The 206,060-nt window shown below is 42.4% G+C and overlaps 2 protein-coding genes, 1 long non-coding RNA gene and 8 pseudogenes across 58 annotated transcripts, besides 7 other annotated features; 5 read left to right on the forward strand and 6 right to left on the reverse strand.

The window, feature by feature from the left end:
* Positions 19,709–20,464, reverse strand: RPS26P55 (ribosomal protein S26 pseudogene 55; annotated as a pseudogene).
* Positions 28,043–163,510, reverse strand: ZNF807P (zinc finger protein 807, pseudogene; annotated as a pseudogene). Of its 2 annotated transcripts, NR_146880.2 has the most exons (4): positions 161,981–163,510; positions 31,617–31,737; positions 31,265–31,360; positions 28,043–30,290 (listed from the first exon to the last, which is right to left on the reverse strand). The product of NR_146880.2 is annotated as a zinc finger protein 807, pseudogene, transcript variant 1 (transcript). The 2 variants fall into 2 exon arrangements; NR_170975.1 differs by lacking the exon at positions 31,617–31,737.
* Positions 41,845–45,335, forward strand: LOC105372374 (uncharacterized). Its single transcript, XR_935923.3, has 4 exons — positions 41,845–42,197; positions 42,286–42,354; positions 42,777–42,823; positions 44,628–45,335. It is a non-coding gene; the product is annotated as an uncharacterized LOC105372374 (long non-coding RNA).
* Positions 63,080–163,510, reverse strand: SCGB1B2P (secretoglobin family 1B member 2, pseudogene; annotated as a pseudogene). Of its 14 annotated transcripts, none has more exons than NR_170966.1 (6): positions 161,981–163,510; positions 118,949–118,991; positions 118,359–118,402; positions 63,894–64,083; positions 63,617–63,807; positions 63,080–63,345 (listed from the first exon to the last, which is right to left on the reverse strand). The product of NR_170966.1 is annotated as a secretoglobin family 1B member 2, pseudogene, transcript variant 11 (transcript). The 14 variants fall into 14 exon arrangements; NR_170965.1 differs by having other exon boundaries at positions 63,080–63,291; positions 118,944–118,991; NR_170968.1 differs by lacking the exons at positions 118,359–118,402; positions 118,949–118,991 and adding an exon at positions 72,993–74,878 and having other exon boundaries at positions 63,080–63,291.
* SCGB2B2 (secretoglobin family 2B member 2) lies at positions 71,880–163,510 on the reverse strand. Of its 7 annotated transcripts, none has more exons than NR_170949.1 (5): positions 154,191–154,264; positions 118,944–118,991; positions 118,359–118,402; positions 80,526–80,710; positions 76,995–79,950 (listed from the first exon to the last, which is right to left on the reverse strand). NR_170949.1 is itself a non-coding variant. In NM_001025591.4 (4 exons), the coding sequence occupies exons 2-4, from the start codon at positions 80,912–80,914 to the stop codon at positions 79,906–79,908; spliced, it is 291 nt and encodes a 96-aa protein (NP_001020762.1). In that variant the 5' UTR covers positions 80,915–82,945; positions 161,981–163,510; the 3' UTR covers positions 76,995–79,905. The 7 variants fall into 7 exon arrangements, 1 of the variants encoding a protein (NP_001020762.1); NR_170950.1 differs by lacking the exon at positions 154,191–154,264 and adding an exon at positions 153,703–153,776 and having other exon boundaries at positions 118,949–118,991; NR_170951.1 differs by lacking the exon at positions 154,191–154,264 and adding an exon at positions 153,703–153,776.
* On the reverse strand, positions 121,364–122,483 carry LOC100130632 (zinc finger protein 530-like; annotated as a pseudogene).
* Positions 132,224–132,403, forward strand: SCGB2B3P (secretoglobin family 2B member 3, pseudogene; annotated as a pseudogene). The gene has a single exon (NR_045208.1). The product of NR_045208.1 is annotated as a secretoglobin family 2B member 3, pseudogene (transcript).
* Positions 150,220–150,720: an enhancer, noted in NCBI's record as "H3K4me1 hESC enhancer chr19:35154774-35155274 (GRCh37/hg19 assembly coordinates)". NCBI's record gives its function as "activates a minimal SCP1, AML or CMV promoter by ChIP-STARR-seq in naive H9 embryonic stem cells {active_cell/tissue: H9 hESC(naive)}" and the evidence as "EXISTENCE:reporter gene assay evidence [ECO:0000049][PMID:30033119]".
* Positions 153,230–153,449, forward strand: SCGB1B3P (secretoglobin family 1B member 3, pseudogene; annotated as a pseudogene).
* On the forward strand, positions 162,330–172,747 carry ZNF302 (zinc finger protein 302). 33 transcript variants are annotated; one of them, XM_047439093.1, is made up of 6 exons: positions 162,330–163,901; positions 165,088–165,164; positions 166,179–166,310; positions 169,128–169,248; positions 169,506–169,589; positions 170,603–172,747. In XM_047439093.1, the coding sequence occupies exons 2-6, from the start codon at positions 165,156–165,158 to the stop codon at positions 171,586–171,588; spliced, it is 1,332 nt and encodes a 443-aa protein (XP_047295049.1). In that variant the 5' UTR covers positions 162,330–163,901; positions 165,088–165,155; the 3' UTR covers positions 171,589–172,747. The 33 variants fall into 33 exon arrangements, 32 of the variants coding, with proteins under 32 accessions (XP_047295049.1, XP_047295050.1, XP_047295052.1 ...); XM_017026978.2 differs by lacking the exon at positions 162,330–163,901 and adding an exon at positions 164,029–164,454 and having other exon boundaries at positions 169,503–169,589; XM_024451607.2 differs by lacking the exon at positions 162,330–163,901 and adding an exon at positions 164,029–164,454 and having other exon boundaries at positions 170,343–172,747.
* Positions 163,001–163,898: an enhancer, noted in NCBI's record as "NANOG-H3K27ac-H3K4me1 hESC enhancer chr19:35167555-35168452 (GRCh37/hg19 assembly coordinates)". NCBI's record gives its function as "activates a minimal SCP1, AML or CMV promoter by ChIP-STARR-seq in primed H9 embryonic stem cells {active_cell/tissue: H9 hESC(primed)}" and the evidence as "EXISTENCE:reporter gene assay evidence [ECO:0000049][PMID:30033119]".
* Positions 163,558–163,657: an enhancer, noted in NCBI's record as "active region_14448". NCBI's record gives its function as "activates an Ori minimal core promoter by ATAC-STARR-seq in GM12878 lymphoblastoid cells {active_cell/tissue: GM12878}" and the evidence as "EXISTENCE:reporter gene assay evidence [ECO:0000049][PMID:35858748]".
* Positions 163,708–163,767: an enhancer, noted in NCBI's record as "active region_14449". NCBI's record gives its function as "activates an Ori minimal core promoter by ATAC-STARR-seq in GM12878 lymphoblastoid cells {active_cell/tissue: GM12878}" and the evidence as "EXISTENCE:reporter gene assay evidence [ECO:0000049][PMID:35858748]".
* Positions 163,899–164,795: an enhancer, noted in NCBI's record as "NANOG-H3K27ac-H3K4me1 hESC enhancer chr19:35168453-35169349 (GRCh37/hg19 assembly coordinates)". NCBI's record gives its function as "activates a minimal SCP1, AML or CMV promoter by ChIP-STARR-seq in primed H9 embryonic stem cells {active_cell/tissue: H9 hESC(primed)}" and the evidence as "EXISTENCE:reporter gene assay evidence [ECO:0000049][PMID:30033119]".
* Positions 164,218–164,277: a silencer, noted in NCBI's record as "silent region_10506". NCBI's record gives its function as "represses an Ori minimal core promoter by ATAC-STARR-seq in GM12878 lymphoblastoid cells {active_cell/tissue: GM12878}" and the evidence as "EXISTENCE:reporter gene assay evidence [ECO:0000049][PMID:35858748]".
* Positions 165,653–166,154: an enhancer, noted in NCBI's record as "H3K27ac-H3K4me1 hESC enhancer chr19:35170207-35170708 (GRCh37/hg19 assembly coordinates)". NCBI's record gives its function as "activates a minimal SCP1, AML or CMV promoter by ChIP-STARR-seq in naive H9 embryonic stem cells {active_cell/tissue: H9 hESC(naive)}" and the evidence as "EXISTENCE:reporter gene assay evidence [ECO:0000049][PMID:30033119]".
* SCGB2B1P (secretoglobin family 2B member 1, pseudogene) lies at positions 193,901–194,106 on the reverse strand (annotated as a pseudogene).
* Positions 197,265–197,468, forward strand: SCGB1B1P (secretoglobin family 1B member 1, pseudogene; annotated as a pseudogene).

Below are 206,060 nucleotides of genomic sequence, written 5' to 3' on the forward strand. Positions count from 1 at the left end.
AGCCTCACCTGGGAATCTGGCTGCAGGTGAGTCCCAGCAGTGGACCAGCATGGGACCAGCAGTTCCATGAAGCTTTAGACCATCTCTAGGCTTAGGAAGGGGCTCCCTTGTCATCACTTGGTCCGGGCTGCACGTCTTGTGACCAAGGGCTCTGGACGGCAGATGCAGCCAGCCAGAGCGTGGGGCTGAGGGGCCTGGGCACAGGAGGGATGTGAGGGCTTCCCTGCACCCCCATGGCCACCATTTCAGAGGGAGGACAGCAATTGTTTGGGTTTGTCCTGTGAGTGGTGGCAGAGAGCAGGGCCCTGGGCAGGTCCAGGGCCAGACAGGAATCCTGTGCTGCAGCCTCGGGGCCACAAGGGCACAGCATGGGGCCGGTGTGGGGGTGTTCCCTGTGCCAAACACATTGGCAGGAGGTGCCCTGGGGTCAGTGGGTATGTCAGAGCTGTCAGGCCTCTGAGCCCAAGCTAAGCCATCATATCCCCTGTGACCTGCATGTATACATCCAGATGGCCTGAAGTAACTGAAGAATCACAAAAGAAGTGAAAATGGCTTGTTCCTGCCTTAACTGATGGCATTACCTTGTGAAATTTCTTCTCCTGGCTCATCCTGGCTCAAAAGCTCCCCCACTGAGCACCTTGTGACCCCCACCCCTGCCAGCCAGAGGACAACCTCCTTTGACTGTAATTTTCCACTACCTACCCAAGTCCTATAAAACAGCCCCACCCCTATCTCCCTTCGCTGACTCTGTTTTCGGACTCAGCCCGCCTGCACCCAGGTGAAATAAACAGCCTTGTTGCTCACACAAAGCCTGTTTGGTGGTCTCTTCACACGTACGCGCGTGAAATTTGGTGCCGTGACTTGGATGGGGGGACCTCCCTTGGGAGATCAATCCCCTGTCCTCCTGCTCTTTGCTCCATGAGAAAAAGATCCACGTACAATCTCTGGTCCTCAGACCAACCAGCCCAAGGAACATCTCACCAATTTTAAATTGGGTAGGTGGCCTCTCTTTACTCTCTTCTCCAACTTCTCTCACTATCCCTCCACCTCTTTCTCCTTTCAGTCTTGGCGCCACACTTCAATCTCTCCCTTCTCTTAATTTCAGTTCCTTTTCTGATAGAGACAGAGAAGACGCGTATTATCCGTGAGCCCAAAACTCTGGTGCCAGTCAAGGACTCGGGAAAACAGCCTTCCCTTGGTGTTTAATCACTGTGAGGACACCTGCTTGATTATTCACCCACGTTTCAGAGGTGTCTGATCACTGCGGGGACGCCTGCCTTGATCCTTCACCCTTAGTGGCAAGCACCACTTTTTGGGGGGCAAGCAACCCCCCACCCCTTCTCTCCGTGTCTCTACCCTCTCTTTTCTCTCCACTTTCTTGTGGGGAAACACTCCCCACTCCTTCTTCACTTTCCTCTGGGTGGCAAGCATCCCCCACCCCTTCTCTCCCTGTCTCTACCCTCTCTTTTCTCTCCACTTTCCAGGGGGACAAGCACCCCCCTCCCCTTCTCTCCGTGTCTCTACCCTCTCTTTTCTCTGGACTTGCCTCCTTCCCTATAGGCAAACTTCCACCCTCCATTCCTCCTTCTTCTTCCTTAGCCTGTGTTCTCAAGAACTTAAAACCTCTTCAACTCACACCTGACCTAAAGCCTAAATGCCTTATTTTCTTCTGCAATGCCACTTAACCTCAATACAAACTTGACAATGGTTCCAAATAGCCAGAAAATGGCACTTTCGAGTTCTCCATCCTACAAGATCTAGATAATTCTTGTCATAATATGGGCAAATGGTCTGAGGTGCTTGATGTCCAGGCATTCTTTTACACACTGGTCCCTCCCTAGTCTCTGTTCCCAATGCAACTCATCCCAAATCTTCCTTCTTCCCCCCCCCCCCCCCGCCTGTCCCCTCAGTCCCAACCGCAAGTGTTGCTGCGTCTTTCCAATCGTTCTTCTTTACAGACCCATCTGACATCTCCCCTCCTCCCCAGGCTGCTCCTCGCCAGGCCAAGCCAGGTCCCAATTCTTCCTCAGCCTCTGCTCCCCCACCCTATAATCCTTTCATCACCTCCCTTCTTCACACCTGGTCCGGCTTACAGTTTCATTCCACGACTAGCCCTTCCCCACCTGCCCAACAATTTCGTCTTAAAGAGGTAGCTGGAGCTAAAGGCATAGTCAAGGTTAACGCTCCTTTTTCTTTATCCGACCTCTCCCAAATCAGTTAGCGTTTAGGCTCTTTTTCCTCAAATATAAAAACCCAGCCCAGTTCATGGCTTGTCTGGCAGCAACCCTGAGACACTTTACAGCCCTAGATCCTAAAAGGTCAAAAAGCTGTCTTATTCTCAATATACATTTTATTACCTAATCTGCTCCCAACATTAAATAAAACTCCAAAAATTAAACTCCAGCCCTCAAACCCCACAACAGGACTTAATTAACCCCACCTTCAAGATGTACAGTAATAGACTAGAGGCAGCCAAGTAGCAACATATTTCTGAGTTGCAATTCCTTGCCTCCACTGTGAGAGAAACCCCAGGCACATCTCCAGCACACAAGAACTCCAAACACCTGAACCACAGTGGCCAGGCGTTCCTTCAGGACTGCCTGCCCCAGGAGCTTGCTTCAAGTGCTGGAAATCTGGCCACTAGGCCAAGGAATGCCTGCAGCCTGGGATTCCTCCTAAGCCATGTCCCATCTGTGTGGGACCCCACTGGAAATCGGACTGTCCAACCCGGCAGCCACTCTCAGAGCCCCTGGAACTCTGGCCCAAGGCTCTCTGACGGACTCCTTCCCAGATCTTCTCGGCTTAGTGGCTGAAGACTGATGCAGCCTGATCACCTTGGAAGCCCCCTGGACGCCGAGCTTCTGGTGACTCTCACAGTGGAGGGTAAGTCCGTCCCCTTCTTAATCAATACAGAGGCTACCCCCTCCACATTACCTTCTTTTCAAGGGCCTGTTTCCTTTGCCTCCATAACTGTTGTGGGTATTGACAGCCAGGATTCTAGACCCCTTAAATCTCCCCCACTCTGGTGCCAACTTGGACAATACTCTTTTATGCACTTCTTTTTAGTTATCCCCACCTGCCTAGTTCCCTTATTAGGTCTAGGCATTTTAACTAAATCATCTGCTTCCCTGACTATTCCTAGGCTACAGCCACACCTCATTGCTGCCCTTTTCCCCAGTTCAAAGCCTCCTTCACATCTTCCCCTTGTATCTCCGCACCTTAATCCACAAGTATAGGACACCTCTACTGCCTCCTTGGTGACTGATCATGCACCCCTTACCATCCCATTAAAACCTAATCACCCTTACCCCACTCAATGCCAATATCCCATCCCACAGCATGCTTTGAAAGGATTAAACCTGTTATCACTCACCTGCTACAGCATAGCCTTTTAAAGCTTATAAACTCTCCTTACAATTCCCCCATTTTACCTGTCCAAAAACTGGAAAAGCCTTACAGGTTAGTTCAGGATCTGCACCTTATTAACCAAATTGTCTTGCCTATCCACCCCATGGTGCCAAAGCCATATACTCTTCTATTCTCAATACCTCCCTCCCCAACCCCTCCATAACCCATTATTCTGTTCCGGATCTCAAACACGCTTTCTTTACTATTCCTTTGCACACTTCATCCCAGCCTCTCTTTGCTTTCACTTGGACTGACCCTGACAACCATCAGCCTCAGCAAATTACCTGGGCTGTACTACTGCAAGCCTTCACAGACAGCCCCCATTACTTCAGTCAAGCCCAAATTTCATCCTCATCTGTAACCTATCTCAGCATAATTCTCATAAAAACACACATGCTCTCCCTGCTGATCATGTCTGGCTAATCTCCCAAACCCCAATCCCTTCTACAAAACAACAACTCCTTTCCTTCCTAGGCATGGTTAGGTACTTCCGCCTTTGGATACCTAGTTTTGCCATCCTCACAAAAGCAAACCTAGCTGACCCCACAGATCCTAACACCTCTCAGCAAGCCAGACTCATTGCCTTAACTCAGGCCCTCACTCTTGCAAAGAGACTTTGCATCAGTATTTATACTGACTGTCAATATGCCTTCCATATCCTGCACCACCATGCTCCTGCTGCAGTTAACTAGCCCAACCTATTCCTTTAATTCAGCCCATCCCTTTGTTTCCCATAAAGGATACTTTTAGTTAATTTAATATCTATAGAAACAATGCTAATGACTCATTTGCTGTTAATCAATACGTGGGTAAATCTCTGTTTGGGGCTCTCAGCTCTGAAGGCTGTGAGACCCCTGATTTCCCACGTCACACCTCTGTATTTCTGTGCGTGTGTCTTTAACTCCTCTAGCACCACTGGGTTAGGGTCTCCCCGACTGAGCTGGTCTCGGCATTGTTCCTAGAGTGTCTTTGCTGGTTTTGGTCCTCTGCATTCCCATATAAGTTTAGAAACAACTTTTTGATTTCAACTTGGAGAGAATTGAAGTTTTGATAGTATTGAGTATTCCTCTCCATAACGCTGGTACATGGTGCCATTTATTTTGGTCTTCCCTATTTTCTCTCTATAACTTTTTACATATATATTTCTATGGTGCTCTTATACATGTAGTAATTGATTTATTCCAAGGCATCTTTTATTTTTAATGCCATTGTAAATGTTACATTCTTTAAAGTGTAAGTTTATAAATGTTTGTGCTGCCATATAGAAGGTTTTAATTATTTTATATTGTTTTGTATTTAACATTCAAAAACTCTTTAGTCTCTGTAGATTCTCTAAGACTATTTATATAAATATATCTAATGCATATTTGTTTCTTCCTCTTCAATCTTCATATATTTTACTGGTCTTGCTTTATTGCATTTGTAGAATCTCTAGCACAATGTTGGATAGCAATGGTGAAGGAAGGCATTTTTATTCTAAACTCAAGAGGAACTTTTTTTGTTTTTGCTCTTGATAGCATTGTGTTTTATATAAATTTTTAAATTTCACATAATTTTAGGCTTATAAGAAAGCTGTGCAACATTTTATAAGTATTTCTGGATACCCTTCATCCAGATTCAAAAGGATAGCTTTTGATATTTCACCATTAAATAGAAAGTTTAATATAAGATTTTTTTGTTAGATGCTCTTTATTAGATTAAAGATATATTATTCTAGGCCAGGCATGGTGACTCACGCCTGTAATCCCAGCACTTGGGGAGGCCAAGGCGGGCGGATCACGAGGTCAGGAGATCGAGACCATCCTGGCTAACACGGTGAAACCCCGTCTCTACTAAAAATACAAAAAATTAGCCGGGCATGGTGGCAGGTGCCTGAAGTCCCAGCTACTCGGGAGGCTGAGGCAGGAGAATGGTGTGAACTCAAGAGGTGGAGCTTGCAGTGAGCCGAGATTGCGCCACTGCTCTCCAGCCTGGGTGACAGAGCAAGACTGAGTCTCAAAAAAAAAAAAAAAAGAAAAAAAGATATATTATTCTATTTCTATTTTTAAGAGAATTAAATTTTTTTTTTTTTTTTTTTTTTGAGACAGGGTCTGGCTTTGTCACCTGGGCTGGAGTGCAGTGGTGCAGTCTTGGCTCACTGCAGCCTCAACCTCCAGCACTTAAGTGATCCTCCCACCTTAGCCTCCTGAGTAGCCGGGACTACAGGTGGGCACCACCACACCTAGCTAATTTTAGTAATTTTTGTAGAGGCAGGGTTTCTCCATGTTGCCCAATGTAGTCTCAAACTTCTGGCTCAAGCTATCTGCCCACCCAGCCTCCCAAAGTGCTGGGACTGTAGGTGTGAGCCACTGACCCCTGTGTAAAATAATTTTTTAAATCCAGAAAAGATGAATTTTATAACACATCTCACTTGCATTTAGTGAAATGTCCATGCAATTTTTTTCCCTTAGTTCTGTGAATGTGTTAAATTACATCAAATAATTTTGTAATTTGAAACCTACCTTGCGTTTCTGGTGTAAATTCTCCTTAATCAGCTTATAGTATTCTTTATATGTAATTTCATTCACTTTGCCAATATCTTGCATGGAACATTTTGTCTGTGTCTTCGAGTGGTTGGATTTTGGTGTCAGGATACTAGCTCATTATGAATTGGGGGATGTAGAGGTGATTTCTATTTATTCCAACAGAGCTAGTCTTCTTCTTTTCATAGCCTGCTTTGTACCCTACGACCTGGCATTTTCTGGATGACATCATTGGGCTATGTTGACCTTTGGTTTTCTGTGGGTTGACACATTGGAGATAGGGCAGGACATGGGAGGGAAGACAAGAGTGAGATGGGGGGATTCACTCCCAGCTGCCCTTCTTTGGGGCTACAAGTTGGCCATGGCTGTGTTCCTCTCCTGTGGCCAAAGGTCCTGTGAGCTCACCCTCCCACAAGTACAAGTCTCACTGGATCATAGCAACAGCTCCTTTCCTTGCCTCCCATTAGATATTTCGCTCTTGCTTGCCTTGGGCATTTTGTTATTGGTTTCCCTTAACTTTCCTCACAGCAGAGCCATAAGCCTGTGAACCCAAAAGTATCTGAGACAGGTCTCAATCAATTTAGAAAGTTTATTTTGCCAAGGCTAGGGATGTGTCTATGACACAGCTTCAGGAGGTCCTGAGGACACGTGCACAAGGTGGTCAGAGTACAGCTTGCTTTTATACATTTTAGGGAGATATAATACATCAATCAATGCATGTAAGATTTACATTGCTTTGATCTGGAAGAGCAGAATGACTTGAAGTGGGGTTGGGGGGGCTTCCAGTTCTTAGGTGGGTTTAAAATTTTTCTGATTGGCAGTGGGTTCAAAGAGTGATTGTCAATAGAAAAGAATGTCTGGGTTGTGATAAGGGATGGTGGAGACCAAGGTTTTATCATGCAGATGAAGTGTCCAGGTAGCAGGCTTCAGAAATAATAGATTGTAAATGTTTCTTATCAGACTTAAGGTCTGTGTTGATGTTAAATCCTGGTTGGTTTTTCCTGAATTCCAAAAGGGAGATGGGTATAATGAGGCAGGTTTGACCCCTCCTTCCATTATGACCTGAACTAGTTTTTTAGGTTAGCTTTGGAATGCCCTTGGCCAAGAGGAGGGGTCCGTTCAGATGGTTAGGGGCCTTAGAATTTTATTTTTTGTTTATAGCCATTCATTAAACTCTTGTCACGTATCCTGTGTGAGTGTGCCGTTTCCTTCCTGCAGGGACACTGACTGATATAGGGAATGCACCCTGATAGTTTATGCTTTGGAAGAATTTGTATAAGATTGGAGTGGTGTAAGTGCCTGACAGGTTCTTCCTGCCTGCTGCACAAGCAAATCAATTCATGGAGACCATGGCATTGCAGTGAAGAAAGAGTTTAATTGATGCGAGGCTGGTCAAACCACACCAGTGACAGAGTTATCATCAAGGCAATCTCATCGAAGGCTCAGAGGCCAGGTGTTTTTCAAATATGCTTGGTGGGCAGGGAGCTCGGGTATGAGGAGTGCTGAGTGGTTGGGTTGGAGATGAAATCATAGGAAGTGAAGCTGTCTTTTTGCATGGAGTTACTTCTGGAGGCCACAGGAACAACTGGTGGGTCCAGGAGAAGCCATTGGTGTTAGACATTAAAAAAAAAAAACACCTAAAAAGGCATCTCAAAAGGCCAATCACAGGTTCTACCATAGTGATGGTATCTGCAGGAGTAATTGGGGAAGTTGCATATCTGTGAATTCCAGAATAATTGCTGGCAATTATTTAATATATTACATTTAATTTTTTTATTTTAACAGCTTTGTTAAAGTATAATTGACATATAACAAGTATGTATATCTAAAGTATATAATTTGTAACTTTTGTTTATGTCTGTATCTTGGCCAAATTAAGGCTCCTCTATCCTCCTAGCCTGATGGTCTCTCATTAGCTTTACAAAGACAGTTGAGTTTTGGGGAAGGGCTATTATGATTTAAAGTATGAACTAAATGTTTCTTTTCAATGTTCCTCTTTTCACTAATCTATTAAGTCAATTCTAATTATATTTTAAAATCTTGTATATGTTCATTAAATTAAATTTTTTTGTCATAATACTTTCATTGAATTATAAGTGACATATAACAAGCGTGTATATCTAAAGTATATAATTTGTAACTTTTGACAGTGGTAAAAACCAGAACAACCACCATAATGATCAAAATAATGAACACATCCCTCACCTCCAAATGTTTTGTTGTGCCTGTGTGTAACACCCTCTCTTGTATCTCCTTAACCCCTTCCTCCTCTCTCTTTCTCCTTTTTTTTTTTTTTTTTTTTTTTTTGGAGACAGAGTCTTGCTCTGTCACCTAGGCTGGAGTGCCATAGCACAGTCTTGGCTCACTGCAACTTCTGCCTCCCGGGTTATGAAATTCTCCTGCCTCAGCCTCCCGAGTAGCTGGGATTATAGGCGTGTGCCACCATGCGAGACTAATTTTTGTATTTTTAGTAGAGATGGGGTTTCACCATGTTGGCCAGGCCGGTCTCAAACTCCTGACCACAGATGATCCACCTGCCTTGGCCTCCCAAAGTGCTGGGATTACAGGCATGAGCCACCGTGCCCAGCCAACCCCTTCCTCCTCTCTAGGCAACTGCTGATCAGGTTTATGTCAGTATAGATTAGTTTGCTTTATGTAAATTCAATCATACAGTATGAAATGTTATTGTTTCCTCAAAGAGAAGTCTTTTAGGTTAATCTGTGTCATGTGTATGAATACTTTATATCTTTTTTGAGTGTTAAATTTTAAAAAATTACATATGGCAAAACTCAGTATTTATGATGTACATTTCCATGAGTTTTGACAGCTATGTCTTATGTACGTTTTGTATTGGTGTCTAGAATCTCAAACACTACCATCACAATAGAGATGCTATTTTCTTACTTTCAAACATTTCTTGTGTTGTGCTTTTGTAGTGAAATATTCTCTTCGCCCTTAATCTAATTCTGAGTGGCCACTGGTTTGTTCTTTATTCCAATAACTTTGCCTTTTCTAGAACTGCTTATCAATGCAATAATACAATAAGTAGCTTTTTGTGTCTGGCTTCTTTCAATAATTTTATCATTTACACATTCTAACTAGGATCTTACATTTTTAAAGGTATCATGTATCCTTATGAATATTCATTTTTTCAGATGTTTTAATTACTGGAAATAAGATTACTCATCTTATTTCTTAAAAATCTGGATCTTATGCGCCAATATATTTAATATACATTTTTGTTTAGTTACTAGATGAGATTTGTTTTTCCCCTCCAGCTTTATTGGTATAATTGACAAATAGGAATTGTGTATATATAAAATGCACAAGTAGATACTTTGATATACATTCACATTGTGAAATAATCATCATACTCAAGCTAATGAACATATGCATCATAGATTTAATATCATATTTAGTATCTTAAAATTAAAGAAGTATTGAAGGAAGCCAGACTCGGAAGGCTACATATTGCATGATTTCATTTATAGGCAGTTCCAGAAAAGGCAAAGCTTTTAAAAGATTTTTGAAGTTTCATTTACTCATGGTCAACTGGGGTCTGAAAACAGATGAGGCAGTACAACAAGATATATAAGATATATGAGAGAGAGAGAGAGAAAGAAAGAGAGATAAACCACATTCACACAACTTTTATTACAGCATATTGGTATAAATTTTTATTTTATTATTAGCCTTTGTTGCTAATCTCTTCTTGTGTTTAATTTAGAAATTAAACTTTATCATATGTATGGATGTATCAAAAAAACAGCACGTTGTGTATAAGGTTTGGTACTATGAATGGTTTAAGGTACTCATTGGGGGTCTTGGAATGTATCCCTTGCAGATAATGGGGGGCTACTCTACACTATAGAGTATTATGAATCATGGTCATCATACTGTCCATTAAATCTCCAGAGTTCATTCATCTTGCATAGCTGAAACTTTGTACCCTTGACCAGTAACTTCTCAATCCTCTCTCCTGCTTCTTCTGGGCTCCCTGGAAACCACCATTCTGCTCTCTGATTCTACGAGTTTGAGTATTTTACATACCACATAGAAGTCAGATCATATAGGATTTTTGTCATGAGTCATGAGTATGTGGGTCTGGTGCACAGGTGGTAAAAAGAATTTACTAAGACAGTTGTAGGTAAAGAAAGGCAGATTTATTAGAAAATGTATAAAACTATGTTGCAAGAAAGCAATGGGCAAGTCAGCAAGAGAGGTGCTGACTGCCAGGAGATAAAGGCTTGCTGGGGATTTTATAGGATGGTGCTTGTACTGTGTGCTGGAGAGGGCTATGTGCAGTACTCTATTGCCAAGGTTGCAGTGATCTAACGTGCATTTTCCTATCAATCAGCCGAGGGTCTCATGATAATTCAGGTGCAGGAGGATTTTGAATTATTTGTGCAGGAGGGCTATATGTTCCGGACCGTAAGGAAGGGCAGACTGATAATTTATCTGCTTTCTCTTTTTGCTTTCCCCTGCTCCCACCAGCCTCACTCATTTTCTCTAATTAGTGCCCCATTGATTTGTCTTTCCGTGTCTCCCTTATTTTTCTTAGCATAGTGTCCTCCAGATTCATCCATTTTATTGTAAATGGTAGGGTTTCCTTCTTTTTTTAAAAACTGAACAGTAGTCCATTATATCTTTTGTAGAACGGAAAAATGTATATATCACATTTTCTTCATCCATTCATCCATTAACAGAAAGTTTGATTGTTTCCATATCTTGGTGATTGTGAATAATGCTACAATGAACAGGGGAGTGCAGATGCCTGTTTGAGATACTGATTTTATTTCCATTGATTGTATATTCAAATGTGGGATTGCTGGGTCATATGGTAATTCCAACTCTATGCTGCTTTTCATAGAGGCTGCACAATTTTACGTTTCCAACAACAGTGCACAAGGTTCTCAATTTCTTCACATCATCATGAACGCTTGTTATTTTTTGTCTTTTTGATAGTAGCTATGATAATGGGTGTGAGATGATAGATAGCTCATGGTTTTGGTTTGCATTTTTTCTGATGATCAGTGATGTTGAACACCTTTTCAAGCATCTATTGGCCATTCGTATGTCCTTTTAGGAAAAATATCTATGCATGTCCTTTGTCCATTTTCAATTGGATTGTTTATTTATTTTTTTGCTATTGAGTGTATGAATTAATTACATATTTTGGATATTAACTTCTTATTAAATACATGGTTCTCAAATACTTTCTCTGGTCTGTAGGTTGATGTCTCCAGCTTTGTCTTCTTGGTCAGGATTGGTTTGTCTATTTTGGCTTTTTTTGTGATTCCATAAACACTTTAGAATTGTTTTTTCCTATTTCTGTAGAAAATGCCATTGGGATTTTCCTAGGGATTGGCTTGAATCTGTAGATTCTTTGGTAGTGTGGATACTTTAACATTATTAATTATTCAAATCTGTGAACATAAGAGTTCTTTCCATTTCTCTGTGTCTTCTTTAATTTTCTTCATCAATGTTTTATGGTTTTCAGTGTACAAGTCTTTTACTTCTTTGGCTTAGTTTATCCTAATAATTTTATTCTTTTTGTTGTTATTGCAAATGTAATTGTTGCCATATTTTCCTTATTGGATAGTTCTTTGTTAGTATACAGACATACCTCCGATTTTTGTAGGTTTATTTTGTATTTTGCAACATTACTGAATTTATTAGTTTATAATTATTATTTATTAGTTTATTATTTTAGTTATTATTTATTAGTTTATTTTAGTTATTTATTATTAGTTATTATTTATTAGTTATTATTTGTTAGTTTATTATTAGTAATTATTACTAATAATATATAACTATTATATAATATATAATATAACTATTATAATATTATAACTATATATAATATATAGCTATTATATATATAACTATAATATATAACTATTATAAATAAATAATAACGAATAGTAATTAGTTATTATTAGTTTATTATTAGCAATTATAATTATTAGTTTATTAGTTTATAATTTTATGTGTGCATATTAAGTCTTTAGGGTTTTCTACGTATAACATCATGTAATCGTCTTTTTTTTTTTTTTTTTTTTTGAGACAGGATCTTGCTCTGTCGCTCAGGGTAGAGTGCAGTGGCGTGATCTTGGTCAGCTTCCCAAGTAGCTGGAATTACAGGTGTGCACAATCTCACCTGGATAATTTTTGTATTTTTAGTGGAGACAGGTCTAACCATGTTGGCCAGGCTGGTCTCAAACTCCTGACCTCCAGTGATTCACCTGCCTTGGCCTCCAAAGTGCTGGCATTACAGGCTTGAGCCACCACGCCTGGTCAACATCATGTGATCTTGTAAGAGATACTGTTTTACTTCACTTTTTTCTGATTTAGATGCCTTTTCTTTTCTTGCCGCATTACTCTTGGTAGGACTTACAGTTCCATGTTAAATACAAGTGGTAAGAGTGGGCATTCTTATCTTGTTCCTGATCTTAGAAGAAAGAATTTTAGTTTCTCTTGATTGATTATGATGGTAGCAGTGGGCTTTTTATATATGACCATATTTGTGTTGAGGTAAGTTCCTTCAATACCTATTTTGGTGGTGGTTTTAATATGAATGGACGTTGGGTAATGTCAGGTATTTTTCTGCATCTTTTAAAATGATCCTGTGGTTTTTATTCTTCATTCTGTTAATATGGTGTGCCATGTTGATGGATTTGCATATTTTGAAACATCTTTCATTTCAGGGATAAATTCTACTTGGTCATATTGTGTAATTCTGTTCATGTGTTTGAACTTGGTTTTCTACTATGTTATTGAAGATTTAAAAAATCTATGTTCATTGTGAATATTAGATTGTAGCTTTTTTTCTTTTCTTCTTTTGCTTTTATCATTTTAGATGGACACAATAATAATTGTATATATTTATGGGGTACAGTATGATATTTCAATACATGTATACAATGTGTAATGATCAAAGCAGCCTGATTAGCATATACACCTCAAACATTGATCATTACTTTGCATTGGGAACATGCAGTATCTGCTCTTCTAGGTATTTGAAAATATACAGTAAGCCAGGTGCAGTGGCTCATGCCTGTAATCCCAGCACTTTGGGAGGCTGAGGTGGGAGGATCACGAGGTCAGGAGATCGAGACCATCCTGGCTAACACGGTGAAACCCTGTCTCTACTAAAAATACAAAAAATTAGCAGGGTGTGGTGGCGGGCAACTGTAATCCCAGCTACTCAGGAAGCTGAGGCAGGAGAATGGCATGAACCTGGGAGGCAGAGCTTGCAGTGAGCTGAGATTGTGCCACTGCACTCCAGCCTGGGCGACAGAGCGAGACTTCATCTCAAAAAAAATATATATATATATACAGTAAATTGTGTAATACAGTCACCCTACAATCCTATAGAACACTAGAACTTATTCCTCCTATCTAGCTGCACTTTTGTATCCATCCATCAATCTTTGGCTATATTCCCACCTCCCCCAACTCTTTCTTGCCTCAAGTAACCCTTAGTCTACACTCTCCTTCTATGAGAGCAACTTTTTAACCTTCCACATGTGAGTGAGAACATACAGTATTTATCTTTCTGTGTCTTGGCTTCTTTTGCTTAACACAATGACTCCAAGCTCATTTATGTTGCTGCAAATGACAGCATTTTATTCTTTTTCATAGCTAGATCATATTCCATTGTGTATTTATACCATATGTTCTTCATTTGTTCACATGTTCATGGACACTTAGGTTGATTCCATGTTTTGTCCATTGTGAACAGTGTTGCAATAAACATGAGAGTGCAGATACCTCTTTGATATACTGACTTCCTTTTGTCTGGATGTGTACCCAGTAATGGGATTGCTTGACCATATATGGTAAATCTATTTTTAGTTTTTTGAGGAACCCCCCATAGTGTTTTTCCTCATGGCTGTAATAATTTACGTTCCCACAAACAGCATACAAGAGTTCTCTTTTCTTTGCTTTCTCACTAGCATTTGGTATCTTTTGTCTTTGTCATAGTAGCCATTTTAACTGGGATGAGATGATATCTGAATGTGATTTTGATGTGCATATCCTGTATGATAAGTGATGTTGAGCATTTTAAAAATATTAGTTGGCCATATGTATGTCATCTTTTGAGAGATGTTTATTCAGCTAATTTGTCCATTTCTTTTTCTTTTTTTTTTTTGAGATAGAGTTTCACTCTTGTTGCCCAGGCTGGAGTGCAATGGTGCAATCTTGGCTCACTGCAACCTCTGCCTCCCAGGTTCAAGTGATTCTCCTGCCTCAGCCTCCCGAGTAGCTGGGATTACAGGCACGGGCCACCACGCCCAGCTAATTTTATATTTTTAGTAGAGGCATGGTTTCACCATGTTGGCCAGGCTGGTCTTGAACTCCTGACCTCAGGTGATCCATCCACCTGAGCCTCCCAAAGTGCTGGGATTACAGGCATGAGCCACTGCACCTGGCCAAGTTGTCCATTTTTACATCAGATTATTTGTATTTTTTTTGACATTGAATTGTTCAAGTTTCTCATATATTGTGGATATTAATCCCTTGTTGAATGAATAGTTTGCAGTTTTCTTCCCATTCTGCAAGTTGTCTCTTGTCTCTGTTGATTGTTTTCTTTGCTGTGCAGGAGCTTTTTAGTTTAATGTAATCCAATTAGCCTATTTTTGCTTTTGTTTCCTGTGCTTTCAAGTTCTTCACCACAAAATCTTTGCCCAGATCAATGTCTTGAAGCATTTCCCCTGCTTTCTTCGAGTAGTTCCATAGTTTCAGCTCTTAATTTAAGTCTGTAAGCTATTTTGAGTTGATTTTATTAATATGGTGAGATATAGGGGTCTAGTTTCATTTTTCGGCATACAGATATTTAATGTTCCAGGCATCATTCATTCAAGTTTTTTTTTCTCTTGCCTAATTGCTCTAGCTAGGACTTCCAGTACTATGTCAAATAAAAGTGGTGACAGGCCAGGCACGGTGGCTCATGCCTGTAATCCCAGCACTTTGGGAGGCCAAGGCAGGCAGATCACGATGTTAGGTGATTGAGATCATCCTGGCTAACATGGTGAAACCCCGTCTCTACTAAAAATACAAAAAATTAGCTGGGTGTGGTGGCACATGCCTGTAATCCCAGCTACTCTGGAGGCTGAGGCAGGAGAATCGCTTGAACCCGGGAGGCGGAGGTTGCAGTGCGCCGAGATCGTGCCACTGCACTCCAGCCTGGGTGACAGAGCGAGACTCCATCTCAAAAATAAATAAATAAATAAATAAAAGTGGTGATAATGGACGTTCTTGCCTTGTTTCAAATCAATACATGTAACACATCACATCAACAGAATGAGTACAAGAACCATATGATTATCTCAGTAGGTGCAGAAAAAGCGTGATAAAATTCAACAGCCCTTTATAGTAAAAACTCTTAAGAAGCTGGGTATAGAAGGAATGTAGCCCAGTACAATAAATCAGTGTATGGCAAACCCACAGCCAACATCATAGTGAATAGGGAAAAGTACAAAGCTCTTCCAGGAAATGTAAAGAACCAATAAATGTTCTTGCTGCCTTTGTTGAAAATCAGTTGGTTGTAAATGCTTGGACGTACTTCTGAGTTGTCTATTTAGTTTCACTGGTCTGTGTGTCTGTTTTTATGCCAGTACTATGCTGTTTTGTTTACTCTAACTTTGTAGCCTATTTTTAAGTCAAGTCATGCTATGCCTCCAGCTTTGTTCTTTTTGCTCAGGATTGCTTTGGATGCTCAGAGTCGTTTGTGGTTTCATATAAATTTCAGGATTATTTTTTATATTTCTGTGACAATATCATTGATATTTTGATAGGGATTGCATTGAATCTGCAGATCATTTTTGGCAACATGGTCATTTTCACAATAGTGATCCTTCCAATTATGAGCATGGAATATCTTTTCATGTTTTAGTGTCCTCTTCAATTGGTTTCCTCAGTATTTTATAGTTTTTTTGGTGGAGGTCTTCCACCTCCTTTGTTATAGTTATTCTGAAGCTTTTTTTTTGGTAGCTGTTTTATACGAGATTGCTCTTTAATTTCTTTCTTTTCTAATTTGTTGTTGATGTTCAGGAATGGTACTGGTTTTAGTATGATGATTTTGTATCCTGCACCTTTAATAAATTCATCGGTCAGTTTAAGAGTAGTTTGGTGGTGCTTTTGGGGTTTTCTGTACATAAGATGATGTCCTCTGCAAGCAGAGACAATTTGACATCTTACTTTCCAGTCTGGATGCCCGTTATTTCTTTCTCTTGCCTAATTGCTCTGGCTAGGACTTCCAGCACTACATTGAATAAAAGTGGTAGAAATGGACATTCTTGGCTTGTTCCAGATCTTGGAGGAAGAGCTTTGTACTTTTCGTTATTCACTATGATGTTAGCTGTGTGTTTGCCATACATTGATTTCTTGTGTTGGGCTGCATTCCTTCTATACCCAGTTTGTTAAGAGCTTTTACTATGAAGGGCTGCTGAATTTTATCATGCTTTTTCTGCACCAATCAAGATGATCATATGGTTCTTGTACTCACTCTGTTGATGTGGTGCGTCCCACTTATTGATTTGTGTATCTGGAACCATCCTTGCATCCTGGGTTAAATCCCACTTGGTCATGGGAATGATCACTTTCATGTGCTGCTGAATTTGGTTGGCTAGTATTTTGTGGAGGATGTTGACATCTACATGTATCAGGGATATCGGCCTATAGTTTTCTCTCTCTCTCTCTCTCTTTTTTTTTTGCTGTGTGCTCCTCTGGTTTTGGTATCAGGATAATGCTGGTCTTGCAAAATGAATTTGGAAGTATTCCCTACTCTTCAATTTTCTGGAAGAGTTTGAGAAGAATTACTATTATTTTCTCCTAAATGTTAGGTGGAATTCTGCAGTAAAGCCATTGGCATCTAGGCTTTTCTTTGATAGGACACATTTTATTACAGATTCAATTTGTTTGAGATAGGAGGGCTAGATGGGACTGACTGACTAGTTCTCCTCACAGATCACACATGATTTGGTAAAGTAGTTTCCCTTGAGGGCAGGCTTTTGTTATATAGCACAGGATACTTTGGGCTTACTTCAAAATGCTTGTTTCCTTGGGTGTGTTTCAGAATGATTATTTTCACCCCTCCTCCTGTCTGAAGCATGAGATAATTTTTCTCCAGTCTTCATCATGAGAATCTTGTGTGTCTCCTGGAGGAAAAATCTCATGAAAGTATGGGTGCTGACCCCATTATGAGACTGGGTTCCCAGGTTTTAAGTCTCAAGCTTGTCCACCCTTAGCCTCCGGCAATTTAATTACTGTTCACCTGTCCCTATCAGTTGCTGGTTCCCAAGGCTTCCACTCCTCAAAATCTGATCCTCTATATTTGCTGTCTCTCCAGTTTGGGGGGCATTGCTTTGCCCTATGAACTCAATTCTCTGAAGAATTTAAGAAGGGCTATTGATTTTCAGTTTGTTCAACCTTTTGTTGTTGTGAGGATGGGAGTAACAAGCTCTTTACATGCTGGAATGGAAACCAGAAGTCTAGATCTATATTTTCTATTTCTCGTTATCAAGTTCTCTTTCCCCTATACTTTTGTCAATATCTCCTTTTCATGTGGAAATTTTCAGAAGCTTTCACAAGCCAAGCTGGAGCTTCTATCCCAGGGCTACATAATAGAGTTCAGTTTGTTTATTTATTTATTTTTTTTGTAGAGACAGGATCTCCCTTTTTTGCCCAGGCTGGTCTTGAACTCCAGTCCTAAGGTAATCTGCCCTGGCCTCCCAAAGTGCTGAGATTATAGGCATGAGCCACCATATGTGACCTTTTTTTTGTTTTTAATGCTATCTTGATCTAGTTTTGAAGCCCTGGCAAGAGGCTGGTGAGTTCCCTTTAATGGGCTCTCACATTCTGGGTCACTATGCACAAGCTCTAATCACCCCAGGGCCAGGTACCAGACAGCTAGGGATGACCCCTATTCCCTGAAACCTGTGAAATTGTTCAAACTCATCAATCCACAGGGAGCCTGAAACCTAACTAGCTCCACTAACCCTGCTTGCCATACATAAGCAGCCCTCTACAGTTATTCCTTACTGTTACCCTGTCCCTGGGTGCAACCCCCTGCATACCCTTGCCTGACAGCCTTCTCCCCTTTGGAGCTGTAAGTAACCAAGCGTTCTGCTTTTCATGTGTCTGAGTGTCAGCATGTTATATCCCACCATAAAAAGAACCTTTACATCTTGTAAAACAGGCTGTCCTTTGACTTCAGGATTTTACCCTTCCAAGCCCCTCGAGTTCTGTTTCTAACCAGGTACTTCCTGGGCATCTACCTCCAGCTTAGAGGTGTGGGTTAAGGCTCCCCTAAGGGTTTGTACCTAAAAGTATGAATCAGTTTCCACCATGGTGAATCTGGGCAATTTTATAATAGCTCCAGGCATGGTTCCTACAGAGACTGGAAGACTATACAGTAGTGGCTGGATGCCTGCAACAGTGTACCCTGTAGGGGAGACCCACCCTTCAGTATGCCATAGCTATGACCAATACTGGTTTCCTTATTTATGACCCAACCTGTCCCTAGGGCATGAAGAGGATGCCCCTTTGTTTCCAAGTTGCCTTTTACTCTTGGTATGAAATCCAAACTCCTAGTGTGTCTGGAACGATTCCTTAGGTTCCAACCCTTCCCCTGCCATGATGAATGCTTCTCCAACTATACCCCAAACTACCTCCACCCAACAGATCTCCCTAAAGCCTAGTCCATTGAGCTGCCAGGCCTTTGTTCAGATATCTTCTCTGCCAGGAGCAACCTCCAAGGAATTTGCATTTCTTCCAGGTTTCCAGGTACTGCTGATGTTGCTGGTATGGAGACCACACATTTTAATGTAATAAGTGATTTATTCACTTACTATAAAAATTTACATATTCTCTGAACATTTCCTGTGTTTATGTCTTGGACTTTATTTCATTGCTTCAATTCTCCCAAGCTTTACAACCAGGAAATGGGTTGGTATATTTCATATTAAACTGATTTAAATAACTACAAAATTAGCAAACCAAGGTCAGTGACAGATAATTGCAGATTTTCAGTCACATAAATAATGACTAATTGTCAATGAGTAATTTTGTATAGTACTATTATTTTTACTAAAATAAATTTTTAAGGGAGAAGTAAAGCTGCAAATAATTAAGCAATTTGTTTATACATTGGGATCCACCACCTTCCAGAAAGTCACATTCTTCTCAGTGTAAGTGGTGAGCACTTACACACTTTGTCCTGTCTACCTTTTTCTTGACATGTTCCAATCTTGCCATGTAATTTCCATTGACTTTCTATACTAGTGGGTTCTAATAGAAATAGGTTGTCTCAGCTTCGAGGGAGATTAAGCTTAGCAGGTATGGTTTGAGGCACTCTGAAAATTACCCTGAGAAATACATTAACTTACATGGTTGGGGCCCTCCCTCTTGCCAAACTGCTATTAGAATAAAAGATGAGGCATCTAATTTCCCAATAAAAAGAAAGGCAGTGTATAGGGTTTTTTCATTTCATTTTTTATTGTAATAAAATATGCATAACATAAATGTTACCACTTTATTTTCAAGTGTACAATTCAGGAGCATTACGTACGTTCACAAGCTTGTGGATCCACTAGCATTATCTATTTCCAGAACTTTTCATCATCCCCAACCAAACCTCTGTATCCAATAAACAAAAATTCTCCCTTCCTCTCTGCCTCTAGCCCCTGGTAACCTGTAATTTTTGTCTCTATGAATTTGCCTATTCTAGGATAGACCATATTAGGCCACAAAACAAGTCTTAATAATTTTATTTTTTAAGTACAATTTCCATTTTATTTTTCCCCAGAGAATAGTCTGTCTTCAGTCTTTAAGGACTAAGCTCCTTACATGGGCTTTGGTGGGGGTCATGGGGAAGCACCCGCAGGTCTAAATCGGGGAGGGGGTGTTGGGTCCTTGCGGGCTTCATGAGATCGATTCCTGACTACTTTGCTGTGAATTGCACAACTCACACAGTAATGTAGTTTCACATACAGCTTGGGAAGCACATAGGCATTGAAGGTGCTTGCTTCAGAAATGTCCCTGACTGCCGCGGCCTCCACTATGTTTCAAATGATGAGTTTTTTTCTTTTTTTTTTTGAGACGGAGTTTCGCTCTTGTCACCCAGGCTAGAGTGCAGTGGCACAATCTTGGTTCACTGCAACCTCCGTCTCCCGGGTTCAAGCGATTCTCCTGCCTCAGCCTCCCAAGTAACTGAGATTACAGACTCCTGCCACCACGCCAGGCGAATTTTTTGTATTTTTAGTAAAGATGGGGTTTTACCATGTTGGGCAGGCTGGTCTCGAACCCCTGACCTCGTGATCTGCCCACCTTGGCCTCCCAAAGTGCTGGGATTACAGGCATGAGCCACTGCACCTGGCCCCAGTGACGAGTTTCTTAACGGCTTTGTACTTGGGCATGCATCGGGCACAGTTCATGCAGCAAATAGGCTGCATGTGGCCGCGGCCCTTTTTGGCATGATTGTTGTTCTTTCTTTTCTTTGTCATCTTTGAGGCACAATGACCAGAGAGAGGTAGTCTTAATAACTTTAAAGATTGAAATCATACAGTGTATCTTCTGATCACAATGTAATGAAACACTAGAAACAAATAGCAGACAGAAAACAGTAAAATTCACAAATATATGGCAACTAAATGGCACACTCAAATCACAGATAGGTCAATGAAGAAATCACAAGGTAAATTAGGAAATATCTTGAGGGATATTACACTACCTCATATACTTATCCTTTTTTGTGGTAAGAACACTTAAAATTTACTCTCAGAAATGTTCAAGAATATAATGCATTAACTGTAGTCATCATGTTGTGCAATAGCTCTCTTTTATTTCTCCCATCTAACTGAGGTTGTGTATCCTTTGACCAACTTGGGACCCCTTAGTCCCTATTAACCATCATTTTACTCTCTACTTTCATGAGTTTGACTTTTTTAGATTCCACATATAAGTGAGATTATATGGTATTTGTCTTTCTGTGGTTTATAATTTTTTTATGCATTTGTCTTTTTAAGTTGTGTCAAAAATAAAAACGAGTTACAAAGCAAAATTAAATTATATATATTTACATACATATGTATATATATGTAAATATATAAATGAATATATATAAATATATTCATTTATATATTTATATATTTACATATATATATATATATATATATATATATATATATATATATATATGTATATATATTTACAGGCGTGAACCACTGCACCCGGCCAATAATATTGGTTTTTATATCTGTCCATATACTTACCAGAGAACTTTATTTCTTCACATAGGTTTGAATTACTGTCTAGTGTCTTTTCATTTCAATCTGAATGACCCTTAGTATTTCTCATAGGGTAAGTCTACTGGTAATGAACATTCATGGCTTTTGCTTATCTGATAATGTCTTCATTTTTCCCCACTTTTGCAGGACCATTGTGCTAGACATAGTATTTTTAATTAACAGGTTTTTCCTTATATCACTTTAAATATATCATACCATTTCCTTCTGGAGTGCAGGGTTTCTGCTGAGAAATGACTTGATGATCTTATTGAGGATCCTTTACAGGTGATGTGTTACTTTTCTTTTACTGCTTTCAAGATTCTGTCATTTGGCATTTCACTATTATGTATCTCAGTGGGTTTATCTTACTTGGAGTTCACTAACGTATCGAATCTACACATTCATGTGTTTCCTCAAATTTGAGAAGTTTTCAGTCAACATTTCTTAAAGTAATTCTACTACCTTCTCTCTCTATTTTCCTGGGAATCCCATAATACATATATTGGTCCAGTGATGGTTTCCCATAAGTTCCTTAGGTTTTATTCACTATTCTTCATTCTTTTTACTTTCTATTGCTGAGATCTGATCATTTAAAATGTCTTATCTTCAAGTTGGCTGCTGAAGTCTGCTGTTGAACTCCTAATTTTTTCATCTTGACTAATAGATTAATATATTTTTCAGCTTCACAATATCTGTTTGGTTCCTTTCTATAGTATCTATATCTTTTTGTTGATATTCTCATTTTGTTTTAAATCATTTCCCTGATATCATTTAGTTCTTTGTGTTTCCTTTATGTATCTGAGCCCATTTAATACCGTTAATACAGTTACTTTAATATCTGAGCATATTTAACACAGTTGTCTTTGTCCAGTAAACCCAATGCCTGTCTTCAGAGATGATTTGTGCCACTTTGTATTCATCTTTTGAATGGACAATGTTTTTTCTATTTCTTTGATTGCCTTGTGATTGTTTAAGTGAAAATTGGGCATTTGAAAACAACAGCCACATCTCTCAGTCTTTGTATACTGGGTCTGTTTCAGGAAAGTCCTTTAATAATTAGCTAGGAATGTTCTGTGCCTTGGGATCAGTATGAGGAAAAAGCTTAAGGTTCTTGGGTATTTTCTGAGCATATCTCTTGGTTGGGTCTGTGTGTGTTTTTTTCAATCCCTCTGTATACACAGCTGCTTTTAAATGTCTTATTTTTCCAAAGAGTCTCCCCCTGGGTTGTCTTGGAGACTTAGATGGTGTATACATATCTCCACCTGTATTCTTTTACTCTATGTGTCTACAGGTCTTAGTGTCCTTGCAGCTTTCCCAAGTAGTATTTGATGCTTCTTGCTGTCTGAGATCTGAATTAGGTGAGGTAGAGACCAGTCCTGACTCTGCAAGTCTACCCCCACCACTTCCCATTATTGATGCTACAGATTAGATCTTTATACATTGTGTTCCCAATAACAGGCTAACTATTTTTATGCATTTGTCTTTTCAATCCTGTAGAAGATAAAAAAAAAGTGGAGTTACAAACCAAAACTATAATAGTATTACATTTTATAATTCCTCATGTATTTACCTTTACTAGTGAACTTTACTTTTCCATATGGCTTTGAGTGACAGTCTGGCTTCTTTTAATTTCAACCTGATAGACTTCCTTCAGCATTTTTTTTTCAGGACATGTCTAGTGATAATCAACTGCCTCAGCTTTTGTTTATCTGGGAATATGTGAATTTCTCCCTAATTTTTCAAGAGCATTTTGCTGAATATAAACTCTCTATTGACAGCTTTTTTTCTTCAGCACTTTATGTTTATTGATCAGCTTCCTTCTGGCTTCTAGGGTTTCTGATGAGACCCTGGTTGATAGTCTTGAGGATCCCTTGTATGACAGGAGTTGCTTCTCTTTTGCTATTTTCAAGATTATCTGTCTTTGGCTTTTGACATTTGATTATGTGTCTCAGTATGGGTCTCTTTTCAATTCTCCTACCTAAGAGTTCATTCTGCTTGCTGGATTGCAAATTCATGTCTTTCATCAAATTTGGAGATTTTTCAGCCATTATGTCTTAAAATAGTTTCTCTGCCCCTTTCTCTCTTTTCCCCTTCAAGGATTCCCAAATTGATGTTGTGCTACAGTTCCACTAAGCTCTGTTCACTCTTCTTTTTCATGTTGATAATTTATATTTGTCCTATTTTTAAGTTTGCTGAATCTCTCCTCTAATTGCTTATCTTTTGAATCCCTCTATTGTATTCATATTTTTTGTTTCTGTTACTGTAATTTTTTATCCAGATTTTTTGATTCTTTTAAAAAATCATTTCATCTCATTATTTCTATCCTCAGTTTGCTCATACATCTTTTTCCTTTGTTCATATATTTCTTTAGCTTTTAAAGCATCTTTAAGACAGTTGTCTTTTTATAGTGAGTCTGACATCTGGGCTGCCTCAAGTATGTTTTCTGTCAATTCATTTTGTTCCTTTAATTGGGCCATACTTTTCTGTTTTTTGGCATGCCTTCAGGTTTTTGTTGTTGTTGAATACTGGACATTTGAATCTTACAATATGATATCTCTGGAAATCATATTTCCCCCCTTCCCCTGGATTTGCTGCACTTTTGCCTTTGTTTGTATTATTATGAGATAACTGTGCACCAGAGATCAGCCTAAAATAAAAGCTGAAGAAGGTTTTTTCAGTGCTTGTATCTTTCCATGAGCATGTGAGGCGGCTTTCTGAATTCTTCTGTATATGTAGTTGTTTTTGAATTAAAAAAAATAGGTGCAAGTCTTTAAAATCTCCTGAAAGTCACTTCATCCAGTGGGGGTTGAAACAATGATGACTAGCCTACAAGCCCACAAGCCCACAAGATCAGAAGCACCAATCCACAGTCAGAACACAGAACCATATGGCCTTGTCATTGTCTTGTATCTTGCATCAATTACTTCTGCATATACAGCTTTTTTCCTCTAACACAATTGCAATTTGTTTAAAGACTGACTCCCCCTCAACAGCAAAGAATTAAGCGTCCAGGAAGTGCTCAGTGATATGTGCCTTGATTCTTTCTAGATGTTTACCAACAACTGAGCTCTAATCACATTTGACTGGCCCAAGGCTAACAAGGAAACTTTGACTTTCCAGGCATCGGTGATCTTCAATGACAGGCTGTAACCTCTACTCAGGAAGAGTGAGGGCAGTGGCACCCAGTCCATGGGACTCTGTACTCAGAGATGATGCTGAAGACCTGTAGTCCTCTGGTCTCCATGGGTAAAGCCTCCCCTTTCCTCTATGTGAAGCCTGACAGCCTCCTTCAGTTGGCCTTTTTTCCAGCTCTGTAGGGCACCGTCCTTCCTTCTCACAGACCTGCTGAATTCTCATCTCATCTCCTATCTGGTCTCTTTGTTTCCCCTCAGGTTATTTTGGGCGAGAAACATTCCCTCAAAATGGCTCAGATACTAAAGGATTTGTTGTAAGGAAATGGGTGCATTTTGTAAGAGCTCCCTCAAAAATGTGAAACAGTAAATACATAAGAGCGACAAGTGATTAGATGTGACATCTGAGACCAGAATGATGAAGCAACCATGAGAAGACAATGATGATGAAATCAATAGCTAATACTTATTGAATGCTATTAAGAGGCCAGGCATTGTTGTAAACACTTTGCATCAATTAACTCATCTAATTTTCATAATAATGCTGTGAGATAGCTTTATTACCATTTTATAGATGGAGAAACTGAGGCATGACATAGTGAAGTAGTTTGTCCAAGGTCACACAAAGCCAGTATACATGCAACTTGGATTTAAACCCAGGTAACATGACTCCAAAGCTTAATGCTCTTCACACACACACCTTGGAGCTATTAAAGGGTATGCATTGTTTATCTATTAGGTCCACAGTGGATGCTTAAGAAATGGTTAATAGGTATGACTGAGGAAATAATATGATGTCAGTGACATCGTAACATCATTATGACATCAGCCCAACCTTCTATCATAACAAAGTCATGGTCTCTTATTGCTCTTAAAAGCTTCATATCTTAATTTAAAAATATGGCCTTCTGGCTGGGTGTGGTGGCTCATGCCTGTAATCCCAGCACTTTGGGAGGCCGAGGCGGGCAGATCACTTGAGGTCAGGAGATCAAGATTAGCCTGGCCAACATGGTGAAACCCTGTCTCTACTAAAAATACAAAAAATTAGCTGGGTGTGGTGGCACATGCCTGTAATCCCAGTTACTCAGGAGGCTGAGGTAGGAGAATTGCTTGAACCCGAGAGGTGGAGGTTGCAGTGAGCTGAGATTGCACCATTTCACTCCAGCTTGGGCAACAAGAGTGAAACTCCATCTCAAAAAAAAAAAAAAAAAAAAAAAGATGGCCTTCTTTTTCCTAATTCTGTTATTGTGAAGGCACTTTAATTCCAGAAATGTAAAGCATTATTATGTGTATGCTCATGCTTTTTAAATGACAAAGCACAGGTCTTTGGATGAATCCTGTCATAACAAAGTGACATGGTGGCATAAAACTATGTGTAGTGGAAACAAAAAAAATCTGGGCATTATAGGACTACTTCATCTTTGTGGTACCAGTTCCTTGGGAGAGCTGAAGAAGGACAGAGAATGAGAGAAAAGAAAGCTACTGTCATTATCCCATAAGTATATATGTGGTAGCCAGACTATCCATAATTACAGCAGTTTGATACCACGTCATGCTTCCTTAGTTATATTTACTTTGGAGTCAGAGTGGTGTCCTGCTGCCAGGCTGGAAAGCAGTGGTGTGATGATGCCTCACTGTGACCTTAAACTCCTGTACTCAAGCAATCCCTCCCCACTCAGCCTCCTGAATAGCTAGGACTGCAGGCATATGCCTACACCTGGGTAATTAAAAAATATATATTTTTAGAGATCGAGTCTTGCTATGTTGCCCAGGCTGGTCTTGAACTCCTGGCTTCAAACAATCCTCCTGCCCCAGCCTCCCAAATTTCTGGGATTACAGATATGTTCCATTGCACCTGGCCCTTCCTTACTTATAAGTCTAAGATCCCTCAATGTTTCATAGAATTTCAATATAAATTTCAGGATTAAAATTAAATCAAATGAAAGATAAAATCCCTGCAGAATAGTAAAAATTTACCACCCCATTCCAAACCTACTGTCTCTATTCCAAAGTGCTATTGGAATATGCCTCTATGCTTTTAGCTTTCAGTTAAGGTAGTACATGTATCAGAGGAGATATGTTTTGTTGAAAGTCAGAAACCTTATCACTCATTCCACACCAGAATTATTGTATGTATAACATAATGTTCCTTTTAAAAATAACATATCTTATGATTCTCACCTGCCATAGTGAACAAAATCTGAAGCATAATCCATATCACAGCCCTTCACTTACATCAGTGTCCATACACTCCAAATCAAATTGATCTGCATTACCTTTCTAATCACAAGATAGGATTCTAATCACAGGGCCAGTGAGACCGTTCCATTTCCTTTTTTTTTCTTTTTTTTTTTTTGAGACGGAGTCTCACTCTGTCGCCCAGGCTGGAGCGCGGTGGTGCGATCTCGGCTCACTGCAAGCTCCACCTCCAGTGTTCATGCCATTCTCCTGCCTTAGCCTCCTGAGTAGCTGGGATTACAGGCATGTGCCACCATCCTCAGCTAATTTTGTATTTTTAGTAGAGGCGGGGTTTCTCCATGTTGGCCAGGCTGGTCTCGAACTCCTGACCTCAGGTGATCCACCCGCCTGGGCCTCCCAAAGTGCTGGGATTACAGGCATGAGCCACCACGCCTGGCCCCATTTCTTATCTAGAACTTAGAATATTTGAAGCCATCCTCCCTACTTACAAACCATAACTATCTGTCAAGTTTCAGTGCAGAGAACAAAAACTCTCTTAACTATTTCAAGACATATATTGCAGTAAATCAGTGATTTCAAAATTGGTAGGTGGGCTGTAAAAGTAATGGGAACACTTCTGGACTAGTGATTTCAAGGTAAACTCCTATAACTATGACCCAGAGATGGAGAAATGACAGTTGCTGAAACCAATGATGCTGCCAGCGGCACTACCTCAAAGCCACAGAATCTGAAACTAGACATGGGAACATGGAATCCAGCTGCAGCAAGTATGACAGAACTTGACTATCCACTTTACCTAGAATAACACCCTGTGCACCACATACACACACACACAGGCACACACAGGGATGCACATGGCTACATGAGTAGTACTCATTACATAATTAGTGTTCATCATTTAAGATTCATTTCAAAAATCACATCCAGCTAAGCCTGCTCTGATCTCTTGTAGTATGTTGTTTCTTAGTTATTTTCTCATAGCACTTGTAAAGGATTATTTCAAATTTATTTGCTATCCATTTCTCTTGTCAGATAATGTCTCTGTGAGAAAAAGACCACATTTGTTAATTATTACAATGGTTATCAAAATGTGCTTTCTGGACAAAACAGTGTTACTGTCACCTAAGAATGTGTGAAAAATGCAAATTCAAATCAACTCATACAGAACCTAGAACTGAGGCTAGCTTGAGGCTAAAGCAATCTGTGCTTTAACAAGCCCCCTAGTGATTCTGACACACCACTAAAGCTCAGAACTACTGGATTCCTGTATCCCATTGCTGTGTAATACACACGAGTGATGCTCAGTAAATTTTCTTGAAATGTAGTAAGCCCACTGGAAATGGACTCCGAATAATCCTCACCAAAATACCGCTATTCTTAGTAAAAAGAGCAGGTGTTTTTCTTTAGGTTTGCTTGTCTCCCACTAAAGGCTATACTGAGGCTAATCTTAGTGAAATTTTTTTGCCAGAAATAGTCACAGAGAAAGAGTACGTGAGATACAAAATGATTTTATTAGATACCAAAACCTTTATTCACACCATTTTATTTCTTTTGCAGCTTTAATTTTTAACATTATAACATTTACTGGCTCCTCTGGGTGACTAAATATCTTCACATGCCCACTAGCTAAAAAGAATTTCTAAGTAGAACTCAACTGAAACTGCAAGCTACTGCTCTAAGAAATGCATAATGACATTTATTTGCTCTCCTGTAGAACCCTGTTTACAAATAGCATCACTGCAAAGATTTACACGTAATTCCTAAAACTTTCAGGTTGTTCTTCCATTAATCTTCTGATGTGTAGCAAGATAAACACTCTTAGTGAACACTTGGCTACATCTCTTAAATGAGAGTTCTCTCCAGTTTGAGTTCTTTGTAAAATAAGGGATGCACTTGGAACTGAAGTCTTCCCTCAATTTCTAAATTTTCTACATTCATACAGCTTCTCTCCTGTAGGAGTTTGTAAAAGATTCCTATTGTCTATAGTCTTTCCCACATTTGCTATATGTACAGGGTTTTATCCTAGTGTGAGTATACTTATGTCAATTAAGGGGTTAATACTGACAAAGGCTTTCCCACATTTATGGTCTTCATATGATTTCTCTACAGTATAAACTCTGAAAAATAAAAACATCTGAATCATTGCTGAAAGTCTTCCCATATTCACTACATTCATAAAACTTTTCCCCAGTATAATTTTTTCTGATGTTAAATGAGGATCTATGAATGAACTTTACCATGATAAACACTGCTTCATATACATTCTCTTCTGTAAGATTTCTCACATGTATAGTGATTCATATAGTCTAAAGGCTTTTCCACACTTACCACACTATTGGGTTTCTCTCCATTATGTACTCTTTGATGGGCAGTAAGATTTGAGCCTTTGCTAAAAGCTTTCCCACACTCACTACATTTATATGGCTTTTCTCCAGTATGAATTCTCTGATGTACGGTAAGGTTTGAACTACAGCTGAAGGTCTTCCCACATTTAATACATTCGTAAGGTTTCTCTCCAGTATGAATTCTGTGATGTTGAAGCAGGGATGACCTATGACTAAAGGCTTTCCCACATATATGGCATTCATTAGATAGAAATCACATTTCAATCTAATGTGATTTCTCAAATGCATATTCAGTGATTCAAGCTGGTTGAAGGATTTCCTGCATTTCTGACATTCAAAGGGTTTTTCTTCAGTATGAATACTCTGATGCTGAACAAGAAATGAGAGGCTACTAAAGACTTTCAGACATTTGTTGCATTCATATTGTTTCTCCATAGTGTGAATTCTTTGATGTGGAGTAAGGTGTGAGCTACAGCAGAAAGCTTTCTCACATTCTCTACATTCATAAGGCTTCTCTCCAGTATGGATTTTCTGATGGTGAATGAGAGACGACGTATGAATGAAGGCCTTTCCACATATACGACACTCATAGAGTTTTTCTTGCGTATGAATTCTTAGATGTTCAATAAGATGGGACACACGCCTAAAAGACTTTCCACAGTTCATACATTCATATGGTTTCTCTCCAGTGTGAGTGCTCTGATGGTTAGTAAGTGATGAGCCATGGCTAAAGGCCTTCCCACATTCAATACATTTGTAAGGTTTCTCTCCACTATGGCTTATCTGATGTCGTGTAAGGGATGAGCCGTGGCTAAAAGTCTTCCCACATTCACGACATTCACAGGGCTTCTCTCCTGTATGAATTCTCCAGTGGCGATTGAGGATTGACTGTTTGCCAAAGGCTTTCCCACATTCCCTAGATGTATAGACTTTCTCTATTATAAGTGTGGTGAGGAGAGGTGCTCTGGTTAACGGCTGCTCCACTTTTATTAGAATTCAAGAGTTTCTTTCCACCATTGAGTCTCTCATTTTTTACAACTGACTTTTTTGGTAAATTCTTCTTTAATATATTGTATTTGTGTGAATTCCCTTTAGCAGAATTTTTTTATGGTTCAGAAAGAGTAGACTTTGAATGAAAGGTGATTCTAAATGTGTCATATTTGTAACTGTCCCCAGTGGGGCTTTCTCTAGAGGTGAGAGTTGCTGGTCTGAAATGTTCTACATGAATTCCAGGCTTCCCTTCCAACTTTTCTATGTGTTCCAAATTCTTGGTAGAATTTGAAAATTCATAACTTTGTTTTAAAACTTTTTCTATTGTTACTGTTTGGAGTGAATCTTCCTTATAAATATCCTTCTTTGTTGATAATTCCTTGTTTTCCCATCTTGATTCCCAACCTGAAATATATAAAGAAAGCAAAGTACTGTTTTTTTCTTTTTTTTTACTCCTTGAAAAGAAACTTCTATGGTGGAATTAGGAGAAATGGATAAGAATTGAAGCCCCCAGAAAACACAGAGTTCTGACAATTCAAATATTTCAGTGATTTCTGAACAATGCTCAAATGGAGCAGAGAATACAGAGTTCACAGAAGAAGCAGGAGTGATAACAGAAATGGGTAAAATATACATAATAGATAAAACAGTATATGAATAAAAGGAAACTATCAGAAATAAAATGTGGAAGGCATTCTGGATTCCAAGCCATCTCTTTGTGCCTATATTCATGTATGAAAGATTGCATTTTGTCTCATAGCCTTTTTCTCCAACCTTCCATTAATCTCAATTTGCTGCCAGATTAACATGCTTAAAATACAGAATTGATACTACTGCATTAAACAGTTGCAGGAAAAACAAAATAATCTAAGTGCTGTTTAGAGCTGACAAAGATTTAGGCCTTCTGAGGTTATGAAGAAACTGTGAATCATATCAGTTATTGGACATTAGAAAATATTATTCCTAGGAACATATTTTATATGTTCCTTACTTCCTCTAATATGTTCATATTTCATCTACAAAGCTCAGCTTTAGAAAAGTGATTTTCCATCTAATTGTCAGCTTTTCTTAGCCTAAAAGTATCAGTTTGTTTTTTCTTATGTAGATTTAAGAAAGAATAATTTGCCTTACTTTGTCATGAATAGAGTAACAATTTGAATTATTATAATGACAAAAACCTCTAACCTTGATTAGATGACATGAGTGATACAGATAATAATGTGGGATAGAGGAACAATTATTTTGAAAATCTAAGCTAAATATCCCTCAATTTTTCATTAATATTTGAGATATTTGAAGATAGTGTTCCTAAAATGCCTCCACACTCACTATAAACATCTTTAACCAAATCTTCCTTTGTCTCATTCACCATGACTCACCTGGAATCATACCTTTTGACAGTTTTTTCTCCACCATCCAGGGCTCTTTCCCATGCTCCAACAATGTGATCACATATGGCTTAGTTATGGAAAGACCTGCTTACAGGAAGAATATAGAATTGTTTAAGCTGTGGTCTTCTATTATGAGAGGCCATCAAAAGAGGGACCACAGGAATGGATGAAGGGTGTTCATTGAAATGGAAAGATAAGCTTTAGGCAGGGCACAACAGAGCTGCACATTTCCTCGGGAGCATGGTACAGAATTCAGCCGTTTACTTAGGAGAATCTCCAGCAATTCAGGGTGGCAAAAGAAAGGTGTCCCCTGTTGGAGTGGAAGGGGTGATATCCTTACCTACAGAGACAAGGTTCTCATAATTCTGGACCATCACATCCTTGTATAAGTCCCTCTGAGCAGAATCTAGGCATGCCCACTCTTCATGAGAGAAGTCTATAGCCACATCACTAAATGTCACCTGAAATAGCAAATATATTTAGGCTCAGCCATAGCCCAGGCCTCTTCTGTCACTGAAGAAGAGGTAAAATTAGCCTGGTTGTGGAAGAAATGGAACAAGATTCAGGAGTCGTGACAAAGATTGGGAATGTGATCTCAGTTAAGTAATAATAGGACAGTTACGTAGATGGAATTATTACATAATAAAGGGGAGAGTTATGTGTTTAGAATTATTATACAATAAGGATGAGAGACAAATATGAGAGCTTTGCTTCAGTAGAGTTAACTTTTTGTTAAAAGTTATAGAATTGTATGAATTTTTAAAAATCAGCATTTAACATTTGACAGCACAGAGTCAAGTATTTGGTTATATATTTTATACCTTAAGTACTAGGTAAGTAATTAAAAAATGAGGCTAAAGCGATTCTCTCTTGAATGGGATACCAGGATGATCCACTAACCCTCATAAAAAATGGGTTTGGAAAAAAGACATCTTTATATTAAAGACTGATAGACATACACTGTTATGGTTTGATTGTGTCTCCCATAAAGCATGTATTGAACTTAATAACCGTTCTAACAGTATTGAGAGGTGAGATCTTTAGGAGACGATTAGGCCTTGAGGGCTCTGCCGTCATGAATGGATTAATGTCATCATCGTGGGAGTGTGTTCCTTATTTAAAAAATGAGTCTGAGGCCCCTTTTTCCTCTCTCCTCTTTTTGCCCATCCACCCATCCACCATAAAAGCACACAGCAACACGGCCCTTGTCAGACCCCTCCCCCTTGATCTTGGACTTCTCAGGCTCCAAAACCATGAGAAGTCAATTTCTTTTTTTTCTTTCTTTTTTCTTTTTTTTTTTGAGATGGAGTCTCACTCTGTTGCCCAGGCTAGAGTGCAATGGCACGATCTCGGCTCACTGCAACCTCTGTCTCCTGGGTTCAAGTGATTCTCCTGTCTCAGCCTCCCAAGCAGCTGGGATTACAGGTGCCCGCCACCATGCCTGGCTAATTTTTGTATTTTTAGTAGAGACGGGGTTTCACCATGTTGGCCATGCTGGTCTTGATCTCCTGATCTCAAGTGATCCACCCACCTCAGCCTCCCAAAGTGCTGGGATTACAGGTGTGAGCCACCGTGCCTGGCCAAGAAGTCGATTTCTATTGTTTGTAAATTACTCAGTCTGTGGTATTCTGTTACAGCAGCACAAATGGACTAAAACATACACATAACTGATTCATAAAAAAGAAAAATATATTTATGGCATATACTTAAACTTTGTACTGATAGACATTTAATAACTAAAATATGAGACCCCTGGGCGAAAAGACTGAAGGCTGGTTTCATGTCATAGATCAGGGGTCCCTAACCCCCAGACCATGGACTGGTACTGGTCTGTGGCCTGTTAGGAACTGGGCCACACAGCAGGAGGTGTGTAGTCGGCAAGTGAGCATTACCACCTGAGCTCCACCTCCTGTCAGATCAGCCGTGGCACTGCATTCTCATAGGAGCGCAATCCCTACTGTGAACTGTGCATGCAAGGGATCGAGGCTGCACACCCCTTATGAGAATCTAACTAATGTCTGATGATCTGAGGTGGAACAGTTTCATCCCCAAACAAACACCTCCCACTTCTGGGGAAAAATTGTCTTCCATGAAACTGATCCCTGGTGCCAAAAATGTTGGGCACCCCTGCCACAGACAGTCCTTAACTAGGACCTGAAACTAAGCGGGGAACAAAAGGGTACATTTCAAAGAAAATATTCTAAGGAAATGCTCACAGATGTGCTTGGAAATTCCTCTCAATAGTACTCATTTCAAAGTATTATTTAAGATAGTAAAACTTTAGAAGCTTAAATATTCAATAATAGCTTATTGACTAGTCAAATTATATGTGCAAAAATACATCCATTTAATATAGCATTATTACTGTCTTTGATTTGTGAAAGACTGCTCTACTGTGGTAATTTTTTAGCTCTGAGAGTTAATTCAGCACTGTATTACATTATTTGGATATTTTGCGTGCATGTTCACCAGTGACACTGGTCTCTGGTTTTAAAGGCAGAATTTACTTTTGTCAGGTGTTGGGAAAATAATTAAAATTCAAATCTCCTGCCAATGGTAGAAAATCCTTTCCACAGATGTAGAAAAGAAAGAAAAGAGTTTTATTACTGAATAAGCATTAAATAAGACCTTGATGCATGTCACAGGCAATCCACTAATGAGATTAAAAGGACAGGAAGAAATCTCACTCATCCTTTTATATCACCAAGCAGATACAATCCAATACATACATTTTCCAAATAAACAATAACTTATCCAAGTAAGACCTGACAGTTCAATTTGCTACGCATAATTTGTCCTAAATTCACCCATTAATTGGAGTTGACACTGTTAGTTAATTGCCTTTATCCTAAATAAAAATAACGTTTCTCATATCTTTATGACAGACAAGTCATTACAACTTAGAGCCAGGAATGCTTCTTTCTTCCCCTGCAGTTGCCCGGGCAGCTTGAAATGTTCACTCATCTCTGTCCCCAAAAGAACATAGGATATTTGTCCTAGCACTTATTTAAATTTCCCATGCTTTCTTACTTTTCTACAGTGCTGCAGTCCTCAATACAGTAGCCACTAGCCAATTTGGCTACCTACATTTAAATTAATTAAAATGTAAAAATAAAATAAAATTTAAAATTCAGTTCCTCAGTTGCTTAAGCCACAGTTCAAGTACTCAATAGTCATATGGGGCTGGTGGCTACCGTACTGACCAGTACACATGCACAGCACTTCCACCACTGCAGAAAGTTCTCTTAGACAATACTGCACTAGATCATGAAGTCCTGTGTGTCAGTGTACACCACAATCCATGTACAACTTTTCCTACCAGGTACTTCATAAGTGTTTAGAAGATGAACCAATGAATGTTTTTGGCATTAGTTCACTTTAGCCTTTACTTTGTTTTTTTTTTTTAAGAGATAGTATCTTGCTCTGTTGCTAAGCTGGAGTGCAGTGACATAATCATAGCCCACTGCAGCCTCACACCCCTGGGCTCAAGCAATCTTCCCACCTCATCAGCCTCCCGAGTAGCTGGGACAACAGACATGTACCACCATGCCAGTTTTTCAATTCTAATTATCTATTTTTTCCAAGAAAACAGACTTCACCCAACATGTACATCTGCTACTCATATCCCCTCCTATGCAAGCTTCACCTTCCATGCCATGATTCTGCCCCACCAGTTCTTCATTACTCATCTTATTCACTCCACAGTTACTTACTAAGCATCTATTTGGTGCCAGGTACCACTCTGGGTACTGAAGCTATAATAGACAACAAAGAAGAAAAAAGATTCCTCCCACCAGGAAAAGACAATGAGCACGTGCATATAGTGAACATACAGTACATCAGCTAGTGAGTGACACACGCCGTGGAAAACAAGAAAGCAGTGACGGAGGAGTGGAAGTGCTAGGTGTTCAGGGAAGCTTTTCTGAGAAAGTAACCACCAGAACCCAAAATGTACTAAAAGATTGGACTTATGTGTCCTTAATGAATGTGTCAAATGAGTCTCCTGGAAGGAGCATGTTATTAATATCATGTCATACCTGTGCTCTTAGAGAAAGAAAGATGGATGCAGTTCAGATTTTGTCTGCAGATATTGTACATGATGCCAAAGCTAACAAGGTACCCTCTGGGTGGCCTGGGAAAGGTATGTTGCATGCCTTCAGAGGTGGAGATAAATTGCAGTAGAGAGGCTGTTGAAATTGGCACCAAACAGATCATGTTAGCCAAATCTACAAGAGCAAAATATATACCAGTTTTTGACTGAATAGAATCAGCAATGTTAATAATATTGGATATTGGCTATGGAGGCCTCAATGGATGGGACCACAGCATTAAGGTGTAGTAATCCATCAGGAATTTTATGCTGTTTAGAGAAGAATAAAAACTTAAAAGATAGGAAATAAACTAAATGAAAAAATAAACTAAAATATATAGCTGGGCAAAATGTATTATATTAATTAATGCCCAAAGTTTGAGTGTTGGAAGAGGGAGAGTTGAATTAATGCAGAGACCATGAACAAGGAAAAGTGAACATGTACTTTTATTGTTAAATTGTGTGATGAATAATGCAATTGACCATTATAAATAGAAATTCAACTACATGAAGCATCAATATCTTATAGCCCATCCTGAGGCTATCGAGATGCTCTACCTTAAGGACCTCATTAGCATAAACTCAGGGGTCATCAGTGGGGCTCACTATTAATAACAAAAGACACTCCTATCACTCAGGACATTCCAGGGGTTTCAGCACTCTGAGAGGAACTGATGACAAAGACCAAATATATGTCCTACCAGAATCTTGCTTGATCTTCTCTCAACTTCCTTGATCTGTGCTTTTTGATGTCTGTCAGTAAGTTTGGAAAACTTTCAGTCATTATCACTTCAAATCGGTTTTCTGCTCCTTTCTCTCCTCCTCTAGGATTCATTCTCATTATGCCCATGTTACATCTTTTATAACTGTCCATAGTTCTTGGATATTCTGTTTCAGTTCCCTCCCTCTCTCTCTCCTTCTCTCTCTTTTTGCTTTCCAGTTTGAGAAGTTTCCATCAACATGTTTCACACTCACAGATTCTTTCCTTGATCTTCTGTATTCTGTTGATAAGCCCATCGAAGACATTCTTCATTTCTGTTACAGTGTTTTTTATTTCTAGCATTTCCTTTTAATTTTTTTTTTTGTGTTTGCCTCTCTCTGCTTATATTACACATGTGTTCGTCCATGTTGGCCACTTTCTCCATTAGAATCCTTAGCATATTAATCATAGTTTAAAATCCTGGTGTGATAATTCCAACCTCTCTGCCCCAGTGTCTAGTTGTGATAGCTGCTTTGTCTCTTCATAATGTGTTTCTTCCTGCTGCATTAGTCTTCTTGGGTTATTCTTCTTAACAGAATGCCACAGACTGAATGACATAAACAAGAGACATTTATTCGCTCACAATCCTGGAGGATGGAATGCCTAGATCAAGGTGTCAGCAGAGTTGGGTTTTGGTGAGGACTCTCTTGCAGGCGTGCAGACAGCTGCCTTCTTGCTGTGTCCTGACATGGTCTTCAGTCTGTGAGCACACACCCTGGGTGTCTCTTCCTTTTCCTATAAGGACTGTAGTCTTATTTGTTTAGGGATCCATCCTTACACCTCATTTAACCTTAATGACCTCTTTAAGGTCTCTGTCTCCAATACAATCACACTGGGGGTTAGGGCTTTAACATGAATTTGCTGGGGAGGGATGGGCACAACTCAGTCTAGAGCATTTACCTTTTATCATGTTGTGCTATTTTTGTTGATAGCCAGACATGATGTATCGGGTAAGATGAACTAAGGTTAATAGGACTTTACTGCGAGGTTTTATGTTTATCTGGCTAGAATTTTGGCTGTTTATTATTTGCTGTAGCAGTAGATTTCAGGGGATTAAATTTCCTCTAATATCCTTGTTGGTGTCTCTGCTGTTGTCTGTGGGTTTCCCTAGAAATTCCTGTCTGTCTCTTGCAGCTCTATCAGTTACCATCTACTGTTTTTTGTTTATTATGATTTTTATTTATTTTATTATTTTTTGAAACAAAGTATCCCTCCGTCACCCAGGCTGGAGTACAGTGGTGCAATCTCGGCTCATTGCAACCTCTGCCTCCCAGGATCAAGTGATTCTTTTGCCTCAGTTTTCCAAGTAGCTGGAATTACAGATGCATGCCACCACGCCCAGCTAATTTTTGTATTTTTAGTAGAGACCTGGTTTCGGCATGTTGGCCAGGCTGGTCTCGAACTCCTGACCTCAAGTGATCCACCCACCTCAGCCTCCCAAAGTGCTGGGATTACAGGTATGGGCCATTGCACCTGGCCCATCTGCTGTTATTATACCGCAGACCTGTTGATGTGGTGATAAGGTATTGTGGAGAGGCAGCATTTTTGAATCTCATGATTACATCTCATGATTACATCTCAGTTTTATTAGTGAGACTGAGTCCCTGGGCTGACCTTCAGAAAAATTTCTTAGCTTTCTTTTCTTCCTTTATTTGAGATAGGAAGACTAGATGGAACAGACTGACTAGTTCTTCTCACAGGTCACACACGATTTGGTAAAGTAGTTTCCTGGGGGCAGGCTTTTGTTATGTAGCACAGAATACTCTGGGCTTATTTCAAAATGCTTATGTTTCCTTGGGTGTGTCTTAGAATGATTATTTCCCCTTCCTCCTGCTTGAAGCATGAGATAATTGTTCTCCAGTCTTCATCAGGAGAATCTGGTGGGTCTCCTGGAGGCAAATCTCATGAAAATACAGGTGCTGCTCCCATGATAAGACTGGGCTCCCAGGATTTTTTAAGACTAAGGCTTGTCCACCATTAGCCTCCAGCAATTTGTTAATCACTGTTCACCTGTCAGTTGCTGGCTCCAGAGGCTTCTGTCCTCAAAATCTGATCCCCTATATTTGCTGTGTCTCCAGTTTGGGGGGGCATTGCTTTGCCCTATGGCCTCGATACTCTGATGGATCTAAGAAGAGTTACTGATTTTCAGTTTGTTCAACTTTTTGTTGTTTTGAGGACGGGAGTAACAAGCTCTTTAGATGTTGGAGTGGAAACCACAAATATATATATATGTACTATTTCTCATTATCAAGTTTTATTTCCCCCATTCTTTTGTCAAAACAAATGTTGGATAGTTATAAAAGCTTTACAGCATATTTGTCCACTAATTTCATCATTTTCATCATTTTTGTGCTTCTCAATTCACTCTTCTGGTTAATGATTTTTATGTCACTACTTCTTTGTGTGCATGGTTATTCTTTATTGGATGCCAGATACTGAATTTTACATTATTGAATGTTGTATTTGTTTGTATTGCTTTAAACAATGTTGGACCTTGGTATGCCATTCAATAAAATTACTTAGCAGCATGATTTCCTCTTGCCTGCTTGGCACTAGGTCTTTCTGTTTTAAACTTTTTTAGTATAAGACCAGAGCAGCCTTGAGTCTGTCAGCCCCGTTCTTTAGGTGATACCTTTCTATCTGGTGTTTTCTGTACTAATAGGTGTTCCACACTGGCAGGTGAACATACAATTCCCAGCCCTGGATGAGCTCAAATAATTGTTTGGGATATTGCTTTGTAGGGGTTCCTTTCTAAACCTCAGGTAGTGTCTGGTCATGCTTGTGCAGATCGGGACTTAGCCAAAGATTTACATGGATACTTCTGCAAATCTTTGCCTCTCTCCTCTCTCCTATTATCCCACCTAAATTATACCCATGGTGGTCACCATATATACTTATTTTTCTTCTACACTGTAAGCAGGAATAATTGTAGGGCTCACGTGTTGTAACCTAGTGAGTTACAGAGAAACACCACACTCTGAGACGAATTCAGGTGTCCTTTATTAGCCAGCGACTGAGAGATGGCTAGTGCTCAAAATTCTCTAGGCCCCAAAGAAGGGGCTAGATTTTCTTTTTTACTTTGGTTTAGAAAGGAGAGGGGGGGAGTCTAGTTAAAACAATCTTACAGAAGTAAAGCAGGCAAAAAGTTATAAGGATAAATGGTTACAGGAAAGCAAACAGTTCCAGGTGCAGGGGCTTTAAATCTATCACAGGGTGACAGATGCGGGGCTTTGGGTGTTATCAACCAGATGAATTCCTAGGAACTGCGGATATAGCTTTCCACAGTATCTTATCAGTTAATTGCATCCTTGGATGTGTTGGGAATCTGCTTGCACAAGTCAAGTCAAGTCCTTGAGGAAGGGAGTGGGTAAGGGGCTGTAAGTGAAGGAGCCAAGATGGAGTCTGTCTGGCTCTCTCAGCTAAGGGAGAGTCAATTCAGGTTAAAACAAGGTTGGGTATCACATTCCCCACTTGTGTTTTTGGGGAATCAAACCATTGATTCCTCGGTTATAACCAGGGGGTTATATTGGGTTTTAAGGTACATAAGCTTGACAGAAGCTATATGTTGTTTTACAAAATTAAGAAACCAATTTAACATACAAGGCTCAAAGACTAAGCCTAACAATAGGGGAGAAAGGGTCCAGCTAACCCAGTGATTAGAGTAGTTAGCAATGGATTCCAGTTAAACATGCTTTGGTACCAGGGGGTGTTATTTTCTCGTTCTTGCTGGTGCCTGTCTAGGTTTTCTCAAACTTTTTGGAGAGTATCTTTTATGACTCCAGACTGATTGGCACAGAAGCAACAACTCTCTCCTAGAGTGGCACATAACCCTCCTTGGGAGAGAAATAGCAGATCTAAGCCTCGGCGGTTTTGAAGAACTACTTCAGCTAGAGATTTTACTTGGGTATGTAGTATATTTATGGCTGATTGGAGATTGCTTAAATCAGCATCTACTTGTTGAGACAGGGACATTAGTCCAGTTTCTCCCTGAACCAGGGCAGCCATGCTGATGGCTGCTGATCCAGCTATGCTAAGGCCAGCCAGGAGGGGTACAAGGAGTGGGGTGGCTCGGCAAAACCTGGGATGTAATTCAGGGGGAGCAATAAGAAGTTATCCTTCTGGCCCACTATACACGTAGACCTGGGGGAGTACATGAACCAACACACACAGGAGAGGTCCTGGTTTAGTTCCATTGATGTGGCAAGTGAGACCTGAAGTGCAGGCTAACCAGGTATTGTTAGGTGCCTGGTAGGAGACTGAGGTGCTTAAGGAGGTAAGCATAGACTGATTACAGGTAGCCTGAAAGGGAGAAGCAGATAAGTTATATCCGGTGCTAATTAGACAAGAAGTGTTTCCAGACGTATCTCCTAATGGGAGGGCATGGGGGCATGTACAACAAGAAAGAGAGCCAATTTTAAGTGCGGCTTCTACTCCTAATCCAATATAATATGGGGGTTTGTCCTTTAGGCACAACCAACAATCTTGGGCTAGTTTAGGCTGGGTGAGATTGAGGAGGTGATGTACCCCACCTAGAATGGACATCAGGCTGGGTTGGAGGTGCTGTCATTGCAGGTGAGGTTTGGGGACCAGGAATGGCAGTGGGACAGTTAAATCAACCTTGTCTGGATGTTTTGGGAACATAAGGTCATCTAAATCAGTTAAAGGCCTGATTGGCTTAGGAGGGCTCCATGAGACGAGGATTTTTTTTGGATGGTGAACATAGTTCCAACATCAAATCCCGGGATATAAAGCCTTAATCCCTATGACATGACATAATACCATTGAGCTAAATTAGGATTATGGATGTTTATAGTGAGAGGATTGCAATTTCTCCTAGTACACAGCTTAGGACGGGAAGCACGAGCTATGGAAAGGGTTGAAGATCGAGTTGATGCCCCAGAGTAGGTGGCCAAAGTTACACATGTCCAGTCAGGGCAGAAAAACTGGTAAGAATCTTGACAACTAGAGTTAGGGTGATTTCCAGGACAGAGGTAAAAGTCAACATTCTGAAGTCCTTTTTCTGCACCTTTGGAGTTTCCACATCCAGTCTGGCTTCTGGAGTGTCCAAATTCCACAGCAAAGTCGACGATACCTGCTCCTATGACTGGCAGATTGCATTGTTCTTCATGGGTATGGGCAGGCTCTGGGAACAAAGTACATAAATCAACTGTAAAAGAGACTTCCTTGAGATTCCTGCCTTCCAAGTAGTGTTTGCAAACACACATCCTGCTGTGAAAGAAGTGAGGAGGAAAGAGTAGGATGGGGCAGAAGGCATAATAGGTGGAAACAAACAATAGAGGTAAATAAAAAGAATTAATCTGATGGCTTCACTTGACTTAGGGGCAGTTTTAAGGGGCCTGGCCCAGGCTTGGGGACCCATGTTTCTTGTTGGGCTCTGTTGTCCTTTTTGATGTGAGATTGATGAATCCAAGCTGGAATGCCATCTACTTTCAGAGCCGTTGGTGTGGTGAGGATGACAGTATGAGGTCCTTTTCAGGCAGGAATGAGTCCTTTCTGGAACTTTTTAATGTACATGAGGTCACCCGGCTGGAAAGAGTGGTAGGGCCCCGTCTAGTCAGGAACTGGATTGGGGTGAGCTCCCCGGACAAGCGGCTGGATGATGTCTTGTACCTGTTGGAGAGACTTCCTGATTTTTACTGGCCTGAAGATCCGAAGCCTGTTTTTCCTCCTCTGGGGAATATTTTGGGTGATCTGGCAAGTCAGGTTGCAGAAAGGACACTGCAGGCAGCAGGGTCAGAGGTGCAACAGGGAGACGAGCTGCCTCCTAGGCTGTAGAGTCTGCTTTTTGGTTACCATGGGCAATGGCCATGTCTTCTTTTTGATGTCCTTTGCAGTGAATTACAGCCACCTGCTGGCAGTGCTTGGGCCTACAGTATATCCATCTCTGTAGTGATGGCAGCACCAGCCTTTTGAACTCCCTGCTCAAGGAAGCTGCTACCATCTCTAAACACGGTGGCTTCTGCCTCCTTTAAAGATACCTCTTGGAGATCAGGTCGGCCAGATTCCGTAGTCTCCAACGGTTCTTGGCAGTCATGGACAGGTATAGTAAGGTCTGTCTCTTGGTGGTGGGAGTGGGGATTCACAGGATGGCTTCACACTGGTGAGTGCCCTTTTTCCTTTCTTTATCTTGTACCTTAGGTAGGACACTCTAAGAAGACAAAGCTGGGCCTTTTTGGCCGAGATCCAATACCTGAGCACCTGAAGGAGGTAAAGTAGGTCCCTAGTATGTTGCAGGCAGCTGTCAGTAGTTTCAGTAGCCAATAAGTCATCTACATACTGAAGAATAGTACAATTGGGGTGACTGGCTCAGAATGGTATAAGATCCTGTTGGAGGGCTTCCCCAAAAAGGATGGGGGAATTTTTAAAGCCTTGAGGTAACTGAGTCCAAGTTAATTGGGTGGTATCTCCTGAGCCAGGATCTGTCCATTCAAAAGCAAAGATAGGTTGGCTTTTGGGGGCCAGAGGAATAGCAAAGAAGGCATCCTTTAAGTCAAGGACAGTGTATACTGTATGTTCTGGTGGGAGCAGGCTGAGTAAAGTATAAGCATTGTGGACAGTTGGATGGATGGTAACTGTCCACTTGTTAACCTCCCTCAAGTCCTGCACAGGCTGGTAATCATTTGTTCCAGGTTTCTGGACCGGCAAAAATGGAGTATTCCAGGTGGATTGACATGGTGTGAGTATGCCAGCTTGTAGCAGTCACTGAATATGGAGATTTATCCCCTCTCTAGCCTGCTGACTCATAGGATACTGTTTTATCTGGACTGGCAGGGCAGTGGCCAGAAGTTCTACAACTACTGGCAGATGATGCTTTGCTTATCCCAGGGGGTTTGACTCAGCCCAGACTCGAGGAAACAGTCTGTAGGTCTAATAGGAGGAGAGAATTTGTTTTATTCTCCAATGGTTGTGATGGTGAAACCAAAAGATATTCCTCTGACAGAGGGGTAGTTAGCAGGAGTTGGGCAGTAGGGGGCGTTGTGTCCCCTAACGTGAAGTGAGCCTGCTGGGCTGAGAGATAGAAGCCTGTAACTTATGGAGCAGGTCTCATCTGAGAAGGGGAAGGGGGCACTCTGGGACTACAAGAAATGAGTGAGTTACTCTTTTCTTTCCTAAACTCACTTATCATGAGTGGGTGACAGGATATTCCTGAATAGCTCCTGTTGCCCCTTGTACAGCTACTCTTTTATTAGAGACACTGCCTAAGGGTGTCTGCAGTACTGAGTGTTCCACCTCAGTATCTATTAGGAAGTATACATGCTGGCCCCCCACTGTAGCGGTCACCATGGGCTCCTGGGGGCCAAGTGAAAGGGAGCCCCAGTCCCATCAGTCATCAGACTCCTCCGCTGTGGGGAGGGTGAGGACCTTTTTCTTTTCTGGTTTTTGCTCTGGCTTTAATGGGCATTCCTTCTTCCAGTGTCCTATCTGCTTGCAATAAGCACATTGGTTTTTCTCCAGGGGAGCCCGCTCACCTTTCTTGCCCTTTTGGCTGGGACCCGGGGTTCCCTGGCTATTCCTCTGTGATGGGGGCCCTTACTTTTTGGCTTCCTGGATGGCCACCACTAAGATTTTTGCTTGTCTTTTGGATGCTTTATCAGCAGCTTTTTCAGCTGCCTCAGCTGCCTGTTTTCGTTTTTCAGACTCTCGATTGTCAAAAACTTTCTGGGCTACTTCTAAAAGCTGGCTATTGTTCATTCCAGCAAATCCCTCCGGCTTTTGTAATTTTCTTTTACTATCAGTAGCTGCCTGAGCCACAAACACCAAATTAATAGCACGGCTATTCTTGGGAGCTGCCGGGTCAAAAGGGGTGTAAGTTTGATAGGCCTCCTGGAGACTTTCTAAAAGTGTTCCAGGTTCATCAGGCCCCTGGACAACTTCAGTTGTCTCAGACAGATTTATGGGTTTTTGAGCGGCTCCCTTGAGGCCCACAAGGAGATACCGGTGAAAATCATCTAAAGCCCTCCTCCCACCCGAGGAGTTAGGATCCCAATTAGGCCGGGTAGAGGGAAAAACCTCCTTAACGAGGTTTTGGGCTTCCCCCTCTGGTCTATCAGCTGATGTAAGGAAATACTTTCTGGCTTCTCTTCGGATACAATTCCTCTCTTCAGAGATGAAGAGGGTTAAAAGGCGTTGCTGACAATCATCCCAGGTGGGCCGGTGAGTCTGGAGCATGGACTCCATCAGTGAGGTCAGAACCTGGGGTTTTTCAAAGAAGGGGGGATTATGAGCCTTCCAGTTGTACAGGTCAGAAGTAGAGAAAGGGACGTAAACTAAGAATGGAGCTGAGCGCTCATCACCCGGAGGGATTTGTGCCTCTCTCAGTGGGAGGAGGGGGGCTACCTCCTCCTGCCATGGCCACAATCAGGAGGCAATAGATGGGGACGCCACAGGAGATGTAGTTGAGGAGGCAAGGGGAGATTCTGGGGGAGCAGGAGGGTTATAAGGTGGCAGAACTGTGTGAGGAAAACTTTCCTCTTCTTCAGAGGGAGGCAATACAGGAGGAGCCAAGGGAGCTGAGGATCCGGACAAAAGTGTGTGGTCTCGCTTAAAATGACCTTGGAGGTAAGATTATGAATGGCACATGAGCGGAGCCAAGGGGGAGGGCTCCGGACCAATCTCAGCCATTGATCAATGTAGGGAAACGGATCGGGGTGACCGGGAGTTCCAGCAACGACCCGCCACACAGCCTGAAGAGCTGTGAGATTCAGTGACCCTTCTGGGGGCCACACGGTTCCAAACTGTGGTCATTCTACTTCACAGAGTATCTGGAGTTTGCCTTTTTTAAGGTGGACCCCATAATTCTCTGAGAAGCCTAGGGAGAAATTTTGTAACATACATTGGAGAGGGCTCCAATCTTTATGAGGCTGGGAAGAAGAGTTTCCCATTCTGGAGGCAATTTAAAAAGGTTTCAGCAGAAATATTAAACCCAGCACAGACAGAGAAATTCAAGACCTGGGGGGCTGCAGTATCAGAAGAACAGAAGTATTATAACCAGAAGAAGAAGGAAAACAACCATAGTCAACACTTCTTGCCACATAAGGACGGTCTGTTTAAGCTTTGAGATCTAGGGGGAGGACAAGAGGCAGGTCTGAGGCCAGTGGGACCTACGTGATCCCCTCCTTTTTGTCCTATAGCCTAAATATCTTTGGTGTCTCCATGACTTGAAGGCAAAAAGTTCAAACTTGGCCTTTTCTTTTAAGGGTTGAAAAAGGGAGGACAGAACCAAGTCTTGGAGACACTGGATTTGCTGCAACACAGGAAAATGAGATGTGCAGGGTAAAGGATGGGAATGAGGAGGAAAAGGGGCCACTTGGATTTTTCCAGGCTAGGAGGAGCCATGCCGGGCAGCTCTGGGTCACCAGGGCCACTCTGCGGTCCCCCGCCCTGCCTCCAGGCCCTGTCAGACGCTGCAAGCCCAGCTCAGAAGCCTGGCCTGGGACCAAGTTCACTGCAGCAGGCTGGGCCCTTGCATTCTGAGCTGGGTGCGGATGCGCTGGTGCTCTGGGAAGTCAGGGGCTTTGACAACTGAAGGCAAAGGAGCCGGGCACCTGAGGGGGTCCCGGGGGAGGGGGTGCCGGGGGAGGGGATCCGGCGTCGTCACCCTCCAGTCCTTGCCCACAGGTCAGGGAGCCCCTGCCATGGGGGAAGGAGGCTGTTTCTTTTGTAAACTGGTGGAGGCGTGCCTCGCCCCTGGGCCTGACAGCCCAAAGAGACACGCCTGAGACCTCTGGACAGAGTACAGCAGTATGGGCGTAGGTTTCTCTGCACAGTGCCTTATCCATGGGCACGGGAAAAGTTATGGGATGACAGAAAAGATGAGCAAGGAGGTCTGTGGGGTGGCTATTTTGAATCCACCACCGGTCTAATGTGGAGGTGGTCCAGTCAATTGGGCATGGGGTATGGCAATCTAAATGCCAGCAACCTTTAAGGTGCCAGAAATCCCACACTCTTTCCCATAACAACACCTGATTTGTTTCTGACAGAAAAGGCAGGACTGGGATGGCCAACCCAAATGATTGATGAGAAATTTGACCTCCTGTGATAGAAAATCAGTACTGAGGACCTTGAAGAAGTTCTTACCCAGTTGTCTAGGGCAGTATTGATGACCTGACATATGAAATTTTACCAAACAAGACAATAGACCCTGGGGCATACAAACAATTATGACAATTTTTTAATAGACAGACAAAGGAAGGGGGGCCCGTGATGGGATCAGTCAGATGCCCATCTGGCCACTCTCCCTGAGGGGACTTAGGCTCCTCTTAGCATTGGCAGGCTGGTATAAACCCCTGGCTTGGATCGAGCTATGCCTGATGCTGCCTTAAGCCTTAAGAGGTCACCACGGAACTGCAGGTGAGGGCCCATTCAAACTCCGTAGCTTTCACCGTGGAGCTACATACTGGAAATTCAAGTGCAAGCCCTTGAACTCCACATTCACGCACTCATTCACACAGAGTTTATAACAGTTTTCTTATTCCCTTTCCAAAACAGAGGTCTCCGGGAGACCTGAACGAGAGAAGGAGAAGAGATAGAGAAAGAGGGAGGGAGGGAGAGAGAGAGAGAGAAAGAGAGAGAGAGATAGAGACTAGTCTTAACAGAGAGGCCTAACAGAAAACCAGGACTCTGTCCTCCAGTGTCCTGGAACATGGGCAGAGTCAAGGGAGGGCCATCGTCAGGGCTGCTTCCCTCCCAGAGAGACACAGAGGTGCCTAACAGAAAACCAGGACTCTGTCCTCCAGCGTCCTGGAATGTGGGCAGAGTCAAAAAGGGAGGGCCTTGTCAGAGCCGTTTCCCTCCCAGAGAAACAGAGTCAGATCTGACTTACTTTCCCAGGACCAGAAACTGAGGACTCAGGAGTTGAATTTTTGTGGGCACACACCAGTGGTCGATCCATTCCCGTCTGGAAGATAGGGTCTTATGGGGCCCTGGAACGTCTTCTGGTGGTGCCTCCCCTATAAGTCTGCTGTCTGTCCAGGGGAGCCTGGAATGAGTCTGGCTCTCACCCGGTGACAAAAAAATCTTGCTGGGGCCTCCAAATGTTGTAACTGAGCTAGGTACAGAGAAATGCCACACTCTGAGACGAATTCAGGAGTCCTTTATTAGCTGGTGACCGAGAGACGGCTAGTGCTCAAAATTCTCTCAGCCCCGAAGAAGGGGCCAGATTTTCTTTTATACTTTGGTTTAGAAAGGGGAGGGAGGCAGTCTAGTGAAAACAACCTTACAGAAGTAAAGCAGGCAAAAAAGTTAAAAGAATAAATGGTTATAGGAAAGCAAACAGTTTCAGGTGCAGGGCTTTAAATCTTTCACAAGGTGATAGACGCGGGGCTTTGGGTGTTATCAACCAGATGAATTCCTAGGAACTGTGGATATAGCTTGCCACAGTATTTTATCAGCTAATTGCATCCTTGGACGTGCTGGGAGTCAGCTTGCATAAGTTAAGTCCTTGAGGAAGGGGTGGGTAAGGGGCTGTAAGTGTAGGAGCCAAGATGGGGTCTGTCTGGCTCTCTCAGCTAAGGGAGAGTCAATTCAGGTTAAAACAAGGTTAGCTATCACACACATACTTTGTATCTTCTTCCTTGAGATCCCAGTCCTTCATTGCCTCTTGTCCAATGCTTGAAAATTGTGTTACTGTTTTCATATATTGCATCTGGTTTTCTTCTTGTTGAAAGCAAGAAAAAATTCTGGTCATTTCATTAGATCATGGTCTGAGGCAGAAATCAGGCTCATTCTTAATTTATTAAATGGCTTATAATCAATTCTATTAATATTTACTTATATTCTCAAGTTCTCCAGGAAGGATACCCCAAAAATTCATATTCACACACGACATGCTTCATTTCTTGATTGAGCCAACAAGATCTGTTCAATCAATCTTGGCTTTGGAAGAGCTCAGAGCAAAAGTTCCAAGCAAGGTCTTTTATGTTTCTCTGGCTAAATGACCAGAACCAGTTGTCTAGACACTCATGCCAGGTAAAGGTGTCTTAGTCTGTTCAGGCTGTTGTAACAAAAACCATAAACTGAGTTGCTTATGAACAACAGAGTTTTATTCCTCGTAGTTCTGAAGGCTGGGAAGTCTAAGATCCAGATGCCAGAACATTCAGAGTCTGGTGAGGGCTGCTTTCTGGTTCCTAGAGGGTGTCTTCTAGCTGTGTCCTCATGTGGCTGAAGGGTCAAGACAGCTGTCTGGGGCCTCTTTTATAAGGGCACTCATCGCATTCATGGGACTTCCAACTTGGTGACTTAATCATCTCTCAAAGGCCCCACACCTTTCAAAACCATCATATTGATGATTAGATTTCAACACAGGAATTTTGGGGGGATACAAACATTTAGACCACAGCAAAAGCCATTGGTAGACACAATGGCCCTTGGGGCCATGAGGGATTTTAGATTAAAATTTTTTTTTTATTATACTTTTAAGTTCTGGGATACATGTGCAGAACGTGCAGGTTTGTTACATAGCTATACATGTGCCATGGGGGTTTGCTGCACTCATCAACCCACCATCTACACATTAGGTATTTCTCTTATGCTATCCCTCCCATAGCCCCCCACCCCCCAACAGGCCCCAGTGTGTGATGTTCCCCTTCCTGTGTCCATGTGTTCTCATTGTTCAACTTCAACTCCCACTTATGAGTGAGAACATGCGGTGTTTGGTTTTCTGTTCTTGTGTTAGTTTGCTGAGAATGATGGTTTCCAGCTTCATCCACGTCCCAACAAAGGATAGGAACTCATCCTTTTTTATGGCTGCATAGTATTCCATGCTGTATTATGTGCCACATTTTCTTTGTCCAGTCTATCATTGATGGGCATTTGGGTTGGTTCCAAGTCTTTGCTATTGTGAACAGTGCCACAATAAACATACGTGTGCATGTGTCTTTATAGTAGCATGATATATAATCCATTGGGTATATACCCAGTAATGGGATTGCTGGGTCAAATGGTATTTCTGGTTCTAGATCCTTGAGGAATTGCCACACTGTCTTCCACAATGGTTGAACTAATTTACACTCCCACCAACAGTGTAAAAGTGTTCCTATTTCTCCACATCCTCTCCAGCATCTATTGTTTCCTGACTTTTTAATGATCATCATTCTAATTGGCATGAAGCAGTATCTCATTGTGGTTTTGATTTGCATTTCTCTAATGACCAGTGATGATGAGCTTTTTTTCATATGTTTGTTGGCTGCATAAATATCTTCTTTTGAGAAGTGTCTGTTCATATCCTTCACCCACTTTGATGGGGTTTTTGTTTTTTTCTTGTAAATTTGTTTAAGTTCTTTGTAGATTCTGGATATTAGCCCTTTGTCAGATGGATAGATTGCAAAAATTTCCTACCATTCTGTAGGTTGCCTGTTCACTCTGATGATAGTTTATTTTGCTGTGCAGGAGCTCTTTAGTTTAATTAGAACCCATTTGTCTATTTTGGCTTTTGTTGCCATTGATATGGGTGTTTTAGTCATGAAGTCTTTGCACATGCCTATGTCTTGAATGGTATTGCCTAGGGTTTCTTCTAGGGTTTTCATGGTTTTAGGTCTTACATTTAAGTCTTGAATCCATCTTGAGTTAATTTTTGTATAAGGTATAAGGAAGGGGTCCAGTTTCAGTTTTCTGCATATGGCTAGTCAGTTTTCTCAACACCATTTATTAAATAGGGAATCCTTTCTCTGCTGCTTGTTTTTGTCAGGTTTGTCAAAGATCAGATGGTTGTAGATGTGTGGCATTATTTCTGAGGTCTCTATTCTGTTTCATTGGTCTACATATCTGTTTTGGTACCAGCACCATGCTGTTTTGGTTACTGTAGACTTGTAGTATAGTTTGAAGTCAGGTAGCATGATGCCTCCAGCTTTGTTCTTTTTGCTTAGGATTGTCTTGGCTATGCGGGGTCTGTTTTGGTTCCATATGAAATTTAAAGTAGTTTTTTCTAATTCTGTGATGAAATTCAATGGTAGCTTGATGGGGATAGCATTGAATCTATAAATAACTTTGGGCAGTATGGCCATTTTCATGATATTGATGCTTCCTATCCATGAGCATGGAATGTTTTTCCATTTGTTTGTATCCAGTCTTATTTCCTTGAGCAGTGGTTTGTAGTTCTCCTCGAAGGGGTCCTTCACATCCCTTGTAAGTTGTATTCCTAGGTATTTGAATCTCTTTGTAGCAATTGTGAATGGGAGTTCACTCGTGATTTGGCTGTCTATTATTGGTATATAAAATGCTTGTGATTTTTGCACATTGATTTTGTATCCTGAGACTTTGCTGAAGTTGCTTATCAGCTTAAGGAGATTTGGGGCTAAGATGATGGGTTTTCTAAACATACAATCACGTCATCTGCAAATAGAGACAATTTGACTTCCTCTTTCCCTAATTGAATACCATTTATTTCTTTCTCTTGCCTGATTGCCCTGGCCAGAACTTCCAATACTATGTTGAATAGGAGTGGTGAGAGAGGGCATTCTTGTCTGGTGCCAGTTTTCAAAGGAAATGCTTCCAGTTTTTGCCCATTCAGTATGATATTGGCTGTGGGTTTGTCATAAATAGCTCTTGTTATTTTGAGATACTTTCCATCAATACCTAGTTTATTGAGAGTTTTTAGCATGAAGAGGTGTTGAATTTTGTCAAAGGCCTTTTCTGCATCTATTGAGATAATCATGTGGTTTTTGTCATTGATTCTGTTTATGTGATGGATTCCATTTATTGATTTATGTATGTTGAATCAGCCTTGCATCCCAGGGATGAAGCTGACTTGATCATGGTGGATAAGCTTTTTGATGTGCTGCTGGATTCGGTTTGCCAGTATTTTATGGAGGATTTTCACTTTGATGTTCATCAGGGCTATCGGCCTGAAATTTTCTTTTTTTGTTTTCCGTCTGCCAGGTTTTGGTGTCAGGATGATGCTGGTCTCGTAAAATCAGTTAGAGAGGATTCCCTCTTTTTCTATTGTTTGGAATGGTTTCAGAAGGAATTGTACCAGCTCCTCTTTGTACCTCTGGTAGAATTGGGCTGTGAATCCACCTGGTCCTGGACTTTTTTCTGTTGGTAGGCTATTACTGCCTCAATTTCAGAACTTGTTATTGATCTATTCAGGGATTCAACTTCTTCCTGGTTCAGACTCGGGAGGGTGTATGTGTCCAGGAATTTATCCATTTCTTCTAGATTTTCTAGTTTATTTGCATAGAGGTGTTCGTAGTATTCTCTGATGGTAGTTTGTATTTCTGTGGGATCAGTGGTGATATCCCCTTTATTATTTTTTATTGTGTCTATTTGATTCTTTTCTCTTTTCTTCTTTATTATTCTGGCTAGTGGTCTATCTATTTTGTTGATCTTTTCAAAAAAACCAGCTGCTGGATTCATTGATTTTGTTTGAAGGGTTGTTCATGTCTCTATCTCCTTCAGTTCTGCTCTGATCTTAGTTATTTCTTGTCTTCTGCTAGCTTTTGAACTTGTCTGCTCTTGTTTCTCTAGTTCTTTTAATTGTGATGTTAGGGTGATGATTTTAGATCTTTCCTGCTTTCTCTTGTGGGCATTTAGTGCCATAAATTTCCCACTAAACACTGCTTTAAATGTGTCCCAGAGATTCTGGTACATTGTGTCTTTGTTCTCATTGGTTTCAAATAACTTATTTATTTCTGCCTTCATTTCATTATTTACCCAGTAGTCAGTCATTCAGGAGCAGGTTGTTCAGTTTCCATGTAGTGGTGCAGTTTTGAATGAGTTTCTTAATCCTAAGTTCTAATTTGATTGCACTGTGGTCTGAGAGACGGTTTGTTATGATTTCCATTCCTTTGCATTTGCTGAGGAGTGTTTTACTTCCAATTATGTGGTCAGTTTTAGAATAAGTGCAATGTGGTGCTAAGAAGAATGTATATTCTGTTGATTTGGGGTGGAGAGTTCTGTAGATGTCTATTAGGTCTGCTTGATCCAGAGCTGAGTTCAAGTCCTGTATATTCTTTTTAATTTTTTGTCTTGTTGATTTGTCTAATATTGACAGTGGGGTGTTAAAGTGTCCCACTATTATTGTGTGGGAGTCTAAGTCTCTGTAGGTCTCTAAAAACTTGCTTTATGAATCTGGGTGCTCCTGTATTGGGTGCATATATATTTAGGATAGTTTTCTCTTCTTGTTGAATTGATCCCTTTACCATTATGTAATGCCCTTCTTTGTCTCTTTTGATCTTTGTTGGCTTAAAGTCTATTTTGTCAGAGACTAGGATTGCAGCACCTGCGTTATTATTATTATTATTATTATTATTATTTTGCTTTCCATTTTCTTGGTAAGTATTCCTCCATCCCTTTATTTTGAGCCTATATGTGTCTTTACATGTGAGTTGAGTCTCCTGAGTACAGCACACCAATGGGTTTTGACTCTTTATCCAATTTGCCAGTCTGTGTCTTTTAATTGGGGCATTTAACCCATTTACATTTAAGGTTAATATTGTTATGTGGGAATTTGATCCTGTCATTATGATGCTAGCTGGTTATTTTGCACATTAGTTGATGCAGTTTCTTCATAGTAACAATGGTCTTTACAATTTGGCATGTTTTTGCAGTTGCTGGTACCAATTGTTCCTTTCCCCATTTAGTGCTTCCTTCAGGAGATCTTGTAAGGCAGGTCTGGTGGTGAAAAACCTCTCCGCATTTTCTTTTCTGTTAAGGATTTTATTTCTCCTTTGCTATGAAGCTTAGTTTGGCTGGCTATGAAATCCTGGGTTGAAAATTCTTTTCTTTAAGAATGTTGAATATTGGCCCCCACTCTCTTCTGGCTTGTAGGGTTTCTGCAGAGAGATCCACTGTTAGTCTGATGGGTTTCCCTTTGTGGGTAACCTGACTTTTCTCTCTGGCTGCCCCTAACATTTTTTTCCTTCATTTCAACCTTGGTGAATCTGATGATTATGTGTCTTGGGGTTGCTCTTCTCAAGGAGTATCTTTGTGGTGTTCTATGTATTTCCTTAATTTGAATGTTGGCCTGTCTTGCTAGGTTGGGGAAGTTCTCCTGGATAATATCCTGAAGAGTGTTTTCCAAGTTGGTTCCATTCTCCTCGTCACTTTCAGGTACACCAAACAAACGTAGGTTTGGTCTTTTTACGTAGTCCCATATTTCTTGGAGGCTTTGTTCATTCCTTTTCATTCTTTTTTCTCTAATCTTGTCTTCATGCTTTATTTCATTAAGTTGATCTTCAGTCTCTGATATCCTTTCTTCTGCTTGATCAATTTGGCTATTGATACTTGTGTATACTTCATGAAATACTTGTGCTGTGTTTTTCAGCTCCATCAGGTTATTTATGTTCTTCTCTAAACTGGTTATTCTAGTTAGCAATTCATCTAAGCTTTTTTTCAAGGTTCTTATCTTCCTTGCATTGGGTTAGAACATGCTCCTTTAGCTCAGAGGAGTTTGTTATTACCCACTTTCTGAAGCCTACCTCTGTCAATTCATCAAACTAATTCTCTGTCCAGTTTTGTTTCTTTGCTGGTGAGGAGTTGTGATCCTTTGGAGGAGAAGAGGTGTTCTGGTGTTTGGAATTTTCAGCCTTTTTGTGCTGGTTTCTCCCCATCTTCGTGGATTTATCTACCTTTGGCCTTTGATGTTGTTAACATTCAGATGGGGTTTTGGTGTGGACTTCCTTTTTGTTCATGTTGATACAATTCCTTTCTGTTTGTTAGTTTTCCTTCTAATGGGCACCTCTGCTGCAGGTCTGCTGGAGTTTGCTGGAGGTCCACTTCAGACCCTGTTTACCTGGGTATCACCAGCAGAGGCTGCAGAACAGCACAGATTGCTGCCTGTTCATTCCTCATGAAGCGTCATCCCAGATGGGTACCCACCAGATGCCAGCTGGAGCTCTCCTGTATGAGGTGTCTGTTGGCCCCTTCTGGGAGTTGTCTCCCAGTCAGAAGGCATGGGGGTCAGGGACCGACTTGAGGAGGCAGTCTCTCGCTTAGCAGAGTTCGAGTGCTGTGCTGGGAGATCTGCTACTCTCTTCAGATCTGGCAGGCAGGAATGTTTAAGTCTGCTGAAGCTGTGCCCAAAGCTGCCCCTTCGCCCAGATGCTCTGTCCCAGGGAGATGGGAGTTTTATCTATAAGCCCCTGACTGGGGCTGCTGCCTTTCTTTCAGAGATGCCCTGCCCAGAGAGGAGGCATCTAGAGAGGCAGTCTGGCTACAGCGGGTTTGCAGAGCTGTGGTGGGCTCTGCCCAGTTTGAACTTCCCAGTGGCTTTGTTTATGTTGTGAGGGGAAAACTGCCTACTCAAGCCTCAGTAATGGTGGACACCCCTTCCTGCACCAAGCTTTAGTGTCCCAGGTTGACTTCAGACTGCTGTGCTGGCAGCGAGAATTTCAAGCCAGTGAATCTTAGCTCACTGGGCTCCATGCAGATGGGATCCACTGAACTAGACCACTTGGCTCCCTGGCTTCAGTCCCCTTTCCAGGGGAGTGAACAGTTCTGTCTTGCTGGCATTCCAGGTGCCACTGGGGTATGAAAAGAAACTCCTGCAGCTAGCTCGGTGTCTGCCCAAATGGCTGCCCAGTTTTGTGCTTGAAACCCAGGGCCCTGGTGGTGTAGGCACCAGAGGGAATCTCCTGATCTGTGGGTTGTGATGACTGTGGGAAAAGCATAGTATCTGGGCTGGAATGCACCATTCCTCATAGCACAGTCCCTCATGGATTCTCTTGGCTAGGGGAGAGAGTTCCTCAATCCCTTGTGCTTCCCTGTTGAGGCAACACCCCATCCTGCTTCTGCTCACCCTCCATGGGCTGCAGCCACTGTCTAACCAGTCCCAATGAAATGAGCCAGGTACCTCAGTTGGAAATGCAGAAATCACCTGCCTTCTGTGTTGATCTCACTGGGAGCTGCAGACCGGAGCTCTTCCTATTCCATCATTTTGCCAGCCACCCTTCAGGATTTTAGATTTTAAAGAGCTCTTCATGAATCTCACTAGTTTATTTTACCAAACATTAAAGATGGATACCCAGGAATCTCCAGAGATAAGACTAGAGCGGTGCTGGGCCAGTATCATATTACACAACAGCACAGCATACAAAAAGAATTGTGGGGCCAGGTGCAGTGGCTCATGCCTGTAATCCCAGCACTTTGGGAGGCTGAGGCAGGCAGATCACCTGAGGTCAGGAGTTTGAGACCAGCCTGGCCAACATGGAGAAACCCTGTCTCTACTAAAAATACAAAAATTAGCCAGGGGTGGTGGCGTGTGCCTCTAATCCCAGCTACTTGGGAGGCTGAGACATCAGAATTGCTTGGACCCAGGAGGTGGAGGTTGCAGTGAGCCAAGATCCTACCATTGCATTCCAGCCTGGGCAAGACTCCATCCAAACCAAAAAAGAATTGTGGATGCTGCTAAATTTGTAGATTAAAATTCCTATCTCAGGAAAGAAATGTGTCAAATCAATGACAGATTCAACCTAAAAAACTTCAAAAAGGACAACTGAAACTCAAAATAAGAAGGAAATAATAAAGATCAGCAAGAAATTAATGATATGGAAAGCAAAATAACAATGGAGAAAAACCAGTGAAATCAATAACTGATTTTTTGAAAAGATCAATAAAAGAGATCCACCTTTGTGGATCTAGCATGAAATAATGTGAGAAAACACAAATTATCAATGTTAGGTACAGGTGAGGTGACATCACTAGATACTATAGATTTTATTTATTCATTTATTTTTACACCCCACCTGGAGTGCAGTGGCACGACCATGGCTCACTGCATCCTGGAACTCCTGGGCTAAATCAATCCACTGGCTTCAGCCTCCAGAGTAGTTGGGCCTACAGGAGTGGGCCACCACACCCAGTTTTTATAGATTCTAAAAGGGTAATAAGGAATAATATGAATAATCTTATTCCAATAAATTTCACAGTGGCCAGTTTGAAAACAAACAAATAAAATTGAACTTATTTTTGACAACATTGTTGCAGGAAGTCAGGGATCCTGAACAGAGGGACTGGCTGGAGCCACAGCAGAGGACCATAAATTGTGAAGATTTCATTTTAATATGGATATAAATCAGATCCCAAATAATACTTTTATAATTTCTTATGCCTGTCTTTACTGCAATCTTGGAACATAAATTGTGAAGATTTCATGGACATTTATCAGTTCCCAAATAATACTCTTATAATTTCTTATGCCTGTCTTTACTTTAATCTCTTAATCCTGTTATCTTTGTAAGCTGAGAATGTATGTCACCTCAGGACCACTATTGTACAAATTGATTGTAAAACATGTGTGTTTGAACAATATGAAATCAGTGCATCTTGAAAAAGAACAGAATAACAGTGATTTTAGGGAACAAGGGAGGACAACCATAAGGTATGAGTGCCTGCGGGGTCTGGCAAAAAGAGCCATATTTTTCTTCTTGCAGAGAGCCTACAAACAGACATGCAAGTAGGGAAGATATCACTGAATTCTTTTCCTAGCAAGGAATATTAATAATTAAGACCCTGGGAAAAGAATTGCATTCCTGGGGGGTGGTCTATAAATGGCCGCTCTGGGAGTGTCTGTCTTATGCGGTTCAGATAAGGACTGAAATACGCCCTGTCTCCTGCAGTATGCTCAGGCTCACTAGGGGGGGAAAAACCCCACCCTGGTGAATTTGAGGTTAGACGGGCTCTCTGCCCTCGAACCCTGTTTTCTGTTGTTTAAGATGTTTATTAAAACAATACGTGCACAGCTGAACATAGACCTTCATCAGTAATTCTAATTTTGCCCTTTGCCTTGTGATCTTTGCTTTGCCCTTTGCCTTGGATCTTTATTGACCTCAGAAGCATGTGATCTTTGTGACCTACTCCCTGTTCATACACCCCTTCCCCTTTCGAAGTCCTTAATAAAAACCTGCTGGTTTTGTGGCTCAGGTGGTCATCACGGTCCTACCATTATGTGATGTCACTCCTGGAGGCCCAGCTGTAAAATTCCTCTCTTTGTACTCTCTCTCTTTATTTCTCAGACCGGCCAACACTTAGGGAAAATAGAAAGAACCTATGTTGAAATATTGGGGGCAGGTTCCCCTGATACAATATAAATATTAATGGAGAAAATCTCATGGAATCTGTGAACAAAAATGTAGAATAAATGAAATTATAGTTTCCAGGGTAGACAATGATTTTTATAAAAATTATACTTCTATGTACAGTTTGAAACTGAAATTTAAAAGAGTACTTTTTTTTTGAGAAGGAATTTCACTCTTGTTGCCTAAGCTGGAGTGCAATGGCATGATCTCGGCTCACTGCAACCTCCACCTCCCAGTTCAAGTGATTCTCCTGCCTCAGCCTCCCGAGTAGCTGGGATTACAGGCTCACGCCACCATGCTTGGGTAATTTTTTGTATTTTTAGTAGAAATGGGGTTTATCCATGTTAGCCAGCCTGGTCTCGAACTCCTGACCTTGGTGATCCGCCCACCTCAGCTTCCCAAAGTGCTGGCTTTTTACGAGAGCATACGATATATACTTGAGACATATATATAAGATGTGCAACTGAAATACATATAAGATGTACACTATAAACTACAAAATATTGTGGAAGAAAATTAAAGATCTAAATAAAGGGAGAGATATACCACATTTATGGATTAGAGCACAAAGGCTTCCCTTTGTGGGTAAACTGACAATGTTTTAAACCCATTAATGTTTTAATTCTTTTCAAATTGGTGTGTGTGTGTATATATATATATATATATTTATTTATTCAATGCAGCCGGGCACGGTGGCTCATGCCTGTAATCCCAGCACTTTGGGAGGCAGAGGCGGGTGGGTCACAAGGTCAGGAGATTGAGACCATCCTGGCTAACATGGTGAAACCCCGTCTCTATTAAAAAATACAAAAAATTAGCCGGGTGTGGTGGTGGGCGTCGGTAGTTCCAGCTACTCTGGAGGCTGAGGCAGGAGAGTGGCATGAACCCAGGAGGTGGAGCTTGCAGTGAGCCGAGATCATGCCACTGCACTCCAGCCTGGGTGAAAGAGCGAGACTGTGTCTCAAAAAAAAAAAGAAAAGAAAAAATATATATATATATTCAATGCAATCTCAATCAAAATCCCATGATGCTTATATTAGAAAATAACAAGTGAATTCTAAAATTTATATGGTAATGCATAAAGTAAGGACTTAGAATAGCAAAAAAATTGAAAAAGATGCATAAAGTTAAAGAATTATATTGCCTGATTTGTAGACGTATTATTTAATTATGTTAAGTAGACTTTAAAATATTAGCAAAAATATAGATTAAGAAAGTCCAGGAATAGACCAACACATCTAAGATCAAATGATATTTTAGAAAGGTGCAAAGGCAATTCAGTGAAGATTGTGTTTTCAACAAGTGTTGTTGGAACAACTGGACATCCATATTAAAACAAAACCCAAGAAACAAAACCACAAGCTGTGACCCCAAACCTCACATGGTATATAATATTCAAGAACTAACTCAAAATGGATTATAAACCTGAAAGTATGAAACCTTCATTAAGTAACATGAGAGAATTTTTTAAATCTTGGCAAATACTTCTGAAATATGCACCAAAAACATGTTCAATCTAAGGAAAAATGACATGTTCAACTTTGTCATCAGTAAAAATTTCTGCTCTAGAACAGACTCTGTTAAGATGAAGGAGAAAATGAACCTTAGGCTAGAAGACTATACTGGCAAATCACATATCTACAGAAAGACTTGCATCCAATATTTACTAAAAACTCTCAAAACTCAATAATAAAACAAAAAAGTTTAAATGGGCAAAAGATTTGAACAGACAGTTAACCAAAGAAGATAGAGGGATGGCAGTAGTACAAATAAAAATTGTAAACATTAGTCATTAGGGAGATACAAAGTAAAATCACAGAGAAATACCACTACACACCAAGTGGGAATGGTGAAAATTGAAGACTCTCTATACCAAGTGTTGGTGAAGATATGGAGTACCTGAAATCCTCATAACACTGTGGAGGGCATGTAATGTAGTATAACCACTTTGAAACACAATTTGTCAGTTTGTAAAAAGGTAAACATCCACTTACCCTGTGACTTGGTGTGCTTATGCTTTTTATTTTCTGCGTTTTATGATGACATCTTTTAAAGTTTACTGGCTCTGGAGAGACTGCCCTCCCAGGATTAGTCTTTTCTTAGAGATGGCAAAGCGCTTGACCCAGAGCACCTCTCTCATATACAACCAACTGATCCTGAGTCTACAGCCCCAATTACCTCTTTATCCAACTCTCACACCCCCATGCCAATATCTCCCCTGCACTGAAGCACCCCACGACCAGGTACCAGGTAACCAGAGACCAACACTATAGGCCAAAGCCTGCCGGAGTTATTCAAATTAGCTAACCATAAGCTGTTTACTCTGCCCTGCCTGGCCTGTCCCATGAAAACTCCAATAAAGGCTGTTGCCTATGCCTTCCCCTTGCTCCTGCCTCCTGATCAACACTGGTGCTCTCCATGTGGCCCTGTGTGGCATGGTGTGCCCCTAGGAAATGTAAGTAATAATTGCTTTCCATTGCATTGGCCTCTCTTTGTGGTCACTCAGTCACCACCTTAAGTTAAAATCCCACAGGTAGAAATGAGACACATTTCTTCGTGTGTCCGTGTGTGTGTGTGTGTGTGTGTATGTGTGTGTGTAAGTGGGGGCAGGGCACGTCTGCAGAGAGACCCACGGCCCTGGGCCATGCCTTTGGGTGACAGTGTATCAGAAACTAAGCTCAGCATGCAGTGGGATGGGTTGGGTGTTGCTGTGACATCCTCTGTCCTCCCTGGAGCACCGTGGGATTGGGAGCAGGCTGAGCACTGTGGCGCCAGCCCGCAGGTCCATGTGTGCATGTGCACCCAGGAGGCCCTGAGGCATGACCGTGTGTCTTGGCAAACATGTGTCTGCACTTGGCTCGCCCTAGCACAGAATCTGCCACCGAGTGCCGGTTCAACAAACATTTGATAAGTGAGTTTGTTTGTCTGAATGGGTAGCAGATTAGGTGCAGCTTTCGAGAAAATTAGTAAATTGTAGTTTAGATTCAAGGAACATTACCTGGAATAAAACGCAGAACCTAAAGGATGTGAGGTATAGAAAGTGCGTTAGGATCACATGTTACACAGTGAAAAGGTCCTACATATGTGGGTGTTGAAGCCACTTGCCTGTGACTTCTGTCACCTGACTGGACCCTGATTGACCCTGGGTGACCAGGGGCAAAATCAGCAGAGGGGCGCAGCTGGGGGTGCTTGCTGGCCTGGCCACTCACCGAGCTGTGAGCAGCAGGGGAAGCTCCACCCAGGGCCCTAGTGAGTATGGGTGTGGGGGGAGGGGCACGTGGGTGGCCCTGATCAGTGTCAGGGTGAGCTCCCCCCATCCCACCTTCCTGTTACCTGTGGAGGGTGTCCAGTTTCTTGCCGTTTTGAAGCAAGAATTGGAAAAAAAAAAAAAAACCGCACAAACAGAGCAAGGAAAGAATGAAGCAACAAAAGCAGAGATTTACTGAAAATGAAAGTATACTCCACGTGATGAGAGAAAGAATGAAGCAACAAAAGCAAAGATTTATTGAAAACAAAAATACACACTACATGGTCGGGCACGGTGGCTCACGCCTGTAATCCCAGTACATTGGGAGGTTGAGGAGGGCAGATCACTTGAGATCAGGAGTTAGAGACCAGCCTGGCCAACATGGTGAAACCCCATGTCTACTAAAAGTACAAAAACTAGCCGGGCGTGGTGGCACACGCCTGTAATCCCAGCTACTTGGGAGACTGAGGCACGAGAATCGCTTGAACCCAGTCTGCACTCCAGCCTGGGCGACAGAGTGAGGACTCCGTCTCAAAAACAAAACAAAACAAAACAAAACAAAACAAAACAAAACAAAACAAAACAAAACAAAACACTCCACATGATGGAAGCAGGCTGCTGGGAGCAGGCCCGAGTATAGGGGCCCCCAGGTTACAGAATTTTCTGGGGTTTGAATACCCTCTAGAGGTTTCCCATTGGTTACTTGGTGTCCATCCTATGTAAATGATGCAGTGGCCCACAATCAGTCTGATCGGTTGCAGAAAGCAAACAGAGGCTGAGGTGAAATTACAAAAGTTACACCCTATGCAAGCATCTGATTGGTTGTGGCAAGCAATTGGTTGTTTTCTGCAACCAATCAGATACTTTCAATTTTCCATCTGCCACACAGAAAAAGGGGAAGTAGGCTTGCAAAGGGAGTAGTCTCTGGTCCTTTTCTTACTTAGGTTTGAAAAATTGTTTTCTGTTTGATTTAGTTCTAGGAAGTCAGAGTGAATCGGCCTTAGGTTCCGTGCCTCCAGACCCTGTTCTCCTGCCTCATTCCTACCAAGCTGCTCCCTGCAGGGGCCTGATGCCCTCAGGGAAGATTCTATGTATTCACTGTCTGGGGCTGCTCAAGCCACTGCTCTGCGCAGCCCTGCCTCCCACTGGCCTTCTCAATGGCTTTCCGCTCAGGGAACCCCTGCAGCCTGTAGTCTCCAGGCAGGCCTTGGGCCACCAGGCTGGAGAGAGCCGCGGCCACACTCAGCGGTGCAAGGTGACCCGGCTGTCTTCCTGGCAGGTCCTCGTGGGAGCGGCTGTCCCTTGTTCAGGGGCCCGGGACCGCGTCCCCGTCCCCCGACATGTCCCCCAAGCATGCCTTCAGGGCAGGGTGCAGACTGGAAGGCTGGACTGGCGGGGACACGCGTGTTCTGCATCTCCTAACGCTGTGCCCACTGTGGGTGGGACGGTGACTGGCTTGGGTGGGGTCCAAGGCGGGGGTGACGAATGACACCCTTGGAGAGGGGGCCTGCAAAGGGCACTGTCTGTGGCCACGTGGTTACTGTGGGATTTGGCCTTGGGGAATCTGATGGATGTTGACAGCCAGTTCCTGCCTCTTTTCCTCTTCTGGAGCCCCCTTGCTAGCACCGCGAAAAACCCCGCACAGCTCCAGCCGCGGGGCTCGCTCAGGAGCGGCCGCGAGGGGACACCCAGGTTGCGCTGCAGGAAAGCCCTTGTCTGAGCAGGGCACGGGGCTCCACGACAAAAGGACACGATTTGACTTAAATTATGTTTTTCCCTTGATGATATTTTCATTTTCTTTAAAAGGATGTAGTTTTCTTGGACCGTGGACCAAGCTTATTTCTTAAACAGATTCCAGCAAACTCACAAGTGTCCTTCAGCTCTAGGCCTGCTGTGTGTGTGTGTGTGTGTGTGTGTGTGTGTGTGTGTGTGTGTATGTGTGTGAATGTCTGGGGCCAAGGCCAGGGATGACTGGGCTGTGGTGAGAACCTGACCCTTCCCAGTCTTCCCTGATTTCTCTTGTTCCTGCAGCTACCTAGTTTGGGGATGGATGGGGAAGGAGGCCCCAGGATGAGTCCTCACGTCTCTGCATCCCACTGGGGGCTGCGTACAAATGGATGAGGACCCCCCCCTTGAAAGGCTCCTGGGTGGTGTAGGCCCTGGATGGGAGAGTTGGGGGGTAGAGCTGGATGTGGGATCTAGATCAGGGATGCTTGGGGCTTTTGATGCCCTGATATGGGATTGAGGAGGGGGCATGGTCAATGCTGAATGGGTGTGAACAGATGACTGGGGATGGGGAGCAAGGGAGATTCTGGTGGGGGAAGCACGGGAAGGTTGAGGTCAGAGCTGGGGAAGCTGAATTCCAGGTTGAGGAGAAGGAGGTGTGGTCGCAGATTGCAGGGAACCCAGAGGACTTGAGCAGGGAACCCTCTGGCCAGGTGGGTGTGGCAGTTGACATTGGAGTTGGGGTGGGGGTGGAGTCGGGGGTGGAGCTGCAGATGGCAGGGGCAGTGTTGAAGGTGGAGGGTGACGGTTGAGGCAGGGAAGGGGCAGTGGGGTGGGGATACCCCATCAGGTTGTCCCATGCCTCTCTGAGAGATGCCTGCCCTTCCACCCGCCCTTCTGGGGTCAGTCCCTCCCACTTCCCCCTTGGCTGAAGAACACACACAGAAGCTGGATGGATGCAGGTGAGTTTATTAGGCAGCATTGTCCCGCAGGGGACAGGCCTGGGTGGGGAGGTGGGGGGCAGCCGTTCCCAGGCTTGCCCCAATCAGCACAGCAGGAGAGAGAGTAGAGGCAGCAGCAGGGCGGGAGCTAGGGAGGGTGGGGCCCTGGGCCCAGATTCTCATGGTTGGGACAGGCAGCCTGGACAGGAACCCGAGGTGCCTATGGATGGTGTTACTTCAGTATCGTGTCGGCACACTGGTTGTTGATTTCTTCCTGTGGGGAGGGGTGGGAGGCCGAAGGGAGGGGTCTTCTGGGGAAGGAGGGATAGGATGGGGTTGATTGCGGAGGCTGAGCATCAGAGCGCGGAGGTCCAGCGCCCTGAGGTCTTGTCCCTGGGCAGCTGCCCGTGTGAGAGGTGGTTGCTTGGTGAGAGGTGGGGAGGTATTTGGGTGGAGAGAGAGGCTCTCAGGGAACAGAGTCCCTGCTCTCAAAGGAGGTCAAGGGCTGTGGGGTGGCGCTGGTGGCCGGGCCCTGCTGCACTCACCAGTTGCTGCACGACGGCCTCTGTCTCCTCGGGGGTCATTGTGTCGGTCACGCAGTCCTTGAGTTTAGAGGATGTGTTTCTTTCCGGCTCCGTGAGGTGGTATCTGTTGACAGTGTCCATGTAGGTGTCCTTGTCCTTGGTCAGAAACTGGTTAATGACCGTCATAAGCTGCGGGCAGAGTTTCCTGGGCTCTGCGGGGAGAGTAGGAGCGTGTGATCAGGGAGGGGTGGGTGCCCCGGGGCTGCAGCGCGGCCCGGGCTTCCCTGGCGGGGCCTACCTGCGAGCAGCGGCAGCAGCAGGAGACCCAGCAGCGCCAGGGCTCGGGCGGACGCCACGCGGTTCGGGGTCGGGGCCGGTAGGTATGCGGGTCACACTGGGGCAGTGCGGACGCAGGTCCCTCTGGCATCTCGGGAGACGCGGTCCTTAAACTCCGTGTCCTGGGGGCGGGCCCGGGTGGCGTGGCTTGGCTGGACAGGGAGGGTAGGGGCGGTAGTGGGGTTTGTGGCACTCCAGCGTAGCAGGTTGCATCTGCGGGTCCCCGCCCCTGCCCCGCCCCCAGCCCCTCCCATGGTGCTGGATCCAGGCAGCTGATGTGCAGGCGGGGACCCCTGGCTGGGCGCGGTCCTGGGCGCGTCCCTGCGCGGTTCAGGCTTCCATGCGCGCTGAGACTCCGCTGGCTCTGTGGCCTGCCCCGTCGTGTGTGCGTCACGAGGCTTGGGTGCACGCGTTTGAGAATGGGATATGTGTGTGTGAGTGGAATGCGCTGGTGGGAGCGTGTGGGGTGTGTGTGTGTGGCACCTGAGGTTGGGGTGTTGACTGTGTGGGGTGGGGGTCTGTGATTATATGAATATGAGGGTGTGATTGCGGCTGGGACAGGGCATGTGGCTGCCTCTGCCTCTGCATCTGAGAGAGACAAGAAGTGATGGGAGAGTCTTGTGTGGGGGCCCTGCGGGGCAGGGACAGGGGACCCTTCTTCACTTTATGCCATCTGGAGGTGAAAAGCCAGCTAAGTAGCAGGCTTCATCCTGGAGACAGAGGCTGGGAGACTGCAGCTGAAAGGTGTGGGTTCCGGGAGGGCTGCAGGGGGCTGAGCAGCAGCGTCAGGGAGCAGAGGGCCGCCCTCCCTCCATCTTCCTTCCTTCTCTGGACCCCAGAGCACTGTGTCCCCCTCCCACCCCTACAGCTGCAGGTGGAGCCAGCTGGAGGGGTCTTTAGAAGGAAGGGGGTCCTCTGAGGGCAGAGAGGGCCAGGAGGCTCCCTGAGGACCTGAGGCCCCTCTGGGCCTCCCAGGGCTGGGCCTGTGGTCTGATCTGCTTTGCCCTGGGAGAGACGTGCTCAGTGGTGGGGTTTGTGTAGCTGTCACTCAGTCACCTGCCTGTGCCCAGCCACACACCTGTGACTCCCATGGGCCCCACCCAATACACATGTGGGTCTTCAAGTGCCGTGAGGGGAAGTTCCTGCCTGTGTCACATGCATCCATCCCACCCACCACACTGCAGGTTACAGGACTGCCCCACAAGCGCCACCATGCCAGCCTGACGTTACCTGGCACACAGGTATCCTCACCTGCATGACATGATCAGATCATGCACTTTCTATGCCAGGGCCAGTGCCAGGGCAAGCTTGTATCTTCAGCTTTGGGGACACTGTGGGGCGGGTGGTGGCTGGAGGCCAGGGAAGTCACCAGGCTGGAGAGGGTTGATGTCAGACATCTCCCGTGCACCACTTTGAGCCACCTCAGCCTCACCTGGGACTCTGGCTGGCACTGGGACTAGCAGTTCCATGAAGGTTTAGAGCATCTCTAGGCTTAGGAAGGGCCTCCCTTGTCATCACTGTGGTCCGGGCTGCATGCCTTGTGACCAAGGGCTCTGGACAGCAGATGCAGCCAGCCAGAGTGTGGGGGTGAGGGGCCTGGGCACAGGAGGGATGGGAGGCCTTCCCTGCACCCCCATGGCCACCATTTCAGAGGGAGGACAGCAATTATTTGGGTTTGTCCTGTGAGCGGTGGCAGAGAGAAGGCCCCAGGGCAGGTCTAGGGCCAGACAGGCACCCTCTGCTGCAGCCTCGGGGCCACCAGGCACGTGATGGGGCCGGTGTGGGGATGTCCCCTGGCCAAACACATGGGTAGGGGGTGCTCTGGGGTCAGTGGGTGGGTCCGGGCGTTTGCAAGAGCCATGTTAAGATAGACAGTCCTGAAGGATGGAGGGAGGGGGCAGAGGGGTCAGAGAATGGATGGATGGGGGAGACGGCTCCTGCCGCTTCCTGGCCTCTAAGTGGGGGTGATGGGTGGTAGGTGAGTGCAGTGGGAGCTGCAAGGCTGAGCCAGGGAAGTGGAGGCAGCAGAGATGCAGACCTTGCCTGAGGCTGACTCGGGACTGGGGCTTCTTAGAGGCCAGGGCCCTAGAGCTCCTGGACAGGGAGTTTGCAGGAACAGTGATGCAGCATACAACACAGCACAACTCGACACAACACAATCTGCCACAGCAGAGCAGCGTGCGGTGCACTGGGCTGCAGCAGAGCATGGCCCAGGGTCCAGGGAGTCATGTAGGCTCCAGGGAATCATGGAGCAAACTGACCTGAGCCGCATCCCTCAGCCAAGGCACAGGCCCCCAGCCTTGAGCCACCCACTTCCTTGGGACAGCTGGATGCCCTAGTGTCCCTGGGGCTGAGGATGGGGCTGGGGCTGCTGTCCAAGGTGAGGTCTGACTCTAATCCCCTGTCTCTAATCCCCAGTCGTTTGGGGAACTTGGGCGTCTTCCAGGGGACCCAGTGGTGCTGATGGGATTTCTGGGCACCTCAGCCAGGTCCCCTGCCCACCTCGCCACACTGGTTCCCACTGCAATCTGGCTTTGGGGCCTGTGTGGCCTCTGCTTACTGAGCCCTGTGGTTCCCTGCCAGGCACCGTTGGCCCTCCGGCCAGGCTGGCACCTGGAGAATGGCCTGTCCCCAAATCCTGCACTCTTCCCAGCTCACCTGCTTTGCTTTTCTCCCGCACTGGGAGGTGGGAGCCAGGTTGACACTGGAGGAGGAGCTCCCTCAACTGTGGCTTCACCTTAGGGTTCTGGGCAGGGTTTTGGGCAGTGAGACTTTCTGGATAGGGGCTGGAGGTCAACAGCCTTCTGAGTGGGGAGTGGTCTCATAGCAGAGAGACCCACGGTGGAGGGGTGGGGTGGGCAGGGAGGACGACCCGGCTGTGGAGGAGCTGGGGCAGGCAGGTTACACGGATGCAGTTCACACTCCCTCCTTCTCCCCATCCTCTCCCACACCCCCCGCGTCCTCTCCTGTCTCTTCCTCCCTGCCCTGTTCTGTCCCTCTTTCCCCTCTGTGTCTCCATCTTCCTGTCCCTTTTTCCTTATTCATTTGTCCTCCTCTTCACTTTCCATTTCTCCCTTTCCCTCCTCCCCTCACCTCTCATCTTTCTATTATGACATATGACACAAATACAGACTAGGACACACCATATAAACGTATCTTAGGTGATGACTGTGACGCAAACCTCACAATACCCCTGCAGTTCAAGAAAGGTCATGGTGAGCCCCTCCCGGCACCAGCCTCACTGCCTAGAGTTGACCCCTGTCCTGAGTTTGTGGTTTCTTGTTGTTTTAGTGGACGGTTTTGCTACCTAAACATCTTCACATATAATAAGTGTTAATTTTACTCTTTTACAGTTTTTATAACCGTGGTCACCATGTGTGTGTTCTCCCATATCTTACTTTTTTGTTCAAGATTTTTGTTGGTATCAATCCACATTGCTCTCTTTATGGTTTAAAAGCATCGACCATTGTGTACTGATTCTATTATCGTGAACAGCACTACAGGGAGCTTTTATGTGTGGATGTCCTGGCACACATTTACATTCACATTTGTATGGGTTTGTGCCCATGTGTGGAATTTTAGATGATAAGGCATTCATATTCTTGACTGTCTTAGGTAACAGGAAACCTTGAAAGCAGTTATACAATGCACACGCTCAGCCACACTGTAGTATTTCCTGCCACTCTAGATCGCCATAGGCTGGTATCGTCAGTGTCGAGTGAACCATCTGGTAGGCAGGTGTCAGGGGCATCTCATTGGGTTCCCATTTGCATTTTCTGGTGTAAGGAGGTTGAGGCCTCTTTATGTGTTTATTGGTCATTTAGTGAAGTGTGAGTAGAGGGCTTTTTTCCCGTTTATATATTGCATGTTCATTTCTTTTTTCCATCTCTGGTCATTTGTAGGAGTTTTTTGTATATATATATATATTTTTTTTTTGGAGACAGGGTTTCTCTCTGCTGCCCAGGCTGGAGAGCACTGGCATGATCTCAGTTCACTGCAGCCTCAACCTCCTGAGCTCAAGTGATCTTTCTGCCTCAGCCTCCTGAGTATCTGGTACTACAGGCGCATGCCACCACACGTGGCTTATTTTTGCATTTTTAGTAGAAATGGGGTTTCGCCATGTTGTCCAGGCTGGTCTCGAACTCCTGAGCTCAGGTGATTCACCCGCCTCGACCTCCCAATGTGAGGAGTTCTTGCTATCTTCTTTTTTTGTTTTTGAGATGGAATTTCACTCTTGTTGCCCAGGCCGGAGTGGAATGGCGTGATCTCGGCTCACTGCAACTTCTGCCTCCTGGGTTCAAGCTATTCTCCTGCCTCAGCTTCCCGAGTCGCTGGGATTACAAGCACCCACCACCAGGCCCAGCTAAATTTTGTATTTTTAGTAGAGGTAGGGTTTCACCATGTTGGCCAGGGTGGTGTTGAACTCCTAACCTCAGGTGATCCACGCGCCTCAGCCTTCCAAAGTGCTGGGATTACAGGCGTGAGCCACCACTCCCGGCCAGTATTTTCTTGATAAGAGCCCTTGTTTGGTTATTTATTTAAAATGCCTTCTGCAACACTGGGGATTATTAGCTTTGTATTCCCTTGACGGTTTTTATTGAACAGAAGTATAAGGCTTACTGTAATGAAATTTATCAACGCTTCCTTTCTGCTTGATGTTGTGTGTGTGTGTTTTGCTTAATAAATAGTCTTATCTTTTTATTTTTATTTCTTAATGTGGTTTTATTGCTTTGGAAAAAAGATTCTCATCTCATGGTCATAAAGATATTCTTCTACATAAATACTTGTGAAGTCTTTATTCTTTTGCCTTGTCCATTGAGGTCTCTAAGGTACATGGAATTGACTTTTGTGTGAAATGTGGGTAACAGTCCTCTTACTTTTAAATTATATAGATTCCCTGCTGTCCCAGTACTGTTTAGGACAGGAGTGTGTAATGTTTTGGCTTCCCTGGGCCACACTGGAAGAAGGATTGTTTTGGGTCACACATAAAATACACTAACACTAACAATACCTAATGAACTAAAAAAACTTAAAATCGCAAAAATCTCATAATGTTTTAAGAAAGTTTACAAATTTGTGTTGGGCCGCATTGAAAGCCACCCTGGGCCGCAAGCATCCTGCGGGCTGCAGATTGGACAAATTTGGTTTTGGAGAAGATGGCCCTTATTCCATTATTCTCAATGTCCCTTTGTCAAAAAGCAAGTGCCCCATAGAGGGACATAGTTTGCTTCTGAGTTCTCTATTTCATGTCGCTGGTCTGTTTGTCTGTATGCCAATGTGGCACTATGTTGAGTACACACTAAAGCTTTAGTTCTTGACTCTGGCAGAGGGGGTCCTTCCGCTTTGGCCTTGTTCCTGGAGTGTCTTTGCTGTTTTTGACCCTCTGCGGTGCCAGACGTTTAGAAACAGCTATTTGAATTCAATGTGGGAGAGAACTGAAGTTTTGATGACATCGAGTATTCCTCTCCATAATGCTGGGATATGTTGCCGTTTATTTTGATTCTCCCTATTTTCTCTCAATAATTTTTTACATATATATTTCTATGGTGCTCTTATACATGTATTAATTGATTGATTCCAAGGCATCTGTTCTTTTTAATGCCATTGTAAATGTTACATTCTTTTAAAGTGTAGGTTTATAAATGTTTGTGTTGCTATATAGAAAATTTTAATTATTCTATATTATTTTGTATTTAGGATTCGAAGACTCTTTAGTATTTTCTCTGTAGATTCTTTAAGATTATTTATATAAATATATCAACGTGTATTTGTTTCTTCCTCTTCAATATTCATATATTTTACTTGTCTTGCTTTATTGCATTTGTAGAATCTCTAGTGCAATGTTGGATAGCAATGGTGAAAACAGGCTTTTTGTTTAGTATCTAAACTCAAGAGGAACTTTTTTGTTTGTTTTGCTCTTGACAGCATTGTATTTTATATAAATTGTTAAATTTCACGTAATTTTAGGCTTATAAGAAAGTTACACAACATTATATATAAATATTTCTGGATACCCTTCATCCAGATTCAAGAGGATAGCTTTTGATATTTTATCATTAAATAGGAAGTTTAACGTAAGATATTTTTGGTAGATGTTCTTTGCTAGATTAAAGATATATCATTCTATTTCTATTTTTTAAGGGGATTTTTAAATCTTTTTTGAGACAGGGTCTTGCTTTGTCACCTGGGTTGGAGTGCAGTGGTGTGGTCTTGGCTCACTGCAGCCTCAACTTCCTGGACTCCTCCCACCTCAGCCTCCCAAGTAGCTGGGACTACAGGTGGGTGCCACCACACCTGGCTAATTTTTGTAATTTTTTTAGAGACAGAGTTTTACCCTGTTGCCCAATGTGGTCTCAAACTACTGGCTCAAGTGATCTGCCCACCTTGGCCTCCTAACATGCTGCAATGACAGGTATGAGCCACTGCATCCTGCGTCAGATAATTTTTTAAATCGAGAAAAGATGAATGTTATAGCACATCTCACTTGCATTTAATGAACTGTGTGTACAGTTTTTTTCCCCTTAGTTCTGTGAAAGTGTTACATCAAATAATTTTCTAATTTGAAAGCTACCTTGCATTTCTGGTGTAAATCCTCCTTTATCAGCATACACTATTCTTAAATGTAATTTATTCCACTTTGCCAATACCTTGCATGGTACATTTTGTCTATGTCCTTGAGTGGTTAAATTTTGGTGTCAGGATGATACCAGCTCATTATGAATTGGGGATGTAGTGGTAATTTCTATTTATTCCAACAGATCTAGTCTTCTTCTTTCCCCAGTCTGCTTTGTACCCCAGAACATGGCCTTTTGTGGACTGCATCATTGGGCTACATTGCCCTTTGGTTTTTGTGGGTCAACACATTGGAGATATAGCAGGGCACTGAAGGAAAGAGGAGAGTGAGATGAGGGGACTCACTCCCAGTTGCCCTCCTTCAGGACTACAGGTTGGCCATGGCTGCGTTCCTATCCTGGTGGCCGAAGGTCCTGGGAGCTCGCTCTCTCCTACAGTTACAGGTCTCACTGGATTGTAGCAAAGCTTCTTTTCCTTGCCTCCCATTAGATATTTTGCTCTTGCTTGCCTTGGGCATTTTGTTATTGGTTTCCCTTTACTTTGCTCACAGCAGAGCCATAAGCCTGTGAACCCAGGGGTGTCTGAGACAGGTCTCAATCAATTTGAAAGTTTATTTTGCCAAGGCTAGGGATGTGTCTATGACACAGCTTCAGGAGGTCCTGAGGACATGTGCCCAAGGTGGTCAGGATACAGCTTGCTTCCATACATTTTAGGGAGACATAATACATCAATCAATGCATGTAAGATTTACATTGCTTCGATCTGGAAGAGCAGAACAACTTGAAGTGGGGATGGGGGGGCTTCCAGGTAGTAGGTAGATTTAAAAATTTTCTGATTGGCAGTTGGTTCAAAGAGTGAACCAATAGAAAAGAATGTCTGGGTTGTGATAAGGGATTGTGGAGACCAAGGTTTTTATCATGCAGATGAAGCCTCCAGGTAGCAGGCTTCAGAGAGAATAGATTGTAAATATTTCTTATCAGACTTAAGGTCTGTGTTGATGTTAAATCCTGGTCAGCTTTTCCTGAATTCCAAAAGAGAGATAGGTATAATGAGGCATATCTGACCCCTCCTTCCATTATGACCTGAACTAGTTTTTTAGGTTAACTTTGAATGCCCTTGGTCAAGAGAAGGGTTCCATTCAGATAGTTGCGGGCCTTAGAATTTTATTTTTTGTTTATAGTCATTCATTAAACTCTTGTCATGTATCCTGTGTGAGTGTGCCATTTCCTTCCTGCAGGGACATTGAGTGGTACAGGGAATGCACCCTCATTATTTATGCTTTGGAAGAATTTGTATAAGATTGGAGTGGTGTAAGCGCCCGACGGGTTCTTCCCGCCTGCTCCACAAACAAAATCAATTCACAGAGACCATAACATTGCAGTAAAGAAAGAGTTTAATTGATGGGAGGCTGGCCATGCCATGTAGGAGACAGAGTTATCATCAAAATGATCTCATTGAAGGCTCAGAAGCTATGGGATTTTCAAAGATGCTTGGTGGGCAGGGGACTTGGTTATATGGAGTGGTGAGGGCTTGGGTTGAAGACGAAAGAATAGGGAGTCAAAGCTGTCTTTTTGCATGGAGTCACTTCTGGATGGGGCCACAGGAGTGGCTAATGGATCCAGGTGGAGCCATCAGTGTTAGACACACAAAGAAAACCTGAAAAGACATCTCCAAAAGCCAATCTCAGGTTCTACCATAGTGATGGTATCTGCAGAAGTAACTGGGGAAGTTGCATATCTGTGAAATCCAGAATAATTGGTGGCAATTATTTCATATGTTTATTAAAGTTGTTATTTTGTTTTAATAGCTTTATTGAAGTATAGTTGACATATAACAATTACATATACCTAAAGTGTATAGTTTATAATTTTTGTTTATGTCTATACCTTGGCCAAATTAAGAGGGACCATCAGGCACTATCCTCCTAGCTTGATGGTCTCTCATTAGCTTTATAAACACAGTTGAGTTTTGGGGAAGGGCTATTATCATTTTAATTATAAAGTAAATGTCTCTTTTTAATGTTCTTCTCTTCATTAATCTATTAAGTTGATTCTAATTGTACTTTAAAATCTTGTATGTTTATTAAATTAAATTATTTTGTTTTAATATCTTTTAATAAAGTATAATTGACATATAACAAATATGTATATCTGAAGTACATAATTTGTGACTTTTGACAGTTGCAAAAATCAGAACCACCATAATGATCAAAATAATGAACACATCCCTCACTTCCAAATGCCTCCTTGTTCCTCTGTGTAACACCCTCTCCTGCATCTCCTTAATCCCTTCCTCCTCTCTAGGCAACCGCTGATCAGCTTTATGTCAGTATAGATTAATTTGCTTCATGTAAATTCAATCATACAGTATGGAATGTTATTATTTCTTCAGAGAGTGTTGTCCTTCTGGTTCATCTGTGTCATGTGTATGAATAGTTTATACCTTTTTTGAATGTTAAATTTAAAAAACTACATACGGTGATACTCACTATTTTTGATGTACGTTTATTTCCATGAGTTTTGACAGCTGTGCCTTCTGCAGGTTTTGTATTGATGTCTGGAATCTCAAGCACTACCACCACAATAGAGATGCCATTTTCTTACTTTCAAATATTCCTTGTGCTGTGCTTTTGTAGTGAAATATTCTCCTTGTCCTCAATTCTGAGCAGCCACTGGTTCATTCTTTATTCTGATACCATTGCGTTTTCTAGAACTGCTTATCATGAAGTCACGCAATATGTAGCTTTGTTGTTGTTGTTGTTGTTGTTCTTTGAGACGGAGTTTCACTCTTGTTGCCCAGCCTGGAGTGCAATGACGTGCTCTCGGCTCACCGCAATCTCTGCCTCCCAGGTTCAAGCGATTCTCCTGTCTCAGCCTCCCGAGTAGCTGGGATTACAGGCATGTGCTACCATGTCTGGCTAATTTTTTGTATTTTTAGTCGAGATGGGGTTCTCCATGTTGGTCAGGCTGGTCTGGAACTCGTGACCTCAGATGATCCACCTGCCTCGGCCTCCCAAAGTGTTGGGATTACAGGTGTGAGCCACCACACCCGGCAATATGTAGTTTTTTTGAGTCTCGCATCTTTTAATAATTTGATCATTTACAAATTCTAATTATGATCTTACATTTTTAAAGGTATCAAGTGTCATTACACTTTCTTGATTTCTTTCTTTTCTAGTTTATTGTTGATGTTCAGGAATGGTACTGATTTTAGTATGTTGATTTTATATCCTGCACCTTTAATGAATTTATTGATCAGTTCTGAGAGTTTTTTGGTGGTGCTTTTGGGGTTTTCTGTTCATAAGATCATGTCCTCTGCAAGCAGAGACAATTTGACATCCTCCTTTCCAGTCTGGATGCCCTTTGTTTCTTTTTCTTGCCTAATTGCTCTGGCTAGGACTTTCATTACTACATTGAATAAAAGTGGCAAAAATGGACATTCTTGCCTTGTTCCAGATCTTGGAGGAACAGCTTTGTACTTTTCCCTATTCACTATGATGTGAATAGGCTGTGGGCTTGCCATACATCGATTTATTGTGTTGGGCTACATTCCTTCTATACTCAGTTTGTTAAGAGTTTTTACCATGAAGGACTGTTGAATTTTATCGTGCTTTTTCTGCACCTATCGAGATGTTCATATGGTTCTTGTACTCATTCTGTTGATGTGATGTGTCTTATTTGTGGATCTGTGTGTCAGGAACCATCCTTGCATCCCTGGGTTGAATTCCACTTGGCATAGGAATGATCACTTTGATGTGCTGCTTCATTTGTTTGGCCAGTATTTTGGGGAGGATGTTTGCATCCACGTTTATCAGTGATATTGGCCTATAGTTTTCTTTGTTGTTGTGTCCTTCCCTGAGTTTGATATCCGGATAATGGTGGCCTTGTAAACTGAATTTGGAAGAATTCTATACTCTTCAATTTTCTGGAAGAGTTTGAGAAGAATTGCTATTAATTCCTCCTAAATATTTGGCGGAATTCTGCAGTGAAGCCATTGGAGTCTGGAATTTTCTTTGATAGGAGACATTTTATTACAGATTCAATTTGTCACTTGTAATTGGTCTGTTCAAAAGTTTGATTTCTTTTCAGTTCAATCTTGGAAGGTTGTATTTTTCCAGGAATTTATACATTTCTGCTAGGTTTTCAAATTGGTGGTTGTATTGTTGTTCATGACAGCCTCTAATGAGAGAAAATCTAATCATGAAAATTCACCCCTAGCTGAGGCCCACTTCCTTCCTCAGTGATGTGGCCGTCACCCAGGCCACAGGTCCGCATACCAGTGTGAGTCAGGCCGGGCCAGGTGGGCGGGAGGCTTGGCCGAGTGGCACCAGGAAATGCTTCTTATTGCTATTGACTCGGCTTGAAGATCCCTAACCTGCATAGGTTTTTGGAATTAAAACAGAAAGGTAAATGTCAGGCCTGGTGAGTTTCCAGACCTCTGGCATGCTCAGCCCCAGGGCTTGCCACCCCACAGGGGTCGGATGCTCCATCTCCCGCTCCAGTCCCTCTCTCACTAGACTTTCTGCTGATGTCCTGTGCACTCAACCAACATGACCCAGTGTCTAGTGAAGTCACGCAGAGCCCATGCAGGAGACACACAGGGCATTGGTGACTTGGTCACACTCCTCAGGGCACATATGGGGTGACCGATGGATGGAGGAGAAGGAAATGGGGGTGCTAAGAGTTCACTCTTGACTTGGAGAAGGAGACCTGGAGAAGGTCAAGTGTTGGAACCACCCTGGCAGAGGTCAGAGACAAAAAGAAACCTGAGAGATGGGGCCCAGCAAAGTGGAAAGCTGGGGTGTACAGAGGGAGGGTGGAGGATCAGGTCTCAAGGTCAGCAGGCTGGGTCCTGCCTATTGTGTGTTCTGGCACTGGGTATGGACTCTGTGCTGAGAGATATGGGTAGGTGTCTGGGGTGTGTGGTGACGTGATGAGACCTGGACTGTAAGAGGTCACCTCTGCATTCTGGGCAATGACTTAGGGGTTGGAGGGAGGCTATGGGAAGGTCAACACTTAGACGTACTGCCCACCTAAGACTGGAGTGACCTTGTGAGGTGGCTCTGAAGGGTGTGGGAGGCTGACTTCAGGCAGGAGAGGTAAATGGGACTGAGCTAAAGGGAGGTGTGGGGAGCACTGGTCAGGGCAGAGAGGATGGCTCAACGGCCTGTCTTCTACCAGGGAGTGGCTCAGAGCCAGGGCAGGAGGCCAGCTCTGAGTTGGTGGGAGCCTGGCAGAGGTTTTGCTCAGGAGTCCTGGGAGGCCCCTGGACCTGAGTGACAGGTCTGAGGGGTCTCACTTGCACTTAAGGCATTAAAATGTCCCTGTGCCTTTTGTATCCTATTAGTAGGTCAAGGAACCCAGCAGCAAGGTGGACTTAGGCCTCCAGGGGCTCTGGCTGTCATGGGTGAGGGGAGATGAACAGAGTTGGAGGCTGCAGGGAGGAGTGGAGGGGGAGCTGGCAGGATGGGCCAGGGTTCCCCACACAGGCTCAGTGGAGAAGGGCTTGTCATCATGGTGACCCTTTGTGCTGCAGCCTAGGGGGTGAGACCTACAGTCATGGACCAGATCCCAGGGCAGTGTGGATGATGGAGGAGGAGGGTGAGTTCAAGGCAGGTGTGGGGACAGAAGATGTGGGCCTCCAATGACCTGCACAGGGCCTGCATTTTATCCTGAGGAAGGAGGATCAGGAGCCCCCGAGGGCTTTTCCTGGAGCCGCAGGTGCTGCCATGGAGTGCAGGGAAGGTCACTCTGGCAGCTGTGGGGATGGCCTGGAGCCCAGGGAGTTGGTCCTAGAGGAAGGAGGCAGCTGCCATAATCCAGGTCAGAGTCAACAAGGACATAAAACCACCTGCTCATTGTTTACTCATTTCTTCATCACAAGTTCTCTGAGTATGTCCTTGGATCCAAGGCCTGGGAAACCAGGAATGTGGGTATGACCCCATTTCAACCTTGAGAATGGCTTTGAAGCCTATTGTCCCTAGACCACACCTGAGGATGTTACCTGGCCCACTTTTCTCACATTACACAGGAGAGGACTGAAGACAGAAGGGGTATGGTTTCCACCTCCAAGGTCCTGCACAGCCCAAGGACACAGGGCCTGGAGGAGGTCCCAGGTGTCCTCATGTCGTGACCTGACCTCTCTCAAATGGAACATGGATCTCAGCTATGATTCTATTTTCCATCCATCCATGCACTCATCATCCATCCATCCATCCATCCATCCGTTCATCCATCCATCCATTCATCCATTCATCCATCCATCCATCATCTATCCATAGATGCATCTATCCACCTATCCATCCAACAATCCATCTGTCCAGCTATCCATCTATCCTTCCATTCTTTTATCTGTTTCAGAGACAGCACTTCCTACATTTGGGCAGCAAGACTCTTGTTGAAGAGGATGTGGATGAGGCATTTCTGTGGGTGCCGGAGAAGCTCCATATAGTGCTAGGTTAATATTACTAAGTTATGGCTGAAATTCAATATTCTATGAAACATACAAGTAGGGAATATAATTCCTTATACCAACAATACAGAGATCATCACATATCATTAAGAATAACAGAGTCGTAAGCATTTTAGTTAAAGTAAACTCACAGGACATTGTCATTTTAAGAAATTACTCAATTTCAGGACAACTGACAGATCATGGGTAGACTCATCTTCAGTGACAATTATTTTCTAACATTTTCCTTATTCTTTCAAACACATGTGAAATGCTTTTGCATCTCAAAGTATTTATATCAATAACATGTTTGTCCAAATTTCTCAGGGCATTTCTAATTCTTTTCATTTACTTCTGGTTGAAACTCTCCATCTTTGATTGCTACAAGCTGAGTTTTAATTGAGACTGAATAAGTAGCATGATCTGCATTATTTTCTTTAGCTCCACAGATTTAAATTCCATTGAAATGCTGAAATTTACATGTTTTTGTCTCCAGGCCCAACTATTCCATGAGCTCCAAACTAGAGCGTCTCACACCCCCTGTGTCCCGTCCTCCTGGATAGCTAATGGATGTCTTGGATGTGGGAAACTTATCCAGGCCAGCATGGGACTCTGGATCTTTGCCCTAAACCTGCTCCTCCCCAGGCTTCACCTTCTCAGCAGTGGCATCACATCCAGCCAGCTGCTCCAGCCCAAATGTGATGAGATCATTTTGATTCCCCTTCTCTCCACATCCTCTCCCCATATTCAATTCAACAGCAGGTGCTGTCAGTGCTGCCCCAGCCTCTGTCTCCCTCGTGTCTCTCCAGGGCTGCACTGTGACAAGGCCACGGTGTCTACCTGGACGGCCACAGGGACTCCCAGTTGGTCTTCCTGCCTCTACTGCCGCCCCCGTTGCTCTATTCCAACAGGGAAAGTGTGACCTCGTAAGTCCTGCTCATCCCCTCCCAGGATTTTTCACTGCACATGGAAAGGATCCACCTTTCTGCAAGGTCCTGCGTGACCTGGCACTTGCCTCGTTTTCTGACGTGACCTCCTTCCCTGCTGCCCCTTGTTCCAGCTGCACTGGCCATTTCTCCAACACAACAAATCCTTTCTCATCATGCCGCATTCCCTGCCCCAGACCTTCACCTGGTGGCTGCCTCAGGTTCTTCAGGACTCAGGGGAGATGTTGTCTCCTCAGATGCCTTCTGGGACCACCTGACCAATGTGGCACCTCAAGCCAGTCCCGCCTGATCACATTTCCCTGTTGGGTGGTCCTTGTGGTTCTCATCACTATTACAATTTTCTTGAGCTTTGCAACCCCCTCTTCACCTTGGATGTGAACTTCAGGGAAGCAGGGCCGTCACCTGCCTTGTTTTCCACTGGGTGCCCGGCTCTGGGAAAGGGCCTGATGTGTGGCAGGGGACACTTCTTCCCTGGCTGAGTGGATGGGTGATGACTGGGATGGAAAGTGCATTAAATGAGGCCAATTCTGGGGACAGAGGGGAGATGATGTGTCCTGAGATGGGGGACTGAAACGTGTGACCTGGAGGAGATGACGGCTGAGGGATGACAAGGAGAATGGGTGGAAGGGAGAAAGGGCATTTTGGGCAGTGGGAGTGAGGGAGGAGAAGAATGTTGAAAGGAAATCTGGGAGTGCAAAGATAGGGTGGTCAGCAGTGGAGCCTTGTCCTGGCCAGCCGTGTGTGCCCTGCTGAAGGTGGGTCTGCACTTGTAGGGAAATGAGCTCTCAAAGATCCAGGGAGAAAGAAGATCCAGGCTGGTATTCCCATGGAAGGGGAGTGAGGCTGGAGGCAGGGAGACTCAGAGGGATGGAGGTCTCGCTGACCTGAGCAGGAGGGAGGGACAGGGTTTGGAGGGTGTCATCTGAGAGACACCTGGGTGGGAGGGAGAGGGAGGAGTCTAGGGCGGTGTGAGCTGATAGGGGTAGGCGACCACCGCCTGGGAGGTCCAAGGAGCCTGCGGAAAGGGCTTGAGGTTTGGGGAGGGACCTCCCCCAGAAGGAGTTGATGGAGCCTCATCAGTGTATTGAAGGCCACTGAGACCTCCATCGAGGATGAAATCAACTGAGGGGTGAGGTGGGAGAGAGGGGCCGTGTTTGAGGGTGGCACTCGTTCCCTGTGACCTCAATGTCAATGTCCCCTGTCATGGTGACATGGCCACACAGACCCATGGCCTCATGCAGATTGCCTGGTCCCACCAGCCCCAGGAGCAGAGCTGAGCTGCAGGTATTTATGGGGACGCTGAGGCTTGTGACTTAGCCAGGAGGGTGTGATTTCCCAGCCTCCAGCATCCCGAGTCCTGGGGAGCCCTGGAGGTTCTGCATTGAGGGGTTGTGGGGTAGAGGTAGGGGGAGAAAAAAGGACAGCTTGGGTAGGTAGGGATGGAGAAGTGTGTTAAGGTTGATTTCCTGGGTTCCGAAAACAGGCATATCGACTGGACACAGTGGCTCATGCCTCTAACCCTAGCACGTTGGAGGTTGAGGTAGGTGGATCATTTGCGGTCAGGAGTTTGAGACCAGCCTGGCCAACATGGCAAAACCCTGTCTCCACTAAAAATACAAAAATTAGCCAAGCGTGGTGGTGTGTGGCTGTATTCTGCTACTCAGGAGGCAGAGGCAGGAGAATCGCTTGAACCCAGAAGGTGGAGGCTGCAGTGAGCCAAGATCGCGCCAATGCACTCCAGCCACCCTCCTCCCCGCCAAAAAGAAAACAGGCATGTCTATGCTACACCTGTAGAGTTTTTCCTCAGTCGCATATTTTCACACTGGGACCCTGGTCACACTCTGCATATGCGGTCACAGCCAACCCCACACAGATGCCAGAACACAGAACTGAGCTGCAGGTGTTCATTGGGGTCTCTGTAGTGATGAACAGAGCCAGGCCAGGAACGCGGGGAGCCCCAAGGAAGGCAGGAGGGCCAATATCTGATCTGCAGGGGTCCTCAGATCAGAAGGCTGCTTCTATGCAATCGTTGCTCTGAAGGATCTTCTTCTGTTGGAAAAAGAAGAAAGAGAGGAGCCGGTGGCCTCTGTGAAAGGCTCCCCAGACTCATCGTTATTGCCCGGTCCCCGAGCTCAGAGGAGCTCCTTGAGTGTGTCTGCTTGTTGGGGATCCCAGGCTCTGGACAAAGATGGTGGATGTGGGTTGTGTCTCCTGCTTGAGTGTGACTCTGCATGTGTTGGTGTAACACGTGTATGCATGTGTGTGGGCAGGCATGGGGTGTGTGTGTTGCTGTTAACAGCGTCCTGTGTGAGTGTGTGTTGCTGTGTACTCATCATCAGTGCTTTGGTGCAGTGATTGTGGTTCCCTGCATGCCTAGGCCTCTCCCGGGCACCAGGGGCAGAGGTTCTCCCCTTGCAGAGTTGCAGCGTCTGGGTCGAGGACTTGGAGAGGTGAGGCAGGAGGGCCCTGTTGGGGCAGGTGGGGAACTTCATCTGATTTTGCGCATCCTGGGATGTGGCTTCCTGCTTAAAACGTGGAAAGCAGGATGGAAGGCAAGTGCAGGGAAGTGCAAGCCTGGGACGTGTGGCCATGTAGTGTGTGCAGGTCCCCCCGGGCACACTCACAATAACAACTGAATGAGCAAATCTTTCTGTCACGGAGACATTGGCAAAGCATTGCTGGACATTGAGGAAGGACTCCTCTGTCAGGGGACTGGGGTTGTAACGAGCAAGCTCCTCCTTCAGGAGGTCTTGGGACACATCAAACACAACATTCGCAAGCAGTTTATCGATATCCAGGCAGGCATCCCCTGTGGAGGATGAGGTGAGATAAGAAAACAGAGGAGGTCAGAATTCAGCGAAACCTCCCATGGCCAATGAGACCTTGGGATGGTGATGAGAGTGAAGGAGCAGGGCCACCGCTTCCTCCCAGCCCTGCTCGCCTCTTTCTTACCCAGCTGGACGCTGCAGATCAGAGCCAGCAGAAGAGCACAGGTGGCGGATGTCACCCTCATGACAGCGGAGTCTGGTCCCAGCAGGCACAGGCAGGGAATTTGGCGATGGGTGAGCTTTATGTATATCTGAACAAGGCACATGCCTCTTCGTGTGTGTGTGTGTGTGTGTGTGTGTGTGTGTGTGTGTGTGTGTGTGTGTGAATGTGGTCAGGGCAGGTCTGCAGAGAGACCCTCGGCCCTGGGCCATGCTGTTGGGGTGGCAGCGTATCGGGAACTGGACTCAGCATGCAGTGGGAGGGGTTGGGTGTTGTGACATTCTCTCTGTCCTCCCTGGAGCTCCCTGGGATTGGGAGCAGGCTGAACACTGGTGTAAGCCTGCAAGTCTGAGTGTGCATGCACATGTGACCCTGTGTCTTGGCAAACGTGTGTCTGCACTTGGCACGCCCTAGCACAGAATCTGCCACTGAGTGCTGGCTCAACAAACATTTGCTAAGTGAGTATGTCTGTCTGAATGGATAGCACATTAGGTGCAGCTTTTGAGAAATCAGTAAACTGTAATTTAGATTCAAAGAACATTATCTGGAGTAAAACACAGAACCTAAAGGACATGAGATGTAGCAAGTGTGTTAGGGACACATGTGACACAGTGAAGGGATCCTACATGTTGGGGACCAGCCTCAACACTACCCGTAGGGTACCCGAAGTCTGGTGGTGACAAAGGATTGAGAAAAGACAAGTTAAGAGTGAAAGGTGGGGAGCCAGGGGGCCAGTGCAAAATGTGGAGGCTGCAAAAGGTGCCGAGCTCTGGTCTCCACACTATTTATTGAGTACAGTCCCTTCGATCTAAGAAGCAGATGTTCAGGGAGAAACAGTGAAAGGGTGGCAGTGCATCACAGGCATAATCTATAGCAATAGCAGTTTAAATGAGTCTCCTTTGTGCTCAAACAGCATAACTTTAACTTGTTGGAGAGTAGCTAGTAGGAGCGGCCTTGACTGGGAGCCTGCACGTCTGTCCACATTCCAGTGTTTCAAAGAAGTGTCTTTCTCCCTGAGCACAGTGTTTACAGAGAAGACAGCGGGTCTTGCTCTGAGCATGGGAACATGATGGCAATTAGGAGGCTTTCCTCCTCAGAGGCCTTTTGTGGCTTTCCACAACTTATTCCCGTATTTTTATGGCCAGTTTATACAGGCACCCCACAAGCCCTTTTCCCAGCACCTACATATGAGGGAGCTGATGTCACTCACGTGATTTTTGTCTCCTGACAGGACCCTAAATTGTAAGTGTGACCCCAGGGGCAGAATCAGCAGGTGGGGACAGCTGGGGGTGGGGAAGGCAGCAGGGATGCTGACGCTTGTACACTCGGGTGCCAGTGCCGCTCCAATAGCGGTTTGTGCCCTACTGTGTCAAGGGAGGGTCTGGCTAGGAGCACCTGAGGGACACGCCCGGTGCAGAGGACACTCACTGGGCTGCTGAGAGCCATGTAGAACCGCAGAGCAGTTCCTAGATTAGGCTGTGCCACCCAGACTGAGTGGGCTCACCTCGGCCAGGCATGAGCCATCACTGTGCACGTACAGAACCTCATAGTAGCGCCCAGGACTTGGGCCTCTTAAAGGACCTACCCAGCATTGGGTAGGACTTAGAGTGGCCGTCACCAGTGGCAGGGCCCTGAACGCCCCCACATTCCAGTTGTAAAGTTGAGTGGATGAGTTGACAGTTGGACTGGCAGACGCTGAAGCAGGGGCTGTGGCTGAGCAGGGAGGATGGAGGCCACTGCCACTCCCTGGCCGGCCACCTGCTGTGTCGTCCCTGCCACCTGTGGTCCTGCAGCCTGGGCTGCAACCTGCGCAGTGCAGGCGTCCATGCGTGCTGAGACTCTCAGCCGGCTCTGTGGCCTGTCATGTTGTGTGTGCGGGACGAGGCTTGGGTGCACGTGTGTGAGAATGGGATTTTGTGTGTGTGTGAGTGGAATGCGCTGGCAGGATTCCACCCACTATGTGGGGTGGAGGGTCTGTGATTATATGAATATGAGGTTGTGATTGTGGCTGGGAGGGGCTGTGTGGCTGCCTCTGCCTCTGCATCTGGGTCTGTGTCTGAGAAAGAAAGGGAGAGATGGGGGAGGCCTGGTGTGGGGACCCAGCAGGGCAGGGACAGGGGATGTTTCCTCACTTTACACCATTTGGGGACCCTCCCCAGGGGGAAAAGCCAGGTACAGTGGAGAAGCACTGTCTGAGTGGGCTTCGTCCTGGGGACAGAGGCTGGGAGACTGCAGCTGAAAGGTGTGGGCTCCAAGAGGGCCGCAGTGGGGCTGAGCAGCAGAGTCAGGGAATAGAGGACCTGGGAGCAGAGGGCCGCCCTCCCTCCATCTTCCTTCCCTCTCTGGACCCCAGAGCACTGTGTCCCGTCTCAACCCCCACAGCTGCAAGTGGAGCCAGCTGGAGGGGTCTCTAGAGGGAGGGGGGTCCTCTGAGGGTAGAGAGGGCCAGGAGGCTTCCTGAGGACCTGAGGCCCCTCTGGGCCTCCCAGGGCTTGGAGCATGTCCCTCCCAGTGGCTGATCTGCATTGCCCTGGGAGGGACATGCTCAGTGATGGGGTTTGTGCAGCTGTCACTCAATCACCTGCCTGTGCCCAGCCACTCACCTGTGACTCCCATCAGCCCCACCACATGTGGGTCCTCAAGTGCCATGAGAGGAAGTTCCTGCCTGTGTCACATGCATCCATCCCACCCACCACACTGCAGGTTACAGGACTGCCCCACAAGAGCCACCATGCCCACCTGAGGTTACCTGGCACACAGGTATCCTCACCTGCATGACATGACCAGATCGTGCACTTTCTATGCCAGGGCCAGGGCAAGCTTGCACTTTTAGCCCTGGGGACATTGGGGGTGGTGGTGGCTGGAGGCCAGGGAAGTCACCAGGCTGGAGACATCATCTACCTCCCTAGAGGGTTTGATATCAGACATCTCCCGTGCACCACTTTCAGCCATCTCAGCCTCACCTGGGACTCTGGCTGGCACTGGGACCAGCAGTTCCATGAAGGTTTAGACCATCTCTAGGCTTAGGAAGTGCCTCCCTTGTCATCACTGTGGTCTGGGCTATGCGCCTTGTGACCAAGGGCTCTGGGCAGCAGATGCAGCCAGCCAGAGGGTGTGGGTGAGGGGCCTGGGCACAGGAGGGACGCGAGGCCTTCCCTGCACCCTCATGGCCACCGTTTCAGAGGGAAGACAACAATTATTTGGTTTTGCCCTGTGAGCAGCAGCAGAGAGCGGGGCCCAGGGCAGGTCCAGGGCCAGACAGGCATCCCATGCTGCAGCCTCGAGGCCTGCAGGGCACATGATGGGGCCGGTGTGGGGGCGTCTCTTGTGCCAAACAACTGGGCAGGAGGTGCCCTGGGGCTGGTGGGTGGGTCAGGGCGTTTTCAAGAGCCATGTTAGGATAGAGAGTCCTGGAGAATGGAGTGAGGGGGCAGAGGGGGCAGAGAATGGAGGGGTCGGGGAGACTGCTCCCACTGCTTTCTGGCTTCTAAGTGGGGGTGATGGGTGGTAGGTGAGTGGCAGAGGGGTCAGCGGGGGCTGCAAGACTGAGCCAGGGAAGTGGAGGCAGCAAGAATGCAGGCCTTGCCTGAGGCTGACTCGGGGCTAGGAATTCTCAGAGGTCAGGGCCCTAGAGCTCCCGGACAGGGAGTTTGCAGGAACAGTGACGCAGCACATGCCACGGCACAACTTGACACAACACAACATGGCACAGCAGAGCAGTGTGCGGCACACTGGGCTGCAGCAGAGCGTGGAATGGGGTCTGTAGGGTCTAGGGAATTATGGAGCAAACCGACCTGAGCCGTGTCCCTCAGCCAAGGCACAGGCACTGGCCTTGAGCCACCCACTTCCTTGTGACAGCCTCATGCCCTGGCGTCCTTGGGGCTGAGGATAGGGCTGGGGCTGCTGTCCAAGGTGAGGTCACTAGAGGGGACTCTAATCCCCAGTTGTTTGAGGAACTTGGGCATCCTGCAGAGGATTTTTGGACACCTCAGCCAGGCTTTTGGGGTGGTGGGGTCTGGACCCAGGGGGAAAACCATGGGGCATGGCTTTGCTGGGATAGGGAGGGTAGGGGCAAGAGTGCAGCTGGGTGTGGCCCTGTAGGCACAGCATGTGGCATCTGCCAGTCCCCATTTCCTGCCTTGCTTCCAGCCTGTGCTGTGATGCAGGAATCACTTCCTTGTGACAGGTCCGTGCCCTGGCCTCTCTGTGGCTGAGACAGGGCTGGGGCTGGTGTCTAAGATGAAGTGTGACTCTAATCCCCTGCTTCTGATCCCCAGTTGTTTGGGGAACTTGAGCATCTTCCAGGGACCCAGTGGTGTAGATGGGACTCCTGGGCTGTTTAGTCAGGCCTCTTGCCCACGTGGCCACATTGGCTCCCACTCAAATCTGGCCTTGGGGCCTGCTTGGCCTCTGCTTACCAAGTCCTGTGGTTCTCTGCCAGGCACCATTGGCCCTGCGGCCAGGCTGGCACCTGGAGAATGGCCTGCCCCCAAATCCTGCACTCCTCCCAGCTCACCTGCTTTGCTTTTCTCCTGCACTGGGAATTGGGAGCTAGGTTGATACTGGGAGAGGAGCTCCCTCAACTGTAGGTTCACCTTAGAGTTCTGGGACAGGTTTTTGAGAGATGAGGCTTTCTAGAAGGGCCTGGAGCTGGTGAGCCTGCTGAGCAGGGAGTAGTCCCACAGCAGAGGGATCTATGGTGGAGGAGTGGGATGGGTGGGGAGGACGACCCAGCTGTGGAGGAGTTGGGGCAGGCAGGTCACATGGGTGCAGCTCGCCCTTTCTCCTTCTCCCCATCTGTATTAGTCTCTTTTCATGCTGCCAATAAAGACATACTTGAGACTCTGCAGTTTACAAAAGAAAGAGGTTTATTGGACTTAAAGTTCCACGTGGCTGGGGAGGCCTCACAATCACGGTGGAAGGTGAAAGGCATATCTCACATGGCGGCAGCAAGAGACAGAATGAGAGCCAAGCAAGACAGGTTTCCCCTTATCAAACCATCAGATCTCGTGAGACTTATTCACTACCATGAGAACAGTGTGGGGAAAATCCCTCATGAATCAATGATCTCTCACTAGGTGCCTCCCACACATGTGGGAATTATAGGCATACAATTCAAGATGAGATTTGGGTGGGGACACGGAGCCAAACCATATCACCATCCTCTCTTCCCTCCCTGTCCTCTCCTGTCTTTTCCTCCCCGCCCTGTTCTCTCCCTCTTCCCCCTGTTCCTCAGTCTTCCTGCCTCTCTTCTTCCTTCTCCATTTCTCCCCTTCTTCACTTCCCATTTCTCCCTTTCCCTCCTCCCCTGACCTCTAATCATCTTTTTATTGTGACATAGAACACAAGTATGGAGACGTACACACCATGTAAAGTGTATCTTAAGTGATTACTGTAATGCAAACCTCACAATGCGCCCTCCAGTTCAAGAAAGATCATTGTGAGCCCCTCAAGGCACCAGCCTCACCTCCTAGAGTAGACCACTGTCCTGATTTTATGGTTTTTTTTTATTATACTTTGTTTTAGGGTACATGTACACAACGTGCAGGTTTGTTACATATGTGCCATGTTGGTGTGCTGCACCCATTAACTTGTTGTTTCAGTGGATGGTTTTTCTACCTAAACATCTTCATATACAGTAAACGTTAATTTTGCTCTTTTACAATTTATATGGCTGGGATCGTAATGTGTCTGTTCTCCCGTATCTTACTTTTTTGTTCCCCATTGTTGTTGATATTCATCCATGTTGTTATCTCCATTGTTTAAGTCTACCCTGGTACACTGATTCTATTATCATGAACAACACTGTAGGGAGCTTTCATATGTTGATGTCTTGTACACGTTTATATTCACATTTGTTGGGGTTTGTGCCCATGTGTGGAATTTTAGGTGATAAGGCATTCATATTCTTGACTATCCTAGGAAACAGGAAACCTTGAAAGCAGTTGTACAATGCACTTCCCCAGCCACACTGTAGTATTTCCTGCTGCTCTAGATTGCCACAATCTGGTATCGTCAGTGTTGTGTGAACCATCTGGTAGGTAGGTGTCAGGGGCATCTCACTGTGGTTTCCATTTGCATTTTCTGGTGTAATGAGGTTGAGGCCTCTTCATGTGTTTATTCGTCATTTAGTGAAATGTGAATGGAATCTTTCTTCCCATTTATATATTGCATGTTCTTTTCTATTTTTTCCACCTCTGACTGATTTGTAGGCGTTCTTTCTATATTCTTGGTAAGAGCCCTTGTTTGGTTAGTTGTTGAAAATGTCTTCCCCAACACCACTGTGGATTAGCTTTGTATGTTTTAATGATTTTAATAAAAAGAAGTTTAAAGTTTACTATAATTAAATTTATCAATGCTATATTTCTGCTCGGGGTGTGGTGTGTGTGTGTGTGTGTGTGTGCATTTTGTTTATGTAAACATTCTTATCTCATGGTCATAAAGATATTCTTTTACATAAAGAGTTGTAAAGTCTTTATTATTTTGCTTTGTCCATTGAGGTCTATAATCCACATGGAATGGACTTTGTGTAAGGTGTGGGTAAGAGTCCAATACCTTTTTAATTATTTAGATATCCTGTTGTCCCAGTACCATTTAGGAGAAGATAATCTTTATTCTACTGCTCTGTGTCCTCTTTGTCAAAAATCAAGTGCACCATAGAGGGCCGTAGTTTGCTTCTGAGTTCTCTATTTTGTCTCACTAGTCTGTTTGTCTGTCTCTATGCCAATGTGGCACTGTGTTGACTACACACTAAAGCTTTAGTTCTTGACTCTGGTAGAGGGAGTCCTTCCACTTTGGCCTTGTTCCTAGAGTGTCTTTGCTGGTTTTGGCCCTCTGCATTCCCATATAAGTTTAGAAACAGCTTGTTGAATTCAATTTGGAGAGAACTGAAATTTTGATAATATTGAGTATTCCTCTCCATAAAGCTGGTACATGTTGCCATTTATTTTGGTCTTCCCTATTTTCTCTCAATAATTTTTACCTATGTATCTCTGTACCACTCATATGAATGTATTAATTTATTTATTCCAGGGCACCTGCTATTTTAATGCCATTGTAGATGTTATCTTCTCTTAAAGTGTACATTTATACATGTAAGTGCTGTTGTATAGGAAATTTTAATTATTCTATATTGTTTTGTATTCAGCATTTAAAAAAACTTTTAATATTTTATCTGTAGATGCTCTAAGACTATATATAACTCTATCTAATGCCTATTTGTTTATTCCTCTTCAATCCTCAGATTTTTACTTGTCTTGCTTTATTGCATTGTAGAATCTCTAACACAGTGTTGGGTAACAATGGTGAAAGTAGGCTTTTTTGTTTAGTATCTGAACCCAAGGGGAAGGGTTTCTTGTTTGTTTGTGTTTTGTTCTTGACAGCTTTTTATTTTATAATAATTTTTAAATTTTGGCACAGTTTCAGGCTTATGAAAAGCTACAAAAATTTTAAAAAGTATTTCTGGATACCCTTCATCCAGATTCAAAAGGATAGCTTTTGATATTTCACCATTACATAGGAAGTTTACTGTAGGATACTTTTGGTAGACACTCTTTGTTAGATTAAGGATATATTATTTTATTTCTGTCTTCTAAGAGCATTTTTTTAAAAAAGGAAAGATGATGAATTTTAGAACACATCTTATTTACATTTAATAAAATGTGCATATAGTTTTTTCTTAGTTCTGTTAATGTGTCCAAGTATATCAGATGATTTTTCAATGTGAAACCTGGCTTGCATTTCTGGGATAAATCTGCCTTAATTGGTATCATTATTCTTTTTATATATAATCTCATTGACTTTGCTAATATATTGTGTGGAACATTTTGTCTATGTCCTTGAGTGGTTGGATTTTGGTGTCAGGATTATACCAGCCTCATTAAATGAATCAGGGGATGCAGTGGCGGTTTCCACTTATTCTAAGAGATCTAGTCTACCCTTTCCCCAACCTGCTCCATACCCCAGAACATGGCCTTTTCTGGATTGCATCATTCGGCTACGTTGCCCTTTGTTTTTTTGTGGGTTGATATATTGGAGATAAGGCGGGAAATGAAAAGGAAGAGGAGGGTGAGATGAAGTAATTCACTCCCAGCTGACTTCCCTTAGGGCTACAGGTTGACAGTAGCTGCACCCCTCTACTGATGGTCAAAGGTCCCGTGTGCTTGACCTTTCCTGCAGTTACTGGTCTCAGTTCATTGTAGTAATAGCTCCTTTTCCTTATCTCCCTTTAGATATTTCGCTTTTGCTAGCCTTGGGTGTTTTCTTATTGGCTTCTTTTAACTTTGCTCACCCCACAGCCAAGAGCCATTCATTAAACTCTCCTCAGGTGTCCCATGTGAGTTTGCCATTTCTTTCCTGCAGGGACACTGATGGATACAGAGAATGAACCATCATTTTTTATTGTTTGGAAGAATTTGTGTAAGGTTAGAGTGGTTTCCTCATTAAGTATTTGCCAGAACTTTCCAGAAAAGCTATCTGCATGGGATTTTCTTTGCAAAATCTTTAAAAATTTTAATTTAATTTTACAGATAATTAGAGGACTGCATGGCCACCAGCAACAGTTGCAGATTCTTCTGGGTAATAAAACTCACAGGCACAATAGATGTTCACCTGACTCTAAATTAACTTAGATTTATGAAAGGACAAAGAAAAAGCATGTTCAGCATTTTCAGTGTTATTGGTGGGGTGAGAGATGTCCAGCAGCAGCAGTCTAACATTTCACACCACCATTCAGGAGGATAGTTATTTGGGAATTGAAATTAATGTGCATGAGGCTCACCTTGGCATGTTCATGTATCACTGTCTGATCCAGAATATCTTACAACACTGGAGGACAGCTCCATGTCCATGTTAATTCAGGAAAGTCATTGCCTTGCTTTCCTGACAGTCTTTTACATGGTCCTAATCATGTCTTCATTCAATGTCCATACACCACTCACTGCCCTCCCAATTCAGGTGCAATCCCCCAAGCAAAGCTTTCACAATAAACAATGCCTGAAATGCAGCATTTCTCATTGATCTAAGTCCATTCTAAGGAGGCAGTGCTGGAGGAAAATGAGAGCAATGTCATTGTTCCAGGATTAATTATAGGGAGAGAGCCTAGGCCTGCTGTTCACAGTTTGCCCATAAGGACTATGCAGGATTTCTCTTTCTTCTCATGTCAGTATTTGAATATTTTTCTTGGAATTTAAACACTTCACCTAATTTAAAATACAGACAAAGTTTCCATAATATCTTATTTTTTAATGTTTTATTACTTTTTTTTTTTTTTTTTAACAGATAACGTCTCACTATATTGCCCAGGCTGGAGTGCAGGGGCTATTCACAGGTGAGATGATAGCTCACTGTAGCCTCAAACTCCTGGGCTCAAGCAATGCTCCCACCTCAATCTACTGAATATACTCTTATTTTATATGGCTGAAGGGTCTTAGGGAGATCTCCTTTTAAATAATTTATTCATTATTTGTGTCTTTCCCATTTTTCTTTTTAATGTCTCCCTTTAGGTAAGTTTGTCAGTTGTTAGCAGATTAATTTAATGTTCAAGAATATTTACTTTGTGCTGCTATATTGCCAGACAGTCTTTTACATGATCCTAATCATGTCATCATTCAGTGTCCATACATCACTCACTGCCCTCCCAGTTCAGGTGCAGTTCCCCATTTCCCCTCACTCCATTGATATCAGGCTCAGGATGTCCCTAGATTTGGACAATGGGATGTTAGCAGACAATAGGGAGTTAATTGCTTCAATAGGACCATGCAGTTAGTCTTTCCTTCCCACATCCCTGTGGTCACTATGAGATTACCTTTTCCTTAGTAAGTGATGGTTCTTTAGGGTGAGCCCCTGAATGAATAGATGTTGATCAGATTTGAGCCCAACCTACAGGAGTGGCCAAGTCCTACCAGGCCCACAGCTTGAGTGCTCACCATCTAGCCGAGCCCAGCTTATATCAGCTGAAACACCAGCCAAACTACAGCACATGAGTGATCATCAATGATTGTCATTTTAATCTATTGAATTTTCAGGTTGTTTGTGACACAGTAAAAGTGGGCCAATTGAATCCTTACTTTCTATAGATATGAAGAGTTTGTAATCTTTTATTGATTTTTATGAAAATTGCATTGAGATCAAATTATATCCTCTATTTTAAAATCCTTTGAAATTTGTTGAGATCTACTTTATACTCTAATACATGGTCAATTTTTTAAATGATCCCCATGCAGTTAAAAAGTGCATATTCCTCCATTATTACATGCCTTATTCTATTAAGTTGTTCCTAATTGTATTTTTATATCTTGTATATTTTTATTTTTATTATAACAGCTTTAATGAAGTATAAATGACATATAAGAAGCATGTATATCTAAAATGTACAACTTGTAACTTTTGACAGTTGTGAAAAACCAGAAAATTACCACCACAATCAAAATATGAACAGATTCATCTCTTATGAAAGTTTCCTTGTACCTCTTTAAGTGCCTGTCTCCTGCCTCTTTGTCCCCTTCCTTCTTTCTAGGCAACCACTGATGTGCTTTCTGTCAGTATAGATTAGTTTGCATTTTCTAGCACTTCATGTACATGGAATCATACAACATGCACTATTTTTGGTCTGAGTTCCTTCACAGATCTTATAATCTTTTGGCTTCATTGGTCTTGTGTGTATCAATACTTCATAGCTTTTTGAGTCTTAAATGTTAAAAAATTTACATGCAGCAAACTCAATCTTTTTGATGTGGATTTCCATGAGTTTTGAGAACTCTGTCTTATGTAGGTTTTGTATGGATGGCTGGAGTCATAGGCACTTCCACTACAGTAGAGATGTTGCTTCCTAACTTCAGATACTCCTTGTGCTGTGCTTTTGTAGTCAGATGGTCTCCTTGCCCTTAATCCTGAGTGGCCACCAGCTTGTTCTTCATTCCGGTGGCTTTGCCTTTTCCAGAACTGCTTATCAATGAAATCATGTAAGATGTAACTTTTTGAGTCTGGCTTCTTTCAATAATTTTCTCATTGACAAATTCTACCTACGATCTTAAAATTTTATTTATTCATTTATTTTTTGAGACGGAGTTTTGCTCTTGTTGCCCAGGCTGCCAGGCTGGAGTGCAATGGTGTGATCTTGGCTCACCGCAACCTCCACCTTCCAGGTTCAAGCAATTCTCCTGCCTCAGCCTCCTGAGTAGCTGGGAATACAGGCATGCACCACCATGTCTGGCTAATTTTTTTTTGTATTTTTTTAGTAGACACGGGGTTCCTCCATGTTGGTCAGGCTGGTCTCGAACTCCTGTCCTCAGGTGATCCACCCACCTCAGCCTCCGAAACTGCTGGGATTACAGGCGTGAGCCACTGCACCCGGCTAATCTTAAAATTTTAAAGGTATCAATGTATCTTTATTAATATTCATTTTTTCAGATGTTTTAATTACTGGAAATAAGATTACCCAATTTGTTTTTTTAGAAATCTGGTTCTTCTGTGTCAATATATTTAATGTATTTTTACGTAGTTACTAAAATTTTTTTTTTATTTTACGTAGTTTTTAAAATTTTTTAAAAAAATTTTATGTAGTTTTTTAAAATTTTACCAACTTTTTAAAAAATTTTACATAGTTACTAAAAATTTGTTTTTAATTATGCCAGCTTTATTGGCATAATTGACAAATAGGAATTGTGTATATTTAAAATGTACAGCTTTAACATATATATTTACAGTGTGAAGTGACCACCATACTCAAGGTACCTGACATATCCATCATAGATTTAAGATCATATTTAGAATTTATAAAAAGGTATTGAAGTCAGCCAGACTCAAAGGCTACATCTTGCATGATTTCATTTATTAGCAATTCTGGAAAAGGCAAAGCTATAGGGATGAAGAGCACACCAGTGCCTACTAATGATTAAGGGTGGGGAGATTATTTGAGTAAAAAGGGAGAGCAGAAGAAACTTTTTGAGGGGTAGGAAACAGGTTTTTCTTTTCTTTTTCTTTTTTTTTTTGCTGGTGAGGACACTTACTTAAGATATAAATTTTTATCAAATTTCAAGTACAACAGCTTCTCCCTTTTTCAGTTTTGCTTTCTGCAGTTTCAGTTACTCGTGGTCAACTAGGGTCCAAAAATTGGTGAGGCAGTACAATAAGAATTTTCAGAGACAGACAATGACCAGATTTATATAACTTTTATTACAGTATATTGGTATAATTGTCCTATTTTATAATTAGTACCTGTTAATCTCTCACTCAGTTAATTTATAAATTAAACTTTATGATAGGTATGGATGCATTGTAAAAAAAAAAAAGCATAGTATATTGTACACAAGGTTCAGTACTATGCATAGGTTCAGGCTTTCACGGGGGATTGTGGAATGTATCCCCTGCAGATAAAGGCGGACTCCTCTCTACAATAGAGTATTATTAATCGTGGCCACCACGCTGTCCATTAGATCTTCAGAGCTCACTTACCTTGCATAGCTGAAACTCTGTACCCTTTGACCAACAACTTCTCACTCATTCATCCCCCGGCTACACTTTGCCCCAGGCAACCACCATTCTACTCTCTAATTCTGTGAGTTCAGTCATTTTAGATTCTACATAGAAGTGAGGTCATGCAGGATTTGTGTTTCTGTGTCTAGCCTATTTCACTAGGCATAATGTCCTACAGGTTCATCCGTATTGTTGAAAGGAGCAGGATTTCTCTCTTTTTTAAAAGGCTGAATAGTATTCCATTGTATATTTTATAAAACATAGAAAGATAGATGGATGGATAGACAGACAGATAGATAGCTTTTGTGTGTGTGTATATATATCACATTTTCTTTATCCATTCATCCATTGACAGGCATTTAGGTTGTTTCCCTATCTTGGTGACCATGAATAATGCTTCAATGAACCTAGGGGTGCCTATCTATTGATGTTATTTCCTTTAGATATATACCCAGAAGTGGGATTTCTGGATCATACGGTAGCTCTATTTTTAAGTTTTTGAGAAACCTCCATTTTGTTTTTCATAAAGGCTGTACCATTTTATATTTTTACCAATAGTGCACAAGGGTTCCAATTTCTTCACATCTTTGCAAACACTTACGATTTCTTGTCTTTTGGATAGAAACCATGCTAATGTGTGTAAGGTGGTATGTTGTGGTTTTGATTGCCATTTCCCTGATGATTCGTGATGGTGAACATCTTTTCATGCATCTGTTGGTCATTTGTATATCTTTTTAGGAAAAATGCCTATGCAGGGCCTTTGCCCATTTTTAATTGGATTGTTTTTTGCAATGAGTTCTATGAATTAATTACATATTTTGGATATTAATCCCTTATCAAATATATGGTTTACAAATATTTTCTCTCATTTTTTAGGTTAATACCTCCAGCTTCATCTTCTCACTCAGAATTCTTTTGGCTTTTTGAGCTTTTTTGTGATTCCATAAATATTTTGGGATTTTTTTCCTTTTTCTATAAAAAATGCCATTGGGATTCATGGAATCTGATAGGGATTGGCTTGAATCTGTAGATCACTTTGGGTATTATGAATATTTCAATATTCATTCTTTAAATCCATGAAAGTATGAAGTCATTTTATTCAGTTGTGTCTTAATTTTCCTCATCGTGTTTTATAGTTTTCAGTGTGCAAGTATTACACCTCTTTGGCTAAGTTTATTTTCAAGCATTTTATTCTTTTTGTTGTTACTGGAAATGTAATTGCCTTCTTATTTTCTTTTTTGGATAGTTCATTATCAATGTATATAAATGTCTCCAACTTTTGTATGTATATTTTGTATCCTGCAACATTACTAGACTTATCAGTAATTTAACAATAAATTGTTAATTATGCTCACCCTACAGTGCTATAGAAAACTAGAACTTATTCCTCCTATCTAGTTGCACTTTGTACCATTAATCAACCTTTGGCTATAAACCCCTCTCCCAAACTTTTCCTTGCCTCTAGTGACCATTATTGTACACTCTCCTTCTATGAGATGAACTTTTTTAGCTTCGGCAGATGAGTGAGAACATGCAGCATTTATCTTCCTGTGCCTGGCTTACTTCACATAACACAATGGCTCCAAGTTAATCCATGTTGATGCAAATGACAGAATTTTATAATTTTTTATGGCTAGTGTCTCATTGCATATATATATATATATATATATATACCGTATTTTCTTCATCTTTTCACTTGTTGATGGACACTGAGGTTGAGTCAAATCTTGGCTGTGAATAGTGCTGCAATAAATGAGAGTGCTGCAATAAATGAGTGTGCAGATATGTCTTCGATATACTAATTTTCTTTCTTTTTTTCTTGGATGTATACCCAGTAATGATATTGCTCGATCATATGGTAATTCTATTTTTGTTTTTTTGAGAAACCTCCATATCATAATGCCTATCCTAATTTACATTCCTATCAACCAGCAAGAGTTCCCATTTCCTTGCTTCCTCACTAGCATTTGTTATCTTTTGTAATTTTGATAATACCCATCCCTACTGAGGTGAGATGATAGCTCACTGTGGTTTTGATTTGCATTTCCCTGATGACTGGCGATGTTGACCATTTGAAAAATACCTGTTGACCATTTGTATGTCATCTTTTGAGAGATTTTTATTCAGCTAATATGCCCATTTATACATCAGATTATTTGTGTGTTTTTTCCATGTTGAGCTGTTTGAGTTCCTTGTATATTCTGGATATGAATCCTTTGTCAGATGAATAGTTTGCTAATATTCTTTCCCATTCTGCAAGTCATCTCTTCTCTCTATTGATCATTTCCTTTGCTGTGCCGAAGCTTTTTAGTTTGTTATAGTCCTGTTTATTTTTTCTTTTTTTGTTTGTGCTTTTGAGGTTTTCTCTATAAAATCTTTGCCAAGACCAATGTCCTGAAAATTTTTCTTCATATTTTCTTCTAGTAGTTTCATAGTTTCTGCTCTAAGTCTTTAAGCTATTTTAAGTTGATTTAAGGAAAAATATGATTAGAGATGGATGTCTGGTTTCATATTTTTGGCATATTAATATCCAATTTTCCCAGCACCATTTATTGAAGAGACTGTCCAATCCTCAGTAAATGTTCTTGGCACCTTTGTTGAAATTATGTTGATGGTAAATATGTGGATTTATTTCTGTGTTGTCTATTTAGTTCCATTGGTCTATGTGTCTGTTTTTATGCCAGTACAATACTATTTTTTAAAAAACTATAGCTTTATAGTCTATTTTGACTTCAAAAAGTGTTATGCCTCCAACTTTTTTCATTTTTCTCAGGGTTGCTTTGGTTATTTGGAGTCTTTTGTGGTTTCATACCAATTTTAGGACTGCTTTTTCTACCTCTGTGAAGATGTCGTTGGTATTTTTATAGAGATTGCATTGACTCTGCAGATTGCTTTTGGTAATACGCTCATTTTTACAACATTAATTCTTCCAATCATGAACATGAGACATCTTTTCACTTTTGATGTCTTCTTCACTTTCTGTCATCAATGTTTTATAGCTTTTTTGGTAGAGATCTTTCACCTCTTTGGTTAAATTTATTCTTTTTTTTGGTGGCTATTTTACATGTGATTGACTTCTCGATTTCTTCCTTTACTAATTTGTTGCTGATGTGTAGGAATGCTACTGATTTTTGTATGTCGATTTTGTATCATGTGCCTTTACTGAATTCCTTTATCAGTTATAAGAGTTTTTTCTTGGTCCTTTTAGGGTTTTCTATATACAAGATCATGTCATCTGCAAGCAGAGACCATTTGGCATCCTCCTATCCAGGCTGTATGCTCTTTATTTCATTCTCTTGCCTAATTGCTCTGGCTAGGACTTCCAGTACTATTTTGAATAAAAGTGATGAAAGTGGCCATTCTTGTCTTGCTCCAGATTTTAGAGGATGACATTTCAACTTTTCTTTATTCAGTATGATTTTGGCGATGGGTTTGCCATATATTTATTTTATTATGTTGGGGTACATTCTTTCTATACCCGGTTTGTTAAGAGTTTCTATAATGAAGCATTGTTGACTTTTATCAAATGCATTTTCTGTGTCTATTTATATGATCTTACAGTTCTTGTTCTTCCTTCTGTTGATGTGATGTGTCACAAGTATTGATTTGTATATTTTCATTCACAATCCTTGTATTCCTGGGAGAAATCCCACTTGATCATGGTGAATTAGCATTTTGCTAAGCTGTTGAGGTTGGTTTGCTAGTATTTTGTTGAGGATGTTTGTATCTATGTTTATTATGGATATTGGCCTATAGTTTTTTTTTTTTTTCTGTATGCGTGTGTCCTTGTCTGGTTTTTCTATCAGGATATACTGGTTTTGCAGAGTGAGTTTGAAAGAATTCCATTCTTTTCAATTTCTTGGAAGACTCTGAGAAGAACTGGTATCAGTTCTACTTAAATATTTTGTAGAATTCTGGAAGGAAGTCAGTGGAGTCTGGGTTTTTTCTTTGATGGGAGATATTTTATTAGAGATTCAATCTCATTACTTGCAATTGCTCAATTCAGGAGTTCTGTTTCTTTTGGGTTCAATCTTGGTAAATTTTATGTGTCCAATAATTTACATATTTTCTGGTTGGTTTTCTAATTTGTTAGCTTATAGTTATTTGTAGCAGTCTCTAATGATATTTTGTGTTTGTGTGATATCAGTTGTGATGTCTACTATTTCATTTTTGGTTTTATTTACTTGTGCCTTTTTTCTTGTTTCATAGTTAGTCTGGTTAATGGTCTGTTGATTATTTTTATCTTTTAAACATAACCAGCTTTTCATTTTTTGATCTCCTGTTTTTTAGTCTCAATTTTATTTACTTCTGCTGTGATCCTTATTATAGTTTTCCTCCTACTAATTTTGGGTTTGATTTGTATTTGTTCTTCTAGTTCCTTGAAATTCATTGTTAAGTTTTACTTGAAATCTTTCTGTTTTTTTGATGTGAGTACTTACTATTAAACTTCCCAGTTACTGATTTTGCTGTGTCCTATAGATGTTGATATGTTGTGTTGGTTTCATCTGAACTCTTTCTACTTTTTAAATGTAGGTATTTATCATCAAAATTTCTTGTTTATATAGCTTCTGCTGCATCCCCCAGGCTTTTGTATGTTGCATTTCTATTTTAATTTGTTTCAATAAATTTTAAAATTTACTATTTTTTTTTTTTTTGGGATGAAGTCTCGCAGTGTTGCCCAGGCTGGAGTGCAGTGGCACGATCTTGGCTCACTGCAACCTCCGCCTCCTGGGTTCAAAGGATTCTCCTGCCTCAGCTTCCCTAGTAGCTGGGATTACAGGTGCCTGCTACCACACCTGGCTAATTTTTTTTTGTATTTTTAGTAGAGACTGGGTTTCACTATATTGGGCTAGGCTGGTCTTGAACTCCTGACCTCGTGATCCACCTGCCTTGGCCTCCCAAAGTGCTGGGATTACAGGCATGAGCCAATGTGCCTGGCCCAAAATTTACTTCTTAATTTCTTTATTAACTCATTGTTGAATTTTCATATATTTGTGTTTTAGAAAATTCTTTTTTTTTTTTTTTTTTTTTTTTTTTTTTTTTTTTAGGATAGTCTCACTCTGTTGCCAGGCTGGAGTGCAGTAGCATGATCTTAGCTCACTGCAATATCCGCCTCCTGGATTCAAGTGATTTCCCCTGCCTCAGCCTCCCAAGTAGCTGGGCCTACAGGCATGCACCACCACACCTGGCTAATTTTTTGTATTTCAGTAGAGACCGGGTTTCACTATGTTGGCCAGGATGGTCTTGATCTCCTGACATCGTGATCCGCCCACCTTGGCCTCTCAAAGTGCTGGGATTACAGGCATGAGCCACTGTGCCTGGCTGAAAATTTATCTTGTTATTGATTTGTAGTGTTATTTTATTGTACACAGAATAGATACTTGATATGATATTGGATGCATGCATTCAATATGTAATAATCACATTAGGGTAAATGGAATATCTATCACCTGAAGCATTTATCCTTTGTGTTACAAATAACCCAATCATATTCTTTTCATCATTTAAAAATGTAGAATTAAATTATTATTCACTACTGTCACTCTGTTGTGCTATCAAATACTAAACCTTATTCATTCTTTTTTAAATGGTCTTATGAAAGGAATTTATATTTTACAGTTGTTGGATGAAATAGTCTGTAAATGTCTGTTAGATTTGTTTGATCTAACGTGCAGCATAAATCCAACGTTTCTTTGTCAATTTTCTGTGTAGATGACCTGTTCACTGCTGAGAGTGGGGTGTTGAAGCTCCCCAACTGTAATTGTATTGGAGTCTATCTCTCTCCTTAAATCTAATAATATTGGTTTTATATTTCTTTGTGTTCCAGTGTTGGGTGCATATGTATTTAGAATTGTCATACCCTCTTGGTATATTGATTGATCTTTTACCATTTGATCCCGTATCACTTGAGCCCTTATTAATGATCCTTTGTCATGGAGTCATTTATCCTTTTATCATTATGAATGACCTTCTTTGTCTCTTATAGTTTTATGTTAAAATCTACATTATCAGATATAAGCATACTGACTCCTGATTGCTTTTGATTTTCATTTGTGTGGAATATTTTTTCCATCTCTTCATTTTCTTTTCTTTTTTTTTTTTTTGAGATGGAGTTTCACTTTGTTGCCCAGGGTGGAGTGCAGCGGTGCATTCTTGGCTCACTGCAACCTCCACCTCCTGGGTTCAAGTGATTCTCCTGCCTTAGCCTCCTGAGCAGCTGGGACAACAGGCACATGCCACCATGCCCAGCTAATTTTTGTATATTCAGTAGAGATGGGTTTCACCATGTTGGCCCAGCTGGTCTCAAAACTCCTGACCTCAAGTGATCTGTCCCCCTTGGCCTCCCAAAGTGCTGGGATTACAGGTGTGAGCCATTGGGCCTGGCCATCATCTCTTCATTTTCAATTGGTATATATCTTTATAGGTGAAGTGAGTTTCTTGTAAGCAGCATATTTTTGAGTCATTTAAAAAATATCAATTCAGACAGTTTCTATCTTTTAAGTGGGGAATTTAGTCTGTTTTCACTCAGAGTTATTGATAAGTGAGGACATATTCTTGTGATTTTGTTAACTGTTTTCTGAGTGTTGTGTATATCCTTTGTTGTTTTCTTCCTCTGTCATTGTTTGTCATTGCACTTTGGTGGATTTCTGTAGTGATAACCTTTGATTCCTTTCTTTTTCTCCTTTATGTATCTGCCCCACCCATAAGTTTTACACTTTTGTGTGTTTTCATGATAGTGATTATTATCTTTTTGCCTCCAGATGTAGTACTTCTTTGAGTATTTCTTTTTAAGCCTGTCTGATGGTGTTTAATGTCCTTAGAGTTTCTTTTGTGGAAAAAATGTTATTACTCTCTCATTTCTGAAGCATAGCTTTGCTCTGTATAGTATTCTTGCTGGACAAGTTTTTTCTGTCAGCACTTTGAATATATTATCCCATACTCTCCTGGCCTGTAAAGTTTCTGTGAAGAAAATTGCTATTGGTCTACTGGCAATTTCTTTATATGTGACTTGACGCTTTTGCTGTTTTTAGAATTCTCCCTCCTTCTTTGACTTTTGATAATTTGACTGTAATGTGCCACTGGGAGGAACTTTCAGCTGAATCTTTTTTGGGGCCTTGGATCTAGATGTCCATTCTCTCTCCAGACTTGAGATTTTTTTGCAATTATTTCATTAAGTCAGTTTTCTATGCCTTTTCTCTTCTCTTTTCCTTCTGGGACTTCTGAGTTCCAACATTTATTCACCTAGTGGTGTTGCATAAGTTTTATAACTTTTTTTTTCACTGTTTTTCACTCTTATATCTTAATTTTTCTGTAATTGGGTAATTTTAAGTGACCTATATTTAAGTTCAGAGATTCTTTCTTCTGCTCGATCAAGTCTGCTATTGACACTGTCCATTTTATTTTTTAAATTTCATTCATTGAATTCTTCAGTTGCAGGATTTCTGTTTTTTAATTATTATTCCTATCGCTATTGAATTTCTGATTCATATCATAAAGTTTATCTGATTTTATTGAATTGTGTCTGTATTTTCTTTTATCTTGTCGAGTTTCCTTAAGATTAGTAGTTTGAATTCCTTTTCCATAGGTCATTTATTTCCTTTTCATTGATGTCTTTTACCAGCAAGTTATTATGTTCTTTTGGTAATGTCATATTTCCTTGCTTTTAAATGTTTCTTTTGGCACTTCAGTGTTATCTGTACATCTGGTGGAACAATTGCTTCTTTCAAACTTTTTAGAGTTGCTTTCATAAAGTAAGACTTTCCCCTCCAGTTGGATATTCTTGTGCCAGTTGGCAAGAAATTGGTGACTGTTTCCAAATTAGTATAGTGGTATGGTCTACATGTAGTTTCCTTATCTGTGTTGAATGTTATCAATAACTATGAGTGACCCCATGGCCTAGACTGCAGATGTTTGTGACAGTGGTTGCTTAGGTTGTTAGCATCATTGGTCAAGGCTTTGGGGGCCTTCCAATTCTTATTTTTCTGCTCAGCACCACAGGGGAAGGGTGTAACAGCTGCTCAAAGCTCAGCTTGGGGATGTTAGGCCACTGGGCTGGAGTGCTTCAACAGTGGCTTAACCTCTGGCATGAAGGGGATCTGTGGCTATTAGCCCCCAGAACAAGATGCACTCCAGTCATAGTTCTAAATGTGAGATGGCACAGTGCAATAGCTGTATGGGCCACAGGGAGCAGGACACAGGGTGGGCTTCTTCTCTGGAAGGAACACAGCCATATATATATATGGACTCTAGGCAGCTTCCTCAGTCAGGCTTAGTGTCTAAAATACTCCAGTGGTGAGGTCTGTGGGTGTCCAATATGTTGATGGGGGTTATTGGGATCCTCTGGTTTACCTTCTCACTGAATTAGGAGAAGTTCCTTCTAATTCTCAGCTGATCATGTGTAGGGGATGGGACAGTGGAGGTCCAGCATTTTTTTTTTTTTTTCATTCTCAATGTAGGCATCCTGAGTTTCTGTGCTCATTAGAGTTTCTGTGACTTTTCTGATGCATTCCTGTACTCTCCTTCAAGTATGTAGTTGTTTATTCATATTCATACTGTCTTTGGGGGTTAGAAGCAATAAGAGCTTCTAGTCTGCCATGTTGCTGATGTTACTCCTGTAATTTTATTTTCTTGTAGTGTCTTTTGTGTGGATTTGGTATCAATCATGGTAATGGTGGCTTCATAAAATGTGTTTGAAAGTATTCTCTCTACTTCTATTTTTGGAAGAGTTTAAAATAGATTGGTTACATATGTATACATGTGCCATGCTGGTGTGCTGCACCCACTAACTCGTCATCTAGCATTAGGTATATCTCCCAATGCTATCCCTCCCCCCACCCCACAACAGTCCCCAGAGTGTGATGTTCCCCTTCCTGTGTCCATGTGTTCTCATTGTTCAATTCCCACCTATGAGTGAGAATACGTGGTGTTTGGTTTTTTGTTCTTGCAATAGTTTACTGAGAATGATGATTTCCAATTTCATCCATGTCCCTATAAAGGACATGAACTCATCATTTTTTATGGCTGCATAGTATTCCATGGTGTATATGTGCCACATTTTCTTAATCCAGTCTATCATTGTTGGACATTTGGGTTGGTTCCAAGTCTTTGCTATTGTGAATAGTGCTGCAATAAACATACGTGTGCATGTGTCTTTATAGCAGCATAATTTATAGTCCTTTGGGTATATACCCAGTAAAGGGATCACTGGGTCAAATGGTATTTCTAGTTCTAGATCCCTGAGGAATGGCCACACTGACTTACACAATGGTTGAACTAGTTTACAGTCCCACCGACAGGGTAAAAGTGTTCCTATTTCTCCACATCCTCTCCAGCACCTGTTGTTTCCTGACTTTTTAATGATCGCCATTCTAACTGGTGTGAGATGGTATCTCATTGTGGTTTTGATTTGCATTTCTCTGATGGCCAGTGATGGTGAGCATTTTTTCATGTGTTTTTTGGCTGCATAAATGTCTTCTTTTGAGAAGTGTCTGTTCATGTCCTTCGCCCACTTTTTGATGGGGTTGTTTTTTTCTTGTAAATTTGTTTGAGTTCATTGTAGATTCTGGATATTAGCCCTTTGTCAGATGAGTAGGTTGCGAAAATTTTCTCCCATTTTGTAGGTTGCCTGTTCACTGTGATGGTAGTTTCTTTTGCTGTGCAGAAGCTCTTTAGTTTAATTAGATCCCATTTGTCAATTTTGGCTTTTGTTGCCATTGCTTTTGGTGTTTTAGACATGAAGTCCTTGCCCATGCCTATGTCCTGAATGGTATTGCCTAGGTTTTCTTCTAGGGTTTTTATGGTTTTAGGTCTAAGGTTTAAGTCTTTAATCCATCTTGAATTAATTTTTGTATAAGGTGTAAGGAAGGGATCCAGTTTCAGCTTTCTACATATGGCTAGCCAGTTTTCCCAGCACCATTTATTAAACAGGGAATCCTTTCCCCATTGCTTGTTTTTCTTAGTTTTGTCAAAGATCAGATAGTTGTAGATATGCGGCATTATTTCTGAGGGCTCTGTTCTGTTCCATTGATCTATATCTCTGTTTTGGTACCAGTACCATGCTGTTTTGGTTATGTAGCCTTGCAGTATAGTTTGAAGTCAGGTAGTGTGATGCCTCCAGCTTTGTTCTTTTGGCTTAGGATTGACTTGGCGATGTGGGCTCTTTTTTGCTTCCATATGAACTTTAAAGTAGTTTTTTCCAATTCTTTGAAGAAAGTCATTGGTAGCTTGATGAGGATGGCATTGAATCTGTAAATTACCTTGGGCAGTATGGCCATTTTCACGACATTGATTCTTCCTACCCATGAGCATGGAATGTTCTTCCATTTGTTTGTATCCTCTTTTATTTCATTGAGCAGTGGTTTGTAGTTCTCCTTAAAGAGGTCCTTCACATCCCTTGTAAGTTGGATTCCTAGGTATTTTATTCTCTTTGAAGCAATTGTGAATGGGAGTTCACTCATGATTTGGCTCTCTGTTTGTCTGTTGTTGGTGTATAAGAATGCTTGTGATTTTTGTACATTGATTTTGTATCCTGAGACTTTGCTGAAGTTGCTTATCAGCTTAAGGAGATTTTGGGCTGAGACAATGGGGTTTTCAAGATATACAATCATGTCATCTGCAAACAGGGACAATTTGACTTCCTCTTTTCCTAACTGAATACCCTTTATTTCGTTCTTCTGCCTCATTGCCCTGGCTAGAACTTCCAACACTATGTTGAATAGGAGTGGTGAGAGAGGACATCCCTGTCTTGTGCCAGTTTTCAAAGGGAATGCTTCCAGTTTTTGCCCATTCAGTATGATATTGGCTGTGGGTTTGTCATAGATAGCTCTTATTATTTTGAAATCGTTGGAAAAGCGCAGTATTCGGGTGGGAGTGACCCGATTTTCCAGGTGCCGTCTGTCACCCCTTTCTTTGACTAGGAAAGGGAACTCCCTGACCCCTTGCGCTTCCCGAGTGAGGCAATGCCTCGCCCTGCTTCGGCTCGTGCACGGTGCGTGCACCCACTGACCTGTGCCCACTGTCTGGCACTCCCTAGTGAGATGAACCCGGTACCTCAGATGGAAATGCAGAAATCACTCGTCTTCTGCATCACTCACGCTGGGAGCTGTAGACCGGAGCTGTTCCTACTCGGCCATCTTGGCTCCTCCCCCGCATGTGTCTTTATGGTAGAATGATTTATAGCCCTTTGGATTTATACCCAGTAATGGGATTGCTGGGTTTGAATGGTTAAATCCAATTCTTAATAAAAGCTTATAAAGAAATCTATCCAATCTTAACTAGTTTGACCATAATGCAAACTTTTTATAAACCTTTTACAACCCTTTACAATTTTCTGTTGAACAGCAGATTAATTCTATAAGAAAAACCTGTTACTCAAATACATGGGCCCAGATTCTGGCCCTGTATCAGTGTGCTTTTATTTTATTGTTTAACCTACAGAGAAATTAAATAATGCCCTTCAAATCTTAGCCAACTTTCTCATACCCGCAGACTTTCCTTCACAAGATTAATGCTTCACAAATTCTTCACAACTTGCTTGAACCTTTAGTTTTTTTCCCCCATTACTCTTTTAGGTTAGGACAATCCTTAAAAACTGCTGAACTAGACAAAATTACATCTTTTTAACAAAAGTCATACTCCCATACCTTTTATCACCTTTTACCAAAATCACACTTTACCTTCCTTACACACCCTGCATGTGAAACTCTTTCTTCAGTAGTTTCAAGCACATGTTATAATATTAACTTTTAGCAACTCTTATTTTTGGTGGAAAAGATGGTAAACAAGCAATTTTAACCATGTATCAGATTGCAGATCTCAGGATGAGGATAGAGCTGCAGATAGTGTCCAACTCTCCCAAACTTAGCCAGGGGACCTGGCCTAAGCCTTACCTAAAATCTAATGGCTATAAAACAGACAAGTCAAACAATTATTTAAAGTCATAGAAGCAGTTTATGGCCTTAAAACACATGGCAAACAGGTTCAGCCTGCCTACTTTAGACCAAATGTCTAAATTTTGAATATATTTATTTTATTTTACCAATAATCTTTTACATTGTCTTTTTTAAAGAAATTAGAGTCCCATGACCTAAATCCATTAAAGTTTCTATTTTTTTCTGACAATATGTTTAAGTGCTTATATTTAGGACAATTAATTACAGCTCTTTTACACCACACACGTAACACACATAATACACAGACAAAAACGGAGATCCAAGACAGAATTTCATCAATAAAGAAATCTTTAGAGGGAGAGTGGGGGCTTTAAAACAATATTCACGCATATATAGGCCAAATATCAGCTTTAATTAAGTCAACTTTTAAGTATAGAGATCTTAAGATTCTTTAAAAATCTTTTATTACCAGCTTTTAGCCAAGACAAAGGGCCAATATTTCTGGCTTTTGAATTTTTTTTACTAAAGGCAACCTTCTACATGAAATCAGTAAGTCTTAACTAAGAGGATGGTAACCTTGGATGCATGAAGTGTCTCCAAAGAGATGGCAAGCGATGGGCAAAGAGACGGCAAGCAATTTTTATGAGATGTAGAATCTCCCCAAAGGTAGTTCAGGAAAAAGAAAATTTCAAGACACGAAATCAGAAGCTGTCCACAAAGAGGAAAGGAAGCAATAAATGGCAAAAAGTCAAACACACATAAAATCAGAAAAGACTGATTCCCTAAGCCAGGAATTGAACCCAGGCCACCAGCATGAAAAGACAAAAACCTTAACTACTGAGCACAAGGTGACTGAAATTGCTTTTCCTGAAAGGAATCTTGAGCAGTTATTTTTGAAGTTGCAAAGGATTTTAACTATTCAAGAGAATTAAGGTGAGAATTAACATAATAATGTCCCTTTTTTAGACCCAAGAATCAAAGCTTTGTAACTCAACTGCACAGGGCTTTAAAGGCAATACAGAAAGTTACTTGGATGAATAACCTTTTCAAGTGCACAACTGGAATTAACTTTTAGATAACTTTTGAATTAGATAAAATTATTCTTTTTTAAAAAAAAATAGAACACATTTTCCTTGGCACATTTTATGTAAACCCAGGAAGCAAGAAATCCTAAATTGCCTATCAGATACTAGCATTTTATAGATGAGCACCATTCTACAATTTTGGAACGTGTTCTCAATATAATAATCTTTTCTTAATTGGAAATGACCCAGGTATATACCCAAAGAATTATAAATCACTTTACTATAAAGACACATGTACACATATGTTTATTGTGGCACTATTCACAATAGCAAAGACTTGGAACCAACCCAAATGTCCATCAATGATAGACTAGATTAAGAAAATGTGGCACATATACACCATGGAATATTATGCAGCCATAAAAAAGGATGAGTTCATGTCCTTTGTAGGGACATGGATGAAGCTGGAAACCATCATTCTGAGCAAACTATTGCAAGGACAGAAAACCAAACACTGCATGTTCTCACTCATAGGTGGGAATTGAACAATGAGAACACTTGGACATAGGGTGGGGTACATCACACACCAGGGTGGGGGGAGGGGGGAGGGATTGCATTAGGAGATATACCTAATGTAAATGACAAGTTAATGGGTGCAGCACACCAACATGGAACATGTATACATATGTAACAAACCTGCACGTTGTGCACATGTACCCTAGAACTTAAAGTATATATTTTAAAAAGTCAGATGAATTTTCTGCCTAGGAAAAAGCATTTAAATTATAATTCATAGTTCCAATGAGTTGGCAGTGAAATTGGGGCCATGAGATGTTCCAGCAGCGATGGAGATGGGGCAAATCTTATAGTATTAACATCACACCATTTGGCAATAATGTCAAAAGTTACAAAAATACTTGAAATCAGTAATTATGAGAATGTATACTGGGAAAACTTTCAAAATAAATTCAATCTATATGCAAAAAAAGAGAATGTTCCAATACTTGAAATCAGTAATTATGTTTATGAGAATGTATACTGGGAAAACTTTCAAAATAAATTCAAGCTATATGCAAAAAAAAGAGAATGTTCCTATTCCTTATTTATAATCCTTAAATAGTGTTCCTATTCCTGAAAGATTAAAGTCGCATGAAGTAAAAGGCATTACAGCTTTTATTTTTCCTTCAAAAAATATTTTATCTAAGTGCTTATTTTTAAAGCCAGTTAATTATAACTTTTTTTGTATAACCATTACACACATAACATATATATGACTACACAGACAGAAGAAAACCCAGCAGTTGTAAGGTTTTTTTGTTCGTCAATTTTCTAATTGGATTATTGGCCTCAGGGTGGAGCTCTTTAAGAACAGGGCTAGGAAAGCATACAGTTTCTAGGGCCTAATAAACAGGCATACCTGAAAGGCAAAAAGAGATTTTGAGTGGGTTATATTCACCTCTAATTCTTGGGGTTTCATGAGGAAAAGAGAGATGTCTCACAAAATGGAATCCTTGGCATTTTTTTTTTTTCCCCAAGGAGTCCCAGGCCATCAGAAGCTATCTAGGGCCTTTCATACATGCACTGACTGGCAAGACAAAGTGGAGAAAAGTAATTTAGTCAACTGAGAAAAAAAAAAACCTTTTCAGAAAAACAAGATCCAAGGAGAGAAAAACATAAAAATCTTTTAAATATATCTATAACTTGGATATCCTCTTTTAATTAAGCTGAGCATTCTTTAAGAATATCCTTTTTCATTAATTAAAACTTTACAGGGAATATAAACAATGATTCTTATCATTCCTTTCACTGGTTTGCACAGGGACAGAGAGGCCAAAAGTCTGACTGTAAAAAAACTTTTATCCTTTTACCAGCATGTCTGGCTTCTGGGTTTTCTAGGGGAGTTTCTTTGAGGTCCTCCTTGGCTGCATAGGTTTGCATGACTGTTCAAAGCCATATTCAGGTTCTTCAGTTTCCTCTGGGAGGAAAGTGTCTGGGTTCAGGCAAGGACAGGTTTTTTTAACTGGACTGTAGATTCCTCTAACAGCAGAGCCTGATCTTTGAGGAGGTGATTATCTGTTGGCCAGGGACTTCTCTTAGAAGACAGCAGTTCTGCCGCATTATGTGGGTTATATACAGTTAAGTCATTCCTCATGGTTAACTTGGTGGCCACTGACACCAGTAAAGCCACTGCTGTAACTGCTCAGAGGCAAGCTGGCCGTACTTTAGCCATCAACTCAAGCTCCTTGCTTAGGTAACCTACTGGCTGTTGAGCTGGACCTTGAGCCTGAGTTAAAACTCCCAGGGCCATTCTCTTCCTTTTTGCTACATAGAGACTGAATGTCTTTCCTATGGGAAGACTAAGGGCTGGTGCTTTAAGCAAGGCTTGTTTTAACTGGTTAAAGCCTTTTTGAGCCCCAGGTTCCCAAGTCAGGGACTGAGTTTTAGCTGCTTGCATTTCTTTTATGAGGTGGTATAAAGGGCGAGTTATCTCACTGTACCTGGGTATTCCTAGTTTGCAAAATTCAATAATGCCTAAGAATCCCTTCAGATGTTTAAGCATTTTGGGAAGGGCAAAGAGGAAATGGGCTTAATCATTTCCTTACCTAGTGCTCTTGTTCCTTCTGACAGGACTAGATATAGGTACTTTACTGAAGTTTGAAAGAGCTGAGCCTTAAATTTTGAAACCCTATATCCCCTTTCAGCTAAAAAATTGAGGAGAGCCTCAGTGTCTTCCTGAGACTTTCTCAGTTGGGGCACAGAGGAGAATGTCATCTACATACTGCAAAGCTTCAACCTGAGGGTGAGAAAAATCAGAGAGATCTTTGGACACGGCCTGTTTTTGCAACTTCCTTCAGATATTAGGGGCTGCCTGAGTAATAAACTTGTCCTTTAAGATTAGCTGTCCTTCAATTGAAATGAGAGATAGAAAGGTGTGTTTCACTAAAGCTTCTCTCAGCCTTTCCAAAAAGGCTGAGGGGTTTTCATCTAGGTTTTTTTTTTTTTTTATTATCTATTATGGAAAGCTTGTAGTAGTTAATAGGTTTGGCTATAGTCCTTTGTGGCTTCTCCAATATACGCATTTGAAAGAGTTTTCTTCTCCACTCACCAATGCTATTATTATGGTCACATTTAGGGTCCTTTAAGGGCACTATTACTCTCCCAATTGGATAAGGCTCTTCCCCTTCCCTGGCACTGTATGAGACACAAAGTTCATCTCCAAATTTCTTTGCTGCCTACAGGGCCAACTGTTTCTCAGCAGCAGTTAGGGTTTGATTTAAGAGTAACCTAACATCCTTCCAGCAGAGTTTAAATACTCTATATGTGAGTGAAGTTGGGACTTTCCTAAAGCAAACTTCAGGGTCTGACGATTAAAAGAGATCCAGGCTGCACTCGAGGAAAGTGCAGGCTTGAAGATGGGTTGTTAAGTATCTGGAAAGAGAGGGGAGAAAAGGCATACCTTAGTCCACTTCCTCCTTTTGGAGTGACCCAGGGTACAGAGAAAGGTAGAAAGGGCGTCCTCCTTCTCCTCTTTCCTCCCATCTCCTCTGGGTCCTGGTGGCCATCAATTGTGCTGCCCATGGATGCAAGCATTACCACCCATGGATCCAGAGGAGCTAGTCAGCAGGAGTAGTCATGTTTACCTGTGAGATTCCCTAGCTCTCTACCTATCTCTGGGTATCCCAGACCTACTCGACCTAAAAGGCTCCCATGGTACCCCAGGGGCCCAGGAGGGATTGTGCAGTAGTTGGATTTGAGTAAGACCATTTAATGGAAGGAGTGTCTTGACTCTGTCCCTGGCTTCTCTTACTGTGGCCCTAGCAAAGCCCTGATTTCCCAGAGAATGGGACCAATTGACTTCTAAGCATAAAATCCTCTTTTGTTTAAATGCCAATGTAGTTGTGTTTAGGACAGGTGCCTCAAAAAATATAAGGATTAAATGGCTGTCCTACCTTCGATGAGGACAGTACTGAGCCTAGAATTTGTCTCTCAAGGGCAGCTTCCTCCTGACTATTGAAAGTGGAGTTTTCCTGCCTACAAATAGGGCATGAGGTCTGATCACTTATAGAGGGATGCAGGAGGAAAAAGAGTTGGGGAACTAGAGGTTTTGGGAAAAGGGTCAATATGGCCCCCCAACACAGAAAAATCCTATTTTGCTAGGTGTTGTGGCAATAACTGAAATGTTAGGTAAAAACTGTGACTCCAAATTCTTTCTAGGCAGAGAGGTGTGGGGCTTGGTGGGCTGTCCCCACAATATGCCTCCCAGCAAAAATACAATTTGTCTCATGGAGGAACTGTTTAAATTCACTGGCAGTGCTGAGCTTTTATGTGGAGGAATAAAACAACCCAAATGGAGAGGAGGGTATTCACTCAGGTTGAAATATCCTCCTATAGAGTGCCATGAATGACTATCATTGGGGAACAAAAAAGCCCTTACTAGGTGAAAGTTTAGTTCAGTTTAGTTTAGTTTAGTTGAAAGTTTAGTTGAAATCTTGAAATCCCCCCATCTCAAGGAAATCACAGAAGCAGCAATTCTTAGAGTTACATTCCTGGTTACTAAGGCACTTGCTAACTTTACCCAACAAGGTTATCTCCCCAGGCTGTAAAAACTCCCTCAACATAGCATACAAAGAAGGGATAGGAGACATGAGAGCTGCAAAAAAGAAAAGAAAGGAAGAAAATGTGATAGGAAAGTCTGGAAGTCCTGGTGGGCTGTTGGGGACTGGAGTTAGTCCAGGAGTCTTCAGGTAACACCAAGGTGCAGCCTCCGCCAGATGCCTTCAGTTGCCCCAGGACCTTCTTCCAGCCCCACATGATGGCTAGATCTTCTGTGAAAGGGAGCTAGGTTGGAACAGAGCCAACATTCCCAACACCCAAGAGTGATGGGGGATTGATAAAGTCCTCTCCATCAAGCCTGTCCCCTGAATCTTGTAAGGCTGGCAGCCACTCTAGAAGCTTTTAATAGGCTGACAGGGGCCCAGTGTTTTGTTTGATCTTACAAGAAAAAAACAGAGGATAAGGAGCCTTGGAAATGAAAGTACAGTGTTGGAGGTCCTCTCCTACTCATCTTTCTGATGTTTCCTTTCCTGGCCAATGCACCAGTGTTGCATTCTTGTTATCTGAGGTATTACTCAGAGTATTATCTGCTTATTCTACTGAGTAACATTTCTGCAGTTTGCAGCAAAACCCTTAATATTATAAAAGAAGTGAGGTGGAGCCAAGATGGCCGAATAAGAACAGTTACAGTCTACAGCTCCCAGCGTGAGTGATGCAGAAGACGGCTGATTTCTGCATTTCCAACTGAGGTACCGGGTTCATCTCACTGTGGAGTGTTGGATAGTGGGTGCAGGACAGTGGGTGCAGCGCACCGAGTGTGAGACGAAGCAGGGCGAGGCATCATCTCATCCGGGAAGCACAAGGGGTCAGGGAATTCCCTTTCCTAGTCAAAGAAAGGGGTGACAGACGGCACATGGAAAATCGGGTCACTCCCACCCTAATACTGCACTTTTCCAATGGTCTTAGCAAACTGCACACCAGGAGATTATATCCCATGCATGGCTCGGAGGGTCCTACAACCACGGAGCCTCGCTCATTGCTAGCACAGCAGTCTGAGATCAAACTGCAAGGCAGCAATGAGGCTGGGGGAGGGGCGCCTGCCATTGCCAAGGCTTGAGTAGGTAAACAAAGCAGCCAGGAAGCTCGAACTGGGTGGAGCCCAACACAGCTCAAGGAGGCCTGCTTGCCTATGTAGACTCCACCTCTAGGGGCAGGGCATATCCAAACAAAAGGCAGCAGAAACCTCTGCAGACTTAAATGTCCCTGTCTGACAGCTTTGAAGAGAGTAGTGGTTCTCCCAGCACACAGCTTGAGATCTGAGAACGGACAGACTGCCTCCTCAAGTGGGTCCCTGACCCCCGAGTAGCCTAAATGGGAGGCACCCACCAGTAGGGGCAGTCTGACACCTCACACAGCCGGGTACTCCTCTGAGACAAAACTTTCAGAGGAACGATCAGGCAGCAACATTTGCTTTTCACCCATATCCGCTGTTCTGCAGCCTCCGCTGCTGATACCCAGGCAAACAGGGTCTGGAGTGGACCTCCAGCAAACTCCAACAGACCTGCAGCTGAGGGTCCTGACTGTTAGAAGGAAAACAAAGACATCCACACCAAAACCCCATCTGTACGTCACCATCATCAAAGACCAAAGGTAGATAAAACCACAAAGATGGGGAAAAAACAGAGCAGAAAAACTGGAAACTCTAAAAATCAGAGTGCCTCTCCTCCTCCAAAGGAATGAAGCTCCTCTCCAGCAACGGAACAAAGATGGACGGAGAGTGACTTTGACGAGTTGAGAGAAGAAGGCTTCAGACGATCAAACTACTCTGAACTAAAGGAGGAAGTTCGAACCCATGGCAAAGTAGTTAAAAACCTTGAAAAAAAATTAGACGAGTGGCTAACTAGAATAATCAATGCAGAGAAGTCCTTAAAGGACCTGATGGAGCTGAAAACCACGGCATGAGAACTACATGATGAAAGCACAAGCCTCAGTAGCCGATTCGATCAACTGGAAGAAAGGGTATCAGTGACAGAAGATCAAATAAATGAAATGAAATGAGAAGAGAAGTTTAGAGAAAAAAGAATAAAAAGAAACGAACAAAGCCTCCAAGAAATATGGGACCATGTGAAAAGACCAAATCTATGTCTGATTGGTGTACCTGAAAGTGATGGGGAGAATGGAACCAAGTTGGAAAACAATCTGCAGGATATTATCCAGGAGAACTTCCCCAATCTAGCAAGGCAGGCCAACATTCAAACTCAGGAAACACAGAGAATACCACAAAGATACTCCTCGAGAAGAGCAACTCCAAGACACATAATTGTCAGATTCACCAAAGTTGAAATGAAGGAAAAAATGTTAAGGGTAGCCAGAGAGAAAGGTCGGGTTACCCACAAGGGGAAGCCCATCAGACTAACAGCTAATCTCTCCGCAGAAACTCTACATGCCAAAAGAGAGTGGGGGCCAATATTCAACATTCCTAAAGAAAAGAATTTTCAACCCAGAATTTTACATCCAGCCAAACTAACCTTCATACGTGAAGGAGAAATAAAATCCTTTACAGACAAGCAAATGCTGAGAGATTTTGTCACCACCAGGCCTGCCCTACAAGAGCTCCTGAAGGAAGCACTAAACATGGAAAGGAACAACTGGTACCAGCCACTGCAAAAACACGCCAAATTGTAAAGACCATCAATGATAGGAAGAAACTGCATCAACTAATGATCAAAATAACCAGCTAACATCATAATGACAGGGTCAAATTCACACATAACAATATTAACCTTAAATGTAAATGGGCTAAATGCTCCAGTTAAAAGACACAGACTGGCAAATTGGATAAAGAGTCAAGACCCATCATTGTGCTGTATTCAGGAGACCCATCTCATGTGCAGAGACACACATAGTCTCAAAATAAAGGGATGGAGGAAGATCCGCCAAGCAAATGGAAAACAAAACAAAACAAAAAAGCAGGGGTTGCAATCCTAGTCTCGGATAAAACAGACTTTAAACCAACAAAGATCAAAAGAGACAAAGAAGGCCATTACATAATGGTAAAGGGATCAATTCAACAAGAAGAGCTAACTATCCTAAATATATATGCACCTAATACAGGAGCACCCAGATTCATAAAGCAAGTCCTTAGACACCTACAAAGAGACTTGGACTCCCATACAATAATAATGGGAGACTTTAACAAACATCCCACTGTCAACATTAGACAGATCAACGAGACAGAAAGTTAACAAGGATATCCAGGAATTCAACTCCGCTCTGCACCAAGTGGACCTAATAGACATCTACAGAACTCTCCACCCCAAATCAACAGAATATACATTCTTCTCAGCACCACATCGCACTTCTTCCAAAATTGACCACATAATTGGAAGTAAAGCACTCCTCTGCAAATGTAAAAGAACAGAAATTATAACAAACTGTCTCTCAGACCACAGTGCAATCAAACTAGAACTCAGGATCAAGATCCTCACTTAAAACCGCTCAACTACATGGAAACTGAACAACTTCCTCCTGAATGACTACTGGGTACATAACAAAATGAAGGCAGAAATAAAGATGTTCTTTGAAACCAACGAGAACAAAGACACAACATACCAGAATCTCTGGGACACATTCAATGCAGTGTGTAGAGGGAAATTTATAGCACTAAATGCCCACAAGAGAAAGCAGGAAAGATCAAAATTGACACCCTAACATCACAATTAAAAGAACTGGAGAAGCAAGAGCAAACACATTCAAAAAGTAGCAGAAGGCAAGGAATAAATAAGATCAGAGCAGAACTGAAGAAGATAGAGACAAAAAAAAACTCTTCAAAAAATCAATGAATCCAGGAACTGTTTTTTTGACAAGATCAACAAAATTGATAGACTGCTAGCAAGACTAATAAGAAAAGAGAGAAGAATCAAATAGATGCAACAAAAAATGATAAAGGAGACATCACCACCGATCCCACAGAAATACAAACTACCATCAGAGAATACTATAAACACCTCTACACAATAAACTAGCAAATCTAGAAGAAATGGATAAATTCCTGGACACATACACCCTCCCAAGACTAAACCGGGAAGAAGTTGAATCCCTGAATAGACCAATAACAGGCTCTGAAATTGAGGCAATCACTAATAGCCTACCAACCAAAAAAAGTCCAGGACCAGACAGATTCACAGCTGATTTCTACCAGAGGTACAAAGAGGAGCTAGTACCATTCCTTCTGAAACTATTGCAATCAATAGAAAAAGAGGGAATCCTCTCTAACTCATTTTATGAGGGCAGCATCATCCTGATACCAAAGGCTGGCAGAGACACAACAACAAAAAAAAGAATTTTAGACCAATATCGTTGATGAACATCGATGCAAAAGTTCTCAATAAAATACTGGCAAACCGAATCCAGCAGCACATCAAAAAGCTTATCCACCACAATCAAGTTGGCTTCATCCCTGGGATGCAAGGCTGGTTCAACATATGCAAATCAATAAACGTAATCTATCATATAAACAGAACCAAAGACAAAAACCACATGATTATCTCAATAGATGCAGAAAAGGCCTTCAACAAAATTCAACAGCTCTTCATGCTAAAAACTCTCAATAAACTAGGTATTGATGGGATGTATCTCAAAATAATAAGAGCTATTTATGACAAACCCACAGCCAATATCATACTGAATGGGCAAAAACTGGAAGCATTCCCTTTGAAAACTGGCACAAGGTAGGGATGCCCTCTCTCACCACCCCTATTCAACATAGTGTTGGAAGTTCTGGCCAGGGCAATCAGGCAGAAGAAAGAAATAAAGGGTATTCAATTAGGAAAAGAGGAAGTCAAATTGCCCCTGTTTGCAGATGACATGATTGTACATTTAGAAAACCCCATCGTCTCAGCCCAAAATCTCCTTAAGCTGATAAGCAACTTCAGCAAAGTCTCAGGATACAAAATCAATGTGCAAAAATCAAGCATTCCTATACACCAATAACAGATAAACAGAGAACCAAATCGTGAGTGAACTCCCATTCACAATTGCTTCAAAGAAAATAAAATACCTAGGAATCCAACTTACAAGGGATGTGAAGGACCTCTTCAAGGAGAACTACAAACCACTGCTCAATGAAATAAAAGAGGATACAAACAAATGGAAGAACATTCCATGCTCATGGGTAGGAAGAATCAATATCGTGAAAATGGGCATATTGCCCAAGGTAATTTATAGATTCAATGCCATCTCCATCAAGCTACCAATGACTTTCTTCACAGAATTGGAAAAAACTAAAGTTCATGTGGAAGCAAAGAAAAGCCCACATTGCCAAGTCAATCCTAAGCCAAAAGAACAAAGCTGGAGGCATCACGCTACCTGACTTCAAACTATACTACAAGGCTACATAACCAAAACAGCAAGGTACTGGTACCAAAACAGAGATATAGACCAATGGAACATAACAGAACCCTCAGAAATAATGCTGCATATCTACAACTATCTGATCTTTGACAAACCTGACAAAAAGAAGAAATGGGGAAAGGATTCCCTATTTAATAAATGGTACTGGGAAAACTGGCTAGCCATATGTAGAAAGCTGAAACTGGATCCCTTCCTTACACCTTAAACAAAAATTAATTCAAGATGGATTAAAGACTTAAACCTTAGACCTAAAACCATAAAAACCCTAGAAGAAAACCTAGGCAGTACCATTCAGGACATAGGCATGGGCAAGGACTTCATGTCTAAAATACCAAAAGCAATGGCAACAAATGCCAAAATTGACAAATGGGATCTAATTAAACTAAAGAGCTTCTGCACAGCAAAAGAAACTACCATCAGAGTGAACAGGCAACCTACAAAATGGGAGAAAATTTTTGCAATCTACTCATCTGACAAAGGGCTAATATCCAGAATTTACAATGAACCCAAACAAATTTACAACAAAAAAACAAACAACCCCATCAACAAGTGGGCGAAGGATATGAACAGACACTTCTCAAAAAAAGACACTTATGCAGCCTAAAGACACATGAAAAAATGCTCACCATCACTGGCCATCAGAGAAATGCAAATCAAAACAACAATGAGATACCATCTCACGCCAGTTAGAATGGCGATCATTAAAAAGCCAGGAAATAACAGGTGCTGGAGAGGATGTGGAGAAATAGGAACACTTTTACACTGTTGGTGGGACTGTAAACTAGTTCAACCATTGTGGAAGTCGGTGTGGCGATTCCTCAGGGATCTAGAACTAGTATTACCATTTGACCCAGCCATCGCATTACTGGGTATATACCCAAAGGATTATAAATCATGCTGCTATAAAGACACATGCACACGTATGTTTATTGCGGCACTATTCACAATAGCAAAGACTTGGAACCAACCCAAATGTCCAATAATGATAGACTGGATTAAGAAAATGTGGCACATATACACCATGGAATACTATGCAGCCATAAAAAATGATGAGTTCATGTCCTTTGTAGGGACATGGATGAAGCTGGAAACCATCATTCTCAGCAAACTATCACAAGGACAAAAAACCAAACACTGTATGTTCTCACTCATAGGTGGGAATTGAACAATGAGAACACGTGGACACAGGAAGGGGAACATCACACACCGGGGCCTGTTGTGGGGTGGGGGGAGGGGGGAGGGATGGCATTAGTAGATATACCTAATGTTAAATGACGAGTTAACGGGTGCAGCACACCAACATGGCACATGTATACATATGTAACAAACCTGCACGTTGTGCACATGTACCCTAAAACTTAAAGTGTAATAAAAAAAGAGAAATTTGTAAACTTTCTTAGAACATTATGAGTTTTTTTTTTTTACAATTTTTTTTTTTTAGCTCATCATTCTATCGTTAGTCTTAGTATATTTTATCTGTGGCCCAAGACTATTCTTCTTCCACTGTGGGCCAGGGAAGCCAAAAGATTGGACACCTCTGGTTTACAGGGTAGATAATGAATATTTCTATAAAAATTGTATTTCTATGTACTAACAATGACTAATTTAAAATTGAAATTTAAGAGTACTTTTTACAAGAGCATACAACATATACTTGAGACATATAAGATTTGCAGGATATATACACTGAAACTATAAAAGATTGCGGAGAAAAATTAAAGATCTAAATAAAGGGAGAGATATGCCACGTTTATGGGTTACAACACTCAATATTGTTAACGTTAAAATTCTCTTCAAATTGATATACATATATTCAATGCAATCCCAATCAAAATCCACAATACTTTTATTAGAAAATGACAACTAAATTCTAAAATTCATATGGAAATGCGAAGAACTTAGAAAAGCCAAAAACAAAACAAAATAAAAACAGAAAAAATTTGAAAAGAAGTACAAAGTTAAAGGAATACATTGCCTGATTTAAAGACATAGTGTAAAATTATGTTAAATAAGACTTTAAAATATTAGCAAAAATACAGATTAAGGAAGTGCAGAAATAGACCAACAAATATAAGATCAAATAATTTTAAAGAAAGGTGCAAAGGCAACTCACTGAAGATCGTGTTTTAAAGAAATGTTGTTGAATGAACTGGACATCTGTATTAAAACAAAAACCAAAAAACAACACTGTAAAGCTGTGACCCCAAACCTCACATGGTATACAATATTCAAGAACTACCTCAAAATGGATTATAAACCTAAAAGTACAAAACTTTAATTAAGTAACATGAGATAATTTCTTAAATCTTGGCAAATACTTCTGAGATATGTACCAAAAATATGTTCAATCAAAGGAAAAATAACACATTCAACTTTGTCAACAGTAAAATTTTCTGCTATAGGACAGACTGTTAAGATGAAGGTAAAAAAGATCCATAGGCTAGAAGACTATACTGGCAAATCACATATCTGAAGGAGGACTTGTATTCAATACTTATTAAGAACCCTCAAAACTCAATAATAAAGAAAAGAGTTTAAATGGGCAAAAGATTTGAACACTTAAAAGTCCAAAGAAGACAGAGGGATGGCAGTAGTACACATAAAAATTGTAAACATTAGTCATTAGGGGGATACAAAGTAAAATCACAGAGAAATACCACTACACACCAAATGAGAATGGTGAAAATTAAACACTGACCATACCAAGTGTTGGTGAGGACATGGAGTTCCTGAAATCCTCGTAACACTGTGGAGAGAATATAAAATAGTATAACCACTTTGGAACACAATTTGTCAGTTTGAAAAAGGTAAACATCCACTTACCCTGTAAGTTGGTGTGCTTATGCTTATTTTCTGTATTTTATGGTGACATCTTTAAAAGTTTGCTGGCTCTGGAGAGACTGCCCCTCCCAGGGCTAGCCCTTTCTTAGAGATGGCAAAAGCCTTGACCCAGAGCACCTCTCTCATATACAGCCAACCAGTCTAGAGTCTACAGCCCCAATTACCTCTTTATCCAACTCTCACACCCCACGCCAATATCTCTCCTGCACTAAAGCACCCCAGGACCAAGTACCAGGTAACCAGAGACCAACCCTGTAGGCCAAAGCCTGCTGAAATTATGCAAACTAGCTAATCACAAGCTGCTTACTCTGCCCTGCCTGGTCTTTTCCATGGAAACCCCAATAAAGGCTGTGGCCTATGTTTTCCCCTTGCTCCTGCCTCCTGACCAACACTGGTGCTTTCCATGTGGCCCTCTGTGGCACGATGCCTTTCCTTCTCTTGGAAAATGTGAATGGTGAATTATTTCAATGGCACTGGCTTCTCTGTGTTGTCACTTAGTCACCTGTATAAATTAACATCCCACAGGTAGAAATGAAACACTCAGTCCTGTTACTCCTAGGTATTAACATATAAGAAAGACTAGTACATGAATGTTGATAGCAGCTTTATTTGTAATAGCCCCAAACTAGAAGCAATCCAAATGTCCTTTAACAAATGAGCAGCAAAATTGTGGAGTATCTATATAAAGCTATACACGAGTCTGTAATAAAACAATGAAGTGTTGACACATGCAACATGGAGGAATCTCAAAATAATTATGCTGAGTGAGAAAAAAGCAAAAAACAGCATTTTGTTATTCCATTTATGTAAAGTTTTAGAAAAAGAAAATAAGTCTACAGCAAAAGACAGTAAATCAATGTTTGTGGCAATGGGGTGCCAGGGAGGGAGGGAAAGAGGGATTTTAAAGGGGGCTGAGATGACTTTGCAGGTGATGAATCTGCTCATTATCATGATTATGGAGATGGTTTCCTGGGTGTACACATTAGATAACACTTAATACATTTACATTTTAAATATGCACAGTTTACTGCGCAACAATATCTCAATAGAGCTTTAAAAAATGGCTCCACATAAAAAATCTGGGTCTCCTGCTTCTCTTGAAAAACCAGAAAATTTAGTACATATATAAGGGACTCCATAACTATTCTCATTCTTTGGAAGGGACAGCCCTGCTTCAATGGGAGCAAAGACTAGCGAGCAATAAAGCTTGTTTGTGAGTCACAGAAGTCACATGCCTAGACTCTGATCTCTCCTCTCTGTCCCGTTTCTTGCTTGTGTAGCAATGGCCTAGAGGTGAACAGCCACAACAGCCTCAGCAATCCAGAACACATTCAGATTATTTGCTCTGCCATTGACCTTGTGCACAGGAGACTAAATCTGGAAGTCCTGAAAATATCTGTGTACCCTCATGCCTCACAGCTATAGCACACTCTGGAAGCATGTTTAGATGGGGCACATACCCTCTATTTTGTTGCCCTGAGCTCTATGAATCACATGCAGTATGTGAATGTAATTATGGTGGTCTGCAATGGCCTCAGCCCACTCATGATTTCCTCCAGGGAAGCGGAGGGAGTACAGAGGTCTGCCTTCACTGAGCACCCTGGGTAACCTAAGGTACACTTGCCAGCTGGTAGAGGTGAAATGGCTTCTCCCACAGGTACTGGCAGTGACAGAACTCAGGTAAGAGCCTTGGGCAGGTTAGAAAGTGCAATGCAACTCCTGAAAGCTTCCCACCTACCTGGCACTCACACGGAATCTCTCCAGCATGGATGTCCAGATGTGAGATTAACTTTTGGCTGATTGATAGCTACTACACAAAGCTACTTTCAGAGCTTCTGTCCGGTGTCACCCACTATGTGGACCAAGCAGACAGCATCCTCCCTGCGTTCCAAGGCCTTCCTCCAGGGTGAACTTTCTGGCACCACATAGGCTGTTGGTTTAAGCCTTTTCTCCAGTGTGATTTTTTTTTTATATTTAATGAGGTTGGACTTGTGGCTAAATAATTTCCTACATTCACTACACTCATAAGGTCTTTTTCTAGTATGGACTCTCAGGTGTTGAACAAGTATAGATTTAACGCTGAAGGCTTTCCCACATTCGCTGCACACATAGGGCCTTTCACCAGTGTGAACTCTCTGGTGTAAAATGAGGCTGGATCTTTGGCTAAAAGATTTCCCACATTCTGTGCACTCACAGCCTTTCACCAGTGTGAACTCTCTGATGTGCAGTAAGGCCAGAGATTTGGCTAAAAACCTTCCCACATTCAGTGCACTTATAAGGCCTTTCTCCAGTGTGGATTCTCCAATGCCGAGCAAGTGTGATTTTGCAGCTGAAGCATTTCCCACATTCACTACACTTATAAGGCTTTGCCCCAGTGTGAATTCTCTGGTGTTCAATAAGGCCATAGCTTTGTCTAAAGGATTTCCCACATTCACTGCATTCATAAGGCCTGGCTCCACTGGGAACTCTCGGGTGTATAATCATGCTGGAATTCTGGCTAAATAATTTCGCACATTTGCTGCACTCCAGTGTGGACTTTCTCCAGTGTGGACTCTCTGGTGCTGAATGAGTGTGTGTTTGCTGCTATAGGCTTTCCCACATTCACTGCATCTGTAAGCCCTTTCTCCAGTGTGAAGGTTTTTATGCCTAACAAGGTGGGTGCTTCTGCTGTAGGCTTTTCCACATTCACTGCACCCATAAGGCCTCTCTCCAGCGTGAACTTTCTTGTGTTGAACAAGATGGGAGCTTTTTCTGTAGGCTTTCCCACATTCGCTGCACCCGTAAGGCTTTAAACCCATGTGAACTCTCTGGTGTACAGTAAGGCTAGAGTTATGACTGAAGAATTTCCCACATTCACTGCATTTGTAAGGTCTTTCTCTGCTGTGGACTCTCTGGTGCTCACAAAGCCTATTTCTGTGGCTAAAGGCTTTCCCACATTCACTGCACCTGTGATACCCTTCTCCAATGTGAAAGGCCTCCTTGCACTCAGTATTTCTGGGTGAATTCTGGGTCTGGTACTGGAGAAGGCCTGACCTGGGCAGGAGGTCCTTCTCACAGTACCCACATGTGAAGGGATTCACTGACATGTAGACTCTGCAGTTCTTAACAAAGCCCTATCCTTATCTCTGCTGAGGCATTTCTCTCCACTGTGCTGCCTCTGGTGCTAGGGGGTGTCTGTACTGACCCAGAATTGTCTCCCACATGCCCCCCGTGTGTGCAGTTTGTGCCCGGGGTGTATTCCCTGATGCTCAGCCAAGAGCAAAATGTCTTTCATGATTGGACCACAAATCCCACAAGGGGAGGCTTTCTGGGCAGCTGGACCTGCCTTAGGAGCCCTGACCTGTGACACTCCTTGAGAAGATGGCTCCTCATCCTCCATTAGAAACCAACAACCTGAAAGCAAAGAAATATTGAAGTATACATACAGCCTGGTGGGATCTACTGGGTTCATTGCAAGACTCCTGGTCTAGGACTGACTTTCGTGGGAGAGGCAGCCCTATCACAGTGTGTGTCTTACAAATGCAGGAACAAGTACACAGGACTCTTGGGGGGCTACGGGGGTTACAGGTGACAAAGAGTCTACTGTGCTAAGCCTGGCATCATGATACAATGGGGAGGTCTAGGGAGGAGCAAGGGCACAGCGATGGGATGCAGCCCAGGAAGGAGAGGCTGCATCTCCCTCTCACTTCTCTGCAATGGCTTTTAGCAGGAGCTTGTCTGCTGGTGACACAGGAGCACTGAACAAAAGGGTGTGTCCAGACTCAGGAAAACCAACTGCAACTGAGTAGCTGTTCAAGAACTACTTAGGCTATGTGAACATCTCACAAAACATTATGTGTAGCTCAGGGTTAGAGAACACTGCAGAGGGAACAGTGGAAAGGAAGGGGTGAGACCTGGAAATCAGAGAGGTGGGAGTCGGCCCTGGCCAGATTCAGTGTAGGAAAGAGAAATGGGCAAAATGTCAAGAATGCAAAACATAGAAAAGAGTTATGGCCCCTGCCCTTGGTATAAAAACAATGATGGACACTGGCAAGGTTGCTGGAATCATGAGAACTCAGCCCTGACGTTAAGCCATCCCTCACTTCCCACTTACCAGAGCCAGTCCCCGCCAGAGTCCCTCCTCCCATAGCTTTGTCAGGCATCCATGTCTCTTCCTCCAGCCCCAAGTGGACAACTACCTGAGTCTGGGAAGATGCAAGGCCTAAGGGAAAGACACGACAGGTGAGTGGACAGCAGGAGCGCAGAGTAACCCACCCCATGACAGACCCCAGGAAAGAAAACTAGTATTACAAAAAGAGCCTCAGAAGAAGATCCCATAGGAACAGCCCAGTGGTCCCTGAAAATAGTAACCACATTGGTCCTGCAATTCCCAGCACAGTGAGGCATGAGGAAATGCCACCAGGAGGGAAGGGGGCAGAATTGGGGGCAGAGAGGTACAATGATTCTGCATAGTCACTCTGCCAGGGCGAGGCCAAGCCTGGTGGGATCTATTGGGTTCACTGCAAGACTCCTGGCCCCCATCTCCTTCCCTGCAAGGCCTTAGGGCACCAGGTAGTGGGGCTGCCTGGGGAGGGGACAGAGAATGCACTCAGTCCAGCCCTGGCACCCACAGCATCTATGCAAGAAAAGCTAGGAAGGGAGCAATGTCCACAGCCTGGCTGTGGGAAGGAAACAGCAGCTCCTGGAAAAAAGCGGAAGCAAAGAGCCCAGCCTGGGATGCTGAGGTATGAGGGACTTACCCAGCGAGGCCACAAGTGCAAAGTTCTCCAGCATCACATCGCAGACAGACACCGGGTCCATCGTGAGTCCCTCGAGCTTCAATTCTTAAAAGTGCTACACTCCACAACTCATCATGAGACAGGCAAAATCATAAAAAAAAAATGGCTGGGTGATTTTTCTAAAATTGCTAAAATGGTTGATAATAAATATTTTGTGTTATTTATTTATATGGTTTTTATTTTTTCCTGATCAGATCTATAAGGCAAAAACTCTCTCTAGAGAGGAAAATAATGAATGTTTGGTTTGTCAAACCCGTAATTCTGGAAAGGCAATTAAAATTTCAGGTGGGAATACACCACCCGATGGGCTATTTAAAAATTGACAGATGGATTTCTCTCAATTGCCAACTTCAATGGCATATCAGTATGTTCTCTTAAGAGTTTGAATGTTTTCTGGTTGGGTAGAGGTAGGTAAGCTGAGGCTGTGACAGTAGTTTAAAAAGTCATTAGAAAGTTATTAGAAAATGTGTTTCCTTGCTGGGGCATCCCTGGAGAAATCCCCAGTGATAAAGGGAGACCATTTTACTTGACAAGTTATAAAGTAGTTATATAACATAAGATGTCATGGACACAGTGGCATTAACACTGTCCTTATCACCCTCAGTCTTCTGGAAAGGTCAAAAGGACAAATGGCATTTTGAAACTGAAATTGGGCTGGGTGCAGTGGCTCACGCCTGCAATCCCAGCACTTTTGGAAGCTGAGGTGGGCAGATCACTTGAGGTCAGGAGTTCGAGACCAGCCTGGCCAACATGGCAAAACCCCATCTCTACTAAAAATACAAAAAATTAGCCTGTGGTGCATGCCTGTAATCCCAGCTACTCTGGAGGCTGAAGCAGGAGAATTGCTTGAATCCAGGAGGTGAAGGTTGCAGTGAGCCAAGATTGCGTCACTGCACTCCAGCCTGGATGACAGAGGAAGATCCTGTCTCCAAAACAAAAAAAAAAAGGAACACCCATCCCCCCCCAAAAAAACAAACAATGACAACAACAAAAACAAAAACAAAAACAAAACTGAAATCGGCAAAGCTCATTGAATTGATTATATTTCCACGGCCAACTGTATTACCATTGGCCTTGATAGCAATCAGATTCATCCCCACCAGAAAGCATAAATTGGCCCCTGATAAAATAGTCACTGGAAAGTTTATGCCCCTAATAATAGAATTTCACTCTCTTAAACTCTGATATGACTAAATACTTCAAAGGTTTAATGCCAAAATATATTATCACCAGGTAAAGGAAGCTTTTCATGATCCACCAATGAGAACAATCAAGCCCTGCATGATTTGGAATCTGGAGATTGGGTCTTCTGGAAATGATATCAGAGGAAGATTGCCCTTAAACCCCAATAAAAGGGACCATATCAAGTTCTTCTTCCCACCCAAATTGCAGTAAAACTTCAGGGTTGCAAACCTTAGATCTACATCACACAATTCAAAGGGACCTCTGCAGACTCTTGAAGTTTTTCTCCAGAAGCAGACAGCATCTTACATATGTACAGCTCTCCTAAGACCATGGGCCAAGACTTACCTCCATCCTGAAAGCCGTATCCTTTTACTTTTTTTCCCCTAATTTTCTTCTGCCCCAATTATTTCCTTTTCCTTACAGGAAAATCCATGGGACCATAATCTGTGGATAGCTTTACCTAAGGCTTATTCTGTAGCAAAAAACTTGAGTAATCCTTGGGCTTGTGGGTTAATGCCAAAAACTCAAGAAGCAATTTCACAAATGCCAATGCCTCCCTGTGTTCCCAATTCACCCTGACGCTCCAAAGGAAGAACAGAAAGCTATCTTGATATTCTAGACATCACTACCACTTGTTTTCCTACACTTGCTGGAAACAATATCCTAACCTTTCCAATTAGTAACCTAATCACTACCAAATATAGAAAACACATTCGAGTGATGCCTGCAAAAGATGTATTATGCTTCCAGGCATCACATACTCAAGATCTGGGGACTATGTATGCAGGCTATTCGTGCATAGTATCATAAGTAATTGCTATATAATGTCACCAGAACAAATCCAGTAGGGTCCTTCTTCATGTGGTTATACACCTTAACAGCATGCTGTAAAGGGACCACAAAGAATTTTCCCACTGAACTTTGTTCAGGAGCCATCAGGCTTACAGGTCAAATTTAACTTACTTCTGCTCAAACACCACCAGGAGGCGCTCTTTTCCAATGCTTGAGGACCTATCTTGGGTCCGCAGAGAATTTGCTTACCCTTTCTTCCTCTTCACTGGTTTAGATCTTGCTCTTTGATGGGTCTCACTCCTGCCTTTTGAATAGCTTCCTCTGACAGTTCCCATAATACCTTCCATAATCAGAGGCCAAAACAGTAAACAAAATGATCATCGGCCTTGAAAGAGACTAAGATAAGCTAGTTTCTACTGAGGAAAGGTTCCAGTGGGGTTCCTGAGGGCTTGCTCTTGGTGGTAGTAGGGTGCTGGTAGTGTGGAATTCAGAACAGATCCATAAATTGGGGAAAATCTTGGACTTTATGGCCAACCAAACCTTCCAGTGGTTCAGTAGAAGCCACCCTCCAAAAGGTAGATGATAACCTATGCATCTAACAAAACACTTAATAGAATATCATGCAGCTTAATTTATTTGAGATAAGGTCTTGCTGTGTCACCCAGGTGGGAATACAGTGGGGCTCACTGCAGCCTCGACCTCCTGGACTCAAGGGATCCCCCCACCTCAGCCTCCTGAGTATCTGGGATCACAGGTGTGCACCAGACCTGGCTAATTTTTAATTTCTCTTTTTTTTTTTAAATAGAGACAGGGTCTCCCTATGTTGCCCAGGCTGGTCTCAAACTCCTGGGCTCAAGTGATCCTCTCATCTTGGCCTCCCAAAGTACTGGGATTACAGGTGTGAGCCCCTGCACCCAGCCTCATGCAGCTTTACATCATTTTGATCATGTTGGGGACTTGTGCTGAATCAAACTGAGTGCTGTATCTACACTTCCCCTGATTTTGCTACTATGGAAAGCTTAATTTAAAAGGTGGCTATTTCTTTAGATACTTTTATCAAATACATGAAGAAAATTTCAATAGATGAAGAAAAAAAATTTTTTTTAACTCTGGTAAAATATACATAGCATGAAGTTAATCATTTTAACTATGTTAAGTGTATAGTTCAGTGGCATTAAGTACATTCACGATGTTGTGCCACCATCACCACTATCGATGTCCAAAACTTTTCATGAATGGCAAGCTTAGCTTTTCCAGGGTTTTTGAATCTTTATGTTTTTTTCTGGTGGGTCTCCAGGTTACTATGACTTACAGTACCAGGCTAATGACATAAACTGATACCTCTTTATTATTATTTTTTTCCAGATGTGAAATTATAAATGCAGGGACTTAGAGCTCATACAACTTTAAAAAGGTTGGGAAAGTGAAGTTATCACCACTTGGTTATATCTCCTAAGGAAACTAATTTGAGGTCTCCCCTTCTCAATTTTTCCTTCTTTATAGGTACTATTAATGCCCTAGCCCAGCAACCTGACTTATTATTGAATATATTCGGGGTGTGATGGTGAATACTTAATCACCATCACACCCCAAACAAAGATTATGACCAATTGGACTCAAATACTATTGAGCTGCTTATATGCCTGGACTTTGACTTGTTTGGTTTTGACTGGTTTTGTTCATAGGGCCTCCTGTGAAGGAGTACACTTTGGTCTCTTGGTATTATTTTCTGGTAGTCATCGTAATAGTCCCCCTGGTGCACTGTATCCTGTCAAATCTTAAATGTGTGTATGCAGACATCCATTGTGCACTGAATGGTCTCCCTTTGGCTAGATCAGCAAGAATACAATTATTTAACTGATCTGACATCATGACTTGTGAATTCCGTGCTGAGGCCAAGTAAGTCTAATACAATGGTGACAGACAGTGTCAATGCCCAGGGTTTTGGTCACTATGTCAAAATCCAATGGCTGACCCAAAGTGGGGAATTGGCAAATTGAACTAAATTTGGCCTGAGGCTGTCTCCATATCTTGAGTCCTCGTGGAGCTGGTTTGGAGTTTCGTTTTGGAATTTGGTAGCGGAAGGTCAAGGTCGTTTGCCAGATGGCTATAACTTCTCTTTATGCTCAAAGATCTTGACAGTATGTAAATTGGGTGATCACCTTTTCTATTTCTAGTTTTGGTTGATCTTCTGTTAGGTTTGACCAACTCTTGGCCCCTCTTATGTCGACTAAAACTCCTGCAGCTGCAGAAAGTCAAGTTCCAGCACTAGAAACAAGGACCAGTTAAGAGAAATCATTTTACCCCAAAAATATATTTCTTTGACATATTTTGAAGGGACCCTGCTAGATCTTTCCTAGTCTAGATCTAGGAAAGATTAGCTAAAGGTCTTCATTCTGAAGGCTCCCATATGTACACATTAAATAAATTTGAATGCCATTTCTTCTAAAAATCAATCTTCCTCATGTCAGTGATTTACAGTAAACCTTTCAGGGGCTAAGAGCCTTGTCCCCACAGTTTTGGTGCAGCAAGCAGGGTCTCCAATGCCACTCTGCTGTTTTGGAAGCTGCAGTGAAGGGAACCCAGGAAGCTGACAAGCTGGCAAAAAGGGTAAAAACTTCTTACCCGACAGGCTTCCAGCCTCTCTTTCTGTGCAATTTAGTTGAGCAGACGATAAAAGATCAGTTCTGTCTCAAAGGATTTTGTTTTTCTTTTCTATAAAGGCAAAGGGCTAGTGGGAGATCCTCAGTGTCCTCAGTATCACTGGGGACTCCTGCAATGCTACCCACAGGAGAGCCCCTCCACCCTTGTGGGCCCTAAAACTAACATAGGGAGCTGCTGAAAGATTGTACCATGGCACATATGTGAGGTTTTCTTCAAAACAGATTGTGTTGCAGGAACTGAAACACCACCAAAAACAATCCCATTAAATGTGGGCAAAGGGGCCGGGCCTGGTGGCTCACACCTGTAAGCCCAGCACTTTGGGAGGCCAAGGCAGGTGACTCACGAGGTCAGGAGTTCAAGACTAGCCTGGCCAACATGGTGAAACCCTGTCTCTACTAAAAATACAAAAAAATTAGCCGGGCATGGTGGCGGGTCCTTGTAATCCCAGCTACTTGAGAGGCTGAGGCAGGGAATTGCTTGAACCCAGGAGGTGGAGGTTGCAGTGAGTCGAGATCGTGCCACTGCACTCCAGCCTGGGCGACAGAGCAAGACTCCGTCTCAAAAAAAAAAAAAAAAAAAAAAAAAGTGGGCAAAGGACATGAACCAACATCTCTCTAAAGATGACATACAAATGACCAACACGTATATGAAAAAATGCTCAGAATCACAAATTATCAGAGAAATACAAATAAAAAACAATGCAATATCACTTCACCCAAGTTAGAATGGCTGTTATTAAAAGGACAAAAACCAACAGACGCTAGTGAGGATATGGAGAAAAATGAACTCTTAGATACTATTGGTGGGAATGTAAATTAGCACAGTCACTATGGAAAACAGTATGGACATTTCTCAGAAAACTAAAACTAAAACTATCATACAATCCAGCAATCCCAGTACCGGTTATCTATCCGAAAAGGAGGAAGTCAGTCTATCAAAGGGATTCCTGCACTTGTATGTTTATCACAGCACTGTTCACAATAGCCAAGATACTCATTCAACCTAAGTGTCCATCAGTGGGTGAATGGATAAAGAAAATGTGGTACATATACACAATGGAATACTATCCCTATATTATTACTATAAAAAAGAGTGAAATCATGTCTTTTGCAGCAACATGAATGGAACTGGAGAAAATTATGTTATTTGAAATAACCCAGGCATAGAAAGACAAATACCACATGCACTCAATCATGTGTGGGAGCTAGAAAAGTTGACCTCATAAAGGTAGAGAGTAGAAGGATAGACACTACAGGCTGGGAAGGGTGTGGGTGGGGGGAGATGAAGAGAGGGAGGTTAACGCATGAAAGCCTACAGTTAGATAAAAGGCATAAGTTCCATCATTCGATAGCAGAATAGAGTGACCATAACTAACAACCAAACATTGTGTATTTCAAAGTAGCTGGAAGGGAGGACTTGAATTGTTCCCAATGCATAGAAATGATAAATACTCCAAGCGATGGACCCTTCAAATACCCTGACCTTATCATTACACATTCTATGCCTGTAACAAAATACCTCATGTACTCCATAAACATGGAAAATATTATGTATCAATTAAAAAAAACTATTCCTAGAATGATGGTAAAAGGAGAACATTAGACAATTTCTGTTCAATGAGGATAGTCCAAATTTGAGTAAAAGTTTCAAAAAAATATTAATTTAAGGAGAAAAATTGGTAGAACACCTGATGAAGATAAAGATGGACAATGTGAGGTCTAAATATCCACAAGAAGTCAGAAAGTTAAGCAGAAAAAAAAAAGAAGACAATTACTTTCTACAGAAAAAGAAAAAAGGCTGTACAAGAAGGTAGGAAAGGTAATTACAGTGTACTATATATCCCATCTGTGAATAACATTTATACCTTTATGAGTATATCAACAACAGAAGATTTGTGATTTGTGATTTATGATTTGTGATTATATCAACAACCAAAGTTTTGCAGAACTCTATTGGGATGATGGGTAACGTGGCATACGAGCAGACAGATAACTAAATCTTCCACTTCATCTGCAATATTGGAAAGTCAACAGATAGTGCCTAAAATAAAAATTTTGTTTGTAGAGGCAGGGTCTCACTATGTTGCCCAAGATGGTCTCAAACTTTTGGCCTCAAGAGATCCTCCTGCCTCAGCCTCCCAAAGCACTGGGATTACTGGTGAGTGCCACCTTGCCCAGCCCCAGCCTTGTTTTTTTGTTTTTTTTTTTGTTTTTTTTTTTTTACTCTGGTAAAATATACATAGCATGAAGTTAAATCATTTTAACTTTAAGTGTAAAGTTCAGTGGCATTAAGTAAATTCTCAATGTTGTGCCACCATCACCACTATCGATGTCCAAAACTTTTTCATCATTTCAAACAAAAATTCTGTACCCATCAAGAAATAACTCCCCAGGCTCTGCCCTGCCCCCTTGTAACCTCTCTTCTACTTTTGTTTTATAGAGTTAGTTGCTTATTCTGGGTAACTCATATAAGTGAAACCATACCACATTTGTCCTTTTGCGTCTGGCTTATTTCACTTCGTTTTATTTCTTAAGTGTCAGCCATGTCACACATATAGAAAAAGTTCATCTTTTTCGCCAAATTATATTAATATATCACATGTATTCATTTATGTGCTGACGGACACTTAGGACATTTCCATGGACTCACATAATTTGATGCAAGTAGAAACATTTATAATTAACACAATATTTTATGAAAGGCTCATATGTAATAAGTACTATTAACTGAGTGCCCACTTTGCAGAACCTGTGTGAGGGGCTTTATATAAACTGAAGCACAACGAGCTTGGGAGGTGGGAATTGCTGTCAGTTTCACAGATGAGCAAGCTGAGTTTCTGTGTCTTCAGAGCTGAAAGTGCCTCACCCAAGTGTGCAGTCCAGAGCCTGTGCTCCTTCCACTGCACGCCCAGGTGTCGCTCATGAACACAGACACAGGGAGAAACACACACACGAACCCAGATGTCTACCCAGAAATATCTTCGTGAAGGGACAATAAACGCACAGGCAAACATTCAGACAAACTCACTTAGCAAATGTTTGTTGAGCCTGGACTCGGTGGCAGATTCTGATCTAGGGGATGCCAGGTGCAGATACATTTGCCAAGACACAGGGTCATGCCCCAGGGGCTCCTGGGCACACATGCACACACAGACCTGCGCGCTCACACCACAGTGCTCAGCCCGTTCCCAATCCCAGGACACTCCAGGGAGGACAGAGACTGTCACGCCAACACCCAACCCCTCCCACTGCAGGCTGAGCTGAGTTCCTGATATGCTGCCAGCCCAACAGCATAGCCAAGGGCCCTGGGTCTCTCTGCAGACCTGCCCTGACCCCACTTATGTGCATACACAGACACACAGACACACACAGACACACACAGACACAGACACACACACACACACACACACACACACACACGAAGGTGTGTGTCAGTTGTCCAGATACACATAAAGCTCATCCATGGCCAAGTCCCTGCCTCTGCCTGCTGGGACCAGACTCCACTGTCATGAGGATGACACCCACCGCCTGTGCTCTTCTGCTGGCTCTAATCTGCAGCGTCCAGCTGGGTGAGAAAGAAGCGGGCAGGGCTGAGAGGAAACAGGTGGCCCTGCTCCTTCACCGTCATTGCCATCCCAGGGTCTCAGCTGTCACTATTGCAGACATTTGCCAGGGGAGGTTTCAGTGAATTCTGACCTCTGCTGCTTTCTTATCTTGCCTCATCCACCACAGGGGATGCCTGCCTGGATTTCTATAAGTTGTTTGGGAGAGTTGCTTTTGCATACCCAGAGGACCTGAAGCGGGAGCTTGCTCAATACAACCCCAGCCCCCTGACAGAGGAGTCCTTCCTCAAGTTCTAGCAATGCTTTGCCTCTGTTTCATTCCCAGAAAGCCTTGCTGTTGTTGGAATATGGTAAGTGTGCCCTGGGGAACCTGCACATGCTGCACAGCCACAAGTCCCAGGCCTTATGCCCTGCACTTACCTTCCCTTCCTGCTTGCCATATCCTGAGCAGGAAGCCACATCCCAGGATGCTCATGATCAGATGAAGGTGCCCACAGGCCTCAACAGGGCCTCCTGCCTCACCTTTTTCAGCCCTGAACCCAGACACTGCAACCCTGCAAGGGGAGAACCTCTGCCCCTGGTGCCCGGGAGAGGCCCAGGGACACAGGGAACCACAATCACTACATCAATGCACTGATGATGAGCACACAGCAACACACACTCACACAGGATGCTGTTAACAGCAACACACACACTCCATGCCTGCACAGGCACATGCATACACGTGTGTTACACCAACACATGCAGAGTCACACTCAAGCAGGAGTCACAACCCACACTCACTGTGTTTGTCCAGAGCCTGGGATCCCCAAGAAATGGACAGACCTTAAGGAGCTCCTCTGACCTCTGGGACTGGGTGTTAATGATGGGTCTGGGGATGCTTTCACAGAGGCTCCCAGGTCCCCACTTTATTTCTTTCCCAACAGTCTAGGATCGTTGTCAGCGATGACTGCAAAGATGTGTAGATACTTCCTTCTGATCTGAGGACCCCTGCAACCCACCTGGCCCTCCCTTCCTCAGGGCTCCCCACACTCCTGGCCTGACTCTATCCATCAACAAACAATCCCCAGTAAACACCTGCAGCTCAGCTCTGTATTCTGGCGTCTCTGTGGGGTTGGCTGTGACCACATATGCAGTGTGTGACCAGGGTCTGCCTGCGAAATTACGTGACTGAGGAAGAACTCAACAGGAATGTGTACACATGTGTGTTTTCTGAGCCCAGGAAATCAACCCTAACACAATCCTCCATCTCCTCCTACCCAAGTCCTCCTTCTCTCTACCCCCAGCACAACCCCACCCCGCCTTGACCCAACCCCCCAGGACTCCAGATGCTGGAGGCTGGGAAACCTTGCCCTCCTGGCTGAGTCACAGGCCTCAGCGTCCCCATAAATACCTGCAGCTCAGCTCTGCTCCTCGGGCTGTTGGGACCAGGCAATCTGCATGAAGCCATGGGGGTCTCTGTGGCCATGTGACCATGACAGGGGACACTGAGGTCACAGGGAACGAGCACCACTCTCAGGCATGGTGCCTCTGTCCCACCTCACCCTTCAGTTGATTTCGTCCTCGCTGGAGGTCTCAGTGGCCTTCAATGCATTGACAAGGCTCCACCAACTCCCTCTGGGGAAGGTCCCTCCCCAAACCTCAGGCCCTTTCTGCAGGCTCCTTGGATCTCCTGGGCAATGGCCACCTGTGCCCATCAGCCCACACTGCCCTAAACTCCTCTGTCTCCCTCCCAGACTCTCACTGCCCCAAATATCCTTTCTCCTCTCCACTCATTCTTTTTGTTACCTCTCAGCTGTCATTTCCTCCCGGGTCAGACATTTCTGGCCCCCATCTCAGGCCACGTCTTCTCGCCTTTGTCCCCAGAATTGCCTTCACTTAACACACTGTCTGCCCCAGTCATCACCCATGCACTCAGCCAGGGAAGGAGTGTCTCCTGCCACAGGTCAGGCCTTTTCCCAGAGCCGGACACCCCATGAAGAACAAGGCAGATGAGGGCGCTGCTTCCCTGAAGTTCACATCCAAGGTGAAGAGGGGGTTGTAAAGCTGAAGAAAATTGTAATAGTGATGAGAACCACAAGGACCACCCAACAGGGAAATGTGATCGGGTGGGACTGGCTTGGGGTGCCACATTGGGTCAGGTGGTCCCAGAAGGCACGTGAGGAGACATCTCCCGAGTCCTGAATAACCTGAGGCAGCCACCAGGTGAAGGTCTGGGGCAGAGAATGCAGCATGATGAGAAAGGGTTTAGTGTGTCGGAGAAATGGCCAGTGTACCTGGAACAAGGGGCAGTGGGGAAGGGGGTCACGTTGGGCTGGAGCAGCTGGGTGGATGCGATGCCACTCCTGAGAGGTGAAGCCTGGGGAGAAGCAGGTTTAGGGCAAAGATCCGGAATCCCACACTGGCCTGGATAAGTTTCCAATCAAGATATCCATTAGCCATCCAGGAGGATGAGACACAGAAACTGTGAGACACGCTAGTTTGGAGCTCATGGGAGACTCAGGCCTGGAGACAAAAATATATGCTTTCAACATGTAGGTGGAATTTAAATCCATGGAGATAAAGACAAGAATAAATCTCATGTTATTTAATTCAGACACACATAACATTCAGCTTTTAACGATCAAAGGCCACGAGTTTCAACTATAAGTTAATGAAAACAGTTAAAAATGTCCTGAGAAATTTTGGACAAAGAAGCTGTTGATGTAAGTTCTCTGAGGATGCAAAAGCATTTCACATGTGTTTGAAAGAATAAGGAAAATGTTAGAGAATATTTGTCTGGTTACCATGAGTCTACCCATAATCTGTAAGTTGTCATGAAATTGAATAATTTCTTAAAATTACAATGTCCTTTAATCAAAACATATTTATTGCCAAGCTATGCTTTTTAAATTAATTTTGTTCATATTTATCTAGATGGCAAATCCACAGAATATATTATGTTAAATTATGATCTTTGTATTAACGTTAAAATTTTGTGATGTGTCTTTTTCCTTTTTTCCACAGTTTTAATATATTACTCTTTAATATTTTTAAACTTCATACTTTTTTGGTTATTAAAATGAATTTTTTAAATGCAAAAAGAACATGTTGCATTATTTATTTTAGAAATTCCCCTCTTTGTGTTGGACTGCAAATTCAGTTTCTCTTTGGATTGTTCTTTTTTATTTTATGATTTATTTTATTTATTTATTTATTTATTTTGAGACGGAGTCTTGCTTTGTCGCCCAGGCTGGAGTGCAGTGGTGCGATCTCAACTCACTGCAACCTCCGGCTCCCGGGTTCAAGCGATTCTCCTGCCTCAGCCTCCCAAGTAGCTGGGATTACAGGCATGTGCCACCACACCCAGCTGATTTTTTGTATCTTTCTTTAGTAGAGACAGGGTTTCACCATGTTGGCCAGGCTGGTCTTGAACTCCTGACCTCGTGATCCGCCCACCTCGGCCTCCCAAAGTGCTGGGATTACAGACGTGAGCCACTGTGCCCAGCCTGGATCTTTCACAACTAGGACTGACACTGTATGTAAAAGTTCCGGAACAGTACAGAAGGTAAACAGTTTTTATGTATAACTTCAAAAAGGGAAGGAAAAAAGAGAGAAATCCTTTGACTTCCACGTGCCCATCTCAAGACATTCCACTCACAGATTTGAGGCTCTGGGTTCTGGGTTTGGAGTTTCAGTGTTAACCTGAACAGAACTGACACACACACATAAAGATGAGTGTAATGTGTAATTATTATTCCTCTTGCTGGTCACCACCATCACTTTCGATTTCTCTTTTTTTGTGTGAATTTACTTAAAAGAAAAAAAAACTTTTTGCAATAACTATTTGGAGTTTAAAAATCAATAAACCGGCCAGGTGTGGTTGCTTATGCTTGTAATCCCAGCACTTTGGGAGGCAGAGATGGGTGAATCATTTGAGGTCAGGAGTTCGAGACCAGCCTGACCAACATGGTGAAACCCCGTCTCCACTAAAAATACCAAAAAAATTTTAGCTGGGTGTGGTGGCAGGTGCTTGTAACCTCCGCTACTCGGGAGGCTGAAGCAGGAGAATCACTTGAACCTAGGAGCTGAACAGGCAGACCCAGCCTGATGCCCTTGGGACCTGATCCCACTGCCCTCTTCCTGTGCACCCCAGCTTTCCACTCTGTTGTGCCCCAATCTGTCAAGTTTCTTTTTGTCTCTGATCTCTGCTAGGGTGATTCCAATGCCTGACCATCTGTTCTTCTTCTTCAAGTCAAGGGTGAACCCTCAGCCCCACCATTTCCTCTTCCTCCACTCCTAAGTCATCCCCTAAGTGTCCTGAGGGCAATAACCGGGGCGTAAATGCCCTATGTGTCTCCAGCATGGGCTCTGCATGACTTCACTAGACACTGAGTCACACTGGTTGAGGTCAGAGGACAGAAAATCTAGCGAGAGAGGGACTGGAGCAAGAGGTGGAGCGTCTGACCCTTGTGGGGTGGTTCAGCTGCTGGGGCTGAGCATACCGGAGACCTGGAAACTCACCAGGCCTGACATTTACCTTTCTGCTTTAATCCCAAGAAACCTATGGAGATTGGGGATCTTCCAGCCGAGCCAACGGCAAAGATGAGGATTTCCTGGTGCCCCTTGGCCAAACCTCCTGCTCACCTGGCTGAGCCTGACTCATACCAGTATGTGGACCTGTGGTGTGGGTGGCAGCCACATCACTGCGGAATTGGGCTTCATCCAGGGTTGATTTTCCATGGTTAGATTTTTCCTCATAACAGTAGAGGCTGTTATGAACAATATGACAACAAATTAGAACACCTAGCAAAAATGTATAAATTCCTGGAAAAATATAACCTACCGGGATTGAGCCGAAAAGAAATCAAACTCCTGAACAGACCAATTACAAGTCAGAAATTAAATCTGTAATAAAATATCTCCTATCACAGAAAAGTCTAGATTCCAATGGCTTCATTGCAGAACTCAACCAAACGTTTAGGAAGAAATAACAGCAATTCTTCCTAAACTCTTCCTGAAAATTGAAGAGTACGGAATTCTTCCAAATTCATTTTACAAGACCAACATTATCCTGATACCAAAACCAGAGAAGCACACACAACAACAGAAAACTATAGGCCAATATCCATGATAAACACAGATGCAAACATTCTCCACAAAATACTAGCCAACCAAATTCAGCAGTACATTAAAGTAATCATTCCCCATGACCAAGTGGGATTCAACCCAGGGATGCAAGAATGTTTCCAGATACACAAATCAATAAAAGCAACACACTACACCAACAGAATGAGTACAAGAAGCATATGATCATCTCATTAGGTGTGGAAAAAGCATGATAAAATTCAATAGTCCTTAATGGTAAAAACTCTTAACAAACTGTGTATAGAAGGAATGTAGCCCAACACAGTAAATCAATGTATGGCAAACCCACAGCCAACATCATAGTGAATAGGGAGAAGTACAAAGCTCTTCCTCTGAGATCTGGAACAAGGCAAGAATGTCCACTTTCACCACTTTTATTCAATATAGTACTGGAAGTCCTAGCCAGAGTGATTAGGCAAGAAGAAATAAAGGGCATCCAGACTGGAAAGAAGGATGTCAAATTGTCTCTGCTTGCAGAGGACACGATCTTATGTACAGAAAACCCCTAAAGCACCACCAAAAATCTCTTAGAAAGAAAACCCCTAAAGCACCACCAAAAAAACTCTTAGAACTGATCAACGAATTCATTAAAGATGAAGGATACAAAATCAACGTATTAAAAGCAGTACCATTCCTGGACATCAACAACAAATTAGAAAAGAAATCGAGAAAGCAATCTTATATGAAATAGCTATTAAAAAAAGAAATGCTTCAGAATAAATTTAACAAAGAAGGTAGAAGACCTCTACCAAAACAACTATAAAATACTGAGGAAATCAATTGAAGAAGACACCAAAAAATGAAAACATATCCCATGTTCATAATTAGAAGGATCACTATTGTGAAAATGACCATGTTACCAAAAGTGATCTGCAGATTCAATGAAATTCCTATCAAAATATCAATGATATCTTCACAGAAATAGAAAAAATAATCCTAAAATTTATATGAAACTACAAAAGACTCTGAGTGGCCAAAGCAATCCTGAGCAAACAAAACAAAGCTGAAAGCATGGCATAACTTGACTTCAAAATAGACTACAAAGCTATAGTAAACAAAACAGCATGGTACTTGCATAAAAACAGACACATAGACCAGTGAAACTAAATAGATAACTCAGAAACACATCCAGCTGTTTACAACCAAGTGATTTTCAACAAAGGCACCAAGAACATTTACTGGTGAATGGACAGTCTCTTCAGTCAATGGTGCCTGAAAAACTGGATATCCGTATGCCAAAAAAAATGAAACTAGACCCCTATCTCTCATTATATTGATAAAATCAACTCGAAATAGTTTACAGACTTAAAAGCTGAAACTATGAAACTGCTTGAAGAAAACATAGGGGAAATACTACAATACTGATCTGGGCAAAGAGTGTATAGTGAAGAACCCAAAAGCACAGGCAACAAAAGCAAAAATAGGATAACTGGATTATATTAAACTAAAAAGCTATTGCACAGCAAATGAAACAATCAACAGAGAGAAGAGACAACTTGCAGAGAAGAGACAACTTGCAGAATGGCCAAAAAAATTGTAAACTATTCATTCAACAAGGGATTAAGATCCAGAATACACAAGAAACTCAAACAATTCAATGTCAAGAAGAAAAACTACAAGTAATCTGATGTAAAAATGGATAAATTAGCTGAATAAACATCTCTCATAAGATGACACATACATATGGCCAACAGGTATTTTTAGATGAGATCTGGCACGTTCAGGGTGGTATGGCCATAGACACCAACAGGTATTTTTAAAATGCTCAACATCACTCATCATCAGGAAAATGCCAATCAAAACCACATTCAGATATCACCTCACCCCAGTTAGAATGGCTACTATGAAAAAGACAAAAGATACCAAACGCTGGTGAGGAAGCAAAGAAGAGGGAACTCTGGTGTGCTGTTGGTGGGAATGTAAATTAGAACAGTTATTATGAAAAACAGTATGAGGGTTCCTCAAAAACTAAAAATAGATTTACCATATGATCAAGAATCCCATTACTGGGTACACATCCAGGCAAAAGGAAATCAGTATATCAAAGAGATATCTGCACTCTCATGTTTATTGCAGCACTGTTCACAATGGACAAAACATGGAATCGACTTAAGTGTCCATGAACACGTGAACAGATGAAAAAAAATGTGGTATACATACACAATGAAATAGGATTTAGCTATGAAAAAGAATAAAATGCTGTCATTTGCAGCAACATGGATGAGCTTGGAGTCATTGTTTTAAGCAAAAGAAGCCAGGTACAGAAGGATGAATCCTATGTGTTCTCACTCACATGTGGAAGTAAAAAAGCTGCTCTCATAGAAGAAGAGTGTAGAATAATGGTTACTTGAGGCAGGAAGTAGTTGGGGGAGGTGGGACTATAGCCAAAAGTTGATGGATGGATACAAAAGTGCAGCTAGATAGGAAGACTAACTTCTAGTGTTCTATAGGATTGTAGGGTGAGTGTAATATACAATTTATTGTATATTTTCAAATACCTAGAAGAGCAGATACTGCATGTTCCCAATACGAAGTAATGATCAATGTTTGAGGAGGTGTATATGCTAATCACCCTGCTTTGGTCATTACACATTGTATGCATGTATTGAAATACCACTGTAACCCATAAATATATACAATTATTACTGCATCCATTTAAAATAATAATAAAAGCAAAAGAAGAAAAGAAAAAAAGCTACAGTCTAATATCCACAATTAAATCTTCAATAACATAGTAGAAAACCAAGTTCAACACACATTAACAGAATTATACAATATGACCAAGTAGACTTTATCCCTGAAATAAAAGAATAGTTCAACACATGCCAATGAATCAATATGACATTCCACATTAACAAAATAAAGAATAAAAACCACAGGATCACCTTAAAAGATGCAGAGAAAGCACTTGATAATATTCAATATCCATTCATACTGAAACCATCACCAAAATAGATACTGAAGGAACTTACCTCAACACAAATATGGTAATATATAAAAACCCACTGCTAACATCATAATCAATAAAGAGAAATTGAAATCATTTCCTCTAAGATCAGGAACAAGATGAGGATGCCTACTCGTACCACTCGTATTTAACATGGTACTGGAAGTCCCACCCAGAGCAACGAGGCAAGAAAAAAAAAGCCATCTAAATCAGAAAAAAAAGAAGTAAAACTTTATCTCTTAGAAGATCACATGATGTTGGTTGTGAGATGTGTTCATTATTTTGATTATTATGGTAGTTGTTCTGATTTTTACAAGTGTCAAAAGTTACAAATTATATACTTTAGACAAACATACTTGTTATATGTAAAATATATTTCAATAAAGCTATTAAAACAAAAAAATTAATTTAATAAACATATACAAGATTTTAAAATAAAATTAGAATCAACTTAATAGGTTAATGAAGAGAGAAACATCAAAAAGAAACATTTAGTTAATACTTTAAATGATACTATTTAAAGCTCAACTTCCCCAAAACTCAACTGTTTATGTAAAGCTAATGAGAGACCATCAGGCTAGGATAGAGGAGCCTTAATTTGGCCAAAGTACAAACAAAAGTTACAAATTATACACTTTAGATAAACATACTTGTTACAGGTCAATTATATGTTAATAAAGCTATTAAAACAAAAAATTAAATTTAACAAACATATTAAATAATTGCCAGCAATTATTCTGGCAGTCACACAGATATGCAACTTCTCCAGTTACTTCTGCAGATACCATCACTATTTTAGAACCTGAGATTGGCCTTTTGAGAAGTCTTTTCAGGTTTTTTTGTATGTCTAACACCAATGGCTCCACCTAGATTCACCAGCTGTTCCTGTGGCCCCACCCAGAAGGAACTGCATGCAAAAAGACAGCTTCAACTCTCTATGAATTCATCTCCAATCCAAGAAATCAGCACTCCACATACCCTAGCCCCCAGCCCACCAAGAGTCTTTGAAAAACCCCTAGCCTCTGGGCCTTCAATGAGATCACTTTGATGTTAACTCTGTTTCCCCCATGGCATGGCCAGCCTCCCATCAATTAAACCCTCTGCAATGCCACGGTCTCCCTGAATTGATTTGTTTGTGCAGCAGGCAGGAAGAATCCTTCGGGCACTTACACCACTCCAATCTTATGTAAATTCTTCCAAAGAATAAACAATGAGGGTACATTCTCTGTACCAATCAGTGTCCCTGCAGGAAGGAAATGGCACACTCATGCAGGACATAGGACAAGAGTTTAATGAATGGCTGTAAACAAAAAATAAAATTCTAAGGCCCCCAACCATCTGAATGGACCCCTCCTCTTGGCCAATGGCATTCCAAAGTTAACCTGAAAAACTAGTTCAGGTGAAGATGGAAGGAGGAGTCAGACCTGCCTCATTATACCCAATTCCCTTTTGGAATTCAGGAAAAGCTGACCAAGGTTTAACATCAACACAGACCTTAAGTCTGATAAGAAACATTTACAAATCTATTCGTTCTGAAGCCTGCTACCTGGAGGCTTAATCTGCAGGATAAAACCTTGGTCTCCACAAACCCTTACCACAACCCAGGCATTCCTTTTTATTGACAATAACTCTTTGAACCAATTGCCAATCAGAAAAATTTTAAAACTACCTAAGACCTGGATGCCCCCCCAACCCCACTTCAAGTTGTCCTCTTGCCCTTCCAGATGGAACCAATGTAAATCTTACACGCACTGATTGATGTATTATGTCTCCCTAAAGTGTGTAAGAGCAAGCTGTACTCTGACCACCTTGGGCACATGTCATCAGGACCTCCTGAATCTATGTCATGGGCAGATCCTTAGCCTTCGAAAAATATTTTCTAAGTTGATTGAGACCTCTCTCAGATACCTTCTGGTTCACAGGCTTATGGCTGTGCTGTGAGCAAAGTTAAGGGAAACCAATAAGAAAAGTGAGAAACCCAAGGCAAGCAAGAGCAACATATCTAACGAGAGGCAAGGAAAAGGAGCCATTTCTACAATCCAGTAAGACATGTAACTGCAGGAGAGGCCAAGGTCACAGGAGGAATGCAGCCACTGCCAAACTGTAGCCCTGAAAAAAACCAAAGGGCAACATTGCCCAACAATGCAATCCAGAAAAGATCAGGTCCTGGGGTACAAAGCAGGCTATGGAATGAAGACTAACCCTGTTGGAATAAATATACATCACCTCTACATCCCCCAATTCATAATGAGCTGGTATCATGTTGACACCAAAATCCAACCACTCAAGGACATAGACAAAATGTTCTATGCAAGATATTGGCAAAGTGAATGAAATTACATATAAAGAAAACTATATGCTGATTAAGGAGGATTTACACCAGCAACGCACGGTAGGTTTCAAATTACAAAATTATTTGATGTAATTTAACACATTCAGAGCCTAAGGGAAAAAACTGTATGCATATTTCATTAAATGCAAGTGAGATATGTTATAAAATTCATCTTTTCTTGATTTAAAAAATTCCTTTACAGAGGGTGCAGTGGCTCATGCCTATAGTTCCAGCACGCTGGGAGGCCGAGGTGGGCAGATCACTTGAGCCAGGAGTTCAAGACCATGTTGGGCAATATGGCAAAATGTTGTCTCTACAAAAATTACAAAAATTAGCCAGATGTGGTGGCACCCACCTAAAATCCCAGCTACTCGGGAGGCTGAGGTGGGAGGATCGCTTAAGCCCAGGAGGATGAGGCTGCAGTGAGCCATGACTGCACCACTGCACTTCAGCCCAGGTAACAAAGCACAACCTTGTCTCAAAGAAAATTTAAAAATTCTCTTAGAAAATAGAAGTAGCATAATATATCTTAATCTAATGAAGACCACCTACGAAAAAAATCTGATGTTAAACTTCTTATGTAATGGTGAAATATCAAAAGCTATCCTTTAGAATCTGAACGAAGGGTAACCAGAAATACTTTTAAAATGTTGTATAACTTTCTTATAAGCCTAAAATTATGTGAAATTTAACAATTTATGTAAGATAAAATGCTATCAAGAGCAAAAGAAAGAAACAAGCAAAAAAGAAATTCATCTTGAGTTCAGATACTAAACAAAAATGCCTACTTTCACCATTGCTATCTAACATTGTACTAGAGATTCTACAAGTGGAATAAAGCAAGACAAGTAAAATATATGAAGATTGAGGAGGAAAAAGCAAATATGCATTAGATATATTTATATAAATAATCTTAGAGCATCTACAGAGAATATATTAAAGAGTTTTTGAATGCTGAATACGAAACAATATAGAATAATTATACTTTTCTATATGGCAGCACGAACATTTATAAACTGACACTTTAAGAGAATGCAATATTTACAGTGGCATTAAAAAGAACAGATACCTTGGAATAAATCAATTAATACATGTATAAGAGCACCATAGAAATACATATGTATTACCAACATTAACCTTAAATGTAAATGGGCTAAATGCTCCAATTAAAACATAGACTGGCAAATTGGATAAAGAGTCAAGACCCATCAGTGTGCTGTATTCAGGAGACCCATCTCATGTGAAAAGATGCACATAGGCTCAAAATAAAGGGATGGAGGAAGATCTACCAAGCAAATGGAAAGCAAAAAAAAGCAGGGGTTGCAATCCTAGTCTCTGATAAAACACACTTTAAACCAACAAAGATCAAAAGAGACAAAGAAGGCCACTACATAATGGTAAAGGGATCAATTCAACAAGAAGAGCTAACTATCCTAAATATATATGCACCCAATGCAGGAGCACCCAGACTCATAAAGCAAGTCCTTAGAGACCTACAAAGAGACTTAGACTCCCACACCATAATAATGGGAGACTTTAACACCCCACTGTCAGTATTAGATCAATGGAGAGAAGATTAACAAGGATATCCAGGACTTGAACTCAGCTCTGCACCAAGCGGACCTAATAGACATCTACAGAAATCTACACTCCAAATCAACAGAATATACATTCTTCTCAGCACCACATCGCACTTATTCTAAAATTGACCACATAATTGGAAGCAAAACACTCCTCAGCAAAGGTAAAAGAACAGAAATCACAACAAACTGTCTCTCAGACCAAAGTGCAATCAAATTAGAACTCAGGATTAAGAAACTCACTCAAAACTGCACAAATACATGGAAACTGAACAACCTGCTACTGAATGACTACTGGGTAAATAACAAAATTAAGGCAAAAATAAAGATCTTCTTTGAAACCAATGAGAACAAAGAGACAACATACCAGAATCTCTGGGACACATTTAAAGCAGTGTGTAGAGGGAAATTTATAGCACTAAATGCCCACAAGAGAAAGGAGGAGAGATCTAAAATCGACACCCTAACATCACAATTAAAAGAACGAGAGATTCAAGAGCAAACAAATTCAAAGACTAGCAGAATGCAAGAAATAACTAAGATCAGAGCAGAACTGAAGGAGATAGAGATACAAAAAAACCCTTCAAAAAAAATCAATGAATCCAGGAGCTGGTTTTTTGACAAGATCAACAAAATAGATAGACTGCTAGCAAGACTAATAAACAAGAAAAGAGAGAAGAATCAAATAGATGCAATAAAAAAATGATAAAGGGGATATCACCACTGATCCCACAGAAATATAAACTACCATCAGAGAACACTATAAACACCTCTACACAAATAAACTAGTAAATCTAGAAGAAATGGATAAATTCCTGGACACATACGCTCTCCCAAGACTAAACCAGGAAGAAGTTGAATCTCTGAATAGACCAATAACAGGTTCTGAAATTGAGGCAATAATTAATAGTCTGCCAACCAAAAAAAGTCCAGGATCAGATGGATTCACAGCCGAATTCTACCAGAGGTACAAAGAGGAGCTGGTACCATTCCTTCTGAAACTATTCCAATCAACAGAAAAAGAGGGAATCCTCCCTAACTCAGTTTATGAGGCCAGCATCATCCTGATACCAAAGCCTGGCAGAGACACAACAACAACAACAACAACAACAAAAAAAAAAAAAAAAAAAAAAGAGAGAGAATTTTAGGCCAATATCCCTGATGAACATCCATGCGAAAATCCTCAATAAAATACTGGCAAACCGAATCCAGCAGCACATCAAAAAAGCTTATCCACCATGATCAAGTTGGCTTCATCCCTGGGATGCAAGGCTGGTTCAACATACACAAATCAATAAACGTAATCCATCACATAAACAGAACCAATGACAAAAACCACATGATTATCTCAATGGATGCAGAAAAGGCCTTCGATGAAATTCATCAGCCTTTCATCCTAAAAACTCTCAATAAACTAGGTATTGATGGGACGTATCTCAAAATGATAAGAGCTACTTATGATAAACCCACAGCCAGTATCATACTGAATGGGCAAAAACTGGAAGCATTCCCTTTGAAAACCAGCACAAGAGAAGGATGCCCTCTCTCACCACTCCTATTCAACACAGTGTTGGAAGTTCTGGCCAGGGCAATAAGGCAAGAGAAAGAAAGAAAGGGTATTCAATTAGGAAAAGAGGAGTCAAATTGTCCCTGTTTGCAGATGACATGATTTTATATTTAGAAAACCTCATCGTTTCAGCCAAAATCTCCTTAAGCTGATAAGCAACTTCAGCAAAGTCTCAGGATACAAAATCAGTGTGCAAAAATCACAAGCATTCCTATACACCAATAATAGACAAACGGAGAGCCAAATCATGAGTGAGCTCCCATTCACAATTACTACAAAGAGAATAAAATACCTAGGAATCCAACTTACAAGGGATGTGAAGGATGTCTTCAAGGAGAACTACAAAGCACTGCTCAGTGAAATAAAAGAGGACACAAACAAATGGAAGAACATTCCATGCTCATGGGTAGGAAGAATCAATATCGTGAAAATGGCCATACTGCCCAAGGTAATTTATAGATTCAATGCTATCCCCATCAAACTACCAATGACTTTCTTCACAGAATTGGAAAAAACTACTTTAAAGTTCATATGGAACAAAAAAAGAGCCTGCATAGCCAGGAAAATCCTAAATAAAAAGAACAAAGATGGAGGCATCATGCTACCTGACTTTATACTACAATGCTACAGTAACCAAAATAGCATGGTACTGGTAGCAAAACAGATATATAGACCAATGGAACAGAACAGAGCCCTCAGAAATAACACCACATGTCTACAACCATCTGATCTTTGACAAACCTGACAAAAACAAGCAACAGGGAAAGGATTCCCTATTTAATAAATGGTGCTGGGAAAACTGGCTAGCCATATGTAGAAAGCTCAAACTGGATCCCTTCCTTACACCTTATACAAAAATTAACTCAAGATGGATTAAAGACTTAAATGTAAGACCTAACACCATAAAAACCCTAGAAGAAAACCTAGGCAATACCATTCAGGACCTAGGCATGGGCAAAGACTTTATGACTGAAACACCAAAAGCAATGGCAACAAAAGCCAAAATAGACAAATGGGATCTAATTGAACTAAAGAGCTTCTGCACAGCAAAAGAAACTATCATCAGAGTGAACAAGCAACCTACAGAATTGGAGAAAATTTTCGTAATCTACCCATCTGACAAAGGGCTAATATCCAGAATCTACAAAGAACTTAAACAAATTTACAAGAAAAAAGCAAACAACCCCATCAAAAAGTGGGCAAAGGATATGACCAGACACTTCTCAAAAGAAGACATTTATGCAGCCAACAGATATATGAAAAAATGCTCATCATCACTGGTCATCAGAGAAATGCAAATCAAAACCACAGTGAGATACCAGTTAGAATGGCGATCATTAAAAATCAGGAAACAACAGATGTTGGAGAGGATGTGGAGAAATAGGAATGCTTTTACATTGTTGGTTGAAGAGTAAATTAGTTCAACCATTGTGGAAGACAGTGTGGCGATTCCTCAAGGATCTAGAACTAGAAATACCATTTGACCCAGCGATCCCTTTACTGGGTATATACCCAAAGAATTATAAATCACTCTACTATAAAGACACATGTACACATATGTTTATTGCAGCACTATTCACAATAGCAAAGACTTGGAACCAACCCAAATGTCCATCAATGATAGAATGGATTAAGAAAATGTGGCACATATACACCATGGAATACTATGCAGCCATAAGAATGGATGAGTGCATGTCCTTTGCAGGGACATGGATGAAGCTGGAAACCATCATTCTCAGCAAATTATCACAAGGACAGAAAGCCAAACACCACATATTCTCACTCATAGGTGGGAGTTGAACAATGAGAACACATGGACACAGGGCAGGGAATATCACATGTCGGGGCCTGTCGGGGGTGGGGGGCTGGGGTAGGGATACCATTAGGAGAAATACTTAATGTAGGCGATGAGTTGATGGGTGCAGTAAACCAACATGGCACATGTATACCTATGTAACAAACCTGCATGTTATGCACATGTACCCTAGAACTCAAAGTATAATAAAAAAATAAATAAATAAACGTGCAATGACATTAAAAAAAAGAAATACATATGTAAAAAATTATTGTGATAAAATAAGGGAGACCAAAATAAATGGCAACATGTACCAGTGTTATGGAGAGGAATATTCAATATTATCAAAATTTCAGTTCTCTCCAAATTGAATTCAAAAAGCTGTTTCTAAACATCTGGCACTGTAGAGGGCCAAAACCAGCAAAGACATTCTAGGAACAAGGCCAAAGTAGAAGGACTCCCTCTGCCAGAGTCAAGAACTAAGTAAAGCTTTAGTGTGTACTCAACGCAGTGCCACACTGGCATAGAGACAGACAAAGAGACCAGCGACATGAAATAGGGAACCCAGAAGCAAACTATGTCCCTCTATGGGGCACTTGGTTGTTGACAAAAGGGACACTGAGAATAATGGAATAAGGGCCATCTTCTCTTAAACCAAGCTTGTCCAACCTGCGGCCTGCAGGCCCCATGCAGCCCAGGACAGCTTTGAATGTGGCCCAACACAAATTTGTAAACTTTTTAAAAACATTATGAGTTTTTCTGTGATTTTTTTTTTTAGCTCATTAGCTATTGTTAGTGTTAGTGTATTTTTTTTTAATTTAATTTAATTTTTTTGAGATGGAGTCTTGCTCTGTCACCAGGCTGGAGTGCAGTGGCCTGATCTCGGCTCATCGTAACCTCTGCCTCCCAGGTTCAAGCAATTCTCCTGCCTCAGCCTCCCAAGTAGCTAGGACTACATGTGTGTGCCACCACTCCAAGCTAATTTTTTTGTATTTTTAGTGGAGAGGAGCTTTCACCATGTTGGCCAGAATGGTCTTAATCTCTTGATCTCGTAATCCACCTGCCTTGGCCTCCCAAAGTGCTGGGATTACAGGTGTGAGCCACCGCGCCGGGCCATGTTAGTGTATTTTATGTGTGACCCAAAACAATTCTTCTTCTTTCAGTGTGGCCCGTGGAAGCCAAAAGATTACACAACCCTGTCCTAAACTGGGACAGCAGGGAATCTATATAATTAAAAAGAAAGGGAGTTCTTACCCACACTTCACGTAAAAGTCCATTCCATGTACTTTAGAGACCTCAATGGGCAATCCAAAACAATAAAGACTTTACAAATCTTTATGTAGAAGAATATCTTTATGACCATGACATGAGAATCTTTTTTCCAAAGGAATAAAACCATATTAAAAATAACAATAAAGAGATAAAAATGTTTTTTAAACAACACACACACACACACACACACACAACATGAAGCATAAAGTATAACATTGATAAATTTAATTATATTAAACTTTAAACTTCTGCTCATTAAAAACCATAAGGAAAATACAAAGCTGATCCACAGTGTTGGGGAACACATTTCCCACAAATAACCAAACAAGGGCTCTTATCAAGAAAATATAAAGAACTCCTTTAGCACATTGGGAGGCCAAGGCACAGGAGTTCAAGACCAGCCTGGGCAACATGGTGAAATCCGTCTCTACTGAAAATACAAAAATTAGCCAGGCACAGTGGTATGTGCCTGTAGTTCCAGCTACTCAGGAGGCTGAAACAGGAGGATCGCTTGAGCTCAGGAGGTTGAGGCTGCAGTGAACCGAGATCATGCCACTGTACTTTAGCCTGGGCGGCTGAGAGAGACCCTGTCTCCAAAAAAACAAACAAACAAACAAACAAACAAAAAAAAACAATAAAAGTGCGGAAAAAGCCTTCTACTCACATTTCACTAAATGACTGATAAACATATGAAGAGGCCTCAACCTCATTACACCACAAAATGCAAATGGAAACCCAATGAGATGCCGACGCCCCTGACACCTGCCTACCAGATGGTTCACACGACACTGACAATGCCACCTTGTGGCGATCTAGAGCAGTAGGAAATACTACAGTGTGGCTGGGGGTGTGCATTGTACAACTGCTTCAAAGGTTTCCTGTTTCCTAGAACAGTCAAGAATATGAATATCTTATCACCTAAAATTCCACACATGGGCACAAACCCTAACAAATGTGAATGTAAATGTGTGCCAGGACATCCACACATAAAAGCTCCCTATAGTGTTGTTCATGATAATAGAATCAGTACACAATGGCAGATTTTTTAAACCATAAAGACAGCAATGTGGATTGATAGCAACAGCAATGTTGAACAAAAAAGTAAGATACAGGAGAACACACACGATGACTACGGCCATAAAAATTATAAAAAGCCAAAATTAATGTTTACTGTATGTGCAGATGTTCAGGTAGCAAAACCATCCACTAAAATAACAGAAAACCACAAAGTCAGGACAGGGGTCAACTCTAGGCAGTGAGGCTGGTGCCGGGAGGAGCTCACCATGACCTTTCTTCAACTGCAGGGGTATTGTGAGGTTTGCATCACAGACATCACTTAAGATACAGTTTATATGGTGTGTCCTAGTCTGTATTTGTGTCATATGTCACAATAGAAAGATGAGAGGCCATGGGAGGAGGGAAAGGGAGAAAGGGAAAGTGAAGGGGAGGATAAATGAATAAAGAAAAAGAGACAAGAAGATGGAGATGCAGAGGGGAAAGAGAGAAAGAACAGGGCAGGGAGGAAGAGACAGGAGAGGACTGGGGGGAAGAGACAATGGGGAGAAGGAGGGAGTGTGAGCTGCACCCGTGTAACCTGCCTGCCCCAGCTCCTCCACAGCCGGGTTGTCCTCCCCGCCCACCCCACCCCTCCCCCATGGGACACCTCTGCTAAGGGACTACTCCCCACTCAGCACGCTGTTGACCTCCAGCCCCTATCCAGAAAGTCTCATCTCCCAAAACCCTGCCCACAACCCTAAGGTGAACCCACAGTTGAGGGAGCTCCTCCCCTAGTGTCAACCTGGCTCCCACCTCCCAGTGCGGGAGAAAAGCAAAGCAGTTGAGCTGGGAGGCTTTGGGGACAGGCCATTCTCCAGGAGCCAGCCTGGCCACAGGGCCAACGGTCCCTGGCAGAGAACGACAGGGCTCAATAAGCAGAGGCCATGCAGGCCCCAAGGCCAGACTACAGTGGGAGCCAGTGTGGCCAGGTGCCCAGAAATCCCAACAGCACCACTGGGTCCCTTAGAAGATGCTCAAGTTCCCAAAACTGGGGGTTAGAGGCAGGGGATTAGTCAGACCTCACCTTGGACAGCAGCCCCAGCCCTGCCCAGGGACACCAGGGCATGAGGGTGTCACAAGCAAGTAGGTGGCTCAAGGCCAGGTGCCTGTGCCTTGGCTGAGGGACGTGGCTCAGGTCAGTTTGCTCCATGACTCCCTGGGTCCCACAGACCCCACTCCACGCTCTACTGCAGCCCAGTGCACTGCATGGTGCTCTGCTGTGCCAGGTTGTGTTGTGTCCAGTTGTGCTGTGTTGTGTGCTGTGTCACTGTTCCAGCAAACTCCTTGTCCGGAAGCTCTAGGGCCCCGGCCACTGAGAAGCCCTAGCCCTGAGTCAGCCTCAGGCAAGGCCTGCATCCCTGCTGCCTCCCTTTCCCTGGCTCAGCCTTGCAGCTCCCGCTGACCCCTCTGCCACTCACCCACCCATCACCCCCACTTAGAGGCCAGGAAGCAGCGGGAGCTGTATCTCCCTCCCAACCACCCCCTCCCCTCTTTCTTCATCCTCCAGGACATGCATTTCTAACAGAAACCAGAAATCCTGCAAATGCCCTGACCCATCCACTGACCCCAGGGCACCTCCTGCCCAGGTGTTTGGCACAGGGGACGCCCCCACACCGGCCCCATCATGTACCTGGTGGCCCCAAGGCTGCAGCACGGGATGCCTTTCTGACCCTGGACCTGCCCTGGGCCCTGCTCTCTGCCACCGCTCACAGGACAAACCCAAACAATTGCTGTCCTCCCTCTGAAATGGTGGCCATGAGAGTGCAGGCCTTGCGTCCCTCCTGTGCCCAGGCCCCTCACCCACACACTCTGGCTGGCTGCATCTGTTGTCCAGAGCCCTTGGTCACAAGGCGTGCAGCCTGGACCACAGTGATGACAAGGGAGGCCCTTCCTAAGCCTAGAGATGGTCTAAACCTTCATGGAACTGCTGGTCCCAGTGCCAGCCAGAGTCCCAAGTGAGGCTGAGGTGGCTCAAAGTGGTGCACGGGAGATGTCTGATATCAACCCTCTCCTGGAGGTAGATGATGTCTCCAGCCTGGTGACTCCCTGGCCACCAGCCACCACCATCCCCCATGTCCCCAAGGCTGAAAGTGCAAGCTTGCCCTGGCCCTGGCACAGAAAGTGCACGATCTGGTCATGTCATGCAGGTGACCTCATGCGGGCATGGTGGCACTTGTGGGGCAGTCCTGTAACCTGCAGTGTGGTGGGTGGGATGGATGTGTGTGACACAGGCAGGAACTACCCCTCATGGCAGTTGAGGGCCCACGTGTGTATTGGGTGGGGCTGATGGGAGTGAGAGGTGAGTGGCTGGGCACAGGCAGGTGAGTGAGTGACAGCTACACAAACCCCACCACTGAGCATGTCCCTCCCAGGACAAAGCAGGTCAGAGCCACAGGCCCAGCCCTGGGAGGCCCAGAGGGGCCTCAGGTCCTCAGGGACCTGGCCCTCTTGGCCCTCAGAGGACCCCACTCCCTCTAGAAAGCCCCCCAGCTGGCTCCACCTGTAGCTGTGCAAGTGGGAAGGGGACACAGTGCTCTGGGGTCCAGAGAAGGAAGGAAGATGGAGGGAGGGCGGCCCTCTGCTCCCAGGTCCTCTGTTCCCTGACCCTGATGCTCAGCCCCCTGCGGCCCTCCTGGAGCCCACACCTTTCAGCTGCAGTCTCCCAGCCTCTCTCCCCAGGACGAAGCCCACTCAGCCAGTGCTTTTCCACTGTAGCTGGCTTTTCCCCTTGGGGAGGGTCCCCAGATTGTACAAAGTGCAGAGGGGTCCCCTGTCCCTGTCCCACAGGGTCCCCACACCAGGCTTTCTCAATGTCTCCCTGTCTCTCTCAGACAAGGAGGGCAGAGGCAGCCACAAGGCCGGTCCCAGCCACAATCACACCCGCATATTCAGATAATCACAGACGCTTGTCCCACACAGTCACACACCCCAACCTCAGGTACCAAACACCCCACACACTCCCGACAGCGCATTCTACTCACACACACACAATCCCATTCTCACACATGTGCACCCAAGCCTCTCGCCCCACATACAATGTGACAGGCCACTGGGCCACCTGCGGGTCCCAGTGCACATGGATGCCTGCAGTGCACAGCCACCTAGATCCTGCACCACCGGACAGGAAGGGGGCGGGTACCTGGCAGATGCCACCTGCTGCGCCCACTGGGCCACCAGAAACTCCACCTCTCCCCGACTCTCCAGGTCCCAGCCAAGCCACGCCCACCGGGCCTGCCCCCAGGACCCTGAGTTTAAAGACCCCATCTCCCCAAATGCCAGAGGGAGAGGATTCCGCACCACCCCAAGTGTAACCCACACCCTAGTCGGCCCTGACCCCGCACTGCATGGCGCCCACCTGAGCCCTGGCGTTGCTGGGCCTCCTGCTGCTGCTGTTGCTCGTGGGTAGGCCCTGCCAGGAGACCCTGGGCTGCGCTGCAGCCCTGGGGTACCCACCCCTCCCTGCTCACGTGCTCCTACTCTCCCTGCAGATCCCAAGAAACTATGCCCGCAGCTCGTGACCGTCATGAACCAGTTTCTGACCGAGGACAAGGACACCTACATGGATTCTGTCAACAGATATCATCCCACGGAGCTGGAAAGAAACACACCCTCCAAACTCAAGGACATGGTGACCAACACCACGACCCCCGAGGAGGGACAGGCCGTCATGCAGCAGGCCCGGCCACCAGCGCCTCCTCACAGCCCTTGACCTCCTTTGAGATCAGGGACTCTGTTCCCTGAGAGCCTCTCTCTCCACCCAAACACTTCCCCACCTCTCACCAAGCAATGTCCCTGCAGACGGGCAGCTGCCCAGGGAAAAGACCTCAGGGCGCTGGGTCTCCGCCCTCTGATACTCAACCTCTGCTGTCAACCCCATCCTATCCCTCCTTCCCAGAAGACCCCTCCCTTCAGCCTCCCACCCCTCCCCACAGGAAGAAATCAACAACCAGGGTGCCTACACGGTACTGAAGTGACACCATCCACAGGCACCTCGAATCTCTGCCCAGGCAGCCTGTCCGGCCCAGGAGAACCTGGGCCCGGGGCCCCACCCTCCCCAGCTCCTGCCCTGCTGCTGCCCCTCCTCCCACTCCTGCTGTGCTAATTGGGGCTGATTGCGGGCCACTACTTTATTTACATAGGGTGTACACCAAGTAACCAATGGGAAGCCTCTAGAGGGTATTTAGACCCCAGGAAATTCTAAATGGGCTCTTGAGCCCTTATGCTTGGGCCTGCTCCCGGTTTGGAGTGTACTTTCACTTTCAGTTAAGTCTCTGCTTTTGTTGCTTAATTCTTTCTTTGCTTTGTTTGTGCGTTTTCCCCAATTCTTTGTTCAAAACAGCAAGAACCTGGAGACCCTCCTCCTGTAACGGGAAGGTGGGATGGGGGGAGCCCACCCTGACACTGACCCGGGCCACCCACGTGCCCCTCCCCCCACACCCATACTCACTAGGGCCCTGGGTGGAGCTTCCCCTGCTGCTCACAGCTCGGTGAGTGGCCAGGCCAGCAAGCTCCCCCAGCTGCGCCCCTCTGCTGATTTTGCCCCTGGTCACCCTTACCAATCAGGGTCCAGTCAGGTGACAGAAGTCACAGGCAAGTGGCTTCAACACCCACATATGTAGTGAGAGGTGACAGCATGCTGGCGGCCCTCGCAGCCCTCGCTCTCTCTCGGCGCCTCCTCTGCCTGGGCTCCCACTTTGGCGGCACTTAAGGGGCCCTTCAGCCCAGCGCTGCACTGTGGGAGCCCCTTTCTGGGCTGGCCAAGGCGGGAGCCGGCTCCCTCAGCTTGCAGGGAGGTCTGGAGGGAGAGGCGCGAGCGGGAACCGGGGCTGAGCGTGGCGCTTGCGAGCCAGCTGGAGTTCCCGGTGGGCGTGGGCTTGGCGGGCCCCGCACTCCGAGCTGCCGGCCGGCCCTGCCTGCCCGGGCAGTGAGGGGCTTAGCACCTGGGCCAGCAACTGCTGTGCTCAATTTCTCGCCGGGCCTTAGCTGCCTTCCGGCGGGGCAGGGCTCGGTACCTGCAGCCTGCCAGGCCTGAGCCTCTCCCCCTCCTCTGTGGGCTCCTGTGCAGCCTCCGAGACGAGCGCCGCCCCCTGCTCCATAGCGCCCAGTCCCATCGACCACCCAAGGGCTGAGGAGTGCTGGTGCACGGCGCGGGACTGGCAGGCAGCTCCACCTGTGGCCCCGGTGCGGGATCCACTGGGTGAAGCCACCTGGGCTCCTGAGTCTGGTGGGGACTTGGAGAACCTTTATGTCTAGCTAACGGATTGTAAATACACCAGTCAGCACCCTGTGTCTAGCTCAGGGTTTGTGAATGCACCAATCGACACTCTGTATCTAGCTACTCTGGTGGGGACTTGGAGAACCTTTGTGTCCACACTCTGTATCTAGCTAATCTAGTGGGGACGTGGAGAACCTTTGTGTCTAGCTCAGGGATTGTAAACGCACCAATCAGCACCCTGTGGAAACAGACGGCTCGGCTCTCTGTAAAATGGACCAATCACCAGGATGTGGGTGGGGCCAGATAAGAGAGTAAAAGCAGGCTGCCCCAGCCAGCAGTGGCAACCAGCTGGGGTCCCCTTCCACACTGTGGAAGCTTTGTTCTTTTGCTCTTTACAATAAATCTTGCTACTGCTCACTCTTTGGGTCCACACTGCCTTTATGAGCTGTAACACTCACCATGAAAGTCTGCAGCTTCACTCCTGAAGCCAGCGAGACCACGAACCCACCAGGAGGAACTAACAACTCCAGACGCGCCGCCTTAAGAACTGTAACACTCACTGCGAGGGTCCGCGACTTCATTCTTGAAGTCAGTGAGACCAAGAACCCACCAATTCCAGACACAGTAGCATCTCTTCACTGTGTAACATGTGTTCCTAATGCACTTTCTATATCTCACTTCCTTTAGGTTCTGTGTTTTATTCCAGGTAATGTTCCTTGAATCTAAATTACAATTTACTAATTTTCACGAAAGCTGCACCTAATCTGCTACCCATTCAGACAAACAAACTCATTTATCAAATGTTTGTTGAACCGGCACTCGGTGGCAGATTCTGTGCTAGGGCGTGCCAAGTGCAGACACATGTTTGCCAAGACACACCGTTATGCCTCAGGGCCTCCTGGGTGCACATGCACACATGGACCTGCAGGCTGGCACCATAGTGCTCAGCCTGCTCCCAATCCCACGGTGCTCCAGGGAGGACACAGGATGTCACAGCAACACCCAACCCATCCCACTGCATGCTGAGCTTAGTTCCTGATACACTGTCACCCCAAAGGCATGGCCCAGGGCCGTGGGTCTCTCTGCAGACCTGCCCTGCCCCCACTTACACACACACACACACGAAGAGGTGTGTCTCATTTCCACCTGTGGGATTCTAATTTATGGCAGTGACTGAGTGACCACACAGAGAGGCCAATGCGATGGAAAACATTATTATTTACATTTCCCGGGGCACACCATGCCACACAGGGCCACATGGAGAGCACCAGTGCTGGTCAGGAGGCAGGAGCAAGGGGAACCCATAGGCCACAGCCTTTATTGGGGTTCCCATGGGAAAAGCCAGGCAGGGCAGAGTAAACAGCTTATGATTAGCTAGTTTGAATAATCCCGGCAGGCTTTGGCCTATAGTGTTGGTCTCTGGTTACCTGGTACCTGGTCATGGGGTGCTTCAGTGCAGGGGAGATATTGGCGTGGGGTGTGAGAGTTGGATAAAGAGGTAATCGGGGCTATAGATTCAGTGCCAGTTGGTTGTATATGAGACAGGTGCTCCAGGTCGAGCGTTTTGCCATCTCTAAGAAAAGACTAATCCTGGGAGGACAGTCTCCAGAGCCAGCAAACTTTAAAAGATGTCATCATAAAATACAGAAAATAAAAAGCATAATTACACCAAGTCGCAGAGTAAGTGGATGTTTACCTTTTCACAAACTGACTAACTGTGTTCCAAAGTGGTTATACTACTACATTCTTACCACAGTGTTATGAGGATTTCAGGTACTCCATATCCTCACCAACACTTGGTATGGTCAGTCTTTAATTTTCACTATTCCCGTTTGGTGTGCAGTGGTATTTCTCTGCGATTTTACTTTGTATCTCCCTAATAACTAATGTTTACAATTTTTATGTGTACTACTGCCATCCCTCTATCTTCTTTGGTTAGGTGTCTATTCAAATCTTTTGCCCATTTAAACTTTTTTCTTTATTATTGAGTTTTGAGAGTTCTTAATAAATAATGAATACAAGTCCTTCTTCAGATATGTGGTTTGCCAGTATAGTCTTCTAGCCTATGGCTCTTTTCTTCCTTCATCTTAAAAGAGCATGTCGCATAGCAGAAATGTTTACTGTTGACAAAGTTGAATGTGTTATTTTTTTCTTTGATTGAACATGTTTTTGGTGTATATTTCAGAAGTATTTGCCAAGATTTTAAAAATTCTCTCATGTTACTTAATGAAGGTTTCATATATTCAGGTTTATAATCCATGCTGAGTTAGTTCTTGAATATTGTATACCGTGTGAGGTTTGGGATCAGAACTTTGTGGCTGGTTTGTTTGTTTTGAGATGGAGTCTTTCTCTGTCACCCAGGCTGGAGTGCAGTGGTGCAATCTTGGCTCACTTCAACCTCCGCCTCCCGGGTTCAAGCAGTTCTCTGCCTCAGCCTCCCAAGTAGCTGGGATTACAGGCACCACCCCTGGCTAAGTTTTGTATTTTTAGTAGAGATGGGGTTTTAACATTTTGGCCAGGCTGGTCTTGAACTCCTGACCTCATGATACACCCACCTTGGCCTCCCAAAGTGCTGGGATTAAGGGCTGAGCTACTGCAGCTGGCCTGGTTTTTGTTTTAATATGGATGTCCAGTTGTTCCAACAACACTTGTTGAAAACACGATCTTCAGTGAATTGCCTTTGCACCTTTCTAAAACATCATTTGATCTTCTAAGTGTTGGTCTATTTCTGGACTTTCTTAATCTATATTTTTGCTAACATTTTAAAGTCTTAATTAACTTTATAATATGTCTTTAAATCAGGCAATGTAATCGTTTAACTTTATGCATCTTTTTCTTTTTTTTTTGCTATTCTAAGTGCTTTGTATTTTCATATCAATTTTAGAATTCACTTGTTATTTTCTAATAAAAGCATCGTGGGATTTTGATTGGATTGCATTGAATATATGTTTATCAATTTGAGAAGAATTAGCACATTAACAATATTGAGTGTTCTAATCCATAAACATTGTGTATCTCTCCTTTTATTTAGATCTTTAATTTTCCTCAGCAATCTTTTGTAGTTTTCAATGTACATATCTTGCACATCTTATGTGTCTCAAGTATATGTTGTATGCTCTTGTAAAAAGTGCTTTTAAATTTCAGTTTCAAATTGATCATTGTATACAGAAGTATAATTTTTTTAAAAAATTATTATTTACCCTGTAAATTTTATAAATTCATTTATTCCAGATTTTTTTCACAGATTCTATGGGATTTTCTCCATTAATATTTATGTTGTCTAACTTATTTGTTCAATTTTATGTGTTTATTTTCAAACTGGCAACTGTGAAATGTATTGGAAGATTATTCATAAAATTCCTTATTACTGTTTTAGAATCTGTAAAAGCTGGTTGTGGTGGTGCACTCCCATATTCCAAACTACCTTGGAGGCTGAAGCGAGTGAACTGCTTGAGCCCAGGAGTTCAAGACTTCAGTGAGCCATGATGGGGCCAATGCACTCCAGGTGGGGTGTAAAAATAAATAATTAAATGAATAAATGAATAAATAAATAAATAAACTATGTAGTATCTAGTGATGTCATCTCATCTGTAACTTATCGGTAATTTGTTTTTTCTCACATTTTTTTTTTTTGCTAGATCCACAGAGTTATATCCCTTTTATTGATCTCAAAAAATCTGTATTGGTTTTACTCGTTTTTCTCTATTGCTATTCTGTTTTCCACATCATTAATTTCTCTCTGATCTTTACTATTTCCTTCTTGTTTTGAGTTTCAATTGTCTTTTTTCAAGTTTTTAAGGTTGAATCTGTCATTGATTTGAGATAGTTCTTTCTTGATACAGGCATTTAATCTACAAATTTAGCAGCATCTACAATTTATTTTGTATGTTGTGCTGTCGTGTAATAAGATAGTGGCCTAGTGTAGCTCTAGTCTTATCTGTGGAGATTCCTGGGTATCCATCTTTATCCCTTGGTCAAGATAAATTAGTGGGATTTATAATGAGCTCATTAAAATCTAAAATTCCTCATAGTCCCAAGGGCCGATGTGTCTACCAATGGCTTTTGCTGTGGTCTGAATATTTGTATCCCCCCAAAATTCCTATGTTGAAACCTAATCATCAATATGGGACTCATTTGAACCTAAACTTCCACCAAAACACAAACCTGAAACTTTGTCTCCCTTCATACACGACACCTTCTTCCATAACCTCACATGGCAAAAGGAGCAAACAAGCTTGGGCCTCTTTTATAAGGACATCAATCCATTCATAAGAACTCCAGCCTCATAACTTAACATTTCCTCAAAGGCCTCACCTCTTAATATTGTCACACTGGGGATTCGGTTTCAGCATATGAATTCTGTGGCGGGGGCGGGGGACAGACATTCACATCATAGCACACCCTGAATCTTAAACAGCTTCTGCATCAGAGTAAACTGGCTTTTCTTCTCCAAAGTTCATATTCTAAAATGTGCCCTTGACCAGATAAATCCCAACAGCAAAAATTACTGATTGTAAACACTGCATTATTTTAAATAGGAAAGGGACAGAAGGCAGCTAAGAGCTAGTGGAAGGGAGTGGGTTGAGTATTGCATGTAATGTGTTTTAGTTTCTCCTTATTGCTCTCTCTCTCTGCTTCATTTTCTTTCTCAAGTGTCTGGCATATTTGTTTAAATCAGACTTGCTTATGCCTATGATTCTCTCTACCTCACACCCCTGATTTCTGTTCCTCAGTCTCTATTCCAGTGCCTCTAACCTTTCTGCTAACAATGCAAGTCAGGGTGTCACTGGAAAAGGGGTCTCGATCCAGACCCCAAGAGGGTTCTTGGATCTTGTTCAGGAAGGAATTTAAGATGTGTCGCAGAGTGCAGTGAAAGATGCAAGTTTATTAGAAGCTACACCATTAGTGAGCAGGAGGCCCTCAGAAAACAAGAGGAGGAATGCACTGGCTTTAAGTTTTTCTTATATAGGGGTCTTATCTATGAAAAAACTAAGCTAAGCTGGGTCTATGTGTGGGTGAGCAGGCAGAATAAAAAAAATTATTACAGTATTCATTTAAACTAACCTGGACATTCCAGTGTGTAAGTACATCAAAACATAGCTATTATCTTCAAAGCATATATTGTTACGGGTATTGGGACATCTGGACTCTGCACTGTTGTAGGAGTGTCCCTGTAGGTATCTTTAGGCTGTTTCCTCAACTATAAACACCCCATGACTATGGGCCATGACCGACAAGGAATGTGCTTTGCTAGTCTCAAAATGGAACTATACTTAAAATGGCATCCTCTGGCTCTCTTATACTCCTGCTTCCCTAACGATGGGGCATTCACAAGTTAGGGGTTTAACTTCACAGGAATGCTTTTTATGAGATGGCCAGACATAGCTATTGAAACAAAAGGACTAGCCCTCCATTTAAAGTTCTTCTCACCTATGCCCTGAGTCACATCTAGTCCTTTAATGTTGGCCCTCTCTCCACTCATGAACTTAACTCATATTCCAAATATCTGAGGACTCATAATGGGAAACCACCATAATTCTTCCAGTGAGATCATGAGGAAAAGCAGAAACAATGAAAAATCCCTATGTAAGCTTTTCTGGATGGACTGAGCAGGGACTTTATGTCTTAAGTGTGGTTTAAAGTGGTTCCAAAGTGGCAGGGATCCTGGTCTTGTCTGAAAGGAAATTATATAATCTCTAGAAGAGAAAGGCACTTTCATCTAAGGATATGGGAAAGCTACATGAAATCTCTTTTCAAGGACAAAGATAACCAACAAAAAAGGAAGCAAAGCAAACTGATTGAAGAATTTGGAAATAAACATCCAAACGGGCCCACAAAATCTTCAGTTATTGTTATTATCAGATACATATTATGAAGCAACTATACCTACCATGTTAAAAAAGTTTGGAAAATTGAAATTAAAATGTCCTGGAGAGATAATTATGAATGGGCAATAGATCGGAATAAATTATCCAGAATGCAACACAGAGATTGAAGGATGAAAATCACAGAGAATTTAAGACACCTGGAGGATAGAGGGGTAACACCTGCCTCATAACGAATTGGGGTTCTCAAAGCAGAGAAACAATGGTGAAGAGGCAATATATGGGAGAGGAAGAGTTTGCTGATTACCAGAGATGACACATCACAGATTCAAGTTGTTCAGCAAATCCCAAGCAGGAAAGAATTTAAGAATTTCATAACCAGAAACATTATGCCAAACTCCAGAAAACACATTCAGTTACTATTTCAGTTGAAAGCCCAGGATTCTAAGTGGGAAACGATCTTAATAACCTAGTCACTGCACTATCTCACTATCTCCTTAAACCTCATTTTTTCCTATGTCTCTTGCATTTTAATATTAAAAAGGTCATCATTCCAAAAGAACTTGACCAAAAGACCTGCAATTCTCAGAGAAGGGAATACTAAGACCAATAGACATTCAAAAAGATTCTCAATCTCATTAACAATTAAAAAATGCAACTTTAAGCCACAGTGAGTTACTATTTCACACCTAGTAGATTATTAAACTTTTAAAGTTTCACAAAGAGAGTGTTGGCAGTAAGAGTTGGCAAGCAAAATAACCATAAACTCTGGTAGGAGTGAAAATTGGTACAACTTTGGAAAACAATTCATGATTGTATAGTAAAATCATAGATGGAAACATGCTTTGCACAATCCAGTCTTTCCTTATTACATACTCTAAGCCTTGAGAGGAAGCCAGCTGATGCCAGTGTTTTTTAAAACTGTGGCTGCTATAGGAATTCACAACCACACCCACAGGATACACCAAGGTAGAACTGTCAGAGGTGTTTAAACCAGAGCGACTCCATCTTGAATAGGGCCTGGGTAAAATGAGGCTGAGACCTACTTCCCAGACACTTAAGGCATTCTAAGTCACAGGATAACATTGGAAGTCGGCACAAGCTACAGGTCAGGTCATAAAGGCCTTGCTGGTTAAACAAATTGCAGTAAAGAAGCCAGCCAAAACCCACCAAAATCAAGATGGCGAGGAGACTGACCTTTGGTGTCCTCACTGCTGCTTGTTATGTGTCCGGAATTGGTTCCTTCTGGTGGGTTCCTGGTCTGGCTGGCTTCAGGAGTGAAGCTGCAGACCCTCGCGGTGTGTGTTACAGCTCATAAAGGCGGTGCGTCTGGAGTCGTGCTGGAGTTGTTTGTTCCTCCCGGTGGGTTCATGATTTCGCTGGCTTCAGGAGTGAAGCTGCAGACCTTCACAGTGAGTGTTACAGCTCCTAAAGACGGCGTGTCTGGAGTTGTTCGTTCCTCCCAGTGGGTTTGTGGTCTCGCTGGCTTCAAGAGTGAAGCTGCAGACCTTCAGGGTGAGTGTTGCAGCTCATAAAGGTAGTGCAGACCCAAAGAGCAAAAGAACAAACATCCCACACCTGGGAAGTAGACCCCAGCGCGGTTGCCGCTGGTTGTTCGGGTGGCCCGTTTTTATTCCCTTATTTGGCCCCGCCCACATCCTGCTGATTTGTCCATTTTACAGAGCGCTGATTGGTCTATTTTACAGAGTGCTGTTTGGTCCGTTTTTACAGAGTGCTGACTGGTGCATTTACAAACCTTTAGCTAGACACAGAGCACTGATTGGTGTATTTACAATCCTTCAGCTATACAGAAAAGTTCTCCAAGGCCCCACCTGATCCAGAAGCCCAGCTGGCTTCACCTCTCGGTTATATGCTAATTATATGCATTAGCACGCTAAGAGAAACGCTCATCAGTGCCATGGCAATTTACAAATGCCATGGTAAGGTTCAGAAGTTACCCTGTATGGTTCAAAAAGCTGGGAAGCCCTCAGCTCCGAGAAATTGAAATTGCCCACCTCTTTCCTGGAAAACTCATGAATAATCCACCCTTGTTTAGCACATCATCAAGCAATAAATACAAGTATCCCTAGTCCAGCAGCCCAAGCTGCTGCTCTAACAATGGAGTACCCATTGTTTCTTTACTTTCTTAATACACTTGCTTTGGCTTTGCACTGTGCTCTCCCATGGATTTTTTCTTGCGTGAGCTCTAAGAACTCTCTCTTGGGGTCGGATCCGGACCCCTTTCTGGTAACAGAAGCACTGCTTCACGAAGATCATGCAGGTCAGTACTTAATAAGTACAAAAAAGTCTATAGCGACACTATTTATAATTTTAAAAATGATTGAAGTCAATTAACATTTAAGTGTTAAAAAGAAAGTAAACAACCCAAATATACACAAACAGTAGACTGCTCTGGCTTGCATACAGAGAGGTCCATTGCCCTTTTGGGTGGGCCTAAGAAGCACTTCTGGGGAGAGGGGGCGTCAGGCTGTGATGGCTGCGGGAGGAGTGACTCCTCCCAGGATGAGGGTCTCCATCCTCCCAGTGCTCACTCAAGTTCAGTATTTCCAAGTCCTTCCAGGGGCGTAACGCACGTCAGAACGGCCATTAGTGTCACAGATACGTGTCCCCTTGCATTTCCAGGAAATGCCCTTGGTTGGCGAACTACAGTCGTGACAGTCGGGCCACAGGGCGTTTTGTGAGTTATCGTCTTGGGCAAATGAGTGCCAAAAAAAAAAAAAAAAAAAGACCTGAAGGTGAACAGCATAGCGGCAGGGTTTGGGATGAGAGGAGCCCCTTTGCTAGCAACGGCGAGCACTTGCGCGGTACCAGCAAGGGCTGCCCATGTCTCGGAGGGAAACGTTTGTGTGAGCGCAGGAATGACCCGGAAGACCTTGGCACGGCTGCAGTTTTCTGGGAAATGTAATTTCTTGGTCCGGGCGCCATGGCCCTTATAAGTAGAGGGTGTCCCTTGGTTTCGAGTTGTATCGTTCACCAGAGGACGACTGTGTGCCCCAGGACAATTTGCGCATGGTCCTAGCTGGCCGGCTCTAGGTCGACGGCCCCAGGCGGTTAAGCTACTTACAAAGCCGTGACCGGTTTGCCCGCGGCGCACCAGGTCCGCGCAGCCGCAGAGACCCTTGGGAAGTGTGGTCTTCGGGTGCCGGCGGTTCGCGGCTTCCGGGACATTTGTACCGCAGGGGGAGGATTCTGGGAAATGTGGTTCGCCGTGGGCGGTGCACTGGGTCAGTCCCGCGATAGCTTCAGGCCTGGCGGCGGCTTCCAAGCTAAGGAACGGTTTGGGGCAGTGTCGTTCCCGGAGGTCGGCCGCCGTTACCCGCTCACCAGCTACGCGGCGCGTCAGGTCCGCGGAGGCGCGGGCTCGGGGCGCCTGCGGGACGGTGAGGCCCTGCTGAGGACTCCGGCAAGTGTGGGTCGCGGCGACGGCGGGGCTAAGGCCCTGGGTCCGCGCGCGGTTTGACCACGGCCGGGGCCTTGGGCATTTCCTGGCCTTCCTGTTGAGCCGTGTAAACGCGGGGTGATGACGGCGCCGACCTCTTGGCACTGTTGTGAGAGCGAAGTGGGCGCGAGAGCAGACGCCAGCTACAGTTTTTTTTGGGTTATGTCGTCATGAAGCCGGCGCTTTCAGTTGTGCAACCTTGAACAAATGGGTTCAGTATCTCGGAATTTCAGTTTTGTCTTCATTTTAAAAAATAAATCTGGTTTAGAACTCGACCTCAAGCGATCCGCCCGCCTCCGCCTTCCGAAGTGCTGGGATTAAAGGCGTAAGCCACCGCACCAGCCTAACGAACATGGCGAAACGCCGTCTCTACTAAAAATACAAAAAAAAATTAGCTGGGCGTGGTGGCACGTGTCTATAATCCCAGCTATTCGAGAGGTTGAGGTAGGAGAATCGCTTCAACCCGGGAGGCAGAGGTTGCAGTGAGTCGAGGTCGCTCCATTGCACTCCAGCCTGGAGACAGAACGAGACTCCGTCTCAAAAAAAAAAAAAAAAAAATCTGGAATAATATGAATGCACACCTTGCAAAGTGGTGAAGACTGAACGAGCTGATAAAGTTGTTACCGTTGTTTTATGAGTCTTTTGTATACAGAATAATTGATTTTCCCCGCAGGTGGCACCTGGTAAATAGCCCTTGCGGAGAAACACCCTGTTCCTTCCCAGGGAGAGATTGACGCTCCGGCGAGTGATTACCAGTGTGCTTTTCCATTAAGGTGTGTGACAGGTGCCGCAAGATAAGCCCGATTTTTCATGACTGCTTTTTCCTGCCTTTCTGTGCCCTCAGGACACTGCCCATCTCTAAGATAAGAACCTGGAAAGGGGACTCTGTTGGCCATTGGAAATTGCAGAATAATGTCTCAGGTAAGTCGGTGTGTCCCCAAATCTTCCTGAAACACTTTATTAGGCCTCTGTGTGTTTGCTTTGCTTCTCCTGCCTGTTCCCACCTAATCAAGTCCATTTAAGGGACTAGATCTATGGTTCCTTTCACTATAGGAAGAATGGAGCCCACAGGAGAGCTCCAAGGTATTGTCCTCATCACCCAGTGTTCCTCTTTTCTACAGTTTTCTGCTAGAAGACTTTCTAGATTGCCAACATTTTAAAACTGTAATTCACAATGCAACTTTGGAATGTAAGGTTATTCGGTTTATGGTTGTCAAAACTGTACCATGTGGTCTCAAGTGAAGAGATGTTTGGAGTCATCCTTGATTCTTCCTTTTGACTTATAACTCATATTCAGGTCCTCTAGTTTGGATCTAAACGATACACCGTATACAGCATCTGACCATTAGTTAGCCCATCACCACCACCACCACTACCACCCCAGTCCGAGCCACCTGGATTATTGCGGTAGCCTCCTAGCTGGATTCCCAGCATCTGCCCTTAACCCTCATCAGTCTGTTCTCAGTACAGCTGTGACCATGGTCCTATTGTTATATAAATTCCTGTCATTCCGCAACCTAAAATTTTTCAGTGGTTCTAACTGAGTCACTTCTGCAATGACCTATTTGTACAATTAGGCCATTACCTCCCTGATCCCACCTTCCTTCTCTGCCTCCTCATTCCTGTGCGCTCCAGCCTCTGTCACCAGTTGCTGTGCCATCCACGTGGAATATTCTTCCCCCACATACGCACAAGCTTGCATCCTTATCTCCTTCTGTGTTTGTTCCGTGGTTACTTTCTCAGAACAGCTTCCCTGAAAGCCTATTTGCAATTGCAGTCACCTTCCCTAGCGCTTCCACTCCTCCATCACTGCTTTGTTGTTTTCCACAGTGTGTGTCACTCACTAGCTGATGTACTGTATGTTCAGTATATGCACGTGCTCATTGTCTGTTCCTGGTGGGAGGAATGCTTTTTCTTCTTTGTTGACTGTTATAGCGTCAGTACCCAGAGTGTTACCTGGCACCAAATGGATGCTTAGTAAGTAATTGTGGAGTGAATAAGATGAGTAATGAAGAACTGGTGGGGCAGAATCATGGCATGGAAGGTGAAGCTTGCACAGGAGGGGATGTAAGTAGCAGATGTACATCTTGGGTGAAGTCTGTTTTCATGGAATAATTAAGATAATTAGAATTGAAAAACTGGTGTGGTAGTGCATGCCTGTTGTCCCAGTTACTCGGGAGGCTGATGAGGTAGGAAGATTTCTTGAGCCCTCTGGTGTAAGCCTGTAGTGAGCTATGATTATGTCACTGCACTCCAGCTTGGTGACAGAGCAAGAACCTGCCTCTTGAAAGAAAAAACAAAGTAAAGGCTAAAGTGAACTAATGCCAAAACCATTCATTGGTTCATCTTCTAAACACTTATGAAGTACCTGTTAGGAAGAGTTGTACATGGATTTTGGTGTACACTGACACACAGGACTTCATGATCTAGTGCAGTATTGTCTAAGAGAACTTTCTGCAGTGGTGGAAGTGCTGTGCATGTGTACTGATCAGTACGGTAGCCAACAGCCCCATCTGACTATTGAGTACTTGAACTGTGGCTTAAGCAATGGAGAAAATAAATTTTAAATTTTATTTAATTATTTTATTTTTACATTTTAATTAATTTAAATGTTGTAGCCAAGTTGGCTAGTGGCTCCTGTATTGAAGATTGTGGCACTGGTAGAAAAGTAAGAAAGCATGGGAAATTTAAATAAGTGCTAGGATAGATATCCTATGTTCTTTTGGGAACTGAGATGAGTGAACATCTCAAGCTGCCCAGGCAACTGAAGGGGAAGAAAGAAGCATCCCTGGCTCTAAGTTGTAATGACTGGTTTGTCAAAGATATGAGAAATGTTATTTTTATTTGGGATATAGGCAATTAACACAGTGGCAACTCCAATTAACAGGTGAATTTAGAAGAAATTTTGTGTAGCAAATTGAACTGTCAAATCTTACTTGAGGATAAGTTATTGTTTATTTGGAAAATGTGTGTTGGATTGTATCTGCTTGCCTATATAAAAAGATGAGATTTCTTCCTGTCCTTTTCATCTCAATAGTGGATCGCTTGTGAAGTGCATCAAGGTCTGATTTAGCTTATTCAGTAATAAAACTGCTTTCTTTTTTTTTCTACATTTGTGGAGAGGATTTTCTGCCATTGGAAGGCGATTCGAATTTTAATTATTTTCTCCAAACCTGAGAAAAGTAAATTCTGCCTTTAAAACCAAAGATCCATGTCACTGGTGAACATGCATGCAAAATATCCAAATAAAGTAATACAATACTGAATGAACTCTCAGAGCTAAAAAATTACCACAGTAGAGCAGTCTGTTTTACAAATCACAGACAGTAATAACTCTGTATTAAATGGCTGTACTTTTTGCACATATTATAATTTGACTAGCCAATAAGCTATTATTGAATATTTAAACTTCTAAAGTTTTACTATTTTAAATAATACTGTGAAATGAGTACTATTGAGAAGAATTTCTAAGCACATCTGTGAGCATTTCCTTAGAATATTTTCTTTGAAATCTACTCTTATTTTTTTCCCCTTCCAGGTCCTATTTAAGGACTGTCTATGGCAGGAGTCCTCAACCTTTTTGACACCAGGGATCAGTTTCGTGGAAGACAATTTTTCCACGGAAGTGGGAGGTGGTGGAGGTGATGGTTTGGGGATGAAACCGTTCTACCTCAGATCATCAGGCATTAGATTGACATAAGGAGTGTGCAACTTCGATCCCTTGCATGTGCAGTTCACAGTAGGGATTGCGCTCCTGTAAGAATCTATGCTATAGCTGATCTGACAGCAGGTGGAGCTCGGGTGATAATGCTCTTTCCTGCCACTCACCTCCTGCTGTGTTGCCCGGTTCCTAAAGGCCACAGACCAGTACCAGTCCGTGGCCCAGGTGTTAGACCCCTGATCTATGACATGAAACCATCCTTCAGTCTTTTCACCCAGGAGTCTCATATTTTAATTATTAAATGTTTGTCAGCACGAAGTTTAAGTATACACCACAAATATATTTTTCTTTTTTGTTTATGAATCAGTTATGTGTATGTTTTAGTCCATTTGTGCTGCTGTAACAAATACCCCAGACTGAGTAGTTTATAAATAATGAAAATTGACTTCTCATGGTTTTGGTGCCTGGGAAGTCCAAGATCAAGAGGCAGGCATCTGGCAAGGGCCTTCTTGCTGTGTCCTTTTGTGGTGGATGGGCAAAGAGACGAGAGAGAGGCAAAGGGGGGCCAGAACTCATTTTTTTAAATAAGGAACCCTCTTCCCTGATGATGACATTAATCCATTCATGAGGGCAGAGTCCTCAAGGCCCAATAGTCTCCTAAAGATCTAACCTCTCAATACTATTAGAATGGTGATTAAGTTCAATACATGCTTTTTTGGGGAACATAATCAAACCATATGTCTATCAGTCTTTAATATTAAGATGTCTTTTTTTTCTGAACCCATTTTTTGTGAGATTTAGTGAATCTTTCTGAGTATCATATTTGAGAGACAATTGCTTTAGCCTTATTTTTAATTACTTAGCTAGCATGTAAGCTATAAAAGATATAACTAAATACTTGACTCTGTGCTGTCAAATGTCAAATGTTGATTTTTAAAAATTCATATAATTCTAAACTTTTAACAAAATTACTGAAGCAAAGCTCTCATATTTGTCTCTCATTCTTATTGTATAAAAATTCTAAGCACATAACTGTCCCCTTTATTGTATAATTCCAACTACATAACTGTCCTATTATTACTTACCTGACATCACATTCCCAGTCATTGTCACAGCTCCTGAATCTTGTTCCATTTCTTCCACAAGCAGGCTAATTTTACCCCTTCTTCAGTGACAGAAGAGGCCTGGGCTATGGCTGAGCCTAAATATATTTGCTATTTCAGGTGACATTTAGTGATGTGGCTATAGACTTCTCTCATGAAGAGTGGGCATGCCTAGATTCTGCTCAGAGGGACTTATACAAGGATGTGATGGTCCAGAATTATGAGAACCTGGTCTCTGTAGGTAAGGATATCACCCCTTCCACTCCAATAGGGGACACCTTTCTTTTGCCACCCTGAATTGCTGGAGATTCTCCTAAGTAAATGGCTGAATTTCTGTACCATGCTCCCGAGGAAATGTGCAGCTCTGTTGTGCCCTGCCTAAAGCTTATCTTTCCATTTCAGTGAACACCCTTCATCCATTCCTGTGGTCCCTCTTGTGATGGCCTCTCATAATAGAGGACCACAGCTTAAACAATTCTATATTTTTCCTGTAAGCAGGTCTTTCCGTAACTAAGCCATATGTGATCATGTTATTGGAGGATGGAAAAGAGCCCTGGATGATGGAGAAAAAACTGTCAAAAGGTATGATTCCACATGAGTCATGGTGAACGAGACAAAGGAAGATTTTGTTAAAGATGTTTATAGTGAGTGTGGAAGCATTTTAGGGATACTGTCTTCAAAGATCTCAGATAGAAATGAAAAATTGAGGGATATTTAGCTTAGATTTTCAAAACAATTGTTCCTCCCTCTCAAATTATTATCTGTATCACTCATGTCACCTAATCAAGGTTAGAGGTTTTTGCCATCATAATAATTCAAATTGTTACTATATTCATGACAAAGTAAGACAATTTATTCTTTCTTAATTCTACTTAAGAAAAATATACTAATAGTTTTAAGCTAAGAAAAGCTGTCAGTTAGATGGAAAATCACTTTTCTAAAGCTGAGCTTTGTAGATGAAATATGAACATATTAGAGGAAGTAAGGGACATATAAATGTTTCTAGGAATAATATTTTCTAATGTTCAAGAAAAATATGATTCACACAGTTTCTTCATAACCTCAGAAAGCCTATATCTTTGTCAGCTATAAAGAGCATTTACTTTGTTTTTACTGCAGTTGTTTAATATAGTAGTATCAATTCTGTATTTTAAGCTTGATAATCCAGCAGCAAATTGAGATTAATGGAAGGTTGGAAAAAAAGGCTATGAAACAAAATGCAACCTTTCCCACATGAATATAGGCACAAAATGATGATTTGTAATCCTGAATGCCTTCCACATCTTATTTCTGATACTTTCCTTTTTTCCATACTATTTTATCCATTTCGTACAGCTTACCCATTTCCTTTATCACACTCTGTTCCTGCTTCTGTGAACTTTGGATTCTCTGCTCTATTTGAGCATTGTTCAGAAGTCACTGAAATATTTGAGTTGTCAGAACTATGTGTTTTCTGGGTGCTTCATTTCTTATCCAATTCTCCTAATTCCACTGTAGAAGCTTTTTTCAAGAAGTAAAAAAAAAAAAAAAAAAAAAAAAAAAAAAAAAAAAAAAAAAAAAAAAAGGCAGTGCTTTGCTTTCTTGATATATTTCAGATTGGGAATCAAGATGGGAAAACAAGGAATTATCAACAAAGAAGGATATTTATGATGAAGATTCACCCCAACCAGTAACAATGGAAAAAGTTGTAAAACAAAGTTATGAATTTTCAAATTCTAATAAGAATTTGGAATATACAGAATGCGACACATTTAGAAGCACCTTTCATTCAAAGTCTACTCTTTCTGAACCACAAAACAATTCTGCTGAAGGGAATTCACACAAATATGATATATTAAAGAAGAATTTATCAAAAAAGTCAGTTATAAAAAGTGAGAGAATAAATGGTGGAAAGAAACTTTTAAATTCTAATAAAAGTGGGGCAGCCTTCAACCAGAGCAAATCTCTTACCCTTCCCCAGACTTGTAATAGAGAGAAAATCTATACATGCAGTGAATGTGGGAAAGCCTTTGGCAAACAGTCAATCCTCAGTCGCCACTGGAGAATTCATACAGGAGAGAAGCCCTATGAATGTCGTGAATGTGGGAAGACTTTTAGCCATGGTTCATCCCTTACACGACATCAGATAAGCCATAGTGGAGAGAAACCTTACAAATGCATTGAATGTGGGAAGGCCTTTAGCCATGGCTCATCACTTACTAACCATCAGAGCACTCACACGGGAGAGAAACCGTATGAATGTATGAACTGTGGAAAGTCTTTTAGTCGTGTGTCCCTTCTCATTCAGCATCTAAGAATTCATACGCAAGAAAAACGCTATGAGTGTCGTATATGTGGAAAGGCCTTCATTCATAGTTCGTCTCTCATTCACCATCAGAAAAGCCATACTGGAGAGAAGCCTTATGAATGTAGAGAATGTGGGAAAGCTTTCTGCTGTAGCTCACACCTTACTCAACATCAAAGAATTCACAGTATGAAGAAAAAATATGAATGCAACAAATGTCTCAAGGTCTTTAGTAGCTTCTCATTTCTTGTTCAACATCAGAGTATTCATACTGAAGAAAAACCGTTTGAAGTTTAGAAATGCAGGAAATCCTTCAACCAGCTTGAATCACTGAATATGCATTTGAGAAATCACATTAGATTGAAACCCTACGAATGCAGTATATGTGGGAAAGCCTTTAGTCATAGGTCGTCCCTGCTTCAACATCACAGTATTCATACTGGAGAGAAACCTTACGAATGTATTAAATGTGGGAAGACCTTCAGCTGTAGTTCAAACCTTACTGTACATCAGAGAATTCATACTGGAGAAAAGCCATATAAATGTAGTGAGTGTGGGAAAGCTTTTAGCAAAGGCTCGAATCTTACTGCCCATCAAAGAGTACATAATGGAGAGAAACCCAATAGTGTGGTAAGTGTGGAAAAGCCTTTAGATCATATGAATCCCTATACATGTGAGAAATCTTACAGAAGAGAAGCAGTGTTTATCACGGTAAACTTCATTCATAGATCCTCCCTTATTTAACATCAGAAAAATGTATACTGGGGAAAAGTTGTATGAAGGTGGTGAACATGGGAGACTTTTAGCAATGATGCAGATTTTTTTATTAGAGTTTATACTGTAGAGAAATCATATGAAGTCAATAAATGTGGGAAAGCCTTTGTCAGTATTAATCCCTTAATTGACCTAAGTATACTCACACTAGGAAAAATCTGTGTACATGTAGCAAATGTGGGAAAGACTATAGGCAATAGGAATCTCCTGCAAACTCCTACAGGAGAAAAGTTGTATGAATGTGGAAACTTTAGAAATTGAAGGAATTTTTCAGTTCCAAGTGCATCCCTTATTCTATAGGAAATAAACTGGAGACAAATCTCATTTAAGAGATGCAGCAAAGTGTTCACTAAGAGTGTTTATCTTGCCAGACATAAGAAGATGAATGGTAGAGCAACCTGAAGGATTTAGAAATTACATATAAATCTTTGCAGTTATGCTATTTGTAAACAGGATTATATAGGAGAGCAAATAAACATAAGTATGCATTTCTTAGAGCAGTAGCTTGCAGTTTCAGTTGAGTTCTACTTAGAAATTCTTTTTAGCTAGTGGGCATGTGAAGATATTTAGTCACCCAGAGGAGCCAGTAAATGTTATAATGTTAAAAATTAAAGCTGCAAAAGAAATAAAATGGTGTTAATAAAAATTTGGCATCTAATAAAATCATTTTGTATATCATGAACTCTTTCTCTGTGACTGTTTGCGACAAAAAAAAATTTCACTAAGATTAGCCTTAGTATAGCCTTTAGCGGGAGACTAGCAAACTTCGAGAAGAATGGCCTGCTCTTTATACTAAGAATAGCAGTATTTTGGTGAGGATTATTGAGTCCATATCCAGTAGGCTTAATTAAATACATTTCAAGAACATTTACTGAGCATTACTCATGTGTATTACACAGGGATGGGATAAAGGAATCTAGTAGTTCTGAGCTCTAGTGCTGTGTCGAAATCACTGGAAGGACGTGTTAAAGCACAGATTGCTAAGCCTCAGTCCTAGAGTTTCTGTATGAGTTGATTTGAATTTGCATTTTTCACACGTTCTTAGGGGACACTAACACTGTTTGTCCAGAATATAATAATAATGTTATGGTGTCACTGACAACATATTGTTTCCTCAATCTTACCTATTAACCATTTCTTGAGCATCTTCTGTGGACTTAAGAAACACTCCATACTCCTTAAGAGCTTCGAGATGTGTGTGTGTGAAGAGCATTAAGCTTTGGAGTCTTGTTACCTGGGTTTAAATCCAAGTTACATGTATACTGGCTTTGTGACCTTGGACAAACTGTTTCACTGGGTCATGCTGCAGTTTCTCCATCTGTAAAATGGTAATAAACCTATTTCACAGCATTATTATGAAAGTTAAATGAGTTAATTGATGCACAATGTTTACAACAATGCCTGGCCTCTCAATAGCATTCAGTAAGTATTAGCTATAGCTATTGATTTCATCATCATCGTCTTCTCATGGTTGCTTCATTATTCTGGTCTCAGATGTCACATCTAATCACTTGCCACTCTTATCTGTTTACTGTTTCACATTTTTGGGGGAGAGCATTTACAAAACACCCCCGTTTCCTTCCAACAAATCCTTTAGTATCTGAGCCATTTTGAGGGAATGTTTCTTGCCCAAAATAACCTAAGGAGAAACAAAGAGACCAGATAGGAGATGAGATGAGAATTCAGCAGGTCTCTGAGAAGGAAGAAGGATGCCCTACAGAGTTGGAAAATGGGCCGAGTGAAGGAGGCATCAGGCTTCCACATGGAGGAAAGGGGAGGGTTTACCCACTGAGACCAGAAGACTACAGGTCTTTGGCATCATCTCTGAGTACAGAGTCCCATGGGCTGGGTGCCACTGCCCTCACTCTTCCTGAATGGAGGTTACAGCCTGTCATTGAAGGTCACCGATGCCTGGAAAGTCAGAGTTTTCTTGTTAGCCTTGGGCCAGTCAAATGTGATTAGAACTCAGTTGCTGGTAAACATCTAGAAAGAACCAATGAACATATCACTGAGCACTTCCTGGGAGCTTAATTCTTTGCTGCTGAGGGGGAGTCAGTTTTTAAACAAATTGCAATTGTGTTAGAGGAAAAAAGCTTTATATGCAGAAGTAATTAATGGAAGATACAAGACAATGACAAGGCCGTGTGGCCCGTATGGCCCGAGAGGTGCTGAGGGTAAGCACTCTGGCATCAAAGAAATAGGGAAAAACTATAATGATCATAATACAATACCGTTAATAGCAGCAGCCACTGCGCCTTGTGTTTGCTTTGTGTGCTGCATTCAGACAATTAAATGCTGTCAGCTCTGGACACAAATTGCTAGGTGTGAATTCAGCCTATTGGGACTGTCGCTTGCTTATTCTATACACTTGGGGAAGTCACTTCATTTCCCGATGTCTCCATCAAAACAAAAATATTTCTCATCAGGTGGTTGTGAGAATTAAAAGATATATAAAGCAAGCAACAAAGTGCCTCTGCATGGAAGTTTGTTGCCGTGTTTTTCCTGCTTTCAATAATCTTCCCACATACTGTAAGGTAAATGCCATAATCATCTTTGTGCTAGTGAGCTGAGTGAGTCTCTCTCAGAGTCACACATCTTAGGAATATAGGCTACATTTGAACATTTAGTAAAAGACCACACAATATTGCCCTTCTAGGACAGATCTCAGAAGACTGGGATTTCTCTTGGCAACCATAAGGCTCTCTTGCCTCACTGAACAAAAAACATTTCCTTTGGCCATGCCGCTCCTTCTGCCTAGAATGTGTCCCATACCCCATTTATTACCACGCTTACCTGCCAAGGGAGGCCTGCCTACCTTGCAAAGCTCACTAGGTGTGTCAAAGACGAACAAAGCTGGACATTAATGACAGTGGTAAGAACAGACTAATTGATAACTATTGCAATGGGGAAAGGAATTTGGCATGAAGTCAACTAAGCTTTGATTTGTACAAAGGTAAATGAGTATGTTAAAGGGAGGGTGAAGAAATAGGGGGTGGTGAGGAGCGGTTCAGTGGAGTCAGAAAAGTGAAAAATTAGGAAGGGAGGGGGCTGGTCTATGTGCAGTCTTATCTGGGTTTGCTACTGGCACTTTTGAGTTAGGCTCATATCCTCCCACAGAGGCTGGGAGACAGGGGCCTTATCTTCAGGTGCTGGCTGGAAGAAATTCTTTGGACAGCCTTGAGTTTTTTGGAAAGGCACTTTAGGAGTCATTAGAAAATGTTAGTGTTGTTCAAGTCTCAATAGGCCACAGTTGACAGGCATATTCAAGAAGGCTCAGAGGGGCCTGGATAGAGTTTGGTCAAAGAAAATCTTTGTCAGGTGTCACCGCAGGCTTCTCCAGCCCACTGAGGAGGAATGGTGGTGAAGACAAAAGAACATAGGCAAGGGATCAAAGTACAGGGTGTGAGTTTCTGCCAAGAGTTGCGTGACCCTGAGAAGGTAACTTAAGTTTTCCAAATCTCAGGTTCCTTTTCTGTAAAGCAGGAATAATAGAAACTAACTCTGAGAAAATTGGGATTAAATGAAGTGCTACATAATGGTGCTACATAACGAGTTACCCTCAGAGCTCAATAAATGTAGCTATTATTGTTATTTAGCCTCTTTGCTCCCACACCACCCTGGAAAACCCAACCAAGTCCTGATCTCTACTTTTGTACGTGTGCCACATTCCCTGCACAAAGATTCCAGAAGATGAGAAATACTTAACCTAGAACCAGCAAGGCCGAAAAAAAAAAAAAAAGACTCTCCTACTAGGTGACATTGGTGCAGAACAGGGAAGGATGCAAAGGAGGAGAGGAGAGGGAGAGGCACTGCAGAGATCTGGACTCAGTGTCCCAGGCAGAGGGAAAGACTGGGAAGTCGGAAAGAGCTTGGAATGATCAGGACAGCTTGGCAGGAGAGCAGTGAGCAAAGGAAGATGGAGTAGAGGATGCATTTCTAGGACTGTTTCTCTTTAGAAATAGCATCCAGAATGTCCCTGAATGGTGCTGGGCACTGGGAACACACATTAAACATTAGCCATCTCTGGTACTCTCACCTAGAATGAATGATGGTTAATATTTCCCCTTTAAGCCTTCCTTAGGAAAATGGAGGTGAAAGGTAGCAAGGTAGCTTGCACAAGGCCACAGCCCTGAGATAGGGCACAGCACGATCCAAACATGTCTCTGGATTCTGCAGGCGATGCCTCTCCTGAGGATCTGCACATGCTGCTGTACGTGAATGGTGGGGGGTACTAAGAAGTTGTAGTTCATACTTCCCCACCACATACCACTGATTTCTAGAAAGAGGAATTTTCTCTTGTAATACTTGATGTAACTCTAGGACTCTGGACAGACAGTGACCCTATCAGCAGGAAGAGAAGGCCTGAAGAATCCCAGGATTCCACGATCTTCCATGTCAGTGTGCCACAGCCATGTGGTTGAGAGTCCAAGTATGTGAGACTGGGGGATAGTTAATACAACTGTGCTAGGAGGGAAGCGACTATATCAGTACTTCAGACTCAGCTGAACTCTCTCCCAGGCCCTGCAAAGGTGTCTAGATGGGTCCTATCCTTCTTAGTGGCCTTCCTAGCTTGGTCCCAAAGAGCCTCCTGCATCCACTGGGTGGTGTGGGCAGACAAGTCATGTGACAAATGGAAGTTCACCCTTGCAGTACCAAAAGTCCAGCCCATGATAATGCAGGCTGCAGGAAACACTCCTGTCCCAGGCTGTCATTTGGACATATGAAGCACATCCTTCTGGGTAATGTAGCTCTTCACCTTATCTGAGGCAATAGCTAAGTAGCATCCAGAGGACCACTAGGAAGAAGCATCAAAAGACTTCCATGAGAGTGGTACTTCACATCAGTTCGTATGAACCGGGCTTTCTTGCATGGATAGTTGTTCAATTTGGTGTTTCTGTAGGGAGGAGGGGATGATCACTAGAGGATTCTTTTCAACTATTTTATCCTACTTCCTCCCAAAACATGTATTTTTTTCTAAACATGTTTTTGGGTCTTTTTAAAAATACGTCTGTCTTGTCAAGTGTTCCTTTACTCTCTTGAACATTTCATACAATTTTAATAACTTTTAATATACTTCTTTCCCAATTCTACCATGTGTGTCATTTCTGGGTCTGTTTATACTGGTTGATTGTTCTGATAATAGGTTATACTTTTCTGCTTCTTTGCCTGCCTGGTAATTATTTTTTCAATGCAAAATATTGTGAAATTTAATTTTTTAGGTGCTGGATAACTCTGCATTTCTACAAATATTCTTGAGTTTTGTTCTGTTACTCAGTTAAGTTATTTGGAAATAGTTTAATCCATTGGAAACTTTTTGCAAGTTTTGTTAGGTGGCACAAAGGCAGCCATATGCAAAGTGAATTTTATATAATACCTTTCTTGAGTTATCTACTTGTCTCCCCATGAATAACCAGGGTATTCCTCTCTGGCTTTAGGAATACAAAGTATTTCCAGCCCTGTGTAAATTCCAGACATTGCTTCCCCCTGCTCCTTTCAGGTGGTTGTTCCCTAGTCTTGGGCTATTTTCTCACATGCATAAACAGCAGTATTCAGTGAGGACTTAACAGGGACTTTCTGCAGAACCGTGAAGATCTCTCTGTGCAGCTCTCTCCTCTGTAGTCTCCTGTCCTGAAAATGTAGCCACCTTGGCCACCGTAGAGTCCTAACTCTGTCTCAGGAGCTCAGAGACTGCTGATTTTCCCTGGGATTCCCCCTTCCTGCTTTGCAGTCTGGAAATTCTCTGAAGGGAATCTGAGGCAATTACTTGGTTCCTTGTTTCCCTCTCCCAGAGATCACTCTTCTGTGCTGCCTGATATCCAATTTCTGAAAATTATCATTTTTGTTGAGTGTTCGATGTTCTAGGTGGGAGTGTAAATCTGGCCCATGCTACACCATTGTGGCCAGATACAGTAATCTTTTTGTCTTGTTTTGATGTCTTATGACATTCTATTTGACTACAAACATGGGGAGAGTGTTATTTCTTATAATAAATATCATGCCAGAGTAGGCAAAGAACGTAATGGAATTAAGGATTTCAGGAGTAACTGTGGATTTTGGCGGGGGGGGGGGGGCAATATATGCAAATATTTATTGATAATTTCTAGGTGGAGGATGTTTCTTTAATGACTAAATTTTTTCCCTTATCTAGCTTACATTTGGTAGTGGCAGAGAAATAACAAAAAAGATAGCCCAACAAATATGAGCATGTTAGCAGAGAAAGCAGGGAAAGGAGGGAGGCAATTGGAGGGCAGAAAGTGGGTAGAAGAGATACAGCCAGAGAAACTAATAATGTGGCATTGGAGTGGTGTCCTGAAGAAAGGTTCGGATTGAGTTTTCACGTTTGAAACATATGTTAGCATTCCAGGTTTTGTGCTAAGTGGTAGGTTCATGAATGACTACTACATTGTTAATAATCAATCATTCATTGAAGACTGAACTCAAAACTTCCCTAGGGGAAGAGAGTTTCAGAATATAAGATTTGTCACTTCCTAGCATCTTCACCATTCCTCTCCTCTCTTTTCATTTCCCACCATTTTTCATAGTTCTCCTTGCCATTCCTTGTAATATATATTTGTTCATTTGTTTGTTTTCCGGAGACAGGGTCTCAGTCTGTCACCCAGGCTGGAGTGCAGTGATGCAGTCATAACTCACTGCAGCCTGGAACTCCTGAGCTCAAGCGATCCTCCCATCTCAGTCTCTGGAGTCACTGGGACCACAGGCATGCACCACCACACCTGGCTAATTAAAAAAAAAAATGTAGACATGGAGTCTTGCTATGTTACCCAGGCTGGTCTTGAAGTCCTGGGCTCAAGCAGTGCTCCTGCCTTGATCTCTCAAAGTGCTGGGATTACAGGTGTGAGCCATCATGCCCAGCTCTTGTAGTTTTTTGATTTTTATACTCTACTTATCACTCCAGGACAGTCTTTATTACTCACTTCCTTTGTTGTTCTTTGTCACCTCCTGCCAAGCTCAGCTTCCCTGCCACTCTTCCTCTGTGTCCACCACCCCCTCGCTTTGCATCATTCCTCCCCTTCATTCTCTGTGTGGGCTGTGCCCCCCTTCCAGGCTCTATATTGGCATCGCCTCTAGGGAAGGGTTTGCCCAGTTTATGGTGCCAGCAGCAGAGTGTGTGAGCACTTGTTTCTCCACATTCTGACACATTGCTTGTCAGACATTTTGTCCTTGCCAGTCCAATAGAAGAGACAAAAAGCCATCCCAGGATAAATGTTTTAATGGTGCAGAGACTTATTGAATTAACCTCGATTCATGATGTCCTCCGATAAACTTCTTCATTGAAGGATTATTAGTAATGTAGTAGTCATTCATGAACCTACCACCTAGCACAAAACCTGGAATGCTAACATATGTTTCAAAGCCACTTTTTTTGGTTGTTTTCTTTGAACTTTTCTGCTAGGAACATTTGCTCCTTTTCCCACCAGTATGTTGGTCTTTTTCTTATCATTTGTAGGAGCTGTGGAGGGACTCCATACATACTAGGAAAATAAGCCAATTGTAATATGACTTGCAAATATCTTCACCATAATTTTCTCCTAACATTTTGAATTTTTTTGATGCAGTTGGCCATGCATAATATTTCATTTTTTATGCAGTCAAATTGATCAATTTGGGTTTTTTAATCTTTGCAATGGTCTTCTTTCTTCTGAGATTCTAAAAGATATTCTTCTTTATTTTTTTCCCAAGAGTTTCATGGGATTTTTTTTCTTACTCTTTCAATGTAGAAATATTTCAGAGATCTGAAGTTAATTTTGAAGTAGGCTGTGAGAAGTAGAGCCAACTGTTTAATTCCCTCAGATGTTTAATCAGTAGATTCAACACCACTTTATTTACAAAAAATCCAGATCGCCTTGATTAGCAAGTTACCTTTTTTCACAAAATTTTGATTATTTAGATGTATTTCTGTCTTTCCATTGAGAGTTCACTTATTGGTGCATGCTCACATGCATATGTGTGTTTTAAAGAATACTTCATAGGGCTTCTTGTCCCTAATACTCTATTTTAAAATTCTTTCTCAGCATTTTCACTTATTTTTCTAAGTATATTATGAATGTCATTTAAATGAACCATCCAATAGTAGCATTTTGAGTTTTGTTTCTTTCATTCATCTTAATCCACGTGAGACTCTTCTATGTTGTTGCATGTGTCAATAGTTTGTTCCTCTTGTGGCTTCATGGAATTCAACTGCATGAGTGTAACACACTTTGTGTATCCATCCACCAGTTGAACAACATTTGAGTTGTTTCCAGTTTCAATAAACTGAAATCTGAGTAAAACTGTTATAAATATTGCTGATCAGGGTTGTTGTTGTTGTTGTTGTTTTTTGAGATGGAGTCTCCCTCTGTCGCCCAGACTGGAGTGCAGTGGCGTGATCTCGGTTCACTGTAACCTCTGCCACCCGGGTTCAAGCGACTCTTGTGCCTCAGCCTCCTGAGTAGCTGAGACTACAGGTGGGTGCCACCACACCCAGCTAATTTTTGTATTTTTAGTAGAGACAGGGTTCCACCATATTGGACAGGCTGGTCTCGAACTCCTGACCTCGTGATCCACCCGCCTTGGCCTCCCAAAGTGGGATTACAGGTGTGAGCCAGTGCCCGACCGCTGATTAGGTTTTTTATGTGAACATAAATCTTCATTCTCTTGGGTGAATACTTAGAAGAGGGATTGTTGGGTCATGATAAATGGAAGATTAATTTTATAAGGATAAAGTACATCTTTTTCTTTAAAATAAATCTCGTTAGAAGAACTCAAACAACTCCACACTAAAAAAAACAAAGAGACAAATAATCCCATTAAAAATTGGGCTAAGGACATGAACAAACATTTCTCAAAATGTGACACACAAATGGCCAACAGGTGAATGAAGAAAATGCTGAACACCACTAATTATCAGGGAAATGCAAATCAGAACTGCAATGAGATATCATCTTACCCCAGCTAGAATGGCTGTTATTAAACAGACAACAAAAATAACAGATGCTAGTATGGATGTTTAGAAAAGATAACACTTATACACTGTTGCCTGGAATGTAAATTAGTGTGGTCACTAGGGAAAATAGTATGGTGATTTCTCAAAAACCTAAACAACTAAAAATGGAAGTACCACATGATCCAGCAATTCCCCTGCTGGACATTTATGCAAAGGAAAATTAATCAGTGTATCAAAGAGATACCTGCACTCACATATTTATTGCAGCACTATTCACAATAGCATAGATATGGAATCAACCTAAGCATTCATCAACAGATGAATGGATAAAGAAAATGTGGTGTATATACACAATGGAATAGTATATGGCCATAAAAAAGAATGAAATCTTATCATTCACAGCAACGTTGATGACATGGAGGTCATTATGCTGAGTGAAATAAGCCAGACACAGAAAGACATACTGCATATTCTCACTTCCATGTGGGAGCTAAAAAAGTTGATCATGGAGGCAGAGATTACAATGATAGATATCAGAGGCTGGGAAGGGGAGGGAATGAAGAGAGCTAGGTTAATACAGGTAGATAAAATATATAAGCTCATTCTTTGATGGCAGAATAGAATGACTATAGGTAACAACAATGTACTGTATATTTTAAAGTATCCAGAAAAAAGGATTTGAATTGTCTCAACACATGAAAATAACAAATACTCAAAATGATGGTGATGTAGTTTGGATGTGTGTCCCCTCCAAATCTCATGTTGAAATGTGATCCCCAGTGTTGGAAGTGGGGCCTAGTGAAGGTGTTGGAGTCATGGTGGTGGATCCTTCTTGAATGGCTTGGGACCATTCCCAGTGGTAACGCGCTCACAGGAGATCTGGTTGATTAAAAGAGATGGGGACCTCCCTGCTCTTGGTCCCACTCTCACATGTGACTTGCCTGTTATAGCTCCACCTTCTGCCATGAATATGAGCTTCCTGAGGCCTCATCAGAAGCTGAGCAAATGCTGGTGCCATGCTTGTACAGCCTGAAGAACTGTGAGCCAAATAAACCTCTTCTCTTTACAAATTACCCTGTGTCAGGTCTTTCTTTAAAGCAATGCAAAATGGGCAAATAGAGATAGAGGCCTGATGTGGTGGCTCACACCTGTAATACCAGCACTTTGGGAGGTCAAGGAAGGAGAATTGATTGAGGCCCAGAGTTCAAGACCAGCCTGGGCAACTGAGTGAGATCTTGTCTCTACAAGAAAACTGAAAAAATTAGCCAGGCACAGTGGCTCTCACCTGTGGTCCCAGCTACTCAGGAGGCTGAGGCAGGAGGATCACTTGAACCTAGGAACTCAAGGCTGCAGTGACCTAGTATTGTGTCACTGCACTCCAGTCTGGGTGACAAAGCAAGACCTCATCTCTTAAAATACATAGATAGATAGATAGATAGATAGATACCACATATACTGTTACTTGATCATTAACATTCTATGCATGTAACAATATTATGCATACCCCATTAATATCTACAATATTATGTATCAATTTTAAAAAAATCTTATTGGTATTTTCATTGTTATTACATTAAACTGGCTTCTATTTTTACCAGAAAACGCACCTTTATTCTATTGAAAATTCCCATTCAATATTTTCATTTATTTAAATTCTGTTTATATTTGTCCCTCATGAGGATTTTAGAGTTAAAAAAAAATAGTCATTAGTTGGAGGGATCTGGCAAGATGGCCAAATAGGAACAGCTCCGGTCTGCAGCTCCCAGCGAGACCAATGCAGAAAGTGGGTGCTTTCTGCATTCTCAACTGAGGTACCTTGTTCATCTCATTGGGACTGGTTAGGCAATAGGTGCAGCCCATGGAAGGTGAGCAGAAGCAGGGTGGGGCGTTACCTTACCTGAGAACTGAAAGGGGCCAGGGACCTCCCTCCCCCAGCCAGGGGAAGCTGTGAGGGACTGTGCTATCTGGCCCAGATACTATGCTTCTTCCACAGTTTTTGCAATCTGCAGACCAGGAGATTCCCTCACGTGCCTACACCACTAGGGCCCTGGGCTTCAAGCACAAAACTGGGTGGCTGTTTGGGCAGACACTGAGCTAGCTGTAGGAGTTTTCATACCACAGTGGTGCCTGGAACCCCAGAGAGACAGAACCATACACTCCCCTGGAAAGGGGGCTGAAGCCAGGGAGCCAAGTTGTCTTACTTGATGGGTCCCACTCCCACAGAACCCAGCAAGCTAAGAACCACTGGCTTGAAATTCTCACTGTCAACACGGAAGTCTGAAGTCGACCTTGGATGATACAGCTTGGTGGGGGGAGGGGTGTCTGCCATTACTGAGGCTTGAGTAGGTGGGTTTCCCCTGACCCTGCTAAGGACTGGCCTGAACTAAACACAGTGAGGCAAAGTGACTGTGGTCAGACTGCCTCGCTAGATCCTCTTCACTAGGTGGGGCATCTCTGAAAGAAAGGCAGCAGCTCCAGTCAGAGGCTGGCTTATAAATAAAAACTCCCATCTCCCTGGGACAGAGCACCTGGGTGAAGGGGCAGCTTTGGACACAGCTTCAGTGGACTTAAACGTTCCTGCCTGTTGGCTCTGACAAGAGGAGTGGATCCTGACAAGGAAGGTTCTCCCAACACAGTGCTTGAGCTCTGTTAAGGGACACACTGCCTCCTCAAGTGGGTCCCTGACCCCCATGCCTCCTGACTGGGGGAAACCTCCCAACAGAGGTTGACAGATACCCCATACAGAAGAACTCTGGCTAGCATCAGGCCGGTGCCCCTCTGAGACAAAGCTTCCAGAAGAAGGAGCAGGCAGCAATCTTTGCTGTTCCGCAGCCTTTGCTGGTGATACCCAGGAAAATAGGGTCTGGGGCGGACCTCCAGCATACTGCAGCAGACCTGCAGAAGAGGGGCCTGTTAAAAGAAAAACTAACAAACGAACACAATAACATCAACATCAACAAAAAGGACCCCCCTACACAGAAACCCCATCCAAAGGTCAGCAACCTCAAAGATCAAAGGTAGATAAATCCATGAAGATGGGGAGAAACCAGCCCAAAAATGCTGAAAATTCCAAAAACCAGAATGCCTCTTCTCCAAATGATTGGAACCCCTCTCCAGCAAGGGCACAAAACTGGACAGAGAATGTGTTTGACGAATTGACAGAAGTAGGCTTCAGAAAGTGGGTAATAACAAACTCCTCTGAGATAAAGGAGCATGTTCTAACTAGAATAACAAGTTTAGAGAAGAACATAAATGACCTGCTGGAGCTGAAAAACACAGCACAAGAACTTCCTTAAGCATACACAAGTATCAACAGCTGAATCAATCAAGCAGAAAAAAGGATATCAGAGATTGAAGATCAACTTAATGAAATAAAGCATGAGGACAAGATTAGAGAAAAAAGAATGAGAAGGAATGAACAAAATCTCCAAGAAACATGGGACTATGTGAAAAGACCAAACCAACGATTGACTGGGGTCCCTGAAAGTGATGGGGATAATGGAACCAAGTTGGAAAACACACTTCAGGATATTATCCAGGAGAAATTCCCCAACTTAGCAAGACAGGCCAACATTCAAATTCAGGAAATACAGAGAACAGCACTAAGATACTCCTTAAGAAGTGCAACCCCAAGACACATAATTGTCAGATTCTCCAAGGTTGAAACGAAGAAAAAAATGTTAAGGGCAGCCAGAGAGAAAGGTTAGGTTACCTACAAAGGGAAGCCCATCAGACTAACAGCAGATCTGTCTGCAGAAACCCTTCAAACCAGAAGAGGGTGGGGCCCAATATTCAACATTCTTAAAGAATTTTTAATCCAGAATTTCATATCCAGCCAAGCTAAGTTTCATAAGTGAAGGAGAAATAAAATCCTTTGCAAACAAGCAAATACTGAGCAATTTTGTCACCACCAGGCCTGCCTTACAAGAGCTCCTGAAGGAAGCACTAAATATGAAAAAGAAAAACTGGTACCAGCCACTGCAAAAACACCAAAATATAAAGACAAGTGACACTATAAGAAACTGCATCAACTAACATGCAAAATAACCAGCTAGCATCATGATGACAGGATCAAATTCACACATAACAATATTGACCTTAAATGTAAATGGGCTAAATGCTCCAATTAAAAGATACAAACTGGCAAGTTGGTAGAGTCAAGACCCATTGGAGTGTGTATTCAGGAGACTCATCTTACATGCAAAGACATATATAGACTCAAAATAAAGGGAATGAGGAATATTTACCAAGCAAATGGAACTCAAAAAAAAAAGCAGGAGTTGCAATCCTAGTCTCTGATAATACAGATTTTAAACCAGCAAAGATAAAAAAAGACAAAGAAGGGCATTACATAATGGTAAAGGGATCGATGCAACAAGAAGAGCTAACTATCCTAAATATATATGCACCCAATACAGGAGCACCCAGATTCATAAAGCAAGTTCTTAGAGACCTACAAAGAGACTTAGACTCCCACACAATAATAATGGGAGACTTTAATAGCCCACTGTCAATATTAGATCAACAAGACAGAAAATTAACAAGGATATTCAGGACTTGAACTCAGCTCTGGACCAGGCAGACCTAATAGATATCTACAGAACTCTCCACCCCAAATCAACAGCATATACATTCTACTCAGCACCACACAGCACTTACTCTAAAGTTGACCACATAAGTGGAAGTAAAACACTCCTCCTCAACAAATGGAAAAGAACAGAAGTCATAACAAACAGCCTCTCAGGACACAGTACAATCAAATTAGAACTCAGGATTAAGAAACTCACTCAAAACCACACATCTACATGGAAACTGAACAACCTGCTCCTGAATGACTAATGGGTACATAATGAAATTAAGGCAGAAATAACGAAGTTCTTTAAAACCAATGAGAAGAAAGATACAACTGGCTGGGCACAGTGGCTCACACCTGTAATCCCAGCACTTTGGGAGGCCAAGGCAGATCACGAGGTCAGGAGATTGAGACCATCCTGGCTAACACTGTGAAAGCCTGTCTCTACTAAAAATACAAAAAATTAGCCGGGTGTGGTGGCGGGTGCCTGTAGTCCCAGCTACTGGGAGACTGAGGCAGGAGAATGGCATGAACCCGGGAGGCAGAGCTTGCAGTGAGCCGAGATCACTGCCACTGCACTCCAGCCTGGGCAACAGAGTGAGACTCTATTCTCAAAAAAGAAAGAAAGAAAGAAAAAGAGAGAGACGAAAGAAAGAGAGAAAGAAAGAGAGAGAGAAAAAGAAATAACATACCAGAATCTCTGGGACACAGCTAACGCAGTGTTTAGGGGGAAATTTATAGCACTAAATGCCCACATCAGAAAGCAAGAAAGATCTAAAATCGACACCCTAACATCACAATTAAAATAACTAGAGAAGCAAGAGAAAGCAAATTCAAAAGCTAGCAGAAGACAAAAAATAAGTAATATACTACCAGAACTGAAGGAACTAGAGACATGAAAAACCCTTCAAAAAATCAATGAATCCAGGAGCTGGGTTTTTTTTTTTTTAAGTTTTTATCATGTTTATTTAACTACAGGTATAGGATGAAGATGCACTTCAAATATCATGGGAAATTAAATATTCTGTGTTGGTCTACTCTTTTAAATTTCAGTGTACCTCTTCTTAACTAAAGAGAAATGTCTTAAACCTCTTTACACTTTACATCCATTTTATGCATTTAGATTCTTCTCCAGTATTTCATTTATTCATTTTTTTTTATTATTATACTTTAAGTTTTAGGGTACATGTGCACAACGTGCAGGTTTGTTACATATGTATACATGTGCCATATTGTTGTGCTGCACCCATTAACTCGTCATTTAGCATTAGGTGTATCTCCTAATGCTATCCCTCCCCTCTCCCCCACCCCACAACAGTCCCCAGTATGTGATATTCCCCTTCCTGTGTCCATGTGTTCTCATTGTTCAATTCCCACCTATGAGTGAGAACATGCGGTGTTTGGTTTTTTGTCCTTGTGATAGTTTGCTGAGAATGATGGTTTCCAGCTTCATCCATGTCCCTACAAAGGACATGAACTCATCATTTTTTATGGCTGCATAGTATTCCATGGTGTATATGTGCCACATTTTCTTAATCCAGTCTATCATTGTTGGACATTTGGGTTGGTTCCAAGTCTTTGCTATTGTGAATAGTGCCGCAATAAACATACGTGTGCATGTGTCCTTATAGCAGCATGATTTATAGTCCTTTGGGTATATACCCAGTAATGGGATGGCTGGGTCAAATGGTATTTCTAGTTCTAGATCCCTGAGGAATCTCCACACCGACTTCCACAATAGTTGAACTAGTTTACAGTCCCACCAACAGTGTAAAAGTGTTCCTATTTCTCCACATCCTCTCCAGTACCTGTTGTTTCCTGACTTTTTAATGATGGCCATTCTAACTGGTGTGAGATGGTATCTCATTGTGGTTTTGATTTGCATTTCTCTGATGGCCAGTGATGATGAACATTTTTTCATGTGTCTTTTGGCTGCATAAATGTCTTCTTTTGAGAAGTGTCTGTTCATATCCTTTGCCCACTTTTTGATGGGGTTGTTTGTTTCTTGTAAATTTGTTTGAGTTCATTGTAGATTCTGGATATTAGCCCTTTGTCAGATGAGTAGGTTGCAAAAATTTTCTCCCATTTTGTAGGTTGCCTGTTCACTCTGATGGTAGTTTCTTTTGCTGTGCAGAAGCTCTTTAGTTTAATTAGATCCCATTTGTCAATTTTGGCTTTTGTTGCCATTGCTTTTGGTGTTTTAGACATGAAGTCCTTGCCCATGCCTATGTCCTGAATGGTAATGCCTAGGTTTTCTTCTAGGGTTTTTATGGCTTTAGGTCTAACATGTAAGTCTTTAATCCATCTTGAATTACTTTTTGTATAAGGTGTAACGAAGGGATCCAGTTTCAGCTTTCTACATATGGCTAGCCAGTTTTCCCAGCACAATTTATTAAATAGGGAATCCTTTCTCTGCTGCTTCTTTTTGTCAGGTTTGTCAAAGATCAGATAGTTGTAGATATGCAGCATTATTTCTGAAGGCTCTGTTCTGTTCCATTGGTCTATATATCTGTTTTGGTACCAGCACCATGCTGTTTTGGTTACTGTAGCCTTGTAGTTTAGTTTGAAGTCAGGTAGCGTGATGCCTCCAGCTTTGTTCTTTTGGCTTAGGATTGACTTGGCAATGCGGGCTCTTTTTTGGTTCCATATGAACTTTAAAGTAGTTTTTTCCAATTCTGTGAAGAAAGTCATTGGTAGCTTGATGGGGATGGCATTGAATCTATAAATTACCTTGGGCAGTATGGCCATTTTCACGATATTGATTCTTCCTACCCATGAGCATGGAATGTTGTTCCATTTGTTTGTATCCTCTTTTATTTCGTTGAGCAGTGTTTTGTAGTTCTCCTTGAAGAGGCCCTTCACGTCCCTTGTAAGTTGGATTCCTAGGTATTTTATTCTCTTTGAAGCAATTGTGAATGGGAGTTCACTCATGATTTGGCTCTCTGTTTTTCTGTTATTGGTGTATAGGAATGCTTGTGATTTTTGCACACTGATTTTGTATCCTGAGACTTTGCTGAAGTTGCTTATCAGCTTAAGGAGATTTTGGGCTGAGACGATGGGGTTTTCTACATATACAATCATGTCATCTGCAAACAGGGACAATTTGACTTCCTCTGTTCCTAATTGAATACCCTTTATTCCCTTCTCCTGCCTGATTGCCCTGGCTAGAACTTCCAACACTATGTTGAATAGGAGTGGTGAGAGAGGACATCCCTGTCTTGTGCCAGTTTTCAAAGGGAATGCTTCCAGTTTTTGTCCATTCAGTAGGATATTGGCTGTGGGTTTGTCATAGATATCTCTTATTATTTTGAGATACGTCCCATCAATACCTAATTTATTGAGAGTTTTTTTAGCATGAAGAGTTGTTGAATTTTGTGAAAGGCCTTTTCTGCATCTATTGAGATAATCATGTGTTTTTTGTCTTTTGTTCTGTTTATGTGCTGGATTACGTTTATTGATTTTCGTATGTCGAACCAGCCTTGCATCTGAGGGATGAAGCCCACTTGATCGTGGTGGATAAGCTTTTTGATGTGCTGCTGGATTTGCTTTGCCAGTATTTTATTGAGGATTTTTGCATCAATGTTCATCAAGGATATTGGTCTAAAATTCTCTTTTTTGGTTGTGTCTCTGCACGACTTTGGTATCAGGATGATGCTGGCCTCATAAAATGAGTCAGGGAGGATTCCCTCTTTTTCTATTGATTGGAATAGTTTCCGAAGGAAGGGTACCAGTTCCTCCTTTTACCTCTGGTAGAATTCGGCTGTGAATCCATCTGGTCCCGGACTCTTTTTGGTTGGTAAGCTATTGATTATTTCCACAATTTCAGAGCCTGTTATTGGTCTATTTAGAGATTCAACTTCTTCCTGGTTTAGTCTTGGGAGGGTGTATGTGTTGAGGAATTTATCCATTTCTTCTAGATTTTCTAGTTTATTTGCATAGAGGTGTTTGTAGTATTCTCTGATGGTAGTTTGTATTTCTGTGGGATCGGTGGTGATATCCCCTTTATCATTTTTTATTGTGTCTATTTGATTCTTCTCTCTTTTTTTCTTTATTAGTCTTCCTAGCAGTCTATCAATTTTGTTGATCATTTCAAAAAACCAGCTCCTGGATTCATTAATTTTTTGAAGGGTTTTTTGTGTCTCTATTTCCTTCAGTTCTGCTCTGATTTTAGTTATTTCTTGCCTTCTGCTAGCTTTTGAATGTGTTTGCTCTTGCTTTTCTAGTTCTTTTAACTGTGATGTTAGCGTGTAAATTTTGGATCTTTCCTGCTTTCTCTTGTGGGCATTTAGTGCTATAAATTTCCCTCTACACACTGCTTTGAATGTGTCCCAGAGATTCTGGTATGTTGTGTCTTTGTTCTCGTTGGTTTCAAAGAACATCTTTATTTCTGCCTTTATTTTGTTATGTACCCAGTAGTCATTCAGGAGCAGGTTGTTTAGTTTCCATGTAGTTGAGAGGTTTTGAGTGAGTTTCTTAATCCTGAGTTCTAGTTTGATTGCACTGTGGTCTGAGAGACAGTATGTTATAATTTCGGTTCTTTTAAATTTGCTGAGGAGTGCTTTACTTCCAACTATGTGGTCAATTTTGGAATAGGTGTGGTGTGGTGCTGAAAAAAACGTATATTCTGTTGATTTGGGGTGGAGAGTTCTGTAGATGTCTATTAGGTCCGCTTGGTGCAGAGCTGAGTTCAATTCCTGGATATCCTTGTTAACTTTCTGTCTCATTGATCTGTCTAATGTTGACAGTAGGGTGTGAAAGTCTCCCATTGTTATTGTGTGGGAGTCTAAGTCTCTTTGTAGGTCACTAAGGACTTGCTTTATGAATCTGGGTGCTCCTGTATTGAGTGCATATATATTTAGGATAGTTAGTTCTTCTTGTTGAGTTGATCCCTTTACCATATGTAATGGCCTTCTTTGTCTCTTTTGATCTTTGTTGGTTTAAAATCTGTTTTATCTGAGACTAGGATTGCAACCCCTGCCTTTTTTTGTTTTCCATTTGCTTGGTAGATCTTCCTCCATCTCTTTATTTTGAGCCTATGTGTGTCTCTGCATGTGAGATGGGTTTCCTGAATACAGCACACTGATGGATCTTGACTCTTTATCCAATTTGCCAGTCTGTGCCTTTTAATTGGAGCATTTAGCCCATTTACATTTAAGGTTAGTATTGTTATGTGTGAATTTGATCCTGTCATTATGATGTTAGCTGGTTATTTTGCTCGTTAGTTGATGCAGTTTCTTCCTAGCCTTGATGGTCTTTACAATTTGGCATGTTTTTGCAGTGGCTGGTACAAGTTGTCCCTTTCCATGTTTAGTGCTTCCTTCAGGAGCTCTTGTAGGGCAGGCCTGGTGGTGACAAAATCTCTCAGCATTTGCTTGTCTGTAAAGTATTTTATTTCTCCTTCACTTATGAAGCTTAGTTTGGCTGGATATGAAATTCTGGGTTGAAAATTCTTTTCTTTAAGAATGTTGAATATTGGCCCCCACTCTCTTCTGGCTTGTAGAGTTTCTGCCGAGAGATCTGCTGTTAGTCTGATGGGCTTCCCTTTGTGGGTAACCCGACCTTTCTCTCTGGCTGCCTTTAATATTTTTTCCATCATTTCGACTTTGGTGAATCTGACAATTATGTGTCTTGGAGTTGCTCTTCTGGAGGAGTATCTTTGTGGCGTTCTCTGTATTTCCTGAATCTGAATGTTGGCCTGCCTTGCTAGATTGGGGAAGTTCTCCTGGATAATATCCCGCAGAGTGTTTTCCAACTTGGTTCCATTCTCCTCATCACTTTCAGGTACACCAGTTAGACATAGATTTGGTCTTTTCACATAGTCCCATATTTCTTGGAGGATTTGTTCGTTTCTTTTTACTCTTTTTTCTCTAAACTTCTTTTCATGCTTCATTTCATTCATTTCATTTTCCATCACTGATACCCTTTCTTCCAGTTGATCACATCAGTTACTGAGGCTTATGCATTCATCACGTAGTTCTCGTGCTGTGGTTTTCAGCTCCATCAGGTCCTTTAAGCACTTCTCTGCATTGATTATTCTAGTTATCCATTCGTCTAATTTGTTTTCAAAGTTTTTAACTTCTTTGCCTTTGGTTTGAACTTCCTCCTTTAGCTCAGAGTAGTTTGATCTTCTGAAGCCTTCCTCTCTCAACTCATCAAAGTCATTCTCCGTCCAGCTTTGTTCTGTTGCTGGTGTGGAGCTGCATTCCTTTGGAGGAGGAGAGGTGCTCTGATTTTTAGAGTTTCCAGTTTTTCTGCTCTGTTTTTTCCCCATCTTTGTGGTCTTTGATGATGGTGACGTACAGATGGGTTTTTGGTGTGGATGTCCTTTCTCTTTGTTAGTTTTCCTTCTAACAGCCAGGACCCTCAGCTGCAGGTCATTGGAGTTTACTGGAGGTCCACTCCAGACCCTGTTTGCCTGGGTGTCAGCAGTGGTGGCTGCAGAACAGTGGATATTGGTGAACCGCAAATGCTGCTGCCTGATCGTTCCTCTGGAAGTTTTGTCTCAGAGGAGTACCTGGCCGTGTGAGGTGTCAGTCCACCCCTACTGGGGGGTGCCTCCCAGTTAGGCTACTCAGGGGTCAGGGACCCACTTGAGGAGGCAGTCTGCCCATTCTCAGATCTCAAGCTGCATGCTGGGAGAACCACTACTCTCTTCAAAGCTCTCAGATGGGGACATTTAAGTCTGCAGAGTTTATTGCTGTCTTTTGTTTGTCTGTGCCCTGCCCCCAGAGGTGGAGCCTACAGAGGCAGGCAGGCCTCCTTGAGCTGTGGGCTCCACCCAGTTCGAAGTTCCCACCCACTTTGTTTACCTACTCAAGCCTGAGCAATGGTGGACGCCCCTCCCCCAGCCTCGCTGCTGCCTTGCAGTTTGATCTCAGACTGCTGTGCTAGCAATGAGCGAGGCTCCATGGGCGTAGGACCCTCTGAGCCAGATGCAGGATATAATCTCCTGGTGTGCCGTTTGTGAAGCCCATTGGAAAAGTGCAGTATTAGGGTGGGAGTGACCCGATTTTCCAGATGCTGTGTGTCACCCCTTTCTTTGACTGGGAAAGGGAATTCCCTGATCCCTTGCACTTCCCGGGTGCGGTGATGCCTTGCCCTGCTTTGGCTCACGCACAGTGCATCACACCCACTGTCTGGCACTCCCCTGTGAGATGAACCTGGTACCTCAGTGGGAAATGCAGAAATCACCCATCTTCTGCATCACTCACGCTGGGAGCTGTAGACTGGGGCTGTTGCTATTTGGCCATCTTGGCTCCACCCATGGAGCTGGGTTTTTTTTAAAAGATTAACAAAATAGATAGACCACTAGCCAGACTAATAAAGAAGAAAAGAGAGAAGAATCAAATAGACACAATAAAAAATGATAAAGGGGACATCACCACTGATCCCACAGAAATACAAACTACCATCAGAGAATACTATAAACACTTCTATGCAAATAAACTAGAAACTCTAGAAAAAATGGATAAATTTTTGGATGCATACACCCTCCCAAGACTAAACCAGGAAGAATTTGAATCCCTGAATAGACCAATAATAAATTCTGAAATTGAGGCAGTAATTAACAGCCTACCGACAGCAACAAAAAAAGCCCAGGACTAGATGGATTCACAGCCAAACTCTACCAGAGATACAAAGAGGAGCTGGTACCATTCCTTCTGAAACTATTCCAAACAATAGAAAAAGAGGGACTTCTCCCTAACTCATTTTATGAGGCCAGCATCATCCTGATTCCAAAATCTGGCAGAGACACACCAGAAAAGAAAATTTCAGGCCAGTATCCCTGATGAACATCGATACGAAAATCCTCAATAAAATACTGGCAAACTGAATCCAGCAGCACATCAAAAAGCTTATCCACCATGATCAAGTTGGCTTCATCCCTGGAATGCAAGGCTGGTTCAACATACACAAATCAATAAATGTAATCCATTACATAAACAGAACCAATGACAAAAACCACATGATTATCTCAATAGATGCAGAAAAGGCCTTTGACAAAATTCATGCTAAAAACTCTCAATAAACTAGGTATTGATGGAACATATCTCAAAATGATAAGAGCGATTTATGACAAACCCACAGCCAAGTTGAAGTTGCTTATCAGCTTAAGGAGTTTTGGGGCTAAGATGATAGGCTTTTCTAAATATACAATCATGTCTTCTGCAAATAGAGACAATTTGACTTCCTCTCTTCCCATTTGAATACCACTTATTTCTTTCTCTTGCCTGATTGCTCTGGCCAGAACATCCAATACTATGTTGACTAGGAGTGGTGAGAGAGGGCATCCTTGTCTTGTGCCGGTTTTCAAAGGTAATGCTTCCAGTTTTTGCCCATTCAGTGTGATACTGGCCCCTAAATCTGTCCCTGGAAGCTGCTGACAGATCACCATAGGGGGCAGAATGGGAGAGAGTGGGGCAAGGATAGGAGGGCCATCTGTTTCCTCCTTCCCACTCTCACCTGTCTGGAAGCACAGCTCTCTGATCACCAGCAAGGCCAGCACAAGCAGTGCCCCCTTCATCGTGTTGTCTACTGGAGTGTTCTGCTCAGGGCAGGGCTTCTGCTGCTTTATAAACAAATGCCCGTGGGCTGGGACCTGGCACATGTGCTTTCCTCACCTGAGAAGTGGTGCCCACAGGAAGCCCCTCCCACTCTGTGGAAACAAAGGGCTAAAGATGTTGATCCAGCTGCTGTTGATTCTGCTGCTGGTGGCTTTGGAGAGAAGCAGTTGTACCTTGGCCAAGGAGCAACTGCAGCTGACCTTTCTAAGTGGCACCATTCAGCCCCAAATGCTCTGTTGTCCCACCCCCAACTGTCACCTCTGCTTTCTGGCCACATTCTTCCCCCACCTTTCCTGGCTCCAAAAGTAGCACTCTCCCAAAATTAGGAGATAAAAACCACAGAAGGTCCAAGGACAGGTTTATGCCACTGTAGGTAGCCAAAATACCATGGAGAACCTTCTTTAGGAAAACAGTTTCTTGGCACAAACAAGATGAGATTGTCTATGAAAATTCTAGCAGAAGGAGGCCTGAGAAAGCTCCGAAGGATCAAATGTGGAACAATCTGAGCAATGAAATAAATCACATAGTATGGGATTATAACCCAGAGTATAAAATAGTATAAAATAACATACGGTTGGCCCTTTGTATGCGTGGGTTTCACATCTGTAGGCTCCACATCTGTTCATTCAACTGAGCATAGATTGAAAATACTTGGGGAGTAGGGGAGGGAATTCCACACAATTTCAAAAAGCAAAACTTGAATATATCCCATACCGAGCGCTATCTTGAATCCATGTGAAGGAAGTTGTATGTGGGCATTGCATTAGGAATTATAAGTAATCTAGGAATGACTTAAAAGTGTACTGGAGGATGTGTGCAGGTTACATGCAAATACTATGCCATTCTATATACGGAACTTGTACACCTGTGGATTTTAGTGTCCATGGGAGGTCCTGGAACCAATTCCCCATAAATCCAAAGGGACAACTACATGTGAGTCTATACTGATAAAAATAAATGATTATGTTCTCACTCATAAGTGGGAGCTAAGCTATGATGATGCAAAGGCATAAGAATGATACAGTGGATACTGGAGACTCAGGGGAAAGGGTGGCAGGGAGGTGAGGGATAAAAGACTATACACTGGGTGCAGTGTACAATGCTTGGGTGATGGGTGCACCAAAATCTCAGAAATCACCACTAAGGAACTTATTCATGTAAACAAACACCACATGTTCCCCAAAAACCTATTGAAATAAGAAAAGAAACAAAAAAAACAGGGAAGAAAAAAAATACAAATAAATGATTGAACAAATAAATAAATGAGAAAGAAAAGACAGATATTCCTTACAGAATAATTCCAAATTATATATATATAGATCCTCCCCTCCCTGCTACTGTTTTCCCCATTTCCTACTTTTTTCTTTTTCTTTTTTAGAGACAGGGTCTTCCTCTGTCACCCAGGCTGGAATGCAATTGCGTGATCATAGCTCACTGCAGTCTCAACCTCCCAGGCTCTCAAGCAATCCTCCTGCCTCAGCCTCCCAAGTAGCTGGGACCACAGTCCACCACACTCTGCTAATTTTGTTATTTTTTAAGAGACAGGGTCTCACTATGTTGCCCAGGCTGGCCTTGAACTCCTGGGCCCAAGGGATCCTCCTGCCTCTGCCTCCCAAAGTGCTGGTATTGTACACTTGAGCCACCACACCTGGCCACCCTACTCTTGTCTTCAGAAACATCTAGCCACCATCAAGCTTACTGCCCTCCCACCTTGAGTATGTGCTGGATGTTTCCCAAGAAAATAGTAGGGAAAGGGAAAAACAGTAGAGAAAGCCAACACAGATGACACTAATCAAGTGATAAGTGATAACCAGTGCCTAGACATTGATGTCACAGGGTCCTGCACTTCCAGGGTGTGTTCCCTAAAATCCTAATCCCAATGTAAATATTATGAGAAAAAATGCCAAACTCAGCTTGGTGGGCATTTGACGATGTCCACCACCTCAACACTACCAAGGCCATAAAAAAGCAAGGCAGGACTAAGACAGTGTCACACACCAGAAGACATGATGAACAGCTGACAGCTGGAGCTCATTGCTTGGCACCTCTCAACCAAGAGCCCTTACCAGACATGAATCCTGTTTTGTACAAGGTTCTAATCAAGGCCAAAAACCTTGCATTCTACCTTTGACTCTGCAGCTTCAGCAAACCTTATTCTGTCACTACTGACTCAGAGAAAAGGTCAGCCAAGAACCTCTAGCCAAAAACTGCCTTATTCTGAACTGACAAAGTACTGAAAACTTTCACTTTATTTAACTAATACAAAGCAATTTAATAAGCAAATATACAGTAAGTATCTGTAAAAGTTCTTGTTCATAGACTCCAGAGGCCAGGCACAGTGACTCATGCCTGATGAGTGTCTCTCCCAGCACTTTGGGAGGCTGAGGTGGGAGGATCGCTTGAGTCCAGAAGTTTGAGATGAGCCTGGGCAAGATGGGGAAACCCCATCTCTACAAAAACTAAAAATAAAAAAGTTAGCCAGGCTTGGTTGTGCACACCTGTGGTCCCTGCGACTTGGGAGGCTAAGATGGATGGCTTGAGCCTGAGAGGTTGAGGCTGCAGTGAGCTCTGATTGCACCACTGCAATCCAGCCTGAGCAACAGGAGACTCTGTCTTAAAAAAATAAGAAACCAAAATAAGTTTTAAAAATATGTAGTTTATAGACTCCAGAGCAATGGGGATGTCCCTTCAATTCATCTAACAGACATTTATAGAGCATCTACTTTGTGTTGGTCCTGGTCTGAGCCCTGAGGATGTAGCAGCACATTGGAGCTCCTCATACATCTATGGGTAGGGGGAGATAATCAGCAAATGGAAAGACACAGGCCTTTTCCTGCCCCACTGTGAGACCTGGCACAGGTATAAAAGGGCCTCAAATGGGGCCTGACGAACTTGCCACTGGCACCATGAAGCTGGCTCCTACTTTCGGGCTGCTCTTCACTGCCGTGCTCCTGATCTCCAGGGCAAGTAGGTGCCAGGCTGTGAATGCCTGGGGATGTGGATGCTGGGGCTTTGATGGCATCCAAGGGCAGTTTTGAGCATACATGGAGGGAAAGGGATGTGTAGGCTCTGATGAGTGTCTCTCAAGGGTCTGTCCACGTGTCATTGTGTTCCAGATTGTGACATCTGCCCAGTTGTGACAAAGGATGTTGATCTCTTCCTGGTGGGAACCCCTGATGAATATGTTGATCATGTGGCACAATACTGAACATCCTCATTAATATTGTCCAATGCTAGAAAGCTGAAGAACTGTTTCAATGGCAAATTGGCAGACGAGGACAAGAGGCATGTGCTCAGTGGGCTGGTGAGTGCAGCTGTGTGTGCCTGCACCTTAGTCTGGGTGGAGGGTCTGCTGGTTCTAGGGCAGTGGGTGGGAGTGCTTATTCTCCTCCCACCAACTTACCATTATGATATGTAATTGAGACTACTGGAAATAGATTTACATGTGAGGTGTGTAGCAACAGTAAAATGTATTTTAATAAAAGGTTATAAGAGGCATAAAAATATAAATTCTTGCCTAGGGTTAAAGAATTGTTTTAAATTAGAAAATATGAAGTTAAAAGTTCAAACAAGTGGTAGAAAGTGTAAAAATAAATCTTGCAAAAATTCTATGTATGAATATATTGACTAAATTCAAAAGGGTATTATATGGTTTTTCTCTAAATTCAGCATTAAAATAAGAGCATGACAAGGTACTCTCCCACCAAGGCCTTTCCCTGGGAATCTGGGAGGAAAAGGAACCTCGTGAATGAGGAGGTAGAGAGGAGGGAGCAGACACCAATGACGCAGGGAAGGGCCAGGAAGGGGGATTCAGCTAGCCCTTGAGCTTGTGGGCTGGCTCTGGCTGTTCAGCTCTGTAGGCTAGCCTGGGAACCTCCAGGACCTCCTGTGTCCATGGCACCACTCAACCTCAATTTTAGACCCTTGGCTCTGACCTCCTGGCCTACAGCCTCTCGAGCACATGAGACTCTCCAAACCATGAGCCCTGGGTCTTTCTAATACAGGATTTATTAAGAAATTATTTTTAGGCAGCTAGAAAGGGTAAAAGTTCTCGGTGGAATTTTCCTTTAATAAAAAGCAGCCCCAAACCATTTCTTCTCCGACAGAAAGCAGCCTGATATATATGAAAACTAGGAGCTTTCATATGTAAATGCCAGCAGCGGTACCTGGAAGCCAGGTACATTGAATATGGTGGTTCCTGCTCTCCTTTTCCTTGTCACCGTGTGTGTAGGAATCATGGTGACCCACCAGGTAGAACCACATTTGCATAATAAAAGAGTAGGGTGGGAAGGCCAGTCTTTTTGCAGGCTATGCAAATGGAACGTCTAGTCAAACCAATCCCCTGGGCCCTATGTAAATCAATCACCACCTCCCTAAGCCTCTGCACAAAATCGATTGCATCCTGCTGCAAACTGGAGACCCTCTCTTGGGCGACCTGCTTTCTCAGCATGAGGAAGCCTTTTCTCTCTCTTCTTCTTCTTTGTCTATTAAACTTTCTGCTCCTAAACCCACTCCTCATGTGTATTCGCGTCCTGAATTTTTTTCGACTGAGACAAAGAAACAGGGTATATACCCCAGTCAACCAAGCTGTTTCATCTGGCGGTTCTCATCCAGGATCAGGATCAGAATGGAAGATAGAAACATCGGACTGGTGAGTATGGAGTGAGCCTCAAATCTGCCCTTTAATCTCAAGGCTGTCTTCAAACCAGTTTTTTTTTTTTTTTCCACAGAGTTCCTAGCCATCACATGAGGCTGGGAGAAGTCCTAGGGCAACTGAGAATTTCTGTCCAGGGCACACCCTGGCATTATTCAAAGGCTTCGGGACTGAACCCAGCCTCCAACAGCCCATCCAAGTGTTGATCATGGATCTCCAGCTATCCTGTCACAAAATTTTCCTTTCTTTTCTATCTGCTGTCACTATGTCTCCTATCCTCTGTGTGTGCAGTGTGCAGGAAATTTTACAGTTCAGGGAAACAGTTCTGTTAGGAAAGATCAGCAAACACCACGTGCAGCAACTCAACAAGCATCTCTATCCTGCCTCTGGCGAGCACATGTTATTTCTAAGCCAACAGCGCCACCTAGTGGAAATATAAATCCTCTTCATGTGGCAAATCGCCGGTGTTTTACAGTAATACTGCAGCTTCTCAATTCTTTCTTTTTGCACCGCTAGAAATCAGCCTCTAAGGTCTTTCTGTGAATGGGAAAGCTCCAACTTCAACAATTAGGAGGAAAATGTCCTTCACAGCCAAATGTTAGCGCCCATACTGTGCCAACAGCAGGAAAAATCACCATTAGGTCCCTACGTTCATTTCTGTCTCCAATGAGAGCAGTACTTAATTAGTAAAGTGATTTTAAGTACAGAGGTTAAACAGAACCATTTTGCTATGGGTAAATATTTTAGCACAGGCCATAATAGCAGGTAATTTAGCACACTGACTCTGTTAAAGAAGGCTTGCCCAAAGGGGACACAGTCTCTCCAGAGATCCATTTCTTCAGGAAGCCAGGCAGATCACACAGATCGATAAGCTAAGGCAGTGTGGGTAAAGCATGGTTAATCCCATAACTTAGTTCATAAGGTTCCATGACTTGGAGGACCACGCCTACAACAATGGGCAGCACAGTTAACACAATGCTGGGACACAGGAACCAAGGAGAGAAAACTGTTGGGGGGATGCTCCCACTGTCTTCCTCTCCACCCTAGGTCACAGTGAAAGGACACCTAGGGAGTAGAAACAGAGGGACAAAAGAACTACAGGGCAAACAAAAATGTTAACAAAATGGCAATAGTAAATGGTAGGAGACTTCCACATGTCACATTTAATAATAGACAGACCATCTAGACAGACAACGTATAACAGACTTAAACAAAATCATAGAACAAATGGATCTACCAGACACACACAGAACTTTCCTCCCAACAGCGGAAGACATTCTCCTCAAGAATACACACTACAGTCTCCAGGATAGAAGACAAGTTAATTCGAAAACAAGTCTTAACAAATTTAAGATCAGAACCATATTCAGTGTCTTTTCTAGCCACGGTGGAATGAAACCAGAAATCAAAACTGGCAAGAAAACAGGGAAGTTTATATATATGTGGAAAAATTCAAAATTTCTTGACACAATTGCTGCACTTCTGATCAAATGGCTCTTGCAGATATTTATAGACTATTTCATCCAACAGCTGCAAAATATTATTTCTTTCCATAAGAACATTTAACAAAGAATGAGTATTTGATAGGAAAACAGGATGACTATAGTTAATAATCATTTAATTGTATATTTTAAAATAACTGAAAAAGTATAATCAGATTATTTGTAACACAAAGAATAAATCCTTCAGGTGACGGATACCCCATTGACTCTTTTTCTTTTTTTTTTTTGACAGAGTCTAGCACTGTTGCCTGGGCTGGAGTGCAATGGTGCAATCTCGGCTCACTGCAACCTCCGCCTCCTGGGTTCAAATGATCTCCTGCCTCAGCCTCCCAAGTAGCTGGGATTAAAAATACAAAAAATAAAAATTTTTGTATTTTTAGTAGAGACGGGGTTTCACTATGTTGGCCAGGCTGGTCTTGAACTCCTAACCTTGTGATCTGCCTGCATTGGCCTCCTGAAGTGCTGGGATTACAAGTGTGAGCCACCACACCCAGCCTCCCGTTGACTCTTATGTGATTATTATACATCGTTTGCCTGCATGAAAATATCACATCAAGTATCATTTCTGACCACAATGAAGTAACACTATAAATCAAATCAATAACAAGATAAATTTTCTAAAATGAACAAATATATAAAAATGAGACAATGAGCAAATAAACAAATTAAGAAGCAAATTAAAAAAATTTTTGAAGCAAGTTAAAATAGAAATGCCACATACCAAAGCCTGTGTGATCCAGCAAACACAATATTAGCAAGAATTTTGATAATAAATATCTTCATCAAAAATGTAGAAAAAGTTCAAATAAAACCTGCACAACATAACAAAATCTATAGGGTACTGAAAAGGCAATAATAACAAGGTAGTTTAGTAGTAACTACCTACATCAAAAAAAAGAGAGAAAGATTTCAAGTAAAACTTAATGCATTTCAAGGAACTAAAAGAGCAAATACAAACCAAACCCAAATTTAGCAGGAGGAAAGATATAATAAAGATCACAGCAGAAATAAATGAAATTGAGACTAAAAAATAGTATAGAAGATTAACAAATGAAGAGTTGGTTTTGTTAAAAGAAAAAAAATCATCAGACCATTAACTAGATTGTGAAAAAAGACCCAAGTAAATAAAACCAGAAATGAAATAGTAGACATCACAACTGATACCACGCAAAAACGAAGTATCATTAGAGATTGCTACCAGTAACTATAAGCTAACAAATTAGAAAACGTACCAGAAATGTGTAAATTATTAGACATATAAAATTTACCAAGATTGAACCAAGAAGAAATAGAACTCCTGAATAGAGCAATTACAAGTAATGAGATTGAACCTGTAATAAAATGTCTCCATCAAAGAAAAAACCCAGGCTCCATTTTCTTCCAGAATTGTACAAAATATTTAAGAACTAATACCAATTCTTCAAAAAGTCCTCCAGAAAATTGAAGGGAATGAAATTCTTCCAAACTCATTCTACAAAACCAGCAATACCCTGATGGCAAAACCAGACAAGGACACACACACATACAGAAAACAACAACAACAACAACAACTATAGGCCAATATCCATCATCCTCAACAAAATTCTAGCAAACCAACCCCAACAGCACAGCAAAATGATCATTCCCCATGATCAAGTGGGAGTTCTCCCAGGAATGCAAGGATGGTTCAAAATACACAAATCAATACATGTGACACATCACATCAACAGAAGGAAGAACAAGAACCATACAATCATGTAAATAGATGCAGAAAAAGCATCTGATAAAATTCAACTGTGCTTCATTATAAAAACTCTTAACAAACTGGGTGTAAAAAGAACGTATGCCAATATAATAAATGAAATATATGGCAAACCCACTGCCAACATCATAGTGAATAAGGAAATATTGAAACGTCATTCTCTAAAATCTGGAACAAGAAAAAAAAGTGGCCACTTTCACCAGTTTTATTCAACATAGTACTGGAAGTCCTAGCCAGAGCAGTTAGGCAACAGAAAGAAATAAAGTGCATCCAGACTGGATAGGAGGATGTCCCAGTCTCTGCTTGCAGATGACATGGTCTTGTATATAGAAAAACCTAAAAGGACCAACAAAAACTCTTAGAACTGATAAAGAAATTCAGTAAAGGCACAGGATACAAAATCAACATATAAAAATCAGTAGCATTCGTACACATCAGCAACAAATTAGTAAAGGAAGAAATTGAGAAGGCAAACTCATGTAAAATAGCTACCAAAATAAGAATAAATTTAACGAAAGAGGTGAAAGACCTCTACCCAAAAAGCTATAAAACGCTGATGAAAGAAAGTGAAGAGGACATCAAAAGTGAAAAGGCATCCCATGTTCATGATTGGAACAATTAATGTTGTGAAAATGAGCATATCACCAAAAGTGATCTGCAGATTCAATGCAATCCCTGTCAAAATATCAATGATATCTTCACAGAGGTAGAAAAAACAATCCTAAAATTGGTAAGAAACCACAAAAGACTCAGAATAACCAAAGCAATCCTCAGAAAAATGAACTAAGTTGGAGGCATAACACTTCTTGAAGTCAAAATAGATTATATAGCTATGGTTAAAACAAAAACAACACAACAACAAACAGTTGGGCATGGTGGCTCATGCCTGTAATCCCAGCTCTTAGGGAGGCAGAGGCGGGAGGATACCTTGAACCCAGGAGTTCGAGACCTGCCTGGGCAACATAGTGAAACCCTGTTTGCCACGAAAAGGAAAACAAAAGAAAAAAAAACAGTATGATACTGTCATAAAAATAGACACATAGTCAATGGAACTAAATAGCACAGAAATAAGTTCACATATTTACCATCAACAGATTTTCAACAAAAGTGCCAAGAACATTTATTGGGGATTGGAGAGTCTTTTCAATAAGTGGTGCTGGGAAAACTGGATATTAATATGCCAAAAATATGAAACCAGACATCCATCTCTAATCATATTTTTCCTTAAATCAACTCAAAATAGCTTAAAGACTTATATGCAAGAGCTGAAACTATAAAACTACTAGAAGAAAATATGCATAAAAATTTTCAGGACATTGGTCTTGGCAAAGATTTTATGGAGAAAACCCAAAAGCACAGACAACAAAAGCAAAAATAGACAAATGGGATTACATTAAACTAAAAAGCTTCAGCACAGCAAAGGAAACAATCAATAGAGAGAAGAGATGACTTGCAGGATGGAAAAAAAAATATTTGCAAACTATTCATCTGACAAGGGATTCATATCCAGAATATATAAGGAACTCAAATAACTCAACATGGAAAAACACACAAATAATCTGATGTACAAATGGCAAATTAGCTGAAGAAATATCTCTCAAAAGATGGCATACAAATGGTCCAGGTATTTTTCCAGTGGTCAGCATCACCAATCATCAGGGAAATGCAAATCAAAACCACAATGAGATTCATCTTACCTCAGTGGGAATGGCTATTATCAAAATTGCAAAAGATAACAGATGCTAGTGAGGAAGCAAGGAAAAGGGAAACCTTGCGTACTGTTGGTGAGGATGTAAATTAGGATAGCCATTATGGAGAATGATATGGAGATTTCTCAAAAAACTAAAAACAGAATTACCACATGGTCGAGCAATACAATTACTGAGTATACATCCAAAAAAAAGAAAGAAAATTAGTATATCAAAGACATATCTGCACTCTTATATTTATTGAAGTACTATTCACAGCCAAGATTTGGAATCAATCTCAGTGTCCATCAACAAGTGAAAGGATGAAGAAAATACAGTATATATATGCAATGAAATACTGTTTAGCCATTAAAAAATCACAAAGTTCTGTTATTTGCATCAACATGGATGAATTTGGAGCCATTGTGTTAAGTGAAATAAGCCAGGCACAGAAAGATAAATGCTGTATGTTCTCATTCATACACGGAAGCTAAAAAAGTTGAACTCATAGAAGGAGAGTGATTACTGATACAAAATGCAACTAACTAGATAGGAGGAATAAGTTCTAGGGTTCTATAGCACTATAGGATGAGTGTAATTAACAATGTATTGTTAAAGTACTGATAATTCTAGTAATGTTGTAGGATACGAAATACACATACAAAAATCAGAGACATTTCTATACACTGATAATGAACTATCCAAAAAGGAAAATAAGAAAACAATTACATTTGCAGTAACAACAAAAAGAATAAAATGCTTCAAAATAAACTTAGCCAAAGAGGTGAAATACTTGCACACTGAAGACTATAAGACATTGGTAAAGAAAATTAAAGAAGACATATATCAGATTCTATGAATCCCAATGGCATTTTTTATAGAAACAGGAAAATAATCTTAAAATGTTTATAGAATCGCAAAGAAGCCCAAAAAGTGAAAACAATCCTGAGTGAGAAGATGAAGCTGGAGGTATCAACCTAAAAAATGAGAGAAAACATTTGTAAACCATATATTTGATAAGGGGTTAATATCCAAACTATATAATTACCTGATACAACTCAACGCAAAAAATAATCCAATTAAAAATGGGCAAAGACCTGTGTAGGCATTTTTCCTAAAAATACATACAAATGGCCAATAGCTGCATGAAAAGATGTTCACCATCACGAATCATCAGGGAAATGCCAATCAAAACCACAAGATGCCATCTCACACACATTAGCACGGCTTCTACCGAAAAGACAAGAAATTATAAGTGTTTGCAAAGATGTAAAGAAATTGAAACCCTTGTGCACTATTGGTAGAAATATAAAATGGTACAGCCTTTATGAAAAACAGAATGGAGCTTTCTCAAAAAATTAAAAATAGGCTGGGTGCATTGGCTCACACCTGTAATCCCAGCATTTTGGGAGGCCGAGGTGGGCAGATCAGCTGAGATCAGGAGTTTGAGACCAGCCTGGCCAACATGGTGAAACTCTGTCTCTACTAAAAATGCAAAAATTAGCCAGGCATGGTGGTGTGTGTCTGTAATCCCAGCTGCTCGGGAGGCTGAGACAGAAGAATCACTTGAACCCGGGAGGCAAAGTTTGCAGTGAGCCAAGATCACACCATTGCACTCCAGCCTGGGCGATAGAACAAGACTCTGTCTCAAAAAAAAAAAAAAAAAAAAATTAAAAATAGAACTACTGTATGATCCAGAAATCCCACTTCTATGTATATATCCAAAAAAAATAAGATCAGTGATTGGCACCCCAAGGTTCATTGTGGCATTATTCACAGTCACCAAGATAGGGAAAGAACCTAAATGTCTGTCAATGGATGAATGGATAAAGAAAATGTGATATATACAAAAGCTATCTATCTATCTGTCTATTATCTATCTATCTATCTATCTATCTATCTATCTATCTATCTATCTATCTATGTATCTATCATCTGTGTTTTACAAAATATACAATGGAATACTATTCAGCCTTTTAAAAAAGAGGGAAATCCTGCTACTTTCAACAACATGGATGAACCTGGAGGACATTAGTGAAATAAGCTAGACGCAGAAAGACAAATCCTGCATGATCTCACTTCTATGTGAAATCTAAAATGATAAAACTCATAGAATCAGAGAGTAGAATTGTAGTTGCCTGGGGCCACAAAGTGGTGGTGGGTGGGATGAGTGAGAAGTTGTCAGTCAAAGGGTACAAAGTTTCAGCTATGCAAGATGCATGAGCTCTGGAGATCTAATGGGCAGCATGGTGACCATGATTAATAATACTGTATTGTATAGAAGAATCCCCTTTATCCTCAGGGGATACATTCTATAACTCTCTGTGAA

Source organism: Homo sapiens, chromosome 19 (assembly GCF_000001405.40).
Source record: "Homo sapiens chromosome 19, GRCh38.p14 Primary Assembly".
Taxonomy (NCBI): Eukaryota; Metazoa; Chordata; class Mammalia; order Primates; family Hominidae; genus Homo; species Homo sapiens.

Excerpts from the sequence above, each read along its gene's own strand:
- SCGB2B2 (NM_001025591.4), bottom strand. The coding sequence starts at position 80,914 with ATGAGGGTGACATCCGCCACCTGTGCTCTTCTGCTGGCTCTGATCTGC. Across the intron at positions 80,711-80,853 it reads GATCTGCAGCGTCCAGCTGG|GGGATGCCTGCCTGGATATC; the intron begins GTAAGAAAGAGG and ends CATCCTCCACAG. Across the intron at positions 79,951-80,525 it reads TTGCTCATTCAGTTGTTATT|AAGAAGATCCTTCAGAGCAA; the intron begins GTGAGTGTGCCC and ends TTTTTCCAACAG.
- ZNF302 (XM_017026978.2), top strand. Across the intron at positions 166,311-169,127 it reads AAGCTTGCACAGGAGGGGAT|GTGACATTTAGTGATGTGGC; the intron begins GTAAGTAGCAGA and ends TTGCTATTTCAG. Across the intron at positions 169,249-169,502 it reads TGAGAACCTGGTCTCTGTAG|CAGGTCTTTCCGTAACTAAG; the intron begins GTAAGGATATCA and ends TTTTCCTGTAAG.